The sequence below is a fragment of the Dermacentor silvarum genome, chromosome 5 (genome assembly GCF_013339745.2).
Source record: "Dermacentor silvarum isolate Dsil-2018 chromosome 5, BIME_Dsil_1.4, whole genome shotgun sequence".
In the NCBI taxonomy this organism is placed as follows: Eukaryota; Metazoa; Arthropoda; class Arachnida; order Ixodida; family Ixodidae; genus Dermacentor; species Dermacentor silvarum.
Genome location: NC_051158.1, coordinates 181683965 through 181972322, shown reverse-complemented (window position 1 = coordinate 181972322; position 288358 = coordinate 181683965). Strand labels below are relative to the sequence as shown.

Sequence of the window (288358 nt, the reverse complement as noted above, 5' to 3'; positions counted from 1 at the left end):
TTTCGTACTGCAGGTTAGTTGCCATTTCTGTACATTTCGAAGTAACGGTCCTGGCATTGTAGTTCTGCCGTGCGCCAAACGGTGTTATAGCATTGTCCATAATTGTTTTTTGATGATCAGATTGTTGTTATGTGGCGATGTGGAACTAAACCCCGGACCTACACAAAAAGAACTTTTTCAAGAGCTACTTGAGGGTCAGAAGGCCATGCGATGTCACATAGGTGAATGGAAAGCAGAAACAGCAGACATGAAAAAGACAGTAGAGAAGCTGCACGATAAAATGTACGAAAACAGCTCTCAGCCCTCCCTCCCTTTAGGACACGCTGATAAAGTGCAGGCGGTGCTGCAATCGGCAAACGGCCGGCTTCTTTGTTATATTCAGACTGGGTGATTAGTTCCTGGGAGAGCAGTTGCGTTATTGTCACCTAGTCTGAATATCACCCAGTCACTCAGTCTCACCCAGTCTGAATATCGCTTCATGATGCCCAATAACAAAGAAGCCGGCTGTTTTTATCTCCTTCCTAAAATACATAAGGTTCCCGTAGAAGAAATATTTACAGCAGAAATCCCAGGCAGGCCGATAGTATCAAATAACAACACACCCACCGATGTAAATTCTTAAATCACCATCTGTCAAACATCCCAACCACCCTACCATCATTTGTTCAAGATACGCCGCACTTCCTTCGAATTATCGACTCGATTAACGCTAACCAAATTCTCTCCGACCATGCTATTCTAGTAACTTTAGATCTTTCTGCTGTTTATATTAACATACCCATGCGGGAAGGAATTGAAGCCGTGTCGAAGTCCCTCGCGATCAATCCTCAGGCACAGGCTCCCGAAGTTTACCTGTCGCTTCTAGAGTTAGTTCTTACGCTCAACAATTTCGAATTCGATTCCATTCACTACCTACAAACTTTCGGCACAAGCATGGGAACACCGTTCGTTCCCACGTATGCCAACATTTTCATAGGACAGCTTGAAGCAAACCTGATAAAATCATACCCTCTAAAACCCCACACCTACTTGCGTTACATTGACGACATATTCATAATATGGGAACACGGCACAAACGCGCTAACCGACCTAATTAGCCATTTCAACCACTTTCACGCGAGTATTTACTGTTCACCACTCTCCTAGACAGATCAACTTCCTCGACACGACGGTTTACATAGAAAATGGAAAACTGAGACCAACACTTTACCGGAAGATTACGGATAACCAGCAGTATTTAGACTACACCATTCATCACCCGCGACATTGCAAGTGAGGAATTTTTGTCGGGCAAGCGAAACGAATAAGAAGAATCTGTAGCGACGACAACGATTATATCCACCACTCAAATGACCTTAAAGTAACGCTAGCGAAACGAGACCATCCACAAATTCCTCTCGACCAGGCTTATGACGTCGCGTAAAGATTAGAGAGGCAGTCGGCATTAGCCCAGAAACAACCTATACCAAAATATGATAGACCACCAGCCTTCATAACAAAATATTCTAACGGCCTCCCAAACATAAACAACATCCTACGAAAATACCACCCATTATTATCAAGTAACGAGCGTCTGAGAAAAGCGTTCCCGGATGTACCAAGGGTTACCTATCGCCGAAACAACTATATAAAGACATGTTAGTGCATTCAAAAATCAGCCAACATCATTCCACCGTTATAAAAGCATGTTCTCGCCCCAGGTGCAAAACCTGCAAGCACCTTGAAAGTGACCTTAAAATTAAAAGTACCGCAAATGGCTCCACACACGAAGTGAAAACTAGCTTTACTTGCACTAGCTCCGATGTAATTTATATGCTTGAGTGTTGCTTCTGTAAGAAGCAATATATCGGTGAAACGGGACAATCAATAAATATCAGGCTAAACGGACATAATAATAATAATAATAATAATAATAATAATAATAATAATAATAATAATAATAATAATAATAATAATAATAATAATAATATCTTTATTACCAACAGATTGGGGGAGACAGGGAAAAAAAGCTGCAAGTGCAGCTTGAAGAAACACCCAGCCCCCTATGGTCACAAGACATGGGCAAAGCGGAGCTGCCGCGTGTTTTTGGCAATATAAAAATACACAATTTGCAAGAATGCATGATAAGCATTAAGTGAAAAGTGAGTAATTGCGCGTAGATCAGTTACGCAACGTTTCACACATAACAGAAGAAAAAAAATGATATATATACATATATAATGCAAATGTATACAAGAAGCTGTACACTAATCTCCACTCCCCAAATAGCTGACCGTAGCTGACCGTATAAACATGAATGTTAGTCCTGCTGATTAATTAGAGAAAATTCGGATGGAGTAAGTGCACATATATCAATTCCAGATTTGTTGTAAGCATTTAAATGCCTTGGTAAGTTGCTTTTTAGCATTTGTGAGCTGTGCACTGTCCAGGGTTCTGTGTTTCTTCTGAAACGTGAGGGGACGCGTTCTTCTAAACAAGATAATTTAACAAGAGATAGATCATTTTTCCTGTTCATGTGATAAAACTTCTGCAAAAGTCGACGCCTATAAGTTTCGTGCACTGTGATAATTTTTATACTTATCAAAAAAGCGGTTGGTGTGTGCATCGTACCGAACATTTGCGAGGACGCGTACTATCCTTTTCTGTAATAAAAATAATTTGTTTAAATTCGTATCAGTTGTAGTGCCCCATACGAGGTGACAATAATTAATGTGAGAAGCGAATAAGGCGTTATATAATAGTACTTTAACTGATGTAGGAAGAAGGTATCGGTTTCTGCTTATTATACCTGTTATCTGACTCAGTTTTTGCGTTACAAAGTTTACATGGTCATTCCATAGTAGTGATGAAGAAAAATGGACGCCGAGGATTTTGATGCTTTCTACAACTTCAATCTGAGCATTATTATACGCAATTCCATGTAGTAAAGGGGCGGTGCTTCGTTTGGGACGGAAAATTATAGCTTTAGTTTTGGTTGAATTAACACGTAAACAGTTTTGCTTTGACCATATGCTAAGTTTCAGGAGCACTTCATTTGATATTGTGCGGACATCGCGCGGACACAGCTAAAAAGCTTCCCCAAGCCGTCGTCGAGCATTTCAACCAATCAGGTCATAAATTTGATGAACTTAAACTCTACATACTACAGTCAAATTTTCGTTCTGCGCGAGACATCGTACCTCATTCATAAGTTCAATACATTGCAACCAATAGGCATGAACGTTTCAAAGGGAGCTTTAGAATCTATTCGGTATGCCAAATTGAAAAGCATAGGCAACAGCACTTAGTTATTGGTCATTGAGTTGCTTAGTTGGTATGTTTTTTTTTTTGTTATTCGATGGTCAATATTATTCCAACCTCCCTTTGCTTTCACTCAACCCTTCCGTCTTTGTATCTATATATGTACACCCCCCCCCCCCCCCCCCACTTTTCATTTTTGATGTGCGCCTGAACACCATTTTCTCCGCCGCTACTTTAATCTCCCCGTCAGGCACGATAGTTCACTGACCTCCAGCCGAGCAGAACCCCCCCCTTGTCCAGACCCCTTGCATGAAAAGAGGAACCTGCCATGACACGTCAACCTGCTAACTCACAGCGCTGCCTCAAATTTCTCCACCGACTATCAGTAGTGCATTATATTCTTTTCAATTCTACACCCTCGCCGCTAACACACTCTTGCTCTTTACCTCACCCACCCGCCTCACGTTCTCTCCCCTTTAGAAGAACCCTACCTATATATACTGTGCCGAGGAGAGCATATGTTGCCTTGAAGAAGACTAGTCCACTTGTCGAAACTTTGGCTCCTGCTCTCACTTGTTCTCGTGTTACTCATCGTCTTTTGGGATGAATCACTTAACAAACGTGTTAAAGTTGTAAAAAACGGATCATCCACGCCCGTGGAAGGTGAGCAAGATAATACATCCGTATTATCTCGCTATTGAAACGATGCCTGTGAAGCTCATAAGCGTCTCCGAATGTTGAATATAAACGCTCGCAGTGTCAAAAACAAAACCGAGACCTTAGAGATCTTGCTACTACAGTACGATCCTCATGTAACTTTTAACAGAGGCCTAGCTTAACGAGGAAATATGCGGTACCTACATTTTTCCTCCTTGTTATAAAGTTTATCGTAAGAACCGGCGCACTAGGGGTGGTGGTGTAGCGATTTTAATTAAACAGTGGTCAGGCTGTTTTGCTGGACGACATTGTCGACCTCGAATGCCTGCGCGTCAAAATCTCTTACTGGGGTCACAGTTTTACGTTATTGACACGTATACATCTTTATCTTTCACCGGTGGCCGCTTTCCACCGGCTAACAAATGTTAAACGTTATCGCTCGGCGCAGGACGCGCCTGTGTCGGAGGTTCCTAGAACGTTATCGATGCTTCTTTCCGTTGCCTGTTTTCACAGACGCTTATGTTATCTGATTGTGTGACCGATGCGAATTATCTAGAACTTTCTGGAAGACACTCGGGCATCAGGGATTAATCTGGAACCTTCGATGACTCAGGTATAAAAGCCGACGCGTTTCGCCGCTGATCAGATTCCGACGATCGCCGACTGTGTTCGCCGCTATCGTTGTGCTTCAAGTGTAACTTGCTTTTGTGGGCACAGGTTCGCCCAATAAAGAATCAGTTTCGTCATTCCCAGTTTTACGACTGTTTGCTTCATCGTCACTACTACGTGACATCTGGTGGAGGTGCTTTTATGTCCTTGTACCGGACCCCCCCGTCCAGCCGTGAGCCAAGCCCACACCGTCTAGAAGACGTCGACGCCTACCCCGACCAGCGAGCTAGTCGCAGGCTACTGAACCTGCCACCGGAGTACGAACCCCTACCTGAGAAGACCAAGAGGACAAAAGTCATGACCTCGGCAGCAGCTACCATGACAGCCCCTGTGCCAACATCTGCGGTCGTGATGCAACAATCCAGGGAGCCGCCGACTTTCCGCGGTTCGCCATGTGAAGACGCCGAAAGCTGGCTGGAGGCATACGACCGGGTCGCTACGTTCAACAAGTGGGACTGCGACGAAAAGCTGCGCCATGTTTACTTCTCTCTTGAAGACGGCGCCAGAACCTGGTTCGAGAATAGGGAACGTTCACTAACAACCTGGGACCTCTTCCGAGCCGCCTTCCTGGACACCTTCACGAGCGTCGTCCGTAAAGAAAGAGCTGCAGCCTTGCTGGAAAACCGTGTACAGCTCCCGAATGAGAGCATCGGTATGTACACTGAAGAAATGACTCGATTGTTCCGGCACGCCGATCCAGCTATGCCCGAAGACAAGAAAGTTCGCTTGCTCATGCGGGGAGTTAAGCAGGAGCTATTCGCCGGACTGGTACGGAATCCACCAACAACAGTCCAAGACTTTCTCTCGGAGGCTACGACGATCGAGAAAGCACTGGACATGCGCAACCGGCAATACAATCGCCGTTCGACGCCACACTACGTCGAAGTCCAAGGACTTTCCGACGACCTACGAGACACCATCAGGGCGATAGTACGCGAAGAGCTGCAGAAGTTGCTACCGTCGTCGCAGCCTCAAGTTGCTTCCATCGCCGATATCGTGCGGGAGGAAATCCAGCAATCGCTAGGACTTCCCGAATCGCCGCAACCCGAGCCGGAAGCGCTGACCTACGCCGCCGTCGCCCGTCGTCAAGGCCCCCCTCCGCGCTCGCGCCAGGGCCCCGTAACGCCGCAGTTCCGACGTCCACCACCGCCGCCGCCAGCACGCCCGCCCGTCGCCCAGCGCAGCTACCAGAGGAAGACGGACATTTGGCGCGCCCCCGACCACCGCCCGCTCTGCTATCACTGCGGGGAAGCCGGCCATGTCTACCGCCGATGCCCATACCGCGAGATGGGCCTACGAGGGTTCGCCGTCAACGCGCCGCGTCCAGTGCGGGGTGAACGACCGCGCGACATTGCCGACTACCTCGCCGGAGCCCAGTGGCAACCCCGACGACCCTCACGCTCGCCGTCACCAGGCCGCTACATCTCGCCGCATCGTCATCAGTACACCGGCCCCACCCGGGGCCGATCTCCCTGCCCTTACCGGGGAAACTAAAGGCAGCAACCGATGGAGGTGCGGTTGCTGTACGACGCAATGCCGAAGATCCTCCGCCGACGACGACGACGATTCGCGAATCATTACGACGAGATACCAGCACGCCGCCTAGCAACAGCCTTGACAGCACTTCGCCGCCGCAAGAAGACCGGCCGACGCGACGTAGCAGCAGCGGAGCAAGCCGACGCAGCCGTGATCCGACGCCACGACTTAACCGTAATGCTAGACGACGGTCTACCGACTTAGACGTGCTCATCGACGGTCATAACGTCACCGCTCTCGTCGACACTGGAGCCGACTATTCCGTCTTCAGTGGCGCGTTCGCCGCCAAGTTAAAGAAGGTGAAGACGGCCTGGCAAGGATCTGATATCCGGACAGCTGGAGGCCACCTAATAACGCCGGCTGGAATCTGCACAGCCCGAGTCACGGTAAACAACCGCACTTACCCGGCGAGCTTCGTAATCCTGCAGCACTGCTCCAGGGATGTCATCCTAGGCATGGACTTTCTAAACCAATACGGTGCAGTCATCGACTTAAGATCCAGGTCGATAACGCTTTCAACGCACAACGCGCTACCACCGGATACAAGCATAAGTTACCATGCCTTGAATGTGCTTGAAGAACAAGTCACCATTCCGCCTCGCTCCAGCGTAATGATTTCCGTCGGTACCGAAGTGCCTGCAGACATGGAGGGCATCATCGAGGGCGATCATCACCTACTGCTCGACCGTGAAATTTGCGTCGCTAGAGGCATAGCTGAGCTACGTGCAGGGAAAGCAAGGGTGATGCTCACGAACTTCAGCCCTGAATACAAGCACATTAACAAAGGCACCACGGTCGCCTACATCGACGAAATAGTACAAGCCAGCAGTGCTTTCGCCTTCACGGATTCCAGTGCACCTGCAACGACGACTATAATACCTGAGCCAACTTTCGACGTCAATCAGAACCTTCCCAGGCATAAGAAAGAACAACTAAAAGCTCTGCTCCTGCAATACAAGGACTGCTTCTCGTCGTCGTCAAAAGTTCGACAAACCCCTGTCGCCAAGCACCGCATCATCACCGACGAAAATGTCCGCCCACTCCGTCAGAGCCCGTACCGAGTTTCGGCGCGCGAACGTGAAGCCATAAGGCACCAAGTCGACGAAATGCTACGCGACGACATCATCCAGCCGTCCAAGAGTCCGTGGGCGTCCCCCGTGGTGTTAGTGAAGAAGAAGGATGGAACCCTACGTTTCTGCGTCGATTATCGTCGCCTCAACAAGATCACGAAGAAGGACGTATACCCCCTCCCACGGATTGACGACGCGTTGGATCGACTATACAACGCAAAGTATTTTTCGTCGATGGACCTCAAAACCGGCTACTGGCAAATTGAAGTCGACGAGAGGGACCGGGAGAAGACTGCCTTTATAACACCAGACGGACTGTTCCAGTTCAAGGTCATGCCGTTTGGTCTTTGCTCGGCACCTGCGACTTTCCAACGCGTCATGGATACAGTACTGGCAGGCTTGAAATGGCAGACTTGCCTTGTCTATTTGGACGACGTCGTTGTGTTTGCCTCAAGCTTCGAAGAACACCTGCGGCGCCTTGAAACAGTTCTTCAAGCAATCAAAACCTCCGGACTCACGTTAAAGCCAGAGAAGTGCCGCTTCGCATATGAGGAGCTCTTGTTTTTGGGCCACGTAATCAACAAGTCTGGAGTGCGCCCCGACCCTCAGAAAACTGCGGCCATCTCCAACTTTCCTCCGCCCGCTGACAAGAAGGCAGTGCGTAGATTTCTTGGACTGTGCGCCTATTACAGGCGCTTCGTCAAGAATTTTTCACGGATCGCTGAGCCACTGACGTATCTCACGAAGGCCGACGTCGAGTTCAAGTGGGAGACGCCGCAAATCGAAGCATTTGAAGAACTGAAGCGACGCCTGCAATCGCCGCCAATACTTGCGCATTTCGACGAAAACGCCGATACTGAAGTCCACACCGACGCAAGCAGCGTAGGACTCGGCGCCGTTCTTGTGCAGAGGACTGACGGACTAGAAAGGGTTGTAAGTTACGCTAGCCGGTCGCTATCGAAGGCGGAATCAAATTATTCCACAACAGAAAAGGAGTGCCTCGCCATCATCTGGGCTACATCAAAGTTTCGCCCCTACCTCTATGGCAGGCCCTTTAAAGTCGTGAGCGACCACCACGCCTTGTGTTGGCTAGCTAACTTGAAGGATCCTTCAGGTCGCCTCGCACGATGGAGTCTGAGACTTCAAGCATTCGACATCACCGTCGTTTACAAGTCCGGGCGAAAGCACTCTGACGCCGACTGCTTGTCTCGCGCCCCCGTCGAACCGCCGCCTCAGGACGACCCGGATGACGACACTTTCTTGGGACCCATCAGTGCCGACGAATTCGCCGAACAACAGCGAGCCGACCCGGAACTAAGGAGCCTTGTAGACTACCTGGAAGGCAAGACCGTCATTGTGCCGAAGGTGTTCAGGCGAGGATTGGCGTCGTTTTTCTTGCAAAACGACATTCTTCTAAAGAAGAACTTCTCGCCTCTCCGAGCCAACTACCTCCTCGTGGTACCCTCAGCATTGCGTCCAGAGGTTCTGCAAGCTCTCCATGACGACCCAACGGCTGGACACCTCGGCTTTTCCCGCACGCTCGCGAGGATACAAGAAAAATACTACTGGCCTCGCCTCTCTGCCGACGTCGCCCATTACGTAAGGACATGCCGAGACTGTCAGCGACGCAAAACACCGCCGACAAGGCCAGCCGGACTTCTACAGCCGATCGAGCCACCTCGCCGACCGTTCCAGCAGATCGGGATGGACTTACTGGGGCCTTTTCCGACGTCGACGTCCGGGAATAAATGGATCGTCGTAGCTACGGACTACCTCACCCGCTACGCCGAAACAAAAGCCTTGCCCAAAGGCATTGCCGCCGAGGTAGCCCGATTTTTCGTTGAGAACATCCTCCTGCGTCACGGTGCCCCAGAAGTCCTCATCACCGACAGAGGTACGGCATTCACGGCTGAACTAACTCAAGCCATCCTGCGATACAGCCAGACAAGCCATCGCCGCACCACCGCCTACCACCCGCAGACGAATGGCCTCACCGAGCGCCTAAATAAGACCATCGCCGACATGCTGGCAATGTACGTCGACGTCGAACACAAGACGTGGGATGCCATCCTTCCGTACGTGACCTTCGCATACAACACGGCCATGCAAGAAACGACGCACATGGCGCCGTTCAACCTGGTCTACGGAAGGAACCCGGCAACGACGCTTGACGCCATGCTACCGGACGTCACCGACGAAGAAAATCTCGACGTTGCCACCTATTTGCAGCGTGCCGAAGAAGGTCGACAGCTCGCCCGCTTGCGCATCAAGAACCAGCAGAGGACCGACAGCCGACACTACAATCTTCGACGACGCAACGTCGAGTACCAGCCCGGCGACCGTGTTTGGGTCTGGACTCCGATACGCCGACGAGGACTTAGCGAGAAACTGTTGCGTCGCTATTTCGGGCCATATAAGATAATCCGACGTATTGGCGCACTGGACTATGAGGTCGTCCCAGACGGCATTTCGCAATCACAGCGGCGCCGGGCACGACCTGAAGTCATCCATGTGGTGCGTCTTAAACCTTTCTACGCCCGCTGACGACATTAGGTACTTTGTTACTTTGTTATTGTTTTTTTGTTGTTTATAACGCATTGTTTTGTTTTCGCTTTCGTGCTTGTAGCATCGGGACGATGCTTTTTTTAAGGGGAGGGTATTGACACGTATACATCTTTATCTTTCACCGGTGGCCGCTTTCCACCGGCTAACAAATGTTAAACGTTATCGCTCGGCGCAGGACGCGCCTGTGTCGGAGGTTCCTAGAACGTTATCGATGCTTCTTTCCGTTGCCTGTTTTCACAGACGCTTATGTTATCTGATTGTGTGACCGATGCGAATTATCTAGAACTTTCTGGAAGACACTCGGGCATCAGGGATTAATCTGGAACCTTCGATGACTCAGGTATAAAAGCCGACGCGTTTCGCCGCTGATCAGATTCCGACGATCGCCGACTGTGTTCGCCGCTATCGTTGTGCTTCAAGTGTAACTTGCTTTTGTGGGCACAGGTTCGCCCAATAAAGAATCAGTTTCGTCATTCCCAGTTTTACGACTGTTTGCTTCATCGTCACTACTACGTGACATTATACGCTTTTTATAGACCTCCGGATGCCCCACCAGATATTAGAGAGACTGAATATAGAAATGTCCCTGCATGAAAGAAGCAAAATTGTTCTGCTTGGTGATTCTAACCTGCCGGGAGTGGATTGGGAACGCCTTATTGCAAGTAGTCAACATAACAAATAAGTTAACATTATGTTTGAAATTATGTTGCGATACAATTTGATGCAGGTAGTCCATGAACCAACTCGTGTACAAAATGCATCCAGCTCGGTGTAACACTTCAGTCGAGATTTCTCTGATGTGAAAGTCGAGCAAGGGCTCTCCGATCACCATCTCGTAAACATATCGCTGCCGCCACTACCTAAGCATAAACCCCCGTCTGCGCTTTACGTTAAAGATTTTTCTAATGCCAATGATACAAGCGTTGTCGAATACATGCAAACCTGTTTGGGTGATTTCGATAATACCAATATTCATTTATTTTGAAATAAGTTCAAGGAAATGTGTCATTATTGTCTGGTTAACTTCGTCCCAAACAAACTGAAGAAAGTTAACAAGCAAACGCCTTGGATGATTCGGAATATCATTCAACTGAAACGCAGAATAAAAAGATTTAAAAAGAAGCATGCGCAGTGTAACAAAATACGAGACATGCGAGACAACCTCGCACGTGCAGTTCACACCGCGAATGATTATTACTTCAAGATATCGCTTCCTGACTTCATAAAAAATGATCCTGCTAAGTTATGGCAGCACATAAAAGAAAAGCAGAAACCAGTTTTGCAAATATCAGTTGACGGGAAGGCTGTGACAGTTTGGAGTGCCATTTCTCAGCACTTCAACAACTACTTTCAAAGTGTGTTCTCTGGTTCAACGGTGTGCGCATGCGACGTCACACTACCCCATTTAACAGATGTAAATTTTATCTTATGCTGGTGTATTTAATATGCTGCTTAACTTGAAAACGAAGAGTTCATGTGGTCCGGACGAAATTCCTAACGTATTTCTCAAGCGATATGCTGAAATTCTTGCCAAATTTCTTGTGATTTTATTCCGTGTCTCACTCATGGCAGCACAATTGCCAAATGACTTGAAGACTGCCCGGGTTGTCCCTGTGTTTAAGAAAGGTGACCGGTTACTTATGCAAAATGAACGACCGATATCACTAACCTCCCAATGCTGTAAACTTGTAGAACATATAATTGCTAATTGTATACACAAATGTTTGTAAAATAATGCTGCATTAACCGAGTACCAATACGGCTTTTGAAAAGGGTATTCAACGGTAACCCAAATTATAACGGTAGTTCACTCGTTCGCTTTATCTCTTGATCGTAACGGCCAAATAGACGTAATATTTCTTGACTTTAGTAAAGCTTTTGATAAGGTCCCGCATGATAAACTAATTTTAAAGCTTAAAATCCTTGGAATCCCTGAAATCTTTATCAACTGGATTTCCGCATACCTGACTAACAGGAAACAACACACTGACACTGGAGGATAACTTTCTGGCACTCTCCCAGTCACGTCAGGGGTTCCACGGGGTAGTGTCCTGGGCCCCCTGCCCTTCTTGGGCAGGGGGCCTGTGATGAGCAGGTTCTTTTGTCTAATATTTGACGGTTCTATGAGGCGAAGCCTCCCAGAACCCAATCGAGGACAAAGCCGTTTGTGGAACGCACACACAAAACGTTTAATGTAACAAGAACGAAAAAAACCATAAAATAAACACTCAAAAAGAACTCATAATAGAACACACATGTGGCTAGAACGCTTATTGATGTCGGGCAAGTTCGGGCAGGCTGCGGGTGTGATAATGCATTAGAGTCTCGATGCGGCGAAGCGGAGACGACCAGAGAAGCGTTGTTGGTCTCACCAAAAGGTCGCTGTATCGGACCGGCTACCAGAGCGTGGCAGCTCTGGCTCGGTGGGAGAAGACAGGCGGCTCGGCAGCACGAGTCGACGATGGTGGCGTTCTGGTCGGGCAGCCGATCGTGGCACTCGGGCTCGTAGACGCAGACGCTCACCGACCTCGGGCAGCAGCAGTTGACAATCGGGCAGGGTGGCGATGCCCGGCAAGGCAGGCGGCTTGGCAGCAGGGGTTGACGGCGGCGGCGTCCTGGCCGGGCAGCTGGTCGTGGAGCTCGGGCCCGTAGCCCGACAGCTCTCGTCCTGCCCACGGGCACAGTCGTTTGCCGGCCTCGGGCAGCTGTTTACGATCAGGAAGAGTGGCGACTCCCAGGAACGGGTTGGCAGGAGGCCCCGGCCGGGTGAAGTCCTGGTGGCTCGGGTCCGGAACCCGACGGCCGTCTTCAACTCCCGATCCGGTGGCCGACCTTGTCCTGGTGCCGCTTCTGGAACTCCTCCCCCCTACTGCCAGCGCGGCTCCTTTTTCTGCTGCTCTGGTCGATTCGTCGACTTCTCATTGGGTGCTCGAGGCTCCGTGTTCTTTTGTGATTGGATTGGGTTTTTCTTTTGATTTGTTTTCTTGCGCCGCGTGTTCACGCGCCGGACGGTCTTCGGCGTCGTCGTTTTCGGCGCGGCGAGGTAGAGCGGCGCGTGCTCTCCTTGTCGTCTGCTTCTTGTTTGAATGCACCGCACCTTGTCGCACACCACAAATATCACCGTCGCGCATCACCGCACCGTGTCGCGCACCACAAATATCACCGCATTGTGTCGCGCACTACTCATCACAAGAGCCCCTTTTTGGGAAAAGTTTTTCCAGAGGAAAAACTGTGGCTAGTGCGCTGCACAATTCACCCATATGCTTAAAACACAACACTCATTGGGCGTTCACTGTTCAGCCGGGAAAGTTCGCCGAGCATACACAGCATTAAAATTATTATTTAAATGTTCTGCGCATAGTCAAAGCTATGTCCCTAACAATGTTCACGGGGTGCAGAAAACACGACACTCCCAAAAACCAGTATGCACACAATGCTTATAGCAGAAATCCAAGTTCTCTATTCACAAGATATATGATGTTCAAGGTCAGAATCCTGAGATGGAACCAGCTATTCAATCGGCATATTAAGTTATTGCGTCCCAGGTGAGACGAACCGTGCGTCTCTTTTGCGTTTGGGACAATCGCCCTGGAACGGCGCGTCTTTTACGCGTTTGAGATGATAGCACGGGTGCCGCTTTGCTGTGACGTTGAGAATACATACAGGTAGGCCCCTGATTGATCTGGAACCAGTGCTTTACTGCTTTGCTAGCCTCGACCTGCTCACCTGAATAGCCTTCCCCGACCTTACACGAATGCAAAGTATCTCTGCTGACCTCTACGCGTTCACCTTCTGACATGTTATTGCCGTATTCTCCAGTCGAACCACAGTGTGATGTATCATTAACCGCAAGCAAGCTATCACACAGAACTTGTCTACACTCATCATCACCATGTGCTGACGCAATCGGCGACTTGCTTCGCCAGTCACTAGTCTCGTTCTTGGAGTCGTTACTAGACTCTTTACCGAGGAGCTCTGTATTGGACTCCTTTCCGAGTACCTCTGTTCTCATCTTTAACGCATGTTGTCCTAGCATGTCCTCATGAACACAGGCAGGCAGACTCACCCTCTCTTGAGGTGAGTCCTCGGAGTGGTCCCCCCAAGTGACGAGGCCACTTGTCACCATTGCAAGGGGCACACCGGAAGAGTGGGGGAGCGTTATCTCGCTCGCCTCGCACTCTTCGAGGTCATGGGCAATGCGAACCTTTGCCCGGTCCGTCGGGCTTTCTAGAGGTCTATGTGCCTCTTCATTTGATGTGCTTTTTCCGGCACTGGTTCGCATGCGTGCCTCCTTGCTGGTTTTGTCCTCTTCGAGGTCACAGTCCATGCGCACCGTTGCCCAGCCTGTCGGGCTTTCTGACGGCATTTTCGCCTCTTTACGCAATGTGCTTTTTCTAGCACAGATGCGCATGCGTGCCTCGATTTCACTGGTAGTTGCCTGCTCCCTGCTCTCCCAGCTATCCTCAGCCTCCTTGAGGTTAATTTCAGGATCTAGGCTGGCTATTTTCCTGATCATTTCTCTGCTGCCTTGTTTCGTGCCTTCTAATAAGAGAGCGTGATGGTGGTCGGGGCGTTCACTAGACAGAGATGTTGAACTGTTGAGTCTGGAGCCCGCGTCAAACTCTTGCTCAATAGAGCTTGTATAGGACTCCAGCTCGCGGATCTCTATCAGTGAACGTGCCGTTTCCGCCTCCGCGATCTTGAGACGCAACTGCAAAACACGTGCCTCGCGCTCAATCTGTTCTCTTTTCGCTTCTCGCTCCGCAGCGCGTTCTTCTCGCGCTCGCGCCTGCCGCTCGGCGAACCACGCTTTTAGCTCTGCTCCCTCAAGCCCCATGCGTTCTGCTAACGCAAACAGCTCTCGCGTGCTAGCCATAGTTTGCAGCCGTTAGAATTAACGAAAAAAAAATCCAAACTAACGGCTTTGTCCTGTCGTGGACGCCAATTTGTGATGAGCAGGTTCTTTTGTCTAATATTTGACGGTTCTATGAGGCGAAGCCTCCCAGAACCCAATCGAGGACAAAGCCGTTTGTGGAACGCACACACAAAACGTTTAATGTAACAAGAACGAAAAAAACCATAAAATAAACACTCAAAAAGAACTCATAATAGAACACACATGTGGCTAGAACGCTTATTGATGTCGGGCAAGTTCGGGCAGGCTGCGGGTGTGATAATGCATTAGAGTCTCGATGCGGCGAAGCGGAGACGACCAGAGAAGCGTTGTTGGTCTCACCAAAAGGTCGCTGTATCGGACCGGCTACCAGAGCGTGGCAGCTCTGGCTCGGTGGGAGAAGACAGGCGGCTCGGCAGCACGAGTCGACGATGGTGGCGTTCTGGTCGGGCAGCCGATCGTGGCACTCGGGCTCGTAGACGCAGACGCTCACCGACCTCGGGCAGCAGCAGTTGACAATCGGGCAGGGTGGCGATGCCCGGCAAGGCAGGCGGCTTGGCAGCAGGGGTTGACGGCGGCGGCGTCCTGGCCGGGCAGCTGGTCGTGGAGCTCGGGCCCGTAGCCCGACAGCTCTCGTCCTGCCCACGGGCACAGTCGTTTGCCGGCCTCGGGCAGCTGTTTACGATCAGGAAGAGTGGCGACTCCCAGGAACGGGTTGGCAGGAGGCCCCGGCCGGGTGAAGTCCTGGTGGCTCGGGTCCGGAACCCGACGGCCGTCTTCAACTCCCGATCCGGTGGCCGACCTTGTCCTGGTGCCGCTTCTGGAACTCCTCCCCCCTACTGCCAGCGCGGCTCCTTTTTCTGCTGCTCTGGTCGATTCGTCGACTTCTCATTGGGTGCTCGAGGCTCCGTGTTCTTTTGTGATTGGATTGGGTTTTTCTTTTGATTTGTTTTCTTGCGCCGCGTGTTCACGCGCCGGACGGTCTTCGGCGTCGTCGTTTTCGGCGCGGCGAGGTAGAGCGGCGCGTGCTCTCCTTGTCGTCTGCTTCTTGTTTGAATGCACCGCACCTTGTCGCACACCACAAATATCACCGTCGCGCATCACCGCACCATATATTATGGCTATATTTTGATTTTTTTAACGCGTTGCCTTGCATGCATCGAGTAGCTTCGTGTAAGCTGTACCGCCAGAGTAGCAAGCACACGATGCCACTATGTGTTTATGCAGGCACTTTAAATAAACATGACGAGTGTTGGAAGAGACGAAACTTTATTTTTCAGTCATTCTCAGTAAGCACATGTACACTTTTTTTTTCGCAACGTTAGATGAACGCAAGCTCAAAAAGATGGGTACACTGCACAATGAGAGACGTGCCAATACAGCTGCCACATGTTGAGAATAAATTTCACAAAAGGAATAAACAGGCGATATTATGAAAAACCCCACAGAGCAGTAAAACTGCAGCAGATGGCATTAGCATTAAAGAGGAAAACAACACTCGTCCTTTGAATCCTAACCATTCTTATTAAGTGGTAGTTTCGGGCTGCATAGCAAACAAGGAATGAAGGTTGCTCACTGCAGTTGTCAGCCAACCACGCTCTCTCCCTGTCCTGCCGTTGTTACTGCACCTCGCAACACAGCAGTAATTCCCGTAGTACTTGACTATGGTCGGCATGACTTGAAAAAAAAAAGTATTAGTTATGTCTTCTCTCCCGCCTTCGCACAAATTTTCACCTACGCACTTCAGATCGCCCTTTCGCGAAAAGCGTCACGTGCAATTGTCGCAGCTAAAAAAACCTTCGGTGCCATGCATGCGCTACTGAGGCGGGACTGTTTATTCAGAATACGTCGTAGCCACAGCTTACAAACATTCTTCTCAATTCGCAAGTTCTCTCTAATTGCACTCGTAACAAAGGCTACAAGCAATCTGCGCACGCCACGAATAACGATCCTAAGCATAACGTTTGCATTCTTTCACACAATTGCACACACGTGCATTGAATTCACACTACGTATACCGGCGTGTGCAGACTCACTTTCTCGCGCCATAAAACGATTTTCTCGCAAACGTGCTGCGCCGCATTCCAAATTGCTCTTTCTTACATAATGTGAAGTAATCCACGAACATCATGCGTGAAATGAAGAACACAAAAGCTCTCTGCGCCGAACAGCACAATGTGACAAAGGTCAACTTACGGCTGAAGTGACAAATACATTAGCAATTTGCAAAGTAATGCAGGGAAAAAAGAAAGTAATGAAGGCCTTCTTACCAAGCAGCAGCCAAGCAGACAGACACGTTCTGGCAGGCGAACCCAGCAAAGACCACGCAGACGTTATCGCACATCTTTTGTAGCGTCGCCTTGCCTGATCACACCATGGCCGATATTTTATGGCGATGCGTTATTATTTATACTAGTCTTGTCATCCACCACTCACGGCCGGCTGATACCGTTGATAACGTCTACATCTATAGCCACATAGACAAGTATACGTTTAGTGCACTATAGAAAAGTTACTACAATAGATAAGTAGTACGCGCGTTCCCTTGGAGACAGGGAGTGTTGTATTGCCCTCTAGCGGGCGGCATGAAGCTGCTTAGCTCGGCCGCTTATAGGCTCGAGTGGCTACTCTTGTAATCCTTATGTTACTCTATGGTAATAATGTCACGTAGTAGTGACGCTGAAGAAAACAGTCGTAAAACTGTGTATGACGAAACGGATTCTTTATTGGGCGAACCTGTGCCCACAAAAGCAAGCTACACTCAAAGCACAACGATAGCGGCGATCACAGTCGGCGATCGTCGGAAATCTGCTCAGCGGCGAAAGGCGTCGGCTTTTATACATGAGTCATCGAATGTTCCAGATTATTCCCTGGTGCCCGCGTGTGTTCCAAAAGTTCTAGACAATTCGCGTTGGTAATACAATCAGATAACATAAGCGTCGGTGAAAACAGGCAACGGAAAGAAGCATCAATAACGTTCTAGAACCTTCCGATACAGGCGCGTCTTGCGCCGAGCGATAACGTTTAACATTTGTTAGCCGGTGGAAAGCGGCCACCGGTGAAAGATAAACATGTATACGTGTCAATACCCTCCCCTAAAAAAGCATCGTCCCGATGCTACAAACAAATGTGAAAACGAAAACAAAACCACGCGTAATAAAAAAAACAAGAAATAAAATAACGAAGTAACAAAGTACCTAAGTTCGTCAGCGGGCGTTGAAAGGCTTAAGACGCACCACGTGGATGACTTGAGGTCCTGCGCGGCGCCGCTGTGATTGCGAAATGCCGTCTGGCACGACCTCATAGTCCAGTGCACCAATACGTCGGATGATCTTATATGGTCCGAAACAGCGACGTAACAGTTTCTCGCTAAGTCCTCGTCGGCGTATCGGAGTCCAGACCCAAACACGGTCGCCGGGCTGGTACTCAACGTAGCGGCGTCGAAGAATGTGGTATTGGCTGTCGGTCCTCTGCTGGTTCTTGATGCGCAGGCGGGCGAGCTGTCGACCTGCTTCAGCACGCTGCAAATAGGTGGCAACGTCGATATTTTCTTCGTCGGTGACGTCCGGTAGCATGGCGTCAAGCGTCGTTGCCGGGTTCCTACCGTAGATCAGGTGGATCGGTGCCATGTGCGTCGTTTCTTCGACGGCCCTGTTGTATGCAAAGCTCACGTACGGAAGGATAGCATCCCACGTCTTGTGTGCGACGTCGACGTACATTGCCAGCATGTCAGCGATGGTCTTATTTAGGCGCTCGGTTAGGCCATTCGTCTGCGGGTGGTAGGCGGTGGTCCGGCGATGGCTTGTCTGGCTGTATCGCAAGATGGCTTGAGTTAGTTCTGCCGTAAAGGCTGTACATCTGTCGGTGATGAGAACTTCTGGGGCACCGTGACGCAGGAGGATGTTCTCAACGAAGAATCGGGCTACCTCGGCGGCATTGCCTTTGGGCAAGGCTTTTGTTTCGGCGTAGCGGGTGAGATAGTCCGTAGCTACGACGATCCATTTATTCCTGGACGTCGACGTCGGAAAAGGCCCCAATAAGTCCATCCCGATCTGCTGGAACGGTCGGCGATGTGGTTCGATCGGCTGTAGAAGTCCGGCTGGACTTGTCGGCGGTCTGTTCCGTCGCGGACACTCTCGGTATGTCCTTACGTAAAGGGCGACGTCGGCAGAAAGGCGAGGCCAGTAGTATTTTTATTGTATCCTCGCGAGCGTGCGGGAAAAACCGAGGTGTCCAGCCGTTGGGTCGTCATGGAGAGCTTGCAGAACCTCTGGATGCAATGCTGAGGGTGCCACGAGGAGGTAGTTGGCTCGAAGAGGCGAGAAGTTCGTCTTTAAAAGAATGTCGTTTTGCAAGAAAAACGACGCCAATGCTCACCTGAACACCGAGGGCACAATGACAGTGTTGCCTTCCAAGTAGTCTACAAGGCTTCTCAGTTCCGGGTCGGCTCGCTGTTTTTCGGCGAATTCGTCGGCACTGATAGATCCCAAGAAAGTATCGTCATCCTGGTCGTCTTGTGGCGGCGGTTCGACGGGGGCGCGAGACAAGCAGTCGGCATCTGAGTGCTTTCGCCCGGACTTGTAAACGACGGTGATGCCGAATGCTTGAAGTCTCAGACTCCATCATGCGAGACGACCTGAAGGATCCTTCAAGTTAGCTAGCCAACACAAGGCGTGGTGTTCGCTCACACCTTTAATGAATGAATGAAAAACTTTATTTCACGAGCTTTTCAGCGCATGCGCCGGATGGAAGTGGTTCCCACTTCACGGGAATCCATATGCTGCTCTCGCCGCCTGGCCCCTGGTTACGAGCCAAAGCTGGTCTTCCAGGGCGGGGCTGGACAGCAAGATCTTCCATCGCTCTCTAAGGGGTTGGATGGGTAGGGGGATCATGTTGGGGTTAGGATTGGTGAGGAGTGGTGGGTGTTGTTGGCTAAATGTACATTCTGCAATCATGTGTTGCAGTGTACCTGGCTCGTGACACACTGGGGCATTCTTGCCCGTACTGGCTCGGGTACATGCGGTTTAGTAATCGGGGGTGGGGAAACGACTCTGTCTGTATCTGCCTATATGTAGTCTGCTGCTCCCTCGTTAACGTGACGTGTGGCTCGGGGAAGCTCTGTCTCCCGTTTCTGTAATATTCCACTATGTCTTTGTACGTGACCAGTGGTTGGCTCTTTGCGTCCTCCTCTTCCCTCTCCGCGGCTGCGGCTCGGTGTGATAACGCTCGGGCCTGCTGGTGGGCAAACTCATTGCCCTCCACTGCGGAGTGGGCCGGTACCCAGATTAATTCTATCTCCTCCCCTTTCGTGGGCTCCTTGCCTTTGAGTGCCCGAAGCACCAACCGGGACACCCAGCCCGACTGGAAGCTCCTATACGCTTGTTGCGAGTCTGTGACCACTCTGGTCCTGCCTTGTTTAGTGAGGGCCAGGGCAATTGCCAGCTCTTCTGCTTCGTCGACATCGTTTGTTTTTAACACGAAAGTGTTTTATGCCGGGGTCCACCAAGACTTCACTGACGTATTTCCGTCACGGAAATACGTCATAGAACATAATACAAAGAAAGAAACCAGAAGAAAAAGTTCCACAAACATGCAAAATTTGGAAATCGAACCCACGACCTCTCGGTCCGCGACGATAGATCGCCGAGCGTTTAACCCATTGCGCCACAAACGCATTTGCAGAGAGCTACACAGACGCGCCTTATATATCTAACACTCCTCCGTGTACCCGCGCTCTTGCTCGGGGCGGTGCCGCCGCCTACGAGCAGAAAAGAGAAGTACTGCATTATGACACTAACGCGCACCGACAGTGAACGCTTCGGTGGTCTCAGCACTACGACGCCTCGATGCCAGCATTCGAAGGGACGCTGGCATCAAGAAGCACTACCAACCCCACCTAATTGGCGTTCACCGTACTATGCACAGCGGAGCGTGGCCTCCGCAATTAGCTCTGAAAATGTTTCTGAAGTTGATCGCGGAGGCTGCAATTACGACGCGCTGTACGCGCTGATTTGACTCGGTGACGATTCAGTTACGTGCTTTGTCTTGCGCGTTGTATTAGTGTGTCAGTTACGTGCTTCGTCTTTCGCGTTGTGCTAGCGTGTGCAGCGTAGTGCAGCTTCCATATGCACGACGGTTGCTCATGGTCATCGACGTTGGTAGTCGTGATGGAGGAGACGTGCCACCAGGCGTCAGCGTGGGTGCATCAACGCCTAAGGGCTCTTTAGCCACAAAACACCAATAGACATTATATATCAATGTGCAATAAACATTACACTACTTCTGTGAAGACACGTTTCACTTTCGTGTTCTATACCGATTCCTATATAAGAGGGATCAACCACATTTTTACCATCGCGCACGTTAGCAGCTTTTCTGTGGTTGTCACCGTTACGGTCGCCCAGCTTTTTCCTGTGTCTTGGGAGGCGTCTGTGAAGATTACCCCCTTCTGCCCAGCCAGCAGCCTGTTGTAAGCTTTTGCTCTGGCCTCCCGTCTGCCGCTGTGGTGTGCTGGGCTCATGTTCTTGGGGAGTGGTTTTACCTTTATTGCTTCTAGCCAAACGTCTGGTAGTTGTCCTCGCTCCGTCTGTCTCGTCTCCTCCCAGCCGATCTTCTTTGAAGGGCTTGCCATAGAGGTAGGGGCGAAACTTTAATGTAGCCCAGATGATGGCGAGGCACTCCTTTTCTGTTGTGGAATAATTTGCTTCCGCCTTCGATAGCGACTAGCTAGTGTAACTTACAACCCTTTCAAGTCCGTTAGTCCTCTGCACAAGCACGGCGCCGAGTCCTACGCTGCTTGCGTCGGTGTGGACTTCGGTGTCGGCGTTTTCGTCGAAATGCGCAAGTATTGGCGGTGATTGCAGGCGTCGCTTCAGTTCTTCAAATGCTTCGACTTGCGGCGTCTCCCTCTTGAACTCGACGTCGGCCTTCGTGAGGTAAGTCAGCGGCTCGGCGATCGATGAAATGTCTTTGACGAAGCGCCTGTAATAGGCGCACAGTCCAAGAAATCTACGCACTGCCTACTTGTCGGTGGGTGGAGGAAAGTCAGTGATAGCTGCCGTTTTCTGTGGGTCAGGGCACACTCCAGACTTGTTTATGACGTGGCCCAAGAACAAGAGCTCCTCGTATGCGAAGAGGCACTTTTCTGGCTTCAACGTGAGTTCGGAGGTCTTGATTGCTTGAAGAACTGTTTCAAGGCGCCGCAGGTGTTCCTCGAAGCTTGAAGCAAACACAACGACGCCATCCAAATATACGAGGCAAGTTTGCCACTATAAGCCTGCCAGTACTCTATCCATGACGCGTTGGAAAGTGGCAGGCGCCGAGCAAAGACCAAACGGCATGACCTTGAACTCGAACAGTCCGTCTGGTGTTACAAAGGCAGCCTTCTCCCGGTCCCTCTCGTCAAGTTCGATTTGCCAGTAGCCGGATTTGAGGTCCATCGACGAAAAAAACTTTGCGTTGGAGAGTCGATCCAAGGCGTCGTCAATCCGTGCGAGAGGGTATACGTCCTTCGTGATTTTGTTGAGGCGACGGTAATCAACGCAGAAACGTAAGGTACCATCCTTCTTCTTCACTAACACCACGGGGAACGCCCACGGACTCTTGGACGGCTGGATGATGTCATCGCGTAGCATTTCGTCGACTTGTTGCCTTATGGCCTCGCGTTCACGCGCCGAGACTCGGTACGGGCTCTGACGGAGTGGGCGTTCATATTCGTCTGTTATGATGCGGTGCTTGGCGACAGGGGTTTGTCGAATTTTTGATGACGACGAGAAGCAGTCCTTGACTCCTTGTATCACAGGAGCAGGGCTTTTAGCTGCTCTTTCTTATGCATGGGAAGGTTCTGATTGACGTCAAAAGCTGGTTCAGGTACTACAGTCGTCAGTTGCAGGTGCGCTGGAATCCGTGCAGGGGAAAGCACTGCTGGCTTGTACTATTTCGTCGATGTAGTCGACCGTGGTGCCTTTGTTAATGCGCTTGTATTCGTGGCTGAAGTTCGTGAGCATCACTCTTGCTTCCCCTTCACGTAGCTGAGCTATGCCTCTAGCGACGCAAATTTCACGGTCGAGCAGTAAGTAATGATCGCCCTCGACGATGCCCTCCATGTCTGCAGGTACTTCGGTACCGATGGAAATCATTACGTTGGAACGATGCGGAACAGTGACTTGTTCTTCAAGCACATTCAAGGCATGGTAACTGATGCTTGTATCCGGCGGTATCGCTTTGTGTGTTGAAAGCGTTATCGACTTGGACCTTAAGTCGATGACTGCACCGTGTTGGTTTAGAAAGTCCATGCCTAGGATGACATCCCTGGAGCATTGCTGCAGGATTACGAATCTCGCTGGGTAAGTGCGGTTGTTAACCGTGACTCGTGCTGTGCAGATTCCAGCCGGCGTTATTAGGTGGCCTCCTGCTGTCCGGATATCGGGTCCTTGTCAGGCCGTTTTCACCTTCTTCAACTTGGCGGCGAACGGGCCACTGAAGACGGAATAGTCGGCTCCAGTGTCGACGAGAGCGGTGACGTTGTGACCATCGATTAGCACGTCTAGGCCGGTAGACCGCCGTCTGGCGTTGCGGTTAAATAGTGGCGTCGGATCACGGCTGCGTCGGCTTGCTCCGCTGCTGCTACGTCGCGTCGGCAGGTCTTCTTTCGGCGGCGAAGTGTTGTCCTCAAGGTTCTTTCTAGGCGGCGTGCTGATATCTCGTCGTGATGATTCGCGAATATTCTTTGATGGCGGCGGAGGATCTTTGGCATTGCGTCGTACAGCAACCGCACCTCCATCGGTTGCTGGTTTTAGTTTCCCGGATAGGGGCTCACGGACCGGCCCCTGGCTGGGCCAGTCTATGGTTGGCGCTGCGGTGACAGGTAGCGTCCTGGTGACGGCGAGCGTGAGGGTCGTCGTGGTTGCCACAGGGCTCCGGTGAGGTAGTTGGCGATGTCACGTGACCGCGCGCCAAGCTGCGGACGTGGTGCGTTGACGGCGAACCCTCGTAGGCCCATCTCGCGGCATGGGCATCGGCGGTAGACATGACCAGCATCCCCGCAGTGATAGCAGAGCGGGCGGTGGTCGGGGGCGCGCCAAATGTCCGTCTTTCTCGGGTAGCTGCGCTGGACGACGGACGGGCGTGCTGGCAGCGGCGGTGGTGGACGTCGGAACTTGGGCGTTACGGGGCCCTGGCGCGAGCGTGGAGGGGGGACTTGACGACGGGCTACCGCGGCGTAGGTCAGCGCTTCCGGATGGGGTTGCGGCGATTGCGGCTGTACATCGGGAACTCCAATTGAGCGCTGAACTTCTTCTTTGACGATGTCGGCGATAGATGCCACTTGAGGCTGCGGCTTGGGGAAGAACTTCCGCAGTTCCTCGCGAACGACCGCTCTGAGGGTCTCGCGCAGGTCGTCGCTGGCAAGTGCTTGAACGTCGATGTTGTTGGCGGCCAGCATTCGGCGGTTATATTGCCTTATCCGCATGTCGAGCGTCTTCTCAATGGTTGTGGCCTCGGAAATAAATTCAGCAACAGTCTCAGGCGGGTTGCGTATATCCCGCGAAGAGCTCTTGCTTGACACCCCTCTTCAAGAAGCGAACTTTTTTCTCTTCTGGCATGTCGGGGTCGGCGTGCTTGAACAGGCGAGTCATCTCCTCCGTAAAACTCGGGATGTTCTTGTTGGGCAGCTGTACCCGGGCTTCAAGGAGAATTTCGGCCCTTTCCTTGCGCACAACGCTTGTAAAGGTCTGCAGGAAGCCGTGGCGGAACAGGTCTCATGTTGTCAAGGTCGACTCCCGATTCTCGAACCACGTCCTGGCAGCATCTTCCAATGAGAAGAAGACGTGGCGCAGCTTGTCGTCGTTGTTCCAGTTGTTAAATACAGCGAGCCTTTCATGCGTCTCCAGGCAGCTTTCCGGATCCTCAAATGTTGATCCGCGGAACGTCGGTGGCTCTCGGGTGTGCTGTAACACGATCGGTGTAGGCGACACTGAGGCTGTCATGGTTGATGCGGTCGTCGTGGCCGTGCACTTCCTGGTCTTCTCTGGAAGAAGTCCGTACTCCAGGAGTTGGTTTTGTAGCCTGAGGCTAGCTCGATGCTCCGGGACAACGTTGGTACTCTCTTCGGGGTTCGGGCTGGTATCACGGCTTTTCGGGGGCATCCGCTGCATGGACACAAAAGCACCTCCACCAGATGTCACGTAGTAGTGACCGCTGAAGAAACCAGTCTTAAAACTGTATATGACGAAACTGATTCTTTATTGGGCGAACCTGCGCCCACAAAAGCAATCTACACTCAAAGCACAACGATAGCGGCGAACACAGTCGGCGATCGTCCAAAATCTGCTCAGCGGCGAAACGCGTCGGCTTTTATACCTGAGTCATCGAATGTTCCAGATTATTAGACAGTTTTAGTTACACGTACGTGGAGACTTCACGTACGCAAACGTGAACAGTCTACCTACCTTACGTGCACGCCATCTGAAACGCTTTTAGCTACACGTACGCGACCTAAAGCCCCTATATTTATAACAGTAGCGCCATTCTTAGATCTTGCCGCCACCGCGCTCACCCCGGCGCTTCCTCTTCGCCCTCTCTTAGCCGCCTCCTGTCGCCCCAGCCTCCTCCGCTCCCCCATTGGCCAATCCGTGTCACGTGGAAGTTCGCGTCGCGCTTTTGTATATTTTTTTCTTTCCAGCGCGCTCCGACTGCCATTCTCGGGCCTGTGCGACGAAAGTGCCGTACGCACAAACGGATCAAACGTGTTATGGACAAGAACTTCGTTCTGATGGAATGCTACTGCGCCTTAAGTTGCCGCAACCGAGAAGGCGAGGGCAAAAGGCTTTTTTTGTTTACCATCCGGCGTGCGCAAACGCTTGCTGCTCACTTGATATTTGCGCCGTCTCGCATCGTCGCGTTGCTACTTCCAAAACGGCATTATTAAGACCAGTTACTGACTGACGAAGCAAATCGCGCCTCAAAAACGTCTCCGCAGGGCGCGATCGAAGTTTTCCTCGGATTTCCTCTGGTAGCGCGTTAGCTGTTGTCTGCCACGGCAGGCCCGATGCAGGCGGCGCCACTGTCGATATCGCGCCTGGATCGCGCTGGTCGCGCTGAGCGCGATAGTGGAACGGAGGAGGAGGGAAGTGGATGGCGCTACTTTTTATATATAGGGGCTTTAACGCGACCCACCTCGTAGCTACATCTATCGGGAAATATGAACACTGCGGTAGGCAATTCAATTGAAGATGAAAATTTCAGCGAAGCCAGTGATGTGCATTGATGCGTGCCGGTCATCGTCTCCGCAATGCCCGGAAGTGTGTTGTGCAAGCGTTACCTGCTGTCATCTTTGACATGGAATGAAATAGATGACCAGTCATCCTTTCGCCGTGTTTCCATGCAAGCCATCTGCGCGCGCTCAGCACGCTATCGCTTGTTCGTGATTTCGTGAAACCCCCGCGCGAAGCTGCCTACGTGCGCAAGAAACGCACGCAAAAAATCAAATCTCACGTACGTTCGTGAGACCAGCGCGCGGCCGCTACGTTCTGCGCATTCGCACTGCTTACACGTAGAAGCTCTACGCACGCAAAGCCTCTACCTGCGTGTAACTAAAACTGTCTATTCCCTGGTGCCCGCGTGTGTTCCAGGAAGTTCTAGACAATTCGCGTCGGTCATACAATCAGATAATATAAGCGTCGGTGAAAACAGGCAACGGAAAGAAGCATCGATAACGTTCTAGAAACTTCCGATACAGGCGCGTCCTGAGCGGAGCGATAACGTTTAACATTTGTTAGCCGGTGGAAAGCGGCCACCGGTGAAAGATAAACATGTATACGTGTCAATATCATCAGCAATTTTGATGACATATTAAAAGTAGCGGAAGAATTCTATACTGACCTGTACAGTGCCCAAAACAGCCAAGCCAATTTCATTCGAAATAGTGATGAACCGGATACAGAGGCTCCTTCTATAACTAGCGATGAAGTTAAAAGGGCCTTAAAAGACATTAGCAGGGGAAAAGCTGCTGGGGAAGATTGAATAAAAGTAGGTTTAATCAAAGATGGAGGAGATATCATGCTTGATAAGCTTGCGGCCCCTTGTAGGCAATGCCTCACAAATTCAAGTGTACCAGAGAGCTGGAAGAACGCCAACATAACACTAATACATAAGAAGGGAGACGTTAAAGAATTGAAGAATTATGGACCCATCAGCTTGCTTTCAGTATTGTATAAAATATTCACCAAGATAATCTCCAATAGAATCAGGGCAACACTTCAGCCAACCAAGAGTACAGGCTGGCTTCAGGAAGGGATATTCTACGATGCTTCGTATCCATGTCTTCAATAAGGTAATTCAGAAATCTGCGGAGTACAATCGAGCTCTCTATATGGCTTTCATGGAATATGAAAAGGCATTTGATTCAGTAGAGATACCAGCAGTCATAAAGGCATAGCGTAATCAAGGAGTACAAGAGGCATACGTGAATATCTTAGCAAACATCTACAAGGATTCCACAGCTACCTTGGTTCTCCACAAGAAAAGTAGAAAGTTACCTATCAAGAAAGGGGTCAGGCAAGGAGACACAATCCCTCCAATGCTATTCACTACATGCTTAGAAGAAGTATTCAAGCTCTTAGACTGGAAAGCTTAGGAGTGAGGATCAATGGCGAATATCTCAGCAACCTTCGGTTTGTAGATGACATTGTCCTATTCAGCAACACTGGAGACGAATTACAGCAAATGGTTGAGGACCTTAATCGAGAAACTGTAAGAATTGGGTTGAAGATGAATATGCAGAAGACAAAGATAATGTTCAATAGCATGGCAAGAGAACAAGAATTCAGGATCGCCAGTCAGCCTCTAGAGTCTGCAAAGGAGTACGTTTACCTAGGTCAATTACTCACAGGGGACCCTGATCACGAGAAATAAAGTTACAGAAGAATAAAATTGGGTTGAAGTGCATAAGGCAGGCATTGCCAAATCCTGAATGGGAGCTTACCACTGTCATTGAAAAGAAAAGTGTACAATCATTGCATTCTACCGGTTCTAACATATGGGGCAGAAACTTGGAGGTTAACAAAGAAGCTCGAGAACAAGTTAAGGACCGCACAAAGAGCGATAGAACGAAAAATCTTAGGACTAATGTTAAGAGACAGGAAGATAGTGGTGTGGATCAGAGAACGAACGGGAATAGCCGATATTCTAGTTGACATTAAGCGCAAGAAATGGAGCTGGGCAGGCCATGTAATGCGTAGGATGGATAACCGGTGGACCATTAGGGTTACAGAATGGATACCAAGAGAAGGGAGGCGCAGTCGAGGTCGGCAGAAAACCAGATGGGATGATGAAGTTAGGAAATTTGCAGGCGCATCTTGGAATACGCTAGCGCAAGACAGGGGTAATTGGAGATCGCAGGGAGAGGCCTTCGTCCTGCAGTGGACATACAATAGAGGCTGATGATGATGATGATGATGATGATGAATGACAATATTAATATAGATAAGCGAGGTTACGTGCAGCCACCACATCCACAGTCGAATAGAACCTGTCGTAAGACACACATCAGGTAATATCCGACACACAGCGACAAGTTCAGGTATTCATATTTCGCATGGGCAATCGAAATCTGGAATGCGTTGCCAAAGGAAATTGTAGAATCAGATTCGGCTGATGGCTTCGTCGCAAAATTGGAGCCATATTTTGGTTGCTCATGTAAGTATTTGAGCGCGTAGTTTACAAGATAATGAGTTGGTTGAATGCTTGAACACTGGTGCATGTCTGATTGTATACTGCCTTATGATTTCAAACGGAAATATTGCAATGTGCTGTATAGTGCTATTTTAGTGAGCGCCGATAGCTACAATAATGTTATACGACTAATATGTCAATTGTTTTGAGCACTTTTTGTTATTCCTTGATACATGAGAATTAAAAAAAATTTCTTGTTGGTGTTGAAGGCCAGTGTTGTTGTATGGCAGTTTTTTTTCTTTATATATATATATATATATATATATATATATATATATATTTCTCTTTTTTTCCATTTTATTCCATGCTCATGTCTATTTTTACAATCCACTTCCTGTTTGGGCCTGTGCAAGGGCCTACAGTATTGTTAAATAATAATAAATAAAAACAATTTAATTTCGTTAATACATCATGGTAAAAGACATCATAAATCTTGTCCCAAGATTTTTTAATCCGTCGCCAGTTTGTTATAAAGAAGCTTCTTGAAGCGCCGGTTAGTGAACTTGGCTTGAATGTTCTTGCTCTTGCAGGTCTCGACACTAGGTTTTTAGCTGCAGGGATGCGTTTGACGCCGTGTACGACTTTGTGCAAGAACAAAGCGTGTGCCGCGATGATTCTTGCACTCCACGCAATTATAATAATCTCTTTAAATTGCTTCCATTCTAAGTTCTCCTATTCTCCTTTGTATAATTATTTTAAATATAATTGCCTACTGACGTGGTGTCATTTCTCAATTACACATTACACACTCAAGATCAGTTTACCTTTACAAGTCTACTTCCGTGTATCCGTGCGTGCAACGCCCCGAAGCAAGGCCCATCCTCGATTGTGGGTACGTGTCATATATTTATTTATTTATTTATTTATTTATTTATTTATTTATTTATTTATTTTACAAATACTGCCGTCTCAGTGTGAGACATTGCAGGGGTGGGTACACAAGTAGCCTAAATAGGCAAAATCAAACATTATATAGCATACAATCAGTACAGCATGTTACATATGTGCATGTTCAGTACAAACAATATTGCGTGTAAAGAAAGGCATGTATTCAAAGCTACAAAAATAAAGAGTACACCAGCAGATCTTAGAACTAATGAGAGATGTGGTAGATTTCTTTCGCGAATTGTGCGGGAGGTAACTGTCGAAGTGAGCTGTCAAGGCCATTCCAGAGCTCGACTGTTGACGGGAAAAATGAAAATTTAAAAGTGTTCAAGCGTGATTGAAATGGAACACGGTTAAGGGGGTGAGTGCTTCGAGTTGCACGCGCAGGACACTTCACAAATGAAACCGGTGCCGCAATAACCGACGACCCGTGTATCATTTTATGTAAAGTGATAAGACGCTCACACGTGCGTCTGTGTGCAAGTGTGTCAAGCGATAGGTCATGGGCATGTGAAGAGGGTGAAAAATGGTGGTCATATCTGTTGTAAATATATCTTATCGCTTTGTTTTGCAGAGATTCCAATTTGTTAGCGTCACAAGAAGAATACGGGGACCAGACAACGGACGCATACTCCAAAACTGGCCTGATCAGTGTCTTGTATGCAGTTAGCTTGCAATCCTCAGTAGCGTCTTTTAATGCACGTTTTAAATATGCTAATTGGCGAAGTGCCTTCGAGTGGATCCAGTCTATGTGTTTCTGCCATTTCATGTTATGAGCAAAAGTTACCCCGAGGTACTTCAATTCATGTACATGTGCAATTTTAGTCCCACTGAAACCATAATTAAAGTGCAAAGGTGTTTGCTTATTCGTGAAGGTCATCGAGACTGTCTTTGTTATTTTAAGTTCTAGTTGCCAAGTATCGCTCCAAGCGCAAAACTTAGAAAAAGCTTCATTTAATACTGACTGGTAATTTGCATTCGACACTTCGGAATACAGTACACAATCGTCTGCGTATAACCGTAGCTTAACTGGCGAGTTTTCAGTGACCTTCACAGCGTCATTGATATAGATTATAAATAAAAGCGGGCCTAACACAGATCCTTGGGGCACACCAGATGTAACTTCGATAGTATTGGACTTACTTTTACTAAAGGAAACGTACTGGCTTCTGTGATGCAAGTAATCAGCAATCCAAGTAATTAGTTGGTCATATTTAATAACCTCACGAAACTTGAGAAGCAATTTTCTATGACAGCAAGAGTCGAAAGCTTTAGCATAGTCTATAAATATAGCATCCAGCTGGCCTCGGCTATTTAGCACCGTAGCAATATCATGCGAAAACTCAATAAGTTGTGTTATTGTCGAGAAACCGGGCCGAAAACCATGTTGACACGCCGAGATAACGTTGTTCTCTGTTAAGTAACTAACAATGTGTTTGTGAATAATGTGTTCAAGTAACTTACAACTAGTACATAACAAGGAAATTGGCCTGTAGTTAGAAATGATTTGCTTTTTACCAGATTTAAAAACGGGGACCACGTTAGCCGTTTTCCAAATGCTCGGAACGGTAGATGTCAGAAGTGATTTCCTAAAGATAATTGCGAGGTAGCGTGCGTTCCACTCTGAGTATCGCTTAAGAAAAGTGTTTGGAATATCGTCTGGACCACAGCTTTTAGTTGTGTTGATGTTGAGTAAAAGATTAAGAACACCTTCGACAGTTGTGGTAATATCGGAAAGCGCTGGGAGGGCAAGAGGATTGAAAGGTGGATTAAGACCATCGTCGGAGACAAAAACGGATTCAAAGAAATTATTGAAAGCCTCTGAGATGCTGGAAGGCTCGGTACAGGGGATACCATCGATAATAAATGACGAAGAACTAGAATCATTAGGATTGGTGGTTTTCCAATACCTCGAAGGATTATCTTTGAGAACAGTCGCTAGGGTCACGTTGTAGTAGAAGTGTTTCGCCTCGTGCATTTTAGCTTTTAGTGTCGTCTTCAACGTACTTTGTAGACTGACAAAAGTATGGTCTTTGTGACGACGCTAACGAACTCGTTTTATTCTGCGCAACAGGTGAATTATTTCGCGATAATACCATGGATGACGCCGATTGCGTTTTATGCATTTCTTAGGAACATGTCTAGAGATACAGCTGCGCACAATGCCATGAAACATGCTCACTAAAGAGTCAACATCGCACTGGCCACTGCAAAACAAAACATTATCGTACGTAGAAGCAAGCGCATTTACAATGGATGCATCGTCGGCTTTGTCGAAGTTTGGTACGTATTTAAACACTCGTTTTCTGGCTTCGCACGTAACATTCACACTCACGATTACTGCCTTGTGATCAGACAAGCCTTCAACAGTGTAGCAATGGTGTCCATTCTGTACAAGCTCGTGGTTTACAAAAACAAGGTCTAAGATAGCATTCTCGCGTGTTGGGCAATCAACAAGTTGTGTCAGATCAAATGACAAGGACATGTCGATAACCGACTCACAAAGCTGTTTATCGCGACCAGTTGGCTTGAGCAATTGCCAGTCGATATGTGGGAGATTGAAGTCGCCTGTAACTACTAATTTCCCATTGTGTAGTCTATGCCGTGCAATATAGTTTCTGACAAGGCAAAAGATATCACCAGGGGCATCAGGAGGGAGGATAAATAGCACCTATTGCAACAACCAGGGATCCAACCTTTACCTTACACCAAAGTGACTCGGTATCAGGAAGGTCAGGCAGTAGAAAGAAATCAATGCCTGTCTTATTAAAAATCGCTACGCCACCCCCGCGGCTACCGACTCTGTCCTTTCTTAGCACAGCATAGCCTGGGGGCGAAAATTCACTGTCCGTTATTGCATCGTGCAACGAAGTTTCCGTAAGGCATATTAAAGTCGAATTATGGGATTCAACGAGACAATTAAAATCGACGCCCTTGTTGACCAGGCTTCGCGGATTTACATTCAAGACTGTTAGCTGCTTTTCAGGAGGCAGTCAGTCAGTGCGCTGAGAAGCTTGTGCTTTGAGAATTCTGTTTTACTTCGTCCCACTTGTAGCGAGCGTTATCAATGATCAGGGTATCGAAATGCAGCTGAACTGATTTTGCGCTTTTTCTTAAATCAGACGAGTTCTGCCATAGGTTTCTGCTCAGCTGGCTGACACGCGCCGAGAAATCCTCATTAATAAATATATTAGTGTTCTTGAGTTTACGTGAGTTTTTCAATATTTCAATTTTAGTCCTGTAATCGAGTAGCCTTATTATCACCGGTCGTCCTTTGTCCTGCCTACGAGAACCGAGTCTGTGGCAGCGCTCTATAACATCGCATTGAACACCAAACTTGGCTGACAGAAGGTCGGTGATAGAGGCTACAAGGTTTTCCGGGGTTTCTCGCGACACCTCGGGCAAGCCATGGATTACCAAGTTATTTCTTCGTGACCTGTTTTCTAGGTCGTCATTCTTCATGTCTAATTTTTGTATTGTGCTCTTTAGACTGGTTATGGTCTGCTCGAGATCTTGCAGGCGCTGGACAGCGTCGTTATTACTGGAAGCAAGCGACTCGAGTTTGGTCAAACGATCATCGAATGAGGATATCTTAGCCGTTAGGGCAGCTATGTCTTGACCGATTCGAGCCTGTCCCGCCAGCAATTCCGTTAACATTGCCTCAGTATTCGGGCCGGGGTTCAATTCAATGTCTCCCTAAAGAAACAATAGTTTTCTTAGGGAGTGCAACACACATAACGGCAAGGAGAGAGAACGTACAGGGTCCGGCAGCAATAGGAGACAACGATCATCACTTCTGTAGCATTTGTTCTCATAAACATTGCCTACCTGCAAGACGAAAAAGACATAACTACAGCTACCGTTCGCCATGCCGCTGCCGGACCCACTGAATAGCAGAGCACTCGCACAGGTCCTTTTGAAGTTCGGCAGTACAGTCGATGTCCCAGTAGAGTCACGTAGTGCGCGGAAGCGCCACCTTGACGAGGACGCAAGAAAGAGAAAATACTGCTGACATGCACTCGTAGTGTATCGATGCAGCACACGTGTCCTTGAATACGCAAGAAGCACCATCAAAATCAGATGATGAACTGCGCAGGTGCCAAACTGGTTCAACATCTCCCTCGACGTCGTAACCATCGAAAAAAGCGGCAATCTGCAAGACGAAAAAGACGTAACTACAGCTACCGTTCCCCATGCCGCTGCCGGACCCACATCAATTGAAGGACCATCATCATCAACATATGCAACTAGGCACAACGGTAATTGCTGGTCTTTCAAGGAAAATAAAGAAAACAAGAAACCACGCAGCACCACGCAAAAAAAAAAAACAGTAATGGAGGACTGGTGTGCAGGTAGGCGTCGCGTGGACATGGAGAAAAACGGCAAGAAAATAAAATATCCCATACTCGGCAGAGTGAGCTCCTGATCTCAATACGTTACAGCCGTAACCAACGAGAACACATTTCCCCACTGTTGCGAGACGAGAAGCACGCATCAAAGCAAAACGAACGAACGCCGACGAGTGCCAGCTTGGCAACAAATTTTGGAGTACGCTCCAACCAGCAACTTCGCCTTTAAGAGTGGAACGCGATAGAGTTATTGCACGTCGTTGACGGCGACACCGACCCTGTATTTTTTGCGACATGGGCCCGATCAAAATTTAGATAGACTCGGTTTTCAACATTCCCCTCAACGTTGCCTAAAACCAAAGTACAGCGAGACACCATCAGAATTGCAGGACGCTTAAGCTTCGCCTTTACGAGTGGAACGCGATAGCATTCGAAGATCCCTGGCTGCTTATCAGGCTTTTTTTTTTGAGCAGGTAATAAACTTACGCCTTTATAATTATTTACTTCAGGAAAAAGTGATCATAAAACAATAATATGGTTTCCAAAGGAAAATAAAAACTACTGAAACGGCCTTCAAAAACCTATTGAAACGGTCTTTAAAGAAAAAAAAATACATGACAATTTTTAACATAAATTACTCACTTTAGGGGTCTTTTTCGACTTCAAGAAGGCTTTCCATTCAGTTAAACACCTTATCAGAAGAGGAATTGGCCTCCCTGGTGCAGTATTCAGCCACTACCTCCCTCATGACTCCTGCAGTTAACCCATGGCCCTTTGTCCCCAGCAGCTGCGCAGCACCTGACCAAGGCGGCGGTCATACCTATGATGCGGCAGAGGGTGCTATGTATCTCTGGGTCCGGACAGGCCGCCACTGGAAACGGAACCTGGCCACGTTCAACACTCGCACCCTATCAAGTGAGGTTAGTTTAGCAGGACTATTTGAAGAATTATCAGGTACTGCCTGAGATATTATTGGACGTAGTGAAGTAAGAACAGGTGAGGCTTATACAGGGCTGACTAACGGCCACGTCCTCTGCTAGAGAGGTCTTCCACATAAAAGAGAACACTTCTACAGCATTAATGAGTGGGTACCAGTCATCGTAATCAAGCTGAATAGAAGGTATACAATGAAGGTAGTACAAGCCTACGCCCTAACCTCCAGTCACGATGATGAAGAAATGGAACAGTTTTATGAAGATGTTGAATTAGCGATGAGAAAGGCGCAAACTCAGTATGCAGTTGTCATGGGCGAAAAGTGGGTAAAAAGCAGGCTGGTGAGCAAGCAAATGGCAGCTACGGCATCGATTCTAGGTACACTAGAGGAGAGATGTTGGTAGAATTCGCGGAAAAGAATATGCTCCGACTAATGAACACCTTCTTCAGGTAGCGTAACAACAGGAAGTGGACATGGAAAACCCCTAATGAAGAAACAATAAAAGAAACAGATTTCATACTCTCTGCTGACCCCAGCTTAGTACCGGATATAGAAGTGTTAGGTAGGGTAAAGTGCAGTGACCATAGGTTGGGGAGGGCTGGGATTTATCTCTATTTGAAGACTGAAAGAGTAAAATTGGTCAAGAAAAACAGGCCAACCAAGACGCAGTAAGGCTAAAAGCAGACCAATTCAGGCTGGTGCTCGCAAAAATATATGTAGCTTTAGAGCAGGAAGATGAAGATAACATACATTCTAAACACGGTAACCTATAAGCAACTTTTGGCTATCAGTAACTTATGAAATAAAGGTTACAAGTGGTTTATTTTCATGTTCTCGCTATTTTTGTGGCGTCTAAAGGTTACAGCACCCAAAGTGCAAGCCATCTAAAGGTTACCATCACAAATTGCGCAATGTAACCTTTGCGCAGTAACCTAACAGCAACGTGGTAAGCTATTTTTCCACAAGTCAGGAGCGGCGCATATGGAGCGGAGGTTTGTTGCTTAAAGTGAGGGAATATATTTTTTTCAGCGGCAGCGCGGGTGGGGTTGGCGGGAAGACAGATTGTAATATACCACAAACGCTGAAAATATATTGCGTCGGCTTGGTACTGTCGTTTTGGGTTGCAATATTAAGCAGACTTACGCGTGATTAAAAATATGATTTTTCTTGTGTCGAAGGAAGTTGGGACGTGCAATGCAATTATAGCATTTTGCGGCTCGATGTGCTTATTCACATGCACATGCTTATTCAGTCCCTGAGTGATTTGTAAAACGAGGTGATGAGCGATTTTGAGTCTCTTCCCACTTCAGCACCAGAAGATTTACTTCGCGAATAAACGTCAAATCGAAATTCTTTCAAATCACAAGTAATTTCGCGACGTGCTGCGATAGAGCTTTTGTGTCCCCTACCCCATATATAGGCGAAATTCTGCAAAACACGGTCGCAGATAATGTTAAAAATGAAGACAGACGAAGAAGGACCGCACCAGAAAGGGCAGCAGCGGTCGTAATAACCGAATCCACGCGTTGCCGAGTGCACAACTTGACGCGCTGTTTTGTGACATGGCGCCTGCCCTTTCAATATATCAATCGAGGTAGGGAGTCCAAAACAAGTAATGATGAGAACCGCGGGTACTTTTTCTTTCTGGGGTTCTACATGCCAAAACCAGTTCTGATTATGAGGCACGCCGTAGTGGAGGGTTCCGGATAAATTTTGACTACCTGGGGTTCTTTGACGTGCACTACAACGCAAGCACACAGGCGTTTTTGCATTTCTCCTCCATTGAAATGCGGTCGCTGGGGCCGGGATTCGATCCCGCGACCTCTTGCTCAGCAGCGCAACGCCTTAGCTGACTGAGCCACCCCGGCGGACAAAGAACAGCGGGTACAGGCAAGGAAACGAGTAACTGTATAGAGAACTCCTCAAAATATCAGACGACGGCCGCTCCGATATGCGCTAGAAGCGCATGCGCAGACAAATGCCGGCGCTTCACCCGCGTAAAAACAGAAACGGTGACAGCATGGGTGAATGTAACACCACGGCTGTGAGAGTGAATATTCCTGGCTGCTTGGCGCTTTATGGTGCTTGCACGCCGGGAAGCCTGGAAGGCGGGAAGGTGCCTGCGGCCCTGCGGAGCGCCGTTACAGTTTGAATCTATGGTTGGAATCGTCCAAACCTCTCACCTGAGCCACGCTGTTTTGTGGCGGCTTTGTTCGGGATTTGTAAGTCTTTGGGTTTCCGAGCGCACTGCGAAATCGGTAATGCCGCTAAGCAGCAGGAACATGTGGGGTGTGCTGCGCGGCATGTGCAACGAACCTTTTTTGCGACGGTCGGCGCTATGTCGTTGTTTGTTCGCCGGACGACTCCGCAGCAAGCGCAATTCGTGGCGACTATTGCAACCACGGTCCAGATGCTAACGGCCGAAGAATAGACGGGTAAGTGGCTTCTGTTCCAGATACGCATTAACGGCATGCTAGGTGTTCGTTAGTTTAATTCCTGTAAAGTCGGGTCTTTTCGCTGCTTTCATTTGGGTGCTTTTCTAACCCAGGTGAGGTTTAGTCGGTTTATCGTTGTGCATTACTGACCTAGCTCGCGACACTTTGTATCCATATATCTGCTTATCTGTGGTACCTCTTTTAGCTAAGTACTGCTGCAGGGGCCCAGTGCCGTCAGGTGCAATCTCTGAGCAGTACGGTGATAATCCACCGCCATTTATATATCGCCTCCTCACATGCGTGGGCACGCGGTGGTGATATGCATGATTTTGTATGTTCACGAATGCGCATGCTTCCAAGGTATGACTGTGGTATTAGTGTTTGAAACTTGTATTCTAGAACTCTGTGCGTGTTTTCTCTGCTTGTGAATTGGTTTGTGCGCCGTAAGATTTTGACGCTACGCTTCGGGCATGAGAGAAAATATTTAATGTGCGGTGCTACAGAACCATGCTTTATGCAACACGTAAACAAACCTGCCCGACCGAGGCTTCAGTGCAACATAGAAGGTTTGCAAGCAACATAAATAGCGTCACAGAATTTCACGTTTTATTGCGACTGCAATTATATGGTCACTTCAAGCAGATTTCTGCCGTCGGCGTAGCCGTCGTCGCTGTCGGCGTGAGGTTCTGCATAAAGTCCAAGGGCGATAATATCGTCGCCGCGCGCTGTATGTGCGACTGAAAGCACGCGTGGGACGTGCGCTATCACGGAGAGCGAATGCACGGCAGAAAGCAAACGCGACTTCCGTGGCGCGAAACGCCGTGGTGGTATGGGAAGGAGGGGGGGGGGGGGGCGCTTTTGCTGCGGCACCAAATGCGTATCTTGCAACCGGGCACAAGGGAACTGGCGACGCAATCTCCCACGCCAAAGGAGCAAAGCGGGAAGGCCGCGCGGGAGAAGGGGGGGGGGGGGGGGGGGGGGGGCTGGGCGGCTTCTACTCTGCTAACAAATGCGTTCATGTACTTTGTTTGCGCTTTGCGCTTGGTTCTTTATTTGCGCCGGTACGAGCTGCCGGTGTTGTCGCTCGCGCCGTATCTTGCAAGCGATCTCCACACGGCTCTGACCTCTGTATGCGTTGTGCATTCGGCCGCTCAGTTTCCGTTGAAGCGATAGACCGCACGAACCTTCGCTCGCTGCGTCGGCTGCGCTTGCTTCCAGCATTTTGACAGTGGTTGTCTGCGGTCATCCAGTGTGATCTATTCATGTGTGCTTGCGCGCGCTGACACCACGCTTGTTAATTCAGTTAGTAAGTGAATGTGTCCAACTTTATACAGCTGATAAAACTAGTATCTCTAATCCGAAGAGCTGTCTGCTAATTTGCTATCGCAATTGATAATTCGGCTTTCGGGCGAAACAGCGACATTTTTTTGCTTGCTTACGGGTGTAGGAGCCATTTATGACGATAGTTTTCTGTCGACAGACGCGGAAGACATCCCGGAATCCTAGCCATAGACAGCTTCGTTGTAAAAATTATGCGGGTCCCACGCAATTTGCGAATCGATGTCAGCGAAGCTTTCTGTACTGTTTGCGTTGATTGAAGAAAATTGGCGGTGATGTTCACAGCGATTGTTTCAGTTCTTCAGTGATTAGTACTATTCGAAAGTGGCGAGTTCATGTTAAACGGTACTTGCGTGCACCACTTGTGTTTGTCTACGTAGTAAGCAGAACGCACAGAGACACGTGCTTGCTTGACGCGTTGCGCGCTACTTTTGATTGCTTGCGAGGAGGTCATTACTGTCATGGCCTCACATGGCACATCGCGTCGTGGCAAAAGTGTTCAACTTTGTTTAAATTGTGGTGCTTTACGTGTCAGAACCACAATCGGCTTATCAGGCACATCGTACACTGCGTATTAATATTGTCCACCGGTGACTCTTTAACGTGCACCTAATTCAAAGTACGGGAGTGTTTCGTCTCCATCGTAATGTTGCTGCCGTGATCGAAGCGGAGACCTCGAACAAGGTAATAGTCACAAAGCTACCGCTATCTGCCACGGCGGTACAAACTAGGAGGATATAAAAGGACTTGCTGGAGTGGAGGGGGCGCTCCTCAAGTGCAGTCAACGCCGCCATATTGGTGCGGGCAGGAAGTCAGGCGGCTGCCGGTTTATGTGCAGCGACTGCAGTGCGCGGTGATCTTTCCTGGACAAAGGTGTCTCTGCAGCACATTCGTATGCGTGCAGCCCGACTGCAGCGATCCTGCGCCGAGTACGAGTGCACAAATTGCGTGAATACTGCTTTTGAGATCACGTTTCCCAGCTAAGTACAGAAAACACGGAGCGTTTACCCGGTCGCGCTTCTCCTGAGGCCGTTTTTTTTTTTAATTGGTACGTTTAAGCAATTCCCTTTTGGAAATTATTGGCAGGTATCCAAGAGGTGCTATTAGAACAACATATTTTTGATTCGGACGTGTTCAACAATCACGTTTACAACTTCAGTAAGCAAGTATTGGGATTGTATATCAAAATTACGCTTCACTTCATGACAAAGTAAACCCGTCGTGGTGGCTCAGTCAGCTAAGGCGTTGCGCTGCTGAGCACGAGGTAGCGGGTTCGAATCCCGGCTGCAGCAGCCGCATTTTAATGCAGGCGAAATGCAAAAACACCTGTGTGCTTGCGTTGTAGTGCACGTTAAAGAACCCCGGGTGGTCAAAATTAATCCGGAGCCCTCCACTACGGCATGCCTCAGAACTGGTTTTGGTACGTAAAACCCCAGAAAGAAGAGCAGAAAAGGAAAGGTAAACTAATAAAATGGTAAAGTTCGATCTTTGCTTTCATGACTTCTTATTTTTAAAATGAGAGGGACAACTAGGCCGTAACGTTCATGTTGGCTTAATGCGAATGAAGCTATATAAAGAAAATTATGGCATTAAAAAAAGGGCCGTTTCGCAGCCTCTATGAATGCCGCATAGTTTATCACCGAACGGTGACTATTAAAGAACGGTTTTGTTTAGTAATGGTGATCATTTGCGGGAAAAATATGGCGACTAAAGCGCACGATATGCTACGAGGCCGGTTTCCTGCCGACCGCAAGATGGCGGCTGGCGGCTTCACTGTCGTCCTGTGGGTAGGTATAGGCAACTTGCACTCCAGTATTTTTTTTTTCGATCCTCCTAGGTACAACATTGTTGACTGGATAGGTGACTGCTTCCGTAGCGTCGTCTAGATGCTGCGGTGCTTTAATGTGCCTTAGCATCTGCACGCCCTCCGTCAATTGTCCACTTGACAAATTTGTATGGTGTTTCTTTTTTAGAAATCAGAGAAACTTAACTCTACCATAACTTGGATTTAAATGCATCCACTTATTTCAAAAATGCTGTTTCTTATGTCGCCTTGTCCCTCTCCCGCACTTTTCCCATGTATGCGAGCTGCAACAAGCGCAAAGTGGCAAGGCTGTTATTGACTCGTGTCATGACTGCGTCGGTTCCACCTTTGAAACTTTATAAAGTATCGACACGCTTTGAAGAATGTCGCCTCCTCCTCGCGCGCCGTCGTTGAATCCAACGCCGCGTTACTATTGCCCGACTGGCGTCACATGGGATCTCACGCCGGCTTCGTTTGTTTACATTCGCACTCCACCACCATTTATGCTGCAGAAGCATTGACCGACTGGCGAGGAGCGCATGTTTCCGCTGTTTCCCTTCCGTGTGCGTTGTGTTTTTTGTCTGCGAACGCCCTGAGCTAAGCTTTATGGCAGGTGCGACGGCGCTTCGCGGCGTTTTCTATCACCACGAGCTGCTGCACCTTCGCATATCGAAATAGATTCAGCGAAGGCAAAAAGTTCTTCGCGATACCGTCCGGTAAGCGCGACGGTTTAAGAAGAAACACTTGGATTCAAGGAATCGGGAGGGTGAAGTTCAGGACGACATCCTTCACACGACTATGCGAAGTACGTTGCGAGTCTTAAGTGCAGTATGTGTCAAGGCTTGCGTAACTTGCTGCGCCCCGTAACGTAATATATATCCCCTCCCACTCCTCCCACGATGGATGCAATAGAGGTGTTGCTGAATTCAATTCAAATTTCCCGTGTTTGCCCTGCTCTCACGCCATCTGTTCGGACCTTTTATTACTGTTGGCTTAAAGGGGGCTACAGAGCCGCGGCTTCAGTCGGCTTGTTTTTAACACGTAGCGTCTCTTCGACGCCGTTTCTCACGCGTTGATTTTTTCGTTTGCAGCCTTTCCTTTTTCAATTCTTTCTGTCTCTCTGTTTCTATCTATCTGTGTTTCTCTTTCTCTCTCTCTCTTTCTTTAAATGTCTCTTTCTCTCTCGCTCTCATTTTCTCTTTCTCTCGCCCATAGCAAGTTCTGTTACAATCGTTCGTACAACGCAATCATATGGTTCCCATAAATGCATGTTCTACAACCGTGGCTGTATAGCCTAGTGGGTGTGACGCTCGCCTTCGGGCCGTGGGTACCCGGGTTAGAATCCCGCCTCGCCAAGAAAGCTTATTTTATTTATTATTGCAAGAGCAATTATATGGACAAGCGCATTTTTGCCGTCATGGTAGCCGCCGCCGCCGTTGTCGCCGCCGTGAGGTTCCGCATAAAGTCCAACGGCGATAAAACCGTCGCCGCGTGAGTGAAAGTGTGCGAGGGTGAGCCGCCAACCGCAGCTTAATCTCGCGCACGCGAAAGAGGAAGGCGGCCGGAAGCGCGCGGACTACGTTCACTCGCGGTGCACAGGGAGAAGACGACGGATGCCGTAGGGGTGGGGGCCGCGTTCTGCTTTGGCGGCTGCTGCTAAACGGAGCTACCGCGCGGGCACCGATCTGCTATGTGGCCGAAGTGTACGCCCACGGGACCTCATCTTCAAATCGATCTGCGATGAGTACGAAGTGCACGCGCCCGAGTGCCGGTAGCTTAGTATGCGATTTGCTTTCAACGTTCGCGTTGAAGCGAGACGAGACAGCGCGAAGGTTAATTTGCCCGCTGCTGCTGGCGCGCTTTCCAGCGTTTTGACGAGTTTACGCGGTCATTGAGCGAGATGTGTTCATGTTTACCTGTACGCGCGTGACACCGTGCTTCTTTATTTAGTTAGTAAGCGAACATTTACAACTTTATAGGGCTGATAAAACTACTATGCCTACATTGGATATCTGTCTACTAATTTGCAATCGCAATCGATGCTTCGTCTTTCGGGCGAAAATGCTACTTTTTTATTACTCTCGCTCTCTGTCTGACTCTGTTTTTCTCTCTGCACCTCCTCTCCTCATGCTTGGTTTTGGCCGCGCAGTTGAATAGAGTGACAGACAGACAAAGTTTTTCGCGTTTAGGTAGCCCAAGAAAGACTATCGTCTTTAATAATTTGCTTCCGAAGTACAGGGTGCTCTCGGCGGCGGCGCTGTGCCTCTGCTCGGGCAGCTTGTTTACCAGCAGCGCCAGATGAATCGTTTCCACCGGTTGCGTCGCTCATTGTCCAGAAACAAAGCGTGAACGCGGGATTGCGTGGCTCGGACGAAGCGCATTCTCTAGCAGCGGCGGCGTGCAGACGAAGTTGCGCATGTGTAGGGGATCCGAAGCTCACGCGTGTGCTTTGTTTCATTGCACAAGGTGTGGTAACTCCGATATATGACTTCATGCTACCTCGCCCGAAATTTCCATTGTCAAGCCTGGCGTGATGAAAGCGGTGACGGCGAAGTCACCACTGCTTACTCGGGAGTGTCCCATTAGATTCTATGGCAGTCGGGCCTTGTGCTATCTAGGTTACGCTGGCCAGGGGCCGTATTCTGTAACGCTTCGGTTTTCGAAGGATTCGGTTTGCGTGCAGCGATTGGTCGCCGTCTGGGTGACGCCATCGCCTCAGGGCGCGAACGCATTTTGTAGCGTTAGCTACACTGGCCTAGCCAAGCCCGTTTCGCGCGGCACATCAAGAGCCGTGCTGCGCATGCGCAAGGATCAGTGATGTCACACGGCTTGCGCACCGGAGCCACCGGAGCCGGCACCTCTCGCGCACTCCGCCGCCGCCGCGCGCGACTCACCGCCGCCGGTCTGCGCATTCCAGAGGAGTGACGTCGTAGCCGTGGTAGACGCACTGGCGCCGGCGCGCGCTCGCTGTGCAGTCGCCGTCTGACACTGCGCTGGAGCCGCTGCGCTTCTGACTGGCGTTTGCCAGTGTGGTATAGCCATGGAGAAGGAGAGCGCAAATGCTGCTCAACAGCGCAGAAGAACGGAGAAGCTTGACTCATCGGATCCCGAAGTAGTTGCCTGGCAATTAGCGGTTGAGCGTAGGAGACAACCAGGAAAGCTAAGAATAATCAGCTGAACCTTTGCTAATGCTACGTGTATCCTGGCATAGCCGAGCTAAGCCACTGCAACATTTTTATGACGTCATGCACATGTCAATCACGCGGAAACCGAATTTGTCGTCCGCTACGAAGCGAAGCCGCACGCGCCGTTTTGGTCTGATCCGAAGCGCGGTGTGCCGTGTGCAGAGCCTGTGCGTGCCGTGTGCACGGGCGAGATCGCGGCACTCGGAGCAAAATGACGGCGTGTGCGGTGCCTGTGGCGCCTGTTATCGTGCTTTTAGCGAGCCTCCGTGATAGACAGCGACAACCTCGACGTCGACAGGACGCCTTTGAGATGACAGACGAGGGATTCCGGCGACAATTCAGATTCTCAAGAGACAGCGCTCCGACTGTGCGAGGAACTTGAGTGTGTATTTTGGCCGCAACGCGAAGTTAGCGTACGACGTCCCACCTAGCGGCATAAATGGGTCAACCGAAGTAAACAAAATTCGTTAAGTTACTCACCGCCAGTACAGCTCACACACGTTTCATGATGAAAAACGTTAACCTCATCAATACCATGAAAAAATTATTTTTATTTACCAAGAAGCGCTCGTAAATTGCTATATTTTTACTCGGTTTGTGACGTTCACTGCCACAAAAAGAAACCTTCGCGCCGATTGGTCTCTGTCCTTTCACTTGTTTTCATTACGTCAACGCCCCAATGTGACGCCACCGCCAAACCGAATCCTTCGAAAACCGAAGCGTTACAGAATACGGCCCCTGGTCGCCACCGGCACTCCTTCTCCTCCTGATCCTTTCGCCGTACCATCCTCCGCTTTCCGCCTCCTGGTTGCGCTGCACCCTCCTCTCCGCTTTCCTCCTAGCGTCCGTCATTCCCCGGCTGAGCTCCGCGTTCACTTTCATCTTTCGCTGTGCTCGTTCGCTCGGTTACGCCGGTGACGCCGATGGCGCTCGCCGCATGAACGGGCGCTTAAGAGAGAGAGATAGAAATCACTTTATTCTGCGATAAAAAAAGTTGCAGTGGCTTAGCTCGGCTATGCCAGGATATACGTAGCGTTAGCAAAGGTTCAGCTGATTATTCTTAGCTTTCCTGGTTCTCTAGATTGCCAAGGATTAGCTTGATTGTCATGCTTACTGCTGCTCCAATGACACACACGCGGTATACGTATTATGTGGCACATGTATATAGCCTTCTTCTGTTCATTCCTCCTACGCTCAACCGCTAATTGCCAGGCAACTACTTCGGGATCCGATGAGTCCAGCTTCTCCGTTCTTCTGCGCTGTCGAGCAGCATTTGCGCTCTCCTTCTCCATGGCTATATCACACTGGCGAAAGCCAGTCAGAAGCGCAGCGGCTCCAGCGCAGTGTCAGACGGCGACTGCACAGCATGCAAGCGCCGGCGCCAGCGCGTCTACCACGGCTACGACGTCACTCCTCTGGAATGCGCAGACCGGCGGCGGTGAGTCGCGCGCGGCGGCGGCGGAGTGCGCGAGAGGTGCCGGCTCTGTGGCTCCGGTGCGCAAGCCGTGTGACATCAGTGATCCTTGCGCATGCGCAGCACGGCTCTTGATATGCCGCGCGAAACGGGCTTGGCTAGGCAAGTGTAGCTAACGCTACAAAAACGATGCATCGATACCCTCAGTCCAAGGCGTCGCTTGCGGCGTGCTTCAGCGTTAGGCCGATGAAGTCCGCAAGGAATCGTTGGTCGTAAGGGCGGTTGCGGCAGTCAGCGAGGGCGCTTAAGAGCTGCGCTTTAAGAACTGATTTCATTTTCTATATACGCAGACTCGCAGAGTGCTGTTGATGATCGGCCGCACGTATATCTATCTGTCGACATTGAGGCACGAGATGCAGAATAGCACCAGCGCCTATCTCCGAGCCTTCGCGCATCCTTAGAAGATTGGTGAGGGCGCACGAAGGCTAGCACGTAGGTGGCACTGTAGCTTGCAACACTCTCTCGAACCTTCAGAGCAGCGATCTTTCGTGCCCTCCGCCAGTCTTTGTGCGTCATAGATGATGCGCGTTGCGAATTCACCTGGTAAGGACGGTGCGGAATATTTAGGTTACTGGGGGCTTGCTGGAGGCGGGCTTGTTAGCGTTCGATCGTAAACATGTTATTTACAACCATTCGCAAGAAAATCTTGCGACATGCGGACGAATGTTGCGTACCTAATTGTAGCGTACGCTATACATTCGGAGTCGTCATGGGACGGCGTTAGCGCTCGTCTAGACAGTTTTAAAGTTAAGCTTTCCTTGCGTCTTCTCACGACTTTCCGTGCGCTGCTGCTGTGATGGCCTTGCTCGCTCGCGCTTGGTTTCTTGCAACACCACCAGATTCGCTGCAACACCACCTTGCAACACCACCAGCTAAACGTCGCCTTTCCTCCCTCTCACATCCCCCCACGGCCTTTCTCGCAGCACGGCCTTTCCCGTGAAAGCGCACGTCTCTCGCGCGCTTTCACTCGCACACGCGCTTTCACTCGCATACGGCGCCCGGGGACGACTTCATCGCCGTTGGACTCTATACGGAACCTCACGGCGACGGCGCTGGCGACAACGACGCCGACTGCTGAAATCCGCTTGGATTGTCCATATAATTGCTATCGCAATAATAAACATAGAACACTTTGGGGCCAAAATATGACGTACTGCATAAAATCTGGAAAGGAGTAATGGAGCCAGCGCTAACGTTCACAAATGCAATTCTGTGCTTAAAATGGAATATCTTGTCGGGGTTTGGAGTTAATCAAAGATGGGTATACCGATTGGCTTTGGGAGCCCATACAAAACCCTAAACGAGGCAGTGCAGGTTGTCATGAGTTGGGCCACCTTTGTAGTCGGATAATCAAAGAGCAAAATTGGTTTCGAATAAACGCTCAGTAACGTGGATAAAAAGTTGTCGCAGTTTCACCTGAAAGGCGAAGCATCAATTCCGATAGCAAATTTGTAGAGAGCTATACGGAGTAATGATAGTAGCTTTATCAGCTGTATAAACTTGGACATGCAGCAGCACCGGCAACACGCAGAACTGATGTCGACGCCGTCGGCGTTTTGCCCGCGTTCGCACAAAATGCGTGCAGCGTTGGTGACTGTTGCCGGAGCCTCTGATATAAATAGGCACTTGGTGCCGCCGCTAAACGTCGCCTCTCTTCTCTCCCCCTGCCTCCCCCCCCCCCCCCAAGGCCTTTCGCACGTCGGAAGAAGGCGCGTTTGCTCTACATATATGGTGATTGTAAAGGAGGAAAGAGACGCCTACTTCTGCAGCCCTTAAGGGAGCACGGCGCAGAACGCGCGTTTGTTCTCCGCCGTGCGTTCACTCCCCGTGAAAGCGCGCGTCCCTCGCCCCCTTTCACTCGCACATACAGCGTTCGGCGCGCGCTGAGCCGTGCTCCCTCAAGGGCTGCAGAAGATAGCGCCAACCTTTCCCTTTCCCTCAAGAACCACTTATCATCGGCGACGATTTCATCTCCATTGACGTCATACGGAAGCTCACGGCGACGGCGAGGACGACGGCGACACCGACGGCAGAAATCTGCTTTGGAGTGTCCATATAATAGCTATCGCAATAAAAAGTGGTCTCAGTTTCACCTGAAAGGCGAAGCATCAATTGCGATAGCAAACTTGTAGAGAGCTATACGGAGTAATGATATTAGCTTTATCAGCTGTATAAACTTGGACATGCAGCAGCATCGGCAACACGCAGAACTGTTGTCGACGCCATAGGCGTTTTGCCCGCGTTCGCTCAAAATGCGTGCGGCGTTGGTGACTGTTGCCGGAGCCTGTGATATAAATAGGCACTTGGTGCCGCAGCTAAACGTCGCCTCCCTTCCCTCCCCCTCCCCCACGGCTTCTCGCGCGTCGGAAGAAGGTGCGTTTGCTCTACATATATGGTGATTGTAAAGGAGGAAAGAGACGCCTACTTCTGCAGCCCTTAAGGGAGCACGGCGCAGAACGCGCGTTTGTTCTCCGCCGTGCGTTCACTCCCCGTGAAAGCGCGCGTCCCTCGCCCCCTTTCACTCGCACATACAGCGTTCGGCGCGCGGCGACGATTTCATCTCCATTGACGTCATACGGAAGCTCACGGCGACGGCGAGGACGACGGCGACACCGACGGCAGAAATCTGCTTTGGAGTGTCCATATAATAGCTATCGCAATAAAAAGTGGTCGCAGTTTCACCTGAAAGGCGACGCATCAATTGCGATAGCAAACTTGTAGAGAGCTATACGGAGTAATGATATTAGCTTTATCAGCTGTATAAACTTGGACATGCAGCAGCATCGGCAACACGCAGAACTGTTGTCGACGCCATAGGCGTTTTGCCCGCGTTCGCTCAAAATGCGTGCGGCGTTGGTGACTGTTGCCGGAGCCTGTGATATAAATAGGCACTTGGTGCCGCAGCTAAACGTCGCCTCCCTTCCCTCCCCCTCCCCCACGGCTTCTCGCGCGTCGGAAGAAGGTGCGTTTGCTCTACATATATGGTGATTGTAAAGGAGAAAAGAGACGCCTACTTCTGCAGCCCTTAAGCGAGCACGGCGCGGAACGCGCGTTTGTTCTCCGCCGTGCGTTCACTCCCCGTGAAAGACGCGCCCCTCGCGCCCTTTCACTCGCACATACAGCGTTCGGCGCGCGGCGACGATTTCTTCTCCAAATGACGTCATACGGAACCTCACGGAGACGGCGACGGCGACGGCGACGGCGACGGCTACGGCGACGGCGCCGCCGACGGCAGAAATCTGCTTTTGAGTGTCCATATAATTGCTATCGCAATAAAACGTTGCGAGGCGAGAAGGTGGGTAAGATTTCCGACGCAGCTCGACGAGTGTCGCGTTCTGATCTCGTCGAAAACCTCCGAGCCGGCCCCAGAGGCACCGGCAACAGTCACCAACGCCGCGCGCATTCGGTGCGAATGCGGGCAAAACGGCGATGGCGTCGACAACAGTTCTGAGCGTTGCTGGCGCTGCTGCATGTCCAAGTTTATACAGCTGATAAAACTACTATCCTAACTGCGTATAGCTCTCTACTAATTTGCTATCGCAATTCATGCTTCGCCTTTCGGGTGAAACTGCGACAATTTTTGTTCCTATTTCTTGCAAGAAAACACCTGTTTTTTATAGTTATACGCTAGGATCCTCTGCACTTAAACAAGTTACTAACTATAAATACTTAGGTGTCACCCTTAGCAGCAACCTGTCCTGGAACCTTCACGTGCAAAATATATCTTTCTCTGCTTTCCGTAAACTGTGCTTTCTCAAATACAAGCTTAAACACGCCCCATCGTCTGTTAAACTGTTCGCTTATTACTAGTTAATTCTACCGAAGCTCGAGTACGCCTCTATTATCTGGGATCTTTTCACTCAATGTAACATAAGGAAACTTGAACGAATACAAAGACAGGCTATTCGGTTTGTTTACAACAAATTTTCGACATTTGACTCGCCAACTGAACTAATGAGGTCTGATAATATTGTTACGCCAACAAAAGGCGTTTATTAATAAGCCAAGTAGAGTGAGTCGCGACGGCCTTGATCAGCTGAGTGCCGATCGAGATTCAGCTCATTAGCCGCACGTCGTCTTCTTCCTCCACCCCTCTTGGATGCCCCAAATCCTTTTGAGGTGTAAACCCAGAACGCACGTAGGAGTGTCACATTGCCCTCCGCGCAGACGAAGCCCGCCGGGCAAATCAAACAGGTTGTCTCGAGATAAAGGGCTTTAAACGGGCGACATGCGAAAGTTCAGTCTTTGTGGACGGACGGCCATTTGATGTAAGGCGTGCTATGCGGTAGGTCAATTCACTGATGCGGTCAGTAATAACATAGGGTCCAACATAGTGGGCCAGCAGTTTTTCACATAAACAACGTTTTCTTGTTGGTTTCGACAGCCACACTAAGTCACCGGGGTCATATATCACGTGTCGGCGTCGGCGGTCGTAGCGTTCCTTCGACCGTTCTTGGGAAACAAGAGTGCGTAAAGAAGCAAGTCGTCGGGCCTCTTCAGCAGGAGAGACGGTCTCGGATATACATAGATTATCGTGGCTTGAAAACGGCAAGATAGCGTGTAACGAGGCGGACGAGCATACAGAAGAAAGGAGGGACTGTAGCCTGTAAGTTTCATGCGTAAGTAATGAAAGGGAGCACGCTGTCCCAGTTCTTATGATCTGACGCAACATACATGGACAGCATGTTAGTAAGCGTTCTGTTGGTGCGTTCCGTCAGGCCATTTGTTTGGGGATGATACGGCGTCGAATGTCGAAAATCTGAAGCACATAGACGAAGCATTTCTTTGACCACGTCTGCAGTGAACTGCCGTCCACGATCGCTGATGATGACTCTGGGAGGTCCGTGTTTGAGAATGACGAAACGCAGCAGAATAATACACACTTCGGTTGCAGTAGCCGATGGTATAGCAGCTGTCTCGCAGTAGCGCGTCAAGTGATCGGCACACACTACAACCAGCGATTCCCATCAGATGACCGCGGGAAAGGACCGAGAAGGTCGATGCCGACTTGCTCGAACGGAGTGCTTGGGGGCACTGGATGTAGTCGGCCAGGAGGAGCGCTCGTCGGACGCTTGTGACGTTGGTACTCGTTGCAGCTGGATACGTACTGGTCGGTCGTCTGACGCATTTTAGGCCAGTAGAACCTTTCTTGAACTCGGTAGAGCTTTCGCGCAGATCCCAAATGACCAGACGTAGGGTCGTCATGCATAGCGCGCAGGATGAATACACGGAGGCTTTCCGGGATCACCAGGAGATATCGTGGGCCTGTAGTAGAATAGTTCTTTTTGTACAGAACCCCATCACGAACGCAGAAACGAGAGGATGGTGCTGATTTCCTTGCGGTAATGAGCAGTGGCTCTAAAGTTCTGTCTTTTTGTTGCTCGATCTTTAAGGTATGAATATCAGGAAATGCTGGCTCCAGTGATGCGATATAGCGATCGAAGTTGTCCGCGTCGCAGTCCGTCGTTCGAAGCGGCATGCGCGAGAGGCAGTCAGCGTCGGCGTGCCGTCGGCCGGTTTTATAAGCAGCAGTAAAATCATACTCCTGTAAGCGAAGTGTCCAACGCGCAAGCCGGCCTGATGGATCACGGAGGTTAACTAGCCAGCACAGGCGCCGACTACGGGGGGGGGGGGGGGGGGGGGGCTCCGGGGCTCGAGCCCCCCCCAAAATTTCCCGGGCCCCCCCCCCCCCCCCGCTTCTAAAATGTCAGTACCATAGTCCTGTTACCCAAACCGTTTAAGGTTCCTTTTGAGTTGTCGCTACATTTTCCCTTACAATGTTATTGTGGCTAAAAGCTCACTGCATCATTGTTGACGCGGACGTGCACGGCTTTTATTCATAATTTCGCTTTATTTCTGAAAATCCTGGCAATAGGACAACAAGCGCATTAGAAGCTCCAACGGCGGCTCCCTCATCCGTATTTTTTAACTCCAACATGTTATTTAAATTTCCACTGTGAACACCATTCACAGACACATTATATTTCAATGTGTACACAGGACAAAGTTTATTATATTTTTAAAGAGAAAGAGCTAGCCAACTAATAATTATTTCTATGATATGGATAGTCTATGTCTAGAGAATCAATATGTTGCTGTATGTTCAGCTCGCTACAAAATGCTTTGCACACATTTTTGACACTGAAAAAGACCTGCAGACTTGTATGACCCCTTCGGCAGAGTCTTTTAATCAACGGTGTGTGAAACACACGTGAATGATATGTGGCTCAGCATTGCTTCTCTTTCCTGTTTCCTGCTAGAGACTCATGAAAACAAAACTCATAATAATTTACAACATTTATTGGGGATGGACACATCGCAACGTGCATGTAGAGGTCATATATATATATATATATATATATATATTGTAAAGGAGAGACACAAAGACACAGCACCCGTTCCTGGGCCGGCGGTTCTATTCCCCCTCGTCGTCGTCTTCCCCTCGTTCGCCCCCTGGCGCCCGGTGTCCGAGCGCCCGAGCCCAAGTGCATGTTTTCATGTTCACACTCGGCCACGCTGCAAGTTTCGGGCATGGTTTGCAAACACGCCACTTAAAATGGAGGCAACCTGTTGAGTCGTCGATGGTGAGCCGTTCAGCCTGCAACCAGCTTCTCTGGTGGGCGGCACTGGCTTTTGCGAGCTGGTCGCAGGTCTTGCCGACGATTATCCTGTCGCTCATCATTGGAAATTTCCGCCGAAGTTGAGGAGATTCCCTCCAAGGATGTTCCGCTGACCACTATGGGCGGTGCGACCGCGACCAGTCCTCCCCGCCTCTTCTCAGACCTTCTAGGAGCATCACAGGAACAGCTGGATAGGTTGTAAATGGATGGTGATGCCCTGAATGACTGGAGTGCACAGTCGGAGCCACTCCGAAGCGGAGTTGTCGTGGTTGCCACGTGGCTGGAACCAGTAGCAACTGACTGTAGCGGACCATGCCGGCCTCGCATCTCGTCAGGTCTGCCGGGACTGTTGTCCGCAAGCGAGGACGACGACACATTGTCCGAGAACGTAGACCGGAACCCACTGACACCACCACCACGGCTGCTGGAACCACGAGGTACCGGTGCTGGACGCTGCTGAACACCAGACAATGCCGAAGTGCTGCCACCACTCCCTTGGTGCGGTGGTGGCCCCGGGCAACAGGCATGCCGCAGTGAAGGCTGTCCTGTGATGCCTCCTCTGCGACCTGTCACAACCGACACTCCGGAAGACGAGGACGAGGATGGCACCGGGTGGAGGTGGCCTGCACGCGGCTGCTGCTGCAGCTCAGAGAGGAGTAGGACAGGGCTGTGGACCATCTCGTCGGCTGACGGCGCCCTTCCCGCAGCAGGGGTGGCGTGCGCCGGAGGGGAGCTCTTGTTGCACTGCTCTTCGGCCCTCAGCAACCGCGGAGCCACGGTGGCTGGGCCGGTGTCCAAAGGGTCGCAGTACTTTACATTGGCCGCGTCGTCGCCGCATGCCGCTGTTGCCGACGCTGCTGCTGATGCAGCTTCATCTACTGTCTTGGAGACCTTGCTGCCGGGTTCGCAATGGATGGCGGAGGACGCTAACATGGAGTTCGAACCCGAGGCCTGTGACTGATATGGTGGCGGCTGAGGGCCCGACTCGCTGCCTCTGTTGCTGAACCGTTGGTTCTCAGCCGTGATTTTCGAGGATGACGAGCCGCAGCTGATGCTCGGGAATGTAGGGGCAGGGCAGGCATAAGGAAGCGGGCGGTTACTAGGTGGTTCTATCGGAAACGGAATACTAGCGGAAGCGGTGGTCACCATGCGCTTCCCATCGTCTTGGGTAAAGCAGACGGTGACCCCCGGTGAGCTGCCGTCTGCGGCGAGGCAGCCTACGGAGCACCCTGTCGACGCGTTGCTGGGCACACCTGCCGCAGCATCGAAGCAGTGGCTCGCCGGAGCGCCGTGCGCAGAACCCTGGCCGCAGGAGGAACGTACGACGGCTAGGATCCATGTCTAAGGCAGCGTGGACGGCATGCCTTGGCGGACCGGAGGTCGAGGTAGTCCCAGGCGCGGCATCGATGACAAGGGAAGCGTTGACGGCGTTCCGTCGCCAGATGGACCCTGGACGGCGAGATGCCGGAGGACGCAAGGCCTCCGCAGCACGGTGCTGAAGGCTGGAGCGCCTTAAGAGTGGGCTTTCGTCGACTGCGCCATTGTAAAGGAGAGACACAAAGACTCAGCACCCGTTCGTTGTTGTTGTTGTTGTTGTTGTTGTTGTTGTAGCCTATCACGCCTGTGGCTCCTACCCACGGAAGGGGATTGGCCAAGAAATGGGTGGATTATTCCAAATTAATATGGAGGATACATTTCCGAATATCTATGAAATAAGTATTGAACAGCGTAGAGTTATATGTTAAAGTAAATCAAGAAAGTCATACCCGTTCCTGGGCCGGCTGTTCTATTCCCCCTCGTCGTCGTCTTCCCCTCGTTCGCCCCCTGGCGCCCGTTGTCCGAGTGCCCGAGTCCAAGTGCATGTTTTCATCTTACTATAAATAACTTAGTAACCGAAGTGAGGCCAAGCCGGATTCACTCGAAATCAGTATCAATAGCAGTCATGCGCATCACCCGCCGGGGTAGCTCAGTCAGCTAAGGCGTTGCGCTGCTGAGCTCGAGATCGCGGGATCGAATCCCGGCCGCGGCGGCCGCATTTCGATGGAGGCGAAATGCAAAAACGCCCGTGTGCTTGCGTTGTAGTGCACGTTAAAGAACCCCAGGTGGTCGAAATTATTCCGGAGCCCTCCACTACGGCGTGCCTCATAATCAGAACTGGTTTTGGCACGTAAAACCCCAGAAAGAAGAAGAAGAAGTCATGCGCATCAGAGCTTCTACTAGGACCCAGAAAAAAAAAAGATCATTGCACCCCCCCAATGATTACCAACAATTGAATACGGCACGCGGGCCACGTAAGCGTCAACCGCACACAGTAATTTGCAGCTGCGGCAGGGCTAGATGAGAAGACGTGTGCTCTCCTCCCTATGCGCGTGACCTCCAACTAACCCGAATATTGACGGCGTGGGAAGACAATGTCGATCAAGCCGCCATCCTTTCGGCTCAGTGTTACGCGCTTTTTCTCCCATCTACAGCGTATAGGTTGCTCATTCTTAAGACTTTTGGACTTTATACGGAATATCACAGCGACGACGACAGCGAAAACTTGCCTGGGGTGTCGATACATGCAATTGCAGTCGCAATAAAAGGAGAAATATAAAACAGGCGTCGAGCTCGCTTCTACCGCGGCTGCGGATGTGGCAATGTGCACCGGCTACAAACACAGCATGAGCACCAACGACAAAACCAATAGTGAGCACCTCGCTTATCGGTACTTCGCCAGAACCCGTCTGACGCTGAAAAGGAAGCGTATTTTCCACCGTATAAGCACCAGCGGAAACATAACACTAGGCGCGCGGGGAGACAGCGCACGCGAAGGGACCCCAGCCTTCTCGGATGACCCAAGCTTGAACTCGGCGGAGATTAACTTCAAAATGAAGCGCGTGACCCACATGTATGGCAGAGGCAGGAAAAGTAGAAGTTGAGGACCCGTGTGTTCTAGCCGCTAGGCGAAAGAAGACCCCACGCCGCTATTACGAAGGTTCCTCAGCTCACGTGTTTCCATCAGCGAGTGACATGTACCGCCAGAGGTTCTATGAAGTACTTGACACAGTGCTGTCTTCGTTAAACAACAGGTATCCACCTGATATGTGGCAGCATAAGTCCCACGTTAAGCAGCTTGCCATAGGGAAGGAAGACGAAGCATATATAACATAGTTCTACGGTGACGACCTTGAACCAGGACTCCTGATTTTTGGCAGAGGTATGCTGATTGAAATTTTAAGCCAGCAAAGGTCGGCATCATTGCACACATTTGGGGACGTCGTGCACATGTTTACGGGGGGCAAGGGCGAACACCTGCGAAACCTCTTGCCGTAAATGGCAAAGCTAAAGAAATTGCGTTGTCCATACCAGTCTCGTCGACCACATCTGAGAGGTCCTTTTGCCACGGCGGCCGCATTTCGATGGGGGTGAAATGCGAAAACACCCGTGTACTTAGGTTTAGGTGCACGTTAAAGAACCCCCGGTGGTCCAAATTTCCGGAGTCTCCCACTACGGCGTGCCTCATAATCAGATCGTGGATTTGGCACATAAAACCACATAATTTAATTTTTTAGAGGTCCTTTTCTTGCCTTCAGTGACTGAAAATGTACTTGCGGTCGACGACTGGACACGCCCATTTGAACCATCTGGCAATTTTTTCACGCAGACAAAGAACTGTCCCGTCAAATTAAATTTGAATAAGATTTCCGACGACTCCATTTCCAGATCAAATGCTCTTTTTTCAATGATGTTGAAATCATCGTATCAGACAACGAACTGATGTCTTTAATAGGAGAGAAAAAAGCACCAACTTAGAAGTCAAAGCAAACCACCTGGCTTAGAAAACAACGCAAAAAGTTATACAAAGGAACGAAAATGGGGTCCAGAACAGCGCAAGCAGAGTGAGGGCATTTGGGTAAGAAAAGACGCGTGGTTGCGCTATTTGTAAAACTCCCTAGTTCATCTGTGGATATTCCTTATTAATTTTTATTTGTCGTATGCTGCATTTGCCTCTAAATAACAAAATCCACGCTGTTCCTATATTTGCTATCGAGTCCATTCGCGCTTTCGAGATACCGCTGTCTTATTTATTTATTTGTTATTATGTTTATTTATTTGGGCACCTGATAATTTTTGCTCTATAATCCTTTGTTCTGCCTCCGAAAAATAAACGAAACCAGTGGCATAAGCCATGCTTTGACATGTAATGAAACTATGGCGTTATGGAATCACATTATAGTCACGCTAATAATTGTAGCCATAAGTTGTGGTCATAAATTGTTAGATATCGTTTAATGTTTATGTATGTTAAGTCTTATCTTCTCAATAACTGACCTTTCGTCAGGAAAAGATTTCTTGATTGTATCTTTTCTATTAAATCTTTTACAAGGCGTTACATTGCTTTTTCATAGATGTGTACTTGTGCGGCTTAATACGCACAAAACACATGTATCTCCCTAACGTGTTTAACTGAAAGCGCTTTTCGCATGACTCAACCAAGAGAAGCCAGTCTCCTGGCGGTGCGAGGGGGCTCGGGCTGTAAAAATGAGTTGTCTCCTACTTTGAGGTCTTGCAAACACTCATATAAGCTCGCTCGTCACTCCAGTGAACAATCTTTCGAGGTCACAGGAAGTTTCCAGTGTAACTGTTAGTAAAGGTTATATATATATATATATATATATATATATATATATATATATATATGCATACATGGGTGGGGCTCGGAAAACTAGTCAGGCCCCAGCGCCCCGCGGAAAAATGAAAACTTTCCGCCGATGCTAGCCAGCATAGAGAATGATGGGCTGTCACCACAGTGAAGGGGCGCCCGTACAGGTAAGACCGGAAGCGTTGTACCGCGAAAATCACTGCAAGACATTCTTGCTCTGTGACTGTGTAGTTGCGCTCAGACTTGCTTAAGGAGCGACTCGCATAGGCGACGACGTGTTCTTTGGTGTCGACGCGTTGAACAAGGACTGCGCCGATGCCAATACCGCTAGCGTCCGTATGAACTTCCGTGGGAGCCGCATGGTCGAAGTGTCGGAGAATGGGATGGGACGTCAGAAGAAATTTCAACTCACGATAACTGGCTTCACATTCAGGGGTCCATTCGAAGAGAACGCCCTTCTGGAGGAGGCATGTCAGTGGATACGCGATGTTGGCAAACTCACGAATAAACCGGCGGAATTATGAGCAAAGGTCCAGGAAACTGCGTGGCTCTTTTACTGAGCGAGTTGGTTTGAAGGCTTCGACAGCAGCAGTCTTCGCTGGATCGGGTCGTATGCCGTCCTTATCCACTAGATGACCCAGAACCAGCGTTTGGCGCTCTCCAAAATGGCATTTCTTCGAGTTCAGCACCAAGCCTGCTTTTTCCAAGCAGTCTAACACAAGGTCGAGACATGCGTTGTGCTCACTGAACGAGCGCCCGAAAATCACTACATCGTCTAGATAGCACATGCACACTTCCCACTTCAGACCACGCAGGATAATGTCCATGAAGCGCTCGAAAGTCGCAGGCGCATTACACAGCCCGAACGGCATCACATTAAATTCAAAAAGTCCATCTGGTGTCACAAATGCCGTATTCTCCTTGTCTGCCTTGTGCATAGGAATCTGCCAGTACCCCGACCTCAAGTCGACAGACGAAAAGTAAGATGCTGATGAAAGGCAGTCGATGGCATCATCAATACGTGGAAGCGGATACACGTCCTTTTTGGTGATGGTGTTTAGGCGACGGTAGTCAACACAAAATCGCCATGTACCATCTTTATTTTTAACCAGGATCACTGGCGCTGCCCACGGACTACAGGATTCTTGGATAACTTTCTTATTTAGCATTTCGCGGACTTGATCGTTGATCACCTTGCGTTCCGATGGTGAGACTCTGTACGGCTTCTGTCGCAATGGTTGGACAGATCCCGTATCTAGCGATGGTGTATTCGAGAAGGGGGAAACGATGGTGGCCCCTGTTGCTGTGAAAAGTCAAACAGTCCGGCGTGTTTTACCAGAATATTCGACACTTCCTGACGTTGGTTAGTGCTGAGGGACTTGTTCACCATAGTTAGAATGAAGGAGTCCGCTAGATGGCATGCATTAACGAAATGGCGTTCATCCGAAGAATCAGGGGCTTCCGTAAGAATGGCCAGTGACAGGACTTGATCTTCATGGTAGGCGGCAAGTTTCAGACCCTGTGGTAGCATTGCAACTTCACTGGAACAGTTTACGGTCCATAAGCCTGTGCGCCCGTGAACAACTGACAGCGTGCAATACGGTATCAGCAGATTCCTCTTGATGCAGCTCAGATGAATCGGCTCCACGGTAGCGTCAAACGTTACGTCGGTGGTAGGGAAACAGGTGACTGAAACACACGCAGCACACAACGGAGGCACTACTGTATCATTAGATACACAAAGCACACTTGCGTGATTTGGTGGGTCTTCCGTAAACGCAGCCGAAAAGCTCGTATCTACACTAATTTCTCCTGTTCTCCAGTCGACAGTGGCACTAACCGTTTAAAAAAATCAAGGCCCAGGATTATGTCATGCGTAGAGTGAGACAGAACTGCGAACTCCGCGTTAAATATTTGACCGCCCAAGATAACGTCCACATTGCAAACCCCGACAGCATGTAACAACTCCCCACTCACTCCGCGAAAGGTATCAGCCCGGTCCCAGCGAAACATCACTTTTCGTCCTAGGAGGCTTTTAAATGCAAGACTCATCACTAAAACGGTTGCTCCCGTGTCCACTAAGGCCATTGTTGAAACTCCGCCAAGCAGTACAGACACCTTATACAAATGGGTGGAGGTATCTCTGTCGACATCGAAGATTCTCCAGCGACCTCACCACCAACGGCCGCGCTGACTAGTTTTCCGGAGGTGGCGACGGGTAGCGACGCCGCGGAAACGGCGTCCGGCTTACGCGAGGAGCGGGTGGTGGTGTCAGGCTGCGGTCGGATGCCGAAGAACGGTTCCGCAGCGTCTCGGGGAACTGTCGAGGGTTGCTTCCTGGATCTGTGTACGAGGGTGAGTACGTTGCATCAAGTGGATCGCGGGAGCACCTGGACATCGTAGATCGGTCGAACCTCGGTGGTTGGCGGCGATTGCAGTACCTGGCAATGTGGCCCAAGTCGCCGCAGCTGTAGCACACAGGTAAACGACGATCGATGAACGGCTCCTCCAAGCGCTCAGCCGTGGGGTGTCGTGTGACCGATTGAAGTGGCTGAACCTGCTGAACAGGAGGAACAGTCGGTCTGCGTGGAAACCTGCCGGGGCGAGGGTGTTCTCGTCGTTCGTGCGTGACAGTGGTGGAGTGTGCTGGGTACGACACTAGTAGTGGCGCACCGACGGGGGGGGGGGGATTCGGGGTTTGTAACCCCCCCCCCCTGAGGCCGCCTTAACCCCCCCCCCCTTTGTTTAACCCCTTTTCTTTGCTTACGCATTTGAGTACTGCAACTAAGATGTAAGACGCGCAACCGTCTGCACACTCGCAAAAAGCGCATTTTTTTTACAATTTCCCGTGAAGAAATCGAAATTAGTGCTGTTTAGATGGTATTGGCAAACTGTCAACCCCCCCCCCCCCCGCCTGGCAGAGATCCTGGGTGCGCTACTGGTCAAACTACGTACCACGGAGCCGCAAAATCTCGAACTTCGCCGGAGCCGCCGTCTTGCCGGTCTCTCGCCAATGACGTTCATCATGTCTCAGAACGGAAGTGGACAAACGCCAGCGCCAGGTGTACCAGCTCAAAGGCCAACGCCAGTTCGACCTTTGCAGCACTACATCGAACCACGCTCGTTTGCGGGAAACGCGGGCGAAGATGTCGACGAGTGGCTGACACACTACGCACGTAGGAGTGTCACAATATTGCTACACTTGAATCGCGTCGAAAAAAATTACGACTTGACTTTTTTTCTCAGTTAGTTAATAACATTTGCACTCGACCCGGCATTGCATGTAAGTCCGCTAGTAACAAGACCTACTCGCCAACATCACCAAAATGCTATAAACTCCTATTTTGCCCGAACCAACCTATTTAAATACTCCTTACTTCGCCGCACCATTTATGACTGGAATGGCTTTCTATTAATATTAATACCGTTATCATACGGTATTTATAACATAATTCTTTCCGAAGTAACGCATTATAAGTATCTTGGACTCTGGATCACAAATGACCTCACTCGGACTAAGCACCGTGAATATGTAGTAGCTAATGCTAACCGCAAACTATTTTTTTTTTTTTTTTTAGGAAGGGCTTTGAAACTTTCCACTCCCATTGTATGCCTACTGGCACATAAAGCTATAAATCTGCCGATGCTAAACTATGCATGTGTAATTTGGGACATTTTACTAAAACTGGCACCAACAAGATAAAAATGGTGCAAAGAAAAGCAGCTCATTTTATTTATAACAGCTTCGGACGAACTTCAGTGACAGACCTTTTAGCAAAAGCAAACCTGCCACCATTAATGCAAGAAAACCGTGTATCACGACTAAAATTTCTTTTTCAACTCATCAACGGTCATTATAAGACAGATCTCACGGGAATAATTACTTTTTCATCTGGTTAAGCTACTAGGCAATGACATAGCCGAACAATAACCCCATTTATTACGCGTAATAATTGTTTTAAGTATTCCTTCTTTCCACGAACACTAGTTGAATGGAATCACCTAACCAATGACCAAGTTTTGAAATCATCACTTTTGGCGTTTTTTTCAAGTGTTGAGTAAAAATTTATTATCTTGCTATGCTACTGCGATGTTTCAAGCTCTGTTGACCTGATTTCTATTGTGTTCGTTGCCTATGCTATAGCGTTCTTTACATATGTATTGTTTCCCACCCTGTTAAAATACCCAGTGGGGATCTCAGTATTGATAAATAAAATAAAACTTGCCTTTGTAAAACTTTTATGACGATTGTTTTCTTTTCGTATCAACATTATTGCCGTATTGTTTATTGTTGCAGCATTTTGTTTTATTGACATTGTTTTGCTTCTTGTGACCTAATATTGTCTGTTATCCACCCTGCATGGACTTCGTGTCCGCAGTATGTATAAAATAAATAAAAAAAAGTTGGATGATCCCACGTGCTGTGGGAATCGATGTTATGCGAAGCAGTGTGCGGGGAGCCTACCAAGTTAACGAAACGACCATGAGAGCACCAAGACCTAGGTGGCTCTTTCAGGACCTACATGACACGCATGTCATGAGTCCTAAGGAGTCCCTTTAGCTACACCTAAGAGACCTTAGGGCGAAAGCCTTAGTTATACTCGTGACTAAGGCTTCTACCACCATCCTTCAGTGTTTCCTTCACTTAGTACCCACGTCCGAACCCATTCCAGTGATTTTTTAATGTTAACATTTTTTGGCTGAGTCATTGTCATTTTCGCTGAGTCACGCTCATGACTATGACTTCTACCAGCATTCTGTAGTGTTTCATCACTTAGTACCCACGTCCGAACCCATTTCAGTGGTTTTTGAGTGTTAATATCTTTCGCTGGGAATTGTCATGACCTCTCACTTATCCCTGATAGCGGTCTCCAAGACCGCTATCAGGGCCTTTCAGATGGGAATGGTGGCTCCCCAGGCCCTACGTATCATCCAAAACGCCAAAGACCTCAAAGATCACTCATTGGCCTGGTTCCCCGCGCACCTTGGAAACATTGAAGGTGCCTCGCTCAACCCCAACGAGGAGGCACACTCGGCTGCACGAGGTTTGACTGACCGTGCGCCGGGTAATGCGTCCTCTCTAGGGCGACCCGAGCCTCTCTGCTCATACAACGAGATATGCAAACACAATTACCTATCAAGAAGACTTCTGCCTCTGCCGCACTCCTCACTGTACAGGGCCCAGGCAGTGACTCTCAGACTTCTACAAACCAGCACTTACCCAAGCCCTGCAGCACTGCACACAATGTACCCCGAACGGTTCCCAAGCCCGGACTGCCCCCTGTGTGGTGGTTATGCGGACTTCGAGCATGTCCTGTAGGGCTGCGCATTTGCCGGTCCCCCTTTCACCCAAGAGGAAATGATGATGCTTATTAAGGCCCAGGATCAGACCTCTCAAATCCTGGCAGTCCAGAGGGCCCGCGAGAGGGCCATCAGGTTTGACCTGATGGTCCCCGAGTGGGCCTAGCCAGGTGACGTCGAGTTTACTCGCGTCTATTGCGGACCCAATAAAGTTCACTCACTCACTCACTCTCACTTATGTTCGTTATACACTCCTGTCATACTATACCAATTTTGGTACCTACCAAGTTACTTAGTGCCCCATTAGAGCACCAAGAAATTCGTGTCTTGACATATCATTGAAGTTCGTCATATACTCTTGTCATAGTATGCCAATTTTGGTACATACCAAGTTAACGAAGCAACCATGAGAGCACAAAGTCGTAGGCGGCTATATAGATATTGTCAAAGTAGAAAATGTTCGCCAAGAAATGCTTCGCATTTAATATATCGAAAACGTGCAGCTCCTGTGAACGACGGTTAGTGATAAATGACGCTCTGTTAACGGTCACTGACATAATCGCAGGCACGATAGTTCTCTTGGCGACGATCATTAATCGGCTGGTTTCGGCAGCCAAAATGCGCTCACCTTAATTTCATTTGATTCCATTTTATTTTCTTAAGACCCCTTAGTAAGGGTATTAATAAAGGGTGGGGATAAAGCATATACACAAAAGTGTTACAATGCTTTCATTTTGTAAAATAAAAAAGGCGCCGTTTCACCCGAAAGGCGAAGCATCAATTGCGATAGCAAATTAGTAGAGAGCTATACGAGGTAAGGATAGTGGTTTTATCAGCGGTATAAACTTGGTATAAATGCAGCAGCACCAGCAACGCGAAGAACTGTTGTCGACGCCGTCGGCGTTTTGCCCGCGTTCGCACCAAACGCGCGCGGCGTTGGTGACTGTTGCCGGTGCCTCTGGGGGTGGCTCGGAAGTTTTTTTACGAGATAAGAATGGGACACTCGTCTAACAACGTCGGAAATCTTACCTACCTTCTCGCCACGCAACGTTTTTAATAAATACGCATTTGGTGCCGCAGCTAAACGTCGCCCGCCTCCTCTCCCTCCCTCTCCCGTTCCCCCCCCCCCCGGCCTTTCGAGCGAGGGAAGAAGTCGCGTTTGCTCTCTATATGTGGCGGTTGCAAAGGAGGAAAGAGTCACTTAATTCTGCAGCCCTTGCGGGAGCACGGCGCCGAATGCGCGTTCGCTCTCCGACCTGCGTTCGCTCCCAGTAAAAGTGCGCGTCCCTCGCGCCCTTTCACTCGCACATACAGCGTCCGGAGCGGGGCGACGATTTCATCGCCGTTGACGTCATACGGAACCTTACGGCGACGGTGATGATGATGATGATGATGATGATGATGATTTATTGGCATCCCCTTTGAAACGGGGCGGCGACAAATAGTCACCTAGCCTGCTTGATTTAATCAGGTATACTATACATTTTCTTTATCTAGCATTTTTGTATACCTCTCATTATTTTCTTTTTCAAAAATTTACCTTGTACCGCTGCCTATGATTTTAAGAGATCAGGTCGTATCCATCTTTTCCCTGCTTTTTTTCCACCAGTACTCTAATAGTCTCTTGCTGATCTCTACGGCTGATCTGTTTATGTTTCCTTCCACTTTAAACCCAAGCGCTTCTGGGAGTTGCACGTTACCTACGGTTCTCGCTGGGTGGATCCCGTCGCATTCTATTAGGATGTGCTGAGTGGTCTCTGGATCTTTACTGCAGCATACACATGTCTCATCTAGTTCCTAATATTTTTTCCGATATGTTTTCGTCCTTAGGCAACCGGCTCGAGCCTCAAATAGCAAGGCACTGCCCTTTGTGTTATCGTACAGATTTTCCCTTCTAATTTCTTTCTTCTCATTCTTGTAAATCTCCATTGTCCTTTCCGTTTCCATTCTTTGCATCCAATTCACGGTCTCTATTTCTCTCGCTTTCTTTCTGATGACTCCTGGTTGTCTATTTACAGTTTCGATTATCCTGTACTTGGTTGCCAACTTCCTTGACCTCTTCCTCCATTCTGTGTCCACGCTTTTCATGTAGAGATACTTGTGCACTTTAGCCGCCCATTTATTTTCATCCATGTTCCTGAGCCTTTCTTCAAAACTAATTTTGCTTTGTGCTTCTCTGACTTCAAAAGAGGCCCAACCCATGTCACCATGCACTGCCTCATTTGTCGTATTACCGTGTGCTCCCAAAGCCAACCGGCCTACTGATCTTTGGTTAACTTCCAAACCCGCCAATATATCCGATTTTAAGCATACAATGGCATTTGTGAATGTTAGCGCTTGTACCATTACTCCTTTCCAGATTCCACGCACCACCTCATACTTATTGGGGCCCCACAGTGCTCTGTATGTCATTATTGCTGCATTCCGCTTCCCCTTTATTTTCAGATTATCTTGGTGGTTGCTTGAGTAATTCTTTCCTTCGTTTATGTGTACGCCGAGGTACTTATATTCATTTTCTTAAATTTTTGTGCGCAAACAAACAGGGACGAAGAAAAGGAGACACAAGGACGAGCTCTTCGTCCCTGTTTGTTTGCGCACAACAATTTAAGAAAATGAATCTGTTCCAACTAGGCCGACTCGCAGTTATGCTTCCGTACTTATATTGCTTCACTATGGGTATTACTTGCTGTTGAATTGACACCACGAAGTTACTCGGGTGTTCAATAAAGATCATAATCCCTGAGTTCTCTGTGCTAAACTTAAGGCCTAGATTTGTCGCTGCGTTCCCACAGATATTCGCAAGTATCTGTAAATCTTTTTTATTGTCCGCTAGTAGCACAATGTCGTCTGCGTACATAAGTCCAGGGACCTTCTGTTGCACCATTTGTCCATTACGCATGTAGGATAAATCAAAACCTAATTCGCTGTTTTCCAGTCGTCTTTCTATGCCCTTGACGTAAAGCGTGAGCAACAATGGTGACAGATCCTTGCTTCAATCCTTGGTGAATTCCCACCATTTCATTTCCTTTTCGGCCTTCCCATGCCACTTGTACTTGGTTGTCTCGATATATCTCCCTCAGCATCTCCACGAAATCGTCATCTATGCCTTCGTACTGAAGAATATCCCACAGTTCCCTGTCTACGTTGTCATAAGCTCCTTTAATATCTAGAAATGCTATCCATAAAGGTCTTTTCTGAGCTACTGAAATCTCTATGCACGGAGTTAGTACAAACACATTGTCTTCTAAGCGTCTGCCTGGCCTGAACCCATTCTGTAGTTCCCCCAATACACCGTTTTCCTCCACCCACTTCGACAGTTCTAATTTTATGGCTTGCATGGCCATTCTATATATCACCGACGTTACTGCAACTGGCCTTTACGAGCTCGTCTTATCCTTATCTCCTTTGCCTTTGTAGATGAGATTCATCTTGCTTTCACGCCATCGAACGGGAATATACTTTGTTCTAATCACTTGCTCTATGGCATTAGTCAGCAGTGCCTTGCTTTTTGTACCGAGGTTTTTGATTAGCTGTATTGGGATTTCATCGGGTCCTGCTGCCGTGTTGTTAGGGACATTTTCTGCTGCCTTTTTCCAATAAAAGCTTTCTATGCTAAATTTTGATCTCCCATGCCTCTCTGTTGTTGCTGGATCTGTTGTCTGAACTACGCTTTTTCTCGTGCCGAAGTTATGCCTGATAACGTCTGTGATGTACCGCAGCGCATCATCGCCTTCATAGATGTTACCGTCTTCATCCCTTATAGCCGTTTGCGAGTTTCTAGTTGGAGCTCCGAGTGCTTTTAAATGGTGCGAGAATCTTTTTGGGGCACCTTTGTCTCTTTTGTGAATGTTATGCACCCAACGTTCACTTGCGCATTTAATTTTCTCTTGCACGAGCTCACTCGCAACCCTTTTCTTTTCTCGGTTGTATTCCATCTAAGGAGCACCTCTTCTTCTTGTAATCCAAACTTTTTGGCTTCTCGATGAACCCTAGATGCCTCTTTACGCTCTTCTATAGCTTGTTTAATTTCCTTGTTCCACCACTTACGTGGTTTCCTCTTTCCAATCCAGCAATTGTTTTGCCGTGTCCGCCTTATTTCATGCTGCATAACCTCCACCAGTTCCTTATATTCCCAGACTGCTGTAGGAAAAGCCTCAATTTTCTTCTCTATGTTGTTTGCGATCTCTGTTATTTGCTCGTCATTCATTTTTAAAAACTCTGAGGCTATTGGTTCATGTTCTGTGCTGGTATCTCGCCCAAAATTTAATGCTAAACGTCTATGATCGCTTCCCAGGCTATTTTTTCCATTTTCGTCTATTATCATTTGGTCTAGTTGTTCGTAGACCATTTCTCAGACTAAGGCGTAGTCGATACATGACTGCCTGTTTCCGCATTGCCACGTTACCTGTCCATGACACTTATTCTCCCTGTTAACTACTATAAGGTTCTCTTCATCACACAAATCCAGCACTAGAGAGCCGTTGTAATCAGTATATCCATCTAAATCGTCCATGTGCGCGTTCATATCTCCCACTATTATCACCTGGCCCGAGTTACTGAACTCATTAATATCGCTTCTAATGCAATCGACCAATTCCTTATTTTTTCTCTGCTATCACTACCTGTCCAAAGGTAAGCTACTCCCAGCCACGTCTTTTTACCTTGCCATGTGCCACTAATCCATAAATGCTCTTTACATGTCTCGTTTACCCTTCGCCATTTCAGACATCGCCTAATTAGTACGCCTCCGCCTTTCCCTGACCCGGTCATTCTGTGGCACCCTTCCCATACAAAGTTGTCAATAACAGGCGGCTGCTCCAAATCTCGTAGATGCGTTTTGGTCAAGGCGTACATGCTAATCGCTTCATCGATATCGACGACGACGGCGCCGCCGACGGCAGAAATCCGCTTTGGAGTGTCCATATACCAGATAATTAATATCGAAATAAAAGATTAATACTCAAGAACCACTGCAATAGGTTCGGGCGTAAGTACTAAGTGAAGGAAACACTAAAGGATGACGGTAGAAGTCATAGTCATGAGCATGACTCAGCAAACATGACAACTCAGCGAAAAAAGATAAAAGCACAAAACCCACTCAAATGGGCTCAGGCATGGGCAATAAGTGAAGGAAGAACTAAAGGATGGTGGTAGAAGTCATAGTCATGAGCATGACTCAGAAAAAATGAGAATGGCCACGACGAAATAAGAATAACACTTAAAAACTACTCAAATGGGCTCTGACTTCACTACTAAGTGAAGGAAACACTAAAGGATGATGGTAAGTCATGAGCATGACTCCGCAAAAATGAGAATGACTCAGCGAAAAAAAATGTCGCAGTTCCACCCGAAATGCGGAGCATCAATTGCGAGAGCAAATTAGTAGAGAGCTATGCGGAGTAAGGATAGTGGTTTTATCAGCTATATAATCTTGGACATGCAGCAGCACAAGCAACGCGCAGAACTGTTGTCGACGCTATCGGCGTTTTGCCCTTTTGCCCGCGTTCGCACCTACCGCGCACGGCGTTGGTGATAAAGCCCCTATATATAAAAAGTAGCGTCACGCTTTGAAGAATGCCGCCGCCTCCTCGCACACCCTGTCCGAGGCCGACGCCGCGTTGGTATTGGCCTAATGGCATCACGTGGACCGTCGAGCCCCCGGGCTCTGCCTGCGTTTGTTTACGATCACGCTCCTTCGCAATTTTCGCCCGAGAAGCGTCTACCGACTGGCGAGGAACACGACGATAGCGGCGAACACAGTCGGCGATAGTCGAATCTGATCAGCGGTGAAAGATAAACAAGTGCACGTGTTTCAAGCGGTGTAGGCGGCGCAACGGTCGAAAAAGGAGCGCGAAAGAGAGGAGAAACGAGGAGGAGGGAAGGCGGAGGAGGAGAGTGTCGCTACTTTTTATATATAGGGGTTTTAGTTGGTGACTGTTGCCGGTGCCTCTGGCGGCGGCTCGGCGGTTTTCGACGAGATAAGAACTGGACACTCGTCGAGCAGCGTCGGAAGTCTTTACCACCTTCTCGCGTCACAACGTTATTATATAAATACGCATTTGGTGCCGCAGATAAACGTCGCCTCCCCTCTCCCCCACCCGTAGCCCCACGGCTTTTCGCGAGACGGAATAAGTCGCGTTTGCTCTCCGCCGTGCGTTCGCTCCCCGTGAAAGCGCGCCTCCCTCGCACGCTTTCACTCGCACATACAGCATACGGCGCGCGGCGATGATTTTATCGCTGTTGGACTTTACACGGAACCTCACGGCGACGGCGGCGACGCCGACGGCCGAAATCTGCTTGGAGTGTCCATATAATTGATATCGCAATAAACATTTTTACATCTTGAACGAATTGTGATGAACAGGTGACCGCAGTGACTTGATGAGGAAGGGGATTCCGGTGTTTATATGCTCGGTAGAAAAACGAGGCTGAAAATGTATTTGTGTGTGAGTTTGGTTGGTGCTACTTGCAGCGGATGGCCAATGCGCTGTGACCGGCGTGATGGGGGACAATGTGTGGCGGACGATTAAGCGTCGAACAGTAGAACCTGTGGAAGTGGGAGACAGTGCCAATGCGGCGACGAAAGGATACAAGCGATAAGGAAGATTCTTTTTTCAAATATGAGATGCTGACGTCGTAGGAGGATGTAGAATGCATATACCTGGTGGCGCGATTTTGAACTGCATCAAGGGCTTTGGCGAGATATGCTTGATGCGGATCCCAGATAAAAGATACTTATTCACGTTTCGTTCTTACTAAAATTTATAAGCTAACCGCTTTACATGCAATGGAGCGAAGCGAAGGTGACGTTTTAGAAATAACAATGTTTTGTTAGCCGATGAAATGATATTAGTAACATGCACGTTCCAGGTTAGGTCATTAGCCAAGGTGACACTTAAGTATATGTAGATTCTACTAATTCAATAGATACGTTACAAGTCCGACAAGAAACATGAAGCGGGCGATGACGACGGGTAAATGAAACAAGTTTGCATTTATTAGAGTTGAGTGTCATCAGGCAATGATCACACCATTCTTGCACGTGGCTAAGGTCAGTTTTCTGCTGTTTGGTCAGTGATGTTATTCACTGAGCGGTAAATGAAGCAATCATGGGCAAACATACTGATATGGCAGGACACGTGCACAGGTAAGTTGTTCATATAAATCAAGAAAGGAAGGGGGCCAGGGACAGACCCCTGTGGTACGATTGATGTGACGGATGCAACGTTAGAAGCGTGGTTGTTAACTGAGACATACCGCGAGCGGTTTGTTAAAAATTGTTCTACTAATTTTAGGATATCAGGGCGCAGATGCAAATGAGAAAGTTTTGGTAATAGGCGACGATGAGATATTTTGTTGAATGCTTTCGCGTAATCCAAAAAATATGGCGTCTGTTTGAACGTTTCTGTCAAGCTTAGCATGAATGTCATAAAGAAAGAGTGCAAGCTGGGTCTCGCAAGACAAGCCCCTGTGGAACCCGTGGCGCGAAGGATGCAAAAAGTTGTTAGCGTCTAGAAGGTTCATAATATGAGAGTACATTACATGCTCCATGACTTGTCAATGAGGTGGGGTTGTAATTTAGTGGCGAATTTTTGTGACCTGATTTGAAGACTGGAATAACCTTTCCTTTCTTCCATTTTACAGGTATGATAATAGTAGTAGTAGTAGTAGTAAACACTTTATTTAGGTCGTCCTGAGAAGCTAGTCAGGGGGGCCTGCTAGCCGTTGGCTAGTCCAATGTCGGAACAGAGAGGCCGTGCCTCTCCGCTCGTTCACGGGCCCTCTGGACAGCCAGGAAATTGGACGTTTTGTCTGGGATCTGTGGTGGCCTTCGTCTAGTCTTCTTCTTGGTTAAAATCCTGAAACACAAGGCACTGCCAGAGCATCTGATCTAATGAGAAAAAAAAATGTGGTTGATCCCTCTTATATAGGAATCGGTATAGAACACGAAAGTGAAACGTGTCTTCACAGAAGTAGTGTAATGTTTATTGCACATTGATATATAATGTCTATTGGTGTTTTGTGGCTAAAGCGCCCTTAGGCGTTGATGCACCCACGCTGACGCCTGGTGGCACGTCTCCTCCATCACGACTACCAACGTCGATGACCATGAGCAACCGTCGTGCATATGGAAGCTGCACTACGCTGCACACGCTAGCACAACGCGAAAGACGAAGCACGTAACTGACACACTAATACAACGCGCAAGACAAAGCACGTAACTGAATCGTCACCGAGTCAAATCAGCGCGTACAGCGCGTCGTAATTGCAGCCTCCGCGATCAACTTCAGAAACATTTTCAGAGCTAATTGCGGAGGCCACGCTCCGCTGTGCTGAGTACGGTGAACGCCACCTAGGTGGCGTTGGTAGTGCTTCTTGATGCCAGCGTCCCTTCGAATGCTGGCATCGAGGCGTCGTAGTGCTGAGACCACCGAAGCGTTCACTGTCGGTGCGCGTTAGTGTCATAATGCAGTACTTCTCTTTTCTGCTCGTAGGCGGCGGCACCGCCCCGAGCAAGAGCGCGGGTACACGGATGAGTGTTAGATATATAAGGCGCGTCTGTGTAGCTCTCTGCAAATGCGTTTGTGGCGCAATGGGTTAAACGCTCGGCGATCTATCGTCGCGGACCGAGAGGTCGTGGGTTCGATTTCCAAATTTTGCATGTTTGTGGAACTTTTTCTTCTGGTTTCTTTCTTTGTATTATGTTCTATGACGTATTTCCGTGACGGAAATACGTCAGTGAAGTCTTGGTGGACCCCGGCATAAAACACTTTCGTGTTAAAAAAGTTGCAGTGGCTTAGCTCGGCTATGCCAGGATATACGTAGCGTTAGCAAAGGTTCAGCTGATTATTCTTAGCTTTCCTGGTTGTCTAGATTGTCAAGGATTAGCTTGATTGCCATGCTTACTGCTGCTCCAATGACACACACGCGGTATACGTATTATGTGGCACATGTATATAGCCTTCTTCTGTTCATACCTCCTACGCTCAACCGCTAATTGCCAGGCAACTACTTCGGGATCCGATGAGTCAAGCTTCTCCGTTCTTCTGCGCTGTCGAGCAGCATTTGCGCTCTCCTTCTCCATGGCTATACCACACTGGCAAACGCCAGTCAGAAGCGCAGCGGCTCCAGCGCAGTGTCAGACAGCGACTGCACAGCAAGCGCGCGCCGGCGCCAGTGCGTCTACCACGGCTACGACGTCATTCCTCTGGAATGCGCAGACCGGCGGCGGTGAGTCGCGCGCGGCGGCGGCGGAGTGCGCGAAAGGTGCCGGCTCCGGTGGCTCCGGTGCGTAAGCCGTGTGAAATCACTGATCCTTGCGCATGCGCAGCACGGCTCTTGATGTGCCGCGCGAAACGGGCTTGGCTAGGCCAGTGTAGCAACGCTACAAAATTCAGTGCCACAATCTGGGCGGAATGGATTAATGTCGAAGTGAAGCTTGTTCAGAAAGCCCCTGCATTGGTAGGACCCCATCTGGAGCATGCGGAGCGTGCTAGATTGTGATCTGTTGAGCGTATTGACACGTATACATGTTTATCTTTCACCGGTGGCCGCTTTCCACTGGCTAACAAATGTTAAACGTTATCGCTCGGCGCAGGACGCGCCTGTATCGGAAGTTTCGAGAACGTTATCGATGCTTCTTTCCATTTGCCTGTTTTCACCGACGCTTATGTTATCTGATTGCATGACTGACGCGAATTGTCTAGAACTTTGTGGAAGACACGCGGGCATCAGGGATTAATCTAGAACCTTCGATGACTCAGGTATAAAAGCCGACGCGTTTCGCCACTGATTAGATTTTCGACGACCGCCGACTTTGTTCGCCGCTTTCGTTGTGCTTTGAGTGTAGCTTGCTTTTGTGGGCACAGGTTCGCCCAATAAAGAATCAGTTTCTTCAGACACAGTTTTACGACTGTTTACTTCAGCGTCACTACTACGTGACATCTGGTGAAGGTGCTTTTGTGTCAATGCAGCGGACGCCCCCGCAAAGCCGCGACCCAAGCCCGAAACCGGAGGACGAGACCAACGTCGCCAAGGAGCAGCGAGCTAGCCGCAGGCAGCAAGGACTTTTGCCAGAATACGGACTTCTTCCCGAGAAGACCACAGCGACCAAGGCCAAGTCAACGACCTCAATGGCAGCCCCAGCGTCTCCCATCCTGCTGCAGCAACCTCGGGAGCCACCGACCTTCCGTGGATCATCAGCTGAAGACCCTGAAACATGGCTGGAGACGTACGAGAGGACCGCGACATTCAACAAATGGAGCGACGATGACAAGCTGCGCCATGTCTATTTTTCGTTGGATGACACTGCTCGGACATGGTTTGAGAACAGAGAGACCACCCTGGTGACTTGGGACCTATTTCGCGAGAACTTCGTGAGGACCTTCACGAGTGTCGTACGAAAAGAAAGGGCTGAAGTTCTCCTGGAAACCAGAGTTCAATTGCCGAACGAGAGCATCGCGATCTTCACGGAGGAGATGACTCGCCTCTTCCGCCACGCCGACCCCGACATGTCTGAAGAAAAGGAAGTTAGTTTCTTGATGCGGGGCGTCAAAGAGCATCTATTCACCGGATTGATGCGCAACCCGCCCAGGACTGTGGCAGAATTTGTTTCGGAGGCGACAACGATCGAGAAGACGCTTGAAATGCGAGCCAGGCAATACAACCGCCGTGCGCTGACAAACTACGCCGAAGCTCAAGCTCTAGGCGCCGACGACCTGCACGAGACGATCAGAGCGGTTGTACGGGAAGAACTACAGAAATTATTCCCAAGATTGCAACCTCAGGTGACTTCAATCGCTGACATAGTTAAAGAAGAGGTTCAGCGATCACTGGAAGTGCCAGAAGTTCCGGCATCGCCTCAACCACAGCCGCAAGCGATGACCTACGCCGCCGTCGCCCGTCGTCAAGGCCCCCCTCCGCGCTCGCGCCAGGGCCCCGTAACGCCGCAGTTCCGTCGTCCACCGCCGCCGCCGCCAGCACGCCCGCCCGTCGCCCAGCGCAGCTACCAGCGGAAGACAGACATTTGGCGCGCCCCCGACCACCGCCCGCTCTGCTATCACTGCGGGGAAGCAGGTCATGTCTACCGCCGATGCCCATACCGCGAAGTGGGCCTACGAGAGTTCGCCGTCAATGCGCCACGTCCACAGCTTGGCGAGCGGCCACGTGACATCGCCGACTACCTCGCCGGAGCCCAGTGGCAACCACGACGACCCTCACGCTCGCCGTCACCAGGACGCTACCTGTCACCGCAGCGCCGACCATACACTGGCCCAGCCAGGGGCCGGTCCATGAGCCCCTATCCGGGAAACTAAAAGCAGCAACCGATGGAGGTGCGGTTGCTGTACGACGCAATGCCGAAGATCCTCCGCCGTCATCGAAGAATATTCGCGAATCATCACGACGAGATATCAGCACGCCGCCTGGAAAGAGCCTTGACGACAGCACTTCGCCGCCGAAAGAAGACCTACCGACGCGACGTAGCAGCAGCGGAGCAAGCCGACGCAGCCGTGATCCGACGCCACGACTTAACCGTAACGCCATACGACGGTCTACCGACCTAGACGTGCTAATCGATGGTCACAACGTCACCGCTCTCGTCGACACTGGAGCCGACTATTCCGTCTTCAGTGGCCCGTTCGCCGCCAAGTTGAAGAAGGTGAAAACGGCCTGGAAAGGACCCGATATCCGGACAGCGGGAGGCCACCTCATATCGCCGGCTGGAATCTGCACAGCACGAGTCACGGTTAACAACCGCACTTACCCAGCGAGCTTCGTAATCCTGCAGCAATGCTCCAGGGATGTCATCCTAGGCATGGACTTTCTAAACCAACACGGTGCAGTCATCGACTTAAGGTCCAAGTCGATAACGCTTTCAACACACAAAGCGATACCGCCGGATACAAGCATCAGTTACCATGCCTTGAATGTGCTTGAAGAACAAGTCACCGTTCCGCCTCGCTCAAGCGTAATGATTTCTGTCGTTACCGAAGTGTCTGCAGACATGGAGGGCGTCATTGAGGGCGATCATCACTTACTGCTCGACCGTGAAATTTGCGTCGCTAGAGGCATAGGTGAACTACGCGAAGGGAAAGCAAGAGTGATGCTCACGAACTTCAGCCACGAATATAAGCACATTAACAAAGGCACCACGGTCGCCTACATCGACGAAATAGTACAAGCCAGCAGTGCTTTCGCCTTCACGGATTCTAGTGCACCTTCAGCGACGACTGTAGTACCTGAACCAACTTTTGACGTTAATCAGAACCTTCCCAATCATAAGAAAGAACAGCTAAAAGCTCTGCTCCTGCAATACAAGGACTGCTTCTCGTCGTCGTCTAAAGTTCGACAAACCCCTGTCGCCAAGCACCGCATTATAACCGACGAATATGTCCGCCCACTCCGTCAGAGCCCGTACCGAGTTTCGGCGCGCGAACGCGAGGCCATAAGGCAACAAGTCGACGAAATGCTACGCGACGACATCATCCAGCCGTCCAAGAGTCCGTGGGCGTCCCCCGTGGTGTTGGTGAAGAAGAAGGATGGAACTCTACGTTTCTGCGTCGATTATCGTCGCCTCAACAAGATCACGAAGAAGGACGTATACCCCCTCCCACGGATTGACGACGCCTTGGATCGGCTCTACAACGCAAAGTATTTTTCGTCGATGGACCTCAAAACTGGCTACTGGCAAATCGAAGTCGACGAGAGGGACCGGGAGAAGACTGCCTTTATAACACCAGACGGACTGTTCGAGTTCAAGGTCATGCCGTTTGGTCTTTGCTCGGCACCTGCGACTTTCCAACGCGTCATGGATACAGTACTGGCAGGCTTGAAGTGGCAGACTTGCCTCGTCTATTTGGACGACGTCGTTGTGTTTGCTTCAAGCTTCGAAGAACACCTGCGGCGCCTTGAAACAGTTCTTCAAGCAATCGAAACCTCCGGACTCACGTTAAAGCCCGAAAAGTGCCGCTTCGCATATGAGGAGCTCTTGTTTTTGGGCCACGTCATCAACAAGTCTGGAGTGCGCCCCGACCCTCAGAAAACTGCGGCCATCTCCAACTTTCCTCCGCCCGCTGACAAGAAGGCAGTGCGTAGATTTCTTGGACTGTGCGCCTATTACAGGCGCTTCGTCAAGAATTTTTCACGGATCGCTGAGCCACTGACGTATCTCACGAAGGCCGACGTCGAGTTCAAGTGGGAGACGCCGGAAGTCGAAGCATTCGAAGAACTGAAGCGACGTCTGCAATCGCCGCCAATACTTGCGCATTTCGACGAAAACGCCGATACCGAAGTCCACACCGACGCAAGCAGCGTAGGACTCGGTGCCGTGCTTCTGCAGAGGACTGACGGACTAGAAAGGGTTGTAAGTTACGCTAGCCGGTCGCTATCGAAGGCGGAAGCAAATTATTCCACAACAGAAAAGGAGTGCCTCGCCATCATCTGGGCTACATCAAAGTTTCGCCCCTACCTCTATGGCAGACCCTTTAAAGTTGTGAGCGACCACCACGCCTTGTGTTGGCTAGCTAACTTGAAGGATCCTTCAGGTCGCCTCGCACGCTGGAGCCTGAGACTTCAAGCATTCGACATCACCGTCGTTTACAAGTCCGGGCGAAAGCACTCTGACGCCGATTGTTTGTCTCGCGCCCCCGTCGAACCGCCGCCACAAGACGACCAGGATGACGACACTTTCTTGGGACCCATCAGTGCCGACGAATTCGCCGAACAACAACGAGCTGACCCGGAACTAAGGAGCCTTGTAGAATACCTGGAAGGCAAGACCGTCATTGTGCCGAAGGTGTTCAGGCGAGGATTGGCGTCGTTTTTCTTGCAAAACGACATTCTACTAAAGAACTTCTCGCCTCTCCGAGCCAACAACCTCCTCGTAGTACCCTCAGCATTGCGTCCAGAGGTTCTGCAAGCTCTCCATGACGACCCAACGGCTGGACATCTCGGTTTTTCACGCACTCTCGCGAGGATACAAGAAAAATACTACTGGCCTCGCCTCTCTGCCGACGTCGCCCATTACGTAAGGACATGCCGAGACTGTCAGCGACGCAAAACACCGCCGACAAGGCCAGCCGGACTTCTACAGCCAATCGAGCCACCTCGCCGACCGTTCCAGCAGATCGGAATGGACTTACTGGGGCCTTTTCCGACGTCGACGTCCGGGAATAAATGGATCGTCGTCGCTACGGACTACCTCACCCGCTACGCCGAAACAAAAGCCTTGCCCAAGGGCAGTGCCGCCGAGGTAGCCCGATTCTTCGTTGAGAACATCCTCCTGCGTCACGGTGCCCCAGAAGTCCTCATCACCGACAGAGGCACGGCCTTTACGGCAGAACTAACTCAAGCCATCCTGCGGTACAGCCAGACAAGCCATCGCCGCACCACCGCCTACCACCCGCAGACGAATGGCCTCACCGAGCGTCTAAATAAGACCATCGCCGACATGCTGGCAATGTACGTCGACGTCGAACACAAGACGTGGGATGCCATCCTTCCGTACGTGACCTTCGCATACAACACGGCCGTCTAAGAAACGACGCACATGGCGCCGTTCAACCTCGTCTACGGAAGGAACCCGGCAACGACGCTTGACGCATTGCTACCAGACGTCGCTGACGAAGAAAATCTCGACGTTGCCACTTATTTGCAGCGTGCCGAAGAAGGTCGACAGCTCGCCCGCCTGCGCATCAAGAACCAGCAGAGGACCGACAGCCGACACTACAATCTTCGACGACGCTACGTCGAGTACCAGCCCGGAGACCGTGTTTGGGTCTGGACTCCGATACGCCGACGAGGACTTAGCGAGAAACTCTTACGTCGCTATTTCGGACCATATAAGATCATCCGACGTATTGGCGCACTGGACTATGAGGTCGTGCCAGACGGCATTTCGCAATCACAGCGGCGCCGCGCACGACCCGAAGTCATCCATGTGGTGCGTCTTAAGCCTTTCTACGCCCGCTGACGAACTTAGGTACTTTGTTACTTTATTTTTTTTTCTTTATTACGCGTGGTTTTGTTTTCGCTTTTACATTTGTTTGTAGCATCGGGACGATGCTTTTTAAGGGGAGGGTATTGACACGTATACATGTTTATCTTTCACCGGTGGCCGCTTTCCACTGGCTAACAAATGTTAAACGTTATCGCTCGGCGCAGGACACGCCTGTATCGGAAGTTTCTAGAACATTATCGATGCTTCTTTCCATTTGCCTGTTTTCACCGACGCTTATGTTATCTGATTGCATGACTGTCGCGAATTGTCTAGAACTTTGTGGAAGACACGCGGGCATCAGGGATTAATCTAGAACCTTCGATGACTCAGGTATAAAAGCAGACGCGTTTCGCCACTGATAAGATTTTCGACGACCGCCGACTGTGTTCGCCGCTTTCGTTGTGCTTTGAGTGTAGCTTGCTTTTGTGGGCACAGGTTCGCCCAATAAAGAATCAGTTTCTTCAGACACAGTTTTACGACTGTTTACTTCAGCGTCACTACTACGTGACAGTATGATGGGGGGAGGGAAAACTCTGCCTATCCCCTCTGTAATGTGTGGTGATTTCGTGAAAAGTAACTAGAGGATCACTGTGGAAGAACTCTCCCGAACTTACCCGAGACACTGTCCCGTCGCGGCATATGAAACCTCGCGGACGGCCGTGGGCTATCTCATTGGGGTTCAGGTGACCCGGTAATACGTCTGGTCCCATGTGTGCTGGGAACCAGACTATGTGATGAATAGTGTCTGAGGGGGGTCTGCCGTTGATAATCCTGGCTGCCTGTTGGGCTATCAATCCCGATGCGAACGCTCTAATTGCCGCTCGGGAATCCGCGTACTCTGTAGTGCGTGTTGTGTCAAGTTGTGCGAGAGCTATAGCAGCCTGTTCCGCCACGTCGACCAACGAGGTCTTTAGCGAAGCTGCCGAGAGGAGATCTTCCTTGTCATTGACTACAGCTACGGAAAATTGTCGGAGCTGGTGTGGCGCGCCGCGTTAACAAAGGTCTCCGTTCCGGATAAGTTATTTAGGAAAGCCCTAGCCCTCGCCAATCTTCGACCTTTATTGTGTTGTGGGTGGACGTTTCTTGGAAAAGGGTCTACAATAAAAAAATTCATTGTTTGATTATCAAGTTGCGTGGTCTCTCCCTGATTAAAACTAGGACGGAGGCCTGCCGCATCCAACAGTCTTCTGCCTGCTTTGGAGTTTGATAATCTAATAATTTGTGCTGATCTTTGTGCTTCAATTAACTCCGAAGTGGTGTTGTGTACTCCCATCTTCATGAGTTTCTCTGTGCTAGCCGTGATTGGAACGCCGAGAACCTTTTTGACACTTTTGCGCATGAGCGTGTCTAGTTTATCTTTCTCTGTTTTGGTCCAATTGAGGGCCGCGACTATGTAAATGACATGGCTCATGAGGAAAGTATGGTGATCCCTAAGGAGTATATCCTCGCCTATGCCGCCTTTCCTGTTGGACACTCTCATAATTAATCTGAGAATGTTCTCCGTTTTCGTGGTGAGATAAGCTATATACTTTGCGTTGCAGCCCTTGGAGTCTAATAAAAGCCTTAGGATTTTGATAGTCTACTCTAGGGATGGTATACCCATCCCTGGTACGAATGCTAATGGGCACCTGATCGAGTGGGGTGACTCCCCTTGCACCTCGTCTAGCCTGTCTGTACAGCAGGAGTTCCGACTTTCCAGGCGAGAGTGCCAGTCCCGTACCGTCCAGGAAAGACTCTGTAACGTCTAGAGCCTCCTGTAGAGCTTGTTCGGCCATCGCCTCCGATCCTCCGGGACATCATATTGTAATGTCGTCAGCATATAATGCATGACCAACATTAGGAATGGTTGCAAGGCTTTTCCGACAGTTTGCGCATTGCTATGTTGAACAGAAGTGGTGAGATAACTGCCCCTTGGGGAGTACCCCTTCTTCTGAGTGTGAAAGATTCCGACACTGATTTCCTCAACTTTATGACCGCCGTCCTGCTCTCAAGGAAGGATTCAACGAAGGAGAAGAATTTTAAATCGTAAGTTCAAGGCCGATATCTCCTTAAGGATAAAGGCATGTGTAATTGTATCGAAGGCCTTGGATAGATTTAGTGCGATGACCCCTTTTACATCTTCGCTTTGAGAGTCTATGATCTGTTATGGTGCTTGTGGAAAGCGATTGCGAAAATAACAAACACAGAAACGCTGCAGAAATATGTTTCGTGTTTTTTAGTTGTTTAGAGTTAATGTCATTCATGTCAGCTGATGAAGACAACTTTATATCTTCTATTACGGATGAAAGCCCAACTGCTGTGAATGTGATGGCTGACATGTTGCACTGTATATTTGTGGTTGGCGGAGCAGGAAGTTTCCCCATTTCATTAGTGAAAACTTATGAAAACGCGCTGTTGAACATGTTAGCGCAGCTTAGATCCTTCACCGGTTCACCCAGCTCGTTAGTAAGAGTATTCACGCGCGCTTGTTCAAGGTTTATCACCTGCCAGAATTTTGTGGGATTAGCAACTAAAATGTTTTGCAGGTTATAGTGAAAAAAGTTCGCTTCCTATCGCGAATTCCTATCAAGTAAGCATTTTCAGCAGCGTAATATTGCAACATGGTGTGGCACAGCGAGGGGACTGAAGAAAGAAGAGAACAAGGTTCGTCTCGGCATCGCGCGTCGAGGCTTGCGCTTGCCTGGATTCTTATTCAGCGTGTTTTCTATAGCAGAGTATACGCGACAATTTGGTGGAGGTGCTGGGTACACGTCCTTCTTGGTAACATCGTTGAGGCGTCGATAATCAACACAGAAGCGAAGCATTCCGTCTTTTTTCTTGACCAGAATGACCGGGGAGGACGACGGACTGTGCGAAGGCTGAATGACACCATAATCTAGCATCTCCTAGACTTGGGCTTGAATTGCCTCACGTTCTTTCGGCGAGACACGATAAGGTGGTTGTTTGATGGGGCGTGCGTTGTCGGATGTCGTTATTCGGTGCTTCGTGATTGGCATTTGGCCCACCTTAGTAGGCCGAGCGAAGCACGCGCGAAATTCGTTCAAGAGTTCGTGCAGTGCGTTCTTTTGGTCGTCCATAAGCTCAGAGTTTACATCGATGTCTCTGAGCGAACCGTCGTCTTTGTCCACTTCAGAAGCAAAACACTCGACGATGTCCGTTGCTGGTTCCGCGTAGGCGACGGCAGTGCCACGAAAAATGTGCCGATGTTTAAAAGTAAAGTTGGTAACGAGGACCGCTGTCTGGCTATCACGAAGTTTCACAAGGCTTCGCGCTACATAAATACCTTGGGTCAGCAGCATAGAAATGTTGCCTTCTACAATGGCTTGACCGTCTTGTAGCTCGTCGGACTTGACCGGAACCATAACACTCGCACGCGGCGGTATCGTGATGCTGTCGTCCGAAACGCGAAGTACGTTGGTCTGTGCTGTTGCCCTTTGTGTCGAAAAAGTGATCCAGCGCTCGCGGAGGTCAATAATGGGGCAAAATGCCGGAGAAAGTCCATCCCAAGAACTAAATCACGGGAACACCCGCGTAGAACCAGACGAGTGGCGAGAAAAGCAGCACCGCGAATTTCTACTCTGGCGGTGCATAAGCCAAGCGGTGTGACGACATGGCCACCTGCCGTACGAACTGGTGCCCCATCCGAGGGTAACGTTACTTTTTTTAGAACGCTCGCCAGTTTGCCACTAAAAATGGAGTAATCGGTGCCGGTATCTACAAGTGCACTCATCTTTCTGCCGTCGATCAACACAGGTATGTCCAGTGACATCTTGTTCGCGGGAACTGGTTCTGGCGTCATCGTGTTTTCGTTGTTCTGCAGTCGTCGCGGGACGATACGAGGTCTTCAGCGCGTCGAGTATCAGCGGCCCCGCCTCGGAAGGTCGCTTACGTCACTTTTCCCGGCGTGGACTTGGGGATCTCCCTTGCGTCGTCCTCGAGGTGATATCACGAGCAGGGAAATATCGCCGCGGTGAGGGTGAGCATGACTGCCGCTGCGATGTGTCCGGCCTGCGCTGCTGGTCGAGGAATTCTGCGATGTCTGGAGGCCGTTGGCCGAACCTAGGTCGGCGCGAATCGATAGAAAAACCCCGCAGTCCGAGTCGTCGGTAGGAGCACTCCCGATACACATGACCCGCTTCGCCGCAGTGGTAGCACAGCGGTGTGGTTTCCTCGCGGGTTTCCTCGCGGGTTTCCTCTGATTTCCTCGCGGGTATTCGGCGGCAGTCGAAGCACGGTAGCGGGTCGGAGCGGCTTGCGCCGCCTGCAACGCGACTGGCTACGCAACATAAGTAGGTGCAAAAGCCACGCGACTGAGCTCGTCTTGATTTTAGCGTACAGTGTACTAGAAGAGTTGTAATGCGCTCACACCGCGGAAGAGCTTGACGCACTTCATGTCGCCGCCGACAGTGGCGCGGTTCGCAGCGTCACCTGAAACTTTCCTACGCGTCGCGGTAAAACAGCTATCGCGTGTTGCTGTTTTCACCGTATAAAAGTCAAATGCACGACATGCAGCGCACGAAAGTTCTTTTGGTGCACCTTCGCAGTGTGCAGTGAAATAAATTACTATTGTTGCGGCTGATCTACAGTGGGTTGGCGATTTTTTTTTAGCCGGAGGCACGGATGAACTAGCCTTGCTATTCATGCTGTTCTGTTAAAGGCTTGATACGGCCGCTGCAGTCACGGTAGCAAGAGGCACTCGAGTTTTTTCTGCAGCTGATCGATAAAATGGTCAGTGTGGTTTCGCCACAACGACCGCGCATCCGCGTTTCCAGCACCACCGCGCCGAATTTAACCACCACTTCGAGGAGGAGGAACAAACTTTATTTAGGGAAATGAGCGGACGCTAAAATCGTCCGAGGTGGGCGGCGTCCCTAGTCCAGGATGCCGTGGGCTGAGCCGAGCCACGACTTCGAGTTTTTTTTTTCGCAGGTAAGGCGTGCAGCGCCTTAGACATTTTCACGTTGCCCCATCTATTCACGAAATTAAATATTTAGGTATCACTGCTGCACAATTTAAGCTGGTTAGCTGGTTATTCATGTATTACATCTTTCGTAACGTTAATGCGACATGAAATCGAAAGGATGAAAATACCAGGTACACCGGTGAGCAAAAGTATACAGACCACAGGGTCGCCGAAAAAACTCAATTTCTTCGTAATTAACATGCATAAAGTGGAATTGACCAGTACACGTTAAAGCTCGCAATGCCAAGATTGGACTGCAGTCCTCAATGTCAAGTTGTATTCGCAGGCAGTTGAAAAAAATCAGCTTTATCGCGCAATCCCTGGTCACTTTTGCTCACGGGTGTACATTTCTGCAATAATTAACAATGTTTATTTACAACGAAGTAAAGAATGATCCCGGAAGAGACGGGAGGAGCCGGTGAAAATTCCGAATAGCTACTGTCTATAGTTCGCTTCGGCTTTTCTTCGCGGGTGCTTCGTGCCTTTCACACCTTTTCCTTTTGTTCCTGGGCTTCGGTGTCGTCTTCGTCACGTACTGTGGTAAATTCGGAAGAATCGTGGGAACAGCGTTTTCCTGATAGCAGTGGCAATTGTCACGAGGAATTCACACCTCTTTGCATTCTATATTTATAAGGTGCACAGGTCCCTAATTATGAATCGCGGTTCGAAGTGTAAATCACAGACTCGCAAGATTCCTCCAGTGTCTTATCTGCGCGGTTGAGGTTCCTCTCCCATTCCTTTCGCCGTTCTTCATCACGTGGAACGCTGAGCAAAGACGCCTTTGGTGCATCTTTCACACGACTGTAGGCAGATCTGCACTCGGGTTCAAAGCAGTATTTTCGACGGCGGCTAGCCATTCTAAGAGTGCACATTGAGTAAAGCGTCAAGCAGAGAGCAAGCAGAGAGGATACTGCTGAAAACGCCGGCGGGACTTGCAGTCGAGAGCCGACAACGTCGACATTAAGTGGTTAGTTTTCAGAAAGGAAAGGTTGGCGCTATCTTCTGCAGCCCTTGAGGGAGAACGGTCAACGTCGCGATCCAACAGAACGTACTCCATACCAAGCGAGGGAAGTTTTCAGGAGAAACTGGCGGCAGCGCCTCTGGCGGGCGCCGGAGCAGGCGACACTGAGTGCGCCGCGGCGACGCGGCGCAGGGATATGGCAATGAGCACACTGCCCCTATTCTAGTACACTGTATTTTAGCGGCACGATAAAGGCGCTTTTTTATTTTCTAGTCGTTTTATTGATCTCATAAACCATGGGTTTTGTTGATTAGAGCGAATGGTTATCCTGGGAATGAATTGATTCTTTAGTTCACATAGTTTGTTTTTAAAAATCAGCCAGTTATCATAAAGCGAATGGGTACGAAATTCATCAGCAAATGTAGAGAAAAATGCGTTTAATTCATTATTTATAGCCTCATAGTTACCTTTGTTATATAATCAAATTATCTTCTTGCAAACGTCACGTGGTGGGGTGAAACTGAAAACACCATGTGTAACTATGTGATCACGAATCTCGCGAAGATATATACGTACGGGATGATAAGCTTTCAGGATGATTGGTTAGTCTAAGACCTAAAATATTGGCAGAGGTCCCCGAAACACGAGTCGGCTCTAGTGCTAGTTGTGTTAAATTGTAATTTAAACGCACTTGTATGAAGTCGCTCATTTCAGTTTGATTTGTTAGGAAAGCAGTTCCATTGCGCCAGTTAATGCCGGTAAAGTTAAAGTCCCCAAAAAGGATAGTAATAGCATTGGGGTGGGTTGAAGTAATTTCCTTTAATATGCTGTTTAATAGATTAGAAATGTCTGGTCTTTCACTATGTAGCCTAAAGCCGGACAAATCAAAGACACGACTGACATAAGACGTCTTACTGGCATTCCCCGAGCGCCGTACAGCTGACCATGCGCGCATGCCTCGCCCACTCACTGTGCGGATGTGCCGACAAAGATAACAATGGCGAGCCAAGTGCGCAAGACCCACGTCCACGTGGCGGCGCTCCACCGCATGCAAATTTAAACTGGACGAAGCGCAAATACCAAAGGGAAAACATTCACTGCCCATGTTTAATATATCCTCTAAAGACAAACTCCCCTGGTGCCAAAATTGTGTGGACGGTGTGTGGAAGCCCTAACAGAATTAAGGCGCCTAAATTCCATGCTACGCAAAGCCCAGAATATACTACACCTACAATCTGCAACACCAGTGAAAAGTGACCATATATTGGGTTCCGGGACATCGTCGCATCTCCGGAAGCAATACCGCGGACTCACTCTCCAAACAGCCCACAAGTCAAACGAACCCTACCACATCCCCCTGTAGCGCGGACACCAGACTACGCCTCCTAAACTGCAAAAATCACCTCCGTCTTCAGACACCTGCCCTAATTCTTCCATGCTTTGTAACCATCCATCGTTTGCTGGCCATGACAAATGAGGTGATACTACGTATGCTTCGGTTGGTTGTCGGGAAAGTGGAAAAAAATTTAGCGTAGCTTGCACTAGTGGTGCAAGGCTAAAACACCGGAGCTGATCGGCACCTAGCTGGTCCTGGCCTTGCTGGTTATGCTTTTCAGGAAATTATTGATTATTGATCGATTATTGATAACCAATTGATTGACTATCAATTGACTATCGCAAGGTATTTGCCACGCATTTGGGCAAGGCTACGCCCTACTAAGTCATCCCTGGCATTTTCCATAATTTCTTGATTATTGATCGATTATATCGTGTTTTGTGTGTATTTTGTTTTCAATACTTCATATTATGCTGCTCGCACATTCTGTAAGACGGTTGATCTTCATTTGAAGCTGCAAAAAGAAAATGAAAAACTTATCTGTATGCTCATTTCCTGCATGCATATTTGCTGCTGTTCGGGTGGCAAGAGCTCAGTCAAGCTGCGACAAAGCAGCTTTTTTCTCTTGCCACCTATTTTCGTTGTATCCTCTACACGAAAGGCGGAAATAAACAGATTGATTGATTGATTGATTGATTGATTGATTGAAAAAAGGTTGATTGTAGGAGTCATAAGAGGAAAATTTACAGAGTAATATAATTGAGTTGAAGTGCATACGGCAGGCATCACAAAATCGTGACTGGGGCCTTACCACTGGCGTTGAAAAGAAAAATGTGCAATCATTGCATTCTACCAGTGCTAACATATGTGGAGGTTAACAAATAATCTCGAGCACACGTTAAGGACCGCGCAAAGAGCGATGGAACGAAAAATGTTACGTCTAACATTAAGAGACAGGAAGAGAGCATGTGGATCAGAGAGCAAACGGGAATAGCCGATATTCTTGTTGACATTAAGCGGGAAAAAATGGAGCTGGGCAGGCCATGTAATGCGTAGGATGGATAACCGGTGGACCATTATAGTTACAGAACGGATACCGAGAGAAGGGAAGCGCTGTCGAGGACGGCAGAAAACTAGGTGGGGTGATGAAGTTAGAAAATTTGCAAGCGCAAGTTGGAATCCGCTAACGCAAGAGAGCGGTAACTGGAGTAGCACTGACAATTGGGCGAGTTGGTACGGATGCATGGCTTCAGAACGGCGCAACAAGGAAGACGAAAGAAGAAAGAACACACGAACAGAAGCGCCGACTCACCAACTAAGGTTTATTCCACATCACAGAGCAGATTTATACACACACGTGGCCACACACAACGCAAAAAGAACCAAAAAACCAGAACACGCAACTGGAGATCACAGGGAGAGGCCTTTTTCGTGCAGTGGGCATAAAATATAGGCTGTTGATGATGATGATTATATTGCAAGGTATTGGCTACCTATTTTGGTTAGGCTAAGCACTATAAAGTCATCTCCAGCATTATTCCCGGAATTTATTGAGTATTGATTCATTATCAATTAGCTATTCATTGGCTATCACAAGGTACTGGCCATGTATTTGGGATAGGCTAAGGACTACCTAGTGATCCCCAGGATTTTCCGGTATTTAATGATTATTGGTCGATTATTGATTAGCTACTGATTGGCTATCGATTGACTATCGAGGCGCAGCTGTGCACAGTGACGCCATCGCTAGGCGAGTTTTTGCGAACGCTACGCGGCGAAACGAAAAGCTTAAACAGCTCCGCTGTTAAAACACCAGTATTGGTGAACCCAAACCGGCCCCCTGTGCCATCGAGATAAGCCTGTGGGCATATCTCACTTACTGTGGACTTGCCCAGCTAATCATGCGTAATCATGCCACCAGTCAGAGTGCAAGAAAAAGACGGCCTACAGACGTGGCTTACTGAAACCTCGTTATCACAGGCTCCTCTCATACCTGGGAGGCCGGCTTGAACTCCCTGATGTGCGTACACGAGCGTGGCGAAATATGACCCCTCGCAGGCCTTCAGCCCATTCACATAATAAAGAGGCTTTCACAACTACTTAATAGGCAAACCCTGCCAGCTTCCATTTATCTATCTTTAGTAAATGCTATAAATATAGGATCAAACTTGGATAATCAAAATTGTGAAGGACACCAGAACCAATGAAGAAGAGCAAGCCCTAGGCGAAACAAACGTATAAATCACGTGGGATGTTCCGCACGGCGTCTGCCATAAGGCCATTAGCAACTCAACCCGGCTAACGAAGCCATGGAGTGAGTTCTGAGCGAAGGAGAGGGAACCGCAATCTGACGACGCCACAGAATGCCAGGCCACGTATACGCTAGTCGGTTTGTGGGGCTTGCTCCCTGTTAATGACCCCGCGATGAGCCTGAACCGAAAGTTTGCACTCGCTAATTGCGTCGTTTGGCCGGCGACAAAGGTTTGTTGCAGATGATCGCGTGCGCTTAGTAGCGAGGAAAGTTTTCACACTCTTTGACGTTAGAATAGTTGGTGGTTGTCTCGATTTTTTTTTCGGAACTGTCTCGGATTTCAACGCTTTCCGGCTATGTTCAGCGCATGAACCAAAAGCGCCCGCTACTCACATTCTCTTCAGCTGCAATAAATTAGCTGCAATTAGCTGCAATCAAAAGTGGTTTAAAAGAGTTCAATGTTGGGCTAGTTGGTGTTTTAACATAAGAACCATCTTGAAATGCAGCGCAACGGGACGGCACAACAGAGAGGAGACTAAAGTGGTTGAACAGAGGAGTTCGCTGGAGCCAAGAGACTTTCTTCCTTAAGCCGAAGGCGTCAAAACAATGTCTCCAGCGGCATTCCTGATTCCTTCAAACCACCACCTTCCTACATTCAAGATCTGCACCTGTTATTCTGTATTATGGGAACGGTAAATTCGAGAAGACAGTAATGGTGATTTCTACAGCGGCAAAAGCAGACGCACAAAATTGCGCATCGCAATTATGTTCAGGCAGGCGTGCTCCATCACCTTACCGACGCAGGAAGTGAGGGAGATCGGCCGCATGTTCTGGATTCCTAGGGTTTTACCCGGCTTCGGGATGAGGATCACGTCGAACCGCTTCCATTCGTCGGGTCTCCTCCCGTCCCGCCAGCACTCATTGATGTAGTCTGTCAATCGGCTCGTTGCCTGGTTGTCCAGGTTCCGGAGCGTCTTGTTGGTCACTTTGTGGGGGCCCGCAGCCGACTTGGCCTTGATGGTCTGCAGGACCGCCCTGATTTCTTGCTGGGAGAACTCTCTGTCGAGGTCCTCGTTGGGAAAGCCTGAGTAGTTCCGGTGTTCGACGGCTGGGGGTCTCTCGAGGTACAGCTTGGCACCCATCTCACTGATGTTCCCTTTGTACTTGTCTCTGATCTTGGTCATTTCCGCTTTCGCCGCCGTCTTGGTGCCCAACGGGTCGAGCAGGTGCTTGAGAATCTTCCACGTGTTGATGATCTCGTTCAGGGCGTCGCACACCTCGTCCCATTCCTGATTGCATTACTGGGCGCAGTGTGTTTCAATGTTCTTGTTTAGTTCAATGTTTTGTTTAGATTTAAATTATGTTTTTGCCCTTGCAGGCGTTTCTGGATGGATTTCTTGGCTTGTACGAGGTGGGCGAGCCTGCTGTCTATCCGTGGTGGGTGTCGTCTTCCTCGTCTTCTCGTTGAGTGCTCCACGAGTGCAAGGTTAAGCGCTTTTCTTACACCTTCGTCTCTGCGCGCCGCCGACGTTTTGCGCTGCCAAGGAGGCGAGTGCCATCTGAATGATGTTTTTGCAAGTAACCTACCTACGCAAGCCGCTGTATGAATGGTAGAAATGCTGTAAAAGGGGTTTGTGTTTGCATTTCCTCGTGACAGAATTAAGTTCTCTCGTTAATTCTAATTACAATCCGACGCTATTGACACGTACACATGTTTATCTTTCACCGGTGGCCGCTTTCAACATTGGCTGACAAATGTTAAACGTTATCGCTCGGCGCAGGACGCGCCTGCATTGGAAGCTTCTCGGACGTTATCAATGCTTCTATCCATCGTCTGTGGTCACCGACGCCCATGTAATCTGATTGTATGAGCGACGCGAATTGTCTAGAACTTTCTGGAAGACACGCGGGCATCAGGGATTAATCTGGGACCTTCGATGACTCAGGTATAAAAGCCGACGCGTTTCGCCGCTGATCAGATTTCGACGATCGCCGACTGTGTTCGCCGCTATCGTTGTGCTTCAAGTGTAACTTGCTTTTGTGGGCACAGGTTCGCCCAATAAAGAATCAGTTTCGTCATTCCCAGTGTTACGACTGTTTGCTTCATCGTCACTACTACGTGACATCTGGTGGAGGTGCTTTTATGTCCTTGTACCGGACTCCCCCATCCAGCCGTGAGCCAAGCCCAAACCGTCCAGAAGACGTCGACGCCTACCCCGACCAGCGAGCTAGCCGTAGGCTATTCAACCTGCCACCGGAGTACGAACCCCTACCCGACAAGACCAAGAGACCAAAGTCACGACCTCGGCTGCAGCTACCATGACAGCCTCTGCGTCGACATCTGCAATCGTAATGCAACCACCCAGGGAGCCGCCGACTTTCCGCGGTTCGCCATGTGAAGACCCCGAAAGCTGGCTGGAAGCATACGACCGGGTCGCTACGTTCAACAAGTGGGACTGCGACGACAAGCTGCGCCATGTATACTTCTCGCTTGAAGACGGCGCCAGAACCTGGTTCGAGAATAGGGAGCGTGCACTAACACCCTGGGACCTCTTCCGAGCCGCATTCCTGGACACCTTCACGAGCGTCGTCCGCAAAGAGCTGCAGCCTTGCTGGAAAACCGTGTACAGTTACCGAATGAGAGCATCGGTATGTACACTGAAGAAATGACTCGATTATTCCGGCACGCCGACCCCGCTATGCCAGAAGACAAGAAAGTTCGCTTGCTCATGCGGGGAGTTAAGTAGGAGCTATTCGCCGGACTGGTGCGGAATCCACCAACTACTAAGACTTTCTCTCGGAGGCTACGACGATCGAGAAAGCACTGGACATGCACAACCGGCAATACAATCGCCGTTCGACGCCACACTACGCCGAAGTCCAAGGACTTTCCGACGACCTACGAGACACCATCAGGGCGATAGTACGCGAAGAGCTGCGGAAGTTGCTACCGTCGTCGCAGCCTCAAGTTGCTTCCATCGCCGATATCGTGCGGGAGGAAATCCAGCAATCGCTAGGACTTCCCGAATCGCCGCAACCCCAGCCGGAAGCGATGACATACGCCGCCGTCGCCCGTCGTCAAGGCCCCCCTCCGCGCTCGCGCCAGGGCACCGTAACGCCGCAATTCCGTCGCCCAGCGCCGCCGCCGCAGCCAGCACGCCCGCCCGTCGCCCAGCGCAGCTACCCGAGAAAAACGGACATTTGGCGCGCCCCCGACCACCGCCCGCTCTGCTATCACTGCGGGGAAGCCGGCCATGTCTACCGCCGATGCCCATACCGCGAGATGGGCCTACGAGGGTTCGCCATCAACGCGCCACGTCCACAGCTTGGCGAGCGACCACGTGACATCGCCGACTACCTCGCCGGAGCTCAGTGGCAACCAAGACGACCCTCACGCTCGCCGTCACCAGGCCGCTACATCTCGCCCCATCGCCGTCAGTACACCGGTCCCACTCGGGGCCGATCTCCCAGTCCTTACCCGGGAAACTAAAGGCAGCAACCGATGGAGGTGCGGTTGCTGTACGACGCAATACCGAAGATCCTCCGCCGCCGACGAAGAAGATTCGCGAATCACCACGACGAGATATCAGCACACCGCCTGGCAAGAGCCCTAACGACAACACTTCGCCGCCGAAAGAAGACCTACCGACGCGACGTAGCAGCAGCGGAGCAAGCCGACGCAGCCGTGATCCGACGCCACGACTTAACCGCAACGCCAGACGACGGTCTACCGACTTAGACGTGCTAATCGATGGTCATCACGTCACTGCTCTCGTCAACACTGGAGCCGACTATTCCGTCTTCAGTGGCCCGTTCGCCGCCAAGTTGAAGAAGGTGAAGACTGCCTGGCAAGGACCCGATATCCGTACAGCGGGAGGCCACCTAATAACGCCGGCTGGAATCTGCACAGCACGAGTCACTGTGAACAACCGCACTTACCCGGCGAGCTTCGTAATCCTGCAGCACTGCTCCAGGGATGTCATCCTAGGCATGGACTTTCCAAACCAACACGGTGCAGTCATCGACTTAAGGTCCAAGTCAGTAACGCTTTCAACGCACAACGCGATACCACCGGATACAGGCATCAGTTACCATGCCTTGAATGTGCTAGAAGAACAAGTCACCGTTCCGCCTCGCTCCAGCGTAATGATTTCCGTCGGTACCGAAGTGCCTGCAGACATGGAGGGCGTCATCGAGGGCGATCATCACTTACTGCTCGACCGTGAAATTTGCGTCGCTAAGGCATAGCTGAGCTACGTGCAGGGAAAGCAAGGGTGATGCTCACGAACTTCAGCCCCGAATACAAGCACATTAACAAAGGCACCACGGTCGCCTACATCGACGAAATAGTACAATCCAGCAGTGCTTTCGCCTTCACGGATTCCAGTGCACCTGCAACGACGACTATAGTACCTGAACCAACTTTCGACGTCAATCAGAACCTTCCCAGGCATAGGAAAGAACAACTAAAAGCTCTGCTCCTGCAATACAAGGACTGCTTCTCGTCGTCGTAAAAGTTCGACAAACCCCTGTCGCCAAGCACCGCATCATAACCGACGAAAATGTCCGCCCACTCCGTCAGAGCCCGTACCGAGTTTCGGCGCGCGAACGCGAGGCCATAAGGCAACAAGTCGACGAAATGCTACGCGACGACATCATCCAGCCGTCCAAGAGTCCGTGGGCATCCCCCGTGGTGTTAGTGAAGAAAAAGGATGGAACCCTACGTTTCTGCGTCGATTATCGTCGCCTCAACAAGATCACGAAGAAGGACGTATACCCCCTCCCACGGATTGACGACGCCTTGGATCGACTCCACAACGCAAAGTATTTTTCGTTGATGGACCTCAAAACCGGCTACTGGCAAATCGAAGTCGACGAGAGGGACCGGGAGAAGACTGCCTTTATAACACCAGACGGACCGTTCGAGTTCAAGGTCATGCCGTTTGGTCTTTGCTCGGAACCTGCGACTTTCCAACGCGTCATGGATACAGTACTGGCAGGCTTGAAGTGGCAGACTTGCCTCGTGTATTTGGACGACGTCGTTGTGTTTGCCTCAAGCTTCGAAGAACACCTGCGGCGCCTTGAAACAGTTCTTCAAGCTATCAAGACCTCCGGACTCACGTTGAAGCCAGAAAAGTGCCGCTTCGCATACCAGGAGCTCTTGTTTTTGGGCCATGTCATCAACAAGTCTGGAGTGTGCCTAGACCCACAGAAAACGGCGGCCATCACTGACTTTCCTCCGCCCGCCGACAAGAAGGCAGTGCGTAGATTTCTTGGCCTGTGCGCCTATTACAGGCGTTTCGTCAAGGATTTTTCACGGATCGCCGAGCCACTGACGTACCTCACGAAGGCCGACGTCGAGTTCAAGTGGGAGACGCCGCAAATCGAAGCATTTGAAGAACTGAAGCGACGCCTACAATCGCCGCCCATCCTTGCGCATTTTGACGAAAACGCCGATACCGAAGTCCACACCGACGCAAGCAGCGTAGGACTCGGCGCCGTGCTTGTGCAGAGGACTGACGGACTAGAAAGGGTTGTAAGTTACGCTAGCCGGTCGCTATCGAAGGCGGAATCAAATTATTCCACAACAGAAAAGGAGTGCCTCGCCATCATCTGGGCTACATCAAAGTTTCGCCCCTACCTCTATGGCAGGCCCTTCAAAGTTGTGAGCGACCACCACGCCTTGTGTTGGCTAGCTAACTTGAAGGATCCTTCAGGTCGCCTCGCACGATGGAGTCTGAGACTTCAAGCATTCGACATCACCGTCGTTTACAAGTCCGGGCGAAAGCACTCTGACGCCGACTGCTTGTCTCGCGCCCCCGTCGAACCGCCGCCACAGGATGACCAGGATGACGACACTTTCTTGGGACCCATCAGTGCCGACGAATTCGCCGAACAACAGCGAGCCGACCCGGAACTATGGAACCTTGTAGATTACCTGGAAGGCAAGACCGTCACTGTGCCGAAGGTGTTCAGGCGAGCATTGGCGTCGTTTTTCTTGCAAAACGACATTCTCCTAAAGAAGAACTTCTCGCCTCTGCGAGCCAACTACCTCCTCGTGGTACCCTCAGCATTGCGTCCAGAGGTTCTGCAGGCTCTCCATGACGACCCAACGGCTGGACACCTCGGTTTTTCCCGCACGCTCGCGAGGATACAAGAAAAATACTACTGGCCTCGCCTCTCTGCCGATGTCGCCCATTACGTAAGGACATGCCGAGACTGTCAGCGACGCCAAACACCGCCGACAAGGCCAGCCGGACTTCTACAGCCGATCGAGCCACCTCGCCGACCGTTCCAGCAGATTGGGATGGACTTACTGGGGCCTTTTCCGACGTCGACGTCCGGGAATAAATGGATCGTCGTAGCTACGGACTACCTCACCCGCTACGCCGAAACAAAAGCCTTGCCCAAAGGCAGTGCTGCCGAGGTAGCCCGATTCTTCGTTGAGAACATCCTCCTGCGTCACGGTGCCCCAGAAGTCCTCATCACCGACAGAGGTACTGCCTTTACGGCAGAACTAACTCAAGCCATCCTGCGATACAGCCACACAAGCCATCGCCGGACCACAGCCTACCACCCGCAGACGAATGGCCTCACCGAACGCCTAAATAAGACCATCGCCGACATGCTGGCAATGTACGTCGACGTCGAACACAAGACGTGGGATGCCATCCTTCCGTACGTGACCTTCGCATACAACACGGCCGTGCAAGAAACGACGCACATGGTGCCGTTCAACCTGGTCTACGGAAGGAACCCGGCAACGACGCTTGACGCCATGCTACCGGACGTCACCGACGAAGAAAATCTCGACGTTGCCACCTATTTGCAGCGTGCCGAAGAAGGTCGACAGCTCGCCCGACTGCGCATCAAGAACCAGCAGAGGACCGACAGCCGACACTACAACCTTCGACGACGCTACGTCGAGTACCAGCCCGGTGACCGTGTTTGGGTCTGGACTCCGATACGCCGACGAGGACTTAGCGAGAAGCTGTTACGTCGCTATTTCGGACCATATAAGATCACCCGACGTATTGGCGCACTGGACTATGAGGTCGTGCCAGACGGCATTTCGCAATCACAGCGGCGCCGGGCACGACCTGAAGTCATCCACGTGGTGCGTCTTAAGCCTTTCTACGCCCGCTGACAAACTTAGGTACTTTGTTACTTTGTTATTGTTTTTTCTTATTTTGTTTATTACGCATGGTTTTGTTTTAGCTTTCGTGTTTGTTTGTAGCATCGGGACGATGCTTTTTAAGGGGAGGGTATTGACACGTACACATGTTTATCTTTCACCGGTGGCCGCTTTCAACATTGGCTGACAAATGTTAAACGTTATCGCTCGGCGCAGGACGCGCCTGCATTGGAAGCTTCTCGGACGTTATCAATGCTTCTATCCGTCGTCTGTGGTCACCGACGCCCATGTAATCTGATTGTATGAGCGACGCGAATTGTCTAGAACTTTCTGGAAGACACGCGGGCATCAGGGATTAATCTGGAACCTTCGATGACTCAGGTATAAAAGCCGACGCGTTTCGCCGCTGATCAGATTTCGACGATCGCCGACTGTGTTCGCCGCTATCGTTGTGCTTCAAGTGTAACTTGCTTTTGTGGGCACAGGTTCGCCCAATAAAGAATCAGTTTCGTCATTCCCAGTTTTACGACTGTTTGCTTCATCGTCACTACTACGTGACACTATCATGCCTGTAGGGTGTGGTTAAGTCGTACTTTACGATTTTTCTGGCGGACTTTACTTTGAGAAATTCAATTAATTACTTAACTAACGCGTCTGCGCCACGCGGAGGGACTGCGTGGTCGGGGTGGCTCGATATGATTTTCTCAGCCGCGGATGCAGATGGTGTCGCGGACGCCGACGCCCGATTTTCTGCCACACAGTGCCCTTAACGCTGTCCCGTTAAAACCTCAGCGTGGCGGTTTCACGTCGCGAGATTGTAAATCAATCAATCGATCTATCACTTTATTTTCATTTCAAGAAGAATCGGAGGGCAACTGAAGGAAAAAAACGCTTAACCTTGCACTCAGCCGCGCAACGCTAGAAACAGCGAAGCTCGGCGATCGTAGCCCAGCATTTTCGGGAAGCGAGCGCGAACCTTTCATCTTATTACTCATGATGAGGATGATAATTTCTTCTCGCGCGTCTCGGACAGACGGCCGTCACTGCGCGTTGCGTAGCCCAGCTTGCAACACCGACACCGCGTTCCAATGCCGACAGCGCGTGACCCGCCAAGGTAGGGAACACCTGTAAGCGAAGCTTCCATAGAAGCCCATACGTTCAAAACATGGCGGCTTATCGGCGGTCCATGGGTACAGTGCCATGGGGCTTAGCGCCATCTGTGTCAGGAGGGAACTCTTCCGGCGGAAAAAAAAAATTTGACGCCATATCCGTTAAAAAGAGAAGTGACGTCATTTTGTTCTCATAGGCGGGAAATTTGTTTTCGAAGGCCTGTTATTAGAGCTGTATATTCAAATGCCCCGCCATTCGACTTGATGGACGTTCCGAGCTTACAGCGCGGAAAGCGATGCAGGAAAAGGTCAGCTGTACGGGTGTCTAAATCGCATCGCTGCACAGAACATACCTTCTTTGGACGCCGACGAACGCTTTGGGCGTAGATTGCGTAGAGTCCTCGTACTTTCGTCGGACGCCAAAACCGTCGGCCTGTGCTGTCGCACGAAAACAACTAAAGTAAACAAGTATCTGATGGTAGCAACTCACTACTTTTGACTGCACAGTTAACTACCCGCGTTACAATAAACTACCCGTGAAACAATAAAACTACCCGCGTCACCTAATTCAGACAGACGTCGACATGCAAAACAACACAACATTTGAGGGGGGCGTATTGTAACAGGTGAACTTTACGAGCGAGCATTTCCACGCACTCCAAGAGCTGCATTGCATTGCAACTGATAGTGGCGTCAACGCCCGCCGCTATCGATGGGCGCTCTCACGGTGGGCGCTGAAAAAAGCTATTTATTGATAATTATCAAGTAAAACACAGTAGTATTTTCTTTTCTCGCCATGCGTATATAAGATGGACTAGGAGTTTTATTTTCGTTTAATGAATCTAACTGCGTCTCGCTTTATTTAAAAAAAGCGCTTTTTTTCTTTCCCAGTGTTTATTTCCTCCAAACATAGTCGCTCTTCAATCGCTGCTCCCATAACCACCCTTGCTGACGTCGGTGACAATTGGTTCTGAACCACTTTCCGCCCAAAGCTTCGCGATCTATGTGTATCGACCTTGGACCCGTTGCGTGAATGCGTCTCTCTCGCTCTCATAGCCTGCAAAAGCTATTCACCTCGGAGAGCACGAGCGTACGAACGCGCCAGTTGTGGAAGAAGACGACGACGCTCGAGCGCAATCATATGGTTCGCATAAATCATGGAGGAAGGAAACAAAACAGGAGAGGCCCTGATATCACTTTTTTGAAGCCGGAAGTGCATGCAGCCATGTTGGTGTGCCACCCCTCTTTGCGCCTCCAATCAGGGGTTCTGCAGCTCGCCAGAGCAGATGGGCGCGAACTTTGAACTTGCAAATTGTTACGACCAGCCGGAAGTGTGTGCTCCTGACGCGCGTCTAAACAAAGCCTACAAAACTTCTGTAGCAGTTTTAGTGAAGCAGACGCGCTCCTGTGTTTTTCCGTGGCACGTTGAAGAAGATGACGAAGACCCGAGCCGTGATTGCTTGAGTGTATCTGTTGCTGGACGACACTCACACTCACAGACCCAAAACCCAACTTCCAAGGTTACACAGCACACTCCAAAGTCAGCTTTTCTCGCGAACAAAAGGTGCTGCGGGAAAGACACCGGCGGAAAAATCTTATCTCACTTTTCAGAGACCGAGAGCAGCAGCGAAAGCTTCAGGAGCGCGGTTGCCATAGCAACGTTGACATTTTGGGTACCCGTCCCAGTGATCCTTTGCGAAAAACAGCACGTGACTTCCGCCACAACTTCTCCAATACGTTCGTGCTGGCCAGGGCCTCTCCTGGGGTTTCCTTACTCCATGGCATAAATGGACGCTCTGAAGGCGTGGCTGTATTCTGTAGTGGTTACGACGCCCGCTTTGGAACCGGGGGTACGCGGGTTTGAACCCAGCCACGGCAAGAAAGTTTCTTTTCTTTGTTGGTAGTTCCTTGCTACACACCACAAATTACGGCTGGCTTAGACAGATTCGCTATTAAATAAGCTGTAGTTGCCGGGAAGCCTGACAAGCATTCAGGAATTTTGAATGCTATCGCGTTCCACACTTAAAGGCGAAGCTTAAGCGCCGTCCAAATTTTTGATGCAATATTCATAAAACGTAATTGTCACCTTCATTTTTGCTTCCAGTAATCAAATTCCTACCGCAAAATTAAGAAAACTTAACTTTAGAAAGTAGAGCTAACAATGTAAAGTGATTTCGTAGTTTTCTTTAGTGTCCCTTTAATATTTATCAGCGATTTGTGCGGTGACAGTCAGTTTGCAAATATTTAAAAGTTTTATTAAGTAAACAGTCACATACTGTTTCGTTGGTGTGGGGCTGCTAAGCAGGAAGTCGCGGGATCAAATCTCAGCTACGGCGGCCGCATTTCAATGGGGGCGAAATGCAAAAAACACCCGTATACTTAATTTAGGGGCACGTGAAAGAAGCCTAGGTGGTCGAAATTAATCCGGAATTCCCCACTACGGTGTGCCTCATAATCAGGTGGTAGTTTTGGCACGTAAAACCCCATAATTAATAAACATACTCTTTTGTGTGCAACAAAAGAGAAAATAAAAGGGGTTCTTCGTTCATAAACTAGATATTACCGACTGCCAAGGCTTTCTGGTTCCATCCTTGCTTAGTTATGTAACTTCATATGCCATTTCACTCAATGCAACGTCTTGTGCAAACAGTTATCTGGAGTATGTCATTCTGTCCTTCAGTGCAGGAAAGCCACTGCTTCCTATCGTCCCTAAGGTTTTCCCAGCCTTTGATCGTGAGGTTTCGGCTTAATAACAGAATTCCCAGTTTAGCTTATGCTCCACTCAATTTGAACTAGTACACGATGACCTAGTGAGGGGCAGCCGAGTGCCTCAAAGAACTATGCGAAAGTTTGCACCTTTCGTTGCTTCGGTTGCACCTTTGCACCTTTCGTTGCACCTTTCGTTGACGGCTCATTCTGTTATCTCCGCAGAATGAGCCGTCAATGCGGCTAGGTATCCGAAACACGTTGCGGGAGTTGTTGCTCTCACCTGAGCAGTGCGTAGCTCCTGCCCACCGGGTTGTTTGTCTGAAATAAGAGGTTGTAATTATCTCAAAAAGCAAAAAAAAAAAGAAGTGTAAAGAAGTAAGCAAAGTCAAAGAGAAAATATCAGTGCCGCACGACAAGTCCTGAACGCGATTTCATAGCACAAAATGAAAAACGAAGAAATGCAGAATGCAGGATGAACGCGCCATGCAGCGCGCCGTTCCAGATGCAAAAACTAACTTTGCAGAAGAGACAAATAGTCCACTTTCTGTATCGCAACTCAAGTGCACTAAAATACAACATAGAACAAAACATCGGTCATGTCCAACATAGTTGTCCTGGCAGGAACTCAAGGAATTTTCTGTGGAGGCGGGATGAGAGGGTAATCGGAAAGCCGAACGAATTATTTCATATTGGTTGCAAAGCGAAGACACCCTAGTATGTGACAACAGAGTCCTTCGTTTTTCAGGCCGAAGTCTTTTTTTGCTTCCAGAAGTGTCCCTTGATTACATGTCATGGTTTCAAAGGCGTAATCGCAAATTTTGAGGTTCTTCCGCATTCATTCAACGTGATTCGGCGAGTCTTTTCCAACTTGAGGGGGATCAGAATGTCAGACGCCGTGTCCTAGTTAGAAGTGTTCGGATAGCAAATGACGCGGCAGGCGTAGAGCGCCGAGGAAGCGCTGCGCAGTTGATTGCGAAATTTCACTGATATGCGACCGCAGTAAAGTCGGCTGTCATTTTCCCCACCCACAGCCTCCAAGTGACAGAGGATTGGGATCGTCGATGCTTATGAATTTGGCGTATCATCAACATAGAAGTATGGTATGAAAAAAATATACCGAATAAATATACGATAATAATTGTGGCTGAACGAATATGTTATCGCTATGGTCTTATCGAGTGCAATAATCGCAATCCCTCGTCAGCTTCATATCGCATTAGACATTCGAAGGCAGGCACTGAAGCTGCACCATGGTAAAGTACGCGGTAAACAAGCTTTGTTCCATGCGTCAAATCAGATGGCATTGCGCTGATACGAAATAAAACAATATTAACTGTATTTGCAGAGCACATCAGGCCAAATTTGAGCCTTTAGAATTTTCACTAACGTGCCAGTTTGACGGAGTGTCTTTATTACAGTCACTGAAGGGTGAAAATTCAACGACACATCTTGCTCATTTTGCACGCGCTTGGCGGCGCCTGCTCGCTTGCAGTCGCGTTTCGCGCTGACTGCGGCCGCCCTCCATGCGGCGCACTGCTGGGCGCCAGATGCGGGTCGGCGTCTTCCCTGACACGGCCGTGACCGCGACGAGCGCGTCGCCTCCGGAAGCGTGCCGCACCCATCAGGGACGCCCGCTTCCTGCCTCAGAGCTTGCTCTCCGGGTGCCCAAATAGAACAAGAGAAAAAAAAATCGATCGTCGCATTCGGCGATGCCTTGTTGGTCGTGCAGCGGCGCGGACCGGTCCTGATCGCAGCTATCTGACTACGATTCACGGAGCGAGGTGCGATTTACCTGCGGCAACCACGGAATGGCGTCGAGAATGCGGCTGCCGTCTCACTTACAAACAGAAGCATGAGTAGCGTGGTGGGTGCCACGGGAGTCGGCAGACCGAGAACGTGCGTCTTAATTGATCCTCGAAACGTTATAAACAAGCAGGTCTATATATACGACTGTTTGACTTGAATGAAAGAGTCTTTACAGCTTGCGGCACTCACATGTCGCCGCAAGTTTTCTCGCCTATGTCTCTTTCACAAAATATACCACAGGGACGCCCTGCACAAAGACCTTAATCTTCTTCCATCATACATTTACCCTCGTTTCGATCATGCACAAAAGGTGGGAATAATGTCGTGCTTAATGCAACCATGTTATCAATCATTTGTACCCTGCACCTCAAAGGACCGGAACGATGTTCCGCGATCACTCACGACCACTGTTCACTATTACCCGTTTCATAATGTTTTGAACACAAGTGTATTGCAAGGTATTGCAAGGTAAGTAACCAAGTATCTAATTGTGGTTGTTCTCGGTCAATTGCTGGAATTTTTGCTGTTTCCCGCTTGTATTGCATCCTTTCAGCTACCATTGTATTAACAGAACAAAGCCTGTATCGTGTGTTTTCATCCGTATGTTCTACTCCCCTCTGTAATGCCTCTGGTCCTGAGATCAATACTAATATATATATATATATATATATATATATATATATATATATATATATATATATATACCGGGTGTTTAAGCGAACACTTTCCAAAATTCTTAAAGGTTGCCTGTGGCAGATAGCACAATTCTAGTTCATGAGCTGGTCTACTCGAAGAGGCGGACATTACTTTCACAAAAAAATTGAAATGCATAATCGAATAATTAACAGAAATTGACTAATTAAGTTTTTAACTAATTACCTGATGACCGATATTGCAATTTACAAATTGTAGCCGTGGAGTTCGCAAGGCGGATCCACTTGCAACGAATTCTCTGGATGACACCAGTTTCGAGATATTAATTCCCGAACTTTGCGAAGAAATGCATTGGCGTTCCAGTTAGGTTCTTAACGAAACGTCGCTTGATGCATTGAAGCACAAAATTAACTGGAACGTCAATGCATTTCTCCGCAAAGTTCGGGAATTAATATCTCGAAACTGGTGTCATCTTCAGAATTCGTTCCAAGTGGATTCGCCTTGCGAACTCCACGGCTACAATTTGTAAATTGCAATATGGGTCATCAGGTAATTAGTTAAAAAGTTAACTGGTGAATTTTGGTCAATTAGTCGATTTTGCATTTAAATTTTTTGTGCAAGTAATGTCCGCCTCTTCGAGGAGACCAGCTCATTAACTAGAATTGGGCTATCTGCCACAGACAGCCTTAAATAAATTTGGAAAGTGTTCGCTGAAACACCCTGTATATACATACATAGCTAGTGCACAAAAATTGAATATATATATATATATATATATATATATATATATATATATATTCAGATCCATATAAATTCGAGCGATGTGACCACATGCATTGTAATAGTTTAAATTTCTTACGCTCACGTATTATTAGTGCTTCATTGCACAAATTATTTCTACATTGAAGACAAAAGCAGCGCAGTCAGATTGGTAGGACAGCCACTCCGTTTCAGCTGCCAGACCGCAAACCTCCCTTGCCTCTTTGCAATTCTAGTTCTTTTCCTGCTGCTGCTCTACTTTACTCTCGTCGCTTTAGGCTCACCACTACTACGCTTCGGGGAGACTCGCAGGATGAAGCTGGTCCCGAACCTATAGAGGCGATTCGCTTCATCACTTCCACGCAGATTCATGCTCGTGCTTGAAGAAGAACGATGCGTTCGCAGTTGAGCTCAGACTGCGTGTTCTCATTTAATTCGCCGTTTTTTTCTGGAAGAGCGCGCGGAACTCCTGCAAAAGCCAAAACAAGATCGCTCCTCACTTCTTCGTCTACCCCTGACGTGGAGTCTGCGCTACCATCTAATGCAGTGCTTCCATCATCGTCGGCTTCGTCGCCGATGTCACGTGGCTTGCCCAATCACCTCTCTTCGACGACGTCAGCTACCTGGTCGTCTGCACCTCGCGTGTCGTTCACCTTGCGCTCCCGCTTGCCGCCCGCTGTTAGGCCGTGTGTACTTGGCAGCTTGCGGCCTTCGTCTTCGTCACGGGATGAGTGCTGTTGGGCATCGCCAGGAAACAACCATCATCGCCGCAGGCCGCTCTGCGAACGCCGGCCAGCCGGTGACGCGGCGATGCGGTGCCGCACCGCTGGCCGAGCCCCGACGCTGCTCGTGCTTCCAGCTCTCGCAGGTAAGCATCGGAACTCGCCTAAGAGGCGGCGTGCATGCCGTCGACTCCCCGCGACGCTCGTCCCTTCTCCACTGACAATATCATTCTGCCAGTCTCCGGAATACATAAGCGCTTATCGTTTATTACAAGTGTTCAGGACAGCGAAAGTCGTGATAACTCTGTAAAGGCGGTGTCAGTATACGAGGTTTTATATGAAACTCGCGGTGGTCAGTATCTACGTGAGCCCAAAAATCACCTTACACAAATAATGTGGTTGCAAAACCATTGCGCACAGAAACCATTGCGCACAGGTTTGAAATGCCGTATATCGAAAAGCATCAATCAACAGTTGCCTTCAGTTGACGGTGACCAAAGGTACGAATTATTCGAGGGTGTATTATGAGACGAAAGAATTATCTGTGGCCCTAAAGCAAAAATTATAAATGACGTATCCACAGGGGGTGTCCATGTGAGATACACGTAGTTCCCGCGGCTCGATACATTGAGAGCAACATTGGTAATTACCCCTTCGCTTCAGGTATTTACTATCGCAAGGGGGGCGGGTGAACTAGGCGAATATGAGGCTAATTGTGAATTATGATCGGTGGCGTCAGAGGCGATGCGCATTGTCTTTTTATTGCATAAATTACAACTGCAAACTTCCTTCTCAAAGAAATAGGACGGCACGTGCCAAGCCTCGCGCAGATAACGCGCGTGATGTTGCGTTGGCTGAGGGGTGACAAGAAATTGCAAGCGAAATTACAATTGTTCTTTTACAATGCGCGTTCCAGTAGGGAGCCTACATGCAAGCGCGGTTTTAAACACGCTTGCATGTTGGCTCCCTACCTTCCAGACTTGCGGAGCGCCGCATGTGAAAAAAGTATGCAGATCCCACGCACTGTGGGAGTTGATTTAGGCGAAGGTTTTTTTTTTTGCAGTTTGCGTGTATCGATATTTCGCGCTAACGTTAGCGGCCAACGACAGTTGTGATGCAATGTTAAGTGTTACTTTGCGTGCACCACTTGCATCCGCCTACGCAGTGCACAGAACAAAATAGCAAGACATGGTTGCTCGAGGCGCTGTTGTGCGCCATTCTTCGTAGCCTGAGATAAAATTAACGGGCACGTCGCATCGTGGCTGAGGTGTTTATTTGCTAGACAGCCGCTTGCGTGTTGTCGCCTTGACGCTGTGGTGCTCCAGTGCGGCGCTGCGTCTGCACGACCTGCGTCAGTTGTCCGCATCCCATGTATGCAGGCTGACATAAGTGCGTATACGCGGACTGTGCATACAGACACCCCATGTATGCAAGCTGCCACGAGCGAAGTGTGGCTATTATTCACCCATTTCGTCAGGACGTTGGCTTTGCGCATTCTCTGTCTCCTTTTTCTACCATACTATATTTCCTGTGGGCTGTGGCAGTTGAGCGCAAAATCAAGCCCTGGAGCTTCGGCAATGCTTTTGGGAGCGACTAACGCGTAATCACAGCCGTCCGGATGGCTTTGTGTCTATGGCCAGTGTCACAGACCCTGTGAACGAGGCGCCGACGCCGGAGCAAATTCCAAAGCCGACTTATCAGCTTCCGAAAATAATTCCACGAAAGCAAGGACAATTAAGAGTGGGCCCTCTGGTGCGCCAGCGAACGCCGGTTGCTGTCCAAAGACCGAGTCAGAGCCCACAGTTGTCAAAACACAACAAAATATATTCTTCACACAAGGCAGTTGCACACACACTTGCACACTTGGGCTAGACAACACAATACACAAATCAGATGGGTATTAACAAACACTAGAAAATAATTCACGACAAGCACTAAGATTCCAACACGTAAAGTACAAAATAAAAAGGAACATTAAGTGTCCAATCGTATTCACCAGTGTTGGTCTTGAAGTCAGACGATCTCAACGTAACGCGGGGCAAATCTCGAAGAAAGAACTTCTTCCGGAAATGCAGACGCTCGATGAACTCGTCGACTAGCTTGCCGGGGAATCCCCTTCTTCCGCAGACGCTCGGTCTTCACCGGTGCGGACTGAACTCTCGAACTCCTTGAATTCCGAACTGACGATTCTCGCACGGCGGTTATATAGCTTCCACAGGCGTTCTCGAACTTTCCTATCGGAGTCGTGATCTCGTAGCATGGCCAAAGCCTAGGAAGCTGCTAGTGTTTTCTCGTACCTTCAACCGCCGCTGTGAAAGCGTTGAAAAAATGTCACAGTTTCGCCCTGAGGGCGAAGCAATGAATGCGATAGCAACACAGCAATGTCATACGAAGTAAGGTGAGCGTCTTTGGTAGCAATATGAATTGTAGTAAACATGAGCTGATTAAGTAAGCAGGTGTGCTGCGGCGTAAGTAGACCGACATGAAGAGAGACTCGATGACCACGAGAACGCGCGTGTGAAACGGTGGTGTTGATGAGAAGCGTTTCCCGTGGGCAGCGCGTGCGAAGGGATACACCTGTAGCGCTGCACTGCCGACCCGTAAGCATTGCATGTGCAGCGTGCGTTGGAAAATGTGGCCCGACTATTACTAACTGATTGAACAAGCGTGGTGTGAGCGCGCACAAACAAACATGAATAGATCACACTGAATGACTGCAGACAACGGCTGTCAAAACGCTGGCAGCAAGCGCATACGCCGCAGCAACGGGCGAAGGTACGTGCGGTCTATCGCTTCAACGGAAACTGAGCGGCGAATGCACGGCGCATAAAGGTCAGAGTCGTGTGGAGATAAGCGACGGTGCGATCGAGCGACGAGCGCGCTTGTTGGCAGAGTAGAACTGCGCCCCCCCCCCCCCTCCCGCTCCCTCCGGCGCTGGCTTCCCGCTTCCTTGTTTGCGCGTGGGAGATTGAGTGCGTTCGCTCTCCGTGATAGCGCGAGTCCCCGCACGCTTCCTCTCGGGCATACGGCGCGCGGCGAAGATTTTATCTATAGGGAACCTCACGGCGACGGCGACGGCAGAAATCCGGTTGAAGTGTCCATATAATTGCTATCGCAATAAAAAAAAAGGGGGGGGGGGTGATGACTCATGCTGTTGGCGCGCGCTCACGCTGTAGTTATCTCTCTCAACTCGCCGGGTGAGAAGGTGTCTCGGCGCGCGCGTGTGCTCTCTCGTTACCGTCGTCTCGTCTATGCTCTTCTAGACTTCTAGGCGCCGTTGTTCGGGTCGTTGTTTGAGGCGTATGCGCACTCCCCCTCTGTTGAAGTTGCCGCGGGGCCGGCGTGTTCTTTCGCTGGCTTGCGTGACACGCGGCACGCGCTTGGATTCAGCGCTCTTTGTGACAGCCAGATAGTTCCAGAGGTCACTTTGACGACCAGAGAGCTCCGGAGGGTATTGTCGCCACGACTTCAAGGTTCTTGCTGGAATAGGCCCACAGACGCCTCCCCCGCGTCCCTGCCATGTAGACATTATACACGTTCTCAACCGTCTCGCTACGCGGCGTGCAAAATGGCGACAGCAGCAGCACCAACAGCAGTGGAGAAGTCGAGAAAAGAGGCACAGAAATCTGCGCCATAGCAAGAAAAAAATGAAAGCAATATTTATGGCACATTGCCCGTGTAGCCTGGTATTCGTATCTTCAGCCTCAACAGTACAGGTACCCCGTGCATCGCCAGGCGGCGCCTCCGCGATGATGATTTATTGGCATCTCCTTTGAAACGGGCTGGTGACAAATCGTCCCATAGCCTATTTGATTCATTAAGGTATGCTATACATGTTTATACCACCGGCTAACTTTAGTGATGATGATGATTTATTGGAATTTCCATTGAAACAGGGCGGGGACAAATCGTCTCCTACCCTGCTTGAGTTACTCAGGTATGCTATCCATGATTTTCCTTCAAGCATTCTTGTATACATCTCTTTAATCTTCCATATCTACCTTGTACCGCTGCCTATATGCCTGTAATAATGGATACGATCTTGTCAGTCTCTTCCCTCTTTTTTCCCGCCAGTACTGTAAACGTCTCTTGCTTATCTTGACTGCTGACCAGTTGATAATGTCGTCTACTTTAAATCCACGCACTTCTGAATGTTGTACGTTGCGTTCTGGTCTCGCTGGGTTAATCCCTTCGCATTCCATTAGTATGTTCCGAGTGGTCTCCAGATTTTTGCTGCAGCATACACATGCCTCATCTAGTTCGGAATATTTGTTCCGGTATGTTTTGGTCCTTAGGCAACCACCTCGAGCCTCAAATAGCAAGGGTTTGCCCTTTGAGCTATCGTACAGATTTTCCCTTCTAATTTTTTTCTTCGCATTCATGTAGATCTCCATTGTCCTTTATTTTTCCATTCTTTGCAGCCAATTCTCTCTATTTCTCTCAATTTTTTCTCATGACTCTTGGTTCTCCATTTACAGTTTCAATTAAGCTCTGCTTGGTTGCCAACTTTCTTGACCTCTTCCTCCATTCTGTTTCCACGATCTTCAGGTACAGATACGTCTGCACTTAAGCCGCCCATTTATTTTCATCCATGTTCCTGAGTCTTTTTTTTAAAACTTATTTTGCTCTGTGCTTCTGTGACTTCAAAAGACGCCCAGCCCATGTCACCCTGCACTGCCTCTTTCGTGGTATTACTGTGGGCTCCCAAAGCCAACCGGCCTACTGATCTTTGGTTAACTTGCAACCCCGACAAGATATCAGATTTTAAGCATAGAATGGCATTTGCGAACGTAAGCGCTGGTACCACGACTCCTTTCCTGATTCCACGCACCACCTGATACTTATTGTGGCCCCACAGTGCTCTGTGTTTCATTATTGCTGCATTCCACTTCCCTTTTATTTTAAAATTATCTTGGTGGGTACTTGAGTAAGACTTTACTTCATTTATGTATACGCCCAGGTATTTATATTGCTTGACTATGGTGACGACTTGCTGTTGAATCGACACCACGAAGTCACTCGGCTCTTCATTAAAGATCATAATTCCCGATTTCTCTGTGCCAAATTTAAGGCGTATATTTGTCGTTGCGTTGCCACACATATTGGCCATTGTCTGTAAATCTCTTGCGTTGTCCACTAGTAGCACTCTGTAGTCCGCATGCATCAGTGCGGGGACATTTTGTTGGAAATCAAATTCTAATTGGCTGTTTTCCAGTTGTCTTTCTATGGCCTTAACATAAAGCGTGAACAACCATGGAGACAGAGGGCATCCTTGCTTCAGTCTTTGGTGAAGTTCCACCACTTCATTACACTTTCAACCTTCCTATTCAATTTATACTCGGTTCTCTTTATATATCTCTCTCAGCAGCTCCACGAAATCGTCATCTATGCCTTCGTGCTTGAGAATATTCCATAACACCTCCCAGTCTACGTTCTAGTATACATACATACCTTAATTTCAAGCAATGCTATCGATAAATGTCTATTCTGAGCTACCGAAATCTCTACGCACTGAGTTAGTATAAACATATTATCATCTAAGCGTCTGCCTAGTATGCCCCCTTTCTGTATTTACCCCAGTACATCATTTTTTCTCCGCCCACTTCGACAGTTCTAATTTTATGGCTTGCATTGCCATTCTATATATCACCGACGTTACTGTAACTGGCCTGTACGAGCTGGTCTTATCCACATCTCATTTCCCTTTGTTTATGAAGTTCATCTTGCTTTCCCGCCATCCAACGGGATTGTTATTCGTTTTAATCACTAGTTCAATGGCATTAATCAACAGTGACGCCAATACCTATCTAAAAGCACCACCACACGACTATTCTGGTTTTTGTTGGAGCATTGACTCCGAGATTGCGCACCATCCGATCTTGGAGGCAATGGTTAAGAAGGTAGCGACTCCGTCAGCAAGTTGAAAATTGCCGGATAAGTTGGCGCGGCGCTAAGTATGGCTACTAAAATCATGCCCATGCTCATAACACAGGATTCCTAAAACTGAAGGACTCATAGCGATCTTTCGCAGCGCTAAGGGACGAAACACGGTCAATCCGGTCGTCCTGTTCCGCCCGTGTACGCCCGCAAGCGGATCGTGTCGCAAAATTCGGCGCACGCTGAATCCGTACATACGGATCGCACGGGCACCCCTATTCGACGACGTGATCTGTTGGCAGCTGGCAACCACTCGGTGGAGCAAAGGTGTTCGAGGTTGTCAACTACGTTTGACAACAGACGACACTGGCATATTTTTGCAGATGTGAGTTCAAGTTTCCGCGTCATGGTGAAAATAGAACTCTTGGCTGCCACATTCTGTTCTGCAGCCGCATGTGTTGCATTGGCGCCGTCATCATTGTTAGAAACACTGTACAGTCATCTTATCTGCGCCACCTTTTAAAAATGTGTTGCAATCATATCATGTCGCAGCATGGGACGTATTCTCGGTCGATCACTTTCAGTATGCGCTGCTTTGGATGGTTGAGCAAAACTTATCGAACGTGCCGCGTTCTACGTCACACGAAAGCGATAGTTTCGCCGAAAGTGATTCGTTCGAAATCCGTGTGTTCCGTGCGATAGCGCAGTTTCTGTAGTGCTAGTGGTAGCTTGCAAAAATACGGAACACGCGCACAACTGTCGCGGAATACAGCTGCGTAGGTCCTCAAGACACCCCTCTCTACCACTGAGTACGCGTGTGGGGCTCTGAGTACAGCTTGCCGATATACGTGCAAATGCACGCATGTCATGCTTGTTGATGCTTTTTTTATTGCGATAGCAATTATATGAACAATCCAGGAGCATTTCTGCTTCAGGGTCGCCGTCGCTGTCGTCGTCACCATCGCCGTGAGGTTCCGTGTAAAGTCCAAGGGCGATAAAATCATCGCCGCCCGCCGTATGCCGTATGTGCGAGTGAAAGCTTGCGAGGGTGAGCCGACGATCGCGGCTAAATCTCGCCCGTGTGAAAGCGAGGAGAGTGGGTAGAAAGTGCGCCGTGTTTCAACGCGCGAGAGGCGCTCAACATTACGAGGCGCCGGAGGGAGGGGGTGGCGTCGTACTCCGGCTTCATAAGAATGGATAGTTGGGCGAGTTGGTACGGTAACATATTCTTGATATAAGCGCGAAGAAGACACGGACGGAGGCGGAAGAAGACAGGACGAGCTCGTCCTGTCTCCTTCCGCCTCCGTCCGTGTCTTCTTCGCGCTTATATCATGAATATGGTACTCCGGCTGCAACGGCGTATGTGGCGGCTGCGCGCGTTCGCGTGGCCATGTCTTCAGAGCGATCTGCGTAGAGAGCATATATAGTCTAGGTGCGTCAACGCATATTAGCTTTGTGCGTGCTGTGTGTTCTCGGCGCTCAGTTTGCGTTGTAGCTATAGACAACACGAAAGTCACTTCGCTCGCTGCTGCTGCCGCATATCCTCACGCCAGTGTTTTGCCAGTGAGTGTCCGCGGTCATTGAGTGTGATGTGATCATGTTTGCTGTGCGCGTTGACACCATGCTTGTTCATTTATTTAACAAGCGAATGTTCACAAGTTTACACGGCCGATAAAAGCACTATCCCTACTTCGTATGGGTATCTGCTAATTTTCTATCGCAATCGATGTTCCGCCTTTTGGGCGAAACTGGGACTTTTCTTTACACATATAAAACCACCAAAGTCGAAGTGCTGGGTAAACCGTGCCTCTCAGAAATTTATTACTTGCTGCTTGTAAACTATCCGAACAAAATAAATCTTCAAAGATGTGCTCAGTCATCGATGAAGTTCTCACCGTGTGTAAAAAGGTTGTACATAAGTGGTTAACTTGATGCAGCAAGGAATTGGAAGTTAAGCAGCGAGTGGTACAGTTTATTATGACTAGCATAACAGCAATACGGTACTCATAGTGGTCACCTTATACAGGTATATACTCATAAGATGTTTTCAAGAAGAATATTTATTTCAAAGCAAAAAAGTTGTCGCAGATTCACCTCAAAGGCGAAGCATCAATTGCGATAACAAATTTGAAGAGAGCTATACGGAGTAATGATAGCAGCTTTATCAGCTGTATAAACTTGGACATGCAGAAGCACCGGCAACACGCAGAACTGTTGTCGACGCCGTCGGCGTTTTGCCCGCGTTCGCTCAAAATGCGTGCGGCGTTGGTGATTGTTGCCGGAGCCTCGGGTATAAATAAGCACTTGGTGCCGCAGCTAAACGTCGCCTCCCTTCCCTCCCCCCCTCCCCCACGGCCTGTCGCGCGTCGGAAGAAGGCACGTTTGCTCTACATATATGGTGATTGTAGAGGAGGAAAGAGACGCCTACTTCTGCAGCCCTTAAGGGAGCACAGCGCAGAACGCGCGTTTGTTCTCCGCCGTGCGTTCACTCCCCGTGAAAGCGCGCGTCCCTCGCGCCCTTTCACTCGCACATACAGCGTTCGGCGCGCGGCGACAATTTCATCTCCATTGACGTCATACGGAACCTCACGGCGACGGCCACGGCGACGCCGACGGCAGAAATCTGGTTTTGAGTGTCCATATAATTGCTATCGCAATAATAATATTTTATAGTGCTGAAAGCACAACTTATTTCCAGCGAAATTAAATAATGTAGTGAAGAATAATGTAGCTCGCGGTTCCCTGAACTGATCGAACGGTCAGCCCTAACGCTTGCGTGCAATAAACGCCCTTACAAGTGGTGGATAGTGCTGCGCTCGAACGCATCCTGGAGCTTCGATCCCGTACCCTCTCCTCAACCATGTCTCAGGTCGCATCTCAGCCGACGACCCAGCAAACACCTCCTGCACCCTCCGTCGTGTGCTCTGGTCTACCTCGCCACAAGGATCCTCCTGTTTTCAGCGGCCCAGACGACAACGACGTGGAGGACTGGCTGGCCACGTACGAGCGAGTAAGCGTCATCAATAAATGGGACGATGCCGCGAAACTAAGCAACGTGCTCTTTTACCTCGCCGGCGTGGCCAGCCTCTGGTACAACAACCACGAGACAGAAATTCCTACATGATCCGCGTTCAGGACCTCGTTAATAGCTGCGTTTGGTCGTCCTGCTGCGCGCAAGGTGCGAGCGGAATCCCGCTTGCGAGGACGAGCCCAACAGCCAGGAGAGTCCTTCACTAGCTATATCGAAGATATCCTGGACTTGTGTAAGCGCGTGGACGCGACGATGTCGGAATCAGACAAAATCAGAAACCTTCTGAAGGGAATCGAGGACGCCGCTTTCAACATGCTGCTCGCCAAGAACCCCCAATCCGTCACAGAGATTGTTACGTTATGCCACAGTTACGAGGACCTACATAGGCAGCGCTCATTGACTCGTCGGTCTTCCTCACGCGATGAACACATCGCTGGTCTGGCTACCACCTTCGACCAGACCGCACTGCTTGCGGAAATGAAGGCATTCATTCGGGAGGAAGTAGCGCGCCAAATCTCCTTGGTACCCTTCGCTCAGCCGCCGAATGTGCCACAGCCCGCTTCGACTATCGTGCCTCCGCTCCGCCGCGCGATCGAGCAAGAAATCGCCGACGTATTGCCCATCCAACGCCACCATGTTCCTGCGGCTGTGCCACTGAGCTACACCGAGGTCGTGGCTCCACCCCAACAGTCTCTGGCACCAGCACCGCTCAGCTACGCTGAAGTCGTCGCGAGGCCCCACCAACTCTCTGCGCCTGTGCCCCTCACTTATGCCGACGTCGTGGCTAGGTCACCAGTGCAGCCCGCTATACAGTCATATCACCAGCCGCTCCATACAGGGCGTGCTCCGACGTGGGCGGGACCAGCCACAGCGAACCGGTGGCGTACGTCTGACAACCGGCCTATATGCTTTGCCTGCGGCTACGCCGGTCACGTGGCTCGTTTCTGTAATCGTGTGCAGCCGCCCAGCGTCGCATCATCCATGCCAAACCATTCGCCCCGTCCATCTTACGACTCACCTTCCGGTGTGTCACCGACATACCGCCCGCCGCCGAACACCCGCCGTTCCCCATCTCCACGCCGGCGCTCGTTATCGCCGATGCGGCCTCATCCCGTCACTCGGGATGAGGAAAACTAACAGTCGCAGTCCAAGAGGCAAGGGCTGCGTCAACGTCGAAGTGCACAAGTCCTCATTGCAGCCCATTAAATGTGATAGACGTGTTTGTCGACGGTGTCCGCGCGTCTGCACTCGTGGACACAGGAGCAGCCGTATCTGTTATGGACGCTACACTTTGCCGCTTACTTCGGAAAGTCACGACGCCCCTGTCCGTACTATCCCTTCGCACAGCCAGTGCTCAGCATATTGGACCTTTGGCGTCTTGCACTGCTCGTGTAGAAATTCACGACGTTGTCTACGCCATAGAATTCTTCATCCTTTCCTCCTGCTCTCACGATGTCATCCTCGGCTGGGATTTTCTCTCGCGCCACAATGCCGTTATCGATTGCGCACGGGCCGAAATGGAACTACCGCCGCTGCTAGATTTGACGCCCACTGACGCTCCGCCGCTTTCCAGGAAACTGATCGTTGAAGCCGACACTCAGGTTACTCCCAACGCCTCAATGATCGTGTCCATGCACTGCAGTGGCCTCTCGGACGCCATTGCATTACTTTCGCCGTCTGGCCGTTTCCTCGCACGGAAGGGCCTGTTGCTACCGTTTGCGACCATGGACATCATCGAGGGCACTAGCACAATTTTCGTTTGTAACCTGTGCCCATACCCTGTCACGCTGCTCCGAGGAGAATGTGTTGGTACCGTGTAAGCCATCGACGACGAGCAAGTTATCGACGTGCCCGACTACCCGAATTCATTCCGCCACCTACCGTACACTCAGTGCTGTTTCTACATCTGACGCATTGCCCAGAGATGTATTTGGTTCTTCCATCGCTGGAACCCTTACGACACTGGCGACACTGGCACTGGCATATAGCCCAGCGTTCCCAGCTGCTGTCCCTCTTGGAAGAATTTCGTTCGTCTTTCGACGTGGCGCAAGCTTCCTTGGGTCGGACTTCCACTGTAACCACGGTGGAAGAATATTTAGGTGTTGACACCGCGCGCGAGCGAGCGTCCAGATTATGTTCGGCCGCGTGCGGGCGCACCGAGTAACTCAGCTGCGAGCAGATAGATGGCGCCACGGCCAGCGGTCCCTCATAGGCAGTGGTACAAGCTAAATTTTTGAAAAAGGTATACAAATATGCGAGATAAAGAACATGTGTAGTATACCTGATTAAATCAAGCAGGCTAGGTGACTATTTGTCGCCACCCCGTTTCAAAGGGGATGCCAATAAATCATCATCATCATCACCAGCTTAGCGGCGCCAGCGGCTTGGCATTCCTCTGCCTCCGCTAAATTTTCGTTCATAGTGGCGCCAGTAAAACTCAAAGCGCGAAGGAAATTCGTTATTTCAGATTAAAGTGATAAGTGTACCAGGCTGAATGCTTTGCTAACATGAACGTATATTGTGCAAGGCGTGAATGATGTGAACACGCATCGATCGGGCAGCACTCAACGCCCACTCACACTCCGCTCGCGCGCACATTTTGTTGCGGCCGATCTAGTCATGCATACAAGGAGGAGGAATAAACTTTATTTGTGTAGCAGATTTGTGAGACCTAGGCGTCTCTACCTAGATGACGGCCTCGAGCCCTTGGGCTCTGGCGGCATCTTCGGCCAGCTGGATTGCCTTAAGTTGGTCTTCCGGTGCAGAGCTGAGCAGCGCGGTCTCCCACTGCTCTCTGGTCTTGTGCGTTCTATTCTGTATGGGTGTCCCAGGACAAGCCCAAACCATATGTTGCAAGTCCGCCCTTTCTTGACAGAATCTGCATCTATCGGTGTAAAGTTCTGGATAGTAGCGGTGGTAAACATAAAAAAATTAAAGCGTAAGCCCGCGTGCTATCCCTCGATCAGAAGAAATTAGTGACTGCATCGAAAAATTCAAACTCAGAAAACCGTTCAAGCATCGTCAAGCGAATTCAGTGTTGGCGCGATATAATATAAGAAATGAAACGGCGCAAGCTTGCGATATGCAACGCACTAAAGCAAAGTGGGTGTTCATGGCTAGAACCTATGATGAGAAAGCACATAGCTATGTAAAGAAATCTTTCAAAAGATAATTTATCAGGCGGGACGAAGGCAGGCGTTTTGTCTTGGATTACAATATCACTAATACAGTTTACTTGTGAAAATCATTTTTATTTCAATTCCACTTAACATAGACTGTGTATATTATTCATTTGGCTTTCGTCGTTTGGGGAGCGAGTGACTCTTGCAGGATCTAAGAGGTGACTTTCTTTTTTCTTAAATTGCATATGCGAATGTGCCAATGTAAGCGTATTTTATAATGCATGCTACAGCCTGTCCACAAAAACACTTATACCCAGCACACAATAATCACATAGACTTTTAATTTTTTTTTTGCAAAGAGAGAAAAAAAAATTGTGCATGAAGCAGCTCGATAATTTTAATAGAGGATAGCCTTCCCGGAAGCTTACGCTCTCATACACTTCCACAATGCAAAAATGTTGAATAAAAACATGCAAGCGTGTAATATACACCGCACGCGCGTTGTAAAAAACATTCAGTATCCAGGATGGCACAAATTTGAAAATCAGGCACACATCTGCACAGAAAACAGCAGTATTCTACAGGGTGCACAAAGATTTAAAAACATGTAAATGTCATGTAGCTGAACAGAACCAAGGTAATGTTGTTTTCCGTCCCTTGGAGATACTGAGAACATTTTTTACATTTGGCCTAATTACATGATTAGTCATAATTATTTATGAACTTCTCAAATATTTTAATTATATTAAAAGTTTCAATGAGAAAATTGGAGAGCAACATGAAAGGCTCCCGATACAGCTTTCTATTACTCAATACACGCTACGTAGAAGCATTTTTACGAGCGTGAGAGAAGCCCACGAATACACGCAAAGTGCCTCGCGGCAATTTTGAGTCTATTCGCGGGTTTCTTTCACGCTCGGAAAACACTTTTATGTATCACGTATTGAGCAACAAAAAGCTGCATCAGGAATCTTTCATGTTGCTGTGCAATTCTCTCGTTCGCACTTTTTTATCTAATTATAGCATTAGAAAAGTTGATTAATCAGTTATGAAAATAATTATGTAATAAGGCGGAATGCAAAAAATAATCTGAGTATCTCCAAGAGACGACAGACAACATTGCCTTGGTTCTGTCCAGCTATGCAACATTTTCATATTTTTTAAATCTTGGTGCATGATAGTTAAGACACCCAGTATATATCTTATACATGCAGCAAAATTTGCACAGACTGCTGTGGCACACAGCAGTTTTTGTGGCACACAGGAGGTTCTGTCTTCCGCAGCGGCTTTCGAGGTTTATTTGACCGTGTGAGGTTCTTTGGACAGTTCGGAAATAAGGTGGGAACTGTATTTGCAGACAGAACTGGGCTCTTTGGCGCATCAAGTAGCATCATTTTATCGAGCTCCGCGTAATATGCCGTCGATATCATATCCTCTGAAAAATGCTTGGCGCAAACATGGTCGGTAGGCATTAGAGTTCGGTCTGCCCTCAGATTTACACGGCGCCACTGCTCTAGACGACCGCTGTCGGACGGCACTTTGAATAGAGGCACACGCTCCGCACAAGTTCGGTATCCAGAATTGCAGTTCGTGACGAAGCACTTTCTGCCCATTTAAAACTCTCAGAAGGCCGCTTTCACCTTGGTCGAGGGCCCGTGACGACAATACACAAGCACAAGATGATGAAAAGCGCGTGAACAAAAAAATTTCACAGCTTCGCCCTAAGGGCGAAGCAATGAATGCGATAGCAACACAGCAATGTCATACGAAGTAAGGTGAGCGGCTTTGGTAGCAATATGAATTGTAGTAAACATGAGCTGATTAAGTAAGCAGGTGTGCTGCGGCGTAAGTAGACCGACATAATGAGAGACTCGATGACCACGAGGAGGCGCGTGTGAAACGGTGGTGTTGATGAGAAGCGCTTCCCGTGGGCAGCGCGTGCGAAGGGACACACCTGTAGCGCTGCACTGCCGACCCGGGCAGCATTGCATGTGTAGCGTGCGTTGTAAAATGTGGCCCGGCTATTACTAACTGATTGAACAAGCGTGGTGTGAGCGAGGTGTGAGCGCGCACTGCAGACAACGACTGTCAAAACGCTGGCAGCAAGCGCATATATACGCCGCAGCAGCGGGCGAAGGTACGTGCGGTCTATCGCTTCAACGGAAACTGAGCGGCGAATGCACGCCGCATAAAGGTCAGAGCCGTGTGGAGATAAGAGACGGTGCGGACGAGCGACGAGCGCGGTTGTTGGCAGCGTAGAAGTGTGCCCCCCCCCCCCTCCGGCGCTGGCTTCCCGCTTCCTTGCTTGCGCGTGGGTGATTGAGTGCGTTCGCTCTCCGTGATAGCGCGCGTCCCCGCACGCTTCCGCTCGGGCATACGGCGCGCGGCGCAGGTTTTATCTATAGGGAACCTCACGACGACGGCGACGGCAGAAATCCGGTAGAAGTGTCCATATAATTGCTATCGCAATAAAAGTGTGCCTTCAAAACAGCACGGCCGCACATGCAAGCACAAAGCGCACAAAGACAGCGAAGCACGCGCCTTCCCGCCGAGGCTGGGACCGCATACCGCAGCGCCCTTTACGACGGCGCAGAACCAGCTGCAACCAAGCCGAACATAATCTGGACGTGAGCGAGCGGCGCTTTCGCGCGCGTTGGGGGGAGAGTGTCAGCACCTCTCCTTATTCTTACACCGTGACTGTAACGCACCACATCGACACTGGCTCTCACCCACCATTGCGACAACGCCCGTATCGCGTTTCTGCCAGCGAACGTCGTGTGATTACCGAGCAAGTCGACGACATGCTTCGGCGCGAAGTAATTCGACCTTCGAAAAGTCCATGGGCTTCTCCTGTCGTACTTGTTACAAAGAAGGACGGCTCCGTAAGGTTTTGCGTCGATTAGCGCCGGCTGAACAAGATCACTCGCAAGGACGTCTATCCCCTGCCACGCATAGACGATGCAATTGACTGCCTGCAAGGAGCCGAGTTCTTTTCATCTCTGGATTTGCGCTCCGGGCATTGGCAAGTGCCTATGGAAGAAGTCGATCGACCGAAAACAGCCTTTATCACGCCCGACGGCTTGTACGAGTTTAACGTCATGCCTTTTGGACTCTGTAATGCGCCCGCGACATTCGAGCGCATGATGGACACAGTTCTGCGAGGCTTAAAGTGGCACACATGTTTGTGCTATCTTGACGACATTGTAGTTTTCTCTCCCGACTTCCCCACGCACCTTGAACGCCTCCGGCGTGTTTTGACGTGTTTATCGAACGCCGGCCTACAATTAAACATAAAGAAATGCCGATTTGCTGCACGGCAACTCACGATACTTGGCTATGTCGTATCCAAGGACGGAATTCTCCCCGACCCCGACAAACTTCGCGCCGTTGCCGAATTCCCCAAGCCAACGTCCATCAAAGAATTGTGCAGTTTTATCGGTCTGTGCTCGTACTTCAGACGCTTCATTCGGAATTTCGCCGCCATCATATCGCCCCTGACGAAGCTCCTAGGGAGCAACAGGCTCCTCACCTCGTGGTCATCAGAGTGCGACGAGGCGTTCACGAGTCTTCGTCGTTTGCTGACTTTCCCCCAATTTTGCGCCACTACGACCCGACGGCCCCTACAGAGGTCCACACAGATGGCAGCGGTGTTGGCCTTGGCGCTGTCCTCGCGCAACGCAAGCAAGGCTTCCCTGAGTATGTCGTCGCTTATGCCAGCCGAACGCTTACGAAAGCCGAGAACAATTACACCGTGACAGAAAAAGAATGTCTCGCGATCATCTGGGCTCTTACTAAGTTCCGGCCATATTTGTATGGCCGCCCATTTGATGCCATCACGGACCACCACGCACTATGTTGGCTGGCGTCATTGAAAGATCCGTCCGGTCGTCTTACACGTTGGGCGCTTCGCCTGCAAGACTACGACATCCGCGTACTCTACCGCAGCGGACGACAGCACTCGGACGCCGATGCCCTCTCGCGCCCTCCCTTGGCTGACAACCATATATCTCAGTTGATTGTGTCTTCCATCGACCTTCGCACCATCGCTTCCGAGCAGCGCAAGGACCCCTGGATTGCGTCGCTTATAGGCTGGCTCTCTGATCCATCGACCAGGTCAACAACCCGCGCGTTGCGCCGTCAAGCTCACCATTTCGCCATTCGCGACGACCTGCTTCACCGGCGCAATTACAGCTCCGACGGCCACCAGTGGTTGTTAGTAGTGCCTCGCAGCCTGCGTTCCGAAATATGCGCAGCTTTCCACGCCGATCCCCAGTGTACCCACTTTGGCGTTTTCAAGACTTACCAGCGCCTTCAACAGCGGTACTACTGGCGAGGGATGTACAGCTACGTTCAAAAGTTCGTACGCTCTTGTCCCGATTGCCAGCGCCGGAAATCTCCACCTCGCCTCTCTCCAGCAGGGCTGCAACCTTTACCTTGCCCCACCCGGCCCTTTGGGCGCGACGGTATAGATTTGTACGGGCCCCTTCCCATGACATCGGCTGGAAACCGCTGGGCCATTGTGGCGGTTGACCACCTTACACGATACGCTGAAACTGCGGCGCTTCCGGCAGCTACAGCGCGTGACGTTGCCTCCTTCCTGCTTCGTCGATTCATCCTACGTCATGGGCCACTCCAGGAGCTGCTCAGTGACCGCGGACGGGTCTTCCTCTCCGAAGTAGTTTAAGCTCTTCTCAAAGAGTGCCACGTTGGTCATCGCACAACAATGGCGTACCATCCTCAAACTAATGGACTCACGGAACTATTCAACCGTACGCTTGGTGACATGCTCTCAATGTACGTCTCCTCCGACCACACAAACTGGGACGCCATTCTGTCCTTCGTCACCTACGCCTACAATACTGCTACGCAGAGCACTACTGGTTTTTCGCCATATTTCTTATTGTATGGCCGGCAGCCATCGCACACCATCGACACAATGCTACCATACCGGCACGACGCATCTGAATGTGCGCCCATTTCTGATATAGTGAGACATGCCGAAGAGTGCCGCGACCTCGCCCGGGCTTTTACTTCCAATGACCAAGAGCGCCAGAAGAACACTCGCGGTGACACCACCTCTGCGCCCACCTTTATTCCTGGAGCGCTTGTGTCGCTCTCAGTTCCTTCCGCGGCACCTGGTCTGTCTTCCAAGTTAATGCCTAAGTATGAAGGTCCCTACCGCATCGTCGAGCGTGCATCACCCGTCAAATATGTGATTGAGCCCGTTGAACCATCTTTCGACATGCGCCGTCGTGGACGCGACATTGTCAACGTCAAGCGCCTCAAGCCGTATTATGATCCCCTAATAGTGACGAACTGTTAGGTCGCCGCACGGCTCCCTTTTTCGTCCCCGGGGTAATTGTAGTGAAGAAGAGGGACGATGCAGTGGGGCATCTTTACCAGCGCTGTCTAGTGAGTCAGTCTCTCCAGCGCATCGCTCGGACTACGCCGCTCACGGTCGCGGTTCCCTGAACTGATCGGACGGTCAGCCATAACGCTTGCGTGCAATAAACGCCCTTACAATAATTACATTCTTTTTTGGCGGCTTGAGTGGCCAATCTGTTGCCCTTTTACTACTTCGGCATACCTCATTCATTATTTAAATAATGTATAACACATTACCAAAGTGCACAAAAATTAGGCAGCACCAGGACATGCATGCTCGCTCTTTCAGCCATGGCAACAAACAAGGATGATCGACTACAGACCGTTTGATACTGTCAGCATCATACACGCATGTTCCATTTTTATTACTCTGTATAGAAAAATAAGCCCACACAGGATGTACTATCGACTGAAAAAAGTTTACGGACCAAGGTATCTGACTAAAAAGTCACAGGCCTGCGCGGCACACGCAGCACAGTCTCGGCGTAAGCTGGTGGAGCGGCTCAAGAGTAGCTTCAATTTTGGCACCACGCACACCAGAGTCTTCACGACAAAACCTATTCCCCTCGTTTTGACGAGAACGATCTGAACAGGCCGCCTGGCGTCGACGGCGAGCTGCGGCTTGTAATGCTCTCTGCACAGCAGTCTGCTGAGCCCGATGATGCCTGGCTGTAGCCGCGCACGTAGCTCTACGTTTCGCTTCTTCAGCAGCGGTGCGTACCTTGCGAGGAGACGCCATAACGTGTACCGAAGACGTATCCCGAATACGTGGCGCACATCTCACATTGGAATCGCGTTGATTGCGCGCCTCGTCTGAATCGCATATCGGCGTCTGCGCCTGCGCACGCTGCGTTTGCAGGCGCCTTACCTAGATGGCGCCACCATACTGGCGGAGGCTCGGGTCATCTGCGCCTGCGCGCCTGCCTAGGGAGAGCTTATAGGGCATTTTTGCACTGCCTGATAGCAAGCGCTACCGTGGCTCAGTGGTAGAGTATCTGGCTCCCACGCACCGGGCGCGGGTTCGATCCAGGCGGAGAGCGGGTACTTTTTTCGCATTTCCTGCGATAGTGGTTACGGTCCTCAATGGCGGTGGCGGAGGCGGACACCATCGCGAACCGAAACGGCTATTGGAATGAGCCCATAACAGCTTACGCTGCAAAAGCGGAATATCTGCGTAGGCTGAAAACGCAGCCTGGTATTCCAATTTCCAGCCTCTACTAGTGCATGCGAACATTGTAAGGCACGGTTTTACTGGCTACTTTTAAAGGCTGCTCGGAGATGTAGCGTCTTTTGAGATCCCGTGGTCCGTGAAATTTGTGGCCGATAGTACATGGTAAGTGAAGCTCTACTCAGGTTACTTGAGTGAGTTGGGCATGGGCTGCGTGTTATGTATTTATGTTGTAACCACCTAGCCAGCTGATGCACAGCCATACTTTAGGAAAACGAAAAAAAAAACTGCATAGCATAACATAACCAGCTGGCTTGGTACTTGTGTTTGATTTGAAAGCAAACCAAGATTATCAAGTGAATTGGTTTCGCAGTGAGATCAGTGATATCTCGTGGTGTGAAAAGGTTAATATAGTAAGTGGTTTTGTGTTTGTTTTTCTTAATTGGTAGCGGCTTGAACATGCACATGCCAATGAAATCTGTCTTCTACCACATCTGCTCATGTGGCAGAAGACAGGCCCGCACAAAAAGTGAAGAAACATTTATTGCGACTTTTTATTGTCATAATGAACCAACAAATAGCTCCTTGGGTTCACCTTTCTAAATAATGTGCAAGTTGTTCTGCGTAAAACTGCAAGATTGGTGTGCTCCGTTATTCAGTCACTATAGGAGTAACCTAATGAGTATTACCCCCATGAGCAATGTGAAAGAGAGCACAGTGGCTCAGCCTCTGTGGCAAACATAAAATTTTGCCAGATGAAAACATGCATACTGGTTAACTGGTTATGCATTCACATGTACTATTCCAATCCGCACATCACAAGTGATCTTTCATTCATTGTCCCATTACTCACCAATGTATTGACTTTATTGCAGCGCTGTATGTGCGCACTAAAATAACTTGACAAATCAAAGTTATGGAAATTCAGTACACTGAGTGTGAAATCAAGTTTGCGTGCGGCTTAGATAACATCATTTTACTACATGCGGGTCAACTTTAGCGGCCGCTTTCTTTACCAGTTGTTTTCTGTTACGCCTGAACTATCGGTGCCACCAGGCACGGCTATATTCCTGCAGGTAGACTAGAACTCCTTGGCTATGCACAAACATCCTTTTCCTTCGCGCTAAAGTTAAGGTGGTGCAGATTTGCTGTCAGAATGTGCCTACAAGCATGATTGCCTAGCATTCAAGAAAGCGTTTGAAATGTAAGAATGGATGCTCAGATTTTCTGGTGTGACATTTTACATTTATAGTGCAAGAACACATCGATTGACGAGACGGACCCCTCACTAATACTCGCGTTGTGACCTCCCCGTCACATTGCAGGTAGTTTGGTGTGGTTTTCCCTGTAGATTTTAGCTATAAACATGTGAAGCAATCTGTAAATACAGAAGTGTATTACGTAAACTCAGATACCATGAAAAGCAATATAACATTGCTTGAAAAGGACTGTAACACTCAGGCGTACGCATTTTTTTTTTTTGCCGCATCAGCTCTTTGTGGTGCAGGTCAAAAATATGTAGGCACTGTGTGTGGCTGAAAACAGCGTGCATTTCACATTTATAGCTCAGAATGATCAGTGGAATAGATTTTTAATGCGTCAGACATACTTATGGTCACTTATCCAATGCATTGTAGATTGATTGCTATGTCTGGTGCAACTTGAGTAGCAGATTCATAATGCACTACTATTGACCCTTTTCGCGGAGCAGTTTGTTTTAGAGAAACGAGATGGCGCTCACGGCGGTGCGCCATACCTCTCCTCAGCGACCACTCACGAATACGAAACCATTACCGCTTCTACCTTGCTTCTGTGCGATCAGCTGTTGGAAATGCAACTGAGTTTTCGCTAACACACTGTGCTCCAATCATGCTAGATTAAATCATGTGGATTGAAGACGTTTGCAGTAGTTGGCTGCAAAAATAGTGACTGGCATGTTAAGGAATAGAATGAATCTGTGTGGCCAAGTTCGCGGACCGCTGCTGCAACTGTCCGAACGTGTTACCGGCACTTCGTGATGTACGGATTTCCTCGAGGATACAGAAATTTGCTCATCCGCCAGCCTTGTATCGCTAACCTTCAAAGAAAGGGCTTCATCCCCAGAACGTCGGCAAGAGTGAGTACCACTCGTTAAACAATGACAAAGGGAGTAGCGCCGCTTCCTGTCATAGTAAATTTCGCGCACGTAATCTATACACATCTGTCCCAAATGGCAGGAAAACTTAATTACGCCCACTCTATCGCCGACGTATCAAGAATAAGTGAATGGGCGCACACTTGAATATATGCGAACTATATACGCACAATAAATGACGGGCTACACCTATGACGCACGAATGGTCGAAGCTGAATGTTTCGGGACGGTTCACAAGAGTAAGCGAGTTACTAGCTGTAATATATATTTTCTACAAGGTATTACAATTTACAAAACAGCTACGTTTCAAGCATTGTGCGCAGCAAGAACAAATCTATCGGAACTGAGCACACCCGCGAGCGATTAGGCAGAAAATAATCCGATAGTGGCTGCACCGAGCAACTTCACTGAGTCAGAAACTGACAAGTCACTGCTTCAAAATATTTCCCGAATAATGAACAAAGAGCAAAACACATTAATCCTGACTGAATTCATAATGGGAAAGCTGGGATAGCTTGGAATACATATTTAGCCCCACTTTTAGAACAAATACCATATAGGCTGCTTGCGCCGTTTGGACATAGCTTAATCAGCTCCGAAAGCGCTTTTGAATGTTCTCTGAAGCTGTGATCAAAGCTTCGTGTCGTCCACCTAGTCACCGTCTACGATACCTCCGAAAACAGAGGTTTTCTAAGCCTCGCCGGCGTCGTACACTTCCATTGTAAACAAGGAGGTAACGGAGGCAGTTGAGGCAAGCAATGGACGCGTCACCACGTGACCAAACATAGCAGCGCCCATGGGATCGCCGCGGAAAGGGTCAATATGCGTCAGTTTTGCACCTCGTCTATGATATTCTACCCTCCGACACAGACGACAAAAGTACAGAGCGCAATTTTAAATGCGAATGCATTTCTTAGTCGGGGCATGTCAGGCGTCTGTCGGTGTCCGCGCGCCGGCAGGTGTTATCTCTCCGCTCTCACTCCCTCTCCCATAGCAACAGCTGCGGGCGTGCGCGCTTATCCTCGCCCCTAGCAACCGCAGCAGGTCGCAAGGTCGATCCAGATAGGTCGCGAAGCTTCGGGCGAAAAGCGGTTCAGAACCAATTGTCACCGAGATCAGCAAGGGTGGTTATGGGAGCAGCGATTGAAGCGCAACTATGTTTGGAGGGAATAAACAATGGGAAAGAAAAAAAGCATTTTTTTTAAATTAAAGCGAGACGCAGTTAGATTCATTCAACTAAAATAAAATTCCTAAACTATTTTATATACGCATGGCGAGGAAAGAAGATACCACTCTGTTTTACTTGATCATTATCAATAAATACCTTGTTTCAGCGCCCACCGTGAGAGCACCCATCGATAGCGGCGGGCGTTGACGCCGCTATCAGTTGCAATGCAATGCAGCTCTTGGAGTGCGTGGAAAGGCGCGCTGGTAAAGTTCACCTGTTACAATAATCCCCCCTCACATGTGTTGTGTTGCATGTCGACGTTTGTCTGAATTAGGTGACGCGGGTAGTTTTATTGTTCCTTAACCTGTGCATTCAAAAGTAGTGAGTTGCGACCGTCAGATACTTCTTTACTTTAGTTGCTTTCGTGCAACAGCGCTGGCCGACGGGCTTGGCGTCCGACGAAAGGATGAGCTGTCTACGCAATCCACGCCCAAAGCGTTCGTCGGCCTCCAAAGAAAGTATGTTCTGTGCAGCGATGCGATTTCGACACCCGTACGGCTGATCTTTTCCGGCATCGCTTTTCGCGCTGAAAACTCGGAATGCCCATCAAGTCGAATGGCGGGGCACTTGAATATACAGCTCAATGGCAGGCCTTCGAAAACAAATTTCGCGCCTATGAGAACAAAATGACGTCACTTCTGGTTTTGACGAATATGACGTCAAATTATTTTTCTTTCGCCGGAAGTGTTCCCTCCTCACACAGATGGCGCTAAGCCCCATGAACCGCCGGTAAGCAACCAGGTTTTGAACGTATGGGCTTCTATGGAAGCATCGCTACCATACCTTGCACCATACCATGTCTTTACCTTGCAGGTCGTGCGGGCGGACTAGCGGAGAGTGAGTGGAAAGGAGGAGCGCGCTCTGGCGTGTGAGGGCGCTCGCATCGCGGGAACTTGGCGGAGTTCCCGCGTGTGTGGAGAGCGCGTAGGAGAGGGTAGGTGCAGTGCTTCGCCGCTCCTTCTCTCGCCGTTCGCTCTCTCTCCTCCCTGCGCCCCACTCTCCCGTTCGCTCGCTCGCACGTATGGAGTGAAGCGCGCGCCTCACTCTCGACAGTTCGCTGGCTGGGCGCCTCTCAAGGCGATGGCAAAAGTCGGTGAAGGCGAATGTCTGACGGCAACGGTACCCCTAGCAGGAAGTGTCATACAATCCAACCCGAGCATTACACCTCTCGCTGGAGGTGACCTCACACTACTTTGCTACTACTTTGCTGGAAGCGGCAAGGACGGCGAATACTGCGGCGTTAATCTCGTTGCTAACGTGTATGGGAACCTCATATCGCATGCCGTTGCCACCTCGCCCGTTCGAGACATGTCTCCGTACAAAGACCTCTACACCCTTGCCTACACCGGAGACGGAGTCGTTGTGGTGACCGTGTACCTCGCGCCCAACCTCGCTCGTGACGCCGTTGCCGCGCAACTGGACGCGGCTATGGAATGTGTGTGTGCGCGCTCCAAAGTATCTGACCCCGTCGTATTGGTTGGTGACTTTAACGTGGACGTGAGAAAGAAGAGTGGCGAGTGGTTTGTGAAGTACATGCGGACAAAGTACTCTATGCAGTGGGCCTCCGCCGAGTCCGACAAGTGTCCCACTACCATTCACGGAAGTTGCATCGATCTCGCCTTTACCCGAAACTGTGACGTGTGCATGCTTCTCAAAGACCCTTTGACTGTACGCTTTAGCTTCCACAAGGCTGTGATTATGGCCGTCAGGTACAATGACAACACAAACAGGTGCTGATGAATGTGTAAATAAATGGTTACGGCACAAATCCTCGTCTCGTCATTAATTCACGCCATTACAATTACTACGCCGTGTACTCTCGGCGCAAGAAATGCATACGCATTTCCCCACGATTCCCTTCGGGGAGGTGGGGGCAATTTTTTGCTTTACGTCCATATTCAAAAGGCAAGCAGGTTTTCGGCACTGCATGTCTTCATTTTCCACATATGGCACTTATTGCATGTTCAGAATGAGCATTCGTTGCCGGTGGTGTATCATCTAATGTGAAAATACTTTGTTCGACATACTTTTACCTGTATATTTTATAACTTACCCATAAGTTCTCTCTGCTCTACATGTACAGATACCTCCGTAATTAGGGGTATGTGTGCAGTGCCTTCATGATGCAGTAGCTGTTATGAAAGCTGTGAATTCACAAAATAGAAAGCCTAACCAATATAGACAAGAAACCTGCAAGCAAGAGTATCATAAACGAGCTGAGATGGTGGCATTATTATACTTGTTCCCAATAGTGACTGAACAAGTTTTCCCACTTGTGCTGTCGCATGGTTGCGACCAATATCTTCACAAAAGTTTGGGTCGTTCAGATTTCAAGAGATGAGTAAACGTGCAACATATGTTCAACATCTTCCTCTTCCTATGTCAATGACGTAACTACATGTAGCAGGTTCAGCTGTGTGTATATTAGTGTACCTCAAGAGATGTATCATACATAGTTTCCGCACACAATCTGATTGGCCAACAGCATGCAGGAATTGGTCTTGGAGCTATTACTTCAGTGGTGGCTTTGCTCTAAATTGTCTGTTGAAGAGGCAGATTTCACTCCATCGAAAGGCTTAAGTGAAAATGAGCCTAGAACTCATGACACCAAATACAGCTACCATGTATGACTGCAGAACACGTGACAAAACGATTAGTAGTTAAATTTACCGCACTAGTATAGGGAGTAGTGTAGCTGCGTTCAGTATTTAAATGCTGGCATATTAAACAGAAAACTTTATGAGCTGTTTAGATGGCCTAATAAATAATTGACCCCTCCAATAAGCGATGGAAAAGGCTAAATAAAGAGCTGCTGCCTCAGGTACTGTCATTGGTCTAAAGCATGCATTCTCGCATGCAGCGGATATAGTCCATAAATTGGTTTACATACAGGCATGAAATTTTGTAACTGCATCACGTGATGATGGGGTCTTAATGGTGCGACATGTCTTGATATTAGAAGTTGCGCTGTTTTATTCACACACACAAGCACGTAAAGGCAAGTTGCGCATACAATTTGTGTTTACGTGTTACTGGGTGTGTCAAATGAACAGCACAACTTATACAATCAAGACATTATTACGAACAATTTTCAGGGCTTGAGTAATATTTCTAGAATATGATAAAATAACGAAGTGTCCATGTTTATAAGCCTAAATTTGATTCCGGCCGGTGCATTGCGCGCTAAGGAAAACGGCGTGCTTCCTCACCGCTTTCATCGCTTGCGCGCGCGAGATTGAGCCACCATCGTCGGCTCATCTTCGGACGCTTTCACTCGCAAATACTGCATACTGCACGCGGCGAGGATGTTATCGCCCTTGGACGTTATACGTAACATAACGGTGACGGCGACGACGACGGCGGAAATGCGCCTCGAGTGTCCATATAATTGCAATTGCAATATAAAGCCCCAGTTTTTGAAATTACTCGATCTTTGCTTGCAAATTGCATCGACGTTCCTAAAATTATGATGGCTAACGCATCAAGTTCGCAGTGTCTTATGTATCTTTTATACTGCACTGATGTATGCACCCTCCTTTCTGTGATCTCATGTTAGATTAGAAGTATTGTTAAATAAATGAAGATCACGACAGAGTGGCTTTCGCTTGGACAAGTGACGTTTCATCTTTCCTGCTGTACTCCGTCATTCTCCGTCATGGTGCTGCACACGTTGTGTTTAGTGATCGCACACGGTAGTTTAAGAGGAACGTTGTTGAAGAACTACTACGTCTTTGTGCATCTGATTACTTTTCTTTTGACACCTTACCACCCCGGGTGGCCAACGAACGGCCTTAATGAGAGAAGAAATCATACCCTGACCAATATGCTTCACATGTATGTTTCCACAGAACAGAAAAAATGGGATTCTATTTTACCATTTATTACGTGCACTCATAATACTGACACGTATACATGTTTATCTTTCTCCGATGACCGTACTCACAGGCTAACAAATGTTAAACGTTATCGCTAGGCACAGGACGCGCCTGGGCTGCGATTTTGTAGCGAGGCATTATGACTTCTACTCTAGTCTTATCATCCACCGCTCACAGCCGGCTGATCCCGTTGATAACGCGAGCGGACCGTCGCTCCGACCACTGACAAAGCGCGATAAGCGCGAAAAGGCATTATTACCGGAAAGGCATCGCTACAAAATACCGGCCCTGCATGTACCGGAAGTTTCTCGAACGTTATTGATGCTTCTGTCTGTTGTCTATTGTCACCGACGCTCATGCAATCTGATTGTATGAGCGACGCGAATTGTCTAGAACTATCTGGAAGACACGTGGGTACCAGGGATGAATCTGGAACCTTCGATGACTTATGTACAAAAGCTGACGCGTTTCGCCACTGATCAGATTTCGACGATCGCCGACTTTGTTCGCCGCTAACGTTGTGCTTCGAGTGCAACTTGCTTTTTTGTGCACAGGTTCGCCATTAGAATCCGTTTAGTCCTTCACAGTTTTCCGACTGTTTTCTTCAGCGTCACTACTAGGTGGCATCTGGTGCAGGTGCTAGTGCGTTCATGCACCGAACGCCCCCGAAATGCCGAGATCCAAGCCCGAAACCAGAGGACAACACCAGTCGCCAAGAACCAGCGAGCTAGCCGTAGGCAGCAAGGACTTTTGCCGGAGTACGGGCTTCCCGAGAAGACCAGCAATCAAGGCCAAGTCAACAAACCCAATCGCAGTCCCACTTTTCCCCCTCCTGCTGCAACAACATCGGGAACCACCAACCTTCCCTGGATCGTCAGCCGAAGACCCTAAAACCTGGCAGGAGACATACGAGAGGACCGCGCCGTTCACCAAATGGAGCGACGACGACAAGCTACGTCATGTCTATTTTTCATTGGATGACGCTGCTCGGACCTCGTTTTAGAACAGAGACCAACCCTGGTGACGTGGGGCCAATTTCGTGAGAACTTTGTGAGTACCTCCACGAGTGTCGTACGAAAGGAAAGGGCTCAGGGCCTCTTAGAAACGAGAGCGCAATTGCCGAACGAGAACACCACGATCTTCACGGAGGAGATGACTCGCCTCTTCCGCCACGCCTACCCGACATGTCTGAAGAAAAGAAAGTTCGATTCTTTATGCGGGGTGTCAAGCAAGAGCTCTTCACCGGATTGATACGCAACCCGCCCAAGACTGTTGATGAATTTGTTTCCGAGGCCACAAACATTGAGAAGACGTTCGACATGTGGACGAGGGAATATAACCGCCGAACACTGTCCGCGAACAACATCGACGTTCAAGCACTTGGCAGCGACGATCTGCGCGAGACCAGCAGAACGGTCGTTCACGAGGAACTGTAGACGCTCTTTCCGAGGTCACAGCCTCAAGTGGCATCTATCGCCGACATCGTCAAAGTAGAAGTTCCGCGCTCACTTGGAGTTCCTTATGTTCAACCGCAATCGCCGCAACCCCAGCCGGAAGCGATGACCTACGCCGTCGTCGCCCGCCATCAAGGGCCCCCTACGCGCTAGCGTCAGGGCCCCGTAACGCCCCAGTTCCGTCGTCCCCCGCCACCGCCGCCAGCACGCCCGCCCGTCGCCCAGCGCAGCTACCAGAGAAAGACGGACATTTGGCGCATCCCCGACCACCGCCCTCTCTGCTATCACTGCGGGTAAGCCGGCCATGTCTACCGCCGCTGCCCATACCACGCGATGGGCCTAAGAGGGTTCGCCGTCAACGCCCCACGTCAACAGTTGGCGAGGAACCACGTGACATCGCCGACTTAGCCAGAGCCACGGTGTAAGATATATGCTCTTTAGGTGGGGACACTTCTCGGCTTGCTTACTAGACGCGATCGACCAGATAAAGTAGCAAGTTCGTGCGTCTATCGGGGCGGCGACGGCAACGGATACCTATCGGCGGAACGACGCAACTTCAATTAGAACGCAGGCGAGTGCGTGCGCCGACAAGGAACGCGCACATGCCCTCTCCCCGGTGACCTACTTTCGTGCGTCACTCAATCATTTCGGATTTCCCGCGAACCACCGGTTGCTATAACAACGGGAGATTAAACCAATAAAAAGCTTTCGGTGTTGAAGTTGCGTCGTACTGCCGATAGGTATCCGCTGCCGTCACCGGGCCGATCGGCGTGCGCCTTTGCTACTTTACTGGTCGATCGAGTCTGGCGAGTGTCTTCACCTAAAGAGTGTATATCTTACACCGTGGCCGGAGCCCAGTGGCAACCACGATGACCCTTACGCTCGCCGTCACCAGGCCGCTATATCTCGCCGCATCGCCGGCTGTACGGCGGCCCAACTCGAGGCCGATCTCCCAGCCCTTACCCGGGAAACTAAAAGCAGCAACCGATGGAGGTCGGTTGTTGTACGACGCAATGCCGAAGATCTTCCGCCGCTGACGAAAAAGATTCACGAGTCTTCACAACGAGGTATCAGCACACCTCCTGGCAAGAGCCTTGACGACAACACTTCGCCGCCGAAAGAAGACCTGCCGACGCGACGTAGCAGCAGCGGAGCAAGCCGACGCCGCCGTGATCCGACGCCACGACTTAACCGTAACGCCAGACGACGGTCTACCGACTTAGAGTGCTAATCGATGGTCATAACGTCACCGCTCTAGTGGAAACTGGAACCGACTATTCCGTCTTCAGTGGCCCGTTCGCCGACAAGTTGAAGAAGGTGAAAACGGCCTGGCAAGGACCCCATATCCGGACAGTGGGAGGCCACCTAATAACGCCGGCTGGAATATGCACAGCGCGAGTCACAGTTAACAACCGCATTTCATTTCATTTCATTTCATTTTATTACCTTAAAGACCCCGTTCGGGGTATTACATAAGGGGTGGTTAACATGTTTACACAAGAAAATGCAGGTGTTACGGTGAAATACAAGTTGGAACAGTTTCCAAGAATTCTGAATGACATGTGATGGCAGCGGCATTGAAGGGTAGGTCGTTCCAGTCTCTGGCAGCCCGAGGAAAAAATGAAGTCTGAAATGTGACAGTTCGTGTGCGAGGACGAGCAACTTGCAGTCGATGGCTGGTGCGCTGTGACATGCGTGAGGATGATGGCGTGATGTAAGGTGGGCGGCTTAGCGAGCTGTAAAAGAATTTGTGATAAAGAGAGAGCGTGGCGATACGACGACGAAAAGGAAGAGATGTCAAACTAGATTCTGTCTTTAAGCGTGAAATGCTGATGTTATATGAATATGAAGAATGGATGAATCTAGTCGCACGATTCTGAACTGATTCGAGTGCATTGATGATATATGTTTGGTGATGGTTCCAGATGGCAGCGGCATATTCCAGTTGTGGTCTGACAAATGATTTGTATGCGAGTAGTTTGACGTGCTGCGGGGCTTGACGAAGGTGACGTTTTATGAACCCCAGTGTCCTATTAGCTGACGAGATTACGTTAGTCGCATGCGCATTCCAGGAAAGGTTGTGGGACAGGGTTATACCTAAGTATTTATACGCTAGAACTGATTCCACTGGGACGTTTGCGATTGTGTAAGTAGAGAGGTAGGGATTACGACGGCGGGAAATTGACATAAGTTTGCATTTGTTAGGGTTCAAGGACATTTGCCAATGGTTGCACCAATTTTGCACGTTATTAAGGTCATTCTGCAGAGATGCTTGGTCAGAGCGGTTAGTCACAGTTCGATAAATCACACAGTCGTCAGCGAACATACGAATAGAACAAGATACATGCAGCGGAAGATCGTTAATGTATATTAGGAAAAGAAGCGGTCCCAAGACTGAACCTTGAGGGACGCCTGAAGTGACAGGGAGGATTTTGGAGGAGTAGTTATTAACAAGGACGAATTGGGAACGATTTGTTAGGAATTCTTTTATCCACTGTACTACGTGAGGATCTAAGTTCAATCGGGATAACTTTATTAGTAAGCGGTTATGAGGCACTGTGTCAAAAGCTTTAGAGTAGTCCAGAAAGATTACATCGGTTTGAACGTTGTTATCAAGGTTAACGTGTAGATCATGAAGGAAGATAGCTAGTTGTGTTTCGCATGAAAGCCCCTTACGAAAACCATGTTGAGAAGGATGAAAGAAGTTTACTGCGTCTAAAAAGTTTATGATATGCGAGTATATGACATGTTCCATGATTTTGCAAGGGACACTAGTTAATGAAATGGGGCGGTAGTTTAAGGGAGAGTCTTTGTTACCTGCTTTGAAGACTGGAACGACCTTCCCCACTTTCCAATCACATGGTAAGGCACCTGTAGACAATGACTGTGAGAATAATAGACTGAAACATGCCGCGGATATATGCTTAGTATTCTTCAGAATCTTTGAGTTAATTTCGTCTACACCAGAAGAACTACTTAATTTGTTTTTTTCGATGATTGACAGTATGCCATCTGTCGAAAACACAATGGGCGGCATATGCGATGATATGTTAGTAGATAGCAGAAAGTCTGGGGGGGGGGGGGTTGTTTCTTTTGTAAACACTGAAAAAAAAGCTTCATTGAAAATATCAGCGCACTCGGCATCTGTGGCTGTTTCGCCTGCTGCATTCGTCACGCTGATAGTGCGAGCTTCTTGAGGATTTAAAACGCGCCAAAATTGCCGAGGATTTCGAGTAAGTAGTTGTGGTAGGTCGATGTTAAAAAAAGATTTTTTAGCAGTGCGAACGGCACTCAGGTAGGCGTTCTCTGCGATGTGGTAGTTTGACCATGCCTCGGTGCTTCCAAGACGCGTGGCTAGTCGGAAGCGACGTTTCTTCTTCTTTTCAAGCGTTCTTAGTGCTTTGGTGAACCATGGCTTATTTTGATTCGTGTGCACAGTTATTCGTGGTATATATTTGTTAACGAGTTCATTAATTTTGTTTCTAAATAGCGTCCAGTTTTCTTGAAGTGAGTGCATAGGGAATAATGTCTCGAAAGTTGAAAAGAAGTCGCCTAACTCATTATTAATAGCTTCGTAGTTTCCTTTATCATATAAGCATATAGTTTTGTTGGATTTTTGTTTTGGTTTTGGATTTACCCGGCGAGCTTCGTAATCCTGCAGCAATGCTCCAGGGATGTCATCCTAAGCATGGACTTTCTAAACCAACACGGTGCAGTCATCGACGTAAGGTCCAAGTGGATAACGCTTTCAACGCACAACGCAATACCACCGGATACAAACATCAGTTACCATGCCTTGAATGTGCTAGATAAACAAGTCACCGTTCCGACTCACTCCAGCGTAATGATTTCCGTCGGTACCGAAGTGCCTGCAGACATGGAAGGCGTCATCGAGCGCGATCATCACTTACAGGTGGACCGTGAAATTTGCGTTGCTAGATGCACAGCTGAGCTACTTGAAGGGAAAGCAAGAGTGATGCTCACGAACCACGGTTGCCTACATCGACGAAATAGTACAAGCCAGCAGTGTTTTCGCCTTCACGGATTCTAGTGCACCTGAAACGACGACTGCAATACCTGAACCAACTTTCGACGTCAATCAGAACCTTCCCAGCTAAAAGTTCTGCTCCTGAAATATAAGGACTGCTTCTCGTCGTCGTCAAAAGTTCGGGAAACCCCTGCCGCCAAGCACCGCATCATAACCGACGAATATGTCCGCCCCCTCCGTCAGAGCCCGTACCGAGTTCCGGCGCGCGAACGCCAGGCCATAAGGCAACAAGTCGACGAAATGCTACGCGACGACATCCTCCAGCCGCCTAAGAGTCCGTGGGCGTCCCCCGTTGTGTTAGTGAAGAAGTATGGAAACACGACGTTTCTGCGTCGGTTATCGTCGCCTCAACAAAATCACGAAGACGGGCGTATACCTTCTCCCACGGATTGACGATGCCTTGGATCGACTCTATAACGCAAAGTATTTTTCGTCGATGGATCTCAAAACTGGCTACTGGCAAATCGAAGTCGAGGAGAGAAACCAGGAGAAGACTGCTTTTATAATACCAGACGAACTGTTCGAGTTCAAGATCATGCCGTTTTGTCTTTGCTCGGCACCTGCGACTTTCCAACGCGTCATGGATACACTACTGGCAGGCTTGAAGTGGCAGACTTGCCTCGTCTACATGGACGACGTCGCTGTGTTTGCCTCAAGCTTCGAAGAACATCTCCGGCACCCTGAACCAGTTCTTTAAGCAATCAAGACCTCCGGACTCACGTTGAAGCCAGAAAAGTGCCGCTTGGCATACAAGGAGCTCTTGTTTTGGGGCCACGCCATCAACAATTCTTGAGTGTGCCCTGACCCACAGAAAACGGCGGCCATCACTGACTTTCTTCCGCCCGCCGACAAGAAGGCAGTGCGCAGATTTCTTGGAATGTGCGCCTATTACAGGCGCTTGGTCAAGGACTTTTCGGGGATCGCTGAGCCACTGACGTACCTCACGAAGGCCGACGTCGAGTTCAAGTGGGATACGCCGCAAGTCGACGCTTTTGAAGGACTTAATCGACGCCTGCATTCACCGCCAATACTTGCTCATTTTGACGAAAACGCCGATACCGAAGTGCACACCGACGCAAGCAGTGTAGGGCTGGGCGCCGTGCTTGTGCAGAGGACTGGCGGACTAGAAAGGGTTGTAAGTTACGCTAGCTGGTCGCTGTCGAAGGTGGACACAAATTATTCCACAACCGAAAAGGAGTGCCTCGCCATAATCTGGACTACATCTAAGTTTCGCCCCTACCTCTATAGCAGGCCCTTCAACGTTGTGAGCGACCACCACGCCTTGGGTTGGCTAGCTAACTTGAAGGATCCTTCAGGTCTTCTCGGACGATGGAGTCTGAGACTTCAAGCATTCGATATTACCGTCGTTTACAAGTCCAGGCGAAAGCACTCTGACGCCGACTGCTTGTCTCGCGCCCCCGTCGAACCGCCACCACAGGACGACCAGGATGACGACACTTTCTTGGGACCCATCAGTGCCGACGAATTCGCCGAACAACAGCGAGCCGACCCGGAACTAAGGAGCCTTGTAGACTACCTGGAAGGCAAGACCGTCATTGTGCCGAAGGTGTTCAGGCGAGGATTGGCGTCATTCTTCTTGTAAAACGACGTTCTCCTAAAAAAAAAGTTCTCGCCTCTCCGAGCCAACTACCTCCTCGTGGTACCCTCAGCATTGCGTGCAGAGGTTCTGCAAACTCTCCATGACGACCCAAGGGCTGGAGACCTTGGTTTTTCCCGTACGCTCGCGAGTATACAAAAAGAAATACTACTGGCCTCGCCTCTCTGCCGACGTCGAAAAGCCCAGCCGGACTTCTACAGCCGATCGAGCCACCTCGCCGACCGTTCTAGCAGATCGGGATGGACTTACTGGGGCTTTTCCGGCGTCGATTTCCGGGAATAAATGGATCGTCATAGCTACGGACTACCTCATCCGCTACGCTGAAACAAAATCCTTGCCCAAAGGCAGTGCCGCCGAGGTAGCCCGATTCTTCGTTGAGAACATCCTCCTGCGTCACTGGTGCCCCAGAAGTCCTCATCACCGACAGAGGTACTGCCTTTACGGCAGATCTAACTCAAGCCATCCCGCGATGCAGCCAGACAAGTCATCGCCGGACCACTGCCACCCACCCGCAGACGAATGGCCTCACCGAGCGCCTAAATAAGACCATCGCCGACATGCTGGCAATGTACGTCGACGACGAACACAAGACGTGGGATGCCATCCTTCCGTACGTGACCTTCGCATACAACATGGTCGTGCAAGAAACGACGCACATGGTGCCGTTCAACCTGGTCTACGGAAGCAACTCGGCCACGACGTTTGACGCCATGCTTCCGGACGTCACCGACGAAGAAAATCTCGACGTTGCCACCTATTTGCAGCGTGCCAAAGAAGGTCGACAGCTCGCCCGCCAGCGCACCGAGAACCAGCATCGGACCGACAGCCGACACTACAATCTTCGACGACGCTTCGTCGAGTACCACCCTGGCGATCGTGTTTGGGTCTCGACTCCGATACGCCGACGAGGACTTAGCGAGAAACTGTGGAGTCGCTATTTCGTACCATATAAGATCATCCGACGAATTGGCGCACTGGACTATCAGGTCATGCCAGACGGCATTTCGCAATCACAGCGGCGCCGGGCACAACCTGAAGTCATTCACGTGGTGCTTCTTAAGCGCCACGTGGACGACTTCACCCGCTGACGAACTTAGTTACTTTGTTGCTTTGTTATAATTTTTTATTGCGATAGCAAATATATGGACACTTCAACCGGATTTCTGCCGTCGGCGTCGCCGTCGCCGTCGCCGTGAGGTTCCGTATCGATAAAATCTTCACCACGCGCCGTATGCCCTAGCGGAAGCGTGCGGGGACGCGCGCTATCACGGAGAGCGAACGCACTCAATCTCCCACGCGCAAGCAACGAAGCGGGAAGCCAGCGCCGGAGGGAGCAGGGGGGGGGGGGCACTTCTACTCTGCCAACAACCGCGCTCGTCGCTCGACCGCACGGTCTCTTATCTCTCCCACGCGCAAGCAAGGAAGCGGGAAGCCAGCGCCGGAGGGAGCGGGAGGGGGGGGGGGGTGCGCACTTCTACTCTGCCAACAACCGCGCTCGTCGGTCGCCCCACCGTCTCTTATCTCCACACGGCTCTGACCTTTCTGCACTGTGCATTCGCCGCTCAGTTTCTGTTGAAGCGATAGACCGCACGTACCTTCGCCCGCTGCAGCGTATGGGCTTGCTGCCAGCGTTTTGACAGTCGTTGTCTGCAGTCATTCAGTGTGATCTATTCATGTTTGTTTGTGCGCGCTTACACCACGCTTGTTCATTCAGTTAGTAATAGTCGGGCCACATTTTCCAACGCACGCTACACATGTAATGCTGCCCGGATCGGCAGTGCAGCGCTACAGGTGTGTCCCTTCGCACGCGCGCTGCCCACGGGAAGCGCTTCTCATCAACACCACCGTTTCACACGCGCCTTCTCGTGGTCATCGAGTCTCTCTTCATGTCGGTCTACTTACGCCGCAGCACACCTGCTTACTTAATCAGCTCATGTTTACTACAATTCATATTGCTACCAAAGCTGCTCACCTTACTTCGTATGACATTGCTGTGTTGCTATCGCATTCACTGCTTCGCCCTTAGGGCGAAACTGTGACATCTTTTTCTCTGCATGCGTTCTTTTGTTTTCGTTTCGTGTGTGTAGCATCGAAACAATATTTTTTAAGGCGAGGGTATTCACCCGTATACATGTTTATCTTCCACCGGTGACCGCTTTTCACCTGCTAACAAATATTAAACGTTATCGCTAGGCACAGGACGCGCCTGCATGTATCGGAAGTTTCTCGAACGTTATCGATGCTTCTATCCGTTGTCTCTTGTCACCGATGCTCATGTAATCTGATTGTATGAGCGACGCGAATTGTTTAGAACTTTCTGGAAGACATGCCGGTAGCAGGCATAATTCTTAAACCTTCGATGACTCATGTATGAAAGCCGACGAGTTTCGCGGCTGATAAGATTTCGAGACTGTGTTCGCCGTTATCGTAGTGCTTCGAGAGCAACTTGTTTTTGTTGGCACAGGTTCGCCCAATAAAGTCCGTTTCGTCATTCACAGTTTTGCTACTGTTTTCTTAAATGTCACTACCACGGGACAATACTGTCAAGCACGAAGTCTCGCGCTATGCGCCTCTCTTTCTTCTTTATGCTCGCCATTCCCAAAGGTTTATCGACACCATCCTGATTCCTCAGGACCCAAATAAAGTTCTTCATAGCATACCATCCTTCCCTGGACCCCATTTGATGGCTCTTTAATAGGCCAAATTTTGGGTCGTGCAGAAAAAGCTCATTTGTGATATTTATGTAACGACGATGATACGATGATATACCGGGTGTTCAAAATTTAGCTTTACGCAATTTCTAAAAATCGCCTGTGGCAGGTAGCATGTCTTATACTTGAGCTGGGTTATTCGAAGAGAAATCGAAGCACATATTCAACTAAGTAGCAAAAATTGACTAATTAACTTCTTAGTTAATTACTTTACGACACATATTGCAATTTACGAATTGTAACCGGCGGGTTTGCAAGACGCATCCACTTAAAATTAATTTTCAGGATGACACCAGTTTCGAGATATTATTTCCCAAAGTTTTGAACGAAATACATAGGCGTTCCATTCATTTTTGTGCTTCAATGTATAAAACAGCATTTTGGTAAAAAAAAGTAAGTGGAACAACAGTGCATACTTACGGTGAGTTTGATGGCGCATATTTCCAAACTACTGTCCTTCTGGAAACTCATTCCAAGTGGATGCGCCTTACAAGCTCATCGGCTACATCGGTAAATTGCAACATGATGCCCTTTAGATTAATTTCTCCCTGCTATTCCCAGTTGTAATGTATATGTAAAATTGATTGTTCTTTTCCTACTCCTGCTATACCCAAAGTTTGGCTGCAGTATGTATAGATAAATAAATATGTGTCGTATAGTAATTACCTATGAAGTTAATTAGTAAATTTCTGTTAATAAGTTGAATATGTGTTTCGATTTCTTGTTCTACTAATTTCCGCTTTCGAATAACCCAGCTGAATTATAAGACATATGCTACCTTATGCTCCCTGTTATGGGATATTCTCAAGCACGAAGCTATTCGTAGGTGGTCATTTCGTGGAGCAGCCGAGGGAGATATAGAGACAACCAAGTACAAATTGTATGGGAAGGCCGAAAATGTAATTAATTGGTGGAAGTTGACCAAGGACTGAAGCAAGGATGTCAACTATCTCCATTGTTCTCCGCTCTTTTTGTTAAGGGCATAAGAAAGACGTCCGGAAAACCGTGAATAAAGGTTTCATTTCTCATATATGCGTAATGAACGAACAGTGCCACAGAAGGTCCATGTGTACGGACGAAATAGTGCTACAAGCGGACAATCAAGAGATTTACAGACACTTGCGAGTATTTGTGGCAATGTAGCGGTATATCTAGGCCTTCATTTTACCACAGAGTAATCGGGAATTACGATATTTAAGGAAGATACGAGTAATTACGTTGTGTCAGTTCAACACCAAGTCACACCCATAGAAAGTCAATATGAATACTTCAAAATAAAGAATTACTAAAGGACCCACCAATATAATCTGAAAATAAAGGGGAATCGGAGTGCCGCAATCATGAAACATAGGGCACTTTCGGACCACAATAAATATCAGGTGGTGCGTGGAATCTGGAAAGGATTAATTATGCCAGCCCTTACGTTCGGAAATGTCATTCTGTGCTTAAAATTGGATATCTTGTAGGGGTTGGAAGGTAACCAAAGATTGATAGGCCGGTTGGCTTTGGGAGACCACGGTCGAACCATAAATAAGGCAGTCCAGGCTGACATGGGTTGGGCCTCGGTTGAAGTCAGAGAAGCACAGAGCAAAATTAGGTTTGACAAAAATTACAGAACATATTAAAATAAAACGGCGGCTAAAGTGCACAAGTGTCGATACTTGTTACGAAAGCGTGGGCCCAAAATAGAGGGGTCAAGAATGTTGACAACCAAGTAAAGCGTAATTGAAAGTGTAGATAGACAACCAGGAGTCATTAGAAAGAAAGTGAGAGAAACAGAGACAACGAAATGGATACAAAAAATAACATGGCGATTTACAATTGGAAGGAATAAATTAGAAGAAATAGTCACAGGCCTGCGCGGCACACGCAGCACAGTCACAGCGCAAGCTGATGGAGCGACTCAAGAGTCGCCCCGATTTAGGCACCACGCCCAACGGATCTTCGCGGCAGTCAGTTCGCCTAGTTTTGACGAGAGCGATTTGAACTGTCCGCCCGGCGTCGATGGCGAGCTGCGGCTTGTAATGCTCTCTGCACAGCAGTCTGCTGAGCCCGATCAACCCTTACAACTGCAACTTACATGTCGGGCACGCCGAATTTACAGACACCTTAACTAGATGGCGCCACCATACTGGTGGAGGCTGGAGTCGTCTGCCCCCGCGCGCTTGCCTTATAGGCTATTTTCCGCGGCCCGATAGCAACCGCTTGTGTGGCTCAGTGGTAGAGTATCTGGCTCCCACGCAGCGGGCGCGGGTTCGGTCCCGGCGGGAATCGGGTACTTTTTTCGCGTTTCCGGTGATAGCAGTTACGGCGGCGCGCGCCGTCGGGGGTGGCATCATCGCGACCCGAAACGGCTATTGGAATGAGCCCATAACAGCTACGCCGTAGAATCTGTACCATAGCACAAATGGTAGTGCCTTGCAATTTGAGGATCGAGCTGGTTTCCTATGGACAAAGCCATACCCTGGCAAATATTTGCAACAAGATGATAGAGACCACTCAGCCCATCCTGATGGAATGCCAGGGCGTTCACCCAATGATACTCGTAGGCAACGTAAACATTCCAGAGGCGATTGGATTCATAGTGGACGGAAGCATCGACCGGTAAGCAGTCGAGATAAGCAAGAGAGGTTTAGATTATCGATAGCAAAATATTCTGAACGCCTTTTTTACGGTTTAATTTTTATTAGGTATTACAGTTAGCACCAGGTAAGTCGTAGGCTTGGTTTGAGCGGTGAATTAAATTTTATGCGTAAGTGTCAAATGACCCGTTGAGCGAAATGCAGCTCCACTCACATGGAACCTGGGGAGGTGCGAAGCATGCAGAGATGCACCGCGAATGGGCCCATACTGCCTTAAGCAATGGCTCACAATCCCGTAAACGCGGCCTCCCCATTACGACGACAGAAGAGACGGGAAATTCTACGCTGGAATGATGACGAAGACAGCTGGGGAAGACGACGACTACGACGAACGCGGGAGCACTCGGCACGCGCTTGTGCCAATCGCGGGCCGCTTGCTTATCGTGACGGCGGCGACAGGAGACGCCGACAGCCCGAGCGCATAAGGTGCGTCGCACCTAAAAATGCAAAAAAGAGATTGATACGACCGGATCCATTCCAGGCTTAGGTGGCGGTAGAAGGTATATAGAGGAGATAGGAGGAAGTGAAAAAAAAAGCATAAGATTAAGCAGATATGCATAAAATGCCGCAATGGAAAGCTTGTATAACGTGCCTGACTAATTGAAGCAGGCTGGGTGACCGTTTCTCACCACCCCGTTTTATGGGATGCCAATAAATGATCACCTATGTGCGCGAGAGAAGCCCCGCTGCAGAGGCGTTTCGGCGTTCGCAGTATGGTGTGTTGCTAGATTGCTTCAAAGCTTATCGCATTAGCGTCGACAGCCCTCGTGAGATGCGCTCTGCCGGAACTGCAAGGTTAACTGCACGCTCTGTCAGGTGGTCACTGATTCATCGACTTGTTTGTGCAATGTGAAAACCATTGCTGGACTTGGGGACCTCTAACATGACATAGACCTCGCAGGAGACGAGGCGCCTGGCCTGTCATTTGTCGCAGCAAGTGTTCCCAGAGCGAGTGACTTTCACACTCTCTTAAAGGGAAGCAAATATTTTTCGGTGTGGTGTGCATGTGTGGGAGGTTAGGGGAAATCTATTCCCGGCGCCTGTATACGACGTACCCCTTCGCCTGACATAGGAACCCAAGTAATGCAAACGAAGGAAACTTTGCATAAACAATGCTGAAGATGTACCTGGAAGTGGACGAAAATACAACTTTTCAGAGGTGGGAGCCGAATGTACGCGTACATCTTCCGCATTGCGCGTGCGGCGCTTCACGTTCGATTTACCGCGGCGATCGTCTTTCCGTTATCATTCTCGGGTGTACGTGTAGAAGTTTAGGCTAGGGAATATTAGCCACTGCAATTTACCGGCCATGACGGAGGATGCGGACCTTCCTTTGAGCTTCAGGCGTTACGCATTACGTGTATTTAGGCGCCGGCAACCGGCCAATCAAGCTTCGCATGCCTCTTCATAGCGTTAGTGTTGCCAGTATAGAGCCTGGGATCTGAACGCTTGGAAAGGGGTGTTTTTCCCCAACGCGAAGACGTCCCCACTTCAATAGGTGCATTTGGATGTCACATGAGAAAGGGTCGCCATGGGAGCGGCCCAAATCTCCATTTTCTTGTGCTGATGCGGGTTTCGAGGGGAATTTAGGGCGCAGACGCCTTTCCTAAGCGTATCACCCCTGAAGAAAGCCTAACGCCTGGCCGGGGTACACTTGTGCTAATTTGAACCAGTGGGTGTCATACGGCGGTTAGAATGAAACCCACAACCGCCCGCAGCCGAGGGGGGCGCACTTCAACTATAGCCACCGCTAGAGCAGACCTTGTTCGCATACTGGTGGAATTGGTAAAGTTTAGTTTGTCTAATTAAAGTCTTTTTGTACAGAAATCAGACACTGCAGCAGTGGGCGGATCCACCGTGATTATGTTTTAATTGCATGCACATAAAATTATTTTAGGCAATTCTCAAGACACCAGCATTACAAAGCTTGCGTATAGAAATGTTCTAACCTCTGCTATGTTCTTTGTGTCATACGCTTGATATTTTGCGTAGAACTACTCCAGTAGTTTCGCAGCACATAAACATAATGAATGCCTGAGAAGGCCAGCTTGTGTGCTCTTGTTTGTTTCAGCGTGGCTGGCGGTGCTGAGCGGCGGTGCGCTGGCGTCGCCGGGCGTCACCGGACCAGCCAACAACGAGTCGGTGCGGTTCCTGGTGTTCGGCGACTGGGGTGGCCTGCCTTTCTACCCGTACACGACGCGCATCCAACGAAACCTGGCCAAGACCATGGCGGTCGTGGCGGCTGCCAAGCGCATCGACTTCGTCCTCTCGCTCGGGGATAACTTCTACTTCAAGGGTGTCCGTTCGGTCGACGACCGACGCTTCAAGGCACGTACTCTGAAGGTCGACTTACTCACTTTCCCACTCACATTCCCTCCACACTGGTTGCACAGATGTGATAGAGCATGAGTGAAGTAGAGTGTGTGTGAATATGAATAAGAACAGGAGTTACTGCTGGTAAACAAGAGTACGAACAAAAATCACAGGCGTGGATTTTTTAGTGGATGCGTGCATAAATGTGAGAAACAGTTGGCAAGTGTTAGCGGACGTGAACACGTATGTGAGTTCCGGTGAGTGGGAGGGGACGTGAGCATGAGCGCGTGTAGGTAAGTGCGAATGGAAGCGACAACGAATGCGGGGTGCGGATGTGAGCATCCCCAGACATGAGTAGAAACGCGAATAAGTGCTGACGAACCTGAATCTACATGAGGGCGAGTGAGTACGTATTTCATGCGAAAGTAGCCATGAGTGAGCATCGTCTTATTCTGCCGACCTGGGCGTGGCATACTTACTCCCGCGCGCAATCAAGTCATACCCCGCTTCCTGCAGAGTGCAGCACGTGATGCGCGCTCCCGACTGCCCCAGCGCTGGCGTAGGTCAGTGAGGTGCGCAAGGTCGCAGCGCACGAATTATCACGCATCGATACCGCGTTGAATGTCGTCTGATAGCTTAATTTGAGGACGTACGTGTTTTTTTAACAGCGAAGCTGTTTAAGCCAGCCGTAGTTTGTGGTGCGTGCCAAGAAACTGCCGCGCCGTAGCCATGGCAACCCGGAAGAGGAGGAGGAGACCGGTTGCGCATGCTCGGCCAGCTCACTGCCTTCCCGACCCCCGCCTCTTTTCTCTCCGCGGCGCGCTGAGCCAGGAGAAAAAAAATCTGGCCGATTGATATCGAGCAGCTGGCCTCCAACTTAATAATTCACTCTGCCTTTGTTAGGGTACGGCTGGCATATGCAACGACATACTCGTCATAGCCGTCTTTGCGTTGGGCGAGGATGGCACCAAGACCGACACCGCTAGCGTCCGTGTGAATTTCAGTAGGCGCATTGGGGTCAAAGTGGCGCAGTACTGGAGGGGACGTAAGGAGCCGGCGGAGCGTCGTAAATGACTCGTCGCAATCGGGATTCCATGCCGAGAGGTCAGCGCTGCTGGCAAGTAGCTGAGTCAAGGGGGCGATAATAGAGGCGAAATTACGGATGAAACGCCGAAAATAAGAGCACAAGCCGATGAAGCTACGGAGCTCTTTAAGAGTGGCTGGCTGGGGAAACTCGGCAACGGCTGGCAGTTTGGCGGGGTCTGGTAGGATTCCCTCTTGTGAAACGACGTGGCCTAGAATCGTAAACTGTCTGGCACCAAAATGTCATTTCTTCAAGTTTAATTGCAAACCAGCGGCCGTGAGACACTCAAGAACTTGCTCGAGGCGATCGAGATGAGATGCAAAATTGGGAGAAAAGACAACTATGTCGTCTAAGTAACAAAGACAGGTACGCCACTTAAGTCCCCGGAGGATAGAATCCATCATCCTCTCGAAAGTCGCAGGCGCGTTACACAGGCCGAAGGGCATCACATTAAATTCGTATAACCCGTCAGGGGTCACAAAAGCCGTTTTTGGACGGTCCGCTGCAGCCATCGGCACTTGCCAGTAGCCAGAGCGGAGATCCAGGGAAGAAAAAAATTCGGCACCTTGTAGGCAATCGACAGCATCGTCTATTCGTGGTAGAGGATAAACATCCTTACGTGTGATCTTGTTTAGTCGGCGGTAATCCACGCAAAATCTGATTGAGCCGTCCTTTTTCCGCACCAGTACGACCGGAGAAGCCCAAGGACTGTGTGACTGCTGGATCACGCCGCGTTGCAGCATGTCATCGACTTGTTCACTGATGACGCTGCGTTCGGATTGTGACACTCGGTAGGGACGCTGACGCAGTGGAGCATGGTGACCGGTGTCAATATGGTGAACAACCGCTGACGTGCGCCCAAAACAAGGTTGGCCAAGGTCGAAAGAGGTCCGAAAACGGTCAAGGAGTTGAACGAGCTGATTGCGCTGAGCTTGCGGGAGCGCGTTATCGACACTGCGCAAGAAGACGTCGTGGTCTGGTGAGGCGGGAGCGGCGGCAGAAGTGACGGCATCGATAGGCAGTGGTGTCGTATCGCAAGGCGCATCAAACGGAAAGATGGCATCAAAAGTGTCGAGACGCCCAACAGATTCGCCATGTAATAGAGTTGAAGGGCAGGGAAACGGATTACACGCATAAACTGCACTGGAATCATCATCAAGTGAGACGACTGCGAACGGTAGGACAACGTTCCGGCGACGCGCACATTCCTCAGACGGTACAAAAAGTGCAGTTGAATTGGGGACAGCGTCACAGGTGACGGACACTAAGGCGACAGAGAAGGCAGGGATGATGACGTCAGCAGCGACAACCACTTTAGCAGACGGGCGAGGGTCATCGTCGGTTGCGGTACAGAACGGAGACAAGGCGAGTTGTGCACGTTCGCAGTCGGCCAATGCATGATGCGCGGAAAGGAAGTCCCAGCCCAGGATAACGGCGTGCGATGCATGAGAAAGGACGACAAATTCGAAAATGTAGAGCGCATCTTCAATTAAAACACGAGCGGTGCAGGTGGCCGAAGGCTTGACGTGCTGCGAGCTCGCTTTGCGTAGCGAAATATCAAAAAGCGGAGTCGTCACTTTGTTCAGTTTGCGGCAGAGAATCTCACTAATCACACAAACAGCTGCTCCTGTGTCGACAAGAGCGTTCGTCGCGACACCGTCTATAAACACTACAATCTCGTTAGGCGACGAAAGAAGAGGCCTTGCAAATTTCGACGACGGCGCAGTTCTTGCCTCAGGAACTGCGGCTGTTAGTTTTCCTCCTGGTCATGGTTGGAACGGCGAAGCATGGGGGAAGGGGAGCGGCAGCGGGGAGAAGGAGATCGGCGTGAACTGAAGGCGGGGCGACGTGAATACGAGTCCGTGGCGTCAGATGTAAGACGGTGTGTAGCTTGCTGAGGGACGTGGCTAAGGTTGGGAGCGCCATCGCGAAAATAGAGTCCGCGGCGGCGACAGAAGCGCGCAACATGTCCCGGAATACCGCAAGCGTAGCACACTGGCCGGTTGTCCGGAGTGCGCCAGGGGTTTAGAGGTGGTCTCGGATGCGAGAACGGTACGTAAACCGGCCGTACCGGACTTGGCGGAGTGTAGAAGTTGGTGGCTGGGCTGGATGGGACTGGCGTCGGTTGGGCATGAGATCGTGTAAGGGCCTCAGCATAAGTTAGCGGCGCCGTTACTTGCGGCGGCGCCGTAACGTGCGGCGGCGAAGCGGGGGACGGGAGGGCCTCAGCAACTTGCGTCTGGATAACCCGACGAAGCGACTGGTCCAGTGGGGGGAGAGGCTCAGTGACCGATGCCACAAGAGAGAGCTGACGCTCAACTTCCTCACGTACGTATTGCTGAATTTGAGGCCGCAACGAGGTGTAATCAAAACCAGCGCCGCTGGGAGCCAAAGCTGAAAGGTCAGCCGTTTCCATTCCAGGGCGACGTGTGGAGATGCGCTGTTTGCGCAGCTCGTCAAAGCTCGTCAAACGTGTTCGGCGTCGCCAAGCAACAGCGCTCTTGGCACTGTGCCAACCTTGGTTAGCCTGCCTGTGTTCGTGGCATGCCAGCAACGCTCTCGGTCGTAGGCGCCGGCGCGTCCAGTGCTAGTCACGCGAAATGTCGCCAACGCGTTCGGCGTCGGCAAGCAACACCGTTCTTGGCACTGTGCCAACCTTGGTTAGCCTGCTTGCGTTTGTGGCATGCCAGTAACGCTGTTGATCGTAGGGGCCGACGCGTGCAGCGCTTGTCACGCGTAATGTCGCGAAAGGGAAGGTACTTCCGGAAATGATCGCTCCAGAATACCTGCCTACATCGGTAGTTCAGTTAAACCAACTTAAGACCTAGCAGCAACCAAGTTAATACCTAGCAGTAGCAGCCAGTAATACTTGAGGATCGACAGTTTCACTGCGCCTAAACTTTGCACGACGCAGTGCAAACTTGCCCGTTTTTTAACCATGACAAACCTTTCTTGCATCCATTACAAAGCGACGCAAAGATAATCATTTTGTTTTCTGATAGACATACTGATGCGCTACTGGAAGAATCATCCTTGCATTGTTCAGTTTCAAAAGCTTTCACTACTTCTCTGGCTATCTTGAGGGAACGCTACAATAGAAGCGTGTAGTCTTTAAATTTAATATTAGAATCTGTACAGGGTATCAGTTGCACTTCTGGCAGTATATACTATATTAGCATATATAGTCAAGGGCTCGACGAAATATCATCTGACAAGGAGCAAACATTGTGAGAAAAAGAAACACCCTCTAAAAGTAGAAGAAAAAAAAACATTGACGTTTTTTTAACGTTTTTTTATATTTTTAGATCTTTATTCACCGTTTCTGATATTTATTGAACTTGACCTTTTTCTTTCTGCTTCTGACGATTAGCATACTAATAGTTCTGCCTGTAATATTGTTGTGTTCCTTTGATCTAAAATTGGCATGACTGTTCGACTGGACCAATATAGAAGACAATATCAAGGATGCCTGTCACGAGCTTGCAAACAACTGATTTGAGTAGTTGCAAATCATTGTCATCCCTATATTGGAGGAGGGCTACACCTGTGGATAGAACGTTCGTCTGTCACTCTGCGTCGTAAGTGTATGTCTCCCGATGGCCTCCTTCCGTGGGCTGCAACTTTGCGATGAGGCAGCCAGCTAGCCCCGCAGTCTATAGTCTCGATGACGATGATGCAGGTACAGTAACATGCAGGTGCAGTAACACAAGCAGGAAAAAAATAAAATAAACGAGAACCCTCACTTTACACTTTATGCTAGAACTTTTTTAATTGATTCAAAAATGTTATGCGAGTCTTATCTTCAACAAAGTTATGCGTGGCTCTGCTATCGCAAACACCAGAGACCATCGGAGCTCGGGAACGCCTAGTAAAGTTGTGGCAAACGACACACTTATGGTACCTTCGGCTGAGCCACCCTGGCACCGTGGCAGTGCAGCGGAAATTCCGCCAAACACTGCCCGAGTTCACCTTTCGTTCCTGCGAGACGAACGTGCGAGCCACCAAACAGGAATTTGCGACTGTAGCGCCCTCTGCGAGATACATGATGAATTCGAAGTTCAGCAGACGACGCTTTATTACATAGGCCACTTATCACTTGGTCTCGCCGTGATTTTCAGACGTGAACAAGGTCAAGCATTTTATTGATGACAAATGCTTGAAATATGAAGCGTTTTCGAAACTGAAAAGAAACGACGGAAACGAAAGTTACCGCATCAAAGGCAGAAAGTGATGCTGCAGCTTAATACCTCATCATCGGATGACGCCGTTAGAACGGTGATGAAATTGTTCATCTTCGACGGCTGCTCTCGTCAGCGCTCCTGGTTAGCAGCGATGATCGACTGCATTGTCTTCGCTGACCGATTACCTACTGGATTCTAGCATCATAAGTAGTCTCGTGCTAGCCACACAGAGACACAGCTTCCATCATAACCGCCTGCTACTAAAAAGAGCCTGAATTGAACGGCCCGTTTTCGTCGTCTGCTGCCGCGCACTGCTCGACGGGATCACACCGCGGTCCCCCGTCGATTTCTGCGGTGGCACGGTGGCGCGCACTCGTGTCGTGTTCGCCCCAGCTGAACATGTGCCATCACACGCGTGGCACCCAGACGAACGTGCGGCACCGCGCGAGTGCACTGAAAACGGCACGAGTGCCGTCAGCCGAAGGTATCATTAGTTTCCTGGCGTTTAGGATTTCTTCGCGATGTCCGGCGTAGTATCGCGATGAATTCAACCGGCCACGTTCACTAGCCTCCGGATCTTCATTTATTCGCCTACGCGAACTCTCGGCTTCCTTCAATCTAAACTCGGGATGTTCTCTTCTGCCACACTTGATTTCAGCTTCCCGAGCTCTCGCTTCAGTCTATCGGAAGCGACGAGTGTCCAGTTCTCTGGTAGAAACCTGCCGAGCCGCTGCCAGTGGCATCAGTTGCAGTCACGGGCACCAGGCGCTTTCGGCGCGAACGCGGGGAAACGTGGTCGGCGTGGGCAGCAAATCCACGCGTCACACTACCACCTGCCTCACTCCTTCTCTCCATCTCGCATCCGCTTTGCTGCGTGATGCTATTTTTATACTCTGCTTTTACTCTCTCTCACCTCTCTCTCCACCAGCTCGGCGTAGCTGCTAACGACGGAGTGGTCATTATAGCGAGGTTCTAACAGCTCGGCCGTAAAATCTGAGGACACCTAAGCACTTATGAGTTGGGAATGAGAAAGCATTAAGTTCCAACTGAGCACCGCAGCGCGGGCCTTCTGTCTGTCTATCTGAAAAACTTTATTTAACGTAGACAGAGGAAGCTTGAGGTGGCCCGGAGGGGGCCACCTCTCACACTCACTAGGTGGGCTTCTCATTACAGGAGCCCATTGGCGGCCACCGCGGCTTGTGCTCGGTCGACCAGGGCTTTCGGACTCGCCAGGTTGGAGCAGCCGAGCAGGGCTGCCTCCCAGTCCTCCCGGGTGGGGTTTGGTTTTGGGGTGAGGTTGGGGGTTGATTGGCATCCCCACACCATGTGGAAGATGCCCGAAGACTTCTCCGCACAGTGCGGCCATTTTCCTGTACAGGCAGGATCAAAGTGCTTTAAAACTGCCGGGCACAGCAGTGTTTTGGTGTAAAGGCGGAGGAGTGTACTTTCCTCTGCCTTTGTAAGGCCCTTACAGGGCTTAGGATAAATTGCGTGGCCGAATTGGTGTAGTAGAGTAATTTCTCGAAAAGGTTAGGGCCGGATTGGGTTCGGGATCCATTTCGGAAGGGTCTGAAAGCGTTTCCCGGAGAGTGAGCGCGCGGGCAGCGGCGTCTGCCGTTTCGTTGCCTTCGAGGCCCATATGAGCAGGAGCCCATACGATCGTTCGAGACGCGGGGGCCCCGAGGTAGTCACTGTTTTGAAGGATGCGAGACGCACTGCGAGCAATTTACCCCTGTTCAATATTTCTGCAGGCCCCTCTCGAGTCGGTAATGACGACGCGCGTGTCCTGGTCTGCGGCAGCTAGCGCGATGGCAACTTCCTCCGCATGTGTTATGTCTTCAGCGCTGAATGTTAGGCCATTCACCGCGACGTTTTCATGGACGACTGCGGCCGTGTACCACCCCCCATGGTGAGGGCTGGAGGCGTCCACGCAGAAGATTCTGTGTTTGTTCCCATAGTGGTGGGCCAGTGCCTCCGCCCGCGCAAGGCGCCTGCCACTGTGGTCGTCACGTGTCATGTTGAACGGAAGAGGCCGCACGTGCAGGGCGTACCTCTAGACTTCGGGGATGCGTACGCGCTCTTCCATCAGTGTTGGGTGCTGGATGTATAGTCGGGCTAATAGGCGGCGTCCCGACGGCGTCTTTGAATGTCTTGTATATTGATTGGTCAAGTGTGCCTCTCGGAGCTCCGCGAAAGTGTTTACCATCCCCAGGCCCATGGGGTGGTGGTTGGACGTGGTTATCGGGAGATCAAGGGCAGGCTTGTACATCTTCCTGAGAATCACCTCGAGGGCGTTCTCGTCATACTTGCGCAGGTGGAGGTAAGGAGTTGAGTAAAGGACTCGACTGGTCACGAATGCATGCGCCAGCCGCCAGGCATCTTTGCACCGTAACCCCCCGCGTTCGTTGGAAACCCGGTGGACCATCCGGCCCACCTGGTCCCCCAACTTACGCAGTTTGGCAGTTGTCGTATCAACTCGTTTGCGTTTGTGGATAAAGAGACCGAGCACTCGAATCTCATCGTGTTCGGGTATCGGGCCGCTGGCCAGGAATAGCTCCATTTTGGTGGTGCACTTAGGTGACGGGCGAATGTGCACAAATTCGGATTTGAATGGGGAGCACAGAAGGCCGCAGCGGCGGGCGTAGGCGTCCACGATCTCCGCCGCTTGCTGCAGGTTGGCCTCAATGTCTCCAACCGATCCGTGTTTGGCCCAGATGGTTATGTCGTCGGCGTACAGCGCGTGCTGGGCGCCTTCGGCCTTCGCCAGCTGAGCCGCAAGCTTCATCATGGCCAGATTAAAAAGTAACGGCGAGAGGACCGCGCCCTGTGGGGTACCTCTCGTTCCCAGTTGATAGGGGCCATGTTCTTCGTCTTGTATTCGGATGAAAGATTGTCTATCCGAGAGAAATTGCTTGACATACTGGAATGTGTTATGTCCACAGTTGGTCTGGGAGAGATGTTGCAGGATAATTTCGTGTGTGACATTGTCGAAAGTCCGCTTTAAGTCTAGGGCGAGTATAGCCTTATCGTTGAGGGGGTATTCGACAGGGTTGACAGTTTCTCGGTCGAGTTGAAGCAGAACATCCGGCGCGGACCGGTGCGGGCGGAATCCAAACATGGTGCCTGCGAATTCATTTTGGTTTTCCAGAAACCCAGACAGCCTGTCCCGCACCATGGTCTCCATCAGCTTTCCCGCACAAGACGTGATGGAGATGGATCGGAGGTTGTCTGTGTTTATGGCTTTGCTGGCTTTTGGAATGAAAGTTACCGGAGCGGTCTTCCATTCGATTGGGAGGGGTGCCTCACCAAGCCAGATCGAGTTGATGAAAGCGAGGAGGGTATCGTAGATTGGCAAGCAGTTTCACGGTTATCTTGTCCCGTCCCGGTGCCGTTCCTCGTTTCATTTTAGCTAGGGCCGCCTTCATGTCATGCAGCTGGAATGGGTTATCCAGCTCCGCGTTCTCTGAACCTGCATACGAGTACGCGGGCCCTCGGGGGTCCTGTTGAGTGCAAAGGTTCTGGTCGCGTAGTTTGTACCCTAATTTTGAGGTATCTCCATCGAAGCTATGAATAGCTCGTTGGAGATGTTTTTGTGTCTCGGCGCGTGTTTGAGTCGGATCAATTAGGGCGCGGAAGAGGCGCCACGTGCTCCGGCTAGACATTTGTGTGGCCGCCGTGTTACAGCGGTCCACCCAGCTCGAGTCGGCGAGCTGGGCCGCGTACACTGCCGCTCGCTGCGTGAGCTCGGCAATGCGAATTTTGAGCTTTCTATTATGTTTTTGGCGGCGCCATCTGCGGACGAGGCTGTGCCGCGCCTCCCAAAGGTGCAGAAGGTGGTTGTCTACCTCCGGCGTTGCCTCCGAGAGTTGAATTTGGGTTTCCGTCGAACGAAGGTGTGCAACCAATTCTTGTGCCCACACGTGGTATCCTTGTTCGTGGATAGAGGCCGAATTAATGTATCTTTGCCGGAACTTATTCCAGTCGGGGAGCCCAGCTTGTGCGTGTGGTCTTGCCAATGGTTTAGTCATTACGGTGGTAGTGATAAGGCAGTGGTCACTCCCGAGAGTTTCCTCGGTGTTGGCCCATTCTGCGTGTCTAATGTTTTTGGTCAAGGTAAGATCCGGACACGTATCCCGGGTCACAGAGTTACCCACTCGCGTGGGATATGCAGGGTTGGTGTGGAGAGTCAGGCCCAGCGTGGACGCAAGTTCCGCTAGCTTGCGTCCACGCTTCTCCTCACGCACGTACCCTCAGAGAGTACTGTGGGCGTTGAAATCGCCCACAATCATCAGGGGGTCCCTGCCCGCAGCCTTTAGAGCGCGGCTAAAGAGCGCTGCGAACGTTACATTTTTGAGTCTCGGGGAACAGTATATGTTGAGTATGTGGAGTGGTGCATCGTGTTTCTTGAGCGGAAGAAGTGTCACCATCACATACGAATATTCAATTTCAAGTTCCAAGTCGACTAGATTAGCTGTATAATTTTTATGCACATAGATGCAGGAAGAGGGGTCCTGCTGGAAGGTGATGTAGCTTGTAATGGTGGCGCCGCTCCCTGGCTCCTGGAGGGCAACCACCGCCGGAAGCGAGTCGAGAGTTGAAAGGAAATGTCGGAGATTCGCCCGCTTCGCGCGGGACCGGAAGCCCCGACAGTTCCACTGGACAATGTTAACAGGGGTGGCCGAATTGGTTTTTGTGGAGCGCCTGATCTTAGGGCTGCTCGCCATGGTCAGTTAGGCTGAGGTTGGATTGTAGTGACGCTGCTCCGGAGCCAGCACTCACAAGGAGGGCGCAGTCCTCCATACCGGAGAGCGAGCAGCTGTCGTCATCGTCTACATTGGGGGTGCGTCTAGAAGTTTTGAGAGGGCGGCCGGATACGTCCTTGTAGAGACCGCCGTGCCTGCGCGAGGGGCGCGAGGAGTGCGCAATTTGTTGGGCAATCATAGTGGGGATTGTATCTTGCAATTTTGAGATGGCGGTAACCATCATTGAGATTTGATTTTCCAAGGCGGCGAATCGGGCGTCTATGGCCCCGAAACGGGCCTCGAAACGGGCCTCGAATGCGGCCTCCGGGCTTGTTGCCGCCTTCGGCTCCACGAGCTCACTTTCCATTACCTCAGTCGCGGGGAGGGAGGGAGGAGAAAGAGGCTGGTTGATTTTGGATTCGAATTCGTTTATTTTCTTTAGCAGCATCTCGTTTTGAGCCCTGAGTGCTGCTATTTGATCTTGCTCGGCGCTCCGCGCGCTTGGGAGGAGAGTAAGAGGGGGGGGGGGGGGGGGGAAGAAGCAGCCCCGCCCGAATTGCTCACCTGGCATCCATTTTTAACGGCATTGACCCAGGCCCCGGTTTTGCCGTGCGTCTCCGCCGCTCGTTTCTCCAGGCCGCCGTGTGGTGGTGGCTGGTCGCTGGGTTGCCGAAGATGGCGGCTTTCGTTCTTGGGCGTCATTTTCTTTTTCCCGCCCTTCTTGGCGGCCATCTTGGGTGTGCGAAATTTTGCCGCACAGTCGCGAGAGTTGGTGGCATGGGCACCACCGCACACAGAACAACGAGGAACACATAACAACGGGGAACACAGTTGTGAGGGGCCCGCACTCCCTCCACTAGCGGAGCATGGAGTCCGCAGAGTCCACACGTGTTCGGCTGCAGGTTTGGACATGCATCCGCGCAGTGCCCGACGGCCCCACACTGGGCGCAGGCGGGGATAGTTTTGTAATAGTTTTCCACAGTTTTCCATGTTGTCATAATGCACGTAACGGGGCTTCTCCTAACCCGCGAAGGGGATGCGTGCCTTGTTGGATGTTCCAAATTTTCCGATTTTCACGATAGTGCCGGCACGCCAGCACACTCGGTGTTGAGTTTCCCTGGTGTCCCTGTTACGGACCACGATCACTCCGTGGCACGTGTTGCCGCCGTCTTGTCTCGGGTAACCGTGAAGCGGGACCGATCCCTTCTCGATATTCACTGCAAAGTCCTCAATGAGCCGGTCGGCCGCCTCGATGTCCGGGGTATGCGCGATGATGATGTTTTGGTCTCGCGATGGCAGAACGGAGCTGGTGCGGGCCCGTTCCGGCCCAAGGTACGCCGAGATAGCGGTGCCGTAGCCGGTTTCCGGGAACGCCTCGTGAAGAGAAACACGTTCTCTGGGCTTGATGACTATAACGTAGTCTTCGGGAGCGGGTTTGATCATTGGGTGCGGTTTCCACTTCGTGAACGCCTTGCCCTTGCGTCCCGTGGCGCGCGTCGCGGGAGCGTTCATGTTTCCGACCCATGAGCAAACACAACACACGTTTGCTGGCGTCGCGCGCTCGCAGCGCCCCCCGGGGCCTTCAAGTTATGAACTTCCCGAGGGCTAGCGAGCGCGTTGAGACGCTTGTCTGTACAGCGCCTCCTCTATTTTTTTTTTCAACAATAGCGGTGGTGCTGCTGAGTATGGCCAAATCACAATGCGCCAGAGAGAGAGAGAGAGAGATTGTGGTTGTGAATAGCGCCTCTTCCTCTTCACAACCACAATCTTTCTCTCTCTGGCGCGTTGTGATTTGGCCATACTGAGCAGCGCCACCGCTATTTAAAAAAAATAGAGGAGGCGATGTACTTATGCAAAAAATGTATGTGGGTTAGCTTTGGTTAACCCTACTTGATTATGATAATTTATCGATATTTATATTCCTCATGTAATTGCCCATCGACTCATATATATTGGTATGGGGTTTGAAATAGCGTTAAGTAATTATCAACTTTTTAACACGAAAGTGTTTTATTCCGGGGTCCACCAAGACTTCACTGACGTATTTCCGTCACGGAAATACGTCATAGAACATAATACAAAGAAAGAAACCAGAAGAAAAAGTTCCACAAACTTGCAAAATTTGGGAATCGAACCCACGACCTCTCGGTCCGCGACGATAGATTGCCGAGCGTTTAACCCATTGCGCCACAAACGCATTCGCAGAGAGCTACACAGACGCGCCTTATATATCTAACACTCCTCCGTGTACCCGCGCTCTTGCTCGGGGCGGTGCCGCCGCCTACGAGCAGAAAAGAGAAGTACTGCATTATGACACTAAAGCCCGGGATACATGGAGCGAACTTTCTCGACGAACTTCACGCGTCAAGTAACGACGCGGCGACACGACGCAGGATGTTTGCTGTGTTGCAATACATGCGGCGAACGCCGCCGCGCGTTGGCCGCCGTGTTGGCGGCGGTCCCGGCCGCCCGCTTCGAACTGAATTTGGCGTTGTCCTTGTAGAATTCACTTAGTTGGAAGCAAATGACTGCGTAAACGGCTTTCGCTTAGTCTCAGGCCGCTTCGACGACAGAGTATTATGGATAACCTTGAGTAGTTTTCGAGATCGCTTCTCGTTTCGAACGCGTCTAAGCCTAGCGAAAGAAATATCCGATGCCAACGTCATCTATCGGGGAAGTCGGGAGATAGGCATGACGACAGCATGTGGCCTCTGAGATCAGAAGATTTCTGTTGAAGGTTGTTGTAGAGAGCTTGCACTGCTTGTCTGTTTCCTCGCAGATCAGCGGATATGGGATGTACAAATACAACGCGATTCCTGAGAGATCATACTAGGAACTACTCAATCGGTGCAGAGACATGCAGACACGGCAACACCAACGCGATTGCAGACGACGCGAAAAGGCGCGCGCGCGCGAAACACCAGCATGCATTGCGACCGGAACTAGTGCCTCCTGATTGGCTGTCGTCCACCGCTGCGCGCTAGACGCTTCCGGCGGCGGCGTTCGCCCGACGAAAATGTTTGGACAGGCAGATCGGCTGCGGACGGCAAATTTCTTGACGCCGGCCGTTGGACGTTCGCCGCCCGACGAAGTTCTTCGCTCGGACGCCGGTTATTCGCTCCATGTATTCCGGCCTTAACGCGCACCGACAGTGAACGCTTCGGTGGTCTCAGCACTACGACGCCTCGATGCCAGCATTCGAAGGGACGCTGGCATCAAGAAGCACTACCAACGCCACCTAGGTGGCGTTCACCGTACTCAGCACAGCGGAGCGTGGCCTCCGCAATTAGCTCTGAAAATGTTTCTGAAGTTGATCGCGGAGGCTGCAATTACGACGCGCTGTACGCGCTGATTTGACTCGGTGACGATTCAGTTACGTGCTTTGTCTTGCGCGTTGTATTAGTGTGTCAGTTACGTGCTTCGTCTTTCGCGTTGTGCTAGCGTGTGCAGCGTAGTGCAGCTTCCATATGCACGACGGTTGCTCATGGTCATCGACGTTGGTAGTCGTGATGGAGGAGACGTGCCACCAGGCGTCAGCGTGGGTGCATCAACGCCTAAGGGCGCTTTAGCCACAAAACACCAATAGACATTATATATCAATGTGCAATAAACATTACACTACTTCTGTGAAGACACGTTTCACTTTCGTGTTCTATACCGATTCCTATATAAGAGGGATCAACCACATTTTTTTGTAGATATTTTTCCGATTTCTGGAACCACTTTTTCAAGGGCACCTTAAAACGAGACATATAAGGCTTTCGCCTTGATACCCAGAATAAAATATATGTAAAAAAAACTTGACAGCTTGCGTCTAATATTCAGGAACGCCGTCATAGTAAAGGCGTCCTGAAGGTGTTTTCTAGTGTTCTTTTCAGAGCGGAGCTCTTAGGCACCCGTTACTGCATTGAGGGTCGGCGTTGTCCCTCGGCGTAACCAAGTGAATGAGCGCAGCGAAGATTGAGATAGCTAAGCGGAGCGCAGTGGGCGATGAAAGACGGAGATAGCGAAGAGAGTGCGAGGAGGTGGGTATGGTGAAAGCGTGAGAAGAAAAGCGTAGTGCCGTGCAAGACGGGCGAAGCCCGCTACGAGATGGCGCCGGAGTAGCGCGCAGTTGCCTGCTCATCGATGGCATGCGGCAAGAACGTCCAACGATAGCATATGTGGAAAGAAAGCGCTGTATGAGCGGAAGTCTGTCTGCAGCGGCTGCTATGAATCGCGCCTACGCGTCACCCACGCACAGCCTCTCGCGATCTCCCGATTAGTGAAGCAGTCGCACCGCACTTCGCTCCGCTTGCAACGTGCCACACGAAACAGATTGTCCTCGCCAGTCAATATATAACCAAATGAAAACACGTATAGAGCTCCGCTCAAATTTCGCGTTAGAGACTATTGTAATCATCGGTGGATTTTTCTGTATTACCTTGTCACAGATATTTATCTTACGTATATTCTGACATCTATAAGGCATAACTTCTCCTTCCTGCACCGTTTCTTTTGTTGGTGGCACTTGTTACTTAGCGTGGCGGGGCTACTTCACTGTTGACATTAGGACTGACTGACGTTGACTCTGACGAACTCTGACGTTGACATCAGAACGTACTGAATGGCCGAAATAAACCAAATCAAGGCAAGAAAATCTTGCATTAAAAGTTACCCTACTCCTTTCTTTCCGCCTTTCGTGTGTATTGAGGAGTACGTTAATTTTTTTGAACTTGGCTTTGCCCACCATTTCATGCTTGATCAGCCACCAGGATAGCGGCTCGAGCACCCAATATTGTCTGGCTATCCACTATTATTATTAATAAGAAATGCTCTAGTGAACAATTAAGAGGAAGCAGAGCGTTTTTGTTGTCTATGTGCGATAGCCATTCGTCGACGGGTTGCAAAGTGGTTTCGTGAGTGTTTGGGCCCCCTACGCTGCTGAGTTCAAGGTCGTGAGTTTGATTCTTATGGGGCCAGAATGCAAAAATGCTCGTATACCGTGCATAAGGGGAAGATTAACAAAAAAACAAGTTGTAAAAATATTCCGGAGCCCCCGATATGACGTGCGTCATAATCAGATCGTAGTTTTGGCACGTAAAACCCAAGAATTTATTTGAGTATCTCGTCCCGCTGCAGAGGACGTTCGAGGACGTGTACTCGGCGCCATCGCTCCAAGTTCCTTGGCTCATCGTGGCTGGAAACCACGATCATGACGGCAACGTGTCAGCCCAGATAGAGTACAGCAAGAGGTCCAAACGCTGGTGAGTGCTCAGCCCCAAGGGCACTTTGCAGGCTTGAACGACGAGAAGTTATGAAATGTATTGATAAGCATCCAATCGGGCAATGCTTTCCCAGCATTGAAGAAAATGTAAAATAAGCAACGGTGATTTAAAAAGAAAATATCACACGAGAGTCGTACAGTTCCCGCAAAGAAATCGATGAAATATCGAAAAACTTGCGCCCTGCATTTACTGCCACCACCACATGCCTACAAACACTAGCCGTAGAATTGCGGAAATCATTTGCGGAAAAAACGCGTGAGCATGGTTGTTTGTACTTTTCTACGTCATGCGAGCGTCGAGACTAACGTGGGCGGTGCTTCCAACGCTGTTGACACGCTGGGTTTTGTTATCGAGCAAGTAACACGCCAATGATACCGCGTGATCAATCCTAGGGTACTTGACGCACTTTCCGGGGACTGTCTATGTATGTTTGTATCTTATGTATGCTTGCATATAAGCGTTTTTCCACCTACCTGGGTCAGTTGGTAGTCAGTGGTGGAATGGATAGCGCATCGGGCTGCTGTGCAGAGATAAGAGTTCAAAGCCAACGATTGCGCCAACTTGGGTCACTGAGTATGTGACAACGTGAACATACCTACGGCCCCACAACGAATCTTTCACGCCAAGATAGGTGACTAGAGGCAGGAAGGGTACAGATATTTTAAGAAACTTTTTGTCGCCGACTTGGAGTACTATATGTGCTTCTCGGTGTGTGCTAGCCTCAAATGAGCCTCTTTGATGCCAACTTTGGTTACTGGTAGTGTGCCAGTATGGGTGTACCGCTCTTCTTAAACATCTTTGACGCCGATTTGGCTAATTAGGTATGTGCCACTGCGAATGTGCCACTCTGCAATGACGAAAAGGATTCCTTAAATTGCCTCGATGCTGGGCGGAATTGAACCCACGTCAAAGTGATTCTTCAAGGACACGATCCATTAGCATGCTGGGCCACAAATGTACCGGGTATGTGCCGCTTTTCAATTAACCCATTTGGCACCAACGCTGGAGCGAGCGGCGCCATGAATTCAGTAGGTATGGAATGACCCTCTCACCAACTTGGCTGAGTATTCACCCCTGATTGTGCGGCGAACGAGGGAACAATTATCTGCGCTCGCAGGCACCGGCGCGCAACGCGTCTCGTCTGGGAGGCCACGCGCGGACTTGACGCGTGGGTTGCGTGCCACTCAGGGTGTCCCTGAAAGAAGCGCGAGAGAGGACCCCTCACGGCGCCCTTGCCAGTGCTCGCATGCACAGGCGTGCCGTGCATTTCGGAGGCCATGCGCAGGCGGCGTGGCGGCACTGCCAGATGGCGCCGATTCTTCTTGGCAAAGCGCGAAAGGGGAGACCCGCTGCAGTACACGCTTCACGCATATCTCGTTTCCATGAAGGCATAGCTTCTGTCGATGTGTTGATTCGATACTAACGCATTACCTTCGACAGTTATAGTGATGCCACATCTTTTAACGCAAAGCTGTTAAGGGCTCAGCCTCCAATGGTCGTGTCCACATGTGTAAAAAAACTCTCACTGGCCGTATGCTCTATGTGCGAGTGACTCGCGCGCTTTCTGGGGGAGTGAACGCACGGCGGAGAGCAAACGCGACTTCTTCCGTCATGCGTAAAGCCATGGGGTGACGGGAGGTAGGGAGGGGAGGCGACGTTTATAGCTGCGGCACCAAATGGGTATCTTGCGACCTGGGGCAAGGGGAACTAACGACTCAGTTACCCACACGAAAGGAGGAAAGCGGGAAGGCAGCGCGGGAGGGAGGGAGTGTGGCTTTTGCTCTGCAAGCAATTAACTGTGTACATGTACTTTGCGCGGCGACGGGCGGTTGCACGCACCGTATCTTGAAAGCGATCTGCAACACGGCTCCTACCTTTGTTTGCGCTGTGCTTTCGCCGCTCAGTTTCCGCTGAAGCGATAGACAGCATGAACCTTCGCTCACTGCTGTGGGCGCGCTTGCTTACGCCAACGTTTTGACAGCAGTGTGTGAGGTCATCGAGTGTGATCTATTCATGTTTGCGTGTGCGCGCTGACACCATCCTTGTTAATTCAGCTGGTAAGCGAATGTGTACAAGTTTATGCAGCCGATAAAGCTACAATCCTTACTCCGTATAGCTCGCTACTAATTTGCTATCGCAATTGATGCTTCGCCTTTCGGGCGGAACTGCGTCTTTTTTGTTTCGCACTTTGAATATTTCAGTCTGAGAAAACTTAACAAAGAGGCATGCGCTGCTGATGTTTTGTTTCAAGACATTTGTTTCTGCGCCGTCAATCTGAAAATTCTAAGGAGTTGTATAAACTTGCATATGTAGCAGCACCAGCAACGCGCAGAACTGTTGTCGACGACGGCGGCGTTTTCCCCGCGTTCGCACCGAACGCGCGTGGCGTTGGTGACGTGTTTATGAAGAATGTGCCAACCTTTGCCGTACACCCTATGGCCGGTGTACCGTAGCAACCATAAGGCCATGGTCCCTGTGGTCACTAATTAAATGAAAACCACCAGACCATATTGACACGTCAATTCAGTGCATTTACGTCTGTCATGCGTTTCCCATTCGCTTGCGTTTTATTTTGCGCGAGACGAAAGAGAGACGGAGAGAAAAGGACAACGAAGAAGACGTGCTGTTCGATCGGAGCTGTTCTACAGTGTACTTCTAGTACACTGTAGCTGTTCTGCTGTGTTGCCGGATGTTGCTAGTCCTGTTATTACGCTGACAAATTGGTGGATGTTCTGGGTAACGTCCTATGCACTAATTTGACCTCCCGACGCTTCCAGTCGTCCCTACAACCATTGCCACGATTCCGGAGGAAAACCGGGCACTTCGCCACAGCCGCCGCTTGCAAGGACTACCTCCTGAATACGGCCCATTGAACCAAGTAAGGATGTCCACCACAGGGGCAAGTACAAGTCAGACTCAAGAGAACGACACTGTCCAATGCACTTCTAGTCCGAGTGTCGTCTACGCAGCGCGCGTTCCGAAGTCATTTCATGGCGACATGTTCGCGGACTTGGAGGATTGGCTTGAACCCTTCGCTGCAGTCAGTGTATGGTATGAGTCTAAGAAACTGCGCTACGTGTACTTTGCCCTCGAAGATTACGTTCGCACGTGGTTTGAGAATCATGAGGTCTCTATCACTAGCTAGCAAGAATTCCGACGACAACTTCGCGAGACATACAGCAGCCTCGAAAGGAAAGAAAAGGCCGAACAGGCTCTACAGAGTCGGTTTCAGAAGTCAAATGAAAGCGTGGTCATGTTGGTCGAGGACATGTCGCGCTTGTTCCGATGCGCTGATCCAGGTATGGCCGAGGGAAAGAAAGTTCGTCTCTTAATGTGAGGGGTGAAAGAACGACTCTTCCCTGGACTGATGCGCAACCCTCCAGCTACCGTCGCTGAGTTCATAAGTGAAGCAACTACAATGGAACGAGCGCTACAGCAACGCTCCCAACAGTACGACCGCCAAAGCACCGTCACCGCAGTGTCATGTTTTACGTGCGGACATGATTTAGCAGCAGTTCGACCGACAGCTTGTACGAACCGTTGTGCACGAAGAGCTTGAGGAAGTTCGCAAAACTTCTTGTCCGCCGACTATTACTGCGCTTGGTGACATCATTCGTGCCGATATGGAGACCATGACCCAACCATTGGCGCCAACGCGAGCGAAAGCCCCAGTGCTGACATAATATACCGAAGCCGTTCGGAGCCCTCAACCATCTAAGAGACGACGTCTGCCTTCCCCTGTTTCAGCTCTACCCCGTCAATTTCCCGCTACAAATGTTAACCCGTATGAGGACGTAGGCCCGCGAGATATCATGCGGAAATCAAACGTGTGGCGCACCTCGGATAATCGGCCACTTTGCTACCACTGCGGCGAAGCGGACCATCTGTATCGTCAGTGCCCTTATCGGAGGATGGGCCTTCAGGGATTTTACCCTGTAGTGAACGCCATCCGCGCGCCGCCATAAATGGTCCGCGTTTAAATGGCTAGTTTATAGCGCCACTCAAGGACACCATGTCAAGCACCTGAAACGCAAGTCTGTTGGCGCACGCGCCTCCCCGTGTCTCGTGAGAGAAAAGAAAAAAGTTGAGTCTTTGTTTGGAATTCATGGCTCACGGTATCTTTGCTCTTCGCCCGCGCTAGCGACCAACAGTGGTGACCCAGCATGAACACGGACAGCGACATCGACGCGCATACCGTGTCTACAGTCGAATTGAAGCTGCCCCCTTTTGGCCCGCCGACCCCGAGCTCTGGTTCATTCAAGTCGAGGCACAATTCACCGCCCGGCGCATCACAGCCGACCTCACGCGCTGCCATCACATCGTGAGTAGCTTGCCGCCAGCCACAGCCAGCGAGGTCCGCGATTTGCTTCTCGCCCCACCTGCGGAAAACACCTACCAAACTTTGAAGGAGACACTCATTTGACGCCTCAAACCATCCGAACCCGAAAAGTTACGGCAGCTCCTGAACGACATGGACCTTGGTGACCGCACGCCATCTCAACTACTGCGCCACATGCAGCGTCTTGTCGGAAGCGTTACAGGTCTCGACAGCACGCTACTGCGCGAGATATTTCTTCAGCGTCTCCCCAGCAACGTGCGCGTGGCGCTTGCTACGGTGGCTGAAAGGAGTCGGCAAGATGGCCGCCATCGCTGACGCCATCATGGCAGCGGCAAACCCCTCCGCTTCCGTCGCTAACGTGCAAGTGGAGAGTGCTTCTGCCCCCTCTCCCAACGAATTCCTCGAGCTTCGCGAAGAGATCGCGCGCCTCACCGAAACAGTGGCAGCTTTGCAGGCACGCACCTCGCGCCCTTTGGAGCAGAGCAGTGCACAACCACAGCAGCCGCGACTCCGCTGGTGCTGGTACCACAGGAAACATGGCGATGCTGCGCGCAAATGTCCTGCGCCCTGTGGCTATCCGGGAAACGCCAGAGGCCAGCATTGAGGGCGACCAATGCTGCAATATCGACGGAAAGGCGCCCCTCGGTGTTCTTCATCACCGAACGCAGTGGTGGCGTCCGTTTCCTTGTGGCCACAGGCGCAGAGGTGAGCGTTATCCCTGCGTCTCCAGCTGAGAAGCTCCGAGCTCCGAGAAGCTCTCCAGCGTCTTCAGCATGACGTGCTCCATCATATAACTACGACTGATCCTCCCGTCCATGCCAGACCGCGTCGCATGTCCCCTGAGAAGCTCCGTTTGGCACGCCAAGCGTTCGATCATATGCTCGAACTTGGTATCATTCGGCCCTCGTCATGCCCGTGGGCGTCTCCGCTTCACATGGTACCAAAACCGGCATCAAATGACTGGCGACCATGTGGCGATTACCGGGCACTCAATCGAGCAACTGTACCAGACCACTACCCTGTGCCACACATCCATGATATTACAACGAACTTGCACGGTGCTATAATATTTTCCAAGCTGGACCTCGTGAAGGTATACCATCAGATACCAGTGGTACCAGAGGACGTCCCGAACACCGTGATAGCAACACCTTTCGGCCTATTTGAATTTATTCGAATGCCATTCGGACTTCGCAACTCTGGACAGACCTTTCAGCGGTTTATGGACAGTGTCTTACGCGGTCTAGATTTTTGCCACGTTTACTTCGACGATCTGCTTATCGCTAGCGCCACTCCATCTGAACCCGAGGAACACCTGCGAACCGTTTTTCGACGTCTCTCTGCACATGGCATCGTCGTCAATGCAGCAAAATGCCAGCTCGGTGTGCCCGAGCTGACATTCCTGGGCCATACCATATCATGTGCTGGAATTCGCCCCCACCCGGAAAAGGTAAAAGCTGTGCGAGAATTCCCGAAACCTAACACTAAGCGGCAGCTCCGCGAGTTCCTTGGACTGGTGAACTTTTATCGCCGTTTTGTACCTCAGTGCGCGGCTATCTTGCACCCTGTGCACAGACTACTAACTGCGGAGAGCAAAGGGGGACGATCACTTCGACTGACGAAGCATGCAACGCTTTTCATCGGGTCAAGGAGGCTTTGGCAAACGCTGCTTTGCTCGTGTATCCGCAACCAGGCATACCACAGTGCATAATGGTCGATGCCTCAGACACAGCCATCGGCGCAGTATTACAGCAGCTGAGCAACGGAATCTGGCGCCCGACATGTTTCTTCCCTAGAATGCTGACCCCTGCAGAAGAGCGCTACAGCACTTTCGGCCGAGAGCTGCTTGCTATCTATTCCGCCATCCGACATTTTCGTCACTACCTGGAAGGCGTGGATTTCTTTGTGCTCAGAGACCACAAACCTCTAACGTACGCCGTGAGTCTCCCGACAACGGACAGAGGAACGCACACAGCCCGTGAGCTACGTCAGATGTCTTACATATCCGAGTTCACTACAGACATTCGGCATGTGAGCGGCGCCAACAATGTGGTTGAAGACGCCCTGTCACGAAGTCCTGTCAACGCCCTTAGCCTTTCCCAAGGAACTGATTTCACTTAGCTGGTGGCAGCTCAGCAAGCTGATCAAGAACTCGGTCAGTTGCTGACAACAACTGCGCTGAATTTGCAATGGCTATCTGTGTGCGGCTCAAAAGACCGAGTGTGCTGCGACGTATCAACAGACAACCCTCGTCCTTTCGTTTCTTTTAGCATTCGTCCTACCGTCTTTCAGTCGCTGCACAAGCTCGCACATCCGGGAGTTCGGGCGACACAAAAACTAGTGACTGCAAGGTGCGTCTCGCCATGTATAAATCGAGACGTCCGCAGTGGACGCGAGAGTGCATCGCCTGCCAGCGCTCCAAAGTCCAGCGCCAGACCGTGACGCCATTGGCGAGATTCCCAGCGCCAGACGCACGATTTGAGCATGTGCACTTGGACATTGTCGGACCGCTAGCACTTTGTAATGGTCAGTCATATTTACTTACTTGCGTGGACAGATCTACACGCTGGGTTGAAGCTGTGCCTATCGCAGACATCACCACTACACAATCACCCATGCTTTTCTGTACAACTGGGTGGCTCGCTTCGGCGCGCCGTCCACAGTTACGACTGACCGCGGCAGACAGTTTGAGCCGGCTCTTTTTGCCAGCATAACACGGCTGATCGGCACCTCTCGCATCAGAATTACTGCCTACCATCCTCAGAGCAACGGTATGGTGGAGCGCTTCCACCGCCAGTTGAAAGTGGCTCTCACGGCGACGGAAGGGCACAGTTGGACCGAAGCACTACCACTCGTCCTTCTTGGTATCCGCACAACGCTGAAAGCCGGCATTGACTGCAACGCCGCCGAGCTGGTGTATGGAACAACACTGCGATTGCCTGGCTAACTTTTCACGCGCTGTGAAGATGAAAGCCCTGTAGCTACTGGTGACTACGCAAGCCGGCTGCGCGACATCATGGGCAAGCTTCGCGCCACACCACCGCGTCAGCCAGCGCCGCGACCCGTCCACATGCACTCACAGTTGTGGTCCTGCTCCCATGTGTTTGTGCGGCATGACGCAGTGCAGCGACCTCTTCAATCACCGTATGACGGCCCTTTAAAAGTCCTCCATCGTACAAGCAAGCAATCCACTGTGGACATTCGCGGTCGTCGTGAAGTAGTCTCTACTGACCGCGTGAAGCCGGCTCACATGGAGAACTCTGAAGGTCCCACGGCTGTCGCGAGTCTTGTTAGAGCAACGAAAGAAACAACTGCGACTTCCTCCCGAACAACAGTGCAGCGCACACATAGTGGGACGCGAACCACTCCTTCCGTTGTACTGGACATTTAACGTTCGGCAACTCACTGGGGAGGGAGTGATGTAGTGAACGCCATCCGCGCGCCGCTTTAAATGGTCCGCGTTTAAATGGCTAGTTTATAGCGCCACTCGAGGACACCACGTCAAGCACCTGAAACGCAAGTCCTTTGGCGCACACGCCTCCCCGTGTCTCGTGAGAGAAAAGAAAAAGTTCAGTCTTTGTTTGGAATTCATGGCTCACGGTCTCTTTGCTCTTCGCCCGCGCTAGCAACCACCAACCCTAACGCTCGTCGACCAAGTAATAGTGAGCACCCACGCGAGATAGAGCAGTTACTGGACTCTCCGCTGCCGTGTTCTCCCGCACAGACACACCAATCACGTTCACCATCTCCTCGGGGCATCATGTCGCCTAGCCGTTACTCCAGGTTCCCTGATGTTCGCAACAGGTCCCCAAGTCCACGCCCACGTCAGGAAAACTGAGGACAGCGACCTCCGGGGGTGGGGCCGCTGCGGATCGTCCTGACAAACATCCTCCGACACGACACGTTCACGACGACGATTTATCTGCCACGTCATTTTCTAATAACGACGCAGGACTTTCCAGCGATATTACCGTAACCGTCGACAATTACCAGGTCACCGCCCTCGTGGATACCGGCGCCGACTACTCCGTTATGAGCGGTGAATTGGTGGCTACGCTCCGAAAAGTGACCACACCATGGAATGGTCCCCAACTCCGCACTGCGGGTGGTCATCTCGTGACGCCGGTTGGGAGGTGCACTGCCAGAGTGCATATCTGCGGCTCTGCCTTCATCGGATCTTTCGTCGTCCTGTGGGAATGCTCCAGGCAGCTCACCTTAGGAATGGACTTTCTTAGAGAATACGGGGCCATTATAAATCTTCGAGAGCTGCTGGTATCATTTTCACGTAACGCAAGCTCGCACGAATGCAATTCGCACAAGATAGCGTTGCGTGTCTCTGATGATTCTGTGACCGTACCACTTCGTTTCAGTGTACTGGTTACTGCACTGAGCGACGTGGACCGAACTGCCCTTGGAGTTGTTGAAACCAATGTGTCCATCCTCTTCTCTCGTCAAGTATGCGTCACCCGCGGCCTCCTCGAATTGACCAAACGGCCTGCTGAAATCCTAATTATGAACTTTAATAGCGAATACCAGCACTTAACGAGGCACTCTGTTGTCGCTTACTTCGAAGAAATCGCCCACGCGAGAACCAGCCTATCACTCGCAGACCTTTCGTCCGTCCCACATGACGACAATCAGTCTAAAATTCAACTCGATGTGAATTCCGAACTATCGGTTCAACAGCAAGACAGTCTTCGCTCTCTTTTGCTTTCCTTTAGCGACTGCTTTGCCACGACGTCAAGAATATATCAAGCAGACACCCGTTGCGAAGCACAGAATTATAAACGAACCCGCCGAAAGACCCATCCGACAGCATGCCTACCGTGTGTCTCGAAGAGAACAAGACGCCATTGGAGAACACGTCAGACAAATGCTTGCTGACGACATCATTCAGCCATCTACAAGGCGGCACCAGTGGTGCTAGTTAAAAATAAAGACGGCACACTGCGTTTCTGCGTTTATTATCGCAAACTGAACAACGTCACAAAGAAAGAGGTCTATCCGCTTCCACGCATCGACGACTCGCTGGACCGACTTCGACACTCCAGATATTTTTCATCCATGGTTCTGCGTAGTGGTTATTGGCAAATCGAGGACGATGACCGTGACCGGGAAAAGACCGCATTTATTACTCCTGACGGACTCTTTGAATTCAAGGTTCTTCCTTTTGGCCTTAGCTCAGCTCCTGCGACTTGTCAACGAATGATGGACACTGTTTTGTCCGGTCTTAAGTGGCAAACGTGTCTTGTTTATTTGGACGACGTCGTCGTTTTTTCGGAGACTTTCGATCAGCATCTCCAGCGTCTTCGTGCAGTGCTTGATGCGCTCCGAATTGCTGGCCTGTCACTCAAGCCCGAAAAACACCACTTCGGTTACGAGGAGCTGAAATTCCTTGGTCATGTCATCAGCTGCGATGGAATTCGCCCCAATCCTGAAAAAACGCGAGCTGTTGCTGCCTTCCCAACGCCTACGAACAAACGCGAGGTTCGCCGTGTTTTAGGACTTTGCGTGTGTTACCGTCGCTTCGTACCCAACTTTTCGAAAATAGCTGACCCAAGTAACGCAAAATGTTGCCGTAACGTTCTCTGAATGTGCACAAATGTAGGTGTATAACGTTGCCTACATGCTGCTAATGTCCTCTTTTTTGATTGCCAGACAACGTTGGGCCACAACGTTGTGGCAGCGTTGAGCAGCACATTCACGACGTTACCATAACGTTAACAGAACTTCCTGACAACGTAATTTGGATGTTGCCATTTGTCACTTCAGCTTTCAGGCAACGTACGTATGTGACATTCAAGCAACACTCAACTGACATCGCAGAATATTTGTAGACATACGTAACAGCAGTGCTGTCAGCATGACACGGCTGACAGCACCGCAAACCCTTTAATTTATATTTGCTTGACAGATAATTTACTCTAGTAGTTTTCATGTTGCTTATGCATGACAATGTTAAACAAGAATTAGTGAAAACAGCGTTTTTTTACGTATATATCTTGTGTAGCTTACCAAGATATCTGTGTACCTTACCTTGTGGTAAGATACACTATATACATAAAAGAATGCTGTTTTTCACCAGTTCTTGTTTACGTTTTCATGCATATACGACATGAAAACTACTAGAATGCATTATCTGTCAAACAAATATAAATTTATGGGTTTGCGGTGCTGTCAGCCGTGTAATGCTGACAGCACTGCTGTACGGGCAGCTGATCTGTCTTGCACTATATATACTACCAACTCGCCCTAAGCCAGAATCCTTTAAAGTGTTTCACATGGTGGTTTGCCTGACTTGTCTTGCTGTTGTCCATAGCACAGCATATAGATGCTAACTGCAACTAAAAGTGCACAATGCAAAGCTGCAAAGTGGTTCTTAAGAGCAATTTTTCATTTTGGCTATAACAGCAAGAGAAGCAGCATGCACGTCCAATGTGCAGAGGTTCTCGTATAAAGGTTCTCACAGCAGGAAAGTAAATATATTCCACAAATGTTCATTTTCTTTAAACATATCATTTAAGCTTAGACCACAGAAAAAATCAGTCTTTGCTTCCGACTTACTGCTCTAAAAATCATGTGTCGGTAACTGCATGTGCTTTCAAGAACTTGCATAATAGCCAACATCAGTTGCTAAGAACAAACGCTAGTATGTAGGAATTGTTCGTGCAGGAGGAATATGTGGTGGTTGAATATGCATCCATGAATATGCATTGGTCCACCTTATAATAGTGAATGCCATAGACAAACCTGGTTATAATGTCAAACCATGCATTTATTTACCGTCTGCTTACATCATACTGGCAAACAAATGACACTTATATAACAGTAACTTAAAAACTGATAACACACTGATAACACACTTAAATATATTTTCTATTAAACATCAAGGTCTTCTATCGCATATTAAGACTCTACTAACAGCTACAACTACAACACAATATATTTTGCCTTCCCATGTAGGTCAGACTTCGAATTTTTTTGCTTTTTGTCGAGTTTCCTTATTTCAATGGCAGAACACAATTTATACTTAATAACAGCACAAATACTGTCCTCCTTCACTGTGTAATGTACAACACAACACAGTTACACTGCGGTTGGATACTATCTCCTGCCAAGCATCCAGCCGATCTTTTTGCGTAAGCTTGCAGACATGGTAGCAAGTGTGAAGTAGTCAACACAGCCCAAGGCGTAGAGTAACAGAAAGTCATCCAAGCACTGACAGCCAGCCATCACTTTTGCAGAGGATGGCCAGCAGCACAAGTGATGCACACATGCCTCCCTCGGTAGCTTCACTTGCATCCAGATCTCACTGGTTTCCAAGTCAATAATGCGGTAACCTGCAGAGACATCAATTACATTAAACTATAAAGTGCCATCTCAAACACTGAAGTAAGCCATGTTTACTGTGAAAACAGGCTATAAAAATGCTTACAAACAACTTAAGCTTCACATAACTGTGAAACAAACAATAGTGACTTTACACAGGAGAATAATGCAAAACATCAAAAGCAAATTTCAGTAAAACCTAACCATTATAGCCACAAGTTTGGACACAAGAGCAAGGAAAGCACAATAAACAATACCCACAACTTCCTTTATTGCGCTAAGCAGTTAAGACGCTAGTATCAATATATTCCTTTAACATAAAGCTTCCTTGCAATGCCACGGCTGCTTGTTACATCCAGTTAAGTCTTGGAAGAAAAGAAAAATTAACAAATGATGTGAATGCTCTACCACTGTACCAAAACCACATTTCATTCGTGATGAAAGAAAGTTCCAATGAGTGAGTGATAAATTTGACTTGTTACAACATATTGGTGAATTGCAGCACAGATAATATTGACGACAGAAAAGCGAGACAATAGACGTGTGCTGACTTCCAACAAAAAGCTTTATTTTCAGCGACCCATGTTTATAGCCGTCACTCATCACATTGCACAAGTGCAATTCACACCCTTAGGAAGGTCAACTCTGTCTGATAAGTGCACAGATGCTGACACACACAGAGCCAATTCGCGCAATCTTTTCAGCTTCAATAATTTCACGTGTTAGTTGATCACCGCTTCTGCTGACAACAGTACACCGAGCAAACAATAGTTCACAGGCACACGAACTGCAACAACATGCAAGCCAACTGTCATGCACATTTTTCTTGACATTGTATGAGTGTTCTCTCAGCTGGTCATTGATAGTGTCCTGTTTGGCCTATGTACTGTTTACCACAAGAAAGAGGGGTACAGTAATTAATGTTGCTAACATAGGTGACAAACAGATTTTTGTTACACTTGTGTGCTGCGCCGAAGCATTTCCTTTGATTACACAACTTCATAAGCTTCTGAGGTGCAAAGAAGACACCTTTAACTTTGGAACGATCTGCAGTTTTCACAATACTGTGAGACAGCTTATGAATGTATGGTATGACAGCCACTTTAAGTCTGTCAGATGGAGTGATCACATGGCAACCACTCGGTGCATGCACTTTTCAGAGTAGAGGTCATGTGGTCACTGCATCTGACAGACATAAAACTCACCGTCATACCCTACATTCATAAGCTCTCACAATATCAAGAAAATTGCATATCATTATAAAGTTGTGTAATCAAAGGCAATGTCACAGCACGCCACACATATGCAACAAAACACCAAATTCCGTTTGTCACCTGTGTTAGCAACGTGGTTTATTGTATCCCTCTTGTGGTAAACAGTATATAGGTCAAATGGGACGCTGTATCAATCACCGGCTCAGAGAACACTCATACAATGTCAAGAAAAATGTGCGTGACGGTAGGCTTGAATGTCATTGCAGTTCGTGTGACTGTGAACCATCGTTTGCTCAGTGTACTGTTTCCAACAGAAGCGGTGATCAACTAACACGTAAAATAATTGAGGCTGAAAAGATTTCGCGACTTGGCTCTGTGTGTATTGCACACCTTCTATACACTTGTCCGACAAAGAGTTTACTTTCTACCTAAGGGTGCGAATTGCGCATGTGCAATGCAGTGACCGACGGCTATAAACATGGGTCAGCAAAAATAAAGCTTTTTGTTAAAGAGTTGCCGCATATGTCTCGCTTTGACTCTTCTGTCGTTGCCTACATCTGCACTGCATTTCACCGATAAATTTGTACGTGCATAGAAACTACTGGCTTGAAACACTACATAGGGAAATGAGGTAAATAGCGGAGAAAGGAAGAAATCACAAAAATGGTCCATCTATGCCTCGTGTATGAAGTCTCAGACGGAGTGTGCTGGTCTGGGCTGGTTGGTACATCATTAGGACGGGAACAAACAGCGCTAAAATGGGACGAAAAGAGTACGACAGACAAGGAGTGAAGTGTCATGTGGACTGTAGTGCCGAAGTAGATTGTAGACATGGACTGTGGTGAAGGACTGTAGTGCCTCGTGGGCTGTTATTGGGTATTGTCCTTTTTTTAAGTCCTAATGTTCTTCTTCAGATATGTCTACACAATGTCTTTACAGCCTGCGAAACTCCCAAAATATATGTTTTGTCATCAGTTAAGTGCCTGAGTGGCATGTCGAGCAGGTAACTGGTGTTGTAACACTTGCATCTTAGTTTGGCAAGTCCTCAGCTTTGTAGACTTCCATGATCTAGTTCTGTGGTTCCTCACTATAGCAGTACAAGATGTTATGGCATAAGATTTTCTTGAAAAGATGCCACTTGGCAAGCCCATACTTTATCAGAGCATAGCTGAGGCGCGCCTTAGCGAAAAAAGAACAGCAAAAGGCAGTTTTATGCCGGCTACCTTCACAACAGTACAACAAAAAATGACACATATATACAGTCAACTCTCAGTAACTTGACCTCGGTTAATTTGACTTTTTACTTTCAAACGCACTGCAATGTCCAAACAAGAAACCACATATTGCTATGGAACAAAACACTTATTCGAATGCATAAGCATGTCGTTTTGGTGAATTCAGCCTCTACAGTGTCCCCTCATGCGAGCAGCGGCAGCTAAGGTCTGAAAAACAAGAAATTTAAGAAACAACTCTACTGCTTCCCTTGGTGTGAAGCTGTTTTACTTTGCCTTTACTTTTATTTTTCAAAATATCCACAACCTAAATTTTCCTTACAGTTTAACACTGAGGCAGTGTTTAACATGTTGGCGCACGTTGATGCATGTCGGCTGAGTTGTGATTCAAGAGCAAGTAGGAAAACATTACAGACCACCTCGGGTGATCTAAAATACCTGCTTTTATTCTGCCATTGTTAATTTCATCTTTCGGATAATTCAACCAACTCTTGGGGTCCTGCGAATGTCAATTAGCAGAGGCGACTGTACCTGTTACTGTGCATCAACACACTCAGTTGCATTGACAGTGCTACGTATACATTAACCAACCCTCAGAATGCTATCAGATCTTGGAGGCCACACTCAGCAGAGGCAGCTACATGCAACTGGCGTGTGTAGACCAGAAGTGCAAAGATGAAATACTTTTTATGGTCTTTTTGAAATTACATAATTGTGTATTTTTCATTTGTTCACCTCAAGAATAGCAATTGTAGTCAGAAGAGTGGAATTTTGGACCCGCTGGCGATGCATATTTGAGTGTTGTGAAGCGCGAAAGACGGGACAGAGTGAGGCGAGACGGACGGGACAAGCGTTACTGTCAACTGTGAACGTTTTTGGGATAAAATTTCCTGCAGCAAGACTATTACAGCAGGCCGGTTTCCAACATCTGCTCCTTCATGCCGTTGCAGAAACCCTGCTTAAACAGCTGAGCAAAGAGCCGTCAGTAAACGTAGGTACCCCACAGAAGAGATGTTTATTCGCGGTTGTGCCATTTGTGCTCTTAAGGAAAGTCGCAGGGAAGTATGGAGTGGATCTTGTGTTCTCTGCGTCATGCAAGTTGGCACAACTGTGCAAACGCATCACGGGTAGTCAGGAAAGGATTTGTTGTACATCAAAACACTTGCATAAGTGTGATCCATGCGCCACTGTGGTCATGTTTACTTGGGACAGACCGGCCAGTGCCTGAACGACCGGCTACGACTATGCTACAGGTGTTGCATATCGGGAGAAGGGTTGAATATTGCTCTACACTGCAAAAGTTGTCGTTGCTATCCATGGATGACGAATACACGAAGTTCTGGCCATGGAAAAACCAAATTAGAACGCGAGCTTTTGGAAGCGATGTTAATAGAAAATTCTGGAACTGATAAGTAGGTTAGCGCCACTTCGCAGGCACTTTTAAACAAAGAAATGCAACTCATGAGTAGCCACAAATAAGCTGGTTTGTTAATTCTGCTTTTGCTTTTTTTTAAAGGCGATAGTGTTTCTTGGGCTACCAAAACGCGAAAAACTGTCACTCGATTCAACCGCTTGGCCAAAACCAAGCATGAAAATATTAATTTTTCTCCTCAGGGGCACCACATTTTGAAAAATATGCAGCAAATGCATCTGAAAAGTTAATCAGTTCGTGCAATACATGTATTGTTACAAACATTACAAAACAAAACTTGAAAGAATGTGAATGATACTTACTACCCACAGCTTCCAATTTATCGGGGCTCAATGTCGGCTTCTCAACAGCATTGCTGTCCTTCAAGCACCAACAAGGAGCCCCTGTGACGCTCCTACGCTGAGCGCCAGGGCTCCCCACATCAGTTATGCCAGTTCTTTGCAGAACAGGGAGTCCCGGCCATAGCACTGGAGCAGGCCCCAGTTATCGTTGCCAATGTAAAAACATTTCCTAGGTGTAGCTGCAATAAAAGATGGCAGAGACACATTAAGACTGCTTACGTGGGGGAACGTGAAAGCATCTTTAGTCAACCAAATGGCTGCAATGTGACGTGCACAGTGTGACACGCACTAGGCACACCTTAAGTCAGCCAGAACCAAAGAGCTGCCGTGGCATAAGGGAAGCGTGCTCCTTTCACACTCCAGGTTCTATTTCCACCCAGTCTGCACAACTTTCTTATTAAAGCAATTAATTTGCTTTGTTTACATGAACCTACCTAAATTTGACATCACTCCAAGCGTTTTGATGTGCTTTTATTGCTTGTGCAATAGGCCATCGGTTTTATGTCAATAAATGCTGGCAGCAAAAAAAAGTATGTCTAACCGTGCGATAAATGTAACCGGAAATGGCAGGTACGTCCAGTGGCATTCGTGTAGGGGCTGCACACAAAATTATATAGCTTACCCTGTTTAAAATTTATTTTAAAGAGCAGTTTCAGTGAGCCCAAGTAGAGTCTTTCAGCTTTTTGCAGTGCCGAAACAGGTACAGTTTGTGCCAGCCAACCAGATGAAGAGCTCTCCTAGTAACTGTCTCTAATCACCCTCTCAGCAATTAGTGATAGCCAAAATACAGCTTGTACCTCTACAACTGACACATGTCTCATTTCCTTAATGTGGTATTCGTCACTGATGATGATGGTCAATGGTTGCCATAGATGAACAATCGAAATCTGGCACGCGGCACCAGTCGCATCAGTGCATCGTCAAGTGGCACGAACATATTTCTCCCTTGAGTGAATTATGGTGCTCTCCTGGGCACATGTTGAGGCACCAACCAGTCTGCCCCATGTACATTTGACCGAATACATACATGATCAAAGGAACAGACTATGCTACCCCTGACGAAAACAAGACAAATTGGGTTGCATCTTTTCGCTCAGCAAGCCTCAATTCTCATGTGGACTGCTATGCACGCACATTTCCAGCGAAAAACAAAGAACGCAGGACAGGCGCGTAGCCAGGGGGGGGGGGGGGGGGCTGATGGGGCTTCAGCCCCCCCCCCCCCCCCGAAATTTTTTCGTGCCGGCATGCACCGCCGACCAAAACTACCACCGAAGCCGGGAATAATAATAATAATAATAATAATAATAATAATAATAATAATAATAATAATAATAATAATAATAATAATAATAATTTACTTCCCATGAAAATAATGACATGGTGGGGTTCTGGATAAAAAGTTGCACGCAGGCAACTTGACCAGCCCAAAAACCCATCAAAGGCAACAGAGGGCGTCGGGCGCTCACATGTGAGTAAACAGATGGGAAGGTGTTAATTTAAAAAAAATGTGTATACGAGACAGGCAGTAATACACTTTAACAATTAGAAAAACAAGTAGTCTGCATTAACAAGGCAATATTGAATTTACACATGAGCATTATAGATTACATAAAGAAAGCCTTATTATACTAAAACAGGAAAAAAATAGGAAAAAAAACATAACATAGCACTATATTCAGTGAAGCATAAACTAAAGCAAATAAAGGGGGGGAAAGTCATACAGTATTGCATATGAACAAACTCATTAAACAGCAAGGATTAGTTTGACTGAAAGTAGTTGTGCAGGCTGCATAAGGACAGAAGGTCTATTTCTCGTAAGGCGAGGTTACTGAGGTGAAGTCGGAAGTGTATGTCGAAGCATTTGTTGACCATAATTCGTTCTTGAGTGCAGAATTCTCCATTGTTCAGGTGTCCTAGTGTCATAGGCTGCGACATGTTCGTGTAGCCGAGCTATGTTCAATCATTCTGCATTATGTCTACAATGTCTTTTTCACGCTCGAAAGACATTACTGCACGAACATTGCGAACTCGGGCTGGATTTCGTGGCACCTGTGGGGGATTTCGTGGCACCTGGGGTCACGTAACGCAAGGAGCCCCATCCGAGCACAAACTTTCAAGGGCTTTTCGATAGCGAGCGGGCGCGTTGCGGCATCTCGCAGCGGTCGCGGAATCTACGGAGCGCATGGATTTCAATTCCAAATTTTATGGGTGTAAAGTTCTCATAAACTTTTGACGCGAAAGGTGCACTGACATTTCCAAAGGCGTGCTTCAAAAGATTTTCAATTCTGGAACTTTATGGGGTTAATGCTGTTATAAACTTGGACCAACATCCGTGCACTGGAGCCCTCGTGTCCAAGCCGTTCCAGAAATGAAAGCACGCGCTCGCAATCTTCCACACACACGAAAATACTAAATATTACCGTGACTGTGAGCTAGCAGCTGATAATTTTCTCCAAACATTTTCAGGACGCGTGCCCAATGTGATCGATCAGCTGGACCAGGGCAGGCAAAGTAAAATTTGAGAAAACAGAAGAAAGGAAATGGCCTATTATTGAGGAAATTCTTTTTGCGGGCTACAAGGTCTGGCTCTCGTTGGCCAGAGGGACAGTGGCCCTATGGATTCAAGCATAGGCCTCCCTGAAAATACAGGTATTTTCAGAGCGCTTCTTCGCATGCGAGCTGATTGTGGAGATACATATCTGAAGAACAATTTGGAAAGTTGCCCCAGTAATGCCTCGTATTTAAGCCCAGATGCACAAAACCAAATTATAGAAATTTGTGGCGATGTTATCGCAGAAAGCCTAGATGCGAAAGTAAACGCTGCAGGCTGCTTCTCCATACTTGATGACATAACGACGGATATTGCTGGAATCGAACAGCTTACTGTTTGTTCAAGGTACCTAAACAAGGACGCCAACGACATCGAGGGAGTATTTTAAGGTTTTAGCACCAGAATAGGTGCCCTCTCCCAATACGATTGCAGGTTATATGTAAATGTGTACAAACTGTTCCAGATTCTAGTCACCCTTCCAGTGACCACTGCCAGCGCAGAGAGAATATTTTTTTACAAGAGTTTACTAAAAAACTACTTGCGCTCCACAATGTCTGTGAAACGCATGGTTAGACTGGTGCTTCTATACACCCACAAAGACGTCGGCATCAACGTGTCCGAAGTCATTGACCGCTTCGCTCAACTTCCCCGCCGAGAGAAGTTTGTCCTTTAGATAGCGACGCAGCAAAAATCAATGCAACTAAAAAGCTCTATTCCTTCAGGTCCATAAGCTCGTAATTACGAAAACGTATGACTGTTCGTTAGCTTTTAAAACCGCAGAAATTTTAGCCGTTTATTCTAGCAGTTAGCATCATGATCAAAATTATCATGCGAATACGAAAATTACGAGGACATCAATAACCAATTTTGACCGACCTAGCTCATTGAAAGCCCGGCCCACGATGCGTTTGCCAAAAATACACTCGGATATTGGGTAGTAACTTGACGCATCATCTGTGTCTTTTGCTTGTCCTTTTCTTTCCTTTTTAGCTACCTGCTTTTATTTCTTTTTTGAAACGAAGCAAAACCCTCCTTTAATTTTGGGTGCAGAATAATTGTTGCCGCTGTGCAGGCAGTTAAATTACACATTTTCGTACTGATTTCTGCATTATTCCTCTATTATTCTACCTGTATGGTGCTGTCGCGACCGCTGCATGGCCCGAGTATATATAACGATGTCTGTGATCATAGTTTTGTTCTTGCCTAGATGATCTTTCTGTGCGCAAAGTTTACTATCTCTGACTCCGCAACGTGTTTATTTGTCTTGTTTTACGCATAATATACAGTGACGTTTGCTTAAATACGTAGATTTATTGGAGACTTAGACGTACATTTAAATATCTTGTTGCGAGGTGTTGTGTATACAAGGAGTGAACTTTGTTCCTAGCGACTCTTTTTTGCCCTTAGCGAGTTATATCTTCGCAATTGTATATTCCATTCTATCTTCGCATTTCTAATGTATATTTTGCAGAACTCCTACTTTTATGTGACTGCCACAGATACGAAGAAGAGAGGATTGCCCTTCGGACGGCTTTGGGGCACTTAGACGACAGGTTTTTTTACGGAGGAAAATATCTTGGGCGCGTGGCCTCGTGCGTCTGCTATGTGCAGGGCTATAAAGGCGCTGCTGTGTTTTTTGAAGTGCACAAGTCTGTATTAGAGCACTGCACGGGCCGATTTTGGGCGGCCCGCCCGAGCGCGATCGAAACTTTTATGGCGAGACCCGGGCCCGGCCCGGACCCGGAAATAATCTACGTTACCCGCCCGGCCCGGCCCACCACCCCTTTACCTTAAGCCCGAGCCCGGCCCGAGCCCGACTCGAACCCGGCCCGAACCCGGCCCGAACCCGGCCCGAACCGGGACCGAGACCGAAAAATACATGTTTTTCAGAGTTGAGAAGCCCGAGAATAACTCGCAGAAAGCCCGAGCCCGGCCCGGGCCAGTGTCAAAAAACCCGAGCCCGGCCTGGGCCCGGGTCAAAAAGCACACGCCGTGCCCGAGCCCGGCCCGAGCCCGCGAAAAAACTCCTCTACCCGGCCCGGGCCCGGGCTTTCGGGTAAGCCCGAGCCCGTGCAGTGCTCTAGTCTGTATGACCGCCTGTGACGAAACTCAGCGATGAACACTTAACTGTAAATATGAAACGTGTGAACTGTGAAGTTCTCTCTTCCTTCTCTTTCAATCCCTTCTACCCCTTCCCCAGTGCAGGGTAGCCTACCGGGCTCAGCATGTTTAACCTCCCTGTATTTCCCTTATGACTTCTCTCTCTCTCTCTCTCCTACTTTGTATTTGTACTCACTGTTGCGAGTATAATCTCGGTGTAATTACAATACACCACCGATAACAGCTGCTCCTGCGCAATCTATTGCAACGAGGGATAGCGTCATTGAGGTTTTTTCCTGGCCGTTGCATATGAGCAAAAATGTAAACAAGGTTCTTGAATGACGAAGATTCAAAATATTTGTCCTCAACTTATTCATTAGATGGCCTTTACGTTCTTCATATCAGCTGTATACATTGCTTTGATGGTTTCGAACTGATATAGTTCTAATGTCCGTGTGATATTTTCTTTCCTTATTAAATAGACGAAAAAAAACGCAGCCGCATTGACATCAGTTATTTCTGCCAGAATTTTTAAGACATACGAATATATTCTTTTATGAAAAAATACATATTTTACTTGACAGTGCGTAGCGTTCCATAATTCGTTTGCAGCATCTAATATACAATGGCATTGGCAATGCAGTTATTATTCATGTATTTGATCCCTCGACAAGTTCTATAAGGAGGAGGCCGCGCTGCAACCTCAGCCCCCCCCGAACAAAATTTCTGGCTACGCCACTGACGCAGGATATGCACGACAGTCCACAAGTGAATTTGGAAAGGCGAGCAGGCAAGGGAGGTTTGCTTGGTTAAAGATACCACCAAATTTGTCTAGTGTGTATGAGAGGCAGTGTACTGTATTCCTTTCACACCTGGTCAAATGTACACAGAGCAGACTGGCCGGTAACTAAATGTGCCAAATAAATTCCCATATTTCACTCAAAAGACCAGCATGCTCGTCCAGTTTGGCCGTGCATTGCCGCGATAGAACTTCAGGCTGGATTAAGATCATCTGTTTTCACCTACGGTGAAAAATTGACACGAGAGATCAGTGAGGCATACCACATAAACAAGACATGCAAGCCAGACCCCATGATCAATTCATGAAATAAAAGGCATCCTTTCTAGATGACAAGTGATTGAAGTTAGTCTGTACCCCCCCCCCATATTTACTTTCGTTTTTACACAAATACCACTTATTGTGATTTTATGCCTTTATATTACAACTTACGCCTTCCCTTTGAAAGAAATTGTGCACAACATAAGCACACATGCAGTGTTGCTATTTTTAATCCTTCCATCAAAATAAATGGTCAGTTAGCAGCAGTCATGTTGTAGGTACCCTATTCCTCCCCATGTAAATTCTATCCAGAAAAGTTACATGAACTGACCGGCAAACTCATAAGTACACTACAAATTTCACCTAGCAAACACGGCTCGTTCTCAGAAAATGCGCAAATACGGTGATAGGTATCTGTTGGCATACTGTAGCAATAGTAAGTGCCAGTTAGCTTTGACACTAGACAGTTTTAATATAGCATATGCAACTAATAGCGTACGCCTATACACTATAGTACAGCGTACGCTAAACAGCACACGTTTATTAGTTTTAGTTGGCCTGCGAGGTCTTCCGATCTCAGAGGCCATATGTCATCGTCGCACCTATCTCTCGACTTAACTGACAGGTGGCGCTGACATATCTCAGTTTCCCTAGTTAGGCTTCGTGTCGTTCGAAACGAGAAGCGATCTCGAAGACTCCACAAGGTTAACCATATTACACTGCTGTCGAAGCGGCCTGAGGGTAAGCGAAAGCTGTTTACGCAGTCATTTGCTACGAACGAAGCGAATTCTGCAAAGGCCACGCCAAATTCAATTCGAGGCGGGCAGCGGGGACCGCCGCCATATTTAACGTAAACTACGCAAACCACGCCCAGACGGTAATGCTAAATCTGAGAAATAGCGTGCATACGGATAGCGTTCTGCACATGCGCAGTGATGACCCGCTATATTATAGCGTACGCTAACTAAAACTGTCTACTGCTGCAACACTTCAGCTGTCAGGCATCTACAGTGCTTAAGACACCACAGAAGTGTAAGTGCCCAACAAAAACAAGCGGCGCATCAGCCATAAATTCGACTTGAGAGTAGTGACAACATAGGCTGTTTCGTGTAGCTAAAACACTAGCCAATATGTGGAAAGTATATGCACAAGTATACATACCTATAGATATTTGCCTACCTAACTTAAAACTGATGCAAGAAAAAATACTTAACATCAGGACATGTTAGGTCTACTTTTATATAGAACACAATAAGGTGTGCATAACAGCTATGAACACAAATAAACAGCAAGTTGCATAAATATTTGGCATATTTAGTAAACTGTGTTGACTAATGTCGATTAACTTATCCACGAATGATACCAACATGCTACTTTTTGGAACACGTACACTACATACATACCTGACCCGACCATCCAGATTACACGTTGCACTACAGCAGGCATAGCCAAGGGTTCTGGTGGCTCCTCCGTTATGTGTGGGCACTGTTATGGGTCACAGCCGCGCCACTATAAAATAAGTTCTGTGTTAACTTATAGCAGTGGCACATAACTTTAAAGCTGTCAAATTGTCTACACATGCATGGAGCATCTAAATATAGTCACAAAAACAATGTTTGCATTATTGCAGGGTGGCAACAGAGCCCAAAGTAGAAGTCACTGATGAATGTGTTGATAATGGGGACCCTTTCATCACAGTAAAATTATTGACACGTAGCAACACATAGCAAACAAATGTTTGTTTACAAAACAATTAATTTTTTTTTCATGACTCAGTTTAACTTTCCCCTGTCATGTTTAGTTACGTATAAGGTATGTCAAAACATCTTGTCTTAAAAAGTAAGTTGGACTAGTAGCAAGCTGTGATTGCTTAATTTTTTTTCTCTAAAACTGTCGTAAACCGAAAACTTCGTAAGCAGATATTATATACAACGTCGAGGCATCTATAAGCAAGGAAACGTCATTGCAATAAGAATCGGTGAAGAGGCAAATGAGTCGTTATTATGCAACTTCAGCAGAAAAGCGGGAGCTCACGCGCAGCACGCACATGATGAACACGGTTATTTTCGAACGTTGTATTTCTCATCGGAAGAAAACGCTTATCAAGATTTTCAATTTCGCATCGAAGCAATAAACTTGCGTACTAAGTGCTGACAACCAGCGTTCAGCAAGCATCAGCACAGGTATCACTGTTGTCGTGGGACTTCTATTTCATACGCTCGCGCACGCTATGCACACACGAGAAGCTCACACAACACGCGTGTAGTTAGCCAGCACGATTACTTACCTTTTGAATGGTACGACGCGGTCGCGAAGCGCTCTCCAAGTTGCCGGTGCTGCGTCGACGATGTTACTTCCCGCATACATGCCGCTGCGTAGTGGACGAGCTGAGGCGCGCCCAACACACAATATTTCTTTGCGACGTCCACCCAACTTTCCACGAGAACAAAGGGCTCGCACTCCACGGCATAAAATCGTTGGGCCACATTTGCCTGGCGCGCCACGCATACCGCGAGTTTGCAGCATGACACAAGGTATCTTCAGGCACTTCTGTGCACGCTAACTGCGACCCACTTCATAACTGCAAACACAAAAACACACGATCAAGCAAACGCTACGCTCGTAGCACCCCGCACATACGACCGCCATCACAGAACACGATGGATGGATGGATGGATGGATGGATGGATGGATGGATGGATGGATGGATGGATGGATGGATGGATGAGGCTGAACCCTTTAAATCGGGCGGTGGCATACGCCACCTAGCCATGGCTATTAACATAATTTGTACTTTGTGGTGGGTGAAATTTCACCCCTGCCTTAATTTTATCCACCAATCAGATAACCTCTGTTTGGTTATTTCTACCCGCTTAAAGTCTATTTTGCCTTCACTGTCCCTAAACCCCAATGCTTTGAAAAAATCAGCCCCGTTGCCTTGCACTGTAGGGTTAAGCGCCTTACAGAAAAGTATGAGGTGTTCAGCCGTTTCCTCTTCTTCTCCACACGCACAGCACAACGTGTCTATACCTTGGTACTTGACTCGGTACATCTTAGTCCGTAATACTCCCGTCCTGGCTTCAAACAACAAAGAGCTTCCCCTAGAATTATCGTAGATATTTTCTTTGGCAATTTCTTGCTTGAAAGTTCGGAATGTGCCCAGTGCTAATTTCGTCTGCATCCCTGTTTTCCACAGACCCCTCTCTGTTTCCTTAACCTTTTTCTTAACCGCTGTTTCCTGGTTTGCACCCCGCCTGCAGTCCAAATATTTGATTGACAGTTTTCTGGTCAGCTTCCTCCATTTTGTATCAACATTTTGTATCAACACGGAGGAAAAGCAATAGCGCCACCTGCATACTTGTGAGACTGTTGTGGCCTCTGTGATGACAAAAATATTAACCAGTACACTCACATACTAAATTTTTGTGCCGGATTACACACAACTACGTATAGATGTTGCGAGACAAAATAACCGTAGAACAATCTATATTTTACATTATAGTTTGGCGTTGAAAGAAATTTTATAACGTATTTTACCTTTGAATTGCTTCCGCCGTCTGCAGCCAGCATAAGCATGGCCTTCGAGATTAGCTTACGTTATCCTTATCAAGCCGTCGCTGTGGCGTGATTTGAACGGTTTGGGCTGTCTCGAAGCGTTCTCGAAGCCAATCCATGACGTTTAGCGATGCTGCCTACTTTTCCTACGCCGTCACTTAGTTTTAAATAACTTTCTGATGTCGTCAACATGAATTGTAGCCTCAGGAATTGTTGACACGATATCGGAGGTACAGATGTGCAGTGTTCGATGTTTCCGTGCGCGTTGTGACTGTTTCAGTCGGAAAGGATCAAATCCACGAGGGTTGATAGCTCGTGTGGCGCAGGTTACACCCGTATCGTCCGCATTTCCTTTCGTGTCGGTGTGTTGAATGTGCGCGGGTTTTGCTCCTGTCGTCCGTACCTTCTGTGTTTATCGTGCAGCTCGCGAAGATTCCTCCTAAAAAAAAACATGTCTGCAGCGTGCATGTGTCCTGTGTGGTGTGTGAAACAAATATGCGCTGGTGTACGATGTGTTTGCAGCCGTATTGGTGGCTTATAGTCCTTTGCTCTAGTGCGGTTTCTATGATGTAAACCATACGTGAACTGAAAAAAATGCACTGTTTCTCATATGAAAAAGTAGATATGATCTGTGTCTATCCACTGTGCAGTGTGGATGTGTTCGTCATTTTTATGCAGCTCGTATCATGGGGCTTGGGCCTATTCATGATGGCCCTTGCTTAATGTTTCCACTTTTAGAAGCATGTGGCGTGCAAGCAGTCACAAAGTCTTGTGCATTTGGTGTGGAAGAAGGGAATACTTTTATGCGTAACTTTGTCTACTATAGGTGAACCGTTGCAACAATTAGCATTTTTTCCATGTGAACGCTTCTGCCATTTGATATAATTTGTAGCAGATCTTATCTGTGGAGAAGCATAATAAACATAATTTAACATGGTGTTCCTTATAAGATATTAATTACTGGATAACCACTATACAGCTCCATACCTCACTGTATGATAAAGATGAATGTTCAGTTGAAAAAGAAAATATCTTATAGTTGCATGAACATATACATGCGAAATGCTACAGCAGCTTGGCATCACATTAATGTCAATATTGGTGACATCCAGCAACGTTCTGGGAACGTGCTGTTTTGTAACGTTGCTACATTGATACCATTTACACGTTAACTTGATGTTTACATGCAACGTTGACACAACGTGGGTGTCGGGACGTTGCTTTGACATTTATTTGTGACATCACTTGAACGTACAGCTGGCAACGAACATTCAACGTTGAGGTTGGCTGTTTAACGTTGCCTGACATTTGTTACAATCAGGCAACGTTTACGCTACGTTCTGTGTTACTTGGGGAGCCATTGCCATTTCTCACAAGGGACAATGTCGCTTTCGTTTGGAACCCCGAGCAACATCGCTCTTTTTGTGACCTACAACAACGACTTCGGACTCCTCCAATCCTAGATCACTTCGACGAAGATGCCGACACTGAAGTACACACAGATGCGAGCAATGTCGGTCTCGGCGCCGTCCTTGTGCAGCGTCAAGAAGGTATCAAAAGAGTTATCGCCTACGTTGGTCATACCTTGTCATCGGCCGAATCGAACTACTCGACTACAGAAAAAGAATGTCTAGCTGTCGTGTGGTCGATATCCAAGTTCCGACCATATTTGTACGGCAGACCTTTCAAAGTTGTCAGTGACCGCCATTCGTTGTGTTGGCTTGCCAGTCTCAAAGACCCCTCAGGCCGCCTTGCTCGATGGAGTCTTCGCCTTCAGGAGTTCGACGTTACAGTTGTCTACAAGTCGGGATGCAAGCACGCAGATGCCGACTGTCTTTCTCGCGCTCCTGTAGAAACGACTACGCCTGAACTTACTGACGAAGACAGTTTCCTCTGCGCCGTCACAGCGTCTGACTTTGCTCGGCAACAGCATGATGACCTGGAGCTTCGCCCGCTCATCGGCTACCTTGAGGGCCAACTTACGCAGCCACCACAAGCACTCCGCCGCCTAATTTCGTCGTTTTTTCTCCGCAACAACGTCTTGTACAAGCAAAGCTTTGACTCCAGCTCTCAAACCGATCTTCTGGTGGTGCCATCTGTGATGCGAGAAGAGATCCTGCATGCTTGTCACGACGAACCATCTTCGGGCCATTTTGGTTTCACGCGCACTCTCGCGCGTATCCCCCATCCGCCAGAAGTACTACTGGCCTAAACTGTCCCGTATCGTCAAACACTACGTGAAGACTTGCCGAGACTACCAACGGCGCAAGACACCACCCATAAAACCAGCTGGCGTGTTACAACCTATCCAATCACCTCGGGCACCCTTTCAACAAGTCGGAATGGACTTGCTTGAACCATTTCCTAAATCTTCAGTTCGCAACCGATGGATAATAGTTGCGACAGATTATCTCACTCGTTACTGTGAAACAAGATAACTTCAACGAGCTACTGCTAACGACGTCGCGAACTTCTTCATTCATGCTATCGTCCTCCGCCATGGTGCACCAGCAGTGGTTATTACCGACAAAAGGACCGCTTTCACAGCCCAACGCCTGGAAGAAGTGATGACCCTCAGCGGCACTGTTCATCGTCGGGCAACAGCTTATCATCCACAGACAAACGGCCTAACCAAACGGCTCAACAAGACCAACGCTGACATGCTTTCAATGTATGTCGACGTGTATCACAAGAACTGGGACAGCGTTCTTCCTTTCGTAACCTTCGCTTATAATACCGCCGTTCAAGAAACCACGGGATTTACTCCTATCCGCTTACTTCACGGCCGCGACGTTACCACAATGTTATACGCAATGCTTCTGCACGACGCCTTGTGATCTACCACAGTGAATGCTGCCCAATATGCTCAGTGTGCCGAGGAAGCTCATCAGCTAGCTCGCCTGCGCATTCGCTCTCAGCAACACTACGATGCTCACAGGTACAACCTCCGCCACAGAGAAGTTACCTACCACCCCGGAGACAAAGTATGGATCTGGAGTCCCGTTCGCCACCGCGGGAGGTTGGAGAAACTTCTCCGTCGTTATTTCAGGCCTTACCGGGTTCTTTAACGCCTCATTGACGTCAACTACAAGGTTGTTCCAGAGGGACCGGTGTCGACGAGAGCACTACCATGCGCTTACGTGCTGTCTTTCTGCAGATCGCGGCAGCTGGGGTACTCATGTCATCGCTATCACCGCAACCTGGCCACGCCTACCGATGCCCGGTGGAAATGGCGGGAGCATCGCTGGATCTTTCGACCATGTCGGCTGTCATAGAAAACGTCAGCGGACAGTGGGCGTCGCCAACAGACCATCAAGTACTAAAGCGGCAGCCTCACGCCATCACAACGGGGACCGGTGTCGACGAGAGCACTACCATGCACTTACGTGCCGTCTTTCTGCAGATCGGGGCAGCTGGGGTACTCATGTCATCGCTATCACCGCAACCTGGCCACGCCTACCGATGCCCGGTGGAAATGGCGGGAGCATCGCTGGATCTTTCGACCATGTCGGCTGTCATAGAAAACGTCAGCGGACAGTGGGCGTCGCCAACAGACCATCAAGTACTAAAGCGGCAGCCTCACGCCATCACAACGGGGACCGGTGTCGACGAGAGCACTACCATGCACTTACGTGCCGTCTTTCTGCAGATCGGGGCAGCTGGGGTACTCATGTCATCGCTATCACCGCAACCTGGCCACGCCTACCGATGCCCGGTGGAAATGGCGGGAGCATCGCTGGATCTTTCGACCATGTCGGCTGTCATAGAAAACGTCAGCGGACAGTGGGCGTCGCCAACAGACCATCAAGTACTAAAGCGGCAGCCTCACGCCATCACAACGGGGACCGGTGTCGACGAGAGCACTACCATGCGCTTACGTGCCGTCTTTCTGCAGGTTGGTGTTGCATATCATGCTACTCCCAAACCTAAGAAGCGCCGTTTTCTGTCGACACCGTGGCCCTTGTTTCTTGCTATTCGCTTTATTGGAAGTGTGTCTTTCATGTGGTTTTGCATTACGAGCTTTGTAGTGCATCTGCTTGTACTTTTGTCCGGAGACGTCGAACGGAATCCTGGACCTCTGACAGAGGCTCAGGTTGCAAGGCTCATGAAAGCTGTCGATGTCATTCCTGTAATTCAAGAAAACCAGCAAAAACTTTTGAAGGAGGTCTCAGTTGTCCAGTCAAATCAAGGCGAATTCACGGAGAAGCTAGATTGTTTGGCAACAAAGCTATCCAAAGTAGAAGAGATTGAGTCCTTCAGAGGCACACAGACAGCTGTCATGGACCTTCAATCGACTGTTGAATCTCTGAGGAAACAAGTTCAAACTTTGTCAGAAAAAAACGACGACTTAGAAAACCGATCTAGGCGATGCAACCTTGTTTTTTATGGCATTACGGATACTGAAAGAGAAACCTGGGATGAGGCAGAGAAAAATGTTATCGGTTTGTGTAAGGATCTGGTCGGTGTGAGCATCAGTCACAGTGACATTGAACGCGCTCACAGGATAGGGCGATACAGCGCGCTAAAGCCACGACCAACTTTAGTTGCTTTTTCGTCCTACAAAACTAAACAGAAGGTCTTACTTCAAGGCCGGAGGCTTAAAGAAACAAGCTATGCTATGAGTGAAGACTACTCCGCGCAGGTTCGATTAGAAAGAAGGCATCTAATTTCATTCGCCAAAAAGCAAACGCACCCCTTTAAGCTTCGGTTTAACCGTTTGGATATTGGAAACAGCACCTACATCTATGATAACGAGGCAAAAGAGGTGGTACAGTGTAATTCATACCAAACCCTCGAAGCTGACCGTTCTGCGCATGTCAAACAAAATTTGCAGCTTATAATTATCAACTGCCACAGTATAAAAAATAAAGCAGATGAGTTCGCGCTCGTAATTTCACTGCATTGTCCGGACATTATCATTGGTACTGAATCCTGGCTGGATGACACAGTTTCAAATACTGAAGTGTTCCCAATAGGCTACACGGTTTATCGCTCGAACAGGAACAGACACGGAGGGGGCGTATTCATACTTGTTTCAGATATCTTGCAAAGCTGGCCGATCGATCTTTGCAACATAGACTGCGAGCTTGTTATGTGTAAAGTTGCTTCACAAACTGGTAGGACAATTACAATAGCCTCGTTCTACAGGCCCCCAGGAAATGACAGTGCAGCTATATCTAGCCTGTCTGAAGCACTGGCGTCAGTTTCTTATGACGTGGTTCTACTGGGGGGTGACTTCAACCTACCAGACGTGTCCTGGGGCCGCGGCCGGCCCGCGAACTTATCAAACTCATCGTTACATTCTGCCTTGTTGGACCTCACAAGTAGCTTCAACCTTACTCAGTGTGTCGAGTCTCCAACCAGAGTCACTGCTGTGTCATCCAACACCCTCGATCTCCTCTTCACAAATGAAGCTGATCTGGTGTCTCCGCCTATCTGTGTTCCCGGTATCAGCGACCACGCTGTCGTTTTAACCAGCGTTTCTTATCCACACCAAAATAGAGCTCGGCTTACTCCAAAACTGATATACTTTTACGATCAGGGAAACTACCAGTCAATGAACAGTGAATTAACTTTCTTCCAGCTTTCACAGAGGTTTGCGCAGAAAAAGATGTTAACACTGCTTGGAGCGTACTGAAAGATAAAATACTTGCACTAATTTCGCAGCACATACATCAAAATTTCTAACTGCCAAACGTCGGAAAGATAAACCATGGATCACCTCCGAAATCCGACAACTCCTTAGAAGAACACGCCGTCTTTTTCAGAACCTCAGAAAAAGCAAAATGCCAGTTCCTTCTGAAAAATTATTTTCTGTCCAGCAAATTTGTAAAGCGAAAATTAGTGAAGCGAAGCGTCACTTTTTCAGCACTTTAGATGCAAAGATTCGAAACAATGACAAAATCATATGGAAGCTTGCCAAAAAAACCAGGAAAGAGAAAATTGGTATACAATGCATCACGTCTGACAATGGCACGATAACAAATGATGAATTGATAGCCACTGCTTTCAACGACTATTTCAGGTCCGCCTTTTCTGCTAATTCCGCAATGAACAATATTACGTTACCGGCATGCGCCTCAGTTCTTCAGGAAATGCCCGATATCACTTTATCAATTCATGGTATTTTTCAAATCCTTACCAGCCAAGACACAAACAAAGCGACAGGTCCTGACGGCATACCCAATCGCGTGCTGAAAGAATGTGCTAGCTCTCTTAGTAATCTTCTTTTCACAATGTATATGACGTCACTATCTGAAGGAATCATGCCGGACGAATGGAAATTTGCTCATGTGGTTCCTGTCCATAAGAAAGGACCAAAAAATAACTTGGAACAATACCGCCCAATTTCTCTCCTATGTGGCGCTTCGAAAATTATGGAACACATCGTATACAGTAACCTAATAAGGCACCTGAATTCGCAAAACTTTTTTATGCAGAACAGCATGGTTTTCGCGCCGGATTTTCTTGTGACACACAGTTAACGGAATTTTCTTCTGACATAACAACTGCATTAGATCAAGGTACTAGCGTTGACTGCTTGTTTTTAGATTTAAAAAAAAGCATTTGATCGGGTACGACATGATTGTATAATACACAAACTTCAGCATTTAAAAATTCCCGCTGACCTAATGAACTGGTTAAAAAGCTACTTTGTAAATCGCAGACAGATAACAGTGGTAAATGGATGTTGCTCATCAGCTGTTCCAGTCACGTCCGGAGTACCGCAGGGGTCTGTTCTGGGCCCGTTATTATTTCTTATTTTTATTAACGATATTGGTAAAAACATCCAGTCCAACCTACGATTGTACGCAGATGACTGCGTTGTTTACCGCTCGATAAACAATCCAAGTGACATCAAAATTCTTCAACAGGACCTTAATAAAATTTCGAACTGGTGTGCTACTTGGTGCATGACCCTAAATGAATCAAAATGCAACTACGTGTGCTTTTCTAGAAAAAAAAAAACTGACGTTTCCCATTCTCACAGAGTGAACAACTCAACCATTCCGAGCGTAACAGGGGCCAAGTACCTCGGCGTTCACTTCACAAGCGATCTTACTTGGCAGGATCACATTTCTGAGATTGCCGCTAAAGGGAATAACACACTAATGTTTTTGGCTCGAAATTTTCACCCCTGTCCTCTGGCAACTAAGAAGTTATTATACACGACATACGTGAGGCCTATTCTTGAGTATGTGTGCACGATATGGGACCCTTATCAGGACAACCTTAAATACATTCTAGAGCACGTACAAAACCGAGCGGCACGCTTTATCACTGGGAACTATCGCAGATCTAGTAGCGTCACAGAAATGAAAATACGCCTAGAGGTTTCGACGCTAGCCGAACGCCGGCGTTGCTTGCGTCTCAAATTTTTTCATAAGATTTTTTACAACAATACTGGCATTATTAAATCAAAATACATGCTTAACCCACATTACATATCCCATCGCCGTGAACACACATTAAAAGTAAGGCCAATAAAGTCAAGAACGAACTTGTTGAATTATTCTTTTTTCCCCAAAACCATCAATGAATGGAACGCTCTGCCTGAGGATACCGTTTCTAAAACATCAAATTCAGACTTTTACAGTGAACTGCTTGCCATGTGATCAGTTCGTGTGTTTTGATGTTATTTTTTTCTTGCGTTTGCTGGCCTACTATATATATTTATGAGAGTGTATGTGTGCGTATGTGTGTTCATATATATATATATGCACATGTATGTGTATATATGTATATATAGTCCTTTTCTTTCTTTTTTCTTTCTTTGATTTGGAGATAGTTATGCTGCCTGTACTGTATTATTCGCCACCGTGTTCTTTTTGTTATGTAACCTTAATTACTACTGTTTTGCATTTGTATTGTCCCCCCCCCCCCCCCCCCGCTGTAATGCTCTCTGAGCGAATGTGGGAATGTATAATAAATAAATAAAAAGCAACACGCGAAGCTCCCTCCCTACACCACAACCGGACATCGTCCACGTGGCTAGGATGAAGCCATACTACGCACGCTGATCGCTTACCGTCCCTACTTCGAAAGCATCGAGCGGATGCTTTTGAAGGGGGGGAATAATGACATGTCAATTCAGTGCATTTTCGTGTGTTGTGCGGTTCCCGTTCACTTGCGCTTTATTTTGCGCGAGACGAAGACAACGAAGAAGACGTGCTGCTCAATCGGAGCTGTTCTGCTGTGTTGCCGGCTGTTGCTTGTCCTGTTATTGCGGTGACAATATATATTCCTCAGTCTTTCATAATTAAAATAACAAATTACACCATCACATCTTAATAGTCATAATTGGAAATACATAATCCCTACCATAGTACAGCTTCGCTGGTCTTCCATCTCCACCCCAGTGGAAGGGCTGACAACTTTCTTTTTCCTCTACGAATAATTCAACGAGCGATGGCCTTTTTAAATCAATCAATTTCGCTACTCCCACGTTATTCCCCAATGCTACGAAAGCACCGAAATTTGGGTGAGTTATTACTCATTTATGGTTGGGAAAGTTATTAGAAGCGTGTAAAAACGTAGACAGATGGGCAGAGAAAACCGACAAGACAAGCACTGCTAATACATGGTAAATATAGAAAACAAGTGGGGGGGGGGGGGGGGGGGAAGCGGGGACATGGAAATTATAGAAGATTGTGTACAGCGCAAACCTCATGGGGTCTGAGAGATAACATGAAAATTAACACTGGACGTGAAAATCAACCAGCTTGCATGACAAACTGGATTTCATTGAGGCAGAGCTAAAGCGACGCCTGGCTAATGCAAAGGCAATCGTCAGTGGATGTTGCCACTCACGATTGGGTTTGCATTAGCTAGGCGAGGCATACTTTTATGGATTCCGTGGTATCCTCATTAGATTGTCAAAATGAAATGGCAGTATCCCAGAAATTCGGTTGCATTCACAATTTTCTGCAACTGGACGGCAAATGGCACAAGGCTCTGAGCGAATGTCTATTTTCCGTCAAGCTCTCATTAACACACCTCCCCGTTTGCACAATGCACACCATTCTAAAGAAAGTGAAAGAGAGAGAGAGAGAGAGAGGCCGGATTTGAACCAGGGTACTCACTGTCCGAAGGCGAGCGTCATACCCCCACGCCTGCAGAGCTCCGCTGTTTCATCAGGTTGCAGGAGCGTGGAACTGAAATGTTGTGTAGCGATAGCCATAGGCACTGACTACGGGGGGCTCCGGGGCTGGAGCCCTCTCCGGAGTTTCCCGGGGGGGGGGGGGGGGGGGGCTCTGCCCTCCCCGGCGATGCCAATGCCCCCCCCCCCCCACCCCGTTCCTAAAATGTCATAACCAGAGTCCTCTTACCCAAGCCGTTTATGGTTTCTTTTGAGTTGTCTCTGCATTTTGCCTTAAATATTAGTGTGGCTAAAAGCTAACTGCACCACTGTTGACGCGGACGTGCACGGCTTTTATTCATAATTTCGCTTTTTGTCTGAAAATCCTGGCTATAGAAAAACAAGCGCATTAGAAGCACCAACCGCGGCCCCCTCATCCGTATTTTTTCACTTCAGCATGTTATTTTAATTTCCAATGTGAACACCATGCACAAACACATTATATTTTAATGTGCACACAGGACAAAATTTATGATATTTTGAAAGAGAAAGAGGTAGCCAACTAACAATTATTTCTAATGATAAGGATATCCTATGTCTAGATATGTTGCTGTATGTTCAACTCGCTACAAATTGCTTTACGAACTTTTTTGACACTGAAAAAGACCTGCAGACTTCAGTGACCCCTTCGGCACCCGCCGTGGTTGCTCAGTGGCTATGGTGTTGGGCTGCTGAGCACGAGGTCGCGGGATCGAATCCCGGCCAGGGCGGCCGCATTTCGATGGGGGCGAAATGCGAAAACACCCGTGTACTTAGATTTAGGTGCACGTTAAAGAACCCCAGGTGGTCCAAATTTCCGGAGTCCCCCACTACGGCGTGCCTCATAATCAGAACTGGTTTTGCCACGTAAAACCCCATAATTTAATTTTTTAGTGACCCCTTCGGCAGAGTCTTTTATCAACGGTGTGTGAAATGCACGTTAATATGTGTCTCAGTATTGCTTCTCTTTTCAGTCGGTAATGCTAGCGACTCATGAAAAAAATACTTATAATAATTTACAACATTTCGTGGGGATGGAAACATCGCAACGTGCATGCATAGGCCATAAATATATATAATGAACTTAGCAACCGAAGTGACACCAAGCCGGATGCACTCGAAATCACAATCAATAGCAGTCATGCACAGCAGAGCTTCTACTAGGACTCGGAAAAAAAATAAGAGGCTGCAGTTTTGTCGGAAAGGCGAAGCAGTAATAATGATAGCGAAGCATAAGACAGCACAAAAAAAAAAGATTCTTCCCATATAAATACGTGTAAGAGCCACACCCCCAACTTGCGCCCGAATATTTTTTTTTTAATCCAACCGAGAAGCAATCACGTTAGCGCGATTCCGATCGCGCTCCACGGCGAATTTTCCAGCAAAGCGTACTTTCGCGCGTCCCAATTATATATAAAAAAAGTTGTTTATAATTTAAGACAGGAGAGGCACCCCACCCTGAACACTGAAGCGCAGCAGCCGATTTCCACCGCGACTAAAGAAATAGTCCCGCTGACGCGACTCGGCCCAGCTCGAAGCGCGGGCTGCCATGTGCTCCATCGGCGGGGACATGGCAGCCCGGGTCATGACGTCAGTCTAGAGTGCACGCCCATTGGTGGACCTTTTCAGGGGCAAATTCCACTGCCTTCTAAAGTTGTACACGACTATAGAACGCGAGAGGAGGCGATCGCGGAGGTTTACGGTGGATTTCATACTTGTAGTTGGAAAAATTAGATAAAATCGCCCGGTCCCTTGAGGGGCTCGGCAAAATTGCGGCAAAAACAGCGCGGCCCTCACACGAGTCTGTACGTTGGTTGTGTCGCCTATATGAATTGTAGTAACATTTACTCACTAATTAAAATAACAAACATCATGCAATGCACGCACCATGTAAACCCGTAAATATCCCGCTGGATGACCACGAGCAGTCGCCGTCACAACGCTGGCAACGCCATGAACGCCGGCAGCGGGGGCGAACGGTTCGTACAGCCATGCCATTCACCGCGAGTCCGAAAATTATATTCATCATCATCATCTGCATATTTTTATGTCCAATTACCCCTGTCTCTTAACTTAGGCTATGCGATCTGCCACACTTGGGGCGCGGAAAAACAGCCTAAGAAGGAAGACAGCGCGCATGGAGTTAGCAGCCATCTCTGCTCGCCCTTGATCATTGCACCCCCAATGATTACCAACAATCGGATAGGGCACGCGGGCCGCGTAAGCGTCAACCGCACACAATAATTTGCAGCTGCGGCAGGGCTAGATGAGAAGACGCATGCTCTCCACACCGTGCGCGCATTTGATCACATTACCTCCAACCAACCCGAATATTGAGCGCGCGGGAAGATAATATTCATCAAGTGTTACGGCTCAGCGTTACGGGCTTTTTCTCGCACCCGTAGTGTATGGGTCGCTCCCTCATATGACTTTTGGACTTTATACGGAATATCACGGTGACGACGACAGCGAAAGCTTGCCTGGAGTGTCGATACAATTGATGTCGCATAAAAGGAGAAATAGAAAACAGGCGTCGAGCTCGCTTCTACCGCGGCTGCGGACGTTGCAGTGTGCAGCGGCTACAAACACAGCATGAGCACCAACGACAAAACCAATAGTGGGTTCGACCTCGCTTATCGGTACTTCGCCAGAACCAAGGCCAGAACCCGTCTGACGCTGAAAAGGAAGCGTAGTTGCCACCGTATATGCATCAGCGGAAACAAAACACTAGGCGCGCGGGGAGACAGCGCACGCGAATGCACCAGCCATCTCGGATGGCTCAAGCTTGAACTCGGCGCAGAATGAAGCCGTGACCCACGTACGTATGGCAGAGGCAGGAAAAGTAGAAGTTGAGGACTCGTGTGTTCTAGCCGCTAGGCGAAAGAAGAATCCACGCCGCTATCAAGAAGGTTCCTCAGCTCGCATGTTTCAATCAGCGAGTGACATGTACCGCCAGAGGTTCTATGAAGTAGTTAAACAACAGGTATCCACCTGATATGTGGCAGCATAAGTGCCACATTGAGCAGCTTGCCATAGGGAAGGAAGACGAAGCATATATAACATAGCTCTTCGGTGACGACCTTTAACCAGGGCGCCTGATTTTGCACAGATATGCTGATTGACATTTTAAGCTAGCGAAGGTCGGCATCATTGCAGACATTTGGGGACGTCGTGCACACGTTTACGAGGGGCAAGCGCAAACACATGCGAAACCTTTTGGCGGAAATGGCCAAGCTAAAATAAAATGCGCTGGCCATACCGGACTCCTCGGCTATATCCGAGAGGCCCTTTTCTTGCCTTCGGCGACTGAAAATGTACTTGCGGTCGACAACTGGACAAGTCGTTTGAACCATCTGGCAATTTTGCACGCCCACAAAGAACTCTCCCGCAAAATCAATTTGAATAAGGTTGCCGACAACTTCATTTCCTGATCAAGTGCCCGAACGAACACTTTTTCAATGATGGTGAAATCATCGCATCAGACAACGAAGTGATGTCTTTAATAGGAGAGAGAAAGGCACCAACTTACAAGTTAAAGCAAACCACCTGGCTTAGAAAACAACGCAAAAAGTTATAGAAAGTATCGAAAATGGGGTCCATAACCACGCAAGCAGAGTGAGGCCATTTGGGTAAGAAAAGACGCGTGGTTGCGCTATTTGTAAAATTCCGTAGTCTATCTGTGCATTTTCCTTGTTGATTTTTATTCGTCGTATGCTGCACTTTCCTCTCAATAACACAATCCACGTTGTTCCTATATTTGCTATCGAGTCCTATCCCGCTTTTGAAATATGGCTGTCTTATTTATTTAATTGTTGATATGTTTGTTTGTTTGGGCATCTGGTAATTTTTACTCTATAATCCTTTGTTCTGCCTCCGGAAAATAAACGAAACCAGTGGCATAAGGCATGCTTTGACATGTAATCCTTGTCCTCTATGACGTTATGGAATTACATTATACTTATGCTAATAACTCTAGTAATAAGTTGTGTTCAGAAATTGTTATATATCAGTAAATGTTTCTATATGTTATGTCTTAACTTCTCAATAACTGACCTTTCGTAAGGAAAAGATTTCTTGAGTGTATCTTTTGTATGAAATCTTTACAAGGCGTCACATTGCTTTTTCAAAGGTGTGTACTTGTGCGACTTAATACGCACAAAACACATGTATCTCCCTAACGTGTTTAACTGGATCCGCTTGTCGCACGGCTCAAACAAGAGACGCCAGTCTATTGGCGGTGCGAGGGGACTCAGGCTTTACAGCCTGAGTCCCCTCCTGAATTGTCTCCTACTTTGAGGTCTTGCATTGCAAATGCTCATATAAGCTCGTCACTTCAGGTAACAATCTTTCGAGGTCACACAAAGTTTCCAGTATAACTGTTCTTAAAGATTTTGTATATATATATATATATATATATATATATATATATATATATATATATAACTGGGTGGCGTTCGGAAAGCTATTCACCCCCCCCCCCCCCCCGTCAAAATGAAAACGTTCCGCCTATGGCGATAGCTAGATTGCGCCAGGTTTTCGCCTCTTCGCCGTCGCCGCACTTTGAGCCGTGGCTGCACTGTGACGTCACACCACAGCCCTCGATTCTCAAGGAACTCTGCTCGTCGCGGTCGCCGCGCGACCACCGCTCCTGCCGTTGGTAAAGCCCCTTGATGTTAGAAAGTAGCGACACTCTCCCCCGCGCGCGCGCTTTCCTCCTCAATTCTCCTCGGATTTCTCCCCCTCACCGGGCCGGCGCGGCGCTGAACCCTCCAGTGGCTCGCTGCAGCCGCATTACAATCAATGCATTCGCTTGTTTATTCGGCCCTTTGAAGCGTTGTGTGGGAATTTAACCCTTGTGAAACTGTCATGACGAACGTACGTTTCCGATAGAACGTCGTGACATTTTTTTTGAGGACGCTTCGATAAATACAAGCGGAACCGCTCCGAAAAAATGAGTACCAAATAGTGGCTGAGCTGTTTACCTCTACGTCGCCACTTGGGTTGTCCGTAACGCGGAGGTGTATTGGGTGCATACAATATAAGCAGCGTAGAGTATAAACGAGAATTTGGTTCACAATCTTCGCTCTTAAAAGGCTCAGAGAAGGTAACCAAGAAGAAATGTGATAGTTTACTTAAAGTGAATTCGCCAAAATGAGTGGGCCAAAAGCCTTTGCAAAATACGTGCTGTGTTTGCGAAACAGCCAGATAGAATTTTACACACGCGCATGTATTCCGTCACTATGAAACGACGAGAAATTACATTCCATCACCTCTGGGAGTAACTTAAGTCTCTCTCTCTCAAAAAAAAAGGCTGATTGCTTACACGGAAACTGCTAAGACTGGCACTTGATAATTAACTTACAGACTTCAAGATGTCAAGTTTATCAGAATTGAGGGAGATAATCAGAAGCGGGTGGCTTGTACTTAATGAGCATGCGCGAATAATACATAATACATAATACCACTTATCTACCTATATATTGCGGTTCATGCCTTCGCAACATAAAGTACGTAAAGAAAAAAAATGCTAGCAGTATTGAAACTTTGCAAAGATACAATAAGCATGCAATAAGAGTAAAATAGTTCCTTGGCTTCACAAGTATCAGGCGCAAGGATCACACGCACACACACACGCACATACACAAACACACACACGCACACAACTACAAAATATGAGTTACAGGCATTAACTCACAAATTACATACATTTGAAAACTAACGCACGCGCGAAAACACAAAAAGCTTTGTCACGGCTCGAAGAGTCAACGAAAATTTCAGCTTAAAAAAAAACTATATGCACAGTTATCGGTGCTCTGTATTGAACTGAACGAAGAGTCCGGCTATGCGAAGAGCATTAAAATCTCCATGCAACTTCATCCACAAATATGAGGAAAGCTGCAACATTCACCTCGCAAAGAACGGCGTGCTTAGAAGGGGCGAAATCCCTTCTCCCGATGTTATGGAGCCACTGCTTCCGACGCACGACATGCCGTTCACCTCGGGGGATATAAAATAAGGCTTGCCCTTTCTCTGGCCTGCTGCTGCATTGAAACGCGCAGCAGCAAGGCATTTTCACGGAAAAGGAATCTCCGATTCCTACGAAAGGATGAGAAAACTTGGGAAACACACGTTCGGAGCGGCAGGGCGACCACCACTTGGACTGCGCATGACGGGCGGGAGAAACTAAAGGCGCGCCAAAGCAAGTTTCGCGCTGTTTTCGTGACGTCAGGGTCACCTATCGGGGTAGTCTCGCGCCCCGCAGCCATTCAGCATGGTGGATGCGCTGCCTCCGCGAAAGAGGGAGAGAAAAAGAGGAGGTTGACCCAGGTTGACCACGCCGGTGAGGGTGTTGCGGCGTAGATCAAAGCGTGTCGCTACTTTCTAACATCAAGGGGTTTTAGCCGTTGGGCGCTCGATATGACGCCACATCCCGCGCTCCGCAGCTGTGATAATCGGGAGTATAGAAGGGGAGAGCTCGCGTCGCCGCAGCCATAGTTGAGGCCGCAGTATGGATGGTGAGAAGTCGGCCAGTTGGCCAGTGGGGAAGTAGGTTCGACCTGGTTCTTCAGCGGAACATTGATGAGTTTAATTATGTCTTTGACGATGTCGCCACAAAAGCCCATTACTTTACGGATCATAGAAGCGTATTCGTTGGTGTGAAAAATACAGTTTTACCCGTTGGTTGACCACAACGTCTCTCCTTTCTTAGTCTAGTGGGAAACCATTAGGTTAATAACAACATGTCTAACTATACAAGCGAAGCCTAAGTGCAGTCGGGGGTCTGTACCTATCGCTACTTGACTAGGTTTAACCATAGCCAGCTTTTTTAATGCCTATCACATCACCCAGCTGTCACTACGTTATCAGAAAAGTGGCTGTGTACCGCGGATTCATAGCGTACTAGTTTATTTGAAACTAAACCACGCTCCCCAATGCCATATGTATTTCCCACCAAACAGTCCGAAACGACGGCCGAAGACAAATGTTGCTGTAATGCCCATATGCATGCCGCTTCACACAGTAGTACGAACTAGAAAAAAACGGTGTGTGTATACGGTGCATTTTAAAGGGACACTAAAGAGAAACAGGAAGTTCAGCTGGAATAAAAGAGAGACCTTAATTCACGAATGCATGCCGTTTTTGTTGGGTGCAAAAATATGAGTTATTAGCGGAGAAATTCGTAAACAAAGACCAAATATCTGTTCCTCAATTTCTCTCACCCCAGATTTGGCGCTGAAGCAGTGTCGTCACAGATTGCATTGCTCTCAGCGAATCAGAATGCGCCATTATACGTCACCGCTTGCGTAAACGGCCGAGGCGCTGGGCTGGATGCATCATGGCTGCATGCATGGTCGCTGCGTTTGCGCTCGCCGCGATGGATACCGTTGATGCCGCTGAACCTTGCAACGAAGAGCTCGCCAGGGAAGCAGGACTGCATTTCAGCGATATTCAGTGAAACGGAGCGCGAAATGATCCCCCGTGCTCGAGCTGTAGGTGTTTCCGCGTGCGATAGCGGTGAGCCGCCGGCCGCGCCGGCGGAATGCAGAGCTTCGTTTTCGTCGACGGAAGGCGAAGCGTCCGGTCCGCCAGGCGACGATGTTCCCGACAGAACAAGCGTAGAAAGTTGTGCACGTACTCGGTATGGTTATTTCGTGGCTTTATTTAATGACATTCAGCACTCACCGAGCCGCCAGTTTGCTGCCGCAGGGGCACCGGTAGGGGGTTTGATGAAGGCCGCATTGAGGGAACAGCTGCTCGAGAAAGGACTGGCCTCTGGGGCACGCCAAGATACTTTCCGAGGGCAAGATTATACACATAATCCGAGGGCGAGAAAGGCAGAGAGCACACCATCGGTTTCTCTGGCTCTTTTGCCGTTTTATCATCGGCAGAGCACTGAGCCATTGCGAACGCTGGGGAGTCGGGGCTCACCGCGCGACACCACATGAAAGGACAGAATCGAGTCAACACTGCCGCTGCCCCTGATCAAGCGCCTTGGGCCATTTATACAGCCCTCAACACTACACACACGAGGCATTTTCTGGCTGTTTCCCGCGAAGTCAACGTTTTTCGAGCCACGCAACACGCAACCAAACACCGTAGAGCGGAACAGGCGCGCGCGACGATGCATTGACCAAAAACGAAACTACGAAACTATCACGGCCGCATGTATTGCCATGCCATTTTTTCTTATTTATTTAATTTTGTGCTAAACTTGTACTTCCTCGTTTGAAACGGTTGAAAAAGTTGGCAAATGCTGTTTATGTACGTTTAAGGTGTATTTCATTTTGCGTTTTATTAACACCGATAAATCGCTCTCGACCAATCGCGACTGGCCTGCGTTTGTAATCTCCGACGTCACGATCATGTAGTGCGCGAATTTCGAAGGGGCGTCAGCACCTATCATTCAGTTTTTCGCTATTTTCTCGCTTATTAAACATCTGTTTGCAGTAAGAATGGTATGGCTGTGATCGTGAAAGGATAATCTACCATTTAAGCTCAGCTTCCGGTTTCTCTTTGGTGTCCCTTTAAGATTCACGATGGAACTAACAGGCAAAAGGTCTCTGCTGGTGGACCAGCCTTTGTCAAAGTCACTACGGCAAGGATTTACGTATATACCTGAAAAGAAAAACGCGATGTTCGCAAATTGTGGCCTTAGCTTTTGTAAGATCTGCATCTGTGATCAACTGAGGAGGCACAAGCAATATAAAGGAAATATTAAATTTCCGCTGTGCATTTCCACAGATTGTGAAAATCTGGATCTGTCGGAATCGGCTGCAGACTAGTGGCCTGAATGAATATTTTAAAGGTTCACTGCAGTGCATCACTTCTTCCCGAACTCAAATGACTCTCCTACCTAACCTTTACGACATCATCTCACGAAGCAAACATTCTGGTTTTATTGTGAAAACGATGCCAGGCGCGATGGTCAATTGTGTTTACCGATTGAAACTCTGTAGCAACGTTAAATTAAAAGTTACATTCTGGCTTTTGCGTGCCAACACCACGACCTGATGAGGAGGCACGACACCAAACTTTTCTGACCAGCTGGGGTACTTTAACGCGCACCCAAATCTAGAGTCTTGCATCTCACCCCCATCGAACCGTAGGCGTCGCAGCCGGTATCGAACGCGAGAGCTGCAGCCCAACGCCAGAGCCATTGCGTTACTCTGTAGCGATGTGTTAAGAAAGTTGATATAGCTCCTTTGTCCCCTCAAATCATTCTACTCACGTAATTGCTGCGATATCATCATCATCAGCCTATATTTATGTCCACTGCTGGACGAAGGAGTCTCCCTGCGATCTCCAATTACCCCTGCTTTGCGCTAGCTGATTCCAACTTGCGCCTGCAAATTTCCTAACTTATTCACCTCACCTAGTTTTCTGCCATCCTCGACAGCGCTTCCCTTCTCTCGGTATCCATTCTGTAACTCTAATGGTCCACCGGTTACCAATTCTACGCATTACATGACCTGCCCAGCTCCATTTTTTTCCGCTTAATGTCAACTAGAATATCGGCTATCCCCGTTTGCTCTCTGATCAACACAGCTCTCTTCCTGTCTCTTAACGTTAGGCCTAACATTTTTCGTTCCATCGCTCTTTGTGCGGTCCTTAACTTGTCGTCGAGCTTCTTTGTTAACCTCCAAGTTTCTGCCCCATATGTTAGCACCGGTAGAATGCAATGATTGTAGACTTTGCTTTTCAACGACAGTGGTAAGCTCCTAGTCAGGATTTGGTAATATCCGCCGTATGCACACCAACCCAATTTTATTGTTCTGTAAATTCCCTTCTCATGATCAGCGTCCCCTGTGAGCAATTGACCTAGGTAAAAGTACTCTTTTACAGATTCTAGAAGCTGACTCGCGATCCTGAATGCACATGGCACATATCAACTTTGGTTGCGTTCCTCAAAGTCTCCACGATTGTAAGGAAAATTTTGTAGAAAACTCCGCAGTGAAGCGCGGCTGTAGGGGCACGTATTTTTGTAGGAATACTATGCTCAAAAAGAACAAATTAGTCGTTTTTGAAGACGGAAAAGAGCAGATGACCCTGGTCCTAAAAAATTTTTGGTAAAAGGACGTCTTTCAAATTACATTCAGCAAATAAAGTAGCGCTGTCACATGTTTTGTTTGCGAAGAAAATGTCGCGAATTCACGCCCTCGGCTTTTAAAAGCGAGCATAAGGTGGTTCCGAAAAGCAGAAGACGCAGTTGCTTCAACGCAACCCCAGAACCGAGTGCTCCCGCGGTCATTTTTCTGCTAAAGGTGAAAAATACAAAACCTTCGTATTGGACTGTAAAAGAGTGTGACCACAAAGGGCTGCAGAAGTGCTGTAAATGGCCTCAAGAGATGGGTCCCTCATAAATGTTAGTATAAATGTAAGCATATTTTTTAAGCTGAAATGTGAAAAGTTCGACGCTGAATAACGTTTCCAATAAAATTGTTGTCGCTGTCACAAGCATTGATATGCAATTCACAGGAGGTACACCAAGCAAAAAATTTAAGCTGTCGTGCGAAGAATGATACCATTTGCATCACAGGTAAACAGAATTATTAAACAAAGCTGTCTTGTCACCTACACTTATTTTGCGCGTTCTTTTGCACCACATGTATCAAGATGAACCTGTACCAAGTAGGCCAACAGCAAGTCCTACTCCACTCATGCAGAGCTTTGTTTTGACATGCTCGCCGCATACCTTATCGATAGCGTTATCGGTAGAGCTCCGTGTTTTTGGAGCTCCTATAAACACTCGCCGGTAAAATTTTTGTCAATTTGGATTTATCCGACAAACTCCAAAAAATTTAACGGCCAATATGACCCTGTTCCGTTCTATATCGAAAGGGCATGTTCTAAGGAGTCATTGATACATCGGCCGGTTTGGCCGATATAAACTTTACCTGACGTCAACAGTATCTCGAAGACCACACCCATCGCGCATTTAACAAAGGGCTTGTCGCGCACGGAGCGAGATACGTATGACCACTCAACGACTGTCGCAGACCTTCAACGATATTACGTTGCTGTCGCTGAAAAGTGGAGATAGACAGTTCAGAGGAACCTTTTCGATGCACTCCAGTGTTCAAATTGTGAATCTAAATGTGAAGCATGACTTACGCCGCGCGTTCGAAACCTATATATGCGCCGATCTTAAATTAGTGTTTCTTGAAACTGACGACGTGAGCCAACTCATGAGTGATTTTGCGCACTATCAGAGATAATGAATCAGTAAGATTGTTGAACTCCTGTTGCTTTGGAGACTACACACTGTCCAGTGGCCAGTGCTTTCTCGTTGCGCGCTTAGTCTTGTAGTGAGAACGTTGAAAGGGCATTTTCAAAGCTGAGAATCATCAATCGAAAGGAGCGTGCTTCCATGAGTGACAGCAACCTCCTAAAGTAGGATTCCGTCAATTAATTACCACAAGCTTTAAGGTTGTAATACGCACAAACTTAGGTGTATTGTATTCAAGTATTTGTGCTTGCGTGTATATGTGTTTGGGCGTTTAAACCTTCCAGACAACTAAAATACGCTTCGTGTGTTCTGATGTCTGCGTGTTTAGATATCATTTCATATAAGATTTCGGAGTATTGAGAATAATGCAAAATTTAACTCCGAATTTTGGAGAATTGGGATTTACGAGAAATAAACTCCGATAAACTCCGAGTTTCCATCAGAAAATAAACTCCGAAAAACACCTTCCGAATTTCAAGAAAAACACGGAGCCCTAGTTATCGGTAACTGGACGGCGCGCACTCCTCTCGTGCTATCTCGAAGCGATCGTCACCACAGAAATCTCCCGGCAGTAGCGGTGAAAAACGTCTGCGACGCGCCACGGCGTCAAAGCGCTGCTGCGGCAGGGCGGCCGCACCATATGGCTCCGAGCCGCTGCGGCAGTCACGTGACAGCATGGTAATCTGACCTCCTATTTCTAGATGCGAGATGTCGCGTGCTTTGTCAGCTCTCTTCTGTTGTTATGTTGGTCTGCTCTCGTCTGTTGCGGCGTCGCCGCATTCCAAAGCCAAGCAGAATTAGGTACTGGGTGTCGCCTCCGCGTCCTTTTATTCAGGGTGCGTCCTGACGTACAGAATTGGATATGGCGCACTATTTCCAAAAAAAAAAAACCTTTCCATCACGACGTCTCGGCTTAGACTCATCATTGTAAAAAACAATCGCAAACGATGACAATCGAAACAAGCGCGAACGAGACCAAACCTAGCTAACCAAGCAAGCGAGAGTGAGACCTGACGCAAGCAGACGATAGTACGAAACGAGCGGTCCGGCTAATACCTGATACGAGTACGCATCGAGCGGTCGGGCGGGTCCGCACATCACCCACCAGTTTCCCGCGAGGACGTCACTGTCATTGTTCTCTGCTGTTCGCGGCTCGCGTCTTTCGTCACTAGCTCCGCGGTCGCTCTTTCACTTTCGCTGTGCTCGTTCGCGCCTTTACGCCAACGACTGAGACGACGCTCGCCAAGGGAACGGGTGCCCAAGAGCAGCGCTCTAAAAGCAAAAGGCAGGACAGGAAATAAAATAAAAGCTATCTCTTTCCACTTCACCACCGGGGACGGCATCTACACGAAGATGCCGTCCGAAGATGTTCACGTTGCGGGGGATTTGGCTAACGTGCTCGGTACCGGCTACCTCAAAAACCAGGATCGCGATTCACGGATCGTGATCGTCGGATCGCGATCACGATCCGCCAGTGATCGTTTAGCAGGGCAGGAATCGGCATCGAGCTTAATCTGTATTGGCCCCGATCGCGATCAGAATTGACCGTGTAACACCGGTATAAGCTTTCACGTTTGCAATCAAAGATTATACAGCTTTACTGATCGTCGTCTCCGTGTTTCGGTTGCAGAAGTCGAACAATCGCTCGTCTGCTCGTTTTATTCGCTAAGCACGCATGTGTTTTTATTATAAAGTATTTCGAAGCACAAGAGGATGAGAAGCCTCGACGGAGCGCCTTCAATGTGCAGGTTGGTTGCACGAAATTTCTTTCACGCTGCACCAGCCAGAAAATCGGTCGCCAGGTTTCGCTGAAGAAAAAAAATAATGCTCTGTGACGAATGCTGCCTCCATCAGTTGGACATTTCGCTCCGCGAAAAGGCGCCGCAGGGCCAATGTGCCCATTGTGCGTTCAGCCAATGTGTCTAATGTGCACGATCTGAAGAAGCGCGGAGTTGTCTTATCGTTGTGCAGGAAGCACGGTGCACACACACAAAAAAGTCACAGTTATGCCCGAAAGGCGCAGCATCGCTTACTTACTAAATAAACAAGAATGGTGTCACGCACGCACAAGCAAACATGAACACATCTCACTCGATGACCACGCACACTCGCTTTCAAAACGCTGGAGTGAAAAAGCGCGGCGGAAGTAGCGAGTGAATTGGCCTTAGTGCTGCCTTTCACTTCAACGCGGACTAAGAGGCGATAACACAGCGCACACGAAGCTATCAGCACTCGGCGCACTCTGTACCCGTCGCAGATCGCTTTCAAGATAGAGCGCGTCGGGCCGCGCGCGTCGCCACGGGCCCGAGCTGGCCCGATGATGATTCGCATCCCCTTTGAAACGGGACGGCGACAAATAGTCACCTAGCCTGCTTGATTTAGTCAGGTATACTAAACATGTTCTTTAGCTAGCATTTCTGTATACCTCTCATTAATCTTTTTCTTTTTTCTCCAAAATTTACCTCGTACCGCTACCTATTTTAAGAGAGCAGGTCGTATCAACCTCATCCCTGCTTTTTTTTTCCACCAGTACTCTAATCGTCTCTTGCTTATCTCTACGGTTGATCGGTTGATGTCCCAAGCCCTCCCTCCTCTCCCACTGGTGGCTTGAGGGCGACGGAAGACGGGCCGCTTCCTCCATGCTTTCTTCCATTGCGCGCGTGGGATTAAGCCACCATCGTCAGCTCACCCTCGCATGGTTTCACTCGCACAGACAGTATACGGCGTGCGGCGACGATGTTATCATCCTTGGACTTTATACGAAACATCACCGCGACGCCGATGGTTGAAATGCGCAGGGAGTGTCCATATAATTTCTATCACAATAAAAACACTTTTACAGACACAGCGCTTGCGTGCACATTAGAAATGTACAATCGTGGCAGGAAACAGCACACCAAGCAATCGGCGAGCACGGCACGGACCTGCACGACATGCTCGACAACCACAAACCTTCATCCCGGAGGCGCCGTGTTGCGCCTTTATAAGGGTTTGGGCAAGCTGGTTTTCCAAATAGCTCAGTGGTGCAGCGCGAAGCAGGACAAAGGGACGCAGAAGAAACGAGGACGAGCGCTTACTTCCAACTGAAATTTTATTGTCTTATACAAATGTCTGATAGGTCGAGCCCTTGACCATCAGAGTTGTCACGAGTGGTGCTAGACACCGGTAACTACAGTAGGCGAACGTATGGCAAGACAAACATTTATTGAGGCGAACTTGCGCCCCGCATAACCAAAAACCAACTATAGCCTACTAAGAGCAACATGTGCGAGCACGGACGGCGATCGGCAAAAACAGAGCATCACCTATGAGCGGGCAGTATTTAAAGGCTGCGAAGGAACATGCGCAGTACTATCGCGAGAGATAGCGTGAGTTGCCCTGCCTGATACGATGGGCCTATCGTAGGTACGAAGCTGGTATCACGGTAGGTTTGTACGAGTGCTTAAACACGATAGCAATCGTCATTCGAAAGTCACCGGAACAGATGTAAAAACCATAAGGCATGCGGCAATATGCTTATACAGTATATACTGCCACCATTGCGACTGATACCCTGTACAGATTGTAATATTAAATTTAAAGACTATACGCTTGTATTCGGGCGTTCACTCAAGAAGTAGTGGAAGCTTTTGAAACTGAACAATGCAAGGATGATTCTTACAGTAGCGCATCAGTATGTCTCTCAGAAAACAAAATTATTATCTTTGCGTCGCTTTGTAATGGATGAAAGAAAGGTTTGTGATGGTTAAAAAACGGGCAAGTTTTCACTCGGTCGTGCAAAGCTTAGGCACTGCGCAACTGTCGATCCTCAAGTCGTATACTGGCTGCTACTGCTAGGTATTAACTTGATTGCGGCTAGGTCTTAACTTTGTTTAACTTACCTATGCATGTAGGAAGGTATTCTCGAGCGACCATTTTCGGAGGTACCTTCCCTTTCGCGACATTTCGCGTGACTAGCGCTGGACGCGTCGGTGCCTATGAGCGACAGCGTTCCTGGCATGCCACAAACGCAGGCAGGCTAACCAAGGTTGGCACAGTGCGAAGAACGCTGTTGCTTGCCGACGACGAACGCGTTGGAGGCTAGCCGCTCGATATCAAGCGAAAGTTGACACGACTAGGCGCAGCCCCTTTTATGGCAAACTCCGAGGCCAAGCGCATACACACTGGGTGAAAGCTATGTACAGTGTACGGGTGGTGCGCAGAAGACGACACGCCTGGATGACGTCACGGCGCATGCGCAGTAGCCCGCAGCTGGCGGGGGCTCGGCAGAGCCGTGTCTCTGCTGGGCGAAGCGAGCGCGCATCTGCGCCAGCGGTTACTAGGCAATGCAAGTTGACGTCATCGCTACTGCTTCGGCGCATGCGTGGCTAGGCGAGGTTAGGCCAGGTGGTGCGCAGCTGTAGCTTGGTTGTTGCTAGGCGATGGCGCGCAGTTTTCTGCGGACTTCGGCCGTTTCTCCTCCTGCTTTAACAGCTTCGCTCTTAAAACAGAAGGAATAAAACGAAATAAAACACAGATACCATCACCGCCAACTGTTCACGCCGACGTTGTTTAAAAATGACAACTCTCTTTGTGATAAGGCCTGACATGGCTTACTTATGCATGGGTATCCTCCACGTGTAGTGCTATCTGGTTCGACAATGATGCGCGTGAGGTCATCCCTGTGCGTAAAAATTATCTTTGCTCGAATACCGGGGTACATCCGCATGTGCTGCAATGCAGGGTTAAAAAACGTTACTTTCCCTTTTTAACATTGTTGGCATGTTGGCATGTTCTCGCAGACGATCGTTGAAGCACCTGCTAGTCTGGCCCACGTAGCATGCTCCACAGTCCAAGGGGATTCTGTACACGGACCCGTGCGCACATTCCACATATCGGTTACGGCACTTCACACGAGGCTTTTTACAGCGAAGCTCTATAACTCTACCAGCCAAGGAAATTTTCTTGTGGTTGGCGTAACAAAAAACGCCAGGCTGAAAATTTAATACAAACAGCATATCTCCTTTGAAATCAGGCATACAACATACAGCTCAGCACTCGTTTTCAAAAGAAAGACAACCAAACAAGCATCTAAACCACATGATGGATGATAAGGCGCGTTTGAATAATGGGAACACCATCTGACGCGTTCCGGTAAAGATTAGGTTTGCAGGTGCTTCGAAAGGCGTTGACGTCATTCAGAACCATGTGTGAAGTGCGAACCGTATAATGTATGCTGATGACGTCTGCGAATAATGCGAAACATGTTCCTTCTCCCGCGTGTGTTTCCCGGTAAAGATTACGGTTGCGTAAGCTAATCCGAGTGGAAAAGTACCCAGCAGCATAGAAATAACGTAGTGACATCACCACGGTCTAGCAACTCATTCAGTTCATTCCAGGCTACCATGGGTAGAACACGGAAAGTAAAGACGCCAGAAGAACAGCGTGAATATAATGCCTTTGTGAAGTAATGAAGGGTATGGTTAAGTTCATTTCACTTGTCTCTGGTTTCACTCTTTCTAGAGCCACGTGTGTGAATTCAAGTGACGTCACAATGGGTAACATTTGTGGGTGTCGTTTACAGCTTCGCTGTCCAACCACATTCACAGCAAGGATTGGAGCCACATTTTTGTTTCTTAATAGGGATGCTTCCCTTTGGTGTTGAACAAAGCTCGCGTGGAGCAGAAAAGCTACAGCTACACCAACCCTCTCCCCGACTTTTTAAGTCGACATACACACGCAAACACGCACGCGCGGACACACACGCGCGCGCACATACGTGCACACGCTCGCACACACACTGGCAAGCACGTACACGAATGCACGCGAACGCACATACACACACGCGCACAAACACGCACTTGCACACACACGCATACACACACACGCATGCGCGCACACGCACACTTACATGCATGGACACACACGCACGCGCACATACAAGCACACACTCGCACACACACTGGCACGCACGTACATGAACTCACGCGCACAAACACGCACTTGCTCACACACACACATGCATGCGCGCACACGCACACTTACACGCACGGACACACACGCACGCGCACATACGTGCACACACTCGCACACGCACTGGCACGCACGTACACACCAAGGGACACACGCACGCGCACATACCTGCACACACTCGCACACACACGCGCACATACACACACGCGCACAAACAGGCACTCGCACACACACGCACACACATACACACACGCACGCACATGCACACACACGCACTCGCACAAACACGCACGCACACACACTGGCACGCACGCACACGAACGCACACGCACGCACTCACATACCCACACGCGCCGAAACAGGCACTCGCACACACACGCACAGACATACACACACGCACGCGCGCACAAACACGCACTCGCACGCACGCACACGCACATACGCGCACAAACTCGCACACACACTAGCACGCACGCCCACGCTAGCATTCACATACACACACGCGCACAAACAGGCACTCGCACACACATACATACACACACACACCCACGCATGCTCGCACACGCACAAACACGAACTCGCACATGCACGCGCGCACGCGCACGGACACACCCGCACATACGCGCACACACACTGGCACGCACGCACACAAACGCACCCACACTCACTCTTGCACATACACTAAACACGCGCACAAACACGCGCTCGCACACACACACACGCACACGCACGCACGCACATACACACACAAGCACGCGCACATACGTGCACACACTCGCACCCACGCACACGAACGCACGCACACGCACGCAAGCACATACACACACGCGCAGAAAAACGCGCTCGCACACCCATACACACACACACACGCATGCACGTACGCACACGCATGAACACACACGCACATGCGTGCACACACTTGAACATACACTGGCACGCACGCACACGCACACACATCCGTGCACACACTCTAACACACTGGCAAGCACGCACGCACGGACAACACATGCACACACACGCACACAAACACGCACTTGCACACACACGCACATTCGCACGCACACACGCAGGAACACGCACGCATTTACACATAAGCAGACAAGCACGCAAGCGCACATACGCGCACACACACGTGCACAAACACGCACTCGCACACGCAAGCACGCACACACGCAGCAAGCACACGCAAACGCGCGCACATACGTGCACACACACGCCCACACATACACACACATACATAAACACGCAGGTACACATGCACACGCACCCGCGCACGCATCCACACACACTTGCACGCTCACACACGCACGGGCACGCGCGCAGACACGAAGTCATAATGTAAGACTGGGCGTGTTGCTTGAGCGTATTCTGAAGAGCGGGGCACGATGACGACGGCGGACAAAGTGGGAGAAAACACATCACCCACGCGCGCCACTTCCAGCATAGATTATTCTGAAAAAGTACCGTATGTAAGCTCAGTGCGCAGTCGCATTCCGGCAGTTCAACTCGTTTGATGACAGTGAAACCGAAGCCACGCTGACACACCTATCGCCTGCTTCAATAATTTTCCTGGTGTCAATGATTAACCTAACCCACTTATCGTGCCATCTGGCGACAACACAGCAGGCACGCAGATTAGGTTTACACTTGTGAACGCAATCTCGGCAATGAATTGTCAGGTGGCGGGGTTCCGTTCACCAGTGTAAACCTAATAGAAAACCGTTGCGCTGCGCCAGCCGAGATGCCATCCCCTCTACAGTTCAACGATGCGCTCCTCACGTACCACGATATCACCTTGCACTACCGCCTATCTCGTCTCACCTTCCCCCCACCGCACAAATCCCTTTCCCAGCACCACCAACACTTGTGGCGCCACCTTCAGGCCCACACCTTTCTTACTCCTGCACGTCTTGCCCTCTTCCACCCCGGGACGTACTCGCCGGCCTGCCGCTTATGTGACAGCTCCCGCGCCGATTACGATCACATCTTATTCTCCTGCCCGGCACACTTGCCCCCTGCCTCTTGGCACCTAACCAGTCCGCAGCAGTGGGAGGCTGCTTTGTCCAGCACCGAGCCGGATCTCCAACTCCGGCTGGTGACCTGGGCAGAGGACGTCGCGACTAGGCACGGCCTGGACGCCACAACCGGCAGCCTGAAGGCCACCCACAACGCTGCTTTTTAATTTTCATTACTTCGGGCCTTCTCAATAAAAGTTTTCTACCACCACCACCACAGTTCAACGCGCGCGCCGTCGGCTGCTATCTTCGGAGCATGCGTAGGACGAACCCCAACCCGCGCGCGCTTTGAACAGCAGTACGGTGACTAGAAGGGGCACCGTAACAGCAGTGTGCGTCCGTCTGCGAAGCAGCGTGGGCGCATTTCTTTCTTCGCGCGCGATGCATTGTGGGTTGATGGTACCGTCACCTCCTACGCGCGAATGGGCCAGGATCCACTTCGGCGCCGGGCCCGTCGGGGCGCGTCGGAAGCCACTGGTTACGTTGCCTGCGCCGTAGCGTGCGCGAGTTACGTCGGACGATAAACGACCCTTAAGCCCAGTTTAGCCTGCCGAGGACGCGAGCGCCATCTGGGTGGTGTTTTAGCAAGTAACCTATCCGGGCGCGCCGCTGTTGTATGATAGAAATGCTGGAAAAGAGGTTTGTGCTTCGTACGTCTAAAGTCGTACATCTAAAGTAGCGCAGCCTGCGGGGAGTGCGCACGCGCCGAGTGTGAGGGAGCAAGAGGAAATAGAACATCTGGTTCTTTCGGAGTGTAGGTTTGACGCAGGGTAGCCTTCGGCGGTTGCGCACGCGCCAAGTGTGAGGGAGCAAGGGGAAATTAGCCCCGAGAACGGCCTACAGGGGCGCTGCGAGCGCCGCTTGCGTGACGTCAAGGCGCGCCTGTCGTCTGCTGCCGTTCGGGCGCTGTCCGAGCGCCTTCTGCAGTGTTTCAGTTTGTTCTCGTGTCGTTCCCTGTGCTTGTATACTTATGACGGTCATCTCAAATACATTTTTACGACGTCTTCTTTCGTGCAAACTTATTCAAAGAGCTTATTTCCTAGACGACAATTTATTTCTCAAGGGCAACGGTGCAGTGCCAGCCTAAGGAGCTCAGACCAGCCCATTGCGTGTTTTTCATGCGCAGATCTAGACATTGCAGATTGAGGGACTAATAAAAGATTATACATAGCACATCACTAATAAAAGCATAAACGCATAAAGATAGCACATAAGAATTCAGTTACGATACCATGCCTGCAGTGGTGCAACGAGCATGTCACTATATTTGCTACATATGAATGCTACATTTACCTTGATTTTAACACATTAAAACGTGTTTGCTTATGACGAGTACCTCATGGTATAACATCTAATTTTTCATTTCTTCACAGAAACACTCCGCTGTAACACCAGGACCTGACACTGAAGTTTAGATTCAACCAGCACCACTTGTTTCTTTAACTACTTCTCAAAATTAGGCCGTTCTTCACCGGTTAATTTCAACTGGGGGTAATTTGAAGTAAAGCTAATTGAGGCTTACACCTATTTGCAGAATACGCAAAGGAATGTACCAATATTTATTCACTTTTCCGTGCTACACGTTCAACGCAATTTACTGCTGCTTGTTTATTGAGGAACCAACATCACGAATCTGTTTGGCGAACTGACACAGGCTGCTTAGCCCAAATTTTTTAGTGATATATGCCTCTTGGACAGTATGGCTGCAGCTAGACAGAAGCCGAAGCCTCATTCATTATAAGTATGAGGCTTATTGAAGATGTCATTATTGCCCCTGTGGAGGTCAAAAATCAAGTGAATTCATTGGAGGCTTGTGGTGTCTTCTCTATGAGGCGGATATGTGAGGTTTTCTTTTATGTACTCACGAAGCGAATAGTTCTCAGTTTGGGGGCGGGAAGGGGGGGGGGGGGGTTGTGGTTAATCAACGCAGAATGGAGACATGGTGAGGCAGAAGGCGTTTGACTTTTCCTCGTCAGCGCAGCCTAAGCTGCGCTGTATAGCCTCGAGTATACCTTAGGCATTGCAATTGGCGCTTAAAGAACTGCTTCATGGTTTCAATTCAAAATTGAAGTGAACGGATGGGTTTCGCGAATAATGCGTGCCTCGCCATAACCACTGTCGGTAGATTTAGTTGCATAAGGGCTGTGCCATGATGTCGATCAAGGCGACTGAGGGTCACTATGAAACATTTTCTCGCGTGCACTTGATAGGCTCTCCATCTAAACCACGAAACTGTTCTTTCAGGTGATTGCTGTTATGGTTCTCGTAAAGTATATACATACTATACGTGACGCGCCGTCATGTTAACAGCCGTGAGCAATGAGTTTTCTGGGTGCCTGTTTCAGAGAACGGTGAAAGTATTAACAAATGTTTTCATGCAAAATGCGCGCCTAACTCTTCCTTTTATGCATTAATAAAATAGCCATATTTGACTAGACCAACTCACTATAGTAATAAGAAGCATCATGAAAGATCTGCGGTGCGGATTCCACCTAACACGCATTTATAATATTGACATCAAAAAAAGATTTTTCTTCCTTGTAAAATGCAATGTCTCTCATAGCTAAGCACTAAGGGAATGTTAAGCATATTTTGCGGAGCGGAGCATCTTCGTGTGTTGAAATTGCGGACATTCTTTTTACGCAAAGTTTATGGACAGACACAGCGCATATACGCATTGCAAAATCACTAGACCCCTGCAATGCTACATAGCTTGCGATATCCACGCCGCAAATTTTCGCGACTCGTGCTTTTGAAGAAGAAACAGTAAAAATAAGCCGACATATCCATCAATAAGTATGGTTCGAGCCACCAATACCATAAGCATGCACGAAGGGAACGAGCACGCGCCGTGCTGGCCGTGACGTCACTCGTAGCTAATCTGGTTGTTTCGCAGTGTAGGTGTGACGTAGCGTAGCCTGCGGGGAGTGCGCACTCGCGAAGTATGAGGGAGAAAGGGGAGAGGGAACGTGTGGCGCGCAATTGGCTGCGTGGTTGGTGGCCTCATTCATCTCTGGCAGGAGTTCGGGCGCGCGTCATTCTCTCTCCGACATCGCAATGGTACAGCCAAGTGTCGTGCGTTCTCTCGAGGAGCAGCTCGCATACGAAGAACGGCGCCGTCCGCCCGCCGCCGCCGTGCCGCCAACGCCAAACGTGTCGGTGTCTTCATTGCTCGGCATAATTGGGTAACACACATAATTGGGCAACACAGTTCAGAAACACTTTAATATACTCGCGTGATAAACCTCAAGATAAGCACCGTGGCCGCCCCTTTTAAGCTTCACTGATCAGCCATCTCCACAGGTTTATTTATTTCCAAATACTGCTGTCCCAGATTTGAGACATAGCAGGAGTGGGTATGTAGATCAAGACAACATACAATCAATATGTCACATGTAAACGAACTTCGTCTACAAAACTCTGAGGTGGCATTTCTCGGAGATGAGTATGTAGGTTATTCCACAATTCAATGGTAAATGGCAAGAAGGAAAATTTGAAGCTATTTAAGTGAGATCGAAAGGGAACAATATTCAAAGGATTGGCTCTTCGTGTTACACGCGCCGAGGAGCTAACAAATGTCACAAGTACGTGGACAATAACATAAGCATGTACAATTTTGTGCAACATTATAATCCTTTCACACGTGCGTCTATGTGCCAACGGCTCAAGCGATAGCAGGCCAGCATGCCGACAAGGGGAGAAATTGCGATCGTATCGATTACAAATAAATCTGACAGCTTTCTTCTGTACAGCCTCAAGCTTTGATATATCAGATACGCAGTGAGGTGACCAGACAACACTGCATACTCTAGAGCAGGCCTCACGAGGGATTTGTAAGCTGCTAGTTGGCATTGCTTGGTTGCTGTTTTTAGTGTCCTTTTTAAATACCCAAGTCGCTTTAGTGCCCTGGAACAAATGAAGTCCACGTGTTTGTGCCATTTTAAGTTGGAAGAAAAAGTTACTTCAACATATTTGAACTCGGTGACATAAGTCAAAATCTTCTCACCATTAGTGTAGGCAAATGTCAAGGGTTCCTTTTTGTTCGAAAAAGTCATAGATACCGTTTTATCGAAGTTAATTTCCATTTGCCAGGTTTTGCTCCAATCGCAAAAGGCATTGAACGTGTTATTCAGCATTTCCTGGGCATTGACACTGGTAATGTTAGAGTACAAGACACAGTCGTCTGCATACAAACGGAGCTTAACAGCAGTGTTAGTAACAACGCTCTCGACATCATTAATGTAAATAATTAATAAAAGTGGTACTAATACGGAGCCCTGTGGGATGCCAGAGGAAATACCGACTGAAGATGAGTGCTTCTGATTAAATGAGACAAACTGGGACCGCAGATGCAAGTAGTCTCTTATCCAGCCAAGCAAGTGATTGCCGTGTATACCTCTGAAAATAGTGCCAAGTTTCATACGTAACTTAGTGTGACATACCTTATCAAACGCCTTGGAGTAGTAAACAAAAATGGCGTCAATCTGCCCACGATTATTAAGTGTAGTGGCAACGTCGTGAGTGAATTCAATTAGTTGCGTAACCGTGGAGAAACCTGATCTAAAACCATGCTGGTGATGTGAAAGAATGTTGTTATTGTTGAGGTACTCTATAATATGCTTATTAATTATGTGTTCTAGTAGTTTACAACAAGTGGATAATAACGAGATTGGTATATAATTGGACATTGTTTGCCTTTGCCAGATTTGTGTATTGGTACAACTTGAGCAACCTTCCACACCAGAGGAACAGTTTGTCATTCGACAAATTTTTGAAAGATAACAGTCAGATACCGCGCACAGTATTCCGAGTATCTCTTTAAAAACATGTATGGGATGTTATCTGGTCGGGCACTTTTACTAGTATCAATATTTAGCAAGAGGCTGTGAACTCCGCTGAACGTTATCTGAAGTTTTGGAAAACATGCCACAATGAAAAGTAGGGAAAACGCCGTTATCTTCAACAAAAACAGATTTAAAATATGTATTGAACGCTTCAGAGATCATGACAGCAGTAGTACACGACTGTCCATTTACGACCATAGAAGTTGAGTTGGACACAGGAGGAACAACTGTTTTCCAGAATTTGGATGGGTTATCTTTTAGGAATTTCGTCACAGTGTTGATATAATAGTAGTCTCTAGCATGCTGCATTTTAGTCTTAAGAATTTTATAAAGTGTTGTTAGCATTGAGTTTTCTCGGACATTCTGGGTGCGAGAGCTACGGCGAAGGCGCTTTATCCGGCGAATCAACTGAATAATTTCTCTAGTACACCATGGGTGCTTCGCGTTTCGCTTTACACACTTTTTGGGTACGAAATTAGCTATGCACTCTCTGACAATGTGGTGAAACATTTAAACTAACAAGTAAACACCTAAGGCATCGCTCGAAAACATAAACTCATCAAAGTGTGATGCAAGCTTGGCGACGATAGAATTGTCGTCAGCTCGAGAAAAGTCATGGACAGTACTGTATGTTGGTTTATTGGGCTGTAGAGCAGCATCTAGATGGACGATTACCGCCTTGTGATCGGAGATGCCCTCGACAACGTCACATTCACTATACTGGAGCCCATCACTCAGGAAGACCAAATCCAAAATAGCAGATTCATGGGTACACGTGCTAACGACCTGTGTTAAATCATATGACACAGCAGGGTTGATTAGAGTGTCGCAGATGGCTCTGTCACTTCCAGTAGAAGAAAGAGAACTCCAGTCAATGTAAGGAGCATTAAAATCGCCACATATTATTAATTGGCTTTTTTGTAGCCTGTTTACTGCAATATAATCCGTAACAGCGGGGATTGAATTGACATCATTTGTGAGGGCCGAACATTTTTCTCGTTGGGTAAGCATAGAAATGCTTACGCGTTTAAAGGAGAAAGACAGAAAATCCGCAACTACCAACCCTTTGTTAGCAGACATAAAAAAATTAAGAAGACTTCAACGCATGTGCAATGCAGAGAATTTGTGACGTATAAACGCAGCATCACGAAATCTTTCTCTCGAAAAGCACATTTCTGAATAAAAGAACGTGATTGATGTGTGCCTACCGCAAGCTAACAATTTATTTTTGATAAGAAACACTTGAAATAATTCCCTTGCACGTTGATCTCTGCTCTTGCCTGGAATCTTAGCTTGCTCAAAACAGGCACCCATAGGCAGGCTTTGTAATGCGCAGGGAGATGCGCACCGTTTACTTTACCAATGCTGTTAGCGGGGGGGGGGGGGGGGGGGGCTTTTTACGAAATCTCCCTGAGCAGCACGCGGCAAGTCCTATATCGGAGAAATGGAGCGCTACTTTGATGACCGGTTGAGAGAAAACGCCGAGTTAACGATGCGCACTTTGTTCTCGAGGATTCTGCAATATTTGGCTTGAGAGCCATGGCGTCATTGGGACAATTACGTCACCGGTTACTGAGTGTGCGCTTAATGATGTCGTTTCTTTAAAGGTTTTGAGGGATCGCTGAACTTCTCACGTGATAAACAGAAACACCTCCCCTGAAACGAAGGCACACATACACACGATTTCTGTGACCTCAAATTGTGGTTGTCGCCGCATATATTATTGCGATAGCAATTATATGGACACTTCAACCGGATTTCTGCCGTCGGTGTCGTCGTCGCCGTCGCCGTGAGGTTCCCTATAGATAAAATCTTCGCCGCGCGCCGTATGCCCGAGCGGAAGCGTGCGGGGACGCGCGCTATCACGGAGAGCGAACGCACTCAATCTCCCACGCGCAAGCAAGGAAGCGGGAAGCCAGCGCCGGAGGGAGATGGGGGGGGGGGGGGGCGCACTTCTACTCTGCCAGCAACCGCGCTCGTCGCTCGCTCGCACCGTCGCTTATCTCCACACGGCTCTGACCTTTATGCGCCGTGCATTCGCCGCTCCGTTTCCGTTGAAGCGATAGACCGCACGCTCACACCACGCTTGTTCATTCGGTTAGTAATAGTCGGGCCACATTTTCCAACGCACGCTACATATACAATGCTACCCGGATCGGCAGTGCAGCGTTACAGGTGTGTCCCTTCGCACGCGCTGCCCACGGGAAGCGCTTCTCATCAACACCACCGTTTCACAGGCGCTTTCTCGTGGTCATCGAGTCTCTCTTCATATCGGTCTACTTACGGCGCAGCACACCTGCTTACTTAATCGGCTCATGTTTACTACAATTCATATTGCTACCAAAGCCGCTCACCTTACTTCGTATGGCATTGCTGTGTTGCTATCGCATTCATTGCTTCGCCCTTAGGGCGAAACTGTGACATTTGTTTTTTGTCTTTGCGTCACTGGTTTTAGATTCAAACGTGGATCGTGTTGCAAATTCTGTTGGGGATCATGATATATCTATGCTCAGTCAAGATTAGCTTGAAACAAGGAGCTTTTATTTTCTGATTAGCCTAGCATTTACAATGGCAGAGCAAAGTTATTAAGCTTTGAGTGGACTCCCTCTGGCTCGGCTCTTATTACACGTGAAAAGTAATTCCACTGCAGCTTTGTGGACGGAGCTTGTTTGTAATTTTTAGGATGTCACCGACTATAGTCCTCACGAAGATGTTACTATTTTGATAGCAATTATGTGGACACTCCAACCACATTTCTACCATCGGCGTCGTCGTCGCCGTCGCCGTGAGGTTCCGTATAGATTCCAAGGGCGATAAAATCGTCCCCGCGCGCCGTATGCGCGAGCGAAAGCGCGCGGGGGACGCGCGCGCTATCACAGAGAGCGAACGCACGGCCGAAAGCAAACGCGACCGTCGCGCGAAAGGCTGTGGGGGTATGGGAGGGAGGGAGGCGGGGCGACGCTGTGCTCCGGCACCAAAGGCGTATCTTGCAATCGGGCGTAAGAGCAACTTCCCACTCAATCTCCCAAGCGAAAGCAAGAAAGCGGGAAGGCAACGGGGGAGGGAGGGGGGGGGCGCAGCTTCTACTCTGCCAACAACTCCGTTCGTACTTTGCCCGGCTGTGGCCGTCGCCCGCAGGGTCTCTTATCTCCACACGGCTCTGACCTTTGTATGCGCTGTGCATCCGCTGCACAGTTTCCTTTGCAGTGATAGACCGCACGAACCTTGCCCGCTGCGGCGGCTGTGATTGCTGCTAGCGTTTTGACAGTCGTTGTCTGCGGTCATTCAGTGTGATCTATTCATGCACGCTTGTGCGCGGTGACACCACGCTTGTTAATTCAGTTAGTAAGCGGATGTGTCCAAGTTTATGCATCGATAAAACTACTATCCCTACTCCGAATAGCTCTCTACTAATTTGCTATCGCAATTGATGCTTCGCCTTTCGGGCGAAACTGTGACTTTTTTTCTCTAAAGATACTTGAGAGATATCTAGGTCAAGTCAATATCTTCGGACAAGCAGTCATCATCATCATCATAAGCCTATATTTTTTGTCCACTGCACGACGAAGGCCTCTCCCTGCGATCTCCAATTACTCCTGTCTTGCGCTAGCGTATTCCAACTTGCGCCTGCAAATTTCCTACCTTCATCATTCCATCTGCTTTTCAGCTGACCGCGACTGCGCTTCCCTTCTCTTGGTATCCATTCTGTAACCGTAATGGTTTACCGGTTATCCATCCTACGCATTACATGGCCTGCCCAGCTCCATTTCTCCCGCCTAATATCAACTAGAATATCGGCTATCCTCGTTTGTTCTCTGATCCACACCGCTCTCTTCCTGTCTCCTAACGTTAGTCCTAAGATGCTTCGTTCCATCCCCCTTTGTGCGGTCCTTAACTTGTTCTCGAGCTTCTTTGTTAACCTCCAAGTTTCTACCCCATATGTTAGCACCGGTAGAACGCAATGATTGTACACTTTTCTTTTCAACGACAGTGGTAAGCTCCCAGTCAGAATTTGGCAGTGCCGGCCGTACGCACTCCAACCCAGTTTTATTCTTCTGTAAATTTCTTTCTCGTGATCAGGGTCCCCTGTGAGTAATTGACCTGGATAAACGTATTCCTTTACAGACTCTAGAGGCTGACTGGCGAATCTGAATTCTTGTTTCCTTGCCAGGCTATTGAACATTATCTTTTTCTTCTGCATATTCATCTTCAACCCAATTCTTACACTTTCTCGATTAAGGTTCTCAATCATTTGCTGTAATTCATCACCATTGTTGCTGAATAGGACAATGTCATCTGCAAACCGAAGGTTGCTGAGATATTCGCCGTTGATACTCACTCCTAAGCCTTCCCAGTCTAAGAGCTTGAATATTTCTTGTAAGCATGTAGTGAATACCATTGGAGAGATTGTGTCTCCTTGTCTGACGCCTTTCTTGATAGGTAACTTTCTACTTTTCTTGTGGAGAACCAAGGTAGCTGTGGAATCCTTGTAGATGTTTGTTAAGATATTCACGTATGCCTCCTGTACTCCTTGATTACGCAATGCCTGTTTGACTGCTGGTAACTCTACTGAATCAAATGGCTTTCACATAATCTATGAAAGCCATATAGAGAGTTTGATTGTACTCCGCAGGTTTCTCGATTACCTGATTAATGACATGGATATGATCGATCGTAGAATATCCCTTCCTGAAGCCAGCCTGTTCTCTTGGTTGGCTGAAGTCAAGTATTGCCCCGATTCTATAGTAAATTATCTTGGTGAATATTTTATACAATACTGAAACAAGCTAATGGGTCTGTTTTTTTTTCAATTGTTTAACGTCTCCCTTAAGGATTAGTATAATGTTGGCGTTTTTCCAGCTCTCTGGTACACTTGAAGTTGTGAGGCATTGCGTATAAAGGCCCGCAAGCTTTTCAAGCACGATATCTCCTCTCAAGGCACTTCTAACTTCATCGCTAGTTATAGAAGGGGCCTCTGTATCTGGTTCATCACTATTTCGACTGAAAGTAGCTTGGCTGTTTTGGGCACTGTACAGGTCAGTATAGAATTCTTCCACTGCATTTACTATGTCATGGAAATTGCTGATTATATTACCATGCTTTTCTTTCAGTGCATACATCTTGCCTTGTCCTATACCAAGCTTTCTTCTTACTGATTTAATGCTGCGTCCATATTTTGCGGCTTCCTCAATCTTTCCCTCGTTATAATTTTGAATATCCCTTACTTTCTTCTTGTTGATCAGTTTTGACAGTTCAACGAATTCTATCTGATCTCTTGAGTTGGACATTTTCATCTTCTGTCGTTTCTTTATTAGGTCCTTTGTTTCTTGGGAGAGCTTACCTACTGGTTGCCTTGGTGCCTTAACTCCCACTTCAATTACTGCTTTGAGATCAACCTAGTTACGGTTTCATTCATTACTTCTATGTTGTCTTTATCTTCCTTTTATAAAGCTGCATATTTGTTTGCGAGCTGCAGCCTGAATTGGTCTGCTTTTACCCTTACTGCCTCTAGGTTAGCCTGTTTCGTCGTGACTAATTTCACTCTTTCTCTCTTCAAGTTGAGAGAAATCCTAGACCTCACTAACCTATGGTCACTGGACTTTACCTTACCTAACACTTCTACATCCTGCACTATGCTTGGATCGGCACAGAGTATGAAATCTATTTCAATCCTTGTTTCTGCATTAGCGCTTTTCCAGGTCCACTTCCTGTTGCTGCGCTTCCTAAAGAAGGTATTAATTATTCGGAGCCTATTCCTTTCCGCAAAATGTACGAACAAATCTCCTCTAGTGTTCCTAGAATCGATGACGTAGTTGCCAATTGCTTGCTCACCAACCTGCTTTTTCCCCACATTTGCATTGAAGTCGCCCATTTCTACAGCATACTGACTTTGCACCTTTCTCATTCCTAATTCAACATCTTCATAAAACTGTTCTATGTCTTCATCATCGTGACTAGAGGTTGGGGCGTAGGCTTGTACTACCTTCTTTTTGTACCTGCTATTCAGCTTTATTACGACGACTGAACCCTCTCATTAATGCTGCACAGTGGCGTAGCCAGAGGGGGGGGGGGAGGTTGGGGGGGTTAAACCCCCCCCCCCCCCCCACTTACCCGCCCTTTGTTTTCGTCGCTTCGCGCTGACATAATTCATGAAACCGGTGCTACTATCACAATTTCATTCCTGGGCGCTTCCGTTTGGTTGGTAATTTACAGCGAATCATGTCTGCATATGGGAAAAACTGTCACGGTGTTTGTCAAGGCTTTGACACTCTGTTAGTTTTGGGCTAGAATGTGGCAGGCCGCATTCTGAAGCAACAAATGTGAAACAAATGAAGCAACAAATGCGGTAGCCGCATTTTAGATGATGGCGAAAATGCTTGAGGCCCGTTTACTTAGATTTAGGTGCACGTTAAGGACCCCAGGTGGTCGAAATCTCCGGTGTACATTTCCGCCGCTTCCCTTCAGGTGCCGGTTAGGCCGCGCTCGCACAGGATCTTAGGCTACGTTCACACTTGGTCTCGAAGCTGTAGGAAGCGGCAAAATCTTGCAAAAATCCGCCCGCCTAGGCGGCACAACAGGCAGAAAAACAGGCTGCGAGCCAAATCAGTCTCGGACCGATTTTTTCGCCATGGCGAAGCGGAAACGCGGCGGAAAGTCGTTCTGCTTCACTGCAAGCTACACTAGCATGTATACAACTGGTCGTAAAATTGAACATGGCACCAGAAGTGTAGGCTGTAATGCTGATCGACGCGATCAAGAACCAGCCCTTGCTCTACGATAAGAGTGGCACTAAAACGTACTGTCAGCAATACTCGCGATAGTATTCAACGTCGCGCGACCGGAGGTGCGGCAACGAAGCCTTGGCGTGACCCAACTTCTCGTGTTTTTGCAAAGCTAGGCGAACCCACCACAGCCGTTTCCGAGGTGTCCGCGTCTTCCGTTTATTCATTGTCCATTTCTAGAAAACAAGTAGGTAGAAGTATAAAAGCCATTTCTTCTTCCACTTCCACGGCAGACAATAGTTAGGCAGATTCCTCGTTGGCGCTCCATAATTCTCCTCGCACGTGTACGGTATGTTGCAGAAGTCGCGGGGTGCTTTTCTCGTCGCGACGATAGATTGGGAGCGTAGGTCTCGCGTAGGACGCACAGGCTTTGGCGAGCCCCAACACATGGGCCAGCCCGGGTTTTAGCTGTGGTGTTCCCGTTGCCCCTTTAGTGTCCTGGAGGCGCCGACAATACGAAATGATGAAATGTTATTACAACTTGTAAATAAAAGCAATTAAAGAAATATTCTCACGCCTAGGCACCAACATGTGACTCAGCGCTACCGCGCCCGTGTGAGGAGAATTACGGAACGCCAACGAGGAATTTACCGAAGGTCGCAGATGACACGCAAAGTTGCGTAAAATGATCACTTTTGATGACGGTACGTGGGTCAAAGGATGAACATACCGCTCGACATAATGCGATAATGAGCGCCACCACGCCGACAAACGTACGCAGACTAGATGGATCTGGACGAAAACGGCAGCGCGCGGCGGCCGCGGCGGTAGCAAAACAAATGTGAACAACTTGGACAGGCGCGGAAAAAATTTTCCGGCCGCTTTGGCCTTTCCACCCGCTTGTCGCTTCCCAAGTGTGAACGTAGGCTTAGTCTGCGCGAGAAACGTCCCTTGTTTGCGATTGCACCCCTACGGGAGGCTGGTAATTACTGTTGTGTTGTTGAATCATAAACCAGCAATTACGGAAGGCTGGTAGTTGCTGTTTCAGTTGTGGAATCCCAAACCAGCAATATACACACGTAGGGCTTGATGACAGCAGTGAAATTCCACCGACTCGCAATAGAATGCACGAAACAGACAGCCGACAAGCATGAATTACTGCTGTGCGCAGTACAGCGTAAGTAAACTCTTGTTGCAGGCGCTGACAGTTCTCGTCGGAGTTCACGCGTCCTGAGAAATTGATTATGTGCACTATGTACTGAACAATACCGGAGTTCATTCCTGCATCACTAGTACACCAATCAGTCGAGATTCTATGAGGTACAAGGCCGCTTCCTGTTTGCACCGGCGTAAGTGAAGCAGAAATGAGTTGCACGCACTACTTAAAATGCGTACACATGCCATATCTATGCTGTGCGGTAAAATATTCTGTACAGTTCTGAATCTGTTGACGTAAAGGCAAATGACGGCTGCACGCTCGCACACAGCGGAAGACTGTGTGCGAGCGTGCACACAGTCTTCCATGCACTTGCCGCAGGAAATGCAACCCTCTCGTATGAGGCAGCAGGGCGACGAAAGCTTCGAAAAAAAAAAGCCTTACGCGTTTTGGAGCGTATTTATGTTTTCTAGCGCAAAGACGCAGCGAACAAGCTATTGCTGTGGGAGTAGGTATAGCCTGGTCACACGTGCATTTTCACGCGTATAGCCGTCCTTGACTTGTGAAACGCACTTCGCCCCGACGAGGACGACGCCATCTACGCTTAACGGAAATTAACAATTAATGATGTCTTCTCCGATCGCACGGGTCGTCTCAATGATGCGTTTTCGAAGACTGGTCCATTCAGTGGCGCGATGAGGGACCGTTGCTCCTAACGCCCACTGTGCCTGTCGTACTTAATGTATTTACTGAGCTTACTTTACTTTTTACTTAATTTCTTCACAAGCACACGCACACGCGAGGGAGGGGGTGGGGGTCCCATGTCTTTGATATACATGTAAGGAGTGTGCTTAAACTACCGACATTTATTATCAATCATGTCACCTAGAGGAAAGCAGAAGCTTGCCCCCCCCCCCCCCCCCTCGGTCGGGCCGGTGACACCCCCCCCCCCCCGAAAAAAATTTCTGGCTACACCCCTCATGCTGTAGAATTCATCAATGTTGCCCGCCATGTTCTTATGGACTAGAAATCCGACCCCGGATTCTCTCTTCTCTGGAAGACCTCTGTAGCAGAGGACGGGGCCGTTAGTCAGCACTGTGTAAGCCTCAGCAGTTCTTCTAACCTCAATAAGGCCAATAACATTCCAGGCAGTGCCTGATAATTCTTCAAATAGTCCTGCTAAGCTAGCCTCACTCGAGAGAGTGCGCGTGTTGAACGTTGCCAGGTTCAGTTTCTATTGGCGGCCTGTGCGGACCCAGAGATTCTTAGGACCCGCTGCCGCATAGCAGGTCTGACCGCCGCCTTGGTCAGGTGCTCCGCAACCACCGGGGACTGAGGGTCATCGGTTAATTGTTGGAGTCATGAGGGAGGTAGTGGCCGATTTCTGCACCAGGGAGGCCAGTTCCTGTTTTTTGATGAAGCTTAGTGGGCCTTCCTAGTTTGGTTCCACCTGAACAAGTACAGCCCCACTAGCTCTCGGCAATATATTGTTTTTTCTTGCCGGTGTCAGGCACCACTCCATGCCTGAAAATGTAGTGGACTGGAGTAGGATTCGAACTTACGACCTTGAGATTTGAGGACGGGTATTCTACCTTTGCTCCACGCCACACGCCACCACAATGACCAGACAAGCAGTACTGATCGCCAAATGCGCCTTCAATTCAATTCAATTCAATTTATTTTGCGAGAGATGCATACAAAAACGGGTGACAAAAGCATCTGGGCCCTTAGCAATTTGCTAGTTCGGGCCCATGCAATAAGTACACAAAATCAAAGCACCGAGGCGCCAGTAATAAAACATGAATGAATATAATGTTTGAAACGTTTGGTGTCCTTGCTTTTCAGTGAAAATGTTGGCACGCCGCTCCAAATTTCCGACCTTCCAATGCATGCAAAATAGAACGCGGCCCCAATATGACCTGGTGTTAATGCATGGAGGTAAAAAATGCTAGGAGGGAGCGTCACGTGATTCCGCTTTCCTCGGCAAGCCAACCTCCTCTGAAGCCACCACTCCCTCTCTCAGGGGCCCCGGGGCGTGCGCGGTGCCTTTTGGGGCGGAATAGGCCCACAAGGTTGCCGGAACATTCGTGATTGTTTGGTACGTGGTAACTTTTAGTGGCGCCTGCCGTCGCAGGCTTGTAGGCCCGTATGCGGGTGGTGTTTTTCTGCTACTGCGCGCATCGTTCTTCGCTTCAAATGCGATGCCTTGAAACGTGGAGCAAGACTGGGGCGTCTGACTCATGAAGACAGAAAATTTTCGAGGCGTCACTTGCGCTTACCACCGCGGTTAGTGGAGTTGCCAGCGCTCGCAGCTCGAAACCCGTCCAGACGCCCGAGTGTGGTCTATTTTTCCTACGCACTCAAGTTTCGTCAAATCAGCCGTTGTGCACCTTAAGCTGTGGTGCGTATTATCTTGCTAATTTTTCGTCCCGCTGTCTTGTACCTAGACAGAAACGAGATGTTTTGAGGGACACTTTTTTTGTCGCATTTTCGCTTAATAAAAGGCTGGTGTGCGTGTTTTATTTTGAGATAAATAATTTTTGTCACGCTGTCTTGCACCTAGGAAGAAACGAGATGTTTTGAATGACACTTTTTTGTCGCATTTTCGCTTAATAAAAGGCTCTGGTGGGAGTGTTTCATTCTGAGAGAAATAAATAGCATTAGCCTGCATTCTAAACGCCGGAGTGATCGCCGTTTATTTAGATTTACGTGTGCTATTTTGCAAGATTGTGTGGTGCGACGACGCTGTTGAGACGCGCCTCGGGGATCCATTTTCGTTATATAATAAAGCAAATGGACGGAATTTGTGCATTTTCTACAGTTTATTCAGCTGTTTCCGAACGCGAGTATAGCCCCACAGCATAATTATGTCCTAGAATCAAACGCGGCCAGGGGGACCCTTCTTCTTCTGCTAGTGTGGAATGGCATCGAAACTGAATAAATAGCGGCAAGGGAAAAATGGCAGCATTCATTTGCACTGGTGGATTCATTGTGTTGCTGGTGTACTTGTACTATGGAAAACACATTTTTATGACAGCAGTAATTGTTTCATTCTTTATTCACTGTTTATTGCACCTATAGAAGCCAGAAGATTTCACACAAATACAGAAGGAGGCCACGTTAAATTAATTTAAATTTAAATATTTTAAATGAAGTACATTGAAAAGATAATACACAAAAGATAATTATAAACAGCAAGTAGGAAATCTTATTGTGCCACTGCTCTTCGGTATCAGTATTAGCATACTTGTATGCCACAGGGTATTTGTATAATAATGTTATACAAAGTAAACTATATCACACGTAGTATTGATACCTTTAATAAAACCGGTCAATGGGATCAGCTGTCCCTGAATGTAGCTGCACTTTTGCTTGCAATGCCTTGTATGCAACGCCTTCAATACAGGGCTATAATTGTATAATATTTATATCGGCGCTGTCCTCGCAAATATCAAATGGCTTCGGTGATTGTGCATGTCAGAAAAGTAAGCAATACATATGCAGAAGTTAAAGAAAGAGTAGTAGTTCACAAAGTCAAAGTTGAAACAATTGATGTGAGGTCAGACCCACAAAGTAAGTATGTCAACAATAAAATACAATGCATTTTGCTGCAAGTAAAATGTACAACAAAGCTTATCATCACATACCTACAAAAAACTTAGCACCGTCGAAGCTGAGCCAACACACCGCAAAATTAGGACGCGGCAGCTCTATTACGTTGTGAACCTCAAATGATATTTCACGGTATTTAAAACACTCATTGAGTGGTATACACCAAATGTTTGTGGTTACAGTGAATCTGGCATTATAAAAGGCTATTGTAAAGCAAGTGAACAGAGTGAGCACATTAAATTATTTAAAAAATAGTAACACCAACGGTATTCCAGGTGGCAGTGGCAAATTTCCACAAAGGTCAGGTAAAGACATACAGGATAAACATTAAAAAAAACATTGTCATCCTCAAGCGTATACCTAGCTCACACATAATTCATTGAGAGCATTCACAGCATGTCCATGTCATCACACAGTTTGCTCTAGTGAAAGGTAGGCCAGCTAACCTACCCTCATTGTCCACACCGTTTAGCTTGGGCTGAACAGAACAATTCTTTAAGCATAATTTGCATGCAGGTGATTCAAGCTACAGCTTTCAGCAAGACAACATACATGTACTTGCAGAATTTACAATCAGGTATCACATTTTCCCTCTATAAGAGTTTGACATCTGCATTCAACGCTCTTGAGCGATATATTCACTTTACAAAGTAACTCAAAAAACAAATACCTTAACAGAAAGCCTGGTGGGACAGCTGAAGTTGATGGATAAAGGAATTAATTGTGTGGGCCATCATGAACATAATTCACCCACGAGAAAACTTGTGTAGCAATTCTTCCAGTACTGCGAGCCGGAGGCACCGAAGCTCAGACACCCTGCCTGGGTCAGCAGATTAACCATGATCCTGTAAATTGCTTCTGTGAGTGGTTCACTGGCTGCAGGGCTTCTCTGAGGGGCAGTGAGGTTAATCGATGGAGTATGGTTTTTTCAGAGGAGCGTACAAAGAGAATTTCGATGTATTCCAATAGAAAGCAATTTCCGCCATCAATGTCCTTGACCTCATTACGACCTATCAGACGCTTCAATGCTGCTGCAAACTGCTTTGCTGTTGGGTTGTCATTGCAGCCCCCAAATGCTTTTATTGCAGCAAAAAAGTAACTCAAGGTGGTCCTGACTGAGCTCGGAAGTCGGAAGATATGCCAATAGGCCATTTTCTGTAACCAAGTGGTTGTATAGACGGTTGTCTAAGCACACCACAAAGCGAATGAAGCCTGTCTTTTGGTTGGTCCCTGTCATTAGTTTACCAGCTGCAGACTCCCTAAGCGAGCAAAAGTAGGCCATAAGTTCTTTGACATACGCAGTGACAGGAACCACATTTTCAGGACACAGCGGTCCTTTCTATTTTTCTTGCCTTGGATGTCTTGAATTTAAAATGTCAAATGCGTTGTTGACATGTCTGATAAACTCTTCTGTTGGCAATTAATTTGAAAATTTTGAATTTTTTGAGCTCTGCAGTTGCTAAGAGCATCTGCTACCGATTGACGAAACGTTTGAGCCAACAATGAGACTTTCATGGGCTGGTTTTTCCAGGTAATATGCGCTTGTCTAAGTTTGCCAAATGTAGGCCCTCTGTGTACTGTATTTCATGCAGCTCATCAATGTGTTTCAACAATATGAACTGTTTGTTCGTATCACAATAGCCTATTTATGAAACAGGGTGTGCCGCAGTAGCTTGAATATGTGGCAGGGATCCAACATGACAAAGAAAAGCTTTTTTTGTTACTGGATGTTGAAAAGAAGCATCCAGCTTAGTCAGGTTCATCTTGCAGCCAAGGCTGTGCAGCAATGACAAATTCGCTGCAGCGCCATCGCAGGTCAAACTCACAATGTGTGCACCTTTTTTCGTGATAGCCAATGCAGTCATTGCCTCTTTTGAAAAGTCAGCAGCCCTATCAATGGGTTGATATCATTTACACAGTGTCTTTGGATGCGGGAGGCATGTGTTGAAAACAGCTCGTACATATCTGTATGCTCTAGGGGAATAAAAATGCAAAGTCAGTGCAAATGGCCTGAGCTCTGGCGAGTAAGCGGGTGACATTGCTGGCACCAGACTTATGTGGCAGTTGACGCATGAGCAAGTCTTTTTTTGCTCCACCAAGACTGAAATAGGGTGACATCCTCATTTCCTAGAATGCGATGGTCAGATAAATCTTCTATGACATTTTTGAGATGAGCAACCTTTTGAAAAAGCTGTTGATGGGATTGCCGTAGAGTCTTCATCTTCTTCTTGGTCGCAGTTTGTAATTGTGTAACGCCATCCTTCATGCCTCAGAAAGGCCTTTTCAGGTGCGTCTTCTGCTGGCTGTGGCTGCAAAATATCACGCGCTGTAACAGGTGCATGAGCGACCAACATGGCACAAGCACGTACGCAGAACAAATTAATTGTTGTGGCATACACTCTTGTGCAAGCTATGAAGAATATAATGCTTAATTTTAGGTCATTACATTGCTCACGACGGTTTCCGTTTACACTTTTGTGAACTTAAAAACTGTGGGGGCATAAAACTGCCATCTACACGAGCTTGCTAGTGCCACTTAATTTTGTTTGTTTATTTATTTGACAAATACTGCAGGCCCATCTGGGCCCAGGCGGGAAAGGTAGAAGTACAAAACAACTAACACAGAAGAGGCCAATGTAGCATAGTTCAATGAGAGATGTTTTACAGAAGCCTTTTAGTTTGAGTGGGCAAAATATACTGAGCTCATATATCACGGCTCATTGTGACCGATCGAACATATAAAGAGCATAGAAAATTGTGAAAAACCTGTTGGTCTTCTAGTTGTCGTGTCATTTGAATGAAAAAGAAAAATTGAAAAAGGATCATTGGCCGATAATTAGTGTTTAATGCAAACCCTGAGGAAACTCATACCGCTGCGGACGAATATGAATGTTTCAGTATTTAATTAGATGGTTGCCATGATCATAAATGTTAGTGTCCAAGTGCAGTTCACTGAGTGACATATATGCTACTTCACTTGTAGCTACCTAAGGAAACAAGTATGTAAAAATTGTAGTGGTCGAGCATTACCCTCACCATAGTATGCCTTGTTGTTCGAGGTGTCGCTGGGTTGTGTGTAGGAAGTGCTGCAGAAGCTTCACCCTTGAGCGTCCTGGAGGGCCTTGGACTGGGAGACTGGACAAAATACACCAAGTGCAATGAGGAGGGACTGCTTACTGCAACATACCTTGAAGTTGCTGACCGTGCAAACGAAACACCAGATACACAGTTGAAGCTAAAATCAGGGACTAATGGCGACACCACTGGCTTCATTTAAAATTTAAGCACAATAATGACCAGCAAGCAGGACATTGTTAGAGAGATCAGTGGCATATTCTTGATATAAGCGCGAAGAAGACACGGACGGACCAACTCGCCCAACTATCCATTCTTATGCAGATCAGTGGCTTTGGCTATATACTGTATTTTTTATCTACTGTGCCAAGAATTGTTGATAAAGCTTACCAGCACAGTTTGCATGTTATAAATTTTATTACTGTTGTAAATGTTGGAGCCTAGCAAGGGTGTTAATTATGTGTGTAATGAGAGGACATGGCTGAAGTATAATTCAGAGAAGGAGTGTGTTTTCCTTATTCCAACTTTACTGAAAAAAAGTGTTTTTTCATCTTACATAGCACTGATTTGCTGCAGTTTGTTTTATTTTCCTTATCTTGTACTTATCCTAGATTGAATAAAATGAGATTATGATGTAGCATATATGGCTTTCATTCATTAGCACTTGCTTTTGCCAGTGTTAACAATGAAATTTGAACGCAGTATGCTTGTCACCTGTGTCAAAAAAGGGCTGTAATGTAGCCAATGATGGGTTGAACAGTTCTTTCTCTTCATTCTGAGCATTACTAATAGATCTTTTAAATCTGTTGAAAACATCTTACAAAAAGCTGTATGACAGTCTCATATGCATTTTTGAAACTTAAATAATTAATTTAAATGTGAAATCCAAAATATATATTAAAGGGGAACGCCAGATTTTTGCAAAGCAGATGAGAACATGAATGAACCAAGGCACACATGTGAGAAAATGTCTTAAGCAAGCTCTGTAATCATTACGACAATCAAACATGCCAGGACATGTTGGATTGCGGAAGGCTCATCAGCGATGTCTGAATCAGTCAAGGACGCGCTAGCAGATGTAGCAGTACCCTCTGCTAGCACATCAATCAGACAAGCCCTCAGAGATGTCCATATACATTGTGGCTTGCGACCATATTTCACTTCAGGAATGGTGGGGGACATCTACCACAGTCATGAAAAAGGTTTGATCAAACTCGAAACATGCATTATGCATGTTTCCAGCTGCATGTTTCCGTTTTGCAGCTGCATACAGCTGTGCATCAACTTACTGGCTCAACTTGATGCTGTTATGTTCCCGTGGATGTAGCTGCTTCATTTTAAGGTTGACTCATTGCTGTGGCATCGTCCTTTGCAAGCGTCTGCAGTTAAATAATAACCCGCCAGATATTTTTAAGGTCCAACAATAACATTTGCTGTGGAATGCATTTACACAACCTTTGCAGAGTCATGCAAAAGACCTCGCATGATCTGTGCATGCTTTCCCTACACACCGCATCCCCTTGTGTAGAAAACTATCTTTGATCTAAGTGTGCTTGTAAAATACACATACAGCTAATTGAAACTCGGGGAAAATGAAGCTGTAGTAACCTTGCAGTGCATGTTTCACACAAAAATATCAAAGATGTAGCTGTAACACATATATAATGTAATGTAATGCCCACTCTGTAATGCCTCCAGGCCTTCAGGGTACTACTAATAAATGAATAAAAATGATGTTCACTCCTGTAATTTAAAGTAAAACTGTGTTATTTCCTCTCAACTGTCATTTACCTGTTGTTTAAGATATGTCAACCAACATCATATCTTCTGACAAAAAAATAAATTGATATTTACTTTCAACATGGGGAGTGATTGAACTTTGCAACATGATGTTTGAACTTTGCAGTCAGAAGCCGAGTTACTACGAGCAGAATATTCTCTACAAAATTATTGTTCTTGGCGACTATTGCAAAACTTGGTATGTTATGTGAAGACTAATCTTTCAATTATTTCTTCAATTAATTAGTTTTATTGCAATTTTGATTGTTTTCAGCCACAAGAAATACATACAAAATTCAGTCAATAATAACTTTTATAGCAGGAAATGTAATTCTTCGACAATAAATAGTTTCACATCGTACCTTTTTCGGAGTGTGCGCTAGCTGATAAAAGTACTTTAAAGAGAAATAAATGTTTAACACTTAGCGGGAATTATGACGAAGTTGGAAAAAATGGCTTGAATAGTATTGCACCACTATTTAGTCAGTTATAATTCACACGAGCACGTAGTCAATAACGATCGCGAATATTGCAGTTCCATTTTCATAAATAAAAGAAACATTCATTGTGCTTACCTATGGAAGGACAGGCCATCGCGCCGATTTTCTTTTCGATTAGGGAATCCTGGCACAAAACACTTCTTCACACAGGTGCGCCTACTGCTGAAGGGAGTTCTCGCCGGTCTGCTAAGAGGCCGAAGACTTTCAGCAGAGCAACATTGCCGACTGCGCTACCTTAACTACAGGCCCGCACGGCCCTAAATATGTTCGGAGTCTCCGGCTCGCCAGTTCATCCTTGGGCACAAGACGGGACGAATTTTTTTCCCGTGGGAAAACAGTCACTTCTGACCCTGTACGCTCGCTTAATCGCCTGCACATTTTTGCGGGGGCGGAAGGCATCATTGTTTCCCAGAAGACGTCGTCAAATGCAACGAATCGTCGTCGGAAGGGCGGCTTGGTTGCCTTCACACGTTTGCAGGGCGAAAGGTTCCCTCGTTTCCCTGAAACCACACCGAAACGCAACCAGTCGTCCTTGAGGTGGTCCTCCCGGGTTGTTGGGCGCAATGCCGGTTAACCTACGCCTTCGTTTGCAACAGCCTTGGCGCCTGTCTGCTAATTAAGCGGCGAGACTCAACTGCTTCACACACTCGAATTCCTTCACTAGCCTCGGCGCGCGTTTGCCACGCCGAGTATGTGCGCATATTCCGAAACGCCCGCAGCAGACGAAACCAAAGCCACCGAAGCGAGCCGAGTAAAATCTACCGCTTGCCTATCACGTGAGGGCCTATTTCCCATCATCCCATTCTTCTAAATTTTTTATGACTAGGCTTCAAGATTGTCACGTGACGCTCCCTCCTAGTTTTTTTCCTTCCTCCATGTGGTAATGCTACAATTTTTTTATGCTGCAGGCACTTCCCGTTCTACTACTACAACAAAACCTACCAGATCCCGGGTGCGGCTAACCAGACTCTGGATATCCTGATGCTGGACACGGTGTTGCTTTGCGGGAACACAGATCCTGACGATGAAGAGTCTCAACCTGTGGTGCGGAACAGGAACGAGGCGCTCTACAACCGACAGTTTCGCTGGATCAACAAAACCCTCGCACAGACCAAGTTAGTCGTCCGTAAAGGATTCATTGCACGGTGGTCTGTTTTTCCACCGATGCAAGTTTATTCTGTCAAGACACGGAACCTACCAGGTGCTCCAAGTCAACTGACACGGTTTTAAGAAAATTGGTAGAAACGATACATACCCTTTGATGGTTGAATGTGATTGTCGACACGACATCTAATCGTGATAAAGCGCATGTGGCAGCGTTCACGGGACCATCGGAGTAACGCGGTAGGAATGCCCGTAGCTTTGAATACTCGCAATTCTTGCGGTACGTATTAACAATATACATCCGAGTATGGCTCTCAGTTTAGGTAGTCGTTTGTTCGCGTAGGTAAAGCTTCATTAGGATGTCTAAATAGCCCGCAAGGGCATGGGACAAAGTGAGAATCCACTCACGTAACTATAAATTAAGTAATTCGCTTACTCTGTTCGCGCTTCACATTAGCAACAACGTAATGTCAGTACCTTAACCTTAACTTGTGCTGCGGCTAGCATCTTGTGTGGTCACTGTATCTATCAAGATCAGAAAAGACCGGTGAAGAATCGAACTTCACACCTATCTACGCTTATTAGGAATGAAATCGTAGCGTCCACCTATGCGCTAGAAGAATTTTTTATTGAAAATGGTGGCAGCTTCGCGCGAAAGGCGAAGGATCGCTTGCCATAGCAAATTAGTAAACTAGTACACAGCTATACGAAGTAAAGATAAATGGGCCGTATAAACTCAGAAACATTCACTTACTAACTAAATTAACAGCGCGTACAGGCAAACATGAACACGTTGCACTAGCTGGCACCGGACACTGGCTGTCAATACGCTGGCTTGAGGAAGCGCGGCTGCATCAGCCAGCGAAGTAACCTTCGTGCTGTCTATCGCTTAATTAAACGCAAATTGAGCGGCGAGAACACAGCACGCACAAAGGTATGAGCCGTCCGCACACCTACACTCTGCAGATCGCTTTCAAGAGAGGACGCATGCGACCGCGGAAAACGCAGTTGCTGGTTGAGTACAACGCCGACCCCCCATCCCTCCCCTCCCCCCGAGACCATGCACGTGACGGAAGACAGCGCTCTGCCTCCCTATTTTCCTCCTTTGCGCGCGTGAGATTGATCCGCGATCGTTGGCTCCCCTCAGGTGAGGCCGCGCAATCAGCAGTTGCTGCTAATGTGCAACGTTGCTTCCCCTCCCTCCCATTCCCCCTGGCCTTTCGGACGACGGAAGACGGCGAGTTTCCTCCGAGTTCCCCTCCCTTGCGCGTATAGCTCTGACCTACACGACCAATGTCGTGTCCGCAGTGCAGTGTTTGCTATTTCACCAGAAGCTAGGATCGGAGCTCTTACAGAGGTGACAGAGATTGTCAAAGCGTGTCTCAACTTCCTTTCACGTTGGACGAAGAGCTTTAGTAATTGACTGGGATTCTGCAGCACGTAATGTATGAAAACAAACAGCAAGAAATAAGCACTAGCTGTTGCCTATAATGCTCCTTCTCCCCCCCCCCCTTCCCCCCAAAACGACAGTTCTGGATAGGGTGTAAGATTGGGCTTGTTGGTAAAGCATGCTTTAAAGTCAGGTTAGCAGCACAAAGCCACCAAGGGGACGGAAGGGAGAACAGAGCGCTCTATTCTCTCTTCCGTCCCCTTAGTGGCCTTGCTCTGTTAACCTGGCTTTAAAGCAGTTCTGCATAGCTTTTCGGTGTAGCGCAACTATCACATGGACATACTGAAATAAAACTGCACTATCACACGGGACAGACAGAGTACACGACACATGTGTTAGTTCTTCCGAATACTGTTATTTGAAACAGGGCTCGAGTACACCTACAAATGACGCTTATGTACAGAAGACGCTATGAGCACACTAACCAACATTCAAAATCGATAGCTCTTTTCAATGCGTTAGCATTCTTTGTGTACATCACACACTCAACGTAGGCTGACTGTCTATGTTTCTAGGGCTCGAACAGCTTTCCAGCCTACCTGGACCACATTGTCGAATGGGTAGAGCGCATCGCGCGGCTGTGCTGAGGGAACAGGGCTTTCAATAAAGCTCTTTCACGCCGACATGGGCCATATTACGTGCAAGACACATTGAATGCAACAACATGTGCCATATAAAATACTGTCCGCGGCCAGACGCCACATTATTATTTATTTTGTGTACCCTCAGGGCCAGGGGCATTACAGAGGGGAGTAGTTACATCAAATACAGAAGAAAGAAAAGTACAGTGCAGCAAAGTGGTTAGTAGTACAGAAATAGTTGACTCTCGGTTATACAATATTTACCTAACTGTTCCTGTAGTGCTGGTTAATAAAATGTCATACGGTGCATACAGTGCAGTAATACAGTGTTCCGGTAATACAAGAGAGTAATACAATTTTATAGTACACACAAATGCTCCTGTTTATACAATGTTATTTAATACTGCCATGAAATGCTGATGGTGAGCAATAGTGGCGGTTGACGCGGGTTGGTGATTCCACTCTGCAGATGTGCGCGGAAGGGATGAATGAGACATGACATTGGTATGGCATAATGAAATTCCAACTTTGTTACTCTGATCTAACCTTGATGAAATGTATTGAGGAGGGAGATTAGTTCGTCGCTAAGGGAAGTATGATGAAAAATCTTATGAAAAAGTGAAAGCCTAAGGCCTTTACGGCGAGAGGCTAAAGATGGCAAACCAAGGTTTATTTTCATTACGGAAGTGCAGGCAGTTCGGTTATAATTAGAAAAAAACTAAACGAGCAGAGTTATTTTGTACCATTTCTAATGAGTGAATTAGGTTTTTTCTGAAAGGCATTCCAAACTGCTGCGGCGTACTCAAGCTTTGAGCGGACTAGTGATTTGTATAGCATTAATTTTAGGGAAGAGGGTGCCTTAGTGAAATTGCGTTTTGGGTATCCCAGCATGCGGTTAGCATTTTTAATTACGTAAGAAGCGTGCATGGACCACGAGAGGTTGCTAGTAATATGGATACCAAGACATTTGTAGGATGCGACAGGGTCTAAGGGGAGATTATTAACATAGTAAGAAGGTAGCGGGTTAGAAGTTCTGGACACACGCATAAATTTACATTTTTTGATATCTAATTCCATTGACTATGATTGGCACCAAGTAGAAATAGCATCAAGGTCGGATTGAAGAGAAGATGTATCAGTGTCGAATATTATTTCCCTGAAGATTACGCAGTCAACGGCGAATAAATGTATGTTAGAGGAAACACAAGAGGGCAGATCATTTATGTAAATTAAGAAAAGGAGGGAACCAAGTACCTACCCTTGAGGTACGCCTGACTGTACTCTGCTTGGCTGTGGGTTTGAGTCATTAGCAAAGACAAACTGAACGGTCAGAAAGAAAGCACTCGAGCCATGCAAGCAGTCTGGGATCAATGTTAATTCGATGCAGCTTAAACATTAGAAGATTATGGCACACTCAGTCAAACGCTTGGAAAAGCCTTAGAATATACAGTCGGAAGTTGAAGAGTGGTCAAGAATGACGTTTAGCTTATGCGTAAATAAAACTAGTTGTGTTTCACATGAGTATGTCTTCTGGAAGCCATGTTGCGATGGTGAAAAGAATGAATTAGTTTCAAGAAAGCTAGCAAGATTAGAGGCAAGTATATGTTCCAGCATCTTACATGGAATAGAAGTGAGCGAGATAGGGCGGTAGTTATATGGAGAATGCTTGTCACCCGACTAATGGAGTGGGATCACCTTCCCTGCGTTCCATTCAGCAGTCAAAGAACCTTTGTCTAGCGACTGTTGGAATATCATTGCTAGAAAAATGGAAGAGTAACAGCTAGTGCTTTTCAAAAATTTCGCGTTTATTAAGTCGTGTCCTGGAGCCGAAGACAGTTTTAAAGATAAAATAATTGATACGACGCCTGCTGGCACAATGATTATGGGAAACATTGCTTGGTAATCGTAGTGCGTGGATGGAAGAGTAAGGTCTGTGTTTGATGAAAAGTTGTGTGTGAAAACATCATTAGGTGAGGACGCACATTCATTAGTTGGGATAACATTTCCAGTGCTGTCAATCAAGGTTATGATGTCATCCGCCTTGGGGTTAATGACGCGCCAGAATTTCTTGGTGTCGGTTTTAAGCATTTATGGCAAAGTATTGCCAAGAAAGTGATCCTTGGCTTGTTTAAGTGCGGCTACATACTTGTCTGCCGCCTGTTTGTATTTATTCCACCGGTAGTTGGTAGGTGAACGTTTGGATGATTTGTGCAGACGTTTCTTCTTATTACACAGGCGCTTGAGACGGATGTTATACCATGGGGCGTTTTGATAACATGCAAGGCTGCGCAGTGGGATGTATTTGTTTGTTAATTCAGCAATCTTGCAGCAAACATATTCCAGTTGATCTGAACGCTACGACTGTCGAAGTTGTTTAAAAATACGTCTAGAAAAGCAGATAATTCGGCGTTGATGGCTCAAAATTTTGTTTTGCGTAGTTTCTAAAAGATTTGAATTTTTTACCGGTTTTCGGTCGCAAAATATCTATGTCAAACGAAAGTGTCGAATGGTCACTTAAGCAAGGTAAATATGTGATTTCGGAAACTAGGTGAGGCCGTGATGTTAATACAAGGTCAAGTGTGTTCGCAACGGATTCGGTAGTTCGCGTGGGTTGTGTAACAATTTGTGAAAATGAAAAGACAGAGCATATGTCTAAAACTCATTGGCTAATGACGAAAATGGTTGTAAAGTTGGAAGTTCTGTGTTCCATACTATATTAGGTAGATTGAAATCGCCGAGCAAAAATAAAGGTAATGTGGGATGACGAGATGTAACAATGTTAATGATATCATGCATCTCATTTACGAAATTAGATAAATAAGTGGGGGGCCGGTAGCAAACACCAATGAATATCTTCTCGCGATTTATTTCAATGATGGCCCAAACCATTTCGAGGTCAGTATTCACATGAATACACTGAGATGGGAAATCTTTGGAAATGGCAAAGAGCACGCCGCCTCCCTGACGCATTGTTTGGTCACAACGATACAGTGAAAAATGGTGCGCAGTTTGAAGAATTTCGTTATCTTGAATCTGTGAATGTAGCCACGTTTCGGTAAGCACAAAAATGTCGGCATTGCAAGTATCTAAGGCAGATGCTAAGGAAGCGCGCTTACTAATGATGCTTCGAAGATTAGTAAAGAATACAGATACGACGCATGATTTGCGTCCACTTCCCCTCACGTTTTCCTAACTGGGAATGTGCTGCGAGTTTACATGCCGGCCGTTGTCTCGTGGTTCAGACGGCACATGCTCGTTGATGGTGTCTGTAGCCACCCGGCAACAGACACCATCATAGACGAACTGTTTTTTATTCTTTATTAGTTTGGTGTACCTTAACTGGAAAGGGCATCGTTGGGGCTGGCTTTTAGCGTACTCAATTAGTTTTTTACGGATATTGCGAGTGGCAGGCGAAAAATCTTCGGAAACTGAAATATCGTTTTCTTTGAGCTTTGCGCGCGCGGAAAGTACTTTGGTTTTCGTGCTGGTGAATTTAACTACAATTGGGCGACACTTACTCGGCGTGTAATGACCAATGCGATGAGCACGTTCGATTGCTATGTCAGGCAGTTTGTCAATTAAGTCGGTTAATGCCTCTCTTATGCTTGATTCGGGCTCTTCCCACGGTTCGCGAGAGTCACAGCTGCCATAAAAAACGAGGTTATTGCGTCGCGATCTGACCTCAAGTTCATCAACGCAAAGTATTAAAGAGTCAAGCCGAGTGGTTTGGGCGTGTGCCGCCGCCTCAATGCCAGTAAATTCATCATCGAGATGGTCTAAAACCTGTGTTTTTTCTTCAAGGTTGTCTATTCTATTTTGGATAAATTCGATTTTGGTCTCGATGTTCTTTTGACCGACCTTAATAACCTTAACGTCGTTTACCAACTCGGCCTGATCCTTAGCTGATCGTACAGAACGATCCTGAAGGTTTTTTAACAGACGGAAAGAAACTTCCATCTCCTCAGAAGAATTGGAAGGCAAAGTCTGCAGCTCAGGTAATGCCTAAGTACGTGTAGTAGGACCCGGATTATTTTCCACGTCACCTGAGCGCATTAACAGCAACGCCATAGAGAAACAATCTCGGACAAATTCACAGAGCACTTGTTGACACGGAAGCAATAGCAAGAATGAGTCGTCACTTTTCTCAGCATAAAGAGGAAAGTTTTTACACACCTTCGAAGTGGAAAGGTGCGCTGTATGAGCCATGGTGCTCCAAATGCTGCTCCCGTGCCAACTAAACGGGTTGATGCTCCGACAGCCGCTTAAGTTGCCACTGCGAAGTGACGACACAGTTGACGATGATGGTGCATAGAAGGCTGGGCGCAGTAGTTGTAGTGGGTCGATGTGGAGATAGTTGCCGGGATGCTGGTAGATTCTGGCCTTGCTTGACAGAAGTGACGACACAGTTGACGATGATGGTGCGTAGAAGGCTGGGCGCAGTAGTTGTAGTGGGTCGATGTGGAGATAGTTGCCGGTCTGCTGGTAGATTCTGGCCTTGCTTGACAGTAGCAGTGGTTGCGAAGGGTCATGCGCCGAGTACGCTGTGCACGGACACAGCATCAGCAAGAACGCGAAGATCGTTAGCGAAGTGGAAAGATGCGCTGCATGAGCCATGGTGCTGCAAATGCTGCTTCCGGGCCAACTAAACGGGCTGACGCTCGGACAGCCGCTTAAGTTGCCACTGCGATGTGACGACACAGTTGACGATGATGGTGCGCGGAAGGCTGGGAGCAGTAGTTGTAGTGGGTCGATGTGGAGATAGTTGCCGGTCTGCTGGTAGATTCTGGCCTTGCTTGACAGTAGCAGTGGTTGCGAAGGGTCATGCGCCGAGTACGCTGTGCACGGACACAGCATCAGCAAGAACGCGAAGATCGTCAGCGAAGTGGAAAGGTGCGCTGTATGAGCCATGGTGCTGCAAAAGGCTGCTTCCATGCCAACTAGACGGGCTGACGCTCCGACAGCCGCTTAAGTTGCCACTGCGATGTGATGACACAGTTGACGATGATGGTGCGCGGAAGGCTGGGCGCAGTAGTTGTAGTGGGTCGATGTGGAGATAGTTGCTGATCTGCTGGTAGATTCTGGCCTTGCTTGACAGTAGCAGTGGTTGCGAAGGGTCATGCGCCGAGTACGCTGTGCACGGACACAGCATCAGCAAGAACGCGAAGATCGTCAGCGAAGTGGAAAGGTGCGCTGTATGAGCCATGGTGCTGCAAAAGGCTGCTTCCGTGCCAACTAGACGGGCTGACGCTCCGACAGCCGCTTAAGTTGCCACTGCGATGTGACGACACAGTTGACGATGATGGTGCGTAGAAGGCTGGGCGCAGTAGTTGTAGTGGGTCGATGTGGAGATAGTTGCCGATCTGCTGGTAGATTCTGGCCTTGCTTGACAGTAGCAGTGGTTGCGAAGGGTCATGCGCCGAGTACGCTGTGCACGGACACAGCATCAGCAAGAACGCGAAAATCGCCTGCGAAGTGGAAAGGTGCGCTGTATGAGCCATGGTGCTGCAAAAGGCTGCTTCCGTGCCAACTAGACGGGCTGACGCTCCGACAGCCGCTTAAGTTGCCACTGCGATGTGACGACACAGTTGACGATGATGGTGCGTAGAAGGCTGGGCGCAGTAGTTGTAGTGGGTCGATGTGGAGATAGTTGCCGATCTGCTGGTAGATTCTGGCCTTGCTTGACAGTAGCAGTGGTTGCGAAGGGTCATGCGCCGAGTACGCTGTGCACGGACACAGCATCAGCAAGAACGCGAAGATCGTCAGCGAAGTGGAAAGGTGCGCTGTATGAGCCATGGTGCTGCAAAAGGCTGCTTCCGTGCCAACTAGACGGGCTGACGCTCGGACAGCCGCTTAAGTTGCCGCTGCGATGTGACGACACAGTTGACGATGATGGTGCGCGGAAGGCTGGGCGCAGTAGTTGTAGTGCGTCGATGTGGAGATAGTTGCCGGTCTGCTGGTAGATTCTGGCCTTGCTTGACAGCAGCAGTGGTTGCGAAGGGTCATGCGGCGAGTACGCTGTGCACGGACACAGAATCAGCAAGAACGCGAAGATCGCCTGCGAAATGGAAAGGTGCGCTGTATGAGCCATGGTGCTGCAAAAGGCTGCTTCCGTGCCAACTAGACGGGCTGACGCTCGGACAGCCGCTTAAGTTGCCACTGCGACGTGACGACACAGTTGACGATGATGGTGCGCGGAAGGCTGGGCGCAGTAGTTGTAGTGGGTCGATGTGGAGATAGTTGCCGGTCTGCTGGTAGATTCTGGCCTTGCTTGACAGTAGCAGTGGTTGCGAAGGGTAATGCGCCGAGTACACTGTGCACGGACACAGCATCAGCAAGAACGCGAAGATCGCCTGCGAAGTAGAAAGGTGCGCTGTATGAGCCATGGTGCTGCAAATGCTGCTTCCGTGCCAACTAGACGGGCTGACGCTCAGACAGCCGCTTAAGTTGCCACTGCGATGTGACGACACAGTTGACGATGATGGTGCGTGGAAGCTGGGCGCAGTAGTTGTAGTGGGGGGGTTGTCTGATGGTTCTTCAGCCCCCCCCCCCCCCTCCCAAATTTTTTTCGTGTTGGCATGCAGCGCCGACCAAAACAACCACCGGCGCCAGGAATTATTCTGTATTTTGTCTTCAACATCTTTTTCACGCTCGAAAAGCCATTTCGGCAGGAACATTGCGAACTCGGGCAGGAACATTGCGAACCCGGGCTCCTTGCACCTGGAGTCACATAACGCAGGGAGCCCCATCTGAGCATAAACTTTCAAGGGCTTTTCGATAGCGATCGGGTGCGTTGGGGCATCTCGCAGCGGCCGCGGAACCTATGGAGGGCGTGGATTTTAATTCCGAGACTTTATGGGTATACAGTTGTCATAAACTTTTGACGCGACTAGTGCACTGACATTTCCAAATGCGTGCTTTAGATTTTCAATTCTGGAACTTTATTGGTTTAACGTTCTTATATACTTGGGTCAACATGCGCACACTGGAACCCTCGTATCCAAGCCGTTGCGGAAACGTAAGCACGCGCTCGCAATCTTCAACGCACATGAAAATAGTAAATATCACCGTGACTGTCAGCTAGCAGCTGATAATTTTCTCCTACCGTTTTCAGGAAGCGCACCCAATGTGATCGATCAGCTGGACAAGGGCAGGCATAGTAAAATAACGAAAACAGAAGAAAGTTAGCGGCCTATTATTGAGGCTGTTGTTTTTTGCGGTCGACAACGTCTGGCTCTCCGTGGCCATAGGGACAGTGGTCCTATGGATTTCAGCAAAGCCCCCGCTGAAAATACTGGTATTTTCAGAGCGCTTCTTCGCACGCGAGCTGATTGTGAAGATACATATCTGGAGAACCATTTGGAAAGTTGCCCCAGTAATGCCTCGTATTTAAGCCAAGATGTACAATACCAAATTATAGAAGTTTGTGGTGAAATTATCAAAGAAAGCCTAGATTCAAAAGTAAACGCTGCAGGCTGCTTCTCTATACTTGCTGACGAAACGGCGGATATTGCTGGAATCGAACAGCTTACTGTTTGTGCAAGGTACCTAAACAAGGATGCCAACGATATCGAAGGATTGTTTTTAGGTTTGAGAACCGGAATAGATGCCCTCTCTCATTGCGACCGCAGGTTCTATGTAAATGTGTACCAACTGCTGCAGATTCTAGTGACCCTTTCAGTGACCACTGCCAGCGCAGAGAGAATATTTTTAACATTAGATTTAAAAAAAATACTTGCGCTCTACAATTTCTGAGGAACGCATGGTTAGGCTGGAGCTTCTATACACCCACAGAGACGTCGGTGTCAACGTGTCCGAAGTCATTGACCGCTTCGCTAAGTTTGTCCTTTAGATAGCAAAGCCGCAAAAATCAATGCAAGAAAAAGCTCTGTTCCATCAGGTCCATAAACTCGTAATTATAAAAACGTATGACTGTTCATTAGCTTTTAAAACCGCAGAAATGTTCGCTGTTTATTCTAATAATTAGCATCATGACCAAAATTATCACGCGAATACAAAAATTACGAGGGCATCAATAACCAATTTTGACCGACTTTGCTCATTGAAAGCCCGGCCCACGCGGCGTTTCCCAAGAAACACATTCGGATATTGGGTAGTTCAACTTGCCGCATCATCTGTGGCTTTCGTTTGGGCTTTTCTTTCCTTTTGAGCTACCTCCTTTCGCTTCTTTTTTGAACCGAAACAATACCCTTCTTTAATTTTGGATGCAGAATTTTTGTTGCCGCTCTGCAGGCAGTTAAATTACACAGTTTCGTACTGATTTCGGCATTATTCCGCTATTATTCTACCCATATGTTGCGGTCGCTACCACCGCATGGCCCAAGTACATATCACGATTTCTGCGATCATAGTTTTGTTCGTGCCTGGATCATCTGTCTTTTTATGCGTAAAGTTAAGTATATGTGACTGCGCAACACGTTTATTTGTCGTGTTTGACGCATGGTGGGGACGGTGATGCGACGTCCACTGCGGAGCTCCGTTTCCAGCCTTGGTACCCCGCACCTCGGACCAATGTGTTACGGGGATGTTGGGAGTATAGACTGGATGTATTTACAATATATACACAAGTAGGGTTAGCGTGGTCAAGATGGCTGACCAGCAACAACACGCAGCAGCCAGTGTCTCTCGATCTTCTTCTTCTTCTCTTGCCTCCTATCCTTCCGTAACAATATACAGTGAAGTTTGCTTAAATACGTAGATTTATTGGAGACTTATACGTATACTTAAATATCTTGTTGCGAGGTGTGGTATATAGAAGTAGTGAACTGTTTCCAGTGTCACTTTTCTGCACTTGATCAAGTTGTATCTTTGTATATTGCATTCTATCTTCGAATTTATAATGTATATATTGCGAAACTCTTTGCGAACTTTTTATATGTATTCACTGTTGCGACTATAATCTCGGTGTAAGTACAATTAATACACGACCGGTAACATCTGCTCCTGCGCAATCTATTGCAACAAATGACAGCATCATTGAGGTTTTTCCCTGGCCGTTGCACATGTACAAAAATGTAAACGAGGTTCTTGAATGACAAACATTCATCACAATATTTGTCCTCAACTTGTTCTTTTCATGGCCTTTACGTTTTTCATATCAGCTGCACGCACTGATTTGCTGGTAGTGTTCTAAAGCTCGTGTGACATTTTCTTTCTTTTGAGAAGAGGTTTATTGGCGGTGTCCTTCAAGGCCGCTACGTGTTCCAAGAACGGCGAGGCAGCGTGGAGCACCTTCTCCAAAGACACCAGAGACCAACAGCGCGAGCAGAGTGGGGCCGAGCGTTGGCGATGCCGCTGGACGGAGGCGCGTCTTCTTCTGCACAACTGATTAAATAGACAAAAAAGCGCGGAAGAATTGATATCAGAATATCTGCCACTATTTTTGGGTCATAGGAATATATTATTCTATGGAAAAAATACATAGCTTACTTGACAGTGCGTAGCGTTCAATAATTCATTTGCAGCATCTAATATACAATGACAGTGACAATGATCGAAGCATCTAATATACAATGACAATGATCCCTCGACAAATTCTAGGAGGAGGAGGCCGCGCTGCAACGTGAGACCCCCCCCCCCCCTTCCCCCCGAACAAAATTTCTGGCTACGCCACTGCATCGGGGTAACGCCGGTGAACCGTGTACTCAGATATTTATAAAATAATTGTCGCAGTTTCACCCGAACGGCGAAGCGTCAATTGCGATAGCAAATTAGTAGAGAGCTATACGGAGCAAGCATAGTATGTAGCGTACTCGCCCCAAGAGGGAGCGAAAAGAAGACTACACTCCTTGAAGTTTGGGGCAAGAACTAGTTTATTTGCCAAGAAAAACATGTTTCGAAAACGATAACACAAAGGGGCGTCTTGGCTGCGTATCTCCCGCGGCGCGCCGGAGTTAACATGAGGCATGTTGGCAGCGTATGCGCCGTGCGCCACCAGCGTACGAATTGGTATGCGCACACAAATAACAAATTCACGATCACCGGGATCAACGCCCGCTACAAGTAGTTTTATCAGTTTCTAAAGGTGTTTATTCGGCAGAGCTTGGAGCAGCGCAACGTCAACGGTCAGCGCAGTAACAGCTTCCAAGCACGAGAGCCGTTGCCGATCAAGAGCGCTCGACCCACTAGCGTTTTGATCCACTAGCGTCTCTTCTTCGCTACAATCACCCCCGGGAGCGATAAGGGACCCGCCCGGCGACGTAACAGTTCATCACGATGAGCGGGTCGTAGTAAGGCTTTAGACGGTCGACATGGACAATGTCTCGTCCAGGGCGGCGCATGTCTGACTGGCGTTTGCCAGTGTGGTATAGCCATGGAGAAGGAGAGCGCAAATGCTGCTCAACAGCGCAGAAGAACGGAGAAGCTTGACTCATAAGAATAATCTTATCTTAAGAATAATCTTAAGAATAAGCTAAGAATAATCAGCTGAACCTTTGCTAACGCTGCGTATATCCTGGCATAGCCGAGCTAAGCCACTGCAACTTTTTATGAGAGGTCAGGGGCAGTTAAATTTAGGGGCTGAGAGTCACACGAGCGCTCCGGGATCGAAGATGACCGTGAAAGTGGCGTCACCGCGAGTGCTCCTCTGGCGCTCTTGATCTTCGGTAATAATTGCCCGAGCGAGGTCGCGGCACTCTTCTGCATGTCTCACCGTGGCAGAGCTAGGCACGAACCCGGATGCATCCGGCCGATACGGCAGAATTGTGTCGATGGTGTGCGAAGGATGCCGACCATGCAGTAAGAAATAGGGTGAAAACCCAGTGGTGGTCTGCGTAGCGGTGTTATACGCGTAGGTTACGAAGGGTAGGATGGCGTCCCAGTTCGTATGGTCGGAGGCGACGTACATTGAAAGCATATCGCGGAGTGTACGGTTGAAGCGTTCCGTGAGGCCATTCGTTTGAGGGTGGTACGCCGTAGTTGTGCGATGAACAACGTGGCACTCTTTGAGGATGGCTTCAACTACCTCTGACAGAAAGACGCGTCCGCCATCGCTGAGCAGTTTTTGAGGTTGACCATGCCGCAGAATGAATCGGCGAAGCAGGAATGTGGCAACGTCGCGCGCTGCAGCTGCTGGAAGGGCGGCCGTTTCGGCGTATCGTGTGAGATGATCGACTTCAACATTGGCCCAGCGGTTACGAGCTGATGTCAAAGGAAGTGGTCCATACAGATCAATTCCAACGCGGCTGAACGGCCGGTTAGGGCAGGGTAGACGCTGCAGACAAGCTGGCGAGACCTGGGGTGACGACTTCCGCGTAGCTGAGTGGTGCAGCCGTCGGGACCTGTCGGGGCCTGGCCATGACTTCAGAGTAGCTGTGAGGCGCAGCCGGCGGAACGTGCTGGTGGTGCTCAGGCAAAACGTCGTTGATTTCTTGCGATGGCGCGGCGAAGTGGAGGCGCAAAACTCGGCGTTGGCGCGTGCACCGGCTGCGGCTGTGCAAAATCCATCAACGAGAGTTGCCGGGTAACTTCCTCGCGGACGAACGCCTTCATTTCTGCGAGCAAAGGTGTCTGGTCGGACATGGCAGCCAAACCAGCGAGGTGTTCGTCATGTGGTAGAGATCGACGGGTAAGTGATCGCTGCCTGCGGAATTCTTCATAGCTCTGGCCCAGCAGGATAATTTCGGCCACAGAGCGAGGATTTTTGGCCAGCAACATGTTAAAGGCGTCGTCCTCAATGCTCTTCAGGATGTTTTGGAGTCGACCAGACTCCGCCATAGTCGAATTGACTTTCCGGCATAGGTCCAGGACATCTTCAATGTAACTGTTGAATGTTTCACCTGGCTGTTGAGCTCGTTCTCGCAAGCGCTGCTCGGCACGCATCTTGCAAACCGCATGGCGGCCAAATACATCGGCGAGGGAAGTCTTAAATTCGGACTATGTCTGGAACTCTGCTTCATGGTTATTATACCACAGGCTGGCCACACTAGCGAGGTAGAACGGAACATGGCGCAGTTTGTCCGCTTCGTCGCACTTGTTATGGGCGCTTACCCTGTCATACGCCGTGAGCCATTCGTCCACATCAGTGTCGTCCGCTCCTGTGTAGATAGGAGGGTCGCGGTGACCGGGTACCCCGGAACACGCAGTAGGTGCCGGACGAGCCGTTTGCTCGGAGGCGTCTTGGGGCATGGTAGATGGTAGGGTACGGGATCGCAGTTCTAGGATGATTGTCTGAGGTTAGCCAGCACAATACACGCACCCAACGGCTTATGCGAATTTAACGTCATGCCGTTTGGACTTTGTAATGCGCCAGCAACCTTTGAACGCATGATGGACACAGTTCTGCAAGGCTTGAAGTGGCACACGTGTTTATGTTACCTAGACGACGTTGTTGTTTTTGCCCCTGACTCCACCAGTCACCTTCAACGCCTCCGGCGTGTTTTAACGTGCCTAACAAACGCTGGCCTACAACTGAACCTAAAGAAGTGCCGATTTGCAGCGCGGCAGCTCACGATACTGGGTTACGTCTTCTGGAAGGATGGAATCCTCCCCGATCCAGCCAAACTTCGTGCCGTCACCGAATTCCCGAAACCGACGTCCGTCAAACAACTGCGCAGTTTTGTAGGCTTGTGTTCCTACTTCAGGTGCTTCATTCGTAACTTCACCGTCGTCATATCGCCCCTGACGAAGCTCCTTGGAAGCAACGGACCCCTCCATTCGTGGTCATCCGAATGCGACGCAGCGTTCGCAAAGCTCCGTCGTTTGCTGACGTCTCCTCCCATTTTACGTCACTACGACCCAACGGCACCTATTGAGGTACACACGGATGCCAGCGGTGTTGGCCTCGGCGCTGTCCTAGCGCAACGCAAACAAGGCTTTCCTGAATATGTTGTGGTATATGCAAGCCGTACGCTTACTAAGGCCGAGACTAATTACACCGTCATGGAAAAAGAATGCCTGGCGATCATCTGGGCGCTTACTAAGTTCCGGCCCTATTTGTATGGTCGCCAATTTGATGTCGTCACGGACCACCATGCATTATGCTGGCTGTCGTCATTGAAGGATCCCTCAGGCCGTCTCGCGCGCTGGGCACTTCGATTGCAGGATTACGATATCCGCGTACTTTACCGCAACGGACGCCAGCACGCTGACGCTGACGCCCTCTCACGTTCTCCCTTGCCTGACGACAATACCTGCTGCTCACTATCCCAGCTTGACGTTTCTTCCATCGACATTGGGACCATCGCTTCTGAGCAGCGCAAGGAACTCTGGATTGCCTCCATCATAGACTTCTTTGCTGATCCGTCATCGCAGCCCACCACTCGTGCGTTGCGCCGTCAAGCTCGCCATTTCTCCATTCGCGACGACCTGCTTCACCGAAGCAATTACACCTCTGACGGACGCCAGTGGTTATTAGCAGTACCTCGAAATCTGCGCATCGTTCCACTGTGATCCACAGTGTGCACACTCAGGACTTTTCATAACTTACCCAGCACATCCACCAATTCTAAAGGTGTTTATTCGGCAGAGCTTGGAGCAGCGCAACGACAACGGTCAGCGCAGTAACAGCTTTCAAGCACGAGAGCCGTTGCCGATCAAGAGCGCTCGACGCACCAGCGTTTTGATCCAGTAGCGCTGAACCTGCTAGCGTCTCTTCTTCGCTACATCTGTATAAACTTGGACATGCAGCAGCACCAGCAACGCGCAGAACTGTTGTCGACACCGTCGGCATTTTTCCCCCGTTCGCACAGAACGGGCGCGGCGTTGGTGACTGTTGCCGGTGCCTCTGGGGGCGGCTCGGAGGTCTTCGAAGAGATCTGAATGGGACACTCGTCGAGCCAACGTTTATAGATACTTTTTATAAACGTTATGTCGAGCAGCGTCGGAAATCTTACCCACCATCTCGCCTCGCAACGTTTTTATATAAATACGCATTTGATGCCGCAGCTAAACGTCGCCTCCCCTCCCTCCCTCCCTCCCACGGCCTTTCTGGTGTCGGAAGAAGTCGCGTTTTCTCTCGATATACCGTGATTGTAAAGGAGGAAAGAGACAATTCTGCACCCCTTCAAGGAGCACGGCGCAGAACGCGCGTTTGCTCTCCAACGTGCGTTCGCTCCCCGTGAAAGCGCGCGTCCCGCGCGCCCTTTCGCTCGCACTAAAGTGTACTAGAATATTGGGACACTATAGCTCGCACATACAGCGTCCGAAGCAGCGTTACTAGATTACCTCTTTCATACGGAACCTCACGGTGACGGTGACGTCGACGGCAGAACTCCGCTTTGGAGTGTCCATATAATTGCTATCGCAATAATAAGTGCTGAATATTTGTAGAAGTGTCCGTAGTGTGGCTCCCGTGAACAGTATGTGTCGAGTATATATACATGTGGGAGCACACAGTTTCGGTTTAGCAAGTTTCAGTTTCACCTCCGGCTTCTGGCAACCACGAGTGGTCCTAGTATGCGACTGGAGAGCGCGGGGAAAATAAATATTGGATCATGTTACGCGCGGACGCGGAGAGCAGACCAGACGCTTCCGAGGGGAACAGACTGCACGCTCGCGGGGCTTCTGCCACGCAATCATGTATACCTATTATAATAAACAGATGAACATTCGAATGTGACCATATAATTAACCTACACATATTTGGTGACCCGGAGTCCATCTTGAAAAATGCTCGACAGCTTGTCAGCTCATCCCAAAAACAGCAACGTTAAACGGAATGGTGACTACAGACGCCAACCAGACTGAGAGACTCCAAGAACCCCCCCAATATCCTGCCCTCTCAGCCGTCGCTTTGAGGCTCCCGTGTTTCTGGCCTGCAGACCCTGTTCTTTGGTTCGCGCGACTAGAAACCCAATTTTGAACAAGGATAATCGTGTACCGGGAAACAAAGTTTCATCACGTTTTTGTGGCTCTAACACCAAACGAAGCAGCCGAGGTACACTACATTATCCTCGCCCCTCCTACCGAGCAGCCATACGACGCGCTGAAACGCGAGCTCGTCCGCCGCGCCACCCTCACCGAGCAGAAGCGCCTGCCACCGCTCCTAACGGCGCAAGGCCTGGACGACCGCAAACCACAGCAGTTACTACGCGGCATGCGTCAGCTTTTGGAGGAGAAGGCTTCGAAGATGGACGACTCCCTCCTCCGCTAACTGTTTCTCCTGCGCCTCCCTGCAAATGTGGGCATGGTTCTGGCAGCAGCGGGGGACTCGCCCCTCGATAACCTCGCCTCCTTGCAGACATGGTGCTGGAGCGCGCGGCATCGGACATTTCTGCTTTTGACAGCACCGCAAAAGTGAGTGAAGCTTCTCGCTATTTATTGACTGGGAATCCCATTGCGGAATTGAAGTCACTTGAGGAAGTCCAGCGGATGGGCGCGCACTATTGAAGCATTGAAGAACCAACGAGAGGGAAACCAGCGCTCCATCAAGCGGAACCGCGCGTCAACTTCTTCTCTTGACATGCATCTGCTGGTACCATCGCTGCTTTGGACAAAATGCGACGAAGTGCGTGGCGCCCTACACCCGTAAGGGAAACATGCCGGCCGCACACTGCAAGCGGCTGGTGAGCCAGGCCCAACCGCACGCCGCTTGTCATCTGCTACCAGCTGCGTCAAGAAAGCTCAAGATCAGCCGCGTGCCCAAATTATGAATCGAAGAAAGGTCCGTTTTAATACGATAGGAATTATATGGACATTCTAGGCAAATTTCTGCCGTCATCGTCGTCGTCGTGGCCGTGAGGTTCCGTATAAAGCCCACGGCGATAAAATCGTCGCTGCGCGCCGTACGCTGTATGTGCGAGTGCGCCGCACATACATCGCCCTTCCATTGCCGAGAAAATGGGGGTAAGCGAAGCTCGTTGTGAGTGTGTCTGACTTTCGTGGTGACTTTCTCTCTCTCTTTTTCTCTCTTCCTTTCTCTCTCTTTCGCTCTGACCATCATGTTGATTTTCTTTCTCTCTCTGTTTCTTTCTGTCTTCCTGTTTTTCTCTGTCTCTTTCCTTTTCTCTGTCTCTCTCTTCCTTTCTCTCTCTCTTTCTCTCTTTCTCTGACCTTCGTGGTGATTTTCTATATTTCTCTCTTTTTTTCTCACTTTCTCGGCCTTTCTGTCTCTCTTTATTTATTTCTCTCTTTCTTTCTTTGGCCTTCGTGGTGATCTTCTATATTTCTCTCTCTCTTTCTCCCCCCCCCTCTTTCTGTCTTTGTTTATTTCTCTCTCATTCTCTCCATCTTTCTATTTCGTCCCCTGGTATGTGCCATTGAGCTTGGAGCCTTTCTGCACTATCGCCATGGTGGTGCCACTCCGGTGGCCACGAGCCCCCCGTTCAGTACTATTATGAGCCGTCAGCGTCTCGACGACGACGACGATGTTGCGCCTCGGCTGCTCCGCACGCTCGAGCCTTCAACGAATTTTCCTTCAACTGCGAGGCTTTCTTTCGAGGAACCCGGTTGGGTTTCCATTGTAGCAAATTGCTACACTTGGGTGGATGTCTCAGTTTCCCTTTAATTACTTATCTCCACCTAGCGGATTTCCGCCGAACTATTACATCATACACTTGCCTTTGCTTCGAGTTGTCGACAAATTCGACTTCGCCCTGCCATCTGCTAGCCGCCTGGTTAGCTCAGATGGTAGAGCGGCTGCCCCGGAAAGGCGGTGGTCCCGGGTTCGAGTCCCGGACCAGGACGAATTTTTCTTCAACTGCGAGGCTTTCTTTCGAGGAACCCGGTTGGGTTTCCGTTGTAGCAAATTGCTACATTTGGGTGGATGTCTCAGTTTCCCTTTAACAGGTTCGTTACGCTTGACATTGGGTTGAGACGCACGTTTCGATGGGTTTTCTTAGTCGCTGACGTGCGTGTACCAATCATCGGTGGAGATTTTCTTTGGCACTTTAAGCTTGTGGTAGACCTACGACATAGCCGTCTCCTGTATTCTGAGACTCACCTAACAGTTCAAGGCGTGACATCAAGTTTACCACCTTTGCGTCTCGTGCAAGCTCGTGCCAAAGTCTCTCCGCCGCGGTCTACACTTCTGGAATAATTTTCCGATATCTTCCGTGCTCCATCTCTTGAAGGCCCGGTATGCCACCATGTCACTCACCACATTGTGACAGTTGGGGCGCCGGTGTTTGCGCGTGCTTGTCGTCTCGCTCCGGACCGTTACAAGATCGCAAGGCAAGAATTCGAGCATACGCTTGAGCTCGGATACGTCCGCCCCTCTTCTGGTGCCTGGTCACCACCGCTACACATGGTCCCCAAGTCCTCAGGTGACTGGAGACCCTGCGGTGACTATCGCGCCCTCAACAACGTGACGGTACCGGACCGCTACCCGATACCACAAATCCAGGACTTCACGGCATTGCTGCACGGTTACACCGTATTCAGCAAGATCGACTTAGTGAAGGCATGCCACCAAATACCTGTCGAGCCTTCCAACGTACCGAAGACTGCCATAATAACACCTTTTGGCATGTTTGAATACCTACGTATGCCGTTTGGTTTACGAAACGCTGACAAACCTTTCAACGGTTCGTGGACCAGGTTCTTCGTGGTTTGACGTGCTGCTTCGCGTACATCGACGACATCCTCGCCTTCAGCACCTCCGAAGTGGATCACGAACTTCACCTGCGTCAGGTTTTCACGCGGCTCCGCAAGTACAAACTAGTCGTCAACGGACCGAAGAGCGAGTTCGGAGTTTCTTCACTGTACTTCATTGCCCATCGCGTGGATTCCCGTGGGATCTCTTCACCAGCCGCGCGGGTGGAAGCTATATTACAGTTTCCACGACCAACAACTACGAAGAAACGACGTGAATTCCTCGGGCTTGCCAACTGTTACCGGCAATTTATTCCCCACTGCGCTGTTATCTTGCAACTGCTTCATGCACTTCTGTCCGGTCAAACGAAGCCGAACGCTTCCATCTCCTGGACAGGCAACGCCAACACAGCTTTCAGTTTCATCAAGGAAGCGCTCGCCAACGCAACACTCCTCGCGCGCCCAAAGTGCGACGCCAGCACGTAACTCACCGTGGATGCCTCGGACGTCGCCATTGAAGCAGTCCTGCAGCTTGGTCGATGGAGTTTGGCAGCCGATCGCTTTCTTCTCCCGGAAGCTCTCACAGACATAGCGCCGTTACAGCACATTCGGTCGCGAACTGCTGGCGGCCTATTTGGCTGTCAAGCATTTTCGCCACTTCCTCGAAGGTCGGCAATTCCATATCCTCACCGACTACAAGCCGCTCACGTGTCTTTCGACCGCTACCAACTCTTCCCACACTCCACGTGAGATCCGCCAACTTGCCTATATATCAGAGTTTACCAGCGATATCCGACACATCAGTGGCAAAGACAATCCTGTTGCTCACGCACAATCCCGAATAGAAATCAGCGCAACGGTGGATGAGCGTCCGCCAGTCGATTTTTCAGCCATGGCTACTGCAGGACAGCACGCAAGGACAGCGAACTTCGAGTTCTACGACTCCAAGAGAACTCCCTCAAGTTCGAAGATGTCCAACTTCCAGGCTGCGCAACTCCACTCATTTGCGACACCTCTACCCGACGTCCTCGCCCGTATGTTCCAGCGCCATTTCGCCGCAGCATCTTCAACGCCTTGCATTCCTTTTCGCACCCCGGCATACGTGCGACTGAACGCCTCGTCACAGACCCATTAAAATTAAATTATGGGGTTTTACGTGCCAAAACCAGTTCTGATTATGAGGCACGCCGTAGTGGGGGACTCCGGAAATTTGGACCACCTGGGGTTCTTTAACGTGCACCTAAATCTAAGTACACAGGTGTTTTCGCATTTCGCCCCCATCGAAATGCGGCCGCCGTGGCCGGGCGTCACAGAGCGATATCTATGGACACGAATGAACATCGACGTCCGTCGCTTGACACGTGCTTGTCTCAAATGCCAGCAAACCAAAGTCCAGTGCAACACAGTGAGCCCACTGGGTGCCTTTACGCCACCAGACTCGCGGTTCAGTCACGTGCACCTGGACCTCGTAGGCCCTTTGCCCCCATCGAACAACAGCCGGTATATGTTAACGTGCGTTGACCAGTTCACGCGGTGGCCTGAGGCACTACCGCTCACCGACATCACGGCAGAGTCAGTTGCCCGCGGACTAATCACCGTGTGGATAAGCCGTTACGGAGTTCCCAAGACCATCACAACAGATGGAGGTTCTCAATTTGACTCCGCGCTCTTCCGCACTTTGTCCCGGATGCTTGGTGTCAACCACATCAAGACGACGGCCTACCACCCGATGTCGAACGGCATGGTTGAGCGATTTCACCAGGCCTCGGAAACTCCGCTGGTTTTTTTGTCCACGCGAATTGCAGCGCCATCCATGAGATGGGTGCGAAACCAAAATCGCTTTTCCTTCTTTTTTTCTTGTCAACCCTCTCTCAACTTTGTCGCTTCTCTCTCTCCTTCAACTATCGGTGGCGCGGCTGTCGCGGCCCGTGCTCGTCGTCGGCCGTGCTGATAACGGCCAAAACGGCAGCAATTTTTTTTTCTGACATTATGCGGTCAGTTTTGCGGTTTTCGCCTTCCGCGCTAGCCGTGTAGTTCGTGTGGTACCCTACCGTTGCACGTTTGTCGGCTTTTCCCCGCAATGTCTCGCAGCTGTCGCTGTTCGTGTGTGGTTCAATGGTGTGCGAAAACATCAAGGCGAAGTGAGCCATGCGACGTGAAATTCTACCGCATCCCTAAAGACAACAGGTGAGCACTGTGCAGTTTACTTCCCGGTTTTTATTTGTGGTAATAATTGTGCGCAGTCGTACATGGCTGTCTGGTGGTGAGGCAGCACCTAGCTGATTTGAAAACGCCGTAACGATGCTGTATATCGTTATGCCACAATCAGCGAACATAACACTCCTGATAAATATAGTACCAGCTGTGCGTATCGCATGGAACACGTGTTTAGATGTGCGCTTCGCACTTATTTCTAGCTAATTAGTCGCCATCGTTTAAAAGTGCGTTTCTGAGAATTAAGGTTCACACATATCACAACTAGTAGTCTGCTGCGACCCGAAACGAGCTCAGTTTTGTATGTTCCAACTGCGATGTTATAATTTGTGATCTTCACTGTTCTTCAGGGTGGAAGCGTATTTAACCTTAGCTGGAAGGATGGACCTAATGGGTTTGTCCAGAGACAATGTCAACAACCACAGAATATGCTCGGCGCACTTCACGGTGGTGGATTTTAGGACGAGCCAGAAGCAGGCTGTGAGAAGCTATTCTGCGCATTGGCCATTAAAGCAATTACAATAAATGTTTTTTTACATGTGCGTACATGAAACACCATCTGCGTTTTGTTCCATTCTATAGTGCGTTGCACTGTCTGCTCCAATTCTGGTTTTCGCAAACGAACACAATAAAGTGATCCAAAGAACCGTTGCGTTATAAGTGGAATTATTTTTAAATACAATTTGGGCATATACTTGCTTGATTGTAATAATGAACACGACTGCGTGCATGAAAACGCAAAAAAGAATCCACGGCGCACAAGCACGCAGCATGAATGCTCGAATGGCACGGCTGGACAGGGGAGGAGCGCGGAGCGCGCGCTTCGGTCCGGCGGTGCGTCTGATAACGCTCGCGACAAAAAAAAAAAAAGTGCGCCGCGGACATCTAAAGAAATAAAAAATAAGCATTGCGCGAGTCCTGAGGCGAGGGTGAGGCGATGCATGGGAGGGGGATAGGAAAGTCAAGAGGGAAAGGAGAAACGAGCGGAACGACATTGTCATTATAAAAAGGAAGAAAAAAAAGTGCTATAGCGAAAGGGGGAGGGTAAAAAATCGCACCGCTTTTTTTTTCTTTTTTTTTCGCCACCGTAGTACCTTCATCCATCCGGTAGGGCCTAACTGAAGTGCGCCTTGGCAGTAGCGTCCACTGAGCGTCTGCTGTAGAAGAACCAATGTGAGGTATAGGAAGATTCACCCCCCTGATTTCACCGCCAACTCAAAGCCTCGCTCATGGCCTCACGATCACTGATACCCTGGACGGAGCGACTACCACTCGTCCTCCTCGCCCTTCGTAGCACGATACGTACGGACGCGTCCTGCTCCTCAGATGAGCTCGTGTTTGGCACGACCTTAAGGCTTCCTGGCCAGTTTTATTGCGATAGCAATTATATGGACACTTCAACCGGATTTCTGCCGTCGGCGTCGCCGTCGCCGTTGCCGTCGCCGTCGCCGTGAGGTTCCCTATAGATAAAATCTTCGCGTCTTCCCACAGTACTTTTGGAGCGACCGTGGCGGCTCTTCTACTTAGGATATAAAGTTGTCGTATATACCATAAAAGAGCCTAATTCTTGTACATTCGAAATATTTATAATATAAACAAATTTATTAATGGGATTTAGAAATAAATGTTTAAGAACAAGCATGAGATACATGGTTTTTGTGAACTGTGTCTCAATTGTGACCATATTTAGGAGAAACTTCCACATTTACTGCATTGCGGCTTGCTCTGTAGCTTTAGCACATATTTACCTATTTCCTAGACGCAGCCAAGTAGTGCTGAATTTTTACTTTTTGGATAACTTGCTTTTGAGGATTCCCAAATATCGCAATCTTTTGTTGTAAACAGCCCGGCAGCTACACGCTCTAGGAAACAAAATTTTCGATAAATTAGAGTTCAAGTAATTTACATTTGGTACGCAAAATTTCATTCATGTACCTTTAGTAGTTTTAAACCGAACCTTAGTAGCTTTAGTAGCTTACTGCGAAAATGGGCAAAAGTAGAACCAGAATTCTAAAAGTTGCTTAATTTCGGTCGCATTATTTGGGAAACTAATAAAGGTACATGAATGAAATTTTGTGTCCTAAATGAAAATTCCTTGAGCTCCAATTTGTGCAATATTTAACTTCCTTGAGCATGTAGTTGCCGGGCTGTTTACAACAGAAGATTGCGATATTTGGCAATCTTCAAAAGCAAGTTATCCAAAAAGTAAAAATTCAACATCATTTTTCTGCATCTAGGAAATAGATAAATATGTCCTAAAGCTACACAGCAAGCCGCAATGCAGTAAATGCGGTAGTTTTTTCTAAATATGGGCACCACTGAGCCACAGTTCGCAAAAACCATGTATCTCATGCTTGTTCTTGAACACTTATTTCTAAATCACATCAATGAATTTTTTTATATTATATGTAGTTCGAATCTAGAAGAATTAAGCTTTCTAATGGTATATACGACAACTTTACATCCTAAGTAGAAGAGCCAACACAGTTGCTCCAAAAGTACTGAAAACGGGGGGCTCGTGCCGCCGGAGTGGAACCGCCACCTTAAGCTTCGCCTTTAAGAGTGGAACGCCATAGCATTCAAAGATCCCTGGCTGCTTATGAGGCTTTTAAATGCGAAGCATTTCTTGTCGAACATTTGCTACTTTGACTCTATCGATCTATCTGTCTATATAGCCGACTATAACTTTGTGCTCTCAAGGTGGTTTCGTTAACTTGGTATGTACCAAAATTGGTAAGTGTATGACGAGCATGTTAGGAGCAGAAATGCTCCTAACTTTAGACCGTTTCCCTGCCTTACGCAAGGAGTCCTTCATGCCACCTAAACGTTAGGCGCCCTCAGAAGGCCATCGCGAATTCTAAAAGCTTCCTTTCACCTTCCCTGTGGAAGGAGCGCCTCATCAAAGGAAGTGGAACGTTACAGGCTTCTGGTTTCGAGATTACTTACGAAAAATGCTAAATATTTGTAATGAACTGCCAAAGTAAACTTCCGGCGCTGTTAGAATTGCATTTCTACTTCTACACCAGGGCATAAATTCCATTTCGTTTCTTAATGACGAAAAAATAGCTCAAAAAAAGTTGCAGTGGCTTAGCTCGGCTATGCCAGGATATACGTAGCGTTAGCAAAGGTTCAGCTGATTATTCTTAGCTTTCCTGGTTGTCTAGATTGTCAGGGATTAGCTTGATTGTCATGCTTACTGCTGCTCCAATGACACACACGTGGTATACCTATTATGTGGCACATGTATATAGCCTTCTTCTGTTCATTCCTCCTACGCTCAACCGCTAATTGCCAGGCAACTACTTCGGGATCCGATGAGTCAAGCTTCTCCGTTCTTCTGCGCTGTTGAGCAGCATTTGCGCTCTCCTTCTCCATGGCTATACCACAATGGCAAACGCCAGTCAGAAGTGCAGCGGCTCCAGCGCAGTGTCAGACGGCGACTGCACAGCGAGCGCGCGCCGGCGCCAGTGCGTCTACCACGGCTACGACGTCACTCCTCTGGAATGCGCAGACCGGCGGCGGTAAGTCGCGCGCGGCGGCGGCGGAGTGCGCGAGAGGTGCCGGCTCCGGTGCGCAAGCCGTTTGACATCACTGATCCTTGCGCATGCGCAGCACGGCTCTTGATGTGCCGCGCGAAACGGGCTTGGCTAGGCCAGTGTAGCTAACGCTACAAAATGATGCACAAGGCAGGAAAGCAAGCTCAGTCTAGCAACTTTGGCAGCATCTGACAGTTCGGTTGGTCAGGCGTCGCTTTCATTTTCTCTTCTCTTTTTTTTAGCTGCGCGTTGTGTGTGTGTGTGTGTGTGTGTGTGTGTGTGTGTGTGTGTGTTTGCTATGCCGGGCAAAAACTTATTTCACGGAGGAAGAAAAATTTGCTGTGGATGTTATGCCTGGGTGTGCGTAGCGAGAAGTAAAGTTAATCTTATTGTTTAGCTTGGCTCTCTCTATGGTTACATCTTTATCGTTTAGCTTCGCATGTCGGAATGTTTAGGTTCAGTTGTTGCCTCTCGTTAAGTTATGGTTACATTAAAGGCTAGACATTTTTAAAGTGTAACGTATTTATTGTGAAAGTCTTCATCTTGTTGTTTCTCAATTGCCACAAAGACGGCCCGATGGTTGGTGAGGCGGGAGGATAAGGGGTTGTCGTCCAGCGACTTGAACACGTCTCGGGTGCTATCCTCATTTGAATCCACTCGCCTGGCCGCTTCGCGACGCTTCTCGAGGCGTGCGGCTCGTTCTTCCTCCGTCTCTTCTGCGTCGTCTACACCGGGGCTTTTAATGCGTATATATGAGTACAATCATGCACCCAGTAACCCCGGGGAATCCTCCAATGGCATAGAACCTCGCTTCACTGGCGTTTGGCAACCGAACGTACTTGGGATACAGACGTAGGGCATATCAGCTGTGTCTTATCTCAAATGCATGGGCATATAGAGGGTTGTCAACAGAGCACGCAGCGGCGCTCCTCTGTTGTCAGTGTTACAATGCAGTTGCAGCTCTGCCAGCATGGCTGTAACAGTCGCTTGGAAAAACGATACTGGGCTAGAAACTCCACTTCGTTGTAGTGTTCCAGTAGATACTGCCTGTCAATCCCATGCCGGACTGGAGTCAACGGCGGAGGCTTGTACACAGTCCCGTAAAGAAGTTCACTTGCACGTCGAAGAAACCTTGCATAGCTTTCGAAGCTATCGTCTTCGGATAAATATCGCAAGGCCGTATTCTCGCCGCTCGCTTTTCACAGAAAAACAGAATCACAAAAGAAATGGCACAAAGCACAGTCTGCGGAACCAAACTGGACGTCAATAGACGGCGGCTGGCTGCCGCGGCGCTGGCTGCGCACGGCACCTATCCAGGCCGAGCGTACCGTGTGCAAAGTCCTGCGGAGAAGCATGCGTTCAGGTAGAGGAGCGCGGTTAGGAAGCATGAAGGTAGCATACTGGCTCCCTAAGCGCGAGGAAGCACCAAGAAGGCCCTAACTTAGTGCCCCGTAGTAAGGTACGTCCCAGAATTGACGCCAGGTCGCCTTACAGCGTGTAAGACGTCCTTGGTAAGGAAAGGAGTGTTTCAGAATCCGGGCGATAGTCATAAGCATGACCCAGCAAAAATTGCAATGACTGCGAAAAAAGATTCACACTCAAAAATCACTGGAATGGGTTCGGATGAGGTACCAGGTGAAGGAAAAAGCTAAGGTTGTTGGTCGAAGTCATAGTCATGACCGTGACTGAGCAAAAATGGCAATGACTCAGCGAAAAAAAAATTGACACTCAAAACCCACTGAAATGGGTTCGGACGTCGGTACTAAGTGAAGGAAACACTAAAGGATGGTGGTAGAAGTTATAGTCACGAGTATGACTAAGGCTTTCACCCTAATGTCTCTTAGGTGTAGCTAAAGGGACTCCTGAGGACTCACAACGTGAATGTCGTGACATGCGTGTCATGAAAGAGCCGCCTACGTCTTGGTGCTCTCATGGTCATTTCGTTAACTTGGTAGGCTCCCCGTACACTACTTCGCATAACATCGATTCCCACAGGACGTGGGATCTGCCGGCTTTTTTCTCGTATATTCAAATTACAAACCGATACTATCGCGCTCGTAGGTTGTGAATAAGTCGTACTTTACAATTTTGTTAATGAATTTTACTTTGAGAAATTCAATTTTTGTTCTCTAACGCCTTGCGCCACTTGGAGGGCCTGTGTGGTCGGCATGGTGCGGGATGATGTGGTGCGGCATGATTATTTCCGCCAGATGCCGATGCTTAACACCAACGTTAAGTTATAGTGGCGCCCAGGGACACAGCTCCGCGCGCTCGAGCCAGAGCTCGTGCAAGGAACTGTCGGGCGAGTGCCTTCGGTGATTTCGTCTGGGCTCGACCGATGACTAATAAATATGTGGGAGATCATAAACCACACCTCCTCCCACAAATGGTGACCGGGAGGGATTCGGCCACGGCGCTCACCGGCCACGGCTAAAGCCCCTCTATGTAAAAATTAGCGACAAGCTTTGAAGAATGCTGCCTGCTCCTCGCACGCCCTGTCCGAGGCGGACGCCACGTAGGTATTGGCCTAATGGCATCACGTGGGCCGGCGCGCTGGCTGCGTTTGTTTACGATCGCGCTCCATCGCCATTTTCGCCCGAGAAGCGTCTACTGACTGGCGAGGAGCACAACGATAGCGGCGAACACAGTCGGCGATCGTCGAAATCTGATCAGCGGCGAAACTCGTCGGCTTTTATACATGAGTCATCGAAGGTTCGACAGTAATCCCTGGTGCCCGCGTGTCTTCCAGAAAGTACTACACAATTCGCGACACTCTAACAATCAGATTACATAAGCGTCTGTGACAACAGACAACGAATAGACGCATCGATAACGTTCGAGAAACTTCCGATACACGCAGGCGCGTCCTGCGCCGAGCGATTACGTTTAACATTTGTTAGCCGGTGAAAAGCGGTCAACGGTGAAAGATAAACAAGTGCGCGTGTCTCAAGCGGTGTAGGCGGCGCCACGGTCGAGAAAGAAGCGCGAAAGAAAGGAGAAACGAGGAGGAGGGAAGGCGGAGGAGGAGAGTGTCGCTACTTTTTATATCGAGGGGCTTTAGCCACGGCGCTCACCACGCCACGGTACGAGCACGCCGGTCATGCTACGACACCGGCCTCGATACGACATCGGCCACGGCATGACACCGACCACGGTACAGCACCGGCCTCGGTAGACCACGAGCCATGGCACGTAGGCGCATTTATTTAGCCGCCGCCAACACTCCGTTCTCGCCTAGAAGTCGCTCCTTCGCACCTCGGCTCTCTTGCTAGAGGGGGGGCTATGGCGAGTCATTGGCACTTATCGGACGACGACGAAGGGGCGCCAAATGGTGACGAGGAAGTGGCGCCGCGGGCCACGCGCTCGAGCCAGCACTCAAGCAAGGAACGATCGTGCCAGAGCGTTCGGTGATTTCGGCTTTGTTCAACCGACAAGTAATACATACCGTATTTTCCCGCATATAACCCGCCACTGCGTATAACCCGCACCCCCAATTACAACAGACGGGAAAGAAAAAAAAATACCGCGCGCATAACCCGCGGTAATAACTGCATGCAACAACGCACAAATCTTGGCAAAAAGAGTCCATTCATGGGTACACGACTCGTCCACATCATCGTATCATCGGCCAGCGGTTCTGTCCCCGCTGGTCTATCTTGGAGTGTTTGTCAAGTACAGTATGCAGATGATGAGTGAACAGAAGTGACTGGGTTTCACAAGAAAATGTACGCCTAAAACCATTTTGGGCCGATGCAAAAAATGAATTAGATTCTAAAAATTTAGCTATATGTGAGTACAATATATGTTCCATAAGTTTACACGGAATGCTTGTTAATGAGATGGTCCGGTAGTTAAGAGCGCAGTGTTTATTGCCAGACTTATGTATTGGAACTACCTTACAAATATTCGAATCGAGCGGCAAGATTCCTTGATCAAGAGACTGCTGAAAGGTAGTGTGCAAAAAGAGAGAAGAATATGCACATGTCTGTTTCAAAAACTTTGAGTTAATGTTGTCAGTACCACATGATGAGGATGTTTTTAAGGAATTAAGTGCACAATTCCAGCAGATTAAAAAATTATAGGAAACATTGGGTAATATTCATGGCACACAACTGTGTCAACAGGCACAGCGGTGTTTCCAGAGAAATTGGCAGAAAAAATATTGTTAAATAAAAGTACACATTCAGATGCTGGAAGCGGCTCAACAGACTCATTGTTGATTGAAAGTTCGGTACTTTCGTTGGAATTGATTACGTTCCAAAATTGCTTTGGGTTCCTTGATAAAAGCTCAGGTAATGTATGGTTATCAAAATGATTCTTAGCAGTATACACAGCTTCCGTATACTCTGCTTCTGCACTGTGATACGCTTCCCAGCGATCTGAAGTGTTTTGCAACTTAGCCATGCGGAAAAGACGTTCCTTTTATTGCGATATAAATTATATGGACACTTCTACCCGATTTCTGCCGTCGTCGTCGCCGTCACCGTGAGGTTCCGTATAGATTCCAAGGGCGATAAAATCATCGCCGCGCGCCGTATGCGTGAGCGAAAGCGCGCGGGGGACGCGCGCTATCACGGAGAGCGAACGCACGGCGGAAAGCAAACGCGACCGTCCCGCGAAAGGCCGTTGGGGTATGGGAGGGAGGGAGGCGGGGCGGCGCTGTGCTCCGGCGCCAAAGGCGTATCGTGCCACTCAATCACCCACGCGAAAGCAAGAAACGGGAAGAGGGGTGGAGGCGGGGGGGGGGGGGGGGGGTCAGCTTCTCCTCTGCCAACAACTTCTTGTCTGCCCGGCGGTCGCCCGCACCGTCTCTTATCTCCACACGGCTCTGACCTTTGTATGCGCGGTGCATTCTACGCTCAGTTTCTGTTGAAGCGATAGACCGCGCGAACTTGCGCTTGCTGCCAGCGTTTTGACAGTCGTTGGCTGTGGTCATTCAGTGTGATCTATTCCTGTTTGCTTGTGCGCGCTGACACCACGATTGTTAATTCAGTTAGTAAGCCAATGTGTCCAAGTTTATGCAGCCGATAAAACTACTATCCCTACTCCGAATAGCGCTCTACTAATTTGCTATCGCAATCGATGCTTCGCCTTTCGGGCGAAACTGCGACATTTTTTATTACACAAGCGTTTCAAATTCGTGTTATACTATGGCGTTTTTTTATTGCTTCGTACACGCCGAAGGGGCACATGCGCTTTAAGTGAGATCAGAGACTAGGTTTGTGAAGAAATCCCAGTTTTCTTGTACACTACGCCGATCAAAATGAGAACAAAAAGTATCTAAGCGCTGAGACATTTCCTGGTTGATAGCGACAAAATCTGCCTTGCTACATATGAAAATGATTCTTAGCAGTATACACAGCTTCCGTACACTCGGCTTCTGCACTGTGATACGCTTCCCAGCGATCTGAAGTGTTTTGAAACTTAGCCATGCGGAAAAAACGTTTCATTTATTGCGATAGCAATTATATGCCAACCACAAGTCCTATATAGTCCCGGATATATTTATCTTCCTTAGTTCCACGCAAAAATGACATAGTAATACCGAAATGTAGCAACAAATGGTCACTCACACCAGGAAGATAGGTAATTGGCGATATGAGGTCAGGGTGGGTTGTCCAGACCAAGTTTAAGGTATTAGCTGATTTATTAGTTATTCTGATTCATTAGTTCTTCACAGAGCTTAGGATACGCGGCCGATCTGCGCATGGGTCGTAATGAAGTTCCACTAGAACTTGCTCTTGGCCTAGTTGGTTCTTGCTGAGTCACATATTAGCCGAAAAAAGCGCACACACAGAAGGTTAAAGAAAGCACGCACACGACGACCTTCATGAAGTTATGAAGTTGGTGCCCTCAATCATGTCAAGCACGCTTTCACATCGAATTCCACGGTCTCATTAACGGCGACTCTCAACTCTGCCTCTACTTGTTATAGCGGCCCTAGACCATCGATTCGGAGACGCCTCAGCTGGACAACTCTTCCATGTAACAAGTGGGTTTCTGAGTGCACTCCTGTCCACGTTGGGAAGGCTTCTAGCGGAGCCGTCCTCTTTATCGTTCTTCCGCTGCACTTGCACGCACTTCTGCGCTCGTGCCCGTCGACACGCCCGCCCTGACGTATAAATCAGTTGGCTTCTGTACTGTCCTGATCGGTTACCTGCCCTCCTGCCTAACCTAAGATACGTCCTTTTCCTATAGGACTTCATTTCGGCCCCTATGGCGTGGTGATCTAGACGTGATCCATTGGCTATAGGGGACGTGCATCCGCCGACGATCAACGAGACACCGGCTGATGCTTCGGCGAGCGTCTTTTTGTTCAAGCTAGAACTACCAGTACTGGCTGTAGAATCTTGCCGTGTGGTTTACCAGGTTGAAGCTGCCTTAGCCCTGCGATGAACCACTGCTCAACACACTAAGTAGCTGCATGTGCTCTCGGCCCTCTTTCCCGAAGTTGCTAGCGAGTTCAGTGACATTGTAGCAGCTCACTCTGCAGTGACGCCGTGTGCTATTTTCAAAGTGGTTGATCTTACACGCAAGAATCGCTCTGCGCGAAGTCTTCATCAACTGCGGCTCAACACAGACATCGGTGACAGGCGCCATTCACTGCTGCATTGTGACAAGCGACCACTCTTCAAAGGCTACGGGTCGCATATGGACAGTCGGATTCTTCGCGACCTGTTTGTGCAACGCCTACCGTTTTATGTTGTCTAGGTATTAGCCATAGGACCTGATATGCCACATAAAAAGCTTGCGGAGCTGGCCAACCGCATCGTAGATTACGCCATCACGAGCCCTGTCACTGCGACTGCAGCGCCGCCGTCAAGCCTTGAACACGGGTAGACACGACTGGAGTCGATGATCAATGAGCTTCAGGTTGCATAGTCCCGAGGGAGGGACCACAGAAAAAATCACCAGCCCTTCCCCTGTCGGGAAAAGGGAGGTAAGCTAAGCTTGTCGCGTGCGTCTCTGACCTTCGTGGGGATTTTCTCTCTTTCTCTCTCTCTTTCTTTCTCTCTATCTATATCTTTCTTTCTTTCTCTCTTTCTTTGTTTCTCTGACCTTCGTGGTAATCTTCTTCCTTTCTCTCTCTTTCTTCCTTTCTCTCTTTCTTCCTTTCTCTCTCTTTTTCTCACGGTCTTTCTTTGTCTCTTTATTTCTTTCCTTATCTCTCTCTTTCTCTCGCTCTTTCTTTATCTCTTTCTTCTTCTCTTTCTTCTTCTCTTTCTTTCTCTCTTTCTCTTTCTTTTTCGTCCCTGGTACGTGCCAATGAGCTTGGACGATTTCTTCACTATCATCAGGATCGGCCCACTTTTCAGCGTGACACCGCCACCGCCACTACCACCACCACCGAAACCACCGAAACTTGTGATCCTATAAAGCTTCGCAAAAAGAAAAAAAGCGCGTAGCCTTGTACTCGGCCGCGCCACGCTTGAAACAGCGAAGCTGGAATTTCTGGAAATTTGACGGAAGTGCGCGCGAACTTTTAAGCTTATTACTCATGATGATGATTATTTTTTTTCGCGCATCTTGGACTTAGGGGCGTCACTGCGCGTTACATAGCGCAGCTTGCAACACCGACACCGCGTTCCAAGGCGTTACAATGCCGACAACGCATTCCATCAAACTCGCTCCGTGAATGCGTCTCTCTCTCTCTTTATCTCGCACTCTCATTTTCTTGATCTCTCTCCTGAGCACAGTGCGCAAAACCTCTTCTTCACCTCGCAAAGCACGAGCGTTAGAACGCGTCAGCTGTGGACAAAGACGTCGACACTCGAACGCAATCATATTGACACATGTACTTGTTTATCTTTCACCGGTGGCCGCTTTTCACCGGCTAACAAATGTTAAACGTTATTGCTAGGCGCAGGACGCGCCTGCATGTACCGGAAGTTTCTCTAACGTTATCGATGCTTCCATCCGTTGTGTGTTGTCAGCGACGCTTATTTAATCTGATTGTATGAGCGACGCGAATTGTCTAGTACTTTCTGCAAGTGCTTCGAGTGCAACTTGCTTTTGTGGGCAAAGATTCGCCCAATAAAGTCCGTTTTCTCATTCAGAGTTTTGCGACTGTTTTCTTCGCCGTAACTACTACGTGGTAAATATGGTTCGTGCATCTTATGCAAGCGCGGCTGTATAGCCTAGTGGTTACGGCGCTTGCCTTGGGACCGTGGGTACACAGGCTCGAATCCCGCCTTGGCAAGAAAGTTTATTTTATTTTATATCTTCACAGTTTATTGATACCAACCACAAACACAAATTACGGCACGCTTAAACAGCTTCGCTGTTAAAAGGACAAGGTTACACATAAAGCGCAGACTACCAACATTCCAGTTGGTAGTCATTTTTCCAGAGGACAATTTCAATGATCGATAAGCTCGCTGATCAGGTCGTCGCCGGGCGGTTTTCGTCCTGTCAGTGCCGTCACGCCATTGCTCCAAAACTACCGTCACGATTCCCTTGACAGTCATGACTACTTGGCAAAGGTTACTGCTGGGCCGGTATTTTGTAGCGATGCCTTCTGGTGCTAATGCCTTTTCTCGCTTATCGCGCTTTGTCAGTGGTCAGAGAGACGGTCCGCTCACGTTATCAACGGGATCAGCCGGCCGTGAGCGGTGGATGATAAGACTAGTATAGAGTAAGTCATAAGGCATCGCTACAAAATACCGGCCCTGGTACCATCACAGTTTTTGTGCCAGCGCACGTCATTGTTCTAATCCTTACCGCTGGAAGGGAAACTCTGAAGCGAGTCACTGATGATGGCCTATGACTCGTGCAGACCAACGAGCCACTTCGGTTAGGTCACCGACAAGCTCGTCGGTCACCGCTTTGCGTTGACACGTGTTTCCAGGTCAATGTCCTCCCCGCTACTACGGCTGACTGTGAACTACCTGTGATTTCCCCACCACTTCAGGTGATCAACAAATTGACAATTTACACTCACGCCCAAATTTCCGGGACACTTGACCTCGGACCAAGACGCCAAATAACTAGGAGCTCCCGGTTCACAACAACGTGACGCGTAATATTTTCATCCACGGACCTCCAATTTTCTGCTAACGACGAAAACTTGTGGGCTACGCTTAGAGAATTTCACCACATGATTACAATAAGGCATGATTCGTTCAACCTTAAACAGACGGTCATTTCTGCACATGGTTCCCAAGCGCAATTCTGAGAACAGACGTCCCTGTGGCGGAAACCCTGCTCTCAAACCCCTAACGGTCTCCGATAGGTGTCCGCTACCCCACATACACGACTTTGTGGCCTCTGTTTCTGACACGACCATATACAGAAAAATATATTTGGCTAAATCCCGCCATCACTACGGGTAGAGAGCGCAGATATTCAGAAGACCGCCATTTTCACGCCGTTTGCCCTGTTGGTCGGAGGAATGCGGCACAGACGTTCCTGCGTTTCATCGATGATATTATTTATTTATTTATTTATTTATTTATTTATTTATTTATTTATTTATTTATTTATTTATTTATTTATTTATTTATTTATTTATTTATTTATTTATTTATTTATTTATTTATTTATTCAACAGCTGAACTGTTCGTAAGCCCGCCCACATGGAGCGAACTTTCACGACGAACTTCGTGCGGCCCGCACAGCGTGCCGGAACACCAGCGTGCGCCGCCGTGCTGCACCCACACCGGTGAAAAACTGGCTGCCACGATTTCAGTGTTGCTACAAACAGCGTGATTCCATTCCCAGTAAAATGCAGTGAAAAAATGGTTTTGTATCTGCAACTGAACTATTATTCTGCAACTCAACCATATTGGTCGCGCCTGGACGGCTGTGTTCAGTCGATCATTGTACGCGATGCACGCAGCTATTGTCGCCATATTCGCTCTAGACTCTCTGGCTGGCTAGCCGAGGTAGAGGGGCCTCTGTCAGGCAGTTGCAGCTGCCTGTAGCCCCTACATCCCAGACAATGAATTCTCTAAACAAAGCATTACCCCCCCCCCCCCCCCAAAAAAAAAAAATGCGGTGATAGGAAGTCGGACGCGACCACGCTCTGATTGGTCCGCGCTGACAGCCTTCATTCGCCGCTTCCGGCGAGCGGTTGACCACCTGCCAACATATCTAGCCCGCCTCGATCGACGGCGAACAGCCGCCGGGCGCCGGGCGGACGCCGCGCGCAGCCCTTCGCCAGTTTTTCGCAAGAAAATCGCTCCGGGCGAATCTAAAAGAAAAAAAAGCGAGAAAGAGAGACATACGCGACAATCGCAGAAACAGAATGACCACACATCCGCTGTTTCCACAGATTTCACTTCGTGGAACTGGCTGCATATTATTTATTTATTTATTTATTTATTTATTTATTTATTTATTTATTTATTTATTTATTTATTTATTTATTTATTTATTTATTTATTTATTTATTTATTTATTTTGTAGTGAACAAGAGGAACGATGCAGGGGGGCATCCTTACCAGCGCTGTCTATAGCGGGTCAGTCTCTCCAGCGCATCGCTCGGACTACGCCGCTCGCGCTCGCGGTTCCTTGAACTGATCCAACGGTTGGCCCTAACGCCAGTGTGCAATAAACGCCTTTACAAGTGGTGGAGGTGCGGGGTAGACCAGAGCACATGACCGAGGGTGCAGGAGGCGTTTGCTGGGATGTCGGCTGAGATGCGTCCTGAGACATGGTTCAAGAGAGGGTACGGGATCGAAGCTCCAGGATGCGTTCGAGCGTAGCACTCTCCACCACATGTAAAGGCGTTTGTTGTAAAGGCGTCGGTTGACTGTCTTCCATCGATCTTCGCACCGAGCAGCGCAAGGACCCCTGGATGGCGTCGATTATAGGCTGGCTCTCTGATCCATCGACCAGGTCAACAACCCGTGCCAGGGGCGTAGCCAGGGGGGGTGGGGGGAGGTTCAACCCCCCCCCCCCCCGCACACACACACACAAACCCACCCTTTCTTCTCGTCACTTCGCGCTGACATAATGCAAGAAACCGGTGCTACTATCACTATTTCATTCCTGGGCGCTTCCGTATTGGTTGGTAATTTACAGGGAATCATGTCTGCATATGAAAAAAAACTGTCACGGTGTTTGTCACGGGGCGAGAATGTGACGGCCGCTTTGCGGCGGCCGCATTCTGAAGCAATAAATGCGCAACAAATGAATCAAGAAATGCGGCAGCCGCAGTTTAGATGAAGGCGAAAATGCTCGATGCCCGTTTACTTAGATTTAGCTGCACGTTAAACATCCCAGGTGGTCTAAATTTCCGGTATACATTTGCGCCGCTTCCCTTCAGGTGCCGGTTAGGCCGCGCCCTCGAGCGCGCGAAACGTCTCTTGTTTGCGATTGCGCCCCTACGGAAGGCTGGTAGTTACTGTTGTGTTGTTGAATCCCAAACCAGCAATTACGGAAGGCTGGTAGTTGCTGTTGTGTTGTGGAATCCCAAACCAGCAATGTATGCACGAAGGGGTTAATGCCAGCAGTGAAATTCCACCGACTCGCAACAGAATGCACGAAACAGACAGCCGACAAGCATGGATTACAGCTGTGCGCAGTACAGCGTAAGTAAACTCTTGCTGCAGGCGCTTACAGTTCTCGTCGGAGTTCACGCGTCCTAAAAATTTGATTATGTGCACTATGCACTGAACAAGACCGGAGTTCATTCCTGCATCACTAGTACACCAATCAGTCGAAATTCTGTGAGGTACAAGGCCGTTTCCTGTTTGCACCGGCGTAAGTGAAGCAGAAATGAGTTGCACGCACTACTTAAAATGCGTACACATGCCATATGTATGCTGTGCGGTGAAATATTCTGTGCAATTCTGAATCTGTTAACGTAAAGGCAAATGACGGCTGCACGCTCGCACACAGCGGAAGACACAGCGGCCCATGCACTTGCCGCAGAAAATGCAACCCTCTCGTATGAGGTAGCAGGGCGACGAAAGCTTCGGGAAAAAAAAAAAAAGCCTTACGCGTTTTTGCGCCTATTTAAGTTTTCTAGCGCAAAGACGCAGCGAACAAGCTATTGCTATGGGAGTAGGTATAGCCTGGTCACACGTGCATTTTCACGCGTATAGCCGTCCTTGACTTGTGAAACGCACTTTGCCCCGACAAGGACGAAGCCATTCACACCGGCGACTTGAGGAGGTCGCGCGACCATTTGCGACTCGCGAACAAAAAGCGACCGAAGGCGACCAATGTTCACACCGGCAAGCCCGGCTGAGCACGACCTGCAAGTCGCAATCCCGGACATTCTCGTTCTTCAGCGAGAATTCTAGGGATCTACGCAGTTAGCGCGCACTTCGCTGGCACTGTGTAAATTGGTTTCGCGTTCCGGCAACAGCCATGGATTTTGATTCGAGTGATGGCTAGATTTTGATTCGAGCGAACAGGAAGACGTCGTCCCTGTGCTGATGTGCTCTGCCGTGGTGTCAGCTGTGGCAGCGCGGAAGCCTCCGAAGAAAACGCGACGCTCGTGGGTGCGCCCGTGCCTCCGCTCGCGTGAATGACCGGCCACGCAACCCGCCTCCTGCCCGAACTTTGTGCGCATGACAGCGAGTATTATCGAGAGCAAGTTGTAATTTCTAGTTCGCATAGCGTGTTATTCGGTGCATAATATTAAAGCAAAGCTGTTCACCCGCTGTTCACCTTTGGGTGGCGTGCTCATCCAACGAACGGCAGCTGGAAAAAGGGTTTGTGTTGTGCTTTCTTTTCCTGCTGTTTAGCTTCCAGCGAATGCGATCGCGTATATTCGACACGTTGCTGCAACTGCTGCGTCCCAGAATCACAAGACAAGACACCAATTACCAGCCTGTAGCCTGCATATCGTGACGCGGACATTGCATTTGGCGTGGACGACGACACACATCACTTTCGGCGCGGCGCTGATTGGTTGAGCAGCTTTGCGACCACGGTCGCTCGACTGAAAAATCGAGCAGTGAGCGACTGGCCCAAAATGGTCGCTTTTCGAGAAAAGCGACCATTTGCGACTATTTGCGACTGGCCGCTTTGCGACCAACTTGGTCGCGCGACCACTGTCAGTCGCCGGTGTGAATGAGCCTTAACAATTATTGATGTCTTCTCCGATCGGGCGCGTCGTCTCAATGACGGGTTTTCGAAGACTGGTCCATTCAGTGGCGCGATGAGAGACCGTTGCTCCAAACGCCCACTGTGCCTGTCGTACTTACTGTATTTAACTGAGCTTACTTTACTTTTTACTTAATTGCTTCACAAGCACACGCGCACGCGTGGGGGGGTCCCATGTCTTGGATATACATGTAGAGAGTCTGTTTAAACTACAACATAATTATTATCGATCACGTCACGTAGAGAAAAGCAGACGCTTGCCCCCCCCCCCCCACTTCCCGAAAAAAATTTCTGGCTACGCCCCTGACCCGCGCGTTGCGCCGGAAAGCGCACCATGTCCCCATTCGCGACGACCTGCTTCACCGGCGCAATTACAGCTCCGACGGCCGCCAGTGGTTGTTAGTAGTGCCTCGCAGCCTGCGTTCCGACATATGCGCAGCTGTCCACGCCAATCCCCAGTGTGCCCATACTGGCGTTTTCAAAACTTACCAGCGCCTTCAACAGCGGTACTACTGGCGAGGGATGTACAACTACGTTCAAAAGTTCGTACGCTCTTGTCCCAATTGCCTGTGCCGTAAATTTTCACCCCGCCTTTCGCCAGCTGGGTTGCTACCTTTACTTGCCCTACCCGGCCCTATGGGCGCGTCGGTATAGATTTGTACGGGCTCCTTCCCATGACATCGGCTGGAAACCACTAGGCCATTGTAGCGGTTGACCACCTTACGCGATACGCTGAAACTGCGGCGCTTCCGGCAGCTACAGCGCGCGACGTTGCCTCCTTCCTGCTTCGTCGATTCATCCTACGTCATGGGCCACCCCAGGAGCTGCTCAGTGACCGCGGACAGGTCTTCCTCTCCGAAGTAGTTGAATTGTTCTCAAAGAGTGTCACGTTGTTCATCGCACAACAACGGCGTACCATCCTCAAACCACTTGACTCACGGAACGATTCAACCGTATGCTCGGTAACATGCTATCAATGTACGTCTCCTCCAACCACACGAACTGGGACGCCATTCTGCCCTTCGTCACCTACGCGTACAATACCGCTACGCAGAGCACTACTGGTGTTTCGCCAAATTTCTTATTGTACGGCCGGCACCCATCGCACACCACCGACACAATGCTACCATACCGGCCTGACGCATCTGAATGTGTGCCCATTTCTGATACGATGAGACATGCCGAAGAGTGCCGCGACCTCGCCTGGGCCTTTACCTCCAATGACCAAGAGTGCCAGACAAACACTAGCGATGACACCACCTCTGCGCCCACCTTTCTTCCTGGAGCGCTTGTGTGGCTGTCAGTTCCTTCCGCTGCACCTGGTCTGTCTTCCAAATTAATGCCCAAGTATGAAGGTCCCTACCGCATCGTCGAGCGTGCATCACCCGTCAACTATGTGATTGAGCCCGTTGAATCATCTTCGGACATGCGCCGTCGCGGACGCGACATTGGCAACATCGAGTGCTTGTAACCGTATTATGATCCACTAATAGTGACGAACTGTTAGGTCACCGGACGGCTCCCTTTTTCGTCCCCGGGGCAACTGTAGTGAAGAAGAGGCACGTTGCAGTGGGGCATCCTTACCAGCGCCGTCTATAGTGGGTCAGTCTCTCCAGCGCATCGCTCGGACTACGCCGCTCGCGCTCGCGGTTCCTTGAACTGATCCAACAGTTGGCCCTAACGCCTGTGTGCAATAAACGCCTTTACAATTTATTTATTTATTCGGTATACCTACATCGCCTGTACGACATTATCGTGGGGGGGTTGAAACACAGGGGGTCACAATAAAAAAAAATGTCAGCGATCTCAGCAGAATACATCAGTAAATGCAAATCGGTTAAGCACTGACATTTGCAATAGCAGGAGCAGAGCAGAGCCGTAGAGGTCACGTGACCTGCTCGCCGGGAGGAGAGGAGCCGACCAATCGGAGTGCGCGCCGGGGAGGAGGACTAGAGGCGCCATGATATAATAACAGGTGTTTGCGCCGCACGCTCTTCGCACGATGGACGCAGCTCGGCGCGAGCCCCAATACGCAGAAACATACACGACAATCGTAGAAACAGAACGGCCACAGCACCGCTGTTTCTACAGATTTCACTTCGTGGAACTGGCTGCATTTTTTTCTCAGGCAAGTTCAAGCCCCTGAAAACGCGCTTCAGCAGGTCCACTTGTATCTATATAAATGATGATGCAACACTTCAGACACATCCTAGAAGGCACGAGTTTTCACGGCGTCACATACCATAATCCCTTGATATATGCTTTACATGGGAACTGCACTAGGGAAACTTGAAGATAGATTGGCTATTTAAATTTTATATTCGAGCAAAGGGTTGACCTGCATTAACCCGACGGTCCTGTGAACAGATGCCTTTTCGCGTATCGATGCCTTGTCGACAAGCATGTTGGTCTTCTAGGAGGTCGCTGGACATTGTGACAGTGAGCTGACTGAGCTGCGCTCCACCTCTACATCGCTAAACGTGTGTGAGGTGCCTCTCTCCTCCTCGGTAACCATCGTCGGTGGTGGGTTGAGTGGCCGCGCACGCCGATTCCATCCAGTGCGCACTTCGTCGGCTGATCTGCGAAAAATTTCGCAGGGACAGCCAGCGGGGAGTTTGGGGTGGCTGGAGAAATAGAGACTGAACTGAGATCCGATAGCATAAGGAGGTCTCATGGCCTAGGCAGATTGGTTGGTAGGTATATACATGACCATGTAACACTTCAGACACATCCTAGAAGGCACAATTTTTCACGGCGTCACATACCGTAATCCCTTGATATGTGCTTTGCATGGGAACTGCAAAAACAGCACTAACTTATTTATGCCAAATTCCATCCAAGCATCAACCAGACTCATAAAAAGGCCATAACATACCATATCACAATAAGTAACAAGCATAAAATACCGGGTTCAGAGGAGAAGACGACCATGATATAATGTTAAACAGCAAGCTTCAAATACTCGAATAAATAAAAGATATAATACAGCTTGGGAATTTTTCGCGGCAACCGTGTGTGCTAAGCGGCACAATTTTGAAATTGTGTGTGGAAAAAGAGGATTTTTAAACGTCGCAGTTCTGCACTTGTATTCACAAAACTCGTTTGTATGATCTACTCGTGATGAGGCGTAGTACGTTGAAATATATAGCTGTTCCTGTCGATGCCTGTGCAAAAAAAAAAAACGAAAAAGAAAAAAAAACACCATATTGTTAAGCATTTGTGGTCTTACTTTTTTCTTTCGCTTTTAGAGTGTTAGGGGTTCGCCTTTTCGCGATGATTTCTCCTTTGCTAAATAACGGCACTGCAAGGACATGCTTGTCAAAAGAGCAAATGGTGGGCTGTAGTTTGGACTGCATAACGTGAGGTATGGCGCAAACAAGCACGCAGGACGACACGGGAGACAGACACAGCGCTACCATTACTTACCATCAGTTGTTAGTAACGCTGTGTCTGCTCTACAGTTGCTGTATATGCTCCCCTTGGGGAGCAGAGTTCCGCATCTGATTGAACGCGCCGCTCGATCTCCTATTCGCCAAATCTCGTCACATGCGCAAAGAGCATCCTTTTGAGGGAAAGCCAATTTAACGACGGCGCCGGCGCCATAGAGTCTCTATGGCCAGCGCTTCCTCCCGCCGCGCCACCGTCGACCCGATTCTATGTGCGCTGCCGCCGCCGCGCCAGCTGGCCTTCGCGCAATGAATGAGCAAGCACACTAGGCAGCTGAGCCGCGCCGTATCCTGCATTAAAGAGTGGCTTTGCTGCTTAACAAGAATGCGTTGGCGGGCAAGATGGCGGACCTACGCGCAACTCTGCTCTCGTAGGGAGCATATACAGTAATTCTACTCTGCTCTGTCTTAATGTAATGCTCGTCAACACTATTGTCCCATAGCTTTGCGTCGTCGGCACAGTGGCTTCTCACAACGCGTGCTCGGACATTGCCCTTGCCTTTGCTAACGAGGATTGACTGTCGCGCTAGCTACTACTTGTACCAGTGTGCGGCTACCAGTTGTGTGTCAGTGTGCTCCTGCTTGTGACATCCCGAATGGTAGCGCTGTGTGTGTTTGAACGACTCCTACAAGTCAGGCTATAATTCGACACAGTAACTCCAAAGTGTAATTCAAATAAACGAGTAAGGCAAATATGCAACATCACGCTTAGTCTAGACTATTTATGCGATATAACTGTTCGGAACAATCCGCGAAATTCATTATTCTCCCGTTAACTATTTTGTAGATTGAGGCTCTATATCAATGAGCAGATATTTCAAATTGCGTGTGTTGTACGCTTTTTTGGTTCCTCTAAACTTCCTTTGCTAATTTGCGTTCTAGTCTACTGCACCACTCATTACATGAAAACATGTGTATTCTTGAATTCTAGAATATGCTCTTTTGTTGACCGGGATCGGGGTTTAACAAATAAACATCTAAAAACGATTTATGTCAAAGAATTCACAACTTTCTTTCCTATTATTTGGTATTAAACAGTTTGAATCACATAGCATGTGATGCACTGTGATACGGAACCATTACATGCGTTGTTGCCTCCGCGTCACCCAGAGCCCGCTACGTGCTGGTGGCTGGCCACTACCCCATCTACTCCGCCTGCTCTCACGGGACCACCAAGTGCCTGGAGAGAGACCTGGACCCGCTGCTGCGAAAGTACCGCGTCAATGCCTATCTGGCAGGGCATGACCACGATCTTCAGGTGAACTAGCCATCGAAAAAAACCCTTCACTGCTTTGTAATCATGTGCCACCACGTCCGAGCATGCGCTCTTTATTATCAGGGGCAGCCGCAAGAACTCCGTTGGTAGAAGAGCGCTGAATAAATGTAATAACAGAGTTCAATGATTGATAGACATAGTTAAGAAGGGTCATGAATTGGCACAATTTGTACTCAATGGGAAGAACTACGCGTAAAACCTAAGTAGGACGCAGAAACGTCTTACGTAGTTACGCACGCCCTGAATGCGAGTGAACTTACCGAGATAATTTTTTATTCTGTGACAAAAATTACTTCGTTGTATAGGAGAGTCAGTGCCCAGATGCTATTGTATCTGTTTATGGTTCTTACGATTCCGCCATGGGTACAAGAGACTGACAAATTACTCTGAAGAATAACCACTAATATACTTTATTTTACAGTAAGTGAACGATCCGATATTACATTTGAAGCGTTCTTGTTAGCTCTTAGCTTCGTGGAGAAGCTGTATATTCAAGTACTACAGAAGAAACAAATGTTCCAATCAGTTCTAACAACCGGAAACAAAGCCTAGACCATTAAGAAATATCCCGCATTATAGGACATTCCATATATTTATTTTCCTTCCAAGAACGAGGCTATCTTGCGTGGTTTTGCCTTTCACCGAGTTGTCTCATAAAATGTCACCCTTAAGATAGAATCAAATGTGTAAAATCTCAATTCCAGTTGTACCTAGCCACTCATACACAAACAGATTATAATTACGTCGCTTTCTTTTTTTTTCTGTGATAATCTTCTGTTCTTTTATAAATTCAGTAACTTCGACTCTTTAACGTTGTATTTATATCTCCATGCAGAGTGCGTTGTTCTTGTTACCTTCGTGACCCGTCGACATTGGATACGCTTATGCTAACGCGACGCTTATTGTGCTTATTCCATTGCACTTATTCTATCGAGGCATTTTTATTCATGCATTTAGGTATGTATGTACGTAAGTATGTCTGCATGTATGTATGTATGTATGTATGTATGTATGTATGTATGTATGTATGTATGTATGTATGTATGTATGTATGCATGTATGTATATGTATGTATGTATGTATGTCTGTATGTATGTATGTATGTATGTATCATCTGCATCATCATCATCATCATCATTAGCCTATATTTACGTTCACTGCAGGATGAAGGCCTCTAGCTGATTCCAAATTGTGCCTGCAAATTTTCTAATTTCATCACCCCACCGAGTTTTCTGCCTTCTTCGACTGTGCTTCCCTTCTCTTGGTATCCATTCTGCGACTATAATGGTCCACCAGTTATCCATTGCACGCATTACATGGCCGGCCCAGCTCCATTTTTTCCGCATAATGTCAACTAGAATATCGGCTATCCCCGTTTGCTCTCTGATCCACACCACTCTCTTCCTGTGTCTTGACGTTAGGCCTAACATTTTTCGTTCCATTGCTCCTTCTGCGGTCCTTGTTCTCGAGCTTCTTTGTTAACCTCCAAGTTTCTGCCCCATATGTTAGCACAGGTAGAATGCATTGATTGTACACTTTTTTTTTCAACCGACAGTGGTTAACTCCTAGTCAGGGTTTGGTAATGCCTGCCGCATGCGCTCCAACCCAATTTTATTCTTCTGTAAATTTCTTTCTCATGATCAGGATTCCCTGTGAGTAACTGACTTAGATAAACGTACTCCTTTACAGACTCTAGAGGCTGCCTGGCGAACCTGAATTCTTATTCCCTTGCCAGGCTATAGAACATTATCTTTGTCTTCTGCATATTAATCTTCAACCCCACTCTTACACTTTCTCGGTTAAGGTCCTCAATCATTTCTTGTAATTCTTCCCCATTGTTGCTGAATAGGAAAACGTCATCTGCAAACTGAAGGTTGCTGAGATATTCGCCGTTGATCCTCACTCCTTAGCCTTCATAGTGCTTGAGATTCTTCATAGTGCTTCAGGCATCAAGAGATTGAATACTTCTTCTAAGCATGCAGTGAATAGCATTGGAGAGATTGTGTCTTCTTGCTTGACCCCTTTCTTGATAGGTAACTTTCTACTTTTCTTGTGGTGAAACAAGGTAGATGTGGTATCCATGTAGATATTTCCAAATATATTCACATATGCCTCCTGTACTACTTGATTACGCAATGCCTCTATGACTGCTGGTATATCTCTACTGAATCAATTGCCTTTTCAAAATCTATGCAAACCATATAGAGAGGTTGGTTGTACTCCGCAGATTTCTTGATTACCTGATTTATGACATGTATATGATCCATCGTAGAATATCCCTTCCTGAAGCCAGCCTGTTCTCTTTGTTGGCTGAAGTGTTGCCCTGATTGTAGGGGAAATTATATTGGTGAATACTTCATACAATACTGAAAGCAAGCTAATGGGTAACATCTCCCTTTTTATGGATTAGTATAAGGTTGGCGTATAGTATAATGATTTTAGTATGAATGATAGCATAATGATTAGTTTAATGATGGCAATGGCTCACGACTGGCATTGCCATTTGTGAGGCATTGCGTATAAAGGGCCGCAAGCTTTTCCAGCATGATATCACCTCCATCTTTGATTAAATCTACGGTTATTCCATCTTCTCCAGCAGCTTTTCCCCTGGTTATGTCTTTCAAGGCCCTTCTAATTTCATCGCTTGTTATAGAAGGGGCCTCTGCATCCGGTTCATCACTATTTCGACTGAAAGTAGCTTGGCTGCTTTAGGCACTATCAGGTCAGCATAGAATTATTCCGCTGCTTTGACTATGTCATCGAAATTTCTGATGATATTACCCTGCTGATCTTTCAGTGCATACATCTTACTTCGTCCTACGCCAAGCTTTCTTCTCACTGATTTCATGCTGCGTCTATATTTTACTGCTTCCTCAATTTTTTTCCACGTGATAATTTCAAATATCCCTTTCTTCTAGTTGATCAGTTTTGACAGTTGAGCGAATTCTATCTGGTCTTTCGAGTTCGACACTTTCACGTTTTGTCGTTTATTAGATCCTTTCTTACTTGGGAGAGCTTATATACCTACTGGTTGCCTTGGTGCGGTACCTCCCACTTCAATTGCTGCTTCTGAGATCAGCCTAGTTAGTGTTTCATTCATTACCTCTATGTTGTCTTCATCTTTCTGTTCTAAAGCGGCATATTTGTTTCCGAGGGCCAGCCTGAATTTATCTGCTTTTACCCTTACTGCGTCTAGACTAGCCTGTTTCTTCTTGACTAATTTTATTATTTCTCTATTCAAACTGAGAGAAATCCTAGACCTCACTAACCTATGGTAACTGCAATTTACCCTACTTAGCGCTTCTACATCCTGCACTATGCTGGGATCGGCAGAGAGTATGAAATTTATTTCATTCCTAGTTCCTTCATTAGGGCTTTTCCAGGTCCACTTCCCGTTGCTGCGCTTCTTGTAGAAGGTATTTATTTTCCGGTTTATTCCTTTCCGCGAAGTCTACCAGCATCTCTCCCATAGTGTTCCTAGTATCGATGCCGTAGTTGCCAATTGCTTGCTCGCCAGCCTGCTTTTTCCCAACTTTTGCGTTGAAGTCGCCCATGACTACAGTATACTGAGTTTGCACCTTTCTCATTGCTAATTGAACATCTTTCTAAAACTTCTATTTCTTCATCATCGTGACTGGAGGTTGGGGCGTAGGCTTGTACTACCTTCATTCTATACCTCCTATTCAGCTTCGTTACAACGACTGCTACCCTCTCATTATTGCTTTGAAATTCATCAATGTTGCCCGCTATGTCCTTATAGACTAGAAAGCCTACACCAAATTCTCTCTTATCTGGAAGACCTCTGTAGCAGAGGACGTGGCCGTTAGTCAGCACTGTATAAGCCTCACCAATTCTTCTAACCTCACGAAGGCCAATAATATCCCAGGCAATGCGGGATATTACCTCAAATAGGCCCTCTAGCCGCACTCGATAGGGTGCACGTGTTGAACGTTGCTAGGTTCAGTTTCCGGTGGCGGGCTGTCCGGACCCAGAGATTCTTAGCACCCTCTGCCCCGTCGCAGGTCTGACCACCGCCTTGGTCAGGTGCTCTGCATCCGCTGGGGACTGAGGACCGTGGGTTAATTGTAGGAGACATGAGGGAGGTATTGGCGGAATACTGCACCACGGAGGGCAATTCCTGTTCTGGTGAGGGAATGACTTTGTTGAAGCTTAGTGGGCCTTCCTAATTTGGTTGCACCTGTAATAGTATACCCCACTAGCTCTTGGCGATTTTTTCTGCCGGTGTCAGGCGCCATGCTATGCCTAAATGTATGTATGTATGTATGTATGTATGTATGTATGTATGTATGTATGTATGTATGTATGTATGTATGTATGTATGTATGTATGTATGTATGTATGTATGTATGTATGTATGTATGTATGTATGTATGTATGTATGTATGTATGTATGCATGTATGTATGTATGTATGTATGTACGCATGCGTGTGTGTGTGTATAGTCATTAGTGAGACCGGTATCTTATCTTTACTAACGAAACTTAAAACTTTATCAGTCTCTGATCACCTAGTTTTCAACAACAAAATACTCGTGAATTCATCAGAAGGTATTCATTGCATCTTGTCCGCTATTTTTTCACAGTCTCTTTCATCTGCTTTCGTTCCAAGCGACTGGCGGTTAGCTAAGGTCGTGCCAATTTTCAAGTCTGGGGATCATTCATTGCCTCTCAGTTATCATCCCATTTCATTCACTAGCACAGTTTGCAAACTCCTTGAACATGTGATTCACTCCCAGGTTATTAACTATTTAGAAGCACATAACAACATCTTTAAGTACGAACATGGTTTCCGTGAACAGGTTACGCGTGCGAAACGCAACTTGCTGGATTCATCCAAGACCTACGTTCATCTGTGGATGCTGGTATTCCAGTCGACTCCATATTTCTAGGTTTTTCAAAAGCATTTGACAGGGTGCCTCACAATCGGTTATTAACCTAATTAGCACTGCTTAATATTCACCCTCTTGTTTTAGCATGGGTGAAAGATCTTCTTTCTTCCAGGTTTCAGTTTACCACTGTCAATAACCATAATTCTTTATTCAGCCAAGTACATTCTGGCGTCCCACAAGGAAGTGTACTTGGTCTCTTGCTTTTCCTAATAGTTATTAACGATTTACCTAACTCTGTTTGTCTCAAATCAGACTTTTCGTAAACGATTCTGTAATTTACCGTAAAATTTATTCTTATGATGATCGTTTTGCCCTACAATATGACCTTGACTCAGTAACCGCATGGTGCTCTACTTGGCTCATGCAACTTAACCCTTCTAAAACAATATCTATGTCTTTCTCTAACCGTAAGTCTCGAATTCTAGCCGTATATACCTTAAAAAATAATACACTTGAGTTGGTAAGCACTTATAAGTACCTGGGTGTTCACATTTATTCCGACTTAACATGGAACCATTGTATTAACCTTACTGTTGCATCCTTAAATCGGTCATTAGGTCTTTTAAAACGTAACTTAAAGCATGCCCCTTCCCGCCTCCGATCACATGCTTATACCACTCTAATCCGACCCAAAATCGAATATCTTTCGGCAATTTGGGGGCTTTAAGTTAAGTTTCATCAAGCATATTTAATAAATTGCATTGAATCACTGCAGAACCGCGCAGTTCGTTTCATTTACTCTGATTATTCACTTCATACCAGCATCACAGCATTGAAGAAACGTGCTGGCTTTTAAGAACTATCTCTCCACCGTAATGTTGCACGTTTCTCACTTTTTCATAAATGGTATCATCAGTCAATTCTTCATAACGACTTTTTTGCCATTTGCTATTTTTGATAGACGCGACCATCCTTTCAAAGTCAAGCGCTTGTCATGTCGTTCATTTAACTACGCACATTCATTAATTCCACGGACTATAACTGACTGGGACGCTTTGCCTCCCCGTGATGCTACCACCACAGATCACGATAAATCTTTAAATCTACTGTCTGCCAGTACTATAGCGTAATCCTTGTCTAAACTGTTATCTAGATGTGCATTGGGTTTTTGTTTTATTCCTTATACTTCTATGATGATTCTCGTTGTTTTTTACTACATTTGTTTGTAGGTTGTATAGCTATTATTAATTTGTACAATGTTGTATAGTGTCATGACTGTATAACGAAATTCTAATTCGTTCGTATAGAGTCACATGTGTTCCTGTTGTCGTAGTATTTGTCCCCCCCCCTATGTAATACCCTCGGTTGCGAGGGCCTTTAGGGGTATTTTCTATAAATATAAATAAATAAATGTGCGTGCATGTGTACGTAAGAAAGTACAGTTGCACTACAGAAGACTATGCAAATGAAGCGTGTGCATATTAACCACTCGTGTGTGTGTTCTGTGCGTTCTGTCTACTTTTCGCGGTGCCCACAGTCATGAGTAACCAAGAAGCCCAACTTTCCACACTTTTGTAACCACTCATGTTTTGTTTTGCTCTCTTTCTTATTGTTATTTTATCTGTATACATTGCCTTATTTACAACTCATACTCCCGCTTGGGTCCGGAAGGACTCATATTATGTACAAATAAAAACAACAGTCAACACTATTAATAAAAGGAATGAAGGAAAGTACTGAAAGGCTACAAAAGGCTTGTGAAGAGCATCTAACTTCTTTGCTGTGAAACAAACCATGCACAAGGCTGCATACGAAGGGCCTCAGTATTATTTATTCTCACCTCCTAAAGGTTTTATGTGTTTTTCTTTTGTTGCCGAGGCGCTGTAAAAGTACGCTGCACTATCCAGATGTTGCCGTGTGTCTCGCATTCATCGGCATATATGCACTCACTGGCATACTGAGCGAACTATAGACAACACACGTGCCGACTAGAGCCGATCTCAACATTAGACTAGTTGCCCTCAGTTCACCGTGGTGTCTTGGGCACGAAATCACCAGCACGAAACAAGAGGATCCACAAGAGTACTTCTCGAAACTGAAAGACTTGATTAAAATCTACACAAATAAACAGTTCCTAAAGATTAGCCTTACCCAAACTAAACATTTGCACGAAACAGACCTAATAATGACAAAAGTGCACGTAGCGGCCGTACCCAAATGCGTTAAAAAAATCGTAGCGGATCGCGCAGATTCGAAACATCGGACGCAGTAACCCACTATTTCAGGAATTATGCACTTCTTTATCTTTTCTCCTGTAATTTTACTTGACCGGAAACGATATGGGTGTAGGAAAACTACAGTTAGAAAACTTAGCTGACACCATGCATCTGAAAAAGTGGCGCAATTCATTTTTTTTTTTTTTTGGGGGGGGGGGGGACATCATGAGCATGCCCTTACAAATATGCGCTAAGTGGTAGGCCCCACATAGCAGCCACCACGCGTAAGACGAACCGAATAAACAACAATTTCACGGTGCGCATTTGCGCGCACATTCAGACTTGAGGGGAAATTTCCCCTTCAGCGAAGAAAACAAAACCTTGAGCGATTGAAGCGAGAAGGGCATACGTTATTTGGTATCACGCGTACAACATACAGCACAGGATTCGTGGAGAAGAGGGGTAGGCACGCGAACGACAGAGCAAGGGGAATGCACATCGACCCGCACAGTGTGATAGGTGCAAGTGCATTGGTTATGAAGATAAATATATTAGGTCCAAGCAGGCACACTGTGGCACGGGAGCTTTGGGGCGTTTTTTTTTTGTCAAGCAAGGGGGGGGGGCTGATTGCGTCAGTGACATATCTATTATAGAGCTTGAAGATGGGATAAGCGGGGTTGCTGGAAGCGTTGTGCTGAAAAGATCCCTACGTCTGATAAAGAACTGGTGGCAGTGTTTCGTTTTGAGCACCCCTGTGACGTTTGTGTTACGCATGAGCAGACCTTGCATTCTCATTTCATCATTTCATCTTTTCTTGAGGGGCCTGAGTTGTTAGCGTTTGCACTGCCCACTCTTGTCCGTGTCCTTTTTTGCGCTCTTTTCATTTTACTATATCCCATGAATCAGCTAGCGCAAGACATGGGTAATTGCTGATCGCAAGGAGAGGCCTTCGTCCGGCAGTGGACGTAAATATAGGCTTATGATGATGTTGATGATGAATTTCATGATTATGATGATATACCATGATATATCACAGCAGAAAGCCTTGTTAACCCTTCACTCTAAGAAAAATCCCGGGGAAAACGGGAGTAACTGGGCTATTAGTCCTAAAAAGGGCGCTTTCGTCCCTCAAAGGACTTGCTGCAGGAGTGTGCGTGTCGTGTGCAAATTTTGGGGAGTATGTGTTTAGTCCCTGGTCGAAAAGAGAGCAACGGCAGGACGAACGGCAACAGTTACTCCCCAAGCATTTCGCTGTTTTCGTCCGTGTCGTGGAGTGGTGCGCCGAAAACCGTCTTGTCTATAAATCGTGAATATTCTGAAGTTCGTGCACTGTCTATTGAGCTACATGCAAAGCAGCACTTTGTCTCTTCTAGAGAAAATTGTGTGAAATTTAAAATGTGGAGTGTGAAGACACATGGAAGTCATGTGTAAGCCATAAGTGAACGATACACATTAAACGCGCAAGTCATTGATGGACTGCCACATGCTCTTGGTCAATAGTACCTAAGTTCCAACCGTTCCAAGGAGATTACGAACTTAAGTGAAGCGATATGTAGCTCAAACTGGGCAGGCTAAGTGACAGATAAGTTCGCCTTCTCTGTCGTCTTGCGTGCCCTGTATACGCTCGCTACACTATGTACGTACACCGCGTAATGTCTCATCGCGTAATCGGGCAACTTTCTTTTTGCAGTCGCATGGTTACAAGTACACACAGCGTTAGACTCTCCCCGCATAGCATACACAAAATGCCGAGTCTCTTGCATTGCCACACCTGCGTTTCGATCCATAACCTTATCTCAGTATCCTGTCTGGTCAAGTGAGCTGCCGTGGTATAGGGAGTCTATACCACGGCTGTACCATGGACTGGTATCCATTGTTGATGAAGTGTATCCTTTTGCTTCCCTTTTAGAGAACTCTTACTGTAATAATTGTACTGTGAAGTGTGTGTATTGTGCTTGTAGACGCGGCTAAGACTGCTTTGGCCGCTATGGAAATATCTTACGTATTCGTAATAAATACCACGAAACAAAAAAAAAATCTGCCGTAGTATAGTGGGTAGGGTAACCGACTATTGAGCGAGATGACGTGAGTTCGAATCCTGCAGCGGAATCGTTTTCTTTGTCACCTCAATAGCTTTTTTTTTTCTTATCAGCGTGTAAATGGCTAATTTCGTCAATTGCATCCTTGCGGAGCATCGGAAAAAATGACCGTTACTCCCTTGAGGGGCATCGGAAAAGAACAACTCTTAGTCCCCTTGATGGAGTAACCATGGGGAGTAACAGTTCATCCCCTTACAGTTACTCCCCAAAAGGACGAATGGTTGTGGCAATTCAGTTACTCCCCAAAAAGACTAACCTCGATACCCCATTTCATCCTTTTTTTTTCTTAGAGTGTTAGATCTCGGGGCTCACTCCATGCGCGGACGAACGTAACGCTCGCGACAACTGCGTCTCTTGCAGCACATCCGTCCTGAGCGGCTCGGTTGGAACGTGGAGTATTTCATTAGCGGTTGCACCAACTTCATCAACCCCTCGTTGATACACCGGCGTTCCCTTCCTCGGAACTCTCTCAAGTTCGCCTGGGCCTCCGTGTTCAGCTACGGCGGGTTCGCCTACATGGAGGTCGCAGAGGACTCCATGGTTATCACCTTCTACGACTCCGGCGGCAAAATCCTCCACGAGAACGTCATGAAACCCAGGCCGCCAGCCGCCGAACCTGAAAAATTGCGCCGCTGACTGCGACTGTCGCGATGCTGCTTACACATGCTAGTTCTGTTGTCGTTGTCATTTTTCTTTCTTATTGCTGCGTTTCGAAGCGTCATAGTTTTCGCTCACAAAAAAGACAAAGAAAAAAAAAGAAAACGGGCGAATGTACATGCTGTGTATTTCTAAGTTCTACAAATGTATTGTCCAGCATTGTATACCTTTATTGTACCAATAGAAATTAAAAACCTATCATATGCACCAATACGCCACGTACGTTTATCACCATCTTGCGAACAAATTTTAAAATAAATGACCTGCCTGCGGCCTTCAAGTCTTTGTATTCTATAATGCTGCCTGCTTGTACAGGCAGTACAAAATTATGGTTCCCCAAGTCAATCAAATGTCTATAGCCAATTACAGAAAGAGAGAGACCACTATAAATTATAAGTGTCAGATGTTTTGGAAGTGAAGAACGATGTTTGCACAGTAATCGAGTGATTCTGGTTAGTTTACAACTTGTATGTTTGTCTGAGTGACCCATGACGTTTTCGCACAACAGTATACACCAAGGTTGTTTAGCCCTCAAACAAGTTCTACTTTTGACAAACCGAGATGAAGTCTCATGTGCGTGTTTGTAACCTTAATTTTAGTTCGGATTTTGGCTGCCTTATTTTTGGACACATTCATTATTAGAAAGTTATTTGTGCTCTTGTTGTTTAGCAACACAAGAACCTTACTAGCCATTTTTTAAATATCTGATAGATTAGGTCCTCTAGCAAACAAAGTAGTGTTATCTGCACAGATAATAAATGCAGTATTGATGTATCGGTATATTGGTGGCATGCAACACAGAGGTGGCCCCTAAGTTCCTGACGTCACACGGCCTTGCCAAAATGTCATCAGTAATTTTGACGATATAGCAAATGCAGCCGAAGAATTCTATACTGGCCTGTAAGTACTCAGAGCAGCAACGCAACCTTCATTCAAAGTAGTGATAAAAAGGATACAGAGGTTCCTTTGATAACTACCGATGAAGTTAGAATGGCCTTACAAGACATGTCCCAGGGAAAAGCGGTAGGAGAAGATGGAAAAAACAGCCGATTTATTCAAAGATGGGGGACACATAAAGCATGAAAAGCTTGCGGTCCTGTATACGCAATGTCTCACAACTTCAAGTGAGAGAGAGCTAGAAGAATGCCAACAACAGGAATATTCTACAATGGATCACATCCGCGTAATCACTCAGATAATAGAGAACTCTGCGGAGTACAATCAACTTCTCTATACGGCTTTCAGAGATTATGAATAGACATTTGATTCAGTAAAGATACCAGCAGGCATAGAGGCATTGAGTAATCAAGGAGTACAGGTGGCATGCATGAATATCTTGAGAAATATCTACAAAGATCCGACAGCTGCCTTGGTTCTCCACAAGTAAAACAGAACGTCACCTACGAAGAAAGGCATCAGACAAGGAGACGCAATATTTTCAATGCTATTCACTGTATGCATTGAAGTTCTCAAGCTATTAGACTGGGAAGGCTTAGGAGTGAGGATCAGCGGGCGAATATCTCAGCAACCATCGATCTGTAGATGTCATTTTCCTCTTCAGCAATACTGGAGGTGAATAACAACGAATGATCGAGGTCCATAACCGAGAAACTGCAAGAGCCGGGTTAATTAATATGCAAATGACCAAGCTAATGTTCAGTCGACTGGCAAGGAAACGGGTTCGTCACAGCCAGTTAGCCTCTGGAGTCTAAACAGGCGCACGTTTATCTAGGTCAATTACGGGGATCCTGACCATGAGAAGGAAATTTAAAGAAGAATAAAAATGGGTTAGTCTGCATACGGTAAGAAATACCAAATCCTGACGAGGAGCCTAGCACTGTCGTTCTAAGGAAAAGTGTACAATCATTGCATTTTACCGGCAGTAACCGAGGGGGCATGAAATTGGAGGCTAAAAAAATAAGCTCGAGAACAAGTTACGGACTACGCAAGGAGCGATAGAACGCAAAATGTTAGGTGTTAAGTTGAAACAGGAAGAGAGGGGTGTGGGTCAGAGAGCAAACGGTGATAGCCGATATTCTAGAGGCATTAGGGCAAAAATAGAGCAGGGCAGGCCATGTAAGGCGTAGGGTAGATAACCGGTGGACCATTAGGCCTTCATATTGGGCGCAAAAGGAAGGGCAGCGCAGTTGAGGACGGGTGAAAATTTGTAATTTTGAAGCGTAAGTAGGAATCATCTCGCGCCAGAGAGGGTTAGAGATCGCAGGGAGAGGGCCGTCGTCCTGCCGTAGACAGAAATAATTTACTCATGATGAGCTTTATAGATTACTGGGAAAAGGGTCACCGGGCTCTAATTTGTTACTTTGTCCTTATCTTCTCTTTCAAGTATGGTTGTAACTTTAGCAACCTGAAGCCGCAGCGGAAACAAGACAGTCGAGAATGTTAAATAATGACGTGTTTTGAAGCGAAAGCTTCATTACGCTACCTCGGGCAGCCGTCGGCGACTCAACAGTTTTAACCTTGAGAGCTACAAGTCAAACCACAAGAGAGCATTAAGGCGCGTTTATAGTCCGACGTTATCGTTACACATACTTTGTCTTGCATTATTTACAAACTTATTCCTCGGATGTTTGAGTATGACAGCCCACAAACAAATAT

General features: G+C 48.6%; 2 protein-coding genes and 1 pseudogene across 2 annotated transcripts; 1 reads left to right on the top strand and 2 right to left on the bottom strand.

Moving 5' to 3' along the window:
• Positions 1–51359: 51359 nt before the first annotated feature.
• LOC125945828 (uncharacterized) lies at positions 51360–52535 on the bottom strand. The gene has a single exon (XM_049668134.1). The coding sequence runs from the start codon at positions 52533–52535 to the stop codon at positions 51360–51362; it is 1176 nt and encodes a 391-aa protein (XP_049524091.1).
• A 47799-nt stretch (positions 52536–100334) lies between these two features.
• LOC119454624 (tartrate-resistant acid phosphatase type 5) lies at positions 100335–286004 on the top strand. The gene is made up of 6 exons (XM_037716503.2): positions 100335–100881; positions 141100–141356; positions 156470–156594; positions 232677–232883; positions 275756–275903; positions 285446–286004. The coding sequence occupies exons 1-6, from the start codon at positions 100407–100409 to the stop codon at positions 285719–285721; spliced, it is 1488 nt and encodes a 495-aa protein (XP_037572431.2). The 5' UTR covers positions 100335–100406; the 3' UTR covers positions 285722–286004.
• LOC125945242 (uncharacterized) lies at positions 147774–148623 on the bottom strand (annotated as a pseudogene).
• Positions 286005–288358: the final 2354 nt, after the last annotated feature.

Coding starts and splice junctions, on each gene's coding strand:
- LOC125945828 (XM_049668134.1), bottom strand. CDS start 52,535: ATGGTGACCACCGCTTCCGCTAGTATTCCGTTTCCGATAGAACCACCT.
- LOC119454624 (XM_037716503.2), top strand. CDS start 100,407: ATGCGTTCGCAGTTGAGCTCAGACTGCGTGTTCTCATTTAATTCGCCG. Junction 100,882..141,099: donor CGTGCTTCCAGCTCTCGCAG/GTAAGCATCGGA, acceptor TGTTTGTTTCAG/CGTGGCTGGCGGTGCTGAGC. Junction 156,595..232,676: donor AGCAAGAGGTCCAAACGCTG/GTGAGTGCTCAG, acceptor TTTATGCTGCAG/GCACTTCCCGTTCTACTACT.